General features: G+C 42.3%; 8 protein-coding genes and 1 long non-coding RNA gene across 16 annotated transcripts in view; 5 read left to right on the top strand and 4 right to left on the bottom strand.

The window, feature by feature from the left end:
- The first annotated feature begins 33,038 nt into the window (after nucleotides 1–33,038).
- LOC115196756 (tropomyosin alpha-1 chain) lies at nucleotides 33,039–45,306 on the top strand. Of its 2 annotated transcripts, XM_029757638.1 has the most exons (10): nucleotides 33,039–33,279; nucleotides 34,037–34,162; nucleotides 38,091–38,224; nucleotides 38,807–38,924; nucleotides 39,162–39,232; nucleotides 40,049–40,124; nucleotides 40,555–40,617; nucleotides 40,761–40,830; nucleotides 41,660–41,738; nucleotides 42,898–43,108. In XM_029757638.1, exons 1-10 carry the CDS (start codon nucleotides 33,166–33,168, stop codon nucleotides 42,899–42,901), a joined length of 855 nt encoding a protein of 284 aa, XP_029613498.1. In that variant the 5' UTR covers nucleotides 33,039–33,165; the 3' UTR covers nucleotides 42,902–43,108. The 2 variants fall into 2 exon arrangements, with proteins under 2 accessions (XP_029613498.1, XP_029613499.1); XM_029757639.1 differs by lacking the exons at nucleotides 41,660–41,738; nucleotides 42,898–43,108 and adding an exon at nucleotides 45,061–45,306.
- A 4,542-nt stretch (nucleotides 45,307–49,848) lies between these two features.
- On the top strand, nucleotides 49,849–52,479 carry lactb (lactamase, beta). Of its 2 annotated transcripts, none has more exons than XM_029757632.1 (6): nucleotides 49,849–50,349; nucleotides 50,511–50,577; nucleotides 50,713–50,903; nucleotides 51,049–51,355; nucleotides 51,454–51,619; nucleotides 51,747–52,479. In XM_029757632.1, the coding sequence occupies exons 1-6, from the start codon at nucleotides 49,975–49,977 to the stop codon at nucleotides 52,267–52,269; spliced, it is 1,629 nt and encodes a 542-aa protein (XP_029613492.1). In that variant the 5' UTR covers nucleotides 49,849–49,974; the 3' UTR covers nucleotides 52,270–52,479. The 2 variants fall into 2 exon arrangements, with proteins under 2 accessions (XP_029613492.1, XP_029613493.1); XM_029757633.1 differs by having other exon boundaries at nucleotides 49,853–50,343.
- Nucleotides 52,480–53,204: 725 nt separating this feature from the next.
- On the bottom strand, nucleotides 53,205–55,033 carry LOC115196755 (pro-neuregulin-4, membrane-bound isoform). 3 transcript variants are annotated; one of them, XM_029757635.1, is made up of 5 exons: nucleotides 54,943–55,033; nucleotides 54,619–54,691; nucleotides 54,407–54,500; nucleotides 54,033–54,185; nucleotides 53,205–53,912 (listed from the first exon to the last, which is right to left on the bottom strand). In XM_029757635.1, the coding sequence occupies exons 2-5, from the start codon at nucleotides 54,626–54,628 to the stop codon at nucleotides 53,837–53,839; spliced, it is 333 nt and encodes a 110-aa protein (XP_029613495.1). In that variant the 5' UTR covers nucleotides 54,629–54,691; nucleotides 54,943–55,033; the 3' UTR covers nucleotides 53,205–53,836. The 3 variants fall into 3 exon arrangements, with proteins under 3 accessions (XP_029613495.1, XP_029613496.1, XP_029613497.1); XM_029757636.1 differs by having other exon boundaries at nucleotides 54,914–55,027; XM_029757637.1 differs by having other exon boundaries at nucleotides 54,946–55,016.
- Nucleotides 55,034–59,697: 4,664 nt separating this feature from the next.
- Nucleotides 59,698–110,101, top strand: LOC115196752 (transmembrane protein 266-like). 2 transcript variants are annotated; one of them, XM_029757630.1, is made up of 12 exons: nucleotides 59,698–60,343; nucleotides 60,903–61,002; nucleotides 62,203–62,302; nucleotides 71,813–72,007; nucleotides 97,779–97,933; nucleotides 99,760–99,833; nucleotides 100,949–101,005; nucleotides 101,211–101,349; nucleotides 101,781–101,896; nucleotides 102,551–102,743; nucleotides 108,275–108,337; nucleotides 108,446–110,101. In XM_029757630.1, exons 3-12 carry the CDS (start codon nucleotides 62,289–62,291, stop codon nucleotides 109,096–109,098), a joined length of 1,659 nt encoding a protein of 552 aa, XP_029613490.1. In that variant the 5' UTR covers nucleotides 59,698–60,343; nucleotides 60,903–61,002; nucleotides 62,203–62,288; the 3' UTR covers nucleotides 109,099–110,101. The 2 variants fall into 2 exon arrangements, with proteins under 2 accessions (XP_029613490.1, XP_029613489.1); XM_029757629.1 differs by lacking the exon at nucleotides 60,903–61,002.
- Nucleotides 110,102–110,110: 9 nt separating this feature from the next.
- etfa (electron transfer flavoprotein subunit alpha) lies at nucleotides 110,111–119,198 on the bottom strand. The gene is made up of 12 exons (XM_029757631.1): nucleotides 119,069–119,198; nucleotides 117,062–117,211; nucleotides 116,855–116,936; nucleotides 116,609–116,691; nucleotides 116,262–116,361; nucleotides 115,552–115,662; nucleotides 115,217–115,318; nucleotides 115,045–115,113; nucleotides 114,064–114,146; nucleotides 111,676–111,741; nucleotides 111,473–111,553; nucleotides 110,111–110,465 (listed from the first exon to the last, which is right to left on the bottom strand). The coding sequence occupies exons 1-12, from the start codon at nucleotides 119,105–119,107 to the stop codon at nucleotides 110,430–110,432; spliced, it is 1,002 nt and encodes a 333-aa protein (XP_029613491.1). The 5' UTR covers nucleotides 119,108–119,198; the 3' UTR covers nucleotides 110,111–110,429.
- Nucleotides 119,199–123,400: 4,202 nt separating this feature from the next.
- isl2a (ISL LIM homeobox 2a) lies at nucleotides 123,401–128,353 on the top strand. Its single transcript, XM_029757628.1, has 6 exons — nucleotides 123,401–123,720; nucleotides 124,108–124,297; nucleotides 124,786–125,045; nucleotides 125,774–126,057; nucleotides 126,236–126,403; nucleotides 127,560–128,353. The coding sequence occupies exons 1-6, from the start codon at nucleotides 123,663–123,665 to the stop codon at nucleotides 127,674–127,676; spliced, it is 1,077 nt and encodes a 358-aa protein (XP_029613488.1). The 5' UTR covers nucleotides 123,401–123,662; the 3' UTR covers nucleotides 127,677–128,353.
- On the bottom strand, nucleotides 126,045–127,637 carry LOC115196751 (uncharacterized). The gene is made up of 2 exons (XR_003878901.1): nucleotides 127,545–127,637; nucleotides 126,045–126,443 (listed from the first exon to the last, which is right to left on the bottom strand). It is a non-coding gene; the product is annotated as an uncharacterized LOC115196751 (long non-coding RNA).
- A 9,569-nt stretch (nucleotides 128,354–137,922) lies between the features above and the next one.
- On the bottom strand, nucleotides 137,923–271,453 carry scaper (S-phase cyclin A-associated protein in the ER). Of its 2 annotated transcripts, XM_029757625.1 has the most exons (31): nucleotides 271,146–271,453; nucleotides 238,662–238,779; nucleotides 237,435–237,511; nucleotides 237,013–237,210; nucleotides 232,717–232,817; nucleotides 229,340–229,456; nucleotides 228,440–228,567; nucleotides 228,011–228,267; nucleotides 226,919–227,248; nucleotides 223,870–224,037; nucleotides 223,639–223,702; nucleotides 220,112–220,229; nucleotides 219,864–219,975; nucleotides 219,299–219,439; nucleotides 218,906–219,061; nucleotides 218,663–218,805; nucleotides 217,843–217,924; nucleotides 217,562–217,714; nucleotides 215,027–215,134; nucleotides 195,574–195,710; nucleotides 181,945–182,010; nucleotides 181,698–181,824; nucleotides 173,015–173,130; nucleotides 159,988–160,111; nucleotides 157,847–158,076; nucleotides 155,914–156,069; nucleotides 152,493–152,733; nucleotides 150,531–150,680; nucleotides 139,755–139,946; nucleotides 139,037–139,085; nucleotides 137,923–138,782 (listed from the first exon to the last, which is right to left on the bottom strand). In XM_029757625.1, the coding sequence occupies exons 1-31, from the start codon at nucleotides 271,320–271,322 to the stop codon at nucleotides 138,679–138,681; spliced, it is 4,440 nt and encodes a 1,479-aa protein (XP_029613485.1). In that variant the 5' UTR covers nucleotides 271,323–271,453; the 3' UTR covers nucleotides 137,923–138,678. The 2 variants fall into 2 exon arrangements, with proteins under 2 accessions (XP_029613485.1, XP_029613487.1); XM_029757627.1 differs by lacking the exon at nucleotides 226,919–227,248.
- A 5,880-nt stretch (nucleotides 271,454–277,333) lies between these two features.
- Nucleotides 277,334–288,358, top strand: part of LOC115196748 (proline-serine-threonine phosphatase-interacting protein 1) — an 18,010-nt gene continuing 6,985 nt past the window's right edge. Inside the window, exons 1-13 of one of the 2 annotated variants that reach the window (XM_029757624.1) lie at nucleotides 277,334–277,490; nucleotides 279,000–279,100; nucleotides 279,195–279,269; nucleotides 279,393–279,427; nucleotides 279,542–279,648; nucleotides 280,075–280,137; nucleotides 282,212–282,316; nucleotides 282,797–282,842; nucleotides 284,095–284,174; nucleotides 284,364–284,462; nucleotides 284,657–284,753; nucleotides 286,008–286,095; nucleotides 286,220–286,305. In XM_029757624.1, the coding sequence (XP_029613484.1) occupies nucleotides 277,461–277,490; nucleotides 279,000–279,100; nucleotides 279,195–279,269; nucleotides 279,393–279,427; nucleotides 279,542–279,648; nucleotides 280,075–280,137; nucleotides 282,212–282,316; nucleotides 282,797–282,842; nucleotides 284,095–284,174; nucleotides 284,364–284,462; nucleotides 284,657–284,753; nucleotides 286,008–286,095; nucleotides 286,220–286,305 (1,012 nt within the window). In that variant the 5' untranslated portion in view covers nucleotides 277,334–277,460. The remainder of the gene's footprint in view (nucleotides 277,491–278,999; nucleotides 279,101–279,194; nucleotides 279,270–279,392; nucleotides 279,428–279,541; nucleotides 279,649–280,074; nucleotides 280,138–282,211; nucleotides 282,317–282,796; nucleotides 282,843–284,094; nucleotides 284,175–284,363; nucleotides 284,463–284,656; nucleotides 284,754–286,007; nucleotides 286,096–286,219; nucleotides 286,306–288,358) is intronic. The other variant, XM_029757623.1, reaches the window with a different exon arrangement.

Genomic DNA, 288,358 nt, shown 5'->3' with positions numbered 1-288,358 from the left:
ATAGCCAGGGGCACGCTCAACACTCAGACATAATTTACAAACGAAGCATGTGTGTTAAGTGAGTCTGCCAGATCAGAGGCAGTAGGGATGACCGGGGAGGTTCTCTTGATAAGTGTGTAAATTGGACCATTTTCCTGTCCTGCTAAGCATTCAAAATGTAACGAGTACTTTTGGGTGTCAAGGAAAATGTATGGAGTAAAAAGTATAATATTTTCTTAAGGAATGTAGTGCATTAAACGTATTCAAAAATATAAATAGTAAAATAAAGTACAGACACCCCAAAAAAACGACTTAAGTAGTACTTTAAAGTATTTTTACTTAAGTTCTTTACACCACTGGTAATTAATAACTTCACCGTGCTCAAAGGGATATTCATTGACTGCTTTTTTTTTTACCCATCTGCCAATTGGTGCCCTTCTTTGGGAAGTATTGGAAAACCTCCCTGGTCTTTGTGGTTGAATCTGTGTTTGAAATTCAGTGCTCGACTGAGGGACCATAGAGATAACAAGGTAGAGATAAAGTAGTCATTCAAAAATTATCTTAAACACTATTATTGAACACAGAGTGAGTCCTTGCAACTTATTATGTGATTTGTTAAGCACATTTTTACTCCTGAACTTGTTTAGCCTTGCCTTAACAAAGGGGTTGAATACTTATTCACTCAAGACATTTCAGCTTTTCATTTTTTCAATTTGTCAATAAAAATTAAAAACGTAATTCCACGTTGACATTATTGTGTGTAGGCCAGTGACAAAAAAAATATCAATTTAATAAATATTAAATTCAGGCTGTAACAACAAAATGTGGAAAAAGTTAAGGGGTGTGAATACTTTCTGAAGGCACTTTATTTATTAGGGCTGTCGGATTAATCAGTTAACTCAAGTTACTTTTTGTAATTTTAGTGAAGACATTTTTTGTGATTAACTGCATTGTCTGAAAGTGTTTAAAATACACTGAAATCATCCACAATACATAATCTATACATGTACTGTAAAAAACAAGTTGACATTGAGGTTAAAGAAAGAGTTCTTTATCAATTTACCTGATTTTGCAAACTGTTACTTTGGACAAAATCAAGATATCAATATTCTTGTAATGCTTTTTGTATACAAAATCTTACATTACAGCTCAATTTGAGAAAATTCTGAATTTGCGATTAATCACAGCAAATCCTGCGATTAACGATTAACGAAATATCACTTGACAGCCCTAATATTTATGAACCACCACCCCCTCCTCTCTCTCACACACTCATCACTCTCTCATACTCACTCACACACTCACTTTTCTCTAGTCTTGACTAGGTCCATCCAAAGGTAAGAGTGGAAGCCTAGTATAGAAGTGGAGATCTTGCCCACTCATCCCTGTCAATCCTGCTCACTCGTGTATGGAGGCCAGCTGCACCTGGTAATAGTTTTGACGTCTGATCTCTTACACAAGGGAGTATGTCATTAATATCCAGAGAACCTTTGAAGGGCCCCTGTAGGCGCTTAAAGGCTCGTGGACATCCAGCAATCCCAGGCACCCACACCAGGGAACTGTGACCCTCCAAATGTGTTACATTAACAGTGTGGAGTGTTTTTATTAGAGGGACTGTAGCTTGTGCCGTGCCTAATCCCCACAGCCTGGCAGCAATTTACTCCCTGCTTTGTTCCATGCTCAAGTTCACAGAGAAGGGGCCATGCCAAGCCATGGCTAAACTGGATGAAAATAGGACAATTTTTCGCTTTCATTTATGCACACAGGTGATATTCATCAATGTGCAAGTGATTAGAGAGGGGCGTAAAGTATGTAGCACTTCATACACCTTGTGAAAGCTAATATCAGAATTTGACTGGACTATTGTCTGAATGCTTTTGTGTTGTTGACCAGATGACATGAGATAGTTCAGTCATGTTTCATTCTGTAAATTAAACTGAACTGACTCAGAAATGGCTGACAGTGTAAATGGCTGGTGATAGATGTATCCATAATTATTGTGCTAAGGAATGTCTTGGTAACATGTCTTACTGTCATTGCTGATGATTGACTGGAGATGGTACCAAGGGTTGAGCAGTGCAATCCCACAGCATTCCTCAGGAAGTTTATTTGTCAAGATGTTGCTAATTATATATTTTGAAATGGCTGAATATTAAACATTTATATTGGTCTCTGATGGTATTGCCTATTGAGTTATATTGCAAGACTAAACAGAATTAAGGGATCTATAAAATGAGAGCAGCATGCAGTAAATTCTTGGGATAGAAGAAACCCATTGTCTGTGAATGGGCCCTGTCTGGTTTGCAGACTTTTCCTCATGAAAACTAGTCCAAGATAAGTAAGGCTGAAGTTGGACTGAGTTCAGATTGCATCATGCTTTTTTCTCTTTTACAGTATATCCATGAAAGCAGTAACTGTCCACTGAAGCAGTAACTGCTCTGAACCAAATGGATCTAATTCTACTCCTGCTGTAGAAACTGGAGAGAGGAAGCGTAGTTAGAAAAATGTTTTGCATGTCAGGAAAGGAATCTTTTTTGGTTTAAGCTAATTTTTTTTTCAACATCTCTGGGGCCCTACAGACATTGATGTTATTTAGACTGTCAAAGTGTAGGCACTGAAGCTCTAGGTATGTGGAGTGAAATCAATTGTTGAATGTGAAACTAAAAAGAAAATCAAAAGCTAACCGAACAGACAAAAGAGCTGAAACCATTATTTTTCTAAAATTATTTTGGTAAAATGCCATGTAGCCAATGTTTAGATATTGGTTATTTTTGTCAGGATGCTCCATTAAACATAGCCCAGAGCCTGGAGCACAAGAATGGGGGTGTAATGGTTTATTTGAACTGGATCCCCAAACCAAGTCGCAGGTTATATGTTATGGTGAAAGCCCCTGACATGTCATGAAAGAATTCTCCAACTCTCCTGAAGTTTTCTTTTTCTGGCCTTGTCTGTTTCAATTATGTTTTTACAGCTGGTTTCCCAACTTCGTTTTGTATTTAGTTCTTTCTCATTTTAAAGGGTCTACCTCTGCTTAATGTTACAATACTCTGTTATCTTTGACAATGCTCTTAGAAAAGGTACCATTAAGCATTTACAATTGGCCTTTCTCTACCTATAGCACATTACAAATAGCTAAGTGATGTATTGCCTAAGTCAGAGTGAGGTCATCGTGAGCCTTCAGAGAATGGAGGACTTTAAAACCCGTTTTGTCTTCTTGTGTGGACTAAATGGAATCTGCTTGGAGAGGTATTGCTCTATAACATAAACGCAGGTGACAGCAGCTAATGGATGAGCGAGAGGATTCTACTTTGCAGCGCTGCACATTACTATTTTAGGCCATCAATGGGGGGGCTCGCCCAACATCCTGGATTTCACTCACCAAACGTACAACAAGAGTCTTCTCAAGAGTACAGAACATAGTTCAGAACAGGGGTTTCATAAAATGGGGCGCTGTCTATGTTCCACATTTTGATCATCTCACACTTTCTCTCTCTTTTTCAAAATTGTAGAGTAATGAATGTGATGTGTGGTATTGACTAGGACGGTTGACATGACAAGCCATTACATCTTTCGGTTATACAGCACTATTTGTAAAATGTTTTTGACCTTAGATGGAGAGACTTGCATTGAACTGTATGTCTGGCTGAATATCACTCCACAGAGCACCGTTTTGGCAAGATACAGTATACTATAGGAAGACATTTTGAAATGGCTGGATGAGGAGAGTAATGTCCTCCAAGAAGGAAATCTCCCTTTGAGTGACAGGCACTGTAGAAAATATATAATAACACACTACAGTGCCTTCAGAAAGTATTCATACCCCTTCACCTGTTCCACATTTTGTTGTGTTAAAGCCTGAATTCAAAAAGGATTAAATATGATTTTTTTTCTCACCCATCTACACACAACAACCCATAACGACAAAGTGACAACAGGTTTTTAGAATTTTTTGCACATTTATTGAAAATTAAATACAGAAATATCTAATTTAAATAAGTATTCACACCTGAGTCAATACTTTGTAGAAACACCTTTGGCAGTGATTACAGCTGTCCTTCTGGGTAATTCTTTAAGAGCTTTCCACAACTGGATTGTGCAACATTTGCCCATTTTATTATTTTCATAACTCTTCAAGCTCTGTGAAATTGGTTGGTGATCATTGCTAGACAACCATTTTCAGGTCTTGCCATATATTTTCAAGTAGATTTAATTCAAAACTGTAGCTCAGCCACTCAAGAACATTCACTGTCTTCTTGGTAAGCAACTTGGAGATTTGGCCGTGTGTTTTAGGTTATTGTCGTGCTGAAAGGGGAATTAATCTCCCAGTGTCTGGTGGAAAGCAGACTGATCCAGGTTTGCCTTTGATCAATGGAAACAGAATGCACCTGAGCTCCGTTACTTTGCTCTGTTCATCTTTCCTTCGAGCCTGATTAGTCTCCCAGTCCCTGGATGGTGCCAGGTTTACTCCAAGTGGGCTGTAATGTGCTTTTTACTGAGGTGTGGCTTCCGTCTTGCCACTCTACCGTAAAGGCCTGATTTGGTGGAGTGCTGCAAAGATGGTTGTCCTTCTGGAAGGTTCTCTCATCTCCACAGAGGAACTCTGGAGCTCTGTCAGAGTGACCATTGGGTTCTTGGGAAACCAGCTCTAGGAAACCGGGAAACCAGCTCCGGGAAACCAGCTCTAGGAAGAGTCTTGGTGGTTGCAAAATTTCTTCCATTTAAGAATGATGGAGGCCTCTGTGTTCTTGGGGACTTCCAATGCTGCAGACATTTTTTAATACCTTTCCCCAGATCTGTGCCTTCAACACAATCCTGTCTCTGAGCTCTACGGAAAATTCCTTCGACGTCAATTCTTAGTTTTTGCTCTGATATGCACTGTCAACTGTGGGACCTAATGTAGACAGGTGTGTGCCTTTACAAATCATGTCCAATCAATTGAATTTCCCACAGGTAGACTCCAATCAAGTTGTAGAAATACTATCTTAAGCACCTGAGCTCAATTTCGAGTCTCATAGCAAAAGGGTCTGAATGCTTACAGTTGAAGTCGGAAGTTTACATACACTTATGTTGGAGTCATTAAAAGTTGTTTTTCAACCACTCCACAAATTTCTTTTCAACAAACTATAGTTTTGGCAAGTCGGTTAGGACATCTACTTTGTGCATGACACAAGGAATTTTTCCAACAATTGTTTACAGACAGATTATTTAACTTATAATTCACTTTATCACAATTCCAGTGAGTCAGAGGTTTACATACACTAAGTTGACTGTGCCTTTAAACAGCTTGGAAAATTCCAGAAAATGGTGTCATGGCTTTAGAAGCTTCTGATAGGCTAATTGACATAAGTTGAGTCAATTGGAGGTGTACCTGTGGATGTATTTCAAGGCATACCTTCAAACTCAGTGCCTCTTTGCTTGACATCATGGGAAAATCTAAAGAAATCAGCCAAGACCTCAGAAAAAACATTGTAGACCTCCACAAGTCTGGTTAATCCTTGGGAGCAATTTACAAATGCCTGAAGGTACCACGTTCATCTGTACAAACAACAGTACGCAAGTATAAACACCATGGGTCCACGCAGCTGTCATACTGCTCAGGAAGGAGCCGCATTCTGTCTCTTAGAGATGAATGTACTTTGGTGAGAAAAGTGCAAATCAATCACAGAACAACAGCAATGGACCTTGTGAAGATGCTGGAAGAAACGGGTACAAACGTATCTTTATCCACAGTAAAACGAGTTCATATTGACATGACCTGAAAGGCCGCTCAGCAAGGAAGAAGCCACTGCTCCAAAACTAACATAAATAAACTAGACTACGGTTTGCAACTGCACATGGGGACAAAGATCGTACTTTTTGGAGAAATGTCCTCTGGTCTGATGAAACAAAAATAGAACTGTTTGGCCAAAATGACCATTATTATGTTTGGAGGAAAAAGGGGAGGCTTGCAAGCTGAAGAACACCATCCCAACCATGAAGCATGGGGGTGCCAGCATCATGTTGTGGGGGGTGCTTTGCTGCAGGAGGGACTGGTGCACTTCACAAAATAGATGGCATCATGAGGTAGGAAAATTATGTGGATATATTGCAACAACATCTCAAGACATCAGTCAGGAAGTTAAAGCTTGGTCGCAAATGGGTCTTCCAAATGGACAATGATCCCAAGCATACTTACAAAGTTGTGGCAAAATGGCTTAAGGACAACAAAGTCAAGGTAATGAAAAAGCGTGTGTGAGCAAGGAGGCCTACTAACCTGACTCAGTTACACCAGCTCTGTCAGGAGGAGTGGGCCAAAATTCACCCAACTTATTGTGGGAAGCTTGTGGAAGGCTACCTGAAACGTTTGACCCAAGTTAAACAATTTAAAGGCAATGCTACCAAATACTAATTGAGTGTATGTAAACTTCTGACCCACTGGGAATGTGATGAAATAAATAAAAGCTGAAATAAATAATTCTCTACCATTATTCTGGCATTTCACATTCTTAAAATAAAGTAGTGATCCTAACTGACCTAAGACAGGGAATTTTTACTTGGATTAAATGTCAGGAACTGTGAAAAACTGAGTTAAAATGTATTTGGCTAAGGTGTATGTAAACTTCGGACTTCAACTGTATGTAAATAACGTATTTCTGTTTTAAAAGTTTTATACACTTGCAAACATTTCTAAAAGTATGTTTTCACTTTGTCATTATGGGGTATTGTGTAGATTGATGAGGATTGCTACACTTAAAAAAAAATGTAATCCGTTTTAGAATGAGGATGTAACATAACAAAATGTGAAAAAAGTCAAGGGTTCTGAATACTTTCCGAATGCACTGTATGTGTACATGTTTTCCAAACCACACTCCAGAATTTACTGTAAGGTGCCACGCGTCATGGCAGCATCCTGGAAAGACACTTTACCAGCTGGTGTGAGGAAGTAGTCCTTGAGGATGTTGCGCACGTATATAACAACCCTGGTTGCCTTGTCTGCCGACATGTTTTTTGGGTCCAGGAAACTAGTGTCCACTTGTACCACCTGTCTCCACTCTTCTGGATGCAGGTCCCCAGTGGTTGTGGAGTGGACAACAAACGTGGGGTTGATGACTCTGTTGTCAGTGTTTGTAGTGTAAATGTAATTATTGATGGCCACACAGGCCTTCATAATGGTCTCAGGTTTCTCTGGGGCAACCTCAAGGGCTTCTCCCAGGATCCTCCATCTTGCAGGAAGGATCCCAAAGCAGAGCTCTGAAATTCTTCTGGCTCTTGAGTGGTGGTAGTTGTAGATCTTCTTGGTGTCATCAAGACCAGAATAAAATAAGTGTTTCCATTAGTATTGAACAGGAAAATGAAGGCAATCAAATGTGTTCTGTAACAACTGTGTAGCCTAAGCTTTGGACATAGGCCCCCATCCTCTTACTGGGATGCCAGATCACTTTTATGTGAGGCATATAATTACAATGTCTATATAGGTATAATTTTCACATCATATGTATAGTCACATATATTTAGCGTATCTTACCTGGATATGGTCGCATCAGGTTTACCATCAGATGGAATGTCTCGTCTCCCACAAAGACATGTGGGCTCGGTGTTTGGGCAAGCACTCTGGCCTTGTAGCGGCAGCTGGCCTGCTATGAATTGAGAGCCGAACTTGCTTCATGAGAAGATTCCTGCATCTCCTTCCTGACTATGTGCCTACGTCAATCATGGTGAAGCCCATTTTTCCACAGAGGGATAAGCAACAAAATCCCTCTTCAGGACATGCCAGATAGCTTGGCACAATTTCATGATGATGGCACAAATTGTCGAGATTCCTAGCTTATAACTTTGCTGTGTGCTACCACTTGCCAAAAACCGAAGGGTCACAGAGAGCCTTCCTGTAGCAATTACGGGCAAGCTGTGAGTTCTTTCCTGCGAGATGTGAGGTGCAAGCCGCTGAAGAAAGTATTTAAAATGTCTTTCCTAATCAATGCTTCGCATAGGTTGGACAAGAGATGAGTATTCTCCCATCATCCCCTCTTGTAGTGTTCAGTGGACGAACTCGCCATTTTCTCTGTTTTTTTTCTTCTCCTCCTTAGTAATAAGAGCAGTTCAAGCTCTTGCTGTTCAAACTCTAGCAATTGCAGTTCATAGACAGACATGTTTGCTTCTGTTTCTGTGGCTAAAAAGTAGCGTCGTAAAAGATAGAACACCAGACTTGCCTAACATGTAGCTAGCTAGCTAGCTAGTATTTGTAAACAGGCATATAGCACCGGATCCGGAAGTTCAAATGTCGTTGCTAGCTAGTCAAAAAGAGTGCCTCAACCCCTCTTGCTTGGTAAGCTACTCTAGCTCCCCAAGCCCCCTAGTGGATAAACACTACACAAAGTGGACTTCCTCTCTGGCTGGAACGCAACGAAAAGAGTTCGCTGCTCAACAAAAAAAAAGTCCACCCACTAACAGGCCCGCGCGTAGATCTACGCACGTAAACCGTGTAGCCACCTTTAGCAGCACCCAGTCCCCTGCTCTGTGACGGTAATGGATGCCTCTCTTCGTCTTAGGCATGGCAGGTCCTTTAGAGGAGGAGTGTAAGAAAGAGACAGCATTTCTGAGTCAGCAGGGCAGTAAGAGCTGAGCTATATTGGGCCAAAGCTATGAAGCTCAAACCTTCAGGGGCTAATTTTGGACACCTCTAAAAACTAAGGAGGTAATGTAAATGTATCTGCTGCAGCTGGTCTCAAATAAGTAATTGCGCCTATAACAGCCAACCCTTACTGAGCCTAATACCAAACCTGATTTTTTTACTTTTTTATTTTAATTAACCTTAATTTAACTAGGCAAGTCAGTTAAGAACAAATTCTTATTTACAATGACGACCTACCAAAAGGCATAAGGCCTCCTGCGGGGACGGGGAATAAAAATAAATTAAATAAAAATATAGGACAAAACACACATCACGACCAGAGAGACAACACAACACTACATAAAGAGAGACCTAAGACAACAACAACAGTATGGCAGCAACACATGACAACACTGCATGACAGCAACACAACATGACAACAACATAGTAGCAACACAACATGGCAGGAGCACAACATGGTAGCAGCACGAAACAGGGTACAAACATTATTGGGCACAGATAACAGCACAAAGGGCAAGAAGGTAGAGACAGCAATACATCACGCAAAGCCGCCACAACTGTCAGTAAGAGTGTCCATGATTGAGTCTTTGAATGAAGAGATTGAGATAAAACTGTCCTGTTTGAGTGTTTGTTGCAGCTCGTTCCAGCCGCTAGCTGCAGCGAACTGAAAAGACGAGCGACCCAGGGATGTGTGTGCTTTGGGGACCTTTAACAGAATGTGACTGGCAGAACGGGTTTTGTATGTGGAGGATGAGGGCTGCAGTAGATATCTCAGATGGGGGAGTGAGGCCTATACAGAGGGGTTTACAGAGATGACCAGTTTACAGAAGAGTATAGAGTGCAGTGATGTGTCCTATAAGGAGAATTGGTGGCAAATCTGATGGCCGAATGGTAAAGAACATCTATCCGCTCGAGAGCACCCTTACCTGCCGACCTATAAATTACATCTCCGTAATCTAGCATGGGTAGGATGGTCATCTGAATCAGGGTTAGTTTGGCAGCTGGGGTGAAAGAGGAGCGATTACGATAGAAGAAACCAAGTCTAGATTTAACTTTAGCCTGCAGCTTTGATATGTGCTGAGAGAAGGACAGTGTACTGTCTAGCCATACTCCCAATTACTCGTATGAGGTGACTACCTCAAGCTGTAAACCCTCAGAGGTAGTAATTACACCTGTGCGGAGAGAGGCATTCTTCTTACCAAACCACATGCCCTTTTTCGTTGGAGGTGTTCAGAACAAGGTTAAGGGTAGAGAAAGCTTGTTGGACACTAACTTGAGGTGGGATAGTTCAGCTGGTATCTGATACAGACACATGATGGTGAGCAGTCGGAGAGCTCTGTCTCAAACTGTGCTGCTGCAGACTGAAACCGAGCCGCAGTGTCCCCAGGGATTTAAGCTGTCTCAAATGAAATGTAACACTCATCCCTCCATCCCTTCCCCTTCTGGAAACTTTGCAGTGCACACTGGATGAGAGCCCAAATTGGCTGCACACAAACGTCCTGGCAGAGCTACTTTTTTTCTCAATTCCATGGCTTCCCCTCCATGTATAAAAGCTGAATAAACAGTTACTCTGGATACTCTCTTGACTGATGCCATTTTTCATGAGAAGGTTTAAACTGTGTTGAACCGGAGTGATTAATCGATGTGACTAAACTCTACTCTCTATTACGCTGAGAGCTTGGCTGTCCATTCTTCCGGTGTACTGTTCAACCAGCAGCTCTGGTTGCAGAGACTGACCCAGAGACTGGGCTGGTTGAGGGAGTGGGATCCTGGGATAGCAAGCTCCAAGAGTTTTAAGCTCTTTCCAAGTTTCTTTAATGTGACTCGTGATATGAATGTTCCTCTCAGCATTCTCAGGAGATAATGACAATAATCATATGCTGTTATCTCTAACAGTGTGGCCTCAGGGCAGGGATCACTCAGACCACACCACCACCACCGGATGTCTATTGATTCTCACGTCTATGCATTCAGACAGTTGTTTTATTACTTTTCCCATCTGCTCTACCTGATGGGGAAGTGTAAATGTGACGGGAAAACAGTCACAGCATCTGAACAAACACAGACAGGGTCACAGCCATGCTTTGGTATGAGCAGCAGACAGTTACTATAGAGCTGTGGGTTCCTGCAGAATTCCTTACTGTAGGGAGACTGCTGGGTCAGGCTGTAGTATGAACACTCTGTCAGCCTTTCACCAGTGACTCAAAATCACCCTGGAATGTATCATTGCCATAGATTCCCACGCAAGCTCCAAATTACTGTTTTACTTTAACTTTGAAAGTAATTTTGGGGTTTGGAGTTCATTCACAAAATCTAGTTTAAAACACCTACTTTTGGATTTAATTTTAGAAATGTTATTTAATAATGAAAAAGGACATTTCACATTTTGGGGAGATGATGCACACAGTAATACAAACTGGCCCAGATTTTAATTTGAGAGCTGATCAGATGGGCTATCCAATCTATGTACAGTATGTACTGGCCATACTGCTCAATGTGACAATAGATTGCCATTATTCCAGGTTAACTATGCAATAATACATTTGTATCATATATGTATGTAATTGTGACAAAGTACAGCATAAAATATTGGCAGAAAAGTGGTTCAGTAAGTATTCCATAACAAACCCTTATTCCTATTCTAACATTTGCTTCCCCTTTATGTTGCTTTTTCATCTGTCTCTCTGTTCCAGTAGGTTATTACACAAGGAGGAGAGTATTGGAGAAGAACAGTGGCTCATTTGTAAGTGCATACCGAAGAGTTTTATAGCTCTGTGGAATGGAAAAATATATAAAGTAGGACAAAAAGGCTCTCCAACCGAGCCCTCCACTTCACACACAGAGGCTACAGCACAAGAGACTCCATATATGGACACGTATGGAAGTGTCTCTGTATGTAGACACGGAAAGTTCTAACCTTGTGACATTAGGGGCAAAATAATTTAGGCAACAAGATGCTAGGCTACAAACTGCGTAAATGCAAAACTTGGAGTGTGAAGATATTCGGAGGGGGTCAACCACTCAGAACGGGAAATTGTCAACACAAGACCACTCAAAGAACAGTGGGTTTTCAGTTCAACTACTTGTAAAGATCTCCCCCATATCAGTAGCTTTCAACATCCTCTGATCCATGGAGGGAGAATTCCTGACCAGGACACGGCCCTGATGATGCTGGTAAGGAATCTCTTATCTGAAACTTGGAGAAATTCAAGCTGCCAGTAAACAGTCATTTACTTTCTCCTCCCCCTTGTTGGCTTCCCCATTGGTATGTGCAAACAAGCAGTCAAAGTGCAAAATACAATGACCCCCAAGTTCACATTTTTCTCCTAATTTGAACGGGTCTACATGAATATCTGCCATAAGCAAGCCCAAGTTAGTGTTTTAAGAGTTATTGATAGGGCTGATGTTGATATTCAAAAAACTTTTAGGCTTGAAGAACTTTTATTTTATATGTGGGTTAAATTGTGATATTAGCACCCCCTATGACTTAGAAATGAATCATGGTGGCCCCCTCCTCATTTATTTCCCCCTGTTCATGACAGAGCTGCATCAGATATGCCTGACATTCTTTCCTCTGTGTCTTCCCAGATGTGGAGGGGGAACACAAACAAACGCTTTGGGAGGAGTCCTGGCTAGCCCACAAATATTCCATCATTATGGCTACCACCCGCAGTGGTCTTTTTGGAGCAGAAAAAAGGACATTCTTCACATGGGTTTCTTTACCTCAAGTTCTTCATGTTTTCTTTCCATATACTCCCAGTTAGCACATTTAGTTCCTTGGAAGCTGTGGGAATGGACGTTTTTGGTTTACCACTGGCCCTGGGTACAAAGCCATAAGTTTCCTGACCGGTAACACTGAATGTTCTGAGAACGGAAGTGAACATTTCACCTGTAATGACAACATGCATTTGTAGGTTGCAGGGAGGTTCTGAGAATGTTTTGCTATGGTTCCCTGAAAGTTTCATTAATGTTCTCAGAATGTTCTCAGAACACTGCTAGTTTAGGTTAACTGTTTTGAACTCCAAACACAGACAGCACACATGGAAATTAATTTGCTTAAGCATTAATCACACAAGCACTTTTTTTTGTGGCACGGTGTCAGTGAGATTCAAACCTAAACTCAGCAAAAAAAGAAATGTCCTCTCACTGTCAACTGTGTTTATTTTCAGCAAACTTAACATGTGTAAATATTTGTATGAACATAACAAGATTCAACAACTGAGACATAAACTAAACAAGTTCCAAAGACATGTGATTAACAGAAATGGAATAATGTGTTCCTGAACAAAGGGGGGGGGTCAAAATCAAAAGTAACAGTCAGTATCTGGTGTGGCCACCAGCTGCATTAAGTACTGCAGTGCATCTCCTCCTCGTGGACTGCACCAGATTTGCCAGTTCTTGCTGTGAGATGTTACCCCACTCTTCCACCAAGGCACCTGCAAGTTCCCAGACATTTCTGGGGGGAATGTTCCTAGCAGCCCTCACCCTCCAATCAAACAGGTCCCAGACGTGCTCAATGGAATTGAGATCCGGGCTCTTCGCTGGCCATGGCAGAACACTGACATTCCTGTCTTGCAGGAAATCACGCACAGAATGAGCAGTATGGCTGGTGGCATTGTCATGCTGGAGGGTCATGTCAGGATGAGCTTGCAGGAAGGGTACCACATGAGGGAGGAGGATGTCTTCCCTGTAACGCACAGCGTTGAGATTGCCTGCAATGACAACAAGCTCAGTCCGATGATGCTGTGACACACCGCCCCAGACCATGACGGACCCTCCATCTCCAAATCGATCCCGCTCCAGAGTACAGGCCTCGGTGTAATGCTCATTCCTTTGACGATAAATGCGAATCCGACCATCACCTCTGGTGAGACAAAACCGCGACTCGTCAGTGAAGAGCACTTTTTGCCAGTCCTGTCTGGTCCAGCGACGGTGGGTTTGTGCCCATAGGCGACGTTGTTGCCGGTGATGTCTGGTGAGGACCTACCTTACAACAGGCCTACAAGCCCTCAGTCCAGCCTCTCTCAGCTTATTGTGGACAGTCTGAGTACTGATGGATGGATTGTGTGTTCATTGTGTAACTTGGGCAGTTGTTGTTGCCATCCTGTACCTGCCCCGCAGGTGTGATGTTCGGATGTATCGATCCTGTGCAGGTGTTGTTACACGTGGTCTGCCACTGCGAGGACAATCAGCTGTCCGTCCTGTCTCCCTGTATTGCTGTCTTAGGTGTCTCACAGTACGGACATTGCAATTTATTGCCCTGGCCACATCTGCAGTCCTCATGCCTTCTTACAGCATGCCTAAGGCACGTTCACGCAGATGAGCAGGGACCCTGAGCATCTTTCTTTTGGTGTGTTTCCAGAGTCAGTAGAAAGGTCTCTTTAGTGTCCTACGTTTTCATAACTGTGACCTTAATTGCCTTAATTGTAAGCTGGTAGTGTCGTAACGACCGTTCCACAGGTGCATGTTCATTAATTGTTTATGGTTCATTGAACAAGCATGGGAAACAGAGTTTAAACCCTTTACAATCAAGATCTGTGAAGTTAATTGGATTTTTACGAATTATCTTTGAAATACAGGGTCCTGAAAAAGAGACGTTTCTTTTTTTGCTGAGTTTAGAATGGTGTGTTCCCCATCCATGGAATTAGTCCACTCTGCCACCTGGATGGAACTAGCATGCAATGTATTTTTACAAAAAAAAAAAGCTGTTCATTTTAGCCTAGTCAAAGAGACCCCTTTTCAAAGGAAACAAGCAATCATTAAGATCAGGTGTGGCAAATTAGTGGGCTCGGCCAACACACCTGAACAAACTTAACAAGATAGAGCAGGGGCAGGCAACCCTGTTCCTGGAGTGCCGAAGGGCACCACACTTGATCAACAGCTAATTTGTCAGTTCAGTAATTGCCTAAATTCAAAACACCTGGTCTTCCAGGTTGGGCAAATCAAAAACAGGGTTACTTACCACTAAGGTAAAGGATAGAGAGAGTTTTTTTTATTGATGCTGAGAACCTATTGTATAAAATAACATTCTTAGAACGTTCTCTGAACGTTACCAAGGTTTTCTTAACATTCCCAGGACAATTTGAGAACATGACTTTAAATAGAACCATAAGGAAATCTGTAGAAAACGTTATGCTGAAGTACTGAAATTCCAACAGAAGAATTATGTTTCTTAACGTTCTCTGAACTATTTGAGAACATTCCCAATGTCAAACCAGCTGGAGAACATTCCTAGAACATTACCGACATTGAAATTAAATGTAACCACGTTTGAACTTTTAGGAAAATTCTGTTAAAGTAATGAAATACCAAAAACAATTGTCAAGTTCCTTAAGTGCTAGCTGGGCTCTCTCTGTCTGTTTGAAGTGTACTGGAGGTTAGTTGTACTGTAGGCTCGTTACTTACTCTAGACAACATATGAGTTTGAATTAAAACAGAAAATAAAAATACATGTTTCTTTATTTCAACTGTGACAGATTGATTTGTACCTCAGCACAGAGTCAGCCCTAAAACAGGATATGAACTTCAACCTTGCAAGCTGAAATATGTCAACTGAGTTTTGTACACAGATCAATCTAAGACAAAAAATAATGTTGTTGACTTTGAGGTTAGCCTTGATGGTTTGTGCTACTTGGAAATGTTCCTCAGTGGCAGACAGGAACTCCAGTGAGGACAAAGAGGGTGCCCCATTCCTGGCCCATACAAGACACACCCAGGCAAGACACATAGAGAGGGTCTTTCACTGCTCAAACTATCAAAAGAAACCTCATATAGCAAAAGGTGGAATTCTATGCAGCTTTATTGGGGCACCTCTAGCTGAAAGGTGACCTCCCCCACCCCTGAGTCTCTAATTTCTTAGTTATGAAAGTGAAAATGTACTGTACCTGGTTGTGAAGGCATTGGCTGTGGCTAGATGTCGGTCTATGCTAATTCAGTGTGTGATATCTGTAACTCAGGGAACATAACGTGCAGAGAGACCCGGGACCCTATGACACCAGGGCATTAATAGGCCATGGCACTTAGGTTACAGGAGGGTAGGTTTACGCCCCGCCCCCCTCCCCTCCCCAACATACTCTCTCCATATTCGCTGTGCTAAATGTATGCCCATGCATGGCACTGTAATCCTTAGGGAGCGGCCACAGGGATCCAAGGGGCTCTATATATATCTGGACCATGTCTGTAGAATCCTCAAATAGTATTTACAAGGAACCTTCTAACACTGCACTTCTCAGAGACACAGACTGACTGGGTGTATAGTGGGTTCTAAACCAACTATAGAGTACCATCCAGACTAGGCCTCTGCTCTCAGTAACATTCTTGTCTGTTTGACTGACTGACTGACTGACTGACTGACTGACTGACTGACTGACTGACTGACTGGCTTGGGTTCCCACAAGGGACCACTTTTTTTGTGTGTCAAATGGTAGATGTGATTTTGTCCAGACAGGAGACAGCATAGGTGTACAAAGGGTGACTTACAAAAAAGGCAAGCCCAAACAAGCAAGCCCCTTACCACTGGTGAAATAATTCTGTAATATTGATAGGTAACACAGTACTCATGAAGTCCTTGCCTAGCCTTTTCAGCTACTGGCTCTGGCTGGTACAGTATCTTCAACCTCTGGCCCAGAAGATTGCTTCCCAGATGTAAACCAATGAAAGCACGACAAGAGTAAACTTAATTGTTTGTAGACTTGACAGGCACGTAATGATTTCATTCAATTTTCTTCCTATGCATATATAAAGTTGTGTGAGATATGCTACTTAACATATCTACAGTATATTTACTTTCCCAACAGAGGTGGCAATCCAACATACTGTGAAGTTTGGAGTCCACTCCCTGTGAGGCTATAAGGCTGAGTGATTTATTTTTTTTTTATACGTAACCTTTATTTAGCTAAGCAAGTCAGTTAAGAACAAATTCTTATTTACAATGACGGCCTAGGAACAGTGAGTTAACTGCCTTGTTCAGGGGCAGAACGACAGTTTTTTTTACCTTGTCAGCTCGGGGATTCAATCTAGCAACCTTTTTGTTACTGGCCCAACACTCTAACCACTAGGCTACCTGCCACACGTGTGATGCAAGAGTATTTTCAGCCATGACAAAGTCCCATAGCTTCTCTCCCATGGGCTCTCACGCTTAGCTGACAAGCTCTTATACAACAGTCCAGTGCAGCTCAGCTCAGCTCCTCCCTATGCAGCCAAGGAGGGTAACTGGACATTTCATAGACACAGGGGACCCTTACTGTAAGAGATCAGCAGACCTGATAGACCCTCACTACCATCTTCATTATTCATTCTGAAACAGACCCGGCTATGGTACCAGTCAAACAGACATTATTCTCATGATTCAACCTGTCTGTAATACTCTTCTTATGTCTTTTCGGATTTGTTTCTCATTCGACTGGTCTGGATCTGATCATGTCCATAATCACAACCTAACAGAGTAGTATAAACCCATCTCTGGAGGAACTGTCATTGTGAGTTATTTTACATGCTGCCTGACACAATACAAGGCAAGCCAAAGGAATGAGTTCTTCATCAGGTATCACTTGGTTGGAGTAGTACAGACTCCCTAAAGCACTGGTAAAGTGTGAGGATCCCCAGCTGATCCACTGTGATCTCCATGTATGCCAGGCATGCTGCTATGTTGTACTGGGCTCAGACAAAGCCAAGTGTCAACTCTCTGACATAATAGAAATAACACAACCTTAGTTTGACAGAGGGTGACATGATGGGAGCCAGGGGGAGAGCGTGGTGGTAAATGACCATGAAAGTTAACTCAATGCACTCTGTCTGAAACTAGGTATAGTGCATTTATGATTTACAAATAACATTTTATGATTTCTATGATTTCTAAATAATGTTTTATGGAAAACACTTTATTGTTTCAAATGTTACAATTTGCATGAGGTTGATTATTTTTCTCAATAAAATGGTAGGTTTAGCCTACACAAACACATTCATTTTCAAAAGATGCTCTGATCCCTCACAAAAGCATTGAATTACACAGTGGTTATCAAGAGTTATTTTAATTATTGGATTCCAAGTAAACTCATAATTATACCAGTTCAAGATTTTTTTTCAGTGTCAGGGAAATGTTGGGTTCTGTAGCTGTAAAGAGCTATCAGGACTGAAACATGGTTGACACACTAAGCCAAACAAAACTCAGACTACTCTCTACATTCTGAAACTTGCGTTACAAAATCATATTCATATTCATGTGTCGATTTGATAATAAGGGAAACCTTTGTTTTCCAAAACTACAATAAGACCTTTCCTACTCAATTCTAAGAATTACATCTTTGACATCTGTTGTTTTAAGCACCTATAATATCCATATGGAAATATGATTTGGAGGTATATTTTCTAAACTCAAAAAGAAAACTTCATAATAGAGCTTATTTTCATTTCCAGAATACTGTTGCAAGTTCAGGATGCCACCACAAACTTATTTTTGCTGCTCCACACTGAAAATACTATAGGGACAACTGAAGAACAAGCTCATGCAATATTAAAATCAATCTATACGGTACAATTCAACATAACTTTGCTATGACAGCCTTGCACTGTCTGGTATGAACTGAGGTATATGTTGTATATGTTGCAGCTGTAGTGTACAGTATATCTATGAGCATGAGTTATTTTAATAAATAAAAACGGTTGTGGCATATTCCCAGCATGGTGAAAAGTTGAAAGGATGAAAGTTGAACTGAACCCTGACCTCTAAACCATATTTGTCTTCCAAGATCACTATTCTGAGTCAGAGTGAAAAAAAGGAAGCCGTAGACAAATCTGCAGTTAATATTTCCTCTGCCAGTTATTATTATTCAAAAAGTTCTCTGCTACAGCATGGGCTGGCTTAGCCCTGCAGGAACATCATAACATCTTAATACTACCTGTCACTCAAAGGCAGCCCATGACACATTGACCTCCACAATGACTAACTACAGTTGAAGTCGGAAGTTTACATACACCTTCGCCAAATACATATAAACTCAGTTTTCACAATTCCTGACATTTAATCCAAGTAAAAATTCCCTGTCTTAGGTCAGTTAGGATCACCACTTTATTTTAAGAATGTGAAATGTTAGAATAATAGTAGAGAGAATTATTTATTTAAGCTATTATTTCTTACATCACATTCCCAGTGGGTCAGAAGTTTACATACACTCAATTAGTATTTGGTAGCATTGCCTTTAAATTGTTTAACTTGGGTCAAACGTTTCGGGTAGCCTTCCACAAGCTTCCCACAAAAAGTTGGGTGAATTTTGTCCCATTCCTCCTGACAGAGCTGGTGTAACTGAGTCAGGTTTGTACGCTTCCTTGTTCGCACACGCTTTTTCAGTTCTGACCACAAATGTTCTATAGGATTGAGGTCAGGGCTTTGTGATGGCCACTCCAATACCTTGACTTTGTTGTCTTTAAGCATTTTTGCTACAATTTTGTAAGTATGCTTGGGGTCATTGTCCATTTGGAAGACCCATTTGCGACCAAGCTTTAACTTCCTGACTGATGTCTTGAGATGTTGCTTCAATATATCCACATCATTTTCCTCCCTCATGATGCCATCTATTTTATGAAGTACACCAGTCCCTCCTGCACAAAGCACCCTCACAACATGATGCTGGCACCCCCGTGCTTCATGGTTGGGATGGTGTTCTTCGGCTTGCAAGCGTCCCCTTTTTCCTCCAAACATAATGATGGTCATTATGGCCAAACTGTTCTATTTTTGTTTCATCAGACCAGAGGACATTTCTCCAAAAAGTACGATCTTTGTCCCCATGTGCAGTTGCAAACCATAGTATAGCTTTTTTATGGTGGTTTTGGAGCAGTGGCATCTTCCTTGCTGAGTGGCCTTTCAGGTTATGTCGATATAGGACTCGTTTTACAGTGAATATAGATACTTTTGGAACTGTTTCCTCCAGCATCTTCACAAGGTCCTTTGCTGTTGTTCTGGGATTGATTTGCACTTTTCTCACCAAAGTACGTTCATCTCTAGGAGACAGAACGCATCTCCTTTCTGAGCGGTATGACGGCTGAGTGGTCCCATGGTGTTTATACTTGCGTACTATTGTTTGTACAGAAGAACATGGTACCTTCAGGCGTTTGGAAATTGCTCCCAAGGATGAACCAGACTTGTGGAGGTCTACAATTTTTTTTCTGAGGTCTTGGCTGATTTCTTTTGATTTTCCCATGATGTCAAGCAAAGAGGCACTGAGTTTGAAGGTAGGCCTTGAAATACATCCACAAGTACACCTCCAATTGCCTCAAATTATGTAAATTAGCCTATCAGAAGCTTCTAAAGCCATGACACCATTTTCTGGAATTTTCCAAGCTGTTTAATAAAGGCACAGTCAACTTAGTGTATGTAAACTTCTGACCCACTGGAATTGTCATACAGTGAATTGTAAGTGAAATAATCTGTCTGTAAACAATTGTTGGAAAAAATACTTGTGTCATGCACAAAGTAGATGTCCTAACCGACTTGCCAAAATTATAGTTTGTTAACAAGAAATGTGTGGAGTGGTTGAAAAATAAGTTTAAATGACTCCAACCTAAGTGTATGTAAACTTCTGACTTCAACTGTACACTGTCTGTCTGGAGACTGTGCTTACTCATTAATTACTCTTACAACAATGGGGCTGAGAGTACTGTGTCACGTGTGTTTCATAACCACCTCTTTATAACAATTCAGTAATGATGAGATGGGAGACAGGAATCAGTTCAACTATTTATATGATCTCCACATAACTCAGATGATGCTCTGCACCACAAACCCAATACATCTCCTCCCCACTTTCTTAAATTGTCCCAATTATGAACAAAAATGATGAACAACCTTACAAGTCCCTAGCGTCTTGGTGTCCTCCTATCTCTCGTAGGGTAACAGTGGTCAACCTGACTCTCGACAACATCTTGAGACTTTGGCACTGACACAGGTGTAGACGTGTGTAGCCTACTGTATGTCACAGTCTCATCATACACGTGTGGGTGCGGCTGAGTCAGTGTCGTGAGAACATGACTGTGAGCCCCTAGGTGACGACTGCTTGGTCAGGGTGTCTGTCACCCAGTAACAGTTCTGGACCACTTTGACTGGTGGTTCTGTCGGTGTGGCTTTACTCAACAGTAACTGATCTGTGTGCCTTTTCTAGATGATGTCCTCTGCAGTCTGGACAGTGATGGACACAACATCATATGATGCAAAATGCGTCATACCGGCTGTATTTCTGTTTTATGAAAGTTATATATCTTGAAAACTTGATTGCTGACGTGAACTTATGAAACAAATGACAAAAGATCGTTTTTGGGTGGAGTTTTCCTTTTGAGGCTTTTTCTCAGCTATCTGCAATACAGGTATGATTGAAAAATGAAACAGGTGTTAAACATGTGCTTTGCTACACATAAAGAATTGTCAACACTTTGATTAAATCAGTATAACTAGTATATCAATATCTTTGAAAATACATTTTACAGTGCATTCAGAAGGTATTCATACCCCTTGACTTTTTCCACATTTTGTTACGTTACAACCTTATTCTAAAATTGACTAAATTGTTTTTTTTCCTTCATCAATCTACAAACAATAACTCATAATGACAAAACAAAAACAGGTTTTTAGACATTTTTGCACAGCTATTTTCAAGTCTCTCCAGAGATGTTTGATCAGGTTCAAGTCTGGGCTCTGGCTGGGCCACTCAAGAACATTCAGAGACTTGTCCCGAAGCCACTCCTGCGTTGTCTTGGCTGTGTGCTTAGTGGTCGTTGTCCTGTTTGAAGGTCTGGAGCAGGTTTTCATCAAGGATCTCTCTGTATTCTGTTTCTGCTCATCTTTCCCTCGATCCTGACTAGTCTCCCAGTCCCTACTGCTGAAAAACATCCCCACAGCGTGATGCTGTCACCACCATGCTTCACCGTAGGGATGTGCCAGGTTTCCTCCAAATGTGACACTTGGCATTCAGGCCAAAGAATTCAATCTTGGTTTCATCAGACCAGAGAATCTTTTTTCATGGTCTGAGAGTCCTTTAGGTGTCTTTTGGCATGCTCCAAGTGGGCTGTCATGTGCCTTTTGCTGAGGAGTGTCTTCCGTCTTGCCACTTTACCATAAAGGCCTGATTGGTAGAGTGCTACAAAGATGGTTGTCCTTCTGGAAGGTTCTCCCATCTCCATAGAGGAACTCTGGAGCTCTGTCAGAGTGACCATCGGGTTTTTGGTCACCTCCCTGACCATGTCCCTTCTCCTCCGATTGCTCAAATAGTATTTACTCTATGAAGAGTCTTGGTGGTTCCAAACTTCTTCCATTTAAGAATGATGGAAGCCACTGTGTTCTTGGGGAACTTCAATGCTGCAGAAATTATTCGGTACCCTTCCCCAGATCTGTGCCTCGACACAATCCTGTCTCGGAGCTCTACGAACAATTCCATTAACCTCATAGCTGGTTTTTGCTCTGTCATGCACTGTCAACTGTGGGATCTTATATAGACAGGTGTGTGCCTTTCCAAATCATGTCAAGTCAATTTAAATGTACCACAGGTAAACTCCAATCCAGTTGTAGAAACATCTCAAGGATGGTCAATGGAAACACTTGATAAAAATATTATTAAATAATAGCCAATTGGCGTTAAGCTCAACTGAGTGAGCTCAGCTGTGAATGGTCATGGCGGACAAAAAAAAGTGTGAAGGGAAGCAAGTTTGGATTGGGCTTCAGACCAATCAAAACACATCAGAAGCCCAAAAAATGTAATTATTGAATCTCGTTGTGTTGTCCTTTTAGCTAGCTAGCTAAAATCAGCCCTTTCCTAATTTAGAAATGGATGGAGATAGGGATTTGGACTTGTGGTTTTACTTAATTCTCTGTATTGGCCAATGATTATAAAGGTGATTCTGATCCAACCATACATTCATAGATTGTGCCCCTGGCCTGAAACGAAGGGAAGTTCAACATGTAGCTAGATGCAGTATGCTAATGTTAACTAGCTGACTTGGCGGATCGTTGCCCATAAAAAGGAGTTAGGCTAGCCAGCAAGCATTTTAGCCAGGTAGCATAGGACAACAAAAACGAAGTGTGTACTGTATGACAGAGTCATAGACCATTTATACAACGTGAAAGAGGAGGATGGCATTGGCGTTTCTCTACAAGTAAGGGGAGTCAACATGTTTTTTTTACTTGCACGCACGCACAAACACACACCACACACACACACACAGAAATCAGTGTCATGGACAGCCATATCATAGTTAGCTTACGTTGATTGGACTAAATCGTTTTTGGTGTCTTTTAGTTGTCATTGTATCAGACTAAGCATAGGTGATTAGATCATGTTAGAATGTTGAAGTTGAAATAGTGCTGGAATAGTGGCGGCAGCTCCTGTTTTCTTTGCGACTTGCGGTACCTCTTCTTGGTTCTAAATCAATAGTTGTTTAGTAGTCTGAAAATGTCAGAAACATTACGTTGCTTGACCATGCTGTAGTTCACGCAACTGTTTGTTACATGCAATATGCTTTGTGGACTTCACCGGACAGATGTTGCTCTCCGGTTTTGTAATCAAACAAACGTGTGGTTGAATTTTCTGAATTTATTGTAAGGGGCTATGAGCTTCTTATTGTCTCAGCCTTAGGCCTATATATCACAGTGTCAACGCATATTTTTTACCTTTATTTAACTAGGCAAGCCAGTTAAGAACAAATTCTTATTTACAATGACGGCCTAGGAACAGTGGGCTAACTGCCTTGTTCAGGGGCAGAACGACAGATTTTTACCTTGTCAGCACGGGGATTCGAACTAGCAATCTTTCAGTTACTGGTCCAACGCTCTAATCACTAGGCTACCTTCCACATATGAACTAACAGGTTATAGAGCAAACAACACAATTATCACAACACATAGGTTGTAATATTTTGGTTTCCCCAGTGAATTTACCCACACGCCGCTGTTCACTCTTTAAGGTTCACTTTTGTAAATCACTTTCCCTAAAATAAATAAGGTCAGCGAGTAGATTGATTGGGCACTTCTTTTTGCTGTGGACAGTTTGCGTGTGATGTGTGAAGGCATCAACTCATGTACTGTTTGAGAAGTTATCACTCACGGGAGTGTGGTGGTGCTTGAATGAACGGCCAATCATATTGCTCAAATAGCTTACAAATGGCATGACATTTAAGCTTGTGGTCTTCAATGAGTTTCAATAGAGTACCACAGTATGAGTCATAATACCTAGCGGTCAAACATGAAAATGGTTCCAATCGTTTTTGCAAGAGGGGATTTTAGAAACACTTCAAATACGGGCTGTGTTTCGTTTAGGCTTACCCTGGCGTGACGTTTTGATAACTGTGTAAATCTCTCTCTGACAAGGTGACTTACCAATATATTTGCTTGTATTACCCCCCAAAAAATTAAATGCTAATTAGCTGCTAATGTGGCTATCATACAAAACTCCAAATGCCTGTCTCAAATTTCACGTCACTCACCAGGGCCATGATGATCTGGATGAGACTGCCGAATCGAGCGAAAAGTAAAAATCTCTGGATTAACTATCTAATGTTAGCTAAATTTTGTCATTAATAAATTTGCGAAATAAATTGGGCAAGTTTTACATTACACAATACTGTTATCTAGCTCATGGTTTGCTAGTTATCAGTATTAGCCTGGCTAGATTTGCCTAGTTTAGCCTTCTTTGGCTTTTATAAACCAACAGTCTAGCTTACTAGTTAACTATAGCTATCTAACTCAGATGAAGAAGCTAGGAGTTCTTGATAATGTTTGCTTGAGTCTTTGGGTGAGGGTTGGGTAGCCTATTCAAGTACTACTTGACTTGTAACTACCCTAACTAGCTGTCCTATTTAGGTCTGGCTTTTTGAGAGGTTTCAGAGATGGACTGATTAGCAGACCAATCTCTCCCTATCCCAGTTTGCTGTCCCCACTTGCTTCAAGATGTCCACCATGTCCAGCACACCTCCACTTCGCTGTATATACTGAATCTATTCTACTGTATTTAGTATATGCCACTCCGACATTGCTCATCCTAATATTTATATATTCCTTAATTCCATTATTTAACTTTTAGCTTGTGTGCATTGTTGTGAATTGTTACATATTACTGCACTGTTGGAGCTACAGTAGAAACACAAGCATATCGCTACACCCGCAATAACATCTGCTAAACATGTGTATGTGACAAATAACATTTGATTTGATTTGATTTAGCATCCTCTCTTGAGTTAACAGTGTGCTTACTTTACTGCGGGAAGATATTGATCTGTTTGCTGTTACCCTCTGGACAGCAGATCATAGTATAGCTAGTACACAATGTTATGTAAGCGTATTTAGTCCTACCTGCTATGGTGTTTTTGTAAATTAATTGGTATTCACACGTTTGTTTTTGAGGTAGAATTACTGTCATTTTATTGATTGCAAATTGCAAACCTTATTTGCACCTTCTCTATTCCAGAACCAATGGAGTGCCTGAGTCTTATCACCTCATAACTGGGTAAGCTGTTTCAACCTGGAAGGCTGGAACACCATTCTCCTGCTTTGGTCTGTTTCAGTCATTGCAGGAAGGCCTGAAGAGTAGGAGTGTGTGAAGGGTTTTGTCCCAGCCCAGCTTAAATAATATAAATAACTTAAATAATCAATATAATGAATCACGGTGATAGGCTATAATTTGTAATTAGGTATGAGCTGGGCTGGAACAAAAGCTTATACACTCCTGCCAATTAGATCTGAAGTTGTCCACCCGTTTAAGTCATTATTCTATACAATAGATACAATTGTGGAGTGGGGCAGCTGCAAACCAGAAGAATGCAGCCAAGGCAGCACTGGTCCACACCTGCACTGTCTGTCAGGTGAATAGTATTGATTGGTACTATATGAGCCTTTAGCTTACTTTCCATGCAGTGGCAACCTGTCATTCAGGGCATTTTGAGACCCACCTGTTTCGCTAAGACATTTTCTTAAAACATGCCTGTTTTGCATGTAATTTTGGCATTAATATGCAGGTGTTTCAGCCTAGCTCAGTGCTTTCTGTGGTGGGGAAGCCAGCGGAAAATACGTGGCGTAGGGGTTGATAAAATTCTCTAGTTGCGCCGTGATTGGCTCAGTGTTCTGGCACTCATGGGGACACTATTGGCTCAGTGTTCTGGAACTCATGGGGACACTACGTCACCGCAAAATCATTGGGTAGAGCTCCAAAATTCAAGCCAATTGGGTACTGCCATTGAGTTACATTAGAAGTGCCCATCCAAGAAGGCTAAATGTCATTGGCCACAGATAAAATGTGAAATCATGTTATATCTACCATAGCTTTTATTGGACTGATCATGTCAAGATCATACTTTCAAAATCTTAGCTAGCAAGCTAGCAGTCATCATTATGAATCAAGTCGACAATCTACTGGCAAATCCTTTTCAATCCTTGTCATATGAAGAGAAATTATAAATAAAACGTATCGGTGCTCATCAGCCATTGGACATAAACATTACATCATCAAGTTGGAAATCGCAAATTCACCAATGAGTGGTTTGGAAGGAATCAGTGGCTAACTGCAAGCGTTGCAAATAAATCACTAGCCTGGTATTCAGTGGAGTGGATGTGTGGTCCAAGTCTGGATTTAAGGGTCTCTTTGCCAAGCTTGAAAGGATAAATATTCAACATTGGCCATGCTGTCAATCCAGCCTGACTTCTGCCGCATTCAAAAAAAACTGGAAACTGGGAAATCTCAGACGCCTGGGAAATCTCAAGACAACTGGAACTCAGGAAAGAAATGAACTCCGACTGGAAAAATACATTTTCAATGGTCATCCAAGTCGGGAACTAGATATGTTGACTGTAACTAAGAAAGTAATACTGAGTGTATGTTGTGTAGTAAGCTGTTAGTAGCCCATGTGCCTCACCCTAATAATTTGCTCCCTTTCCCCCTCATAATTTAGCCTACTGTTCTGACTTGGTGGTGCACATGTAGCCTATAGCCTATTTTAGAGAAATGCAATCATCGAATATTGTAAGAGCTTTCATTGTCTGCTTATATGCCCCCTTTATTTATCCTACGTTCTGACTTGGTGTACAGGAAGAAATCTGAAAGAACGGCCCATATTCTGAATTCTGTCGCTATACATTTCAAAAGTGCTGAACAAATAGCTATATTGACCACGTCCGTCCTAGCTCGCTCAATAAAGTCTTAATCGAAATTACAGATTTCCTCTTATCCGCTCGTCGTCCCCTTATGCCATAGTTTGTACATCTTAATTGTCAGTAGAAACTATCACGTTTCAGGTAAGACCCAGATGCAGACAGTGTTGAAGTAACAAAAGTTTATTACTAGTACAGGGGCAGGCAAAAGGTCAAGGGTCAAGGGCAGGCAGAGGTCAGTAATCCAGATAGGGTGCAAAAGGTCCAGAACGGTAGGCAGTCTCAGGGTCAGAGCAGGCAGGAGTCAATAATCCAGTGTGGTGTGGCAAGATACAGAATGGCAGGCAGGCTCAGATTCAGGACAGGCAGAAAGGTCAACACCGAGAAAACCAGGAACTAGAACAGACATGAGCAAGGGGAAAACCCGCTGGTCGATTTCACAAAACAAAACGAAGTCGCAACAGACAGAGAACACAGGTATAAATACGCTGAGGATGATGGGGAAGATTGGCGACACCTGGAGGGGGGTGGAGACAAACACAAAGACAGGTGAAACAGATCAGGGTGTGACAGAAACCACATTTGTTTAACTTCTATGGGCTACGTGGGCTAGCGTCCCACCTGCGGGACACAGCCAGTGAAATATCAGGGCGACAAATTAAAAAACAACAAAATGTCATAATTCAACTTTCTCAAACATACAACTATTTTACCCCATTTTAAAGATACACTTCTCCTTGATGTAACCACATTGTCCGATTTCAAAAAGACTTTACAGCGAAAGCAAAATATTAGATTATGTTAGGAGAGTACATAGACAAAAATAATCACACAGCCATTTTCCAAGCAAGGACATGTGTCAATAAAACCCAAATCACAGCTAAATGAAGCACTAACCTTTGACGATCTTCATCAGATGACACTCCTAGGACATTATGTTAGACAATACATGTATGTTTTGTTCGATAAAGTTCATATTTATATCCAAAAACAGCATTTTACATTGGCGCGTGATGTTCAGAAAATGTATTCCCACCAAAACATCCAGTGAATGTGCACATCAATTTACAAAAATACTCATCATAAATGTTGACAAAATATGTAACAATTATTTAAAGAATTATAGATAGACTACCCCTGGATGCAACCGCTGTGTCAGATTTTAAAATAGCTTTACGGAGAAAGCACATTTTTCAATATTCTGAGTACATAGCTCAGCCATGACGGTGAGCTATTCAGACACCCGCCGTGTTCGGGGCGACCTAAACTCAGAATTAGTATTAGAAATATTATCTTACCTTTGCTGATCTTCGTCAGAATGCACTCCCAGGACTGCTACTTCCACAAGAAATGTTGTTTTTGTTCGAAATAATCCACATTTATGTACAAATACCTCCGTTTTGTTCATGCGTACAGATCACTTATCCAAAGGCATAACGCGTGAGCGCGGAACGAGAGACGAAAAGTCAAAATGTTCCATTACCGTACTTAGAAGCATGTCAAACGCTGTTTAAAATCAATATTTATGGTATTTTTCTCGTAAAATTGCGATAATATGCCAACCGGACAATAGCATATTCATTCAAGAAGAAAAAGAAGGAACGGCGTGCTCGCGTGTCCGCGCATATCCAATCCCTTTGTTGCCAGGCAGACCACTCAGTAACTGAGCACCTATACTCTGCCCAGTGACAGGAGAATGCTCAAACCACTTTCTGAAGGCTTTAGACAGCCAATGGAAGCCTTAGGAAGTGCAACGTCACCCCACAGACACTGTAGCTTCGATAGAGAATCAAAAGAAGAACTACAATTCTCAGACTTTCCACTTCCTGCTTGAATTTTTCTCAGGTTTTTGCCTGCCATATGAGTTCTGTTATACTCACAGACACCATTCAAACAGTTTTAGAAACTTCAGAGTGTTTTCTATCCAAATCTACTAATAATATGCATATTCTCGTTTCTGGGCCAGAGTAGTAACCTGTTTAAATTGGGTACGTTTTTCATCCGGCCATGAAAACACTGCCCCCTAGCCCAGACAGGTTGTAAGTCAGCCTTATCAGCTCGGTTTTTTTAAAGGCAGTAAATGAGGCTGAATGAACTGTTTTGCTGTCAGACAAGTCTTTGCTGATAGCCAGGTGTATCAGTTTTAAGGATTCACTCCATGGTGCTGAAAAGAAAGCTCTGCTGTTGGGACAGCTTTATGTAGGCCCTAACAGTTTGAGGGCACCGTTTGTCACTGTTATAGTGCAATTAATGTATTGTTCAGTGTTGTGGCTTTGCTGGCATGTATTTAAAACATTTTTGGGGTGGGGTTGCCCAACCAAAATGTACATGCTCAAATCCCCACTGTTTCCATGTATAGGTGATTGTACTGGCCTGTGTGGTACAGTCTTCCATATGTGTTGTAGTTTGTGGCATCGTATTGCTTAGTTATCATTTGTGTCAACATTAAGTCTAAGCCACAGATTGTTAACTTCCTGTTGGTCCCAGTACTGGTTGATGTGCTGGTCTAAGTGACCGCACACACTCAAATGGACCTACAGCTGGGGAAAGATTCTTTCATCATTCACACACAGTAGACAGTGTAAACCACCATGTTGTCAACAAAATGCTGTCCTCTATGCTTAAGTTGTATGTATATGGCTCAATTTGTTGAAATGCTGTGATCACTCATTGTCTTTGGAACTCCATCTTATCGCTATAAACCCACCTTACCGTCAGTAATTTTCCCTATTCACTTATTCTTCTCCTGATTTGATAACATCTAGACTCAGTAACACGTTTAAAAGTGTTGTGGTGTAATGTTTTTTCACCTGTGTAATGCTGTCCTTCTCCTGCTTATTCTGGGTTTCAGACTGAATGCAGTGGTAAATGTGCTGCTCACAATTGACAGCAGCAACATGGACAAGAAGGGTGTTGATATAGCTGTGTTTAGGCATGGCTTCCTTGTTTTGAGTCTGTTAAGTGTGTTTCTCATCCTGCTGGAGCTAGTATTTTATATTAAACCTACCTTACGCATCCAGTTGTTTCTCCATTTGTAACTCATCCATCAAAAATCACTAAATGCTGTTTTACATTTTGTTATTTGTGTTGGTCTAATTCCTATAATGAAAGAGCAGAAGAATCTGTGCTCTCAGATAAAAATAGTTAATATGGTGCTCTTCGATGTCCCAGGTTTGTGGCATTGATGAATAAATAGTTGTATCTTTACCTTCAAGTCAGATGTTTGTTGTTTTATGTTTATAAGGCATATGTATGAATTGTCAACTATATTTGTCTAGTATTTTAGATGTATTTAAAACAATGAAATTGTTGGAGTTCAGGTGTTTGTGATTGATGGATGACTAGGTGCATTCTTTTCAAATAAATATGCTTATTCATTCATGAGTATGAATACATTCTGCAACAGTTAATCTGGCTTTGAATCTGCAACAGAACATGTCAACAAGTTAGTTGACGTCCTGAATTCTGTCACCATGAATTTAAATAGATTTCACCTCTTTCATATAGTTGGCAGGAATTATAGGGATTGAATATAGACCTCAACCGGCTGAAGGAGAAGAGGATCTGCTAAAATAAAGGTAGCCTATGTTGCTAATATCATGTAGGCAAAGAACTAGCCTAGTACTCATGGCACATTGTAAATATCTGACTGCTACTAGGGTAGTATTCTGTACAAGACACAAGACCAAATGCATAAATAAACCAAAACATTTTTGTTAGATAAAATATAGAACAGTCAATAAAAATGTTCAATATATCTTTAGTTTTGGATCAAGGTAGCTACATGCTAGCTAGCTGACAGAAAAGATGGCGTGCTGGAACTTGCAGGGATTTGTAGTCTTGCACGATGTCTACTTAGATGCTAATTACCTTTTTTAATCTGAGATTAAATAATTCCGAATATATTGATCAAATTCACCTCGTCCGAGAAACATTTACACCGTTATCAAAACATCACACCAGGGAAAGCCTACATGAAACACAGACCTTGTTTGAAGTGGTTCTAAATTCCCCCATGTGAAAAAAACAATTGGAACCATTTCCGTGTTTGACCGCTAGGTTTTATGAGTATTGTGATGCGTTCACTGTGGGGCTCTATGGTAGACTGTGACAGAGCAGGCAAAAGTTGAACTGGAATGCAAAAATGCGCTGACAAATTACTAACGGCCAGTGAGTGACGAGATCCACTGGCCCGACACATCTTTTTACTCGCCCCGGTGTACCATCTTTAATGTCGGACCCTGCACACGAAAGAAAATAAATGAATGTGCCAGAAAACAATAGGCTAAGTGGATTTTGACTCATTACCACATTATATGGGACATGCAAATTCATGCTCTCTCCCTCCATGTAAATATCTGACTGCAACCACAGCGCACACAACACACCCATGAATGGCAATCAACCTACGTATGTCAGTTGCTGTGATGATAAAAACAGCCCAAACTCAAAGTGAACAGCATACGAAGACTTGGATTATTTTAGAGGCTTATCTCATAGGGTTTGGCCCGAACACTTGGCATAGTGACTTAGTTGAACTTTACAGACCAAGGCAGGTGCTTGAAGAAGGCAATCCTAAAAATATCCTCATAAGAAGGAGAGACTCAAGAAGGCCTCAGTCTAAGCCTATGTTTCTTTCAGCTTCCTGTCTACATTACAAGAAGATATATATTTACACACTAATAACAATTAGGGATTACTCAGTTGAATTACATTTAATTTACCAATGTCAACTTTAGCTGTTCGGGTGCTTCACTTTTTGTCAATTGTGGCAAATTAGTATCTGTTCAATTGATATGGTTAACCTTCAATGCGATGGATGACATGAGAGATAGTCAAACTGATCAATCCATTGATTTATCAATATTTCTTCAGGTTAATTTCCAAACATAAACAATTGCTAAAAACCTGTCATGTACTGTATGGTCATGCAGGTCCAGTTTAATTAACTCGTTCCCTGTAGATTGTGTTTTACGATTACTCTTCTTATATCCATCTTGAACAGTCTGAACAGCAGTGACAGTTCTCTAACATTAGAACCAGCAGCGCAACTTTCACTGGGGATGGGGGACATGTCCCCCCCACATTCTGAAATTGCATTTTTGTCCCTCCCAGTTTTATCATTGGAATGTGATACAAAATGGGGGGGGGGGGGGGCTTTAGGACCATGCGGACGGCTCCGAGTGATTGGGTAGGCTGTTTGGAGTGTTTATCAGACTGGATTCAAAAATTATAATTTAAATAATGTTATGTCCCCCCAACTTCTAAAACCAAAGTTGCACCCCTGATTAGAACTACAGTATATAGCTACTGTAGATTGTCAAAGGGAGCAGAGGGCTGTTGAAATACCATCACACTTCAGTATCCCATGGAGGCTGTCTGGCTACAGCCAACTAATACTTAAAGAGTTAGCAGGGAGGCTACTTGATACATTATCTGGCAGCTCTTTCCTATCTTACGCCTCTCAGATTGTGAACAATGCCTCGAGGGGCTGGTTGACCTGAGTCTTTCACCAGCAGTACCTCTTCACTGATTGTACACTTGACCTGAGCTAATACAACACCTCCCAGGAGGACAATTTCAGCTCCATGGATAGCACTGGGCACTGACACAGTTATGGTCCAGTATCCTGAGACAAAAGGACAAAAAATCATTAAACACTATTCAATACTAAATCATCTCAGAATGACATGAGGGGAAATAATCTCAATATATTGTACTTACTGTAGTATGGCCCACTGCCAACATGCTGGCACACGTGTAGAATTGCAGGAAATTGGCTTTAAAACTGCAACATGTTCTCTTAGTATCATGACAAAATGTGTAGAATAGCATTATAAAACAGCACATTTTGCGTACTCCTGCCCTGGACAGTGTCCTTCCCAAACAGTAGATTTACTACCTTAGAAATAGGAACCTACATCTTGAAGGGGCTGCTCTCCTGCCCATCAAATCGGTCATGCCTAGATGGGATACAGCTTTTGTCAAATCTGAAGTCAAACGTAGTTTTGGGGGCATTTTAGCTAACCCTAACCCTTTACCTAACCTTAACCCAATTATACTAACCTGCTAAGTGAATTCTCATAACCTGCTGCGTAAGTTCTCCTAAACCTCCTACGAAAAGTCAACTTTGACAAAAGCTGTATCCCTTCTAGACAAAACTATCAAATCCCATATATAGTCATATCAATGGTCAAATGTCTGAGAGCAGCGAATCACCGAGTAGATCCATAAAGAAAGATAGGGCAAGGGGAAGGGACCCCGAGATGCCGTCTCCAAAAAAGTATTCGATGTCTAAAGGAATTTAGTCCCCTCCCCTTCTTGACAGTACATATTTGACAAGGCACATTCAAGAAGAGCTTGCACTCCAGCGCAACGGTCAGTTAAGCACAGACGCACAGTCTCTCTCCTCGGGTCTCTTTCGAAACATTTGGTGGAGCCAAACAAAAAATAAGCAGCCATGGATGCCATCAAGAAGAAGATGCAGATGCTCAAGCTCGACAAGGAGAATGCCTTGGACAGAGCTGAGGGAGCCGAGGGAGACAAGAAGGCAGCAGAGGACAAGAGCAAACAGGTCGGCATTATATATGGAAAATCTAAATGATTCTAGACAAGGCACCTGAATACCAGTGGCTCTGTTCGCCGCAGTCTCTAAACGTGGATCGATCACCTCTTCAATGTGGATGTATCACTTTTACGGATCATTCGAAATAAGGAGTATTTAAGTGATATTTATGAATAACATATCACAACGGGTAGGCTATTAAGTGACCTGGGTATGAATTATCGGAATAATTGTGTTTACTAATTACGTCCATGTCACTGATTGATGGGTGGGTGAAGTTGTGTTAATGTAGCGTAATTATAAGCAGGAAAATATGTGTATAGGAAAATTACTGTCGGTTAATTATAAGTAGGAAATATAGAATAATTACTGTGGGGAATATAGATAGGCTATTGAAAAACATATGCTTCTTTCAGCATAAATGCAATAGTATATTCACTTTGATGTTCTATTCAAATAAATAAAATGTTGTCCTTTATGCATGTGTAGTTAGAGGATGAAATAAGTGAGTTGGAAAAGAAATTACGGATCACCGAAGATGAACGTGATAAAGTGCTTGATGAGTTCCAAGCCGCCGAGGAAAAGTTGCTGAACGCCGAGGAGGTGGCCACCAAGGTATTTTGTGTGGCTCGCATGATTTTCCCTAACTTCTCTCCTCTCTCTCCCTTTCTCTGTCTGTCTGCGTTCTTGCGCTCTGTGCGCGCTCACGCCCTCTGTTTCCCGCTGATCACCCCTGTGAAACTGTCCACACTTAAACAAACCTCAGCTCGAGGATGACTTGGTAGCTCTGCAGAAGAAGCTGAAGGGAACAGAGGATGAGTTGGACAAGTACTCTGAGTCTCTTAAGGATGCCCAGGAGAAACTTGAGGTGGCTGAGAAGACAGCCACGGACGTAAGTAAAGGGCACAAAATCACCATTCCTGCACACTGCTTCCCACATCTGTAAAGTGTGTAAAATGACAGTGTTCGGCTTCATCACTCGGTCTAAAGTCGTTTCTCAGATTACCAAATGTAGGTAGAATACTGTTTAGGTGTGACTCACCTGTCGAGCCCAATACGTCTATGGGCCAGTTGGAATGTAGCTTATTATGATAAAGGAATAATATTTAAATCACATAAACAATCATGATGTCATGCCAGATATTGTTGACCTGTCATTTTATATATTTTGTTTGTGGTTGTTTGCCTGTTGTCAAAGATCACAAGTCACCTAAATCATATCAATATAAAGAACAAAAGTGTTTCAGTGTTCTGGTATTTGAATCTCTCCACATAGATAGCCTACATATGTGACCACAAAGTCAATTTAAGACAGTAAATCAGATTCCTCTCCACAGCTCCTTAAAGTGGGGACATTTATGAGTGGAAACTGAATGTGTTGAACGTGCAGTCTCCAAGAGGAGTGCGTGTGCACCACACGGATAAATATAGCCCACTGCTTTATTTGGTCATCGGTCAAGTTAGAGCTTACTTTTTTGGGCTGTGCCTGTTTCTTGCAACAGGCCTATATTAAATTCGTTTCCCTTGAAAATTTGATTTTCTAACTATTCTACCATCAACCTGAAGTATTTTCTAATAATGAGCTATTTACTAATTATATCCACTTTTAGACCTATCGTATTTTTGCAAGATTATTCTTGTATCTTATTATTAATGTATTTTGTTTGTTGTTTTGAGGTACATTTAGTTAAACTCATACCTTAGAGTGTAATTTGGCTTCCCTGCGGTGTAATTTGGCTTCATACAGGGAAGAACTTGAAATTAGGGAAATGCTCCATAAAAGGAAAACTATCAGAAACGTGTGTATGTCGATTCATGCGTGACACCAGGAGCTGCATCCAGGGGCTGAAAAAAAAGATATGCATAAAATACATAGGCTTATCATGTTATGGCATGATGATCCCAGGCTAAATAAATATGAACAAAGAAAAAACATTAGCAAGGCAAGTTAATCCCCCCTCAATAATGAAGTTATCAAATTAGATGTGACATTCAGTTGACAATTGATTTTCTTGTATTGAAAGTGTCTGTAGGGTAGCCAACATCTCAATAGACTACAGGGACTCCCTATGCTCATCTCCTTTCCTTTAGGCCGTCATTGTAAATAGGAATTTGTTCTTATCTGATTTGCCTAGTTAAATAAAGGTTAAATAAAAAATAATAATCTGCACTGATATGAACGAGTTAAACTGGTAAAAATATATAAATTCTTGGTAGGCATTCACCTATCCTACGTTTTCATATCACTGCAAATGAAGGAAAGGAGATCAGGAAAAAACTCATTTGTTGAACTCCTTGAGTAAGATTCTACAAATGCATAGAAGGCCTCCTCTTGGTGCACTTTAAGAATTATAGTCTGAAGATCTTTTCAATCCCATGTGTACTGTCTAGATAATACCAGCAGATGGTGCTATACACCAGTGCAAGGTACCTTGGTCAACGCTTGTAATAACTGGGCGTGCCATTATCATTATAGTACGTCTACCACAGATACACTTTTTATTATGACCAAATGTTGGTTATCCATTATAATATTACGAAAACAACTAAATGTATTTCTAGTGTACTTCCAATATATTTTCGTTTGTTGTAGCCTTGAACTTGGTTATGAAAGCATGGTTACTTCCGGTGTAACGTTCAGTTATTGCTGTGTGCGTTCCTCACAGACGGGCAGCCTCCCTCCAGGTACATTCCAGGGCGTTGTAGCGCTCCGTTTAACGTGGTTTTCTTAGCAAGTTGAAATAATGACCGGTATAACATCACTGGAGGCCGTTAAACGGAAAATAAAAACCCTGCAACAGCGGGCAGGCGGTGCTGAAGAGAGAGCTGAAAGACTACAGAGAGAATTGGGCTTTGAGAGGAAAACCAGAGAATCCGTAAGCATGTCATAAAATAACTGCAAAAAAAACAACATTTCTCCAAAATTTGTGTTGTCAAGTGCAACAATGATATATTGCTTTTGAGATGTTTAATATCCGAGTGAGTAGCACAGATTTTTAAAATGCATGGTGATGCAGTCAGCACTGACATAGCGGAATGTCTCTGACATCCCGCTGTGTTGTTAGCTAACAACCTACATTTATCATGCTCAGTGTTTTCGATTCGCCAACTCGGACCGATTACGAGCTCGAGGCGAATTTGATGATTGTCCCAAGTGTAAATAGTGTTTAGCTGTGGCGGTAGAGCACTTCAGGCCTTTTTGATGGATTTCAATGATACTGTAACCACCATGTTTCTGATGTCATAGTCCGTTGATATTTTCTGTTAATTTATGGCCATGATGTACAAAGGTAACTGTTTTCACAAACAGTTCTTGGATTAAAATGTTATATTGTTTCATGTTACTGTATCACCCCCAATATTCATCTCCTGGGTATGCTAGGCTTCTATGCACATACTTTAGTGCACATAATAACCAAAGTAAATTGTACCTTTTTTACATAATTGCAGCACAGTTTAAACTCTTTGAAACTATTTTCCATTTAAACAGGAAAGAACGTCAAAAAGAACGTTGCGACAGAGCTGTGAACAACATCAATAGCAGAATGTCGTTTTAAACAAGGTTTCCTTGTAAGGACAAATAGTTGTCGCATGTTCTAAAGAACAGGGGGCCAGCCTCTGAGCTATAGAAACAGGAAATGAAGTCTGTATGCATTTGCCGCTAAGAAGGTTAATTGCCATCATCAACATGGTCACTTCATGTTAGTTTATTTGAAGGAAACGTTTTGGGTGGGGTTTAAAAAAAACACTAGATGAACTGATAGTTATCTTAATTTCACTGGCTAGTTTCCATATCTCCATTCACAACATGAGATGGACTTTGACCCCGCGCACCACTCTTGTGTTAGTATGTGATCAGGCCTCTGAGCGGTTAACCAGGTGCAAAGATGTCTCATGGTATGGTGGGGTATGCAAAATAGGTCAACTTTGAGCACCTTTTATCTCTTGAATGTTTTGGCATTCAAGTCCCAAAAGTCACTTTCTGACCACTTCTGCAATGGGACAATATGTATGTGGGAGGTTTCATTCAAATCAAATGGGCTGCTGTCAAAGTGATTGAAGTGTTTTTAAAGATTCAAAATAAGTCGACTTTGGTGCATATAGAAACAACAAAGAATAGAGCAGTGGCTGTCCATATCAATTGTTTCTGCTATCAAATGTTCTGTTTTATTACCACAAAAGCATATCTGTAGCTGAATTTGACACTTCCTCAGTATAAAATCTCTTATAAAAAAATAGTGTGACGGATCCCTAACTTATTGTTGGTACTAGTGGTAAGCTAATTAGAACAGTAGGTGGATAAACTTCATCAGTCACCACCACTCACCAGTAAAATAACAATAAAGTAGACATTTTGAGAGGATGAAAGGCTGAACTTCATCTAATCTTCAGATATGGTCCACTGGGGGCTCTTCATTGGTGTGTGTGGCCTTTGACAGTGTAAATCACTTTGGCGCACCATGAGTCCTCATTAATATCACCTCTGGGGTCCAATAATGAGGCCAGGTATTCAGCCTGTGTCAGCCAGGAGCATTGTTGTCATTACAAACTGTGTGGAGTGCAGCTCAGCACAGGGGAATCCTCCTGGGAAGGCCCTTTTCTCTCCCCAACAGGTGACACTGTCATTAGGCTGGCAGATGGAGAAAGCACCATTTTAAATAGTCATTACCCAGACCTCTCACCTATAAAACACACAAGACACTGAGGTGGAAAATTCACCAGTATTCTTTATGTTGATATGTTTGTACTGTATGTTTGTCTCTCTTAATGCATTTTACCCCACGATGCAGGTTTTGGCAAGTTCTTCTCTTCTCTCCTAGGCTGAGGCCGATGTCGCTTCCCTTAACAGACGTATCCAGCTAGTTGAGGAGGAGTTGGATCGTGCTCAGGAGCGTCTGGCAACTGCCCTGACCAAGCTGGAGGAGGCTGAGAAGGCGGCTGATGAGTCCGAGAGGTATATATTTATGGTGGATAGGGAGTTAAACCATAGAGTAGACTGAGTTTCTCTTTCCCCCTTACTGTAGTTGTTAGGGTCTTTAGCGAAAGTCATGACTGGCGGTGCCACTGACCGGTTCCAACAAACACAACCTGTTTCAGCGGTGACTATGAAATCCTGAATAAATGGGCCATGAGGCCTGTTTCCATTCCTTTGTTTGGTATATAAACAACCTCTCTATGCTGCACAGCCCAATGCCTGAACATCTGAGACTGTAGATCAGACCCTGTCTGGGCCTGCCCTGTCATCTCCAGTGATATAGTGGTGCAGTATTTTCCCCTCAGTCCCATTAAAAAAAGCTCTCAGGCCCAGGCCTTGACTTTGAAAGGGCATTATAAAGTTTGCCAGTGCGGATGTGCGTTGGGCGTACACGGCACTCCCAGAGAGTTTCTTGCAGTGGTACCTGCCCACCCATGTTTAGTCTGGGCTGGAGATATTGATTTGAGTCATTGAGTTACAGCGCAGTGCTTCTGTGAGCCTGGGAATGGGACTCTTCCTAGCCTAACATCTGCTGCCTGTCTCTCCCCTTCCTCCCCACAGAGGCATGAAGGTCATTGAGAACAGGGCCTCCAAGGATGAGGAGAAGATGGAGCTGCAGGATATCCAGCTGAAGGAGGCCAAGCACATCGCTGAGGAGGCCGACCGCAAATACGAGGAGGTGAGTCTCTCAGCTGCTGCAGCTGTTGGCTGCTGTCCAGCTGTCTCTACATCCCAGTCCCCACACACCCTGCCTTGAACCTACCCTACACCACACAATAACATAATGGCACACACTATGATTAAGTCCACCCTGACATACCCTAATTTGTATAGGGTGTATGTACACAGATATTGGGTGTATATACACAGCCATTTTGTGTATAGTGTGTAACTCCTTGGTGTTCTGTACCTAAAGGTTGCCCGTAAGCTGGTCATCATTGAGAGTGATCTGGAACGTACAGAGGAGCGCGCTGAGCTTTCAGAAGGGTAAGATTTTTTTTTCACTGTCACCGAGGAGTAACTCTGCACTTTATTAACATGCATGGATGAGGTTATTTAACGCCACGCCTGGCTCAAAGTTAAAAGTTTTTATTTTGGACGTGTTGCTCACTTTCGTTGTTGCATGTACTATTAATTTGCATGTGTTTCATGTTTTGAATGGCCTTTTGTTCACAACATCCACTAACAGACGGATTCGAAGAGAGGAGGACGAGCTAAGAGTTTTGGAACAAAGCTTAAAATCACTCACAGCTTCCGAGGCAAAGGTACTGCAGACTAACAAAGTATTCTGTCAGGTCTATCTTTACAGACTTATGTACGACTTCCTCTTGTCACGTTCATTCACTCTGCTGAATGAAGCCTCTCTTTCCTGCTAGCACCTTGCTCTGCTTTGCTCTCTCTTCCTATGTGGGGGCTTATGCTCGGGATATCCTAGAACTAGAGCCTTTTACACCTCTAACCTGGTAGGAACTGTGCAAGAATAACATCTTTCACATGCCGTATTAGCATTCCTAATTTGACCAATCTGCAAGCTAAAAGGCATTTACAAAAGTGTCTTTGTAGTCTCCACCTTTTGTTATTATTGTTGCATTCCTGCTGTGTTAAGGCACTTTGGTCTCCTTCCTGTAATTCCCCTAGTTCGTATTTATTTTGTTTTGTTTCTTCTCCCCCCTCCTACTCTCCCTCTGTCCATCCCGCTTCCATTTGTCATCGGTGTCTCAATACACCCCTCCTCCATTTCGGCCCAATTTCCTCTGGACCCTCTTCCACTTCCTCCGCACCTTCTCCCCTCTAAAACAACAGCAAATGCTCTGAGCTTGAGGAAGAGTTGAAAACTGTGACCAACAACCTGAAGTCACTGGAGGCCCAGGCTGAGAAGGTAGGTAGTCTGCCGCTGTGTTCAGACCCAGGCATGCTTTCCAAACCCCAGATCCCCCCCCCCCCCCAGAGCCATACAGGAGAATGAATGGAAGGAACCTGGAGAACCATTTACAGCAGCACTTGGGTCACTGGATACAGTATCTGGCTTATGAAATTGGAGAGGGATAAGATTAGTCAAATGTTGTACTTAAAGATGTCAGGCAAATACCTTTCACTATTTGTTCTGTTAATTGAAGATAAACCTATTGCATCTAAGCCTTGTTGCTCATTATGTTTTTTTTAGAACTGTTTGGTAAGTCATTAGGTCTTTGTTTCATATAAAAGATAAAGTGGGAGGGTTTTTAGGCTCTGTCTGTCTCTGTAGACTGGTGCAGATGTTACAGTTGGGTAGATGCATGACTCCTGTTTCTGCTTCTTTTGGTCCACAGTACTCACAGAAGGAGGACAAGTACGAGGAGGAGATCAAGGTCCTCACCGACAAGCTGAAGGAGGCAAGTTTCACAACCCCCTTTATCTGGGGACTTTGGCCAGAGGCCAGGCTATTCCAGTGCTGTGGGTACTGTCGGCCTACAGTATCACTGACTGTGTGACATTTACAGACTGATTCTTAAGAACCCGTCTCTCTCTACCACAGGCTGAGACTCGCGCTGAGTTCGCTGAAAGATCAGTAGCCAAACTTGAGAAGACCATCGACGACTTGGAAGGTATGACTGTTTTTGCAGTCAATTTCAAAACTGTACTTTGATCTGTTTTGGAGTAGGTCTACATCTTAGTGAGTCTCATTCGTGGCTATTCGGTAACTGTCTATGCTTCTTTCAAAATGGCATGAAGAAGAGGAGGAAACCCTCTTCCCTTCTATGCTACACCTCGTCAGTATACTCTAATCTGTGCTGGTCTTTGCTACCTCTCTCAATTTCCATTATTTCCATATTTCTATTCTGAGCAACACGTGCCCCTGATTGAGTCTGTGTACTTTTGGGTCACATCTGAATGGAAATGACTTTGGTAGTTGGACATTTGACAGGTCATCCTATTCACTCTATATTTACGTTTGCTCATAGCTTGGGTTGTTTTTTTTCCCGGTTGATCTGCAACAATTAAGTTGCGTTGCATCTGCTTAATGAGAATGAGCTATTAGTCACAGTAAGGGATATGCTGCCCTACAACTGCTTGTTACAGCAACTCCTCCATCTGTAGGTTAAAGAATGTATCATGAGGCTCTCAGGGTATTTAGAAGGGCTGAAGAAGCAGCCATATGGTCATGATATCTCTGACATGAGATGTTCAGGACTCTGTTCACTATTTCTTGATGATGCTGAGGAATTTGTCGTGGCCTCAATCACATTTCTGTTCTATCCTCTTCTGGTATAACTTTCTTTTTTCTTCCTTTTCCACTCTGTCACTCTCCCTGGGCTGTCTCACCCACCTCCCTCTGGGGTCTTGCTGATGGCCCGGACGCCCTTCACCCCCTTCCCACACACCCCTCCACCTCTGCCTCCTCCCTGTCTGTGCACTTGGCCCACGTCCCAATAGATGAGTTGTATGCCCAGAAACTGAAGTACAAGGCCATCAGCGAGGAGCTGGACAACGCCCTCAACGACATGACTTCTATGTAATTCTTCATCTGCGCTGCCTGCTTGTGCCTCTGTCGCCACCTCCTTGCACCTCCCATCCCCATTGTCCAGCCATCACAATCTTCTGTCTCTCTGAAATTCTCCATCCATCTGCTGTTTCTGTTCGTACAAGATAAAGTGGTTCATGTTGCTGTTAGAAAGCAGCAAATGATTTTCTATACACTAGGTAGTCTAAAGGTCCTAGTTAAAAGGGGTTGTATATTGTAAGTACTAGCTAACTGTGTGGGAATTGTTTACGCTCACTCAATGGTTTCCGTTCTCACACTTAGACTTGTTTTTGGTTGTGAGGACATTCTCTCCATTCAAGTCAGTTACCATTTTAGCAGTGCAGTTGAGTACTTGAACCTAGACTTGTTTTGTATGAACAGAATACAGCATGGAGGTTCTTTGTTTACCTATTTGGGCTTACATTTTAATAACTACCATATTGTATTACTTTTTACATAAAGAAGTAATCGTAATTCATTTTGTGATAGTATTTTAAATGTACATTGTTCGACCAACAAATGAATGTCTTAATTTCAAAATATTCATAATATTTTGTCAACCCTTAATGCATGTGAGGCGTCTATTGAAATGCAATATTTCAATGTGAGCCTTCTTCTGGGTCTTTAAACTGAGTTTCTCCATGTAGTCCGTGTGCTTTTTGGGTTCTGTACCTTTTCAAGTGTAGCTCACTTGTTTTTACTACTAACAAGGTCTACTTCTGTATGGAAGAAAGGCCCCATGCGTCCCCCTTGAAATTCCTTTTTGTTCATAACCACAGTTGAGGGGGAACTGTCACGATCTGGTTGTCTTTTTGTTGGGTTTTATGCTGTGACCCTTTGGCATCTGAGAAGATATCAGACTATCAGATGTGTCAAAGCTGGAGGCGGAGCACCATGTATGACAGATGTTTGGTCACCTGATGCTCCTCATGACTCCTTGGAAAGGTCTTCATGTGGTCAGAGGTTTAGTCCGACCTTTGTTTTGTGTTTGAGGTGATACACTGTCTGTATCCTTCCCTGGCAATACCTCCCAGTGGGGCATTGTGGCTCTAGCCTGTCCTTTGTGCTGTGGTGCCAGTAGCGCTGCGTGTCTGTCTTCCAACAAACCCCCTATAGCAGTACCTCACTGTACCTCTTCTCTTCCGCACAGATAAATTGTTTACACCTCATCAAAGACGCCTCCCGCCAGCTGAGCAGCCTCGCTCTGCTCTCTCCCGGCCTTTCTTCCATTTCCCAACCCTTCTGTCCATGCTTTCCTTTACTCCCCATGTTCTCATCCTGTCAGTGTTGTATCCCATCTCTTGTATAGAACCTCTGAATCTTTGTGTTGTATACAAATAAACCTCCTTCCTTCTATGTAAGCTTTATCTCCTTATTCTATCCTTTTCTGTTCCTTCTAAATTCTATTTTCATTTCTATTTATTTTCAAGCGGCTCTGATAATAAAACTAGGGAGCCCTGATGTTAATGTTGTCATTGTTTTTTTTATGTCTCAGGAACCCATAAACAAATGTTATGGTGCAGACATTCTTACAAGTTCAGTTGAAAGTTTTAATGTCCATTGGTGTTGATCAACATTTTAATTCACTTTGAGAGGCGAGATGTGTAATGTGCACTGTCCAGTGAACATTTGTTGCAAGTAGGCCAACTACACACTTGTAGCTCTTATTCAACTTTAGGGTATATACTGAAGGGGAGTAGTGATTATCTTACAGCCTTGATGAAGGTATGTTTTTAGGAGCATCATGGCATTACACATACTGCTGTTAAAACAAATGTAGCTTCTAAGGCGAATGTCATTTGGCTCAATGCAGTATAGTTAATGTAATGTTTTGATAAGGAGGTGGCACATGTTGGATTGCTATTGAACGGAGTAGGGCAAAGTAGTAGGCGTGAAGAGAAGCACAGTATGTAGGATTGTCTGTCTGCCTTTGCGTGTTGAAAGTGAGTTGGAAAGTGTCGTAAGATTGACTATTGAGATGTTGATGACATGAAGTCTGCAATTTGCAATATCATTTTATTGTTGAAATAAATTAATAGATATGCACTTTCCGAATCATTGTTTTCAATTAAAAGCGAGCATCACAGGCACTAGCACTTGAGTTAATTGCACCCAACTAGCAGTATTTATTAAGACAAATTGTTAGCCATTTTATGTGTTCCAAGCACTTCATTCACTTCATTCATGTCCAGGCCACTCAATGATATCTGTTCTCCCACAGTCAGTGTTTAATGTAGAACCGTGTGGTGTGTAATGGGAGCGTGAAATTAGCATGTGGAATATCCCGGGCATCTATGACATCAGGTAGTGATCCTCCATACAGGGCTGGAATTTGGCAGCTTTTATACTGCCTTAGTTGAACCTATAAGACTTTAAGCAGGATCTGTACATGCCTTCTGGTGCTGGAAGGTATATTCAGACATTGAGTAGAACCCACTGGCAATTTGTTACTCGTTTGCGCAATTATCCACCCCAGAGAAATGTTGTTCATATCTCCATTCACAAAGTTCAGAGGCATTCCAACCATCCCCTTCTGCAGTTACTGCTCCACTGTTCTGTGGAGAGTAGACTGTGAATGTATGTATCTATGCCATTTTCAAACAAGGTAAGGTATCAGGTGTGAAGTGATCCCACATGAAGCTTTCTCTTGAGCTCTCTAGTCTTTTACTGCACTGATTTTCTTTCTTTCTCTCGCTTTCCTACCTGCTTTCTGACTGCAAAGATCACCTCTACCAGCAACTTGACAAAAACCGCCTTCTTTCTAATGAACTAAGAGTGGCCTTGAATGAGGACTAAATGGTGTGAATGTTTCATCCATGAGCTTATGTACAGTATTGACAGTTTAATGCTGTGTAAGAAAGATACGTGCTTGTATTGTTTTTGTATGATGCCCATAATGCTGGAGATGTTACTGCTGGCGTAACAAGCTATCCACAATGTAATGGGTTAATCTATATACTTACTGTATACTCTTACAACTAGGTACTGTAATGTGCCTTTATATACCATTAAATATAGTATACTATACGCACCACTATTGTTCATTTCCCCAGTTTAAGCATGGTGAAGGCAATGCTATAAGAGTTGTGTGTACTGCCTGTATGGTTACTGCCACAGCATAGTTACAGCATTGTTTCTTTTCTCTAACTGAAAGCGTTTTGCTTTTGATGGCTAATTATGTAGTTCTGACTAACAGTACATTTTAAATCATAACCGAAGTCATCTCGAATATTGATGGCCCTTAGCCTGCTTTTGCATGTTGTGGGGTGCTTGCTTGGATTTTAATATTTTTGTTTTATTTGGTGTTTAACAGAGAAACTGGCACATGCTAAAGAAGAGAACCTCGATATGCACCAGATGCTGGATCAGACTCTAATGGAACTAAATAACATGTGAAAGCCTGGTTTACCCACTGGTTTGGGCTTTCTGTATTTGCACCTCGCATGCCATGAACCCTCCTTCCATTCCATGCCCATGTTGAGGAAGACACAAACCGATGCTTTTCCTTTTGCACCATCCTGTCTCAGTAGAACTAAGGGAAGGTACAACATTTCCTTAATGAAGCCCAAAATGAGAAACACTTCTATTTTTGCCAGCTGATTTTATAATGATGTCAGCATTTTGTAATCATTGAGTTGACTTTGTTTTTGGCAAGTTATCAGGTGACATGACGTGCCATTTGCTACAAAGGTTATTTTTATCTGCATTTGATAGATTAAAGGGGATGAATCTGGCACATACCCATTTCACCCTGGTTATGCACATACCTTACATTTCAATCAAAGACAAAGTGGAAAAATGTTGCACTTAATTCAACTTCAACGTACGCACAGAATTAGTAGTGTCGGAGAACACATGATTTTAGTTTTTGAAGACTTCTGTATTTCTTAAAGTTTCCTCAAGTGTAAGTATACATTGGATAAGCCTGCCCACATGTATATTGGTGCTGAGTTAGGGGGTTGTTCCACCAATTTGGTGCCTTTTTGAGAAGCGTTTCTTGATTTCACCTAACTTAAACATTCTGTCATGAAGAGCACATTCATTTTCAACGTTTTCCCATCTCAAGAGGGGGGGGAAAAATACTATAAGTGCCAAATAAAGTAACAGGGTTGGTCAGACCGTAACTGGGTTGGCGATTTCATCTTAAATCATCCATAAATCCCCTTGTGACATAGGGAATAGAAGTTTGTGTGCAACAGGGAGTTGTTATTGAATGCAAGCTTTGCAAAAATGCTTAACACTTCTAGCCTGTATCTATGGGTAACAGAGTTGACGTGTTATGCTCGACCCACTCGGTTTTCCGATTTTCACTATTAGATGTTCAATGTTTCTTTTTGAATTTTTTGTTGTTGAAAGGAATAGTTTCAAAGAAAGAAAACTAGGGCTTTACATTGATGGTGGAAATGTAAAGACATTTTAGGGTTAAGTGGGGTAAAATCTTCCTAGAGGACTTTAGCAAGTATTTATTCTATATAAAATCTAATTTATTGAATTCTCCATGTTGTCTATATTAAAAGGCACTTCCTTTTAATATAACATGCTTTTCAAATTCAATATTGGTGCACAATTTCTACTTAATATCAGAGGGATGCAAAAAGCACTCTTCGTGGAACAACCCTAGGACATTTTAGGAAAAATTAATTTTGTTTGTATACTGATTTTATTTTTTTGCCTATATTAATCCGTGGCTAGAAAGGGATCTACTTATACTTCTGGAGTGTATTTGTTTTTCTTTTCATCCTTAAACTCATTACAAAATCTCTATGGCAACATTCTTGCTAAATGTATTCCTTTTTTTTTTCTCCTTTTTGTTTAAACCATGGTTCGAAACAACATTTTTGTCTTGTCTAGAAATATGATTTGAATCATGTGGGTCTGCCTCACTTGTTTTATTAAATATAGATGTTTTAAATGTATATCATCTGAAATGTAAAAAAATTGTGAATATAAATAAAACGGCACAGTTTGAGATTTTCTAAAGTGGAGTATTTTTATTTGGTTGTTGTCCTTAATCAGTTTATATATATATATATATATATATAGTAAAGCATCCTCAATATTTTTAGGAAGTTCCAATTGTTTGTTTTGTAGGATGTCTTTAAAAGGCATCTTGAGAGGAATTAATGCAGCACTGTATTTAAGGGGTCCACTTATCAACCTTGTTAACCCTCAGCTTCGTGTGTGGTGTTTCCAGAACAAATGGTAATCTGTTCATCTTCCAACCTTGTTACATTGACTGCTCATTCTGATCTAGGTGTTGGTTTGACTTCCAGAGAGAGGTCATTCAAGAATGTAGTCGAGTGTACCTATATAATTTGGCATCTATATTTTGGTACTAACCTTGGTTTTATAGTTTTAATTTAGATGCATTGTAATAGGCCACGTGCTGTGTCACTGGATTATAAATTACCCATAATAATACAACTAGTTGTATGCCAGGTGAGATTGCAAGGAGTGACAATGTAAACAAGCTCATACAGAACAGAGGGCATTGTTACTCTCTAGGTGCTGACAGGAGCCATGTGCTGGCATGTAACCTCCGCGAGTACTTTGTCACCCTGGGGACTGGGTGATAAACTGAAGGTAAGAGGACTCTCAGCCAACAGAAAGGACATAGGCCTACTACTACTGTTGCATCACCTCTCAGAGAGATGGTCATCAGTATGAATAACAATCTGGATAAGGAAGGATACTAATGAAAAGGCAATCATGGGGCCATCTGTCTTACTGGTCCTTTTTTATGGACATTACATTTTTTTTTTAATGCCATTTTTATAGACCTGAATCCTAGTTATGTCGGTATTGTATTGAGATAATTTGATGTGAATGGCTGTGTGTGGTGTGTCATTGCGGTTTGGTTGTGGTATGCTGTCATATTGTTGTTGCAGATTTACAGTGCCTAAGTAATTGCCCCTAAAAGAGAAACATTTTGATTGAATTTAAATTATGTATGAATTTGTTACAACTGAAATATTCCATTCTATAACACAAATTTTGTCATTCATAGGCTGGCCATATGAAGTGCATTTGTTGCATTTGAAATGGGGGAGACTGTTTGTTTTTCTTTCACTCAGGAACTGGAGTGAAGGCAGTCGGGTAGGGATGGTGGATGGTAGTTGGAAGAGGTCACTTGTTTGAGATGGAAAAGCGTTGCGGTAGCTTTTGATGAAGAACATCAAGACAAAGCAGCTGCTTTAAAAGTGGGATGCGCTGTTGAGTGCTACATCCTGAGGGGTTTGTGCTGATTGTACGGAATTTGTGACAGACGGTTAAATAGCGTCCCTTGAGAAGGCAAGAACAAGATGTATGTCATGAGAAGTGCAGTATTATCATAAGGAGATGTATACTTGGAATACAGAGGAGGAATGGAGGGAAAAAGCGAGGCAGAGGAGGTCTAAGAGAGCAGGGGAGCTTGAGTCGGTTAAAATGGCGGGGAAAAGGGAGATGGTTTGTTAAAAAAGAATGGTAGAAAGTGTAAGCGGAGTGAACTGAAGACAGGAGGAGAAATGGAAGTGAATATAGGTTGAAGTATCGGCAGTGGTAGGTGTGGTGATGTTCTCGGAGCCCGAGGCTTGCACCGAGGGTCAGGATAAAGATGAGTCCGTGACAGTAGGAGTGAAATTTTGGGAAAAAGTGGACGCTTTTGGCGGATCCATTTGTGGTTTCATTGTGGGTGAAAACAGAGTTGGGTGCTGTGGAATCGGTGAGGGTAACCAGACGTGGTCTTGTGATAATTGTTTGTTTCTGCTTGTCAGAGGGAGAAGGCGCTCCACTTTAAACGAATGGGGGCAAGAAATGTGAATTGTTTTGCTCCCAAGAAAAGGGGGCCATTGAAAGGAGTGATTACTGGGGTAGCAGTAAATGTAAAAGTTGATCAACTGAAGGGGACGTGTCCCAGTGTTTGATGCTCGTCGTTTGGTACAACACAAACAGGGTGGCATGAGTGGTGAAACAGAAGAGTCATTGTCTGTTCTTTTGAGTTTTGATGTTGTCTTTTCCCGACAAGGTTACGTTAGTATATATAAGTTATCCTGTACAAGCTTTTGTGCCGAATACATTACATTGTTACAGGTGTCAAACTTATGGGCATGTGGCAGCAGTGTGTAGGAGGGAGGTTCCTAGGTGTGAGAAGTGTGCAGAAGGGCATGAGACAAAGGAATGTTTAGCATTGGGGAAAGTGGTGGTTAGTGTTAATTGTAGGGGTGCCCATGGGGCTGGGGATCAGAAATATCCTGTGAGAGAGGCAGGTTGAGGTTTCCATGGTTAGAGTAGTGCAGAAGTCATATGCTGAGGTAGTGAAGGAAGTAGAGGAAGATGGGTCAAGGGGGAGGGATCCTGAGAGGAGTGGTGAGTAGTAGGTCTGTACCAGTACAGAGGGATCGGTCAACAAGTGATATATGTTTCAGTAAGATTGGATTTTTAGCATTCATAGCAATGGTTATCAACTGTACTGCAGGGATGGAACGTAAGTCGCAGAAAATTGAGGATGTGGTGGCAGCTGCAGAGAGGTATTTGGGTGTGCGAGACTTGACAGCAGAAGAGTTTACATGGTGTGTTAAGTGGTGGTGTCCCATCCTTTCAAGTTGTTGACCTGAGGTAGGACTAAAAAGATTTAAATAGTGGAGTAGGGTGGTGGTCTTCTTTTATTTTAGTAATATTTACATTTTTTTATTTAAAAAAAAATCTTTTATATATAAAGAAATGTGTTAGGTGGTAGGGTATTTTTAATTGTTTTATTTGTGGTGGTAGGTAGTCTAGCGGTTAGAGCGTTGAGCAAGTAACTGAAAGGTTGCTGGATTGAATCCTCGAGTTGACAAGGTAAAAATCTGTCGTTCTGCCTCTGAACAAGGCAGTTAACCCACTGTTCCCCGGTATGCCGTCATTGTAAATAAGAATTTGATCTTAACTGACTTGCCTAGTTAAATAAAGGTTAATATTGTTTTAAGCAAAGGATAAGGGTGTTGTACTCCAGTATAGTACGTAGCTGTAATGTAACATCCAGTGGATGCCAAACGCCGTTAAACCTCTTTGAAGAAAAAGAAGCGTTTGAAATTGTTGATCTGAGCTCCCAATTCGTCATTTGGCTAGTGCTGTCTGGATCGGGGATTGATTAACTTTGTCTGACGCAAGCAGGGGACTCAGGAAATGTTTCAAACTCGATTCGATTGTAGCGATTTTCTACAGTAAAACAAACGTCAGTCGATCGATAGGCTACAGAAAAGTAAATATGTCGCGGTTATTTTATTCGCCATTCAAGCGTTTTTGTGACAAGTGTAGAGATTGTCCTGCAGTGATCGCGCGCTGCTATTCCTCTTTGTTTACTCCAACTCGGTGCCCCCAGCTGTCAAAACAACAGACATTTGTCGTGTTACAACAGCAGCAGAGAAAATGTTTCGGACCTTCACGTCGAATAACTTCTCGGTTTTACTCAAGGTCAAAGTTTTGGATTGGGGGAATAGGTGCGGGCATTGTTTTAGCTTTGGGATTGAAATATCACACTGACATAGCTGAGCTCTCATGTGAAGAGGACTTCCAACATACTGGAAGATATGGTGCTGCCATTCAAGTTAGCAGAGACCTTGTTCAGCGGATAAAGGTACAGGTATTTGACGTTTTTTGCATTCAGAATGTTTTTCTCTTGAAATTAAATGTTTAATAACATGACATTCAGTTGACGCATGCAGCTCAACCTCATGTCAGAACACGCTCATGCATTTTCTGTCTGTATCTCTGTCATCACCTCTTTCTTGCTTGGTGTGACAGGATGAGGTCGGGGCTCCAGGGCTGGTGGTCGGTGTGTCTGTGGATGGCTCTCAAGTCTGGTGCGAAGGTTGGTGTCATGCAGTACCTCTAGGTTCACTGTAGTAGACACAATACACTTACTCCTCATATGTTCCCAAATTATTGCAATGCATAATGCTGCTGTGTCAAACAGGCTCCTAACTAACTGATGTCCATGTTGCAGGACTTGGCTATGCTGACTTGGAGAACCGTGTGCCCTGTGGACCAGAGACGGTGCTGAGGATTGCCAGCATCAGTAAACCCCTAACTACAGCAGCAGCAGCCCGCCTGTGGGAGGAGGGGAAGCTTGACCTTGATGCCCCTGTCCAGAAATACGTCCCTGAGTTCCCCCAAAAACAGTTTGAGGGAGAAGATGTAAATTGAGATTCTGAGAAGTTGGAATAAAGACACATTCCAAACAAGCATGATCCTCTCACCTCAAGCACAATTTTTCCCTACATTTTTCCAAATATTTGTTTTTGTGAGGTTCTTGAGGATGTTTTTTCTCTTTGACATGTAGGTGACAATAACTCCACGGTTGATTCTCTCTCATCTGAGTGGCATACGGCACTACGAGAAGGATGCCAAGAAAGTGAGGGAGGACAGGGAGAAGGCCAAACAACCTTTAAAACTACCTAGTAAAGAGGAAAAGAGATGGTCTGAAAACAACCCCAAGACCGAGGACAGCAGCACCAATAGCAAGGAAAACAAACAGGCTCAGAAGAAAAAAGAGTTTGAGCAAGAAGAGTACTACTTGAAAGACAGCTTTGAAAGTGTCATTCATGCCTTGGACCTGTTCAAAGACAACACTCTCGTTTTCAAACCTGGTAGGAGCTATGGAAGAGTTATCGCTGTCAATCAAATGAGTCCTATGTGTATTCAAATTAATTTACGTGAAAGTAAACTAGTGGTTTGTCATCTGCAGGCACCACCTTCCTGTACTCAACCCACGCCTTCACCCTCCTCAGTGCCGTGGTGGAGAGAGCTGCTGGCCAGCGCTTCCTGGATCACATGATGAAGATGTTCAGGGAGCTGGGCATGCTCAACACTGTGCCAGATGAGAATGACCCCATTATCTATAACCGCTCAAGGTAATGAGTGACCAATCTCCTTTTGCTTCACTGCATATCAGTGGTCGATTGGTCTAAGATCAGCTTTGTTATTGTGTTCTGGTTATTTTTACTTTATTTTTTTCGAACTATTTTTTTGTTGTTGCAGGTTTTATCATTTCAATAAGAAAGGACGCATAGTAAACTGCCCTTACGTGGATAACTCCTATAAGTGGGCAGGAGGTGGCTTTCTCTCCACTGTGGGAGACCTGCTCCTGTTTGGGAATGCTCTGCTCTTCAGCTACCAAGTGGCCAACCTGAAGGACTGCACAGACCTCCTGCCTGGCTTCCTCAAACCAGAGACAGCCCAGGCTCTGTGGGCCCCTGTGGACAAGACAGAGGCCTCCTGGGATAAGGATGGGCTGTATGCACAGGGCTGGCTGGTGGTGGAGAAGGAGCAGAAGTATGGCCAGTGCAGGAGCCGCAGGCATTATGTCTCACACACAGGGGGCGCCGTGGGGGCCAGCAGTGTCCTGCTGGTTTTGCCCAGCGAGACAGTCCAGCAGCCCGAAGGACTGACTACAGCCCTACCTCAGGGAATAGTGGTGACCATCATCACTAACATGCAGTCTGTGGGACTCAACAGCATAGCACTGAAAATCGCCCACGAGTTTGACAAAGCCAGAGGCTAATGAGAGTTTATATTGTTTACAAATATAGAAGGTTAAAACTACCGCAAAGTATCAATGCACTACAATATCTTTTCCTATGGCAGTGGATGAATGATTTAACAGCACTCATTTGTATATTTGAATTTGATACTGCTTTTTATACATTTCGGCCCGTTTCGTTGAGTAATAAAATACAATGTTCGACGTGGGTGTGCATTGAATATTAAGTCATTAGTTTGGTAGTGTTGTTAATCTTGATGCAGATAAGTGACAACCATTCTCACCTTTGCTGAACTGAGCCTACTAATCTCGCCACTAGGTGGCAGCAGTATACTGCTTTGCTATGAATAGGAACCAGTGACTTCTGAAATCAGTCTATTCAATACTGATAAGTACCTAAATGGTTAATCTACTTCAGCAAAACAATTGTAGGTCATACTGCGTGGGAAGAGCATGATGGTATTGAGAGACCTGAAACTACCCACATAGTCAGCAGTTTGCATTAGGTCTTAAGTGTACTGTCTGTTCAAATGTTTGGGGTCCTCTCTTGAATCAAAATGAAATTCACCCCAACCCTGGTTTGCCTCATTACTATCCATCCCATATGAAAAACCTCAGGGGCAGAGTGGTGAATTGATGTGGTCTTAATTGGCCATGAATAGATGATGTGACTTCTGGTAGTTCATTTAAAGATGAGGGACTCTTAGCACCATCTGTTGGTTGGGTCTCAAATGTGCATCTGAAATGGAACGGTATATCTATGGAGATTACAATATACCACTCACTATCTAAGTCTGAATTCTCTATGGTCCAGACCCATTGATGAACCTCTTACGAATGCCAATACCCCAATGTAAACGATTGTATTTATAGCAGGAATTATCATCCTTACTTATAGCTCAATTACATCACTTCAATAGTCTTGATTGACATTGATTACTGAAGACAACACCTTGTTTCCTCATACGCAATCATAAGTAATGTACGATTTATTATTGTGATTTGTGATATAATACAAGAAAGATGCTTACTGTAACTCATGCTCACTTCATGTTTGACTTGTATGAAAGTTGAACAAATAGATGCATTATTGATACATTGAGAAAAGCATGTGAATTCTACATGAAGTATTCAAAGTATTGCCCCTTTGTACTCTAATCTATGGTATCACAGGCTTAGAGAAAGCGCACATTCACAATTGAACTTCGACACACTCAATGACTTATCTGTCAATCAAAGCAAAGACTAAGCAAACATTTTACAGTCACAGTATTCCTTTGTGAAGGCATCAGGCTTCACTCCATGCCATTCCATCCACCAGCTTTAAAAGCATGTCAGTGGAAAATAGCCATTGGAATGAAACACATTGGCTGCGTTTACACATGCAACCAAATTCTGCATTTTTTTCCACTCTGCAGCTTGACGTTTGACGCTTGCTGCAGAATGTTTGTGGGTATAAGTCTCCTCTGTCCTCTGGTCCTTCATAGCCACATCTTCAGCAGCATCTAGACCCACACCATATCGTACCACCGTCCATGAAACATTTTGTTATCCAATCCGATGTCCCAAAAACAATATACAACAGGCCTCATACTCTGGGCTCTACTCTCCAATACTGTTGTTCACTGCTTTTCTGCTGGTTCTTTGGTTTGGCCTTCCATACCCTAACAATAAAACAAATGCAAAGAATGACACAGACGTAGAAGAAACTGTATCAGACCTGACAACACTATTCCTGCATACTTATGGATTCATGAATCAAGCTAAATGAATGTGTTACTTACTTGCAGGCGTAGTAGATTACTACTACCAACACGACTAGAATAAAAAGGACAACGATGACCACAGCAGCGATCAGTCCTGTCTCCCCTGCATCGTGTGCAGTGGTGAACAGCTGGTACTGCTCACAACGACTGCCTTTGTAGTTCTCACTGCAGCTGAGGGAGAAGGAACTGCATTATTCTCAAGAAAGCTGTCACCAGTTGAGAACCAAGAGCCAGGGTAGGTCTGCCTGGTCTGAGCTGAAGTAAAACAAAGGCTAAAACCATGCAGAAGTTCCCAGAACTTCCTTAGCCCATTGCCAAGCAACATTGTACACCTGCTCATGGCTGACAAACTGTTAGAGACATTAGAGAATAGTGATGAGAGAGTAACTTACAGACAAGTAAGCGTATCCATAAAATAAATTTTAAAGCATTTTCCTCCATTCATACAGTAAGAAACCTCTAACTCGTTGCATGGGTCACCATGGTCTACAAAAGAGAGAATAGAAACATTTTAGGTTAACAGACACATAAAAAGAATACAGTTACATCATATGGAAATTCTCAATAGCATTCCTGATCAAATTATTTCGCCAAAGTCTTTTACCTGCCATCATTTGAATGTTTATTTTCCTTGTTTCAATCCTGAAGAATGTGACAGGGTTCTCTAAGATCCCCACCTAAGAATGATGTACAAAGTAACAGCTCATTATTAATCTACATAGACAAAATTATGAATTTACATAGACAACAAGATAATCAGAAAAAAGGCTTCATGTTTTGTACTTTCTTTCTGCACTAAAATAAGGTATAACAGAAGTAAACTGGTTATGCGTCCTTAATCATATCAAGGACTTATCACCGTTGTATGAAAATAATAAAGAGGTTTGTTATTCTCTTACAAATAGTATTGTTATGAATCTGTCCTTACCACCTCAGGAAATCCCAGTTTGTGGTAAGGTTAGTGCAGGTTTCTAAGGTGAATCACAGAGACAGACTGTTGAAAATAACTCTGCCAACTGCTTTTTGTTGGGCCTTCAAAAGCACAAATGTGGGCGTGTTCCTTTGAGCCCAGAAATGTTGTGATAGCTGTTTGTCCACATTGTAAAAGGCATGCTAAATGTAAGGATTCTCTCTATTGATTCTGATTCTTTTTGGTAGGATGCCTGATATAGTAAAATGGGGTCGTTTTCAATGACTGCCTCAGAATACAATATCCCCACTACAGAGTAAGTAAACAAAGGCTTCCTCACTTGTGGAAAAAACGATCATTTTACCAATTTTGACATTTCACTAAGACAATGTGTAGTAGTGGTTTACTTTAAACAGACAATAGGTGTCTGCATTCACTGTAATGATACATTCATGGTTTAGTTCGTCAAAGGCAAGTAATTATCATTGCATCACACAATCTATCCAGGTGGGGTGTGGATCACCTGGTGGATCACTTGTTTTCTGTGTGACTTGGCTTTAAATAGACAATCTGTGGGTTTGGTGAGAGGCAATGGAATGACTGGTATGGTGAGAGGGAATTGGAACAAACAGCACAGGCATAGCTTGAATCGTGGGAACTTTGCTTTGCTCTGGCCATCTTAATGACACTTCTCCTGCCTCAACACTTCCAGCATTCTTGTAAACATTGTTCTGTGGACTTCTTCAAAACAGTTAGCAGTTCAAATCAAATGTATCAGACATATACACGTGTTTAGCAGATGTTATTGTGGGTGTAGCGAAATGCTTGTGTTTCTAGCTCCGACAGTGCAGTAATATCTAACATTTTCACATTTCCCCCAAATACACGACATCTAACTAAGGAATCGATTAAGAATATATATACATGACTACCGTTCCAAATTTTGGGGTCAATTTGAAATGTCCTTGTTTTTAAAAGAAAATCACATTTGTCTATTAAAATAACATCAACTTGATCAGAAATACAGTGTAGACATTGTTAATGTTGTAAATGACATTTGTAGCTGGAAACATCTGATTTTTAATGGAATATCTACATAGGCGTACAGAGGCCCATTATCAGCAAACATCACTCCTGTGTTCCAATGGCACGTTGTGTTAGCTAATCCAAGTTTATCATTTTAAAAGGCTAATTGATCATTATGTATGCTCTCATTGGCTGGCCCTCACTACATATCCGTCGCCAAACCCACTGGCTCCAGGTCATCTATAAGTCTTTGCTAGGTAAAGCCCCGCCTTATCTCAGCTCACTGGTCACCATAGCAACACCCACCCGTAGCACGCGCTCCAGCAGGTATATTGCACTTGTCATCCCCAAAGCCAACACTTCCTTTGGCCGCCTTTCCTTCCAGTTCTCTGCTGCCAATGACTGGAACAAATTGCAAAAATCTCTGAAGCTGGAGTCTTATATCTTCCTCTCTAACTTTAAGCATCAGTTGTCTGAGCAGCTTACCGATCACTGTACCTGTACACAGACAATCTGTAAATAGCCCACCCAACTACCTCATCCCCATATTATTACTTACCCTCTTCCACTTTTGCACTGTACGTTTGTTTATGTGTAACTCTGTGTTGATTGTTTTTGTCGCACTGCTTTGCTTTATCTTGGCCAGGTCGCAGTTGTAAATGAGAACTTGTTCTCAACTGGCCTACCTGGTTAAATAAAAGTGAAATAAAATAAATAAAATAAAAAATTTGAAAACCCTTTTGCAATTATGTTAGCACAGCTGAAAACTGTTGTCCTGATTAAAGAAGCAATAAAACGGGCCTTCTTAGACTAGTTGAGTATCTGGAGCATCAGCATTTGTGGGTTCGATTACAGGCTAAAAATGGCCAGAAACAAAGACCTTTCTTCTGAAACTCGTCAGTCCATTCTTGTTCTGAGAAATTAAGGCTATTCCATGTGAGAAATTGCCAAGAAACTGAAGATCTCGTACAATGCTGTGTACTACTCCCTTCACAGAACAGCGCAAACCAGAATAGAAAGAGGAGTGGGAGGCCCCGTTGCACAACTGAGCAAGAGGACAAATACATTAGAGTGTCTAGTTTGAGAAACAGACGCCTCAGAAGTCCTCAACTGGCAGCTTCATTAAATAGTACCCGCAAAACACCAGTCTCAACGTCAACAGTGAAGAGGTGACTCTGGGATGCTGGCCTTCTAGGCAGAGTTGCAAAGAAAAAGCCATATCTCAGACTGGCCAATAAAAAGAAAAGATTAAGATGGGCAAAAGAACACAGACACTGGACAGAGGAACTCTGCCTAGAAGGCCAGCATCCCGGAGTTGCATCTTTACTGTTGACGTTGACATTTAAACGTGTTAACCCTAGGAAGGCTGCTGGCCCAGACGGCATCTCTAGCCTTGTCCTGAGAGCATGCGCAGACCACCTGGCTGGTGTGTTTACGGACATATTCAATCGCTCCCTATCCCAGTTTGCTGTCCCCACATGCTTCAAGATGGCCACCATTGTTCCTGTACCCAAGAAGGCAAAGGTAACTGAACTAAATGACTATCGCTCCGTAGCACTCACTTCTGTCATCGTGAAGTGCTTTGAGAGACTAGTCAAGGATCATATCACCTCCACCTTACCTGCCACCCTAGACCCACTTCAGTTTGCATACCGCCCCAACAGGTCCACAGACGATGCAATCGCCATCTCACTGCACACTGCCCTAACCCATCTGGACAAGAGAAATACCTATGTAAGAATGCTGTTCATTAACTATAGCTCAGCATTCAACACCACAGTACTATCCATGCTCATCATTAAGCTGGAGGCCCTGTGTCTCATCCCCGCCCTGTGCAATTGGGTCCTGGACTTTCTGACGGGTTGCCCCCAGGTGGTGAAGGTAGGAAACAACATCTCCACCTTGCTGACCCTCAACACTGGCCCCCTCCTGTACTCCCTGTTCACCCCTGACTGCGTGGCAATGCACGACTCCAAATCAATCATCAAGTTTGCAGACAACACAACAGTAGTGGGCTTGATCACCAACAACAACGAGACAGCCTACAGGGAGGAGGTGAGGGCACTCTGAATGTGGTGTCAGGAAAGCAACCTCGCACTCAACATCAACATAACTAAGGAGATGATCGTGGACTTCAGGAAACAGCAGAGGGAGCACCCCCCTATCCACATCGAAGGGACAGTAGTGGAGAAGGTGGAAAGTTTTAAGTTCCTCGGCGTATACATCACAGACAAATTGAAATGGTCCACCCACACAGACAGTGTGGTGAAGAAGGCGTAACAGCGCCTCTTCAACCTCAGGAGGCTGAAGAAATTTGGCTTGTCACCTAAAACCCTGACAAACTTTTACAGATGCACAATTGAGAGCCTGGTACGGCAACTGCACGGCCCTCAGCCGCAAGGCTCTCTAGAGGGTGGTGCGGTCGGCACAACGCATCGCCGGGGTCAAACTACCTGCCCTCCAGGACACCTACAGCACCTGATGTCACAGGACGGCCAAAGAGATAATCAATAACATCAACCACCCGAGCCACTGCCTGTTCACCCTGCTACCATCCAGAAGGCAAGGTCAGTACAGGTGTATCAAAGCTGGGACCGAGAGTCTGAAAGACAGCTTCTATCTCAAGGCCATCAGACTGCTAAACAGCGATCCCTAACTCAGAGAGGCTGCTGCCTACATAGAGACTCACTACTCACTTTAAACAATGCCAATTTAATAATGTTTACATATCTGACATTACTCATCTCATATATCTATATACTGTATCTTATACTATCAATTGCATCTTGCCTATGCCGCTCGGCCATCGCTCATCCATATATTTATGTACATATTCCTATTCCATCCCTTTAGATTTGTGTGTATTAGGTAGTTGTTTGAGGAATTGTTAGATTACTTGTTAGATATTACTGCACTGTCGGAACTAGAAGCACAAGCATTTCGCTACACTCCCATTATCTGCTAAAGATGTGTATGTGACCAATAGAATTTGATTTGATTTGATCAAATAACCCTTTTGCTCTGTTGAAAAACACCATAGGGGAGTGATCATCTTGTCACATAGTGCTGAGAATTGAACTGTCAGGTCAAACACTATAGATTGTAAATTGGGAAATTTGGCTATTCAGAATATTTGGTTATCGTGCAGTTTATAAATCACAAACATTCAATGTTAAAATACACTTGTGTCAAAGATAAATGTCAGGGATAAGTGCTACCACTTGTCATCACACTCACTCATGTTTAAAGGGGAAATCTGCAGTTGCTTCTGAATGAATGATATCTACCCAGAAATGCCTCATGAGCTTAGTTCAACTGTCTTACCCCATCAGAACCCAACATATAACGTTTTTTTAATTACAATGTGTGTTAACAAAGTAAAAGTGGTTCAAACTATAATGTTGATATCATGGATGGTCAGTCAGTCCTTGCATCCATAGCTCTATGAATTTGAGAGGGGTTACATTTCTCCAGCCCGAAACAGGGGTGATGAGAACACTTATTTGTTGTTTCAACTACTGAATGCTGCTTTAAATAGGCCTACTACTTTTTTTAAATACCAGATTGCCTCAATGTCAGTCAAGTATCATCATTTCAGGAACCTATAGCCCCCCATACTAGATCTATGAAAGTTATGTGATTACTTGTTTCTTTACACCATGGTTTAGCCAATTGTGTCATAGACAAAATCCGTTTGATAATTTATCAGAAAAACTTTGAGAATGCAAGCCTCTTAACATCCAGTTAATATTTAGCAAGGTGACTGGAACTGGACGCTGTCCTGCGATCACTGCGATGTTATCGCGAGGAACACAGATGAAGCTCTGAAGAGGTGAAGTGAAGCGAGAGTGTTTTTACATCGACGCTTCGGGGGGGGGGGGTTGAAAAACCTCGTTATGACTGCCATAAAGACGTCAGTTATTTCGGATTTTCATCTCACATTTCATTGTGAGAGATAGTTTGCTGCTTCGCTTCTGTGGATGACGCGGGATCACAATTCAGCACCTGGACAGCTCCTGGTCATTAACCTATTACTGGACACATGGAGTCCCTAGCGTGATCGTAGGGAAACCCTGTGAGCAGGCGAGATTTGGGCACTAAAATGCCCTCCTTCCGAAAGATGACGTTTAACTGAATATGTGGATAGTGGTGGACATTTAAAAGCATCTCCGTGAATGATGATGCTTACAATAAGGATCGGGCTTTTTCGTTGTGCCCTGTATTCTAAGCAGCAGCACGGGTCGTTAGCCAATCCAAATCTGAAGAGGATAGCAGCAGCCTACACACAGCAACCGAGCCTCGCTCACACTGATCATCGGCAAGGGAGACATTACCATCATCATTAGGAGAGCATGAGTCACGACCATACTTTCAACAATGTAGAGCATAAAAGGTAGGTTTATTTGTCAGAATAGCATATTGATAAATCATTTTGATACTTCCCGCCTGTGACTTCTGCTCTTTCATCCATTCCGTCCCCCTTTTCTTTTACTGTCGTCTTAATGACCACCATAATTGTCTTATTCGTAATTTATCGTTGCTGCACTATTGATGGCTTTGCTAAATTATCAGGAAAACATAATGTACTATGTTTAGTATATACTGTGTAGTAGCAAGCTATATATCTGTTGTAACACGTGCTTTGAACCAGAATAATTGTCATTGTAGAAAGCTGTCCAGGGCCTTGTGAAAAAGAATTGAGACATAGTAGCCTTAATCAGTTTAGCAGGGATCAGTGTTGACACGTCTTTAAGGTACAACCATGTGTTTGTTGGGGGGACTTCAAATGTAGGATACATGTTGGGTTCTGACTGAGGAGGTGGATACTGAAATGTAGACAGTAGACTATTGGGAAGTGAAGGGTTTGGACAATATGAAATGGTTGCCTTGCTGTATGGCTTAATTTCCTGGGGAAACCGTTTGAAAATCAAGTAATTATTGTCTGTATGGAGGAATGCAAGAGCTATGTTGGAGATGACATGGATATATGGCAACAGTTCATCTACAGTCTGCTAGAGGGATCTCTTATCTTGATGATGAGTATACAGCAGTGTAAGTATTTACTCAAGTCTTGGAATTGATGGATGTTTTATGCAATATTCTACCTGGTCCCAGAGAGCTTGTCTCAAAGACCTAACTTGTTTGATAGGTTGTCAAGTCCAGCCCTTGACTTATGGCCACATCCATCCATTAGACACTATGATTGACAGGTTTCTTTAAAAAGAAGAAATCCTGCATACAGTATCTCAAATGCTTTCATTTCACTCACTGTCTTTCTGCACAGGTCGAACAACCTTTCCACTGCATAGCCTACACTATTGCCTGTGCTGTGGCCAGATTTTCTATAGGTGCCAGTTGTGTGCAGTCTTTTTTCTTGGGCATTGCAGTGATGCAATATTACACTCTAGTCCTTGAATGACCTGAATTGATTTATCTTGAATGACATCTAATCTGCTGTGCTATACTACATTACTCTGTTCTGCTATAGCTCCGAATACTGACTCCACACCACAACTCGTATGTCTGAAGGTTTTCCCTTTGCCTTTGTTTGTAAGACAGACACTACACTGACTTCATACAACGCTATACAAATTAACCTCTCCTCTCCGCCCCGGCATTTAAATGATTGAAGCTCAGGTTAAACGACCTCTACAGCCCATGCTGCTTACTGATATGTGTTTATATTGCTGCTGACAACTTCATCAGACTTTTGAAAAGTGAGGCACTAGCAAATTGAGCTTCAGTTTACACCTGCAATGTGGGGAATGCAGCTGCCTGTGCAGTAATACCCCTTTTCAAAGACTCGGATGTTTGTGATCCTGTCTGGGTAAAGCCTATGCTCCTGTCTGTTCTTAGCTCATATTTACTCTGTGGAAAGCTGCTGGAATGGACTGTCAATGAACTCTTCAATGTATCTATTTCCTATTGCATAAAGTGTTCTCATCCTTCCTTACTTGTTATGCAAGTGATGTGATGTTTCTGAGCCCCTGGTGCAGAGTTAAATATGTCAGAGGACTCCCATAGCAGAACTATACTGCATGAGAATGTTTATTATCAATTGATTGTTTTCGATCTATTCTGGGAATTCATAAAACATTTAATGAACATGACATTCAAAACAAATGTTAAATAGTTAAAAGTATAATGAACAAGTGTTTATACATGAGATGTGTATACTGCATTGTTGTCAGAATGTGAAGAGTTATGGAGAGACTCTGATTAACTTCCTTGTTTTCTAACCTTTCTCCACAGGTGTGGTGTGAGCCAAGTCTCTATTCTCTGGTTAAATCAAGAGTAACAATCGTGTCGACGTCCATTCACAGAAACAACACAGCAACATGAGCAACCCCCAGTAAGTAAAACACATGACTACTGATATTTATATCTGTTCAACACATCAAAACCTCTCATCCTGTTCTTGTGCATTTTGCTCGTTGTACCCCGACTGCCCGCTATTACTAGCACAGGTTTTGTGATGGGAACCCCAGCATGGTCTGGCCTGATTATGAGAACAGCTCCTGTCTATTTCCTCATACCCTTTCAGCCAAGGACTTTGAGCCTGAGAAGCAGGGAAGCAGCAGGGGAACAGCAGGGTAATAGCAGGGCAGCAGCAGGGGAGCAGCAGGGGAGCAGGCACTCCTGTGCTAGGCATTCCAAGAGAACTACCACCAGTCACCAGACTGCCTCTGCTGCCATCTCTTAGCATGCAGGAGAGATATTCACTTGTCATCTTCTCTTATTAATAATGAGTCGCTATGTGGTCCCCCAGACAGCCTCTGCAGCCTGATGACAGCTCTGGTTATGGCCAAGGAAGGGGAGGGAGATTATTGTGTGGTGGGAGGAAGATGGGGGTGAGGTGGGAGAGAAATGAGGGTGAGGTGGGAGGAAAATGATGGTGAGGTGGGAGAGAAATGAGGGTGAGGTGGGAGAGAAATGAGGGTGAGTTGGAAGGAAAATGATGGTGAGGTGGGAGAGAAATAAGGGTGAGGTGGGAGAGAAATGAGGGTGAGGTGAGAGGGAGATGAAGGTGAGGTGGGAGATGGGGAGGTGGGAGGGAGATGGGGGTGAGGTGGGTGATGAAGGTGAGTTGGGAGGGAGATGGGGGTGAGGTGGGGTTGAATTCAGAATTTGTTCAATCAGCTGCATCTTCTGTTTAAAGCCAGTCCTACAGAGATCTCTGTCTGAGCTCAATGCAGACCTTGAGGTTATCAGGATTGTGTCCAAATGGAACCTGTTTGAAAGAAAACACAGTGGGACAATATATTGCCCAATGGGCGACAAAACAGAATTGTGATGTGTTTTCTGGTTAACAGGAAGGCGTGAATTAATGATGTCGGTCCTCAGCGACACCCTGGTGAAATGACAGATGGGAAATCTTTGTGTGGTGTGATCACGTCTGCAGAGATATTTTCTCCACTGTTCTTTTAATTATAGAATAGTCCTTTAAATCATCTCTCACTCTCTATGATGTATTTCTGCACACACTAAGAGTAACAGGAGACATAATGTAGTGAGTCAGAGATAGAGAAATACACTATATATACAAAAGTATATGGACACCCCTTCAAATTAGTATATTTGTCTATTTCAGCCACATCCGTTGCTGACAGGTGTATAATATTGAGCACACAGCCATGCAATCTCCATAGACAAATATTGACAGTAGAATGGCCTTACTGAGGAGGATGCCAACTTTCAAACATGTCAATTTGTCAAATTTCTGCCCTGCTAGAGCTTCCCCAGTCAACTGTATGTGCTGTTATTGTGAAGAGGAAACATCTAGAAGCAACAATGGCTCAGCCGCGAAGTGGCAGGCCACACAAGCTCACAGAACGGGACTGCCGAGAGCTTGCAACACTCACTACCAAGTTCTCACTGCCTTTGAAAAAAACATCAGCACAAGAACTGTTCGTCGAGAGCTACATGAAATGGGTTTTCATGGCCGAGCAGCTGCACACAAGCCTAAGATCACCATGCTCAATTCAAAGCGTCGGCTGGGGTGGTGTAACACTCCATTGGACTCTGGAGCAGTGGAAACGCGTTCTCTGGAGTGATGAATCACACTTCACCATCTGGCAGTCCAACCAACGAATATGGGGTTGGCGGATGCCAGGAGAATGCTACCTGCCCCAATGCATAGTGCCAACTGTAAAGTTTGGTGGAGGTAGAATAATGGTCTGGGGCTGTTTTTCATGGTTTATGCTAGGCCCCTTAGTTCCAGTAAAGGGAAATCTTAACGCTACAGCATACAATGACATTCTAGACAATTTTGTGCTTCCAACTTTGTGGCAACAGTTTGGGGAAGCCCTTTCCTGTTTCAGCATGACAATGGCCCTGTGCACAAAGCGAGGTCCATACAGAAATGGATCGGTGTGGAAGAACTTGACTGGCCTGCACAGAGCCCTGACCCCATCGAACACCTTTGGGATGAATTGCAGGCCTAATCGCCCAACATCAGTGCCTCACTAATGCTCTTGAGGCTGAATGGAAGCCAGTCCCCGCAGCAATGTTCCAACATCTAGTGGAAATCCTTCCCAGAAGAGTGGAGACTGTTGTAGCAGCAAAGGGGGGACCAACTCCATATTAATGCTCATGATTTTGGAATGAGATGTTCAATGAGCAGGTGTCCACATACTTTTGGTCATGTAGTGTAGTTACTACTCAAGATATAACCCCCCTGTGAGTGAACAGATTTATAATATATTTCACATTCGGTATAGAATTGAACATGTTAAAGTTATGGAAGCTTTTATTTATTCATTTTCTTTTCCAATTATATTCAAAGGCAGTTTTTATATTGATTGACGCAAACCAATGAGGAACATTTACTGACAAAAAGAAGAATGGTCTGTATTGCCTTTCCGAGTGTCATCCAATAATATAATTTTCCGTATTAAATCATATTGAATTAACTAGCTGTAGGCTCTTCTCATTGCAGATGATTCATGCTAGTTTGATGACAAGTACTCTGTAACAGTAGTGGTTGGTGTGTGCTTTATATGTAGTAAGGCTGTTTTCTTTCTCTGGGCCCTATTCAGAGTTATTTGTACATTTTGTTCCATTCAGCACACAAATATAGTACAGTACACACCCTGCGGAGTCATGTGTGTTTAAAACAGGGGAGCTAACATTTACTGTAACTAACTTCTGTGGTCATGTGAGGGACGGTCATAGTGCAGTTAGTCTCTCTGTCATACAATGTCTTGATCCTGTCTCATTACAACAAGATGTGCTAATTAGCAGGTCACCGTTTCCACGTTTAGCTCACAAATTGGATGTTTAAATCTCCTACAGATGATGTTACATGACATTACATAACATTTTGCATGTTTTGCGGGCAGATGTATCCAGCACTTCAAACCGTAGGTCCCATGGGGTATTTACTGAGACAACAAGGCTACTACAACCAACAGCATTAGTCAGAAATACAGCACCAGTGTCAACATTCTGATTTAAAGCCAGTTAATATTGGTTTAATAGCTCAGTGAGTTCCAATCCCTTCGAATCCACACAGATCCTGAAAACATTGTTTTACGAGAACGTTGAGTTACACATTATAGTATTCTTTGCTGTGTATTATCCATTGAATGGTATGTTATAAAGCCTATTGCAGTAAATTAGATTAGTCTATGATCATCAATAATATAATAGCTCACTATTGGCTGTATTTTTTATAGCTTGTTGCTTGACTGCTCTATGTAGCAGCTGGTGCTGGAGGTCTGGCAGATGTTGTTGCAGAGGTTTCTGCTGAGCCTGACATCACATCCACGTACACACACATCTTCTCATCTCTCTATACACACATCTTCTCTGTCTGCTGATAGAGTGGCCCATAGCTGGGATGGTACAGGAGCAGGAGGAATTAGCTGTATCGTATATTAACCCTTATAATGAAAGCAAGCTCTTTGAGAAAGCAAGCTCATTCAATGGCACAAAGTCCTCAGTCTTCTCAAGTTGACGCTCACAGTATTCAGGATGAAGATGGGGAAAGTGCCCCCAACACATGCACACTTTGTAAAGCGAAGACGCGCATATTGATTTTTCATTATCTTACCATTATCTTATTACCTAAAATATCTGATTTTACAAATGTGCCGGTGTATCAACGGCCGTCATCGATGGAGTCAGGGGCGGTGGCTGGAAATGTAGCTTAAGTTGGGCACGTTGGTGCGGCTTTCCTGATGCTATCAGAGCACTGAAGGCTTTCCATTGAGGAACAGCCAACCAGGCTTACATGCTTATTGGGTGAGACAGTGTGACAGAGTCGTAGACAGCGGGCCAGGAACAGTGTGGTGGTAAGCACTCAAAATGACAATGATACGGATGCCCTCTACATAACATGAGGCTTTGCTGAAGCAGCACTTTGTCATTCTATGACAGACATGGATGGCTTTATTTTACAGTGAGAGCACTGGAAATAATGAGAACACTATGAACAAATGGGAGTTCTTTTTTAAAACGTTTCAATTGGGATTGCAGTTTTTATTTACCCTTTGTTACACAAGGTTGTGTTAGTCTGCATTTCTTTAATGCTATCAAATAAATAGCTCTATCTTGTTGAATGTCAGAGTGTGTATTTCTACAGGAAATAGAACAACCTCTACAAAACCACATTTTAATGTGCATGTAATACTGTATTCAGTGCAAGATTTAATTCAGTTGTATATTCTGTTGAGGTCAGCAGTATTTGAGAGGACGAGGATGTTTGTACTTTGAGCACCTCTCCTACAGCAGACTGCAGTCTACTAACCCAACTATCTGTTCCCAAGAAAAATATCCCACAGTTGAAGTCGGAAGTTTACATATACTTAGGTTGGAGTCATTAAAACTCATTTTTCAACCACTCCACAAATGTCTTGTTTACAAAAACTATAGTTTTGGCAAGACAGTTAGGACATCTACTTTGTGCATGACACAAGTCATTTTTCCAACAATTGTTTACAGACAGATTATTTCACTTATAATTCACTGCATCACAATTCCAGTGGGTCAGAAGTTTACATACACTAAATTGACTGTGCCTTTAAACAGCTTGGAAAATTCCAGAAAATGATGTCATGGCTTTAGAAGCTTCTGTTAGGCTAATTGACATAATTTGAGTCAATTGGAGGTGTACCTGTGGATGTATTTCAAGGCCTACCTTCAAACTCAGTGCCTCATGGGAAAATCAAAAGAAATCAGCCAAGACCTCAGAAAATAATTGTAGATCTCCACAAGTCTGGTTCATCCTTGGGAGAAATTTCCAAATGCCTGAAGGTACCACGTTCATCTGTACAAACAATAGTACGCAAGTATAAACATCATGGGACCACGCAGCCGTCATACCGCTCAGGATGTTCTGTCTCCTAGAGATGAACATACTTTGGTGCGAAAAGTGCAAATCAATCCCAGAACAACAGCAAAGGACCTTGTGAAGATGCTGGAGGAAACAGGTACAAAAGTATCTATATCCACAGTAAAACGAGTCCTATATCGACATAAGCTGAAAGGCCGCTCAGCAAGAAAGAAGCCAGTGCTCCAAAACCGCCATAAATAAGCCAGACTACGGTTTGCAATTGCACATGGGGACGAAGATCATACTTTTTGGAGAAATGTCCTCTGGTCTGATGAAACAAAAATAGAACTGTTTGGCCATAATGACCATTGTTATGTTTGGAGGAAAAAGGGGGAGGCTTGCAAGCTGAAGAACACCATCCCAACTGTGAAGCACGGTCGTGGCAGCATCATGTTGTGGGGGTGCTTTGTTGCAGGAGGGACTGGTGCACTTCACAAAATAGATGGCCACATGAGGAAGGAAAATTATGTGGATATATTGAAGTAACATCTCAAGACATCAGTCAGGAAGTTAAAGCTTGGTCGTAAATGGGTCTTCCAAATGGACAATGACCCCAAGCATACTTCCAAAGTTATGGCTTAAGGACAACAAGGTAAAGGTATTGGAGTGGCCATCACAAAGCCCTGACCTCAATCCTATAGAAAATTTGTGGGCAGAACTGAAAAAAAGTGTGCGAGCAAGGTGGCCAACACACCTGACTCAGTTACACCAGCTCTGTCAGGAGGAACGAGCCTAAATTCACCCAACTTATTGTGGAACTTATTCTGGAAGGTTACCCGAAACATTTGACCCAAATTAAACATTTTAAAGGCAATGCTCCCAAATACTAATTGAGTGTATGTAAAATTCCCCACTGGGGATGTGATGAAAGAAAAAAAAGCTGAAATAAATCATTCTCTCTACCATTATTCCGACATTTCACATTCTTAAAATAAAGAGGTTATCCTAACTGACCTAAGACAGGGAATTTTTACTAGGATTAAATGTCAGGAATTGTGAAAAACTGAGTTTAAATGCATTTGGCTAAGGTGTATGTAAACTTCCGACTTCAACTGTGTATGGAGGACAAGAAATTGAGAGTACTATTTTTTCTCCTAATAGTTTAGAGTACTTAATCTTGTCTTTGGTGTGCTATCTTGTAATATACTTGGATTGTACAAAACATTAGGAACACCTTCCTAACATTGAGTTGCACCCCCTTTTGCCCTCAGAACAGCCTCAATTAGTTGGGGTATGGACTCTACATGTTGTCGAAAGCGTTCCACTGGGATGCTGGCCCATGTTGACTCCAATGCTTCCCAGAGTTGTGTCAAATTGGCTGGATGTCCTTTTGGTGGTGGACCATTCTTGATACACATGGGAAACTGTTGAGTGTGAAAAACCCAGTAGAATTGCAGTTCTTGACACACTCAAACTGGTGCGCCTGGCACCTACTACCATACCCCGTTCAAAGGCACTTAAATCATTTGTCTTGCCCATTTAGCCACTGAATGGCACACATACAGTACACAATCAATGTCTCAATTGTCTCAAGGCTTAAAAATCATTCTTTAACCTGTCTCCTCCCTTTTATCTACACTGATTGAAGTGTATTGAACAGGTGAGATCAAAAAAGGATGATAGCTTTCACCTGGAGTCACCTGCTCAGTCTAATGTTTTGTACACTCAGTGTATGTCCTTTTACATATGTTATCAACATTATCAGGCCAGGCCTTTCATGGTTATACTGTAAGTCAGTATAGTATATGAGGCCGTTCATGGTTATACTATAAGTCAGTATAGTATATGAGGCCTTTCATGGTTATACTATAAGTCAGTATAGTATATGAGGCCTTTCATGGTTATACTGTAAGTCAGTATAGTATATGAGGCCTTTCATGGTTATACTATAAGTCAGTATAGTATATGAGGCCTTTCATGGTTATACTGTAAGTCAGTATAGTACATGAGGCCTTTCATGGTTATACTATAAGTCAGTATAGTATATGAGGCCTTTCATGGTTACACTGTAAGTCAGTATAGTATTTAAGGCCTTTCATGGTTATACTGTAAATCAGTGTAGTATATAAAGCCTTTCATGGTTATACTATAAGTCAGTATAGTATATGAGGCCTTTCATGGTTATACTATAAGTCAGTATAGTATATGAGGCCTTTCATGGTTACACTGTAAGTCAGTATAGTATTTAAGGCCTTTCATGGTTATACTGTAAATCAGTGTAGTATATAAAGCCTTTCTTCTATCTGTCATTTGCTTTCAGACCTCCAGATTCTGACAATTGTAATCAACTTTATTAATCATTGAATTAGCCAACACATGGGTGAAGTTCGTCATCAATACTCTGAATCCATACTCTGAACCATAATTTCAAAAGCTTTTACTCAACTTTTTTGACAAGCTGCATTAAAATGTCCTCCTTCAGACTCAATGAGTTGGACTTGAAAGGTTCAAGTCTCAGCCGGGTATTTTATTTTGATATTTCTATTGATTGTCATGTGGTGATTTATGGCCCAGTGGTGTAAATACACTGGAGGCAGAGCCATGGAGGCCTTTTATTCTAGGGGAGTCAATTCTTGGCAGTGATTACATTCCAGAAGGAAATGGTCTTACTTATATATATATATATATATATATATATATATTCCTATATTACCTACATTATATTTGTCGTGAGATACTTCTTACATTAGAGCATATGCATTGCACCATGTTCTTTAAACTAGTACAGTGTTATTCACATGGTGTGACTATGGGAGGTAGATCTCCCTGAGCATCAAGTGCCCTATGTTTAAGCTTCCTTGTTGCATTTGCTAATATTGCATGTCTTTGAAAAGATTTCTAGCCTTTGGTGTGCTGGGTGCCCTTGCCTTGCCTGCCAGGTGGAACAGCCTGGTCTCATAGAGTAGACGTAACATAGTAAAAGACACTCAAAATAGCATGATATGTTGCATTTGGTATGGTTATATAAGACAGAATGTTACTTAAGGCAAAAAACAAATGGAGGGTGGTTGGTCGGGGTGAATGGGTTGGTGTATAACGTGAACGTCTAGCAATCCAAAGGTTCCGAGTTCGAATGTCATCACGGACAACTTTAGCATTTGAGCTAATTAGCAACTTTTTAACTACTTACTACTTTCTAGCTACTTTGTAACTATTTAGTATGATAGCTAACCCTTCCCCTGACCCTGGCCCTAACCTTAACCCTTTTAGCTATCCCTTCCCCTAACCCAAACCCTAACCTTAACCCTTTAACCTAACTCCTAATCTTAACCCTGCCTCTCACCCTAATCCTAACCCCTAGCCTAGCTAGTGTTAGCTAACGTTAGCCACAACAAATTGTAATTCATAACATATCATACATTTATCAAATTCGTAACATATTGTACATTTTGGAAAATGTGTACATGTTGTACATTTAGCAAATTTCTTACATATCATACAAATTGTAATTGATAACATATTATACGAATGCATGATGGACATTCACAAATTAATACATACCATACGAATCGTAACATATCAAACCAAATGGAGTGTCTCCGATTTACATTCAGAATAATACAAAATGCTCTGAAACCAGGTTGGGTGTAACGGAGCAGTATACCAAAGTGCACCAAGCCACCCCTTCCCCGGGATGGCAACAAGCCACTGAAGCGGCCCCTGCACATAATGGAACCTAGTCTCGCCAATGATTGTTTGGAAATGTGATTTTGATGCAGTGAACAGTTTGTGTCTGTCATGACTGATAGCATCTTTGTTTTGCGGCTAGTAAGGAGAGGTGCCAAGGGTACAGATAATGTTGGAATGCACTGGCTCTCAATGTTAAGCATGTGAGGTATGTGGGGGCATTCTTCCCTGAGGCAAACACATCCCAGTAGCCAATTGTTAGTTACAGCATCATATCAGTACACTGAAATGCATAGACGTAGTAAGGATTTATAAGAGTACAGACACTGTGTCTGAAATGATTGTGGGTACCTATGCAGATAAGAAAGCAACCTTTGAAGTAAGCAGGTATGTTAAGTATGAATTAGTCATAAGTCAGTGAAGAGCAGGGGATGTTTTCCTCTCCAGGGCTGACTACAGTACATTAACATTTCATAGGTCTCTCTCTCCCTCTCTCCCTCTCTCCCTCCTAGTGTGTACAATATTTACCTCCACATATCACCAGGCTGTTAGTCCCCAACTATCTACAGGCTCTCCAGCACAATGTATTTTGTTCTCTCTGGCTTGTAATCAATGGCCTCCTTCCTTACTAAGCACTGGGGTTATTGATGTCTTCACATTGGCTACGCTGTGCAGAGTGCGAAGCAGGTTGGGATTCCTGTCCTCTTCTTTACTGGCTGAGCTGTAGAGAGGATAGGGTCCTACCCACACCTGGGTTTTAGTGTTGAAAATTAATTGAATAGGAGAAATACTCTGAAGTTCTGTTACGATGAGATTGTGATAAAATATTCATTTGTTTAGTTGCATATATGAGTGCTACTTACAGAGTGTCCATGGTGTTCCGTACATTGTGTCCTCCAGGGCCCCTCCCCAAGCCCAGGCCAGAGCCTCAGAGCTGGAAGTGATCTCCCAGCAGGTGGAGGAGGACAACCAGTGTCACGCTCCGGTCCAGGTGGTCAGCTTTGCATACAGAGACCTGCCTCTGGCCGCGCTGGACATCTCCCTGGCCGGATCCCAGCTCATCTCCAACCTGGACGAAGAGGACAACAGAGAGGGGTAGGTGGACACAGAGATTGTACCTGAAAACATCTCCCCTGTGTGTTTGATAATTGTACTATTAGCATAACTGACACAGAACTAAGCACTATCCATAATCTACCTTGACAGAGAAAATGTTTGCCTTCATTCTCTATCATGCTAGTAATAGCTCATCATAATGGTACCTGACATGATACTGAATCACTCAAATTCAAATGCATCATACTGATGGTGAGGGATCCTATGAGGATATGTGTCTGTAAATACTTCAGTTTCATCCTTACATTGTCAAGGCATTAACTGATATGCCTGTGAGCCTACACTATTTGTCTCAGTGGCATCATTTCTCTTTGCTATAAAAAGATTCCTCCCTTCAACATGCACTTTTGGCTCAAAACAAAGAGTTTTGTAAGCGTCATATTGTTCCTGAAATGTCAGGCGCTGGTGGCTGTGTTGTCTATGCCCATGGGCCCTGTTTGTCCTGGCTGGACATGTTTCTAACATGGCCCTATCACTGCGCTGCAGGCTGAGTGTGTACAGGACACCCCCCCCCCCCCCCCCACCCCCCCCTCGTTCTGCCTATCCTCTCAGAAGCGTGACTCACAGGCCATTGGCGCACGGTAGCGCGGCGCTCTCATCTATGCAGAGAAAGTAGACAAACACTACAAGCTTCATTAGAGCATCCGCCCGCCATTCCACACCATCCAAGGCCTGCTCTGTTAGCTGACCTCACCACGCCCGGCTTGGACCTGGCCCGGCGCAGGGCTCTGTGGGACGCAAGGGGGGACAGATGGGTCCTAGTCCCACGCCACACACCCAGGCCACAGAGTGCAGGAGCTGGCAGCACTGGCATCACTGTGGGCATCTCAGGAGAACATGTCCATATGACACTCTATCATCCCAAGATAGAGCACACAGTGATGTGGAAGTCATGGGATATCAAGATGCATCTCTAAGGGATTTCAGAAGTCAGGCTTTTATGGTTCAGTCCCTGGCTAAATAGCTATTTGTTTTGATGAAAGGGAAAGGAATGATTTTCTGGGTAGGAATTATTTTTCCCTCCAAGCCTTTTTTCTCTGTAGCGCCATCACACTAATAAGAGAAGGCAGAGGTACCAGTGAAGCTGGAGATATGGCATGATCATTGAACTCTTTAGATTGGAATTCCAGATTTCCAAACCACAGGCATTCCAAGGCCTACTCGTCACCAGAGTTTCACTGTGGGCTCATGTTTCCCTCCATTGGAATCATTTGTGGAAACAGAGAAGTATGCAACCACGTCATGGTTTCTTGTTCACTCTGTGACTCATGTCTGTAGCATTAGAGGAATGACAGAGAGCTAGGTTGGTATTGCACATTGTCATTCATTGAAATATGAGTGTACGTTGTTATCCCTACACTTATTTTTTAAATGTAACCTTTATTTAAACTAGGCAAGTCAGTTAAGAACAAATTCTTATTTACAATGACGGCCTAACCTTGCCAAACCCGGACGATGCTGGGCCATTTGTGCGCCGCCCTATGGTACTCCCAATCACGGCCAGATGTGATACAGCCTGGATTCGAACCAGGAACTGTAGTGACGCCTCTTGCACTGAGATGCAGTGCCTTAGACTGCTGCGCCACTCCTTAACCATTAATATTTTTTCAACCTTGTCTTAATAGATGTAAAAGCAAGCTCTCCAAAGAATAATAAAGTGCTTTCTCTAAATGTAGGGTCTTATGTCACGGTCAATATTTTGCGTATACACAGGGACTGATTATCTAAAGTTCAACATTTTCCCTCATACTACCTCGTTTTTTTTTCTTGGATGTCCTTATAAGATTAGCTTCACAGTTCTACTAAACCAGACTGACATTCCAGACAATGACTAAACGTTGTTTTAAACCTGACAGAACACATTTCCTATCCCAACACCAAGTATGAACACAAACAGACCATTATTGGTCCACATGATCAAATGTTGATCTTCATCAACATGTTTCTTTATGTGTGATTTGGTTATCAATCACATGCTATAACATTGTTTACCATCAGCACTGGGAAGACTTTGGTAATGTTGATATACATTATGGTTTTTAGGTTTCTGAAATCAGGCTGATTGACACTAAATGGAGCCCTTAAAGAGTGCTTGGCTTTGTTGTGCTCTGTATATCAGTGAAACGGAAACGATAGAGTCTTGGAGTGCATGTGGTAGGTTTTGCATTGTATCTAGCTGCTGCACATGGCATTCTATCAGCAGACGTGGGCGATTATGTAGGAGGTGGATGTTCTTGCGGACTACAGGGGGCACATGCAGTACTAGCAGATTCAGAGCAGTGGTGAGCTCTGGATTTATTAATAGACTCCTGGATGGAGCTACCTTCTTGCCCAGAACATGCTAGAGACTACGGTGATGTGGCCTGCTGCTTTCCTCTCCCATCACCTTATTTAACTCTTCAGATTAACCTGTCGTATGCTTTTGTCATGTTATGACGTTCAGCTTCTGAAAATCATCATCACAGGGTTGTGACTTTCAAACCTTAGACCATAGAAAAGGCAGATCCCAGCCTGTCGTTGGTCAAACTGAACTACACACTTACAGTCTGGTTGTTACAGGCTATTTAGCAGTTTGTGAGTGGAACCGGATTATGTATGGTCGTTTGGTAGAGATGTGAAGCTGCATTAAGGTGAGTCTGTGTGTGTGATGCCCTCTTAGTGACCTATATGGTGGGTTGACCCCTCAGACCAAGACTCAGTGGAGTCCAGGAGCGTCATTTCTAAACATTGCACATATACAAAATATACCACAAAACATGCGTTGGAATTTATAAAAACTAAACTTGCTGGGAGAATTCCTTGCCTCCGTGCAAACTTTAAACCATGTGTATGCACATTTTTCTTGTGGTTTAAGTATTGTATTGCAGGCAGGCAAGTAAGTATTTTGTGTGAATGGGGCATAGGATGAGACACTTATTCATAAAACATTAAAAAAGGAAAAAATAATAACAAGTTGCAGCCATTTGAAATTAGTGAGAAGAGAGAAAATGTGTGTTTATTTTTGGAATCTAAAGTAATTAGACATAGGAATCTATTTCCTATTTATTTTATTTTCATAACCATTGCAGAATAAATTCCTCACCTTTTCTGGCCGTGATGGCTTCATATTCCCGAGGTAGCCGTACAACGAATTACCATGCACATCTCTCATTTGGGCCTAGTAGCTATGTATTTCAGGTTTTGCTGTATGCGATCCCATAGACAGCGCGGTTTATAATGCACAGTCAAATTTAATAGGTGAACAGACAGTTGATCTTTTACATTGAAGTATACATGTATGCTACTACTGTAAGTACTGTAATAAAAAAATACACTAGCCTAGTCAATGTTTCAGACTTCCGTCCAGCATATTCAAGTTGGGGGAGAAAGTTGAAGCAAAACAATGTTGAATTCAAAACGTTCTTCTGACAGGTCGACAACAATTGTATTTTCTTTCAGAAACTGTCACAGTCCTTTGCATAATACAGAATAAGTTAGTGCAAAAGATGAAAAGATTCTGCCAACACCTCCAAAAACATTAGATAAAAGGGGCATTAATTCCAATAGCTCCAAATTATACAGCATTCTTGTCACCATAAAATGTGATTTTCTGGATTTTTGTTTTAGATTCCGTCTCTCACAGTTGAAGTGTACCTATGATAAAAATTACAGGCCTCTACATGCTTTGTAAGTAGGAAAACCTGCAAAATCGGCAGTGTATCAAATACTTGTTCACCCCACTGTACATACACATATGCATACATATACACATATATACATTCACATACCTATATAGATATACATACTTTTTTTAGAATATACCTTTATTATTCCCCACAAACCCTACCACCCTTCCCCCAATTGGAGTAAACTAATAAACAATAACACTTAGGCTTCTACCTTCAGTTTATACATCTTATACACATTTTACAGACACAATCTATTTTACAATAGTTATATTTTGTTTGTTTTTAGTCCTTCCTCTGTTTCTGATGTCCATCCAGTTTGATTTCTATTTGTAACTGTGCCATTTCACAACATTTCTGAACCTATATACATTTTACAGACCCTGTATGTTTTACATTGGTTATCTTGTTATTAGTCCCACCCTTCAGCTTCATTCAACCCCTCCCATCTATCTCTTAACACCCTCCATTTTGGATTTCTATTTGCCATATATTTTTCAACTGTGCTGGGATGCTTCACAAAAGTACTGAACCTTTCTGTTCTCATAGCTTCTACAGATTGCGAATTAAAAATAAAATGTTTTATATAATAATTATTAATTGATTGATTGATTGACTCTGGCTTTTCAAATCACCCAGTATTGCTATCTGCAGCGTTAGTTCTAGGCAAATGTTGCAATTCTTCAGCCATTCCTGGACCTATGACCAAAAACGAGCTGCATATGGACAATACCAAAATAAATGATCTAATGACTCTGCCTCCTCACAGAAAAATCTGCACAGCTGGGAAAATTGTATCCCCAATATTTATATAACATTATATTGGTTGCAAGAAAAATTAGAAGTTTTTAATCCGGCGTTGTTTTGCGTATCAATTCATAAACCATGTGCCATGGAACAGGTACATCGAAATCCTCTTCCCAACTATTTTGCAATTTAAATGGGACAGCTGTCAGTTTTTTGGTCCTTAAATGAAATTGGTATATGTTTTTATTTATCACACTTTTCTTTAACCATTTATGTTCTTTAATGCAGGGCTGACATACAAGTTCCTTACTTTTTTCCCCTTCTACTTGCCTCTTCCATTTTTGTGGTAATGCTGCAATTAGTTGGTTGTAATTTTGGGTAGAGCAGACATTTCCATATGTCTGTGTTAGCTGCATGTGTGACATCACTCCACCAGTCCTATTTATGATATCATTCATTAAAATGATACCTTTTTTAAAAAATGTCTTCGAATTTTTTTTTTTTTTTTAAATCAATTAGTATATTTCAGTTTAACAACAATATTTGTTGTATTATTTGTTCTGTCTTTTCAGGTGGATTAAAATGAAATTGCAACCAACTTTCTAAGGCTTGTTTAAAAAATAAAGATATTTTGGAGATTATTTCCTTTTCAAACAACCGAAAGTGAGCAGGTGTAATCTGAATAAAGGGAAAAGGGCCATTCTTGAACATGGGATGAGACATTCCTACCAATTTACTAGAGAACCAGTTTGGATTTAAGTATAACTTTTGTATGACTGATGCCTTTAGTGAGAGGGCTAATGCTTTAATATTTAAATTCATATTCATTATATAAATAGGCCATTTTAATTTTGTCTGGCTTGCCATTCCAAGTAAAATTGAAATTTAAAAAGCAGGTCAGGTGCTAGGTGTAGGCAAAACCATAAGCAAATAGTGGTATGACTAAAGAGTTAATCAGGGTGATTTTTCCACAAATAGACAGGTATTTTCATTTCTTATCTATTTTTGCTAACTTTTTATAAAAATGTATTGGAGTGAGATCAGTTTTTTCTTTTGGGATTTGTATACTGAGTATGTCCACATCTCCATCAGACCATTTAATTGGTAAATTACATGATTATGTTAAATTAGCATTTTTTTGTGATCCAATACTTATCATAATTTGGTTTTAATCCAGAGAGGATAGCAAAAGTATCCAGCTCCTCTATAAGGCTGTGGAGAGATTCTAATTGTGGTTTTAAAAGAAAACATGAATCATCAGCGTACAATGACACCTTAGTTTTTAAGCCACGGATTTCTAATCCCTTAATATTATTGTTGGATCTAATTTTAACAGTTAACATTTCGATGGCCATAATAAATAGATATGCCGATAGTTGACAACCTTGTTTTACTCCTCTAGATAGTTTAAAACTTTCTGAGATTTAGCCATTATTTACTATTTTACACCTAGGGAAACTATACATAACTTTAACCCATTTTATAAGAGATTTCCCAAAATTGAAATATTTTAGGCATTTATATATAAACTCCAGTCGTACTTTATCAAAAGCCTTTTCAAAATCAGCTATGAAAACCAGGCCTGGTTTCCCCGACATTTCATAGTATTCTATTGTTTCCAGTACTTGTCTTATATTATCTCCAATGTATCGTCCATGTAAAAAACCTGTCTGATTAGGATGAATAATATCTGACAATACTTTTTTTAATTCTATGCGCCAAACATTTTGCTAGGATTTTTGCATCACAACACTGAAGTGTAAGAGGCCTCCAATTTTTTTAAATGGACTGGATCTTTATATATACCACTTGGGTCCTGTTTCAGTAATAATATCAGACCTTCTTGTTGCATGTCTGATAATCTATAATTTATATAAGAGTGGTTAAAACATGCTAATAATGGTCCTCTGAGTATATCAAAAAAAGTTCTGTGTACTTCCACTGGTATACCATCCAGCCCTGGAGTTTTCCCAGCCTTAAAGGCTTTAACTGCATCAAGAAGTTCCTCCTCTGTAATTTGGCCTTCACATGAGTCTTTCTGTACAGATGTTAATTTTACATTATTATTAGGAAAAAAATCAATACAATTAGTTTCAGTTAGTGGAGATGGAGGAGACTGAAACGAAAACATGTTCTTAAAGTACTTTACTTCCTCTTCCAAAATATCATTCGGTGAATCATGTGGGAACCTATCATTTGTAATAAGTTTCAATAACATAAAAATAAAAAAATCGGTAACATTTCTATATTGAAGATTGAAAAGTAATTTGGTGCATTTTTCTCCATATTCCATCCAGTTCGCTTTATTTTTATAATATATTACACTGGATCTTTCTTGAATAAGTTCCCCCATTTCTTTTTGTTTTTCCTCTAACTTATTCTGTGCCTCTATGGTACAGTTTTTATTGCTATCTAACCTTACTGTTAGTCCTTCAATTTCCTTTGTTAATATGGACTCTTTTGATCTAAATTGCTTTTGTTTTATAGATGAGTACTGAATTGCATGGCCTCTAAAGGCACATTTAAAAGTGTCCCATACAATAAGGAGATCTGCTGTGCCTATGCAATGTCTGAAAAAGTCAGTTATAAATTCTTGTGTCCTAGTTCGAAACAATTTATCATCTAGAAGGCTTTGATTCAATTTCCAATATCCTTGCCCACGAGGAAATTCTGTGAGAGTAATATATATGCCAATTATGTGATGATCCGACCGCATTCAGTTTAACAAGTTTTACTACGGGTCTGATTTATAACAGGAACAGGTATATGTGTGGCATGCGCAAAGTTTTTAAATCTCAATATTTTTATAAATACGTATTATTTTCAGAAGTGGGGCATGCATTTATTTAGTGTAAAATTCACGCAACGGTTATAAATTAGGTCCCAGGCCTCTCCAGAGCTACCAGTTCGGCCAGGGCACCTTTCTGAGCTGCCAACCCAGGCCCACAACCCCTCTCTGGGTATATCATCGTCAAGATCAGCATGCCACCCCTAGTCCCAAGCTTCTAGCAGCTGGAACAGCAGCATATGCCACTGATCTCAACGGGCCAGTGTGATGCGCCGCAGCAATGGCAGATGGTTCATGTGGGTCAACCTGGTATTGTGACTGGAGGAGAGCGAGAGAGGAGGGACTCTCACCCTGCTCCCACCGTCCCATTCATTCACAAAGATGCCTGCCAAAGATTAGTGTGAAATGGCTCCATTTAATGAATGTGGACTGGTCTCCATGTTGGGTGGAGGTGGAAGGACTGACTCTGTGGTTTGCTGGCTCTGCAGTGAGAAGCACAGGGCTGATACATTCAGTGATGGTGAGAAGTATGGTATTAGATTAGCTTACACATGGCCAGACTAGTGCAGGGTAGATTGATTACAAATTTGCTCTGAGTGCCCTACTGGCATCAAGTCCTCCAGCTACTTATCCTGTAACCGTTGAGACATGACTGTTGCTCAGCAAAAATTATACAAACGATACAGTTAATGATGCACTCACTTGTACATTTCAACAGACAGTAGAATTAAGATTGAAGTGATATGAACATCACAGAATGTAAGAATACAGTACAGAATGAATTTGAACTGAATCTTGGCAGGAGTAATATATATCAGCAGAAGCCAGAGTCATATTCTACCTACCTGGTATCTGTAGATGGATTTCTGAAAAGTAGTAGAGGGGAGTCAAACACACAGAAGAACAGTCCTCTCCATCAAATTGGCTGTGCAGCAGGTACCACATGACGGGGAGCACAATAGATTACATTTAAGGGCATGGTTTGAGGCTTTGTTAATATTCACAGACATGCAAAGGGCTAGATTGCTTTTTGGGCTGAGAGCAAGAGAGTTCAAGTGTCCTGGTGAAAACTCTTTCTTCTGAACCAGCCCGTCTGCTGCACTGCAGATGTAGGCCGATCCATCTTCATTTGCCTTATATTAAAAGCCTATTTCTTCGGCAAAGAATAGCCTGAATCCCTTTTGGCACTAAGCTCACTATATGTCATGGTACAGGTGTGCAAAAAGAATATCCAAGTTATGTGGCATTTAAAAAAAATCAGTATCATAGGAGTTTGAGATTGAGTGTAGGCTTGCTTCCTGTAACAGGTGCACGTGTCAGAATGACTGGCAGTCGCATGTTACTGTATATTTACAGAAGTCCAATTAGTGATGGAAGATAAACATTTCAAATCCCCCATATTCCTACCTGTCACATGCCTCTCTGGCTTCTAGGTCACCAGGCTGCTCGTTATGGCGCACACCCGTCACCAGCTGTACGGGCATAATGACACTCACCTGGACTCCATCACCTCCTTGATTACCTGCCCTTTATATGTCCCTCCCTTTGGTTTCTTCCCCAGTCGTCATTGTTGCTGTTTCTGTTCCAGTGTCACGTCTGTGCGTTGTTTGTGTTTCTTGTTTTGTATTTAGTTGTGTTTATTTATTAAAACACTCACTCCCTGAACTTGCTTCCCGACTCTCAGCGCACATCGTTACACTTCCAAATGAACTTGGACTTTTCATTGTATAAATCCCTGCAAATTACTTGCCAATTCCCCTGGCGTTAGTGTGATGAATTGTTAATAAATGTGGAACCTCTCAGATGTACAATTGATTACCTGTGATAGCAGCAGAAGCCATATTCAGCATATTTAGTACTTAGTTGGTTTTCCTCTCTCAGGGACTGATTCTATTGGCTGTGTTGATGACACAGATGATTCAGCAGTGGTCTCAGGGATTCTGCCAGTGGTTACATTGACATTTGTAATGATTTTAAAACAATAGAGTGCAATTGTCTTTGCTTTTTTTGGAGGAAAGCAATGCCTTTTTTAAGTGCTTGGATAGGTAGTGGGTTTGTCAGGAAAAGACAGCAAGAAGCCTTTGCAGACAACAAGGAAAGAACTTCCCCAAACTAAAGTTAGCTGCAGGCTCACAGTGCTAGTCCATTTTCCTCTGCCTATGCATGCTGAGTTCAGCAGATTGGTGTGAATTGGTTGGAGTTTCTACATGGAGAACCCATAGAGCCATGAAGTTATCAGAACAGAGGGAGAAGTATTAGATAGGCTTGGACAGGTTTAACAATCACTTCCTTTGTTGGTGGAAGCATCTCACATCTACCTCATTACCATATATTTACAGGTTTTAAAATTGAGGGAACAACAAGGCTGGCCCAATCCATTTTCAAACTGATTTACTGTTTGGAATCAACGATAATGGTGTGACTGATGCCATAGGTCTGGTTCCTAATGCCTTGGAGTTTTTCAGAGAGAGCAGACTGGTTCTGGTGTAAATGTGCAATTGAGACGTCAATCAAGAGCTTTGATCAATTTCAGAACATTGGCACAGCACACCTGTTTCAGAGCTCCCCATTTAGCCCTTTTTATACTTACACTTTGGCTTCAATGGAGCTTTTCTTAAAACTGAGTGTGTGAGGATGTTGGTCTACTGTTGCCTCATTCATTCATGGGTGAAGTAGGCCAAATGCTGCTCTTGTCAATTTCCTTTCTTTTTCGCCATCAGACCTGCCTACTTATCACTTAAAATTTTGTTTTTGTGTTTCATTTCCAAGTTTTTTTTACACCAGAAGGTGATTACACAGAATTATAATACAATGTTACATTTGGACATTTCCAAATGCAAAAACCTGCTAATGTGTGTCCTCTATCTTTAGTAAAAGTACAATAATGACAAATTGCAACAGAAATAATGTATTTATTATTATTTATTTAATGTTACAATATTTGATGTTACAATGTTTTTCAGAGGAAAGCGAAAAACCAGAAACTCATTTAAGCCAATATGGAGTAAACAGGAAAATTCTTCCCTGATCTCTTTTATAAGACAATCGAGCAAGCTCCTGGAAAATACACAAATTATCAACATATATAAATTAATAACTTACTTGAAATGTTACTTTTAAGGTTTACTGACGATAGGCCCAGTACTAAAATATCTGTAAACCAAAGTGAGTTATCACAAAAGATAAGAGGCAACGTACCTCATAGTAAACGTTTAGTAATGATGGAAAAGCTAAATAAAATAACTGTTTTAACATTTAAAGTTGTTCTTACAGATGTAGGATCTTAATTTGAGCCAGTTTGCTACAGCAGGAAAATAATCCTGCAGCAACAGGATGTTATGAATTATTATGTGAATTATAAGTAATGGACATCTTTGTAGAGGTTGCTAAATTTTTTGTTAAGGCAAATCAAGTCATGACGTTTGAAAGTGGAGATGTTTAACTTTAGAAGCGTTTGTAAAACTCGATTACACTGCAAGTTTACATTTCCTACTGTGCAGGAAAATTCTCAGAAACAAAAGAGTGATCAAATTAAGAACCTACCTGTACATGGTAAATGTCATCTTGGTATTGGAGACTCAGATCTTGGAGACTGGACAAGAAGCAGGTACGATTGGGGCAGAAAAGATCCAGAAGCTGGGCAGGGTCACAGGCAGAGCAAGACTGGGGGCCTGGGGTTGGACAGGCCAGGCACCAAGCCAGGCAGGGAGGGGTTGACGTCAGGCAGGTGGGTGCTACCTAGAGGGGCTCAGAGCCCCTCATGCAGTGGGAATGAATCAGAAAAGCGTAACATGGAGTTAGTGGCAGCGGGGCCAACAATCATACTCATCAATAACTATGAGACTACAGGCAGTACAGAATAGAAGACAGCTGCTACATACAGTGGATTCAGAAAGTATTCAGACCCCTTGACTTTTTCCACATTTTGTTATATTACAGAATTATTCTAAAATTGATTAAATAAAATATGTTCCTCATCTATGTCCACAGAATACCCCATAATGACAAAGTGAAAACAGGTTTAGAAATGTTTGCAAATGTATTAAAAACAAAAACAGAAATACCTTATTTACATAACAATTCAGAACATTTGCTATGAGACTCGAAATTGAGCTCAGGTGCATCCTGTTTCCATTGATCATCCTTGAGATGTTTCTACAGCTTGATTGGACTCCACCTGTGGTAAATTCAATTGATTGGACATGATTTGGAAAGGCACACACCTTTTAAAATAAGGTCCCACAGTTGACAGTGCATGTCAGAGCAAAAACCAAGCCATGAGGTCGAAGGAATTGTCCGTATAGCTCCGAGACAGGATTGGGTCGAGGCACAGATCTGGGGAAGGGTACCAAAACAATTCTACAGCAATGAAGGTCCCTAAGAACACAGTGGCCTCAATCATTCTTAAATGGAAGAAGTTTGGAACCACCAAGACTCTTCATAGAGCTGGCTGCCCGGCCAAACTGAGCAATCGGGGGAGAAGGGCCTTGGTCAGGGAGCTGACCAAGAACCCGATTCTCACTCTGACAGAGCTCCAGAGTTCCTCTGTGGAGATGGGAGAACCTTCCAGAAGGATAGCCATCACTGCAGCACTCTACCGATCAGGCCTTTATGGTTGAGTGGCCAGATGGAAGCCACTCCTCAGTAAAAGGCACATGACAGCCCGCTTGGTGTTTGCCAAAAGGCACCTAAAGGACTCTCAGACCATGAGAAACAAGATTCTCTGGTCTGATGAAACGAAGATTGAACTCTTTGGCCTGAATGCCAAGTGTCACATCTGGATGAAACCTGGCACTATCCCTACGGTGAAGCATGGTCGTAGCAGCATTATGCTGTGGGGATGTTTTTCAGCAGACTAGTCAGGATCGAGGGAAAGATGAATGGAGCATAGAACACAGAGATCCTCGATGAAAACCTGCTCCAGTGCACTCAGGACCTCAGACTGGGGCGAAGGTTCACCTTCCAACAGGACAACGACCCTAAGTACACAGCCAAGACAACGCAGAAGGGCTTCGGGATAAGTCTATGAATGTCCTTGAGTGGCCCAGCTAAACTCGGACATGAACTCAATCGAACATCTCTGGAGAGACCTGAAAATAGCTGTGCAGCCACGCTTCCCATCCAATCTGGCAGAGCATGAGTAGATCTGCAGAGAAGAATGGGAGAAACTCCCCAAATACAGGTGTGCCAAGCTTGTAGCGTCATACCTAAGAAGACTCGAGACTGTAATCGCGGCCAAAGGTGCTTCAACAAAGTACTGAGTAAAGGGTCTGAATATTTATGTAAATGTAATATTTCAGTTTATTTTTAATAAATGGAAAAACAAACGTTTCTAAACCTGTTTTTGCTTTGTCATTCTGGGGTATTGTGTGGAGATGGATGATTTATTTATCAATTTTAGAATAAGGCTGTTAACAAAATGTGTGAAAAGTCTATTCTGAATGCACTGTACAAAAAAACTACACACCACGAAAGCAGTACTGAAACCACAGGCAGTACGCTTAAAATATAGTAGACAGTGCTAACCTAAGTCCCTCCGTAAAATTAAATCAATAGAAAAACTCTTTAAACATGCATCCTCTTCCAAGAAAAGAAAGGAATACAATGCAAATGCAGCTCATTCAAGACATGCACACAGCCTTGTTGTAAAGAGTAAAACATTTCAACAAAAAAACGACAACAAAAAAAACATACATTATGAGGGGATAAACGCTAATGTCGTTGCCGGTACTCGAATCCCTGTCACCATGATCGAGTGCAGCAACTGTAACCGCTGGCCAGAGAAAACATTGACTCTCTTTGAAGAGCAGTTGGCGGTCAGATTCAGCGTCAGATTAAAATGTGAGGGCGATCTGGCTGTAACATGTCACGCCATTTATCGAGTTGATTAGGCTGGCTGGGCAGGCGTCACCTTTCTCCCTCATCACTCCTTGTGTGTCCCTGCTGAAGCCCGTGCTTTGAGGAAGAGGACCATACTTCCCCATTAGTAGACGTGTAGCTGCACTCCCCTGCTAGAATCTCCAAACGAGCTCCAGGCCCAGTTGTAGGAGAAACGTAGGGAAGTCAAGCTCTAAGACATATAACACATCCAAATGAGCCACTGCATGTGGCAGTCTAACAGCAATTCAGAGGGGCTAAATGGTAACGTCAGCACTCGAACCCCGGTCATCAGGTCCGAGGGCAGCGACTATGTCTAAGAGCAGCCAACATAACCACTGGCTCAAAAAAAGTGAACTCTGTTGGGAGAGCAGTTTGTGATCATAAAAATATCCGATTTGTTATTCATTACACATGGCAAATAAAAATAAAATAATGTCTTACCTCACACATCCAACACTCATCTTTGACTTGATAGGCTGATAGAAGATTCCTTGCTTCTGGCTGAGTTGATGATTCAGATGAAACACTTCATGGTCACCACTTCGTTTCTCCTCTCCAGAGTTACTACCGTAGCCATATCATCCTCCAACGGGGACTGCGAGAGCTTCACATCTGTACCTACCAACTAGATACAATTTGAATAAACATTACAGTTTGAAGACTCACTGTGCTACACACAGTGTCTGTGGAAGGCGTCATTCCAAGAGGTGGCCTTTGCACAAAAAGTCATGACAACTCCCAACGGGATGTCGAAAAATCCTAAATGCTTTTTACAGTGTAACATACACTGTAATTGGAGGAAGCGTACTGTTTTAAAAGTTGATAAATGTACAGTTTTTTGAAATTGCTAACATGCATTGGTCAAAACTGAAGTCACATTGTCAAACTCTTCACACAGTCAGCGAAACAGAAGTGTAGGTGGACCAAACTGTGAATCATTTTTCATTGCTTTCGCACAAAATGCATCCAATCACCACATTCTCCGAAATCCATTTACTCTTTTCTCATTCATACTCCACCACCTGCAAAACTATATACACTGCTCAAAAAAATAAAGGGAACACTAAAATAACACATCCTAGATCTGAATGAATGAAATAATCTCATTAAATACTTTTTTCTTTACATAGTTGAATGTGCTGACAACAAAATCACACAAAAATAATCAATGGAAATCCAATTTATCAACCCATGGAGGTCTGGATTTGGAGTCACACTCAAAATTAAAGTGGAAAACCACACTACAGGCTGATCCAACTTTGATGTAATGTCCTTAAAACAAGTCAAAATGAGGCTCAGTAGTGTGTGTGGCCTCCACGTGCCTGTATGACCTCCCTACAACGCCTGGGCATGCTCCTGATGAGGTGGCGGATGGTCTCCTGAGGGATCTCCTCCCAGACCTGGACTAAAGCATCCGCCAACTCCTGGACAGTCTGTGGTGCAACGTGGCGTTGGTGGATGGAGCGAGACATGATGTCCCAGATGTGCTCAATTGGATTCAGGTCTGGGGAACGGGCGGGCCAGTCCATAGCATCAATGCCTTCCTCTTGCAGGAAGTGCTGACACACTCCAGCCACATGAGGTCTAGCATTGTCTTGCATTAGGAGGAACCCAGGGCCAACCGCACCAGCATATGGTCTTACAAGGTGTCTGAGGATCTCATCTCGGTACCTAATGGCAGTCAGGCTACCTCTGGCGAGCACATGGAGGGCTGTGCGGACCCCCAAAGAAATGCCACCCCACACCATGACTGACCCACCGCCAAACCGGTCATGCTGGAGGATGTTGCAGGCAGCAGAACGTTCTCCACGGTGTCTCCAGACTGTCACGTCTGTCACATGTGCTCAGTGTGAACCTGCTTTCATCTGTGAAGAGCACAGGGCGCCAGTGGCGAATTTGCCAATCTTGGTGTTCTCTGGCAAATGCCAAACGTCCTGCACGGTGTTGGGCTGTAAGCACAACCCCCACCTGTGGACGTCGGGCCCTCATACCACCCTCATGGAGTCTGTTTCTGACCGTTTGAGCAGACACATGCACATTTGTGGCCTGCTGGAGGTCATTTTGCAGGGCTCTGGCAGTGCTCCTCCTTGCACAAAGGCGGAGGTAGCGGTCCTGCTGCTGGGTTGTTGCCCTCCTACGGCCTCCTCCATCTCTCCTGATGTACTGGCCTGTCTCCTGGTAGTGCCTTCATGCTCTGGACACTACGCTGACAGACACAGCAAACCTTCTTGCCACAGCTCGCATTGATGTGCCATCCTGGATGAGCTGAACTACCTGAGCCACTTGGGTGGGTTGTAGACTCTGTCTCATGCTACCACTAGAGTGAAAGCACCGCCAGCATTCAGAAGTGACCAAGACATCAGCCAGGAAGCATAGGAACTGAGAAGTGGTCTGTGGTTACCACCTGCAGAACCACTCCTTTATTGGGGGTGTCTTGCTAATTGCCTATAATTTCCACCTGTTGTCTATTCCATTTGCACAACAGCATGTGAAATGTATTGTCAATCAGTGTTGCTTCCTAAGTGGACAGTTTGATTTCACAGAAGTGTGATTGACTTGGAGTTACATTGTGTTGTTTAAGTGTTCCCTTTATTTTTTTGAGCAGTATATTTGCAGCATGTTTTCAAATGCTAACACACTGTTTCCAAAACTGTGAAAAACACATTCAAAACAAAATGATGGCAAATGTCGTGCATTTCTGCGGTCACCAGATTGAAACATATAGAAAATCTCAGCAGAATATTTAATCATTCCAAACACAGCTGATTGCACTTTCAGCTGAAAGCCTACCTAAGTGTCCTGTTTTTAGTCTCGTTACTGAACATACAAAAGAGGACGGCTTCGGAATGATTTAGTTTGGAAACGTGGATCAAGGAAGACAGGTTGGTGTGGAAAGAAGAGTGGCAGGGAGAGGGAGAATGCGTGGAGGACAAAGGAGAGGAAGACCAAGAGCGGTGGTCTCTGATGAGATAAGGGCCACAATTATTGACGATGTTGTAAACCAGGGTCTCTCTTTGAGAGAGGCCGGTTTAAGGGTGCAACCAAATCTGCAGCGTTCAACAGTTGTTTCAATAGTACAAACTTTCCAGCAAAACATCCTTCAATGATAATTGAACTACATATTACAGTGCAATATAGTATGTTCACATTTTTACATGTACTGACATTTTGAAATATATTGATTGGTTTGTGTTTTTCAGTAGGATCCAAAGGTTGCCTCCCACAGGAGGGAGAGGCAGAATATTATCAGATGCTCAGGAAATTGCCATTGTTGACATGGTAATTGGCAACAATGCAATATAACTGCGGGAAATTCGAGTGCTGGCAGACAATATCACTTTTGGAAATGTGAATACGGTCAGCACAACGACAATTGCCAGAGTCCTAGAGAAACACAAAATAAGGATGAAGCAGTTGTACACTGTACCCTTTGAGATGTCTGTTCAATAACCAAACAGGGTACATACACAGCTATGCATAATGTAAAGTACTGTAAAACTGTGGATTTATTGTATTTTATAGAGTAATGGAGGTGGAAGCCAGGCAAACTGCACATACATTCATCTTTGTGGATGAAGCTGGATTCAACCTGGCAAAAACACGCCGCAGGGGAAGAAATGTGATTGGACAGAGAGCAACCGTGGATGTCCCAGGCCAGAGAGGAGCTAACATCACAATGTGTGCAGCACTGTCCAATGATGGTTTGCTGTTACACAAACCACTCATTGGCCCCTACAATACAGAAACTCTCATTTATTTTCTGGATGACCTGCATAATTGACTTTTGTCAGCAGAGGAGAGGGGCAAGAAACTCCCCTACCTTTGTTGTTGTGTGGGATAATGTGGCATTCCACCCCTCTGCTGCAGTCAGACTGGTTTGCTGCACATCCCAGGATGTCAGTACTATTCCTGCCTCCATACTCCCCCTTCCTAAACCCCATAGAGGAGTTTTTCTCTGCGTGGAGGTGGAAGGTTTATGACCACCATCCACATGACCAGATGTCCTTACTGGATGCCTTGAATGCAGGGTGTGGAGACACTTCTCCTGAAGACTGCCAGGGTGTGGAGACACTTCTCCTGAAGACTGCCAGGGTGTGGAGACACTTCTCCTGAAGACTGACAGGGTTGGATTAGACATTCCACAAGATACTTTCCAAGATGCATCGCCAGAGAAGACATAAGATGTGAAGTTGATGAGAACTTGTGGCCAAATGCAGGAGAGAGAACTAGAACCCTCTCAGTACTGTACAGTATGAGTGATTATACTATACATGTTGATGAGGACTAGAACCCTCTCAGTATTGTACAGTATGAGTGTTATACTATACATGTTGATGAGAACTAGAACCCTCTCAGTACTGTACAGTATGAGTGTTATACTATACATGTTGATGAGAACTAGAACCCTCTCAGTACTGTACAGTATGAGTTATTATACTATACATGTTGATGAGAACTAGAACCCTCACAGTACTGTACAGTATGAGTGTTATACTATACATGTTGATGAGAACTAGAACCCTCTCAGTACTGTACAGTATGAGTTATTATACTATACATGTTGATGAGAACTAGAACCCTCACAGTACTGTACAGTATGAGTGATTATACTATACATGTTGATGAGAACTAGAACCCTCACAGTACTGTACAGTATGAGTTATTATACTATACATGTTGATGAGGACTAGAACCCTCACAGTACTGTACAGTATGAGTTATTATACTATACATGTTGATGAGAACTAGAACCCTCTCAGTACTGTACAGTATGAGTTATTATACTATACATGTTGATGAGAACTAGAACCCTCACAGTACTGTACAGTATGAGTTATTATACTATACATGTTGATGAGAACTAGAACCCTCACAGTACTGTACAGTATGAGTGTTATACTATACATGTTGATGAGAACTAGAACCCTCTCAGTACTGTACAGTATGAGTTATTATACTATACATGTTGATGAGAACTAGAACCCTCACAGTACTGTACAGTATGAGTGATTATACTATACATGTTGATGAGGACTAGAACCCTCACAGTACTGTACAGTATGAGTTATTATACTATACATGTTGATGAGGACTAGAACCCTCACAGTACTGTACAGTATGAGTGATTATACTATACATGTTGATGAGAACTAGAACCCTCACAGTACTGTACAGTATGAGTGATTATACTATACATGTTGATGAGAACTAGAACCCTCACAGTACTGTACAGTATGAGTGATTATACTATACATGTTGATGAGAACTAGAACCCTCACAGTACTCTACAGTATGAGTGATTATACTAGACATGTTGATGAGAACTAGAACCCTCACAGTACTGTACAGTATGTGTTAAACTATACATGTTTATGAGAACTAGAACCCTCACAGTACTGTACAGTATGAGTGATTATACTATACATGTTGATGAGAACTAGAACCCTCACAGTACTGTACAGTATGAGTGATTATACTATACATGTTGATGAGAACTAGAACCCTTACAGTACTGTACAGTATGAGTTATTATACTATACATGTTGATGAGGACTAGAACCCTCACAGTACTGTACAGTATGAGTGATTATACTATACATGTTGATGAGAACTAGAACCCTCACAGTACTGTACAGTGTGAGTGATTATACTAGACATGTTGATGAGAACTAGAACCCTCACAGTACTGTACAGTATGAGTGATTATACTATACATGTTGATGAGGACTAGAACCCTCACAGTACTGTACAGTATGAGTGATTATACTATACATGTTGATGAGAACTAGAACCCTCACAGTACTGTACAGTATGAGTGATTATACTAGACATGTTGATGAGAACTAGAACCCTCACAGTACTGTACAGTATGTGTTAAACTATACATGTTTATGAGAACTAGAACCCTCACAGTACTGTACAGTATGAGTGATTATACTATACATGTTGATGAGAACTAGAACCCTCACAGTACTGTACAGTATGAGTGATTATACTATACATGTTGATGAGAACTAGAACCCTTACAGTACTGTACAGTATGAGTTATTATACTATACATGTTGATGAGGACTAGAACCCTCACAGTACTGTACAGTATGAGTGATTATACTATACATGTTGATGAGAACTAGAACCCTCACAGTACTGTACAGTGTGAGTGATTATACTAGACATGTTGATGAGAACTAGAACCCTCACAGTACTGTACAGTATGAGTGATTATACTATACATGTTGATGAGGACTAGAACCCTCACGGTACTGTACAGTATGAGTGATTATACTATACATGTTGATGAGGACTAGAACCCTCAAGGTACTGTACAGTATGAGTGATTATACTATACATGTTGATGAGAACTAGAACCCTCACAGTACTGTACAGTATGAGTGATTATACTATACATGTTGATGAGAACTAGAACCCTCACAGTACTGTACAGTATGAGTGATTATACTATACATGTTGATGAGGACTAGAACCCTCACAGTACTGTACAGTATGAGTGATTATACTATACATGTTGATGAGAACTAGAACCCTCACAGTACTGTACAGTATGAGTGATTATACCATACATGTTGATGAGGACTAGAACCCTCACAGTACTGTACAGTATGAGTGATTATACTACACATGTTGATGAGGACTAGAACCCTCACAGTACTGTACAGTATGAGTGATTATACTACACATGTTGATGAGGACTAGAACCCTCACAGTACTGTACATGTTGATGGTTTGTTTGTAATTATTATTGCAGCCCTGGAATTTCAGGAATTAGTTTTTTGTTTCAACTTTTTATTTTTCACAAGTAAATGATTATATGCAAAGATATAGAAAAAATAAAGGCTATTGAAGCCAATTGCTGCGTTTCTGATTCATTCTTGTTACATATACTTTAGTACAGTAATTAAAGTGAAAAGGTGTTATTCTTATTCTCTAATGAAATACTGATTTATGTGAAAAATCATTCAAACTTCAAAGAGAAAAGTTCCTCATTTATGTTATGCTCCCTGTTGTTAGTGTTTTTTAGGTCAGTGTGTTATGAGTGACAATGTCTGCTTTCTGAGTGAGAATTGTTGCCAGTGTTATGGTCGAACGAGCTTATTTTGAGACATGTATGAAGTGTTTTGGTGGTTTGAGTGAGTTTTGGAGGTGAGATGAACTGTTTGGCCAAGATGCATGTTGGTAATGCAGACTGTGTGAAGAGTTTTGAGTGGCTTCAGTATTGACTGATTCTTGTTAGCAATTGAAAAAAACTGTATCCCACTCAGGAGACAAGTAGGAGAAAATGCCTCGGAAAGATTTTGAGTGCTGGAGAGCTCTTCTTTGTTTACGCCCATGCAGCTTTGTTCACACCCTCTTAAGCCATAGCCCCACCCATCTCTTTAAGAAACGTGTGGCCAACCGTCCGCATGGTCAAGCCCTCCATTATCTCAGCCAATCATGTCTAGCTAGGAAGGATTATGTCTTTCTCCCTATGTACAGTAGCTCAGGCTAAACTAGGCTCCTAATTTAACATTATTTATATTTACAACTCCCATACAAGTTTGTAATTAAGGCACATGAAAGTTCACATGTTTAAGAAGGCATGTCTGCAAACACGGCCTTACTGGGAAGTAGGAACTAGAGTCATCCACCCCCATTGCGCTGGCGTGTCACATATGAGTTGGCATGACAACGACCAAAGAAATAGTTGTAAATTTTACATTTGGCATGATAATGACCATAGGAGTTAAACAGATCTGGGACCACATGGTGGCGGATGGGATGAGTAACCACCATTAACATGGTCCCAGGAGCTCACAGCACACACTCTTTTCCACACACACCAGAACAACAAGGAGGCCTGGTGCCTTAACTTTGTCTTTAATCTTGGCTCGATTAGGACTGACTGTAAATGAAAGCAGTATTTTTCTGATAGGTTCTTTTCAGTAAGACTAGCAGGGACCTGAGCCAAGCCCAGCCCAGCCTGTGGAACGGAGCAGGAGTAAGGGCCACCAAAAGTGTGCCTGAGTGTGGTCAGTCACACACCTGCTCCCTGACACACAGTGATATCTCTGTCCACTCTGTCATCTCTCCTCTCTATCTGTTGTATCAGCTGAGGTCATGTCCAGCAGCTCACCTCCTCTCCTCTCCTGGGCTGTATTGATCAGTCCCATGGTTTAATCCTCCTCCTCTGTCTACCACAGTTCAATCGCCCCCTCGCTCCCACTTTCACTACCTACCGCAACTTACTCCTGATGCCTTTATAAACCTTTCTGGTCCATACCCCTCCGCAGTTCTCATTTCCTCCTTGCAAATACTGTGTGTGTGTGTGTGTGTGTGTGTGTGTGTGTGTGTGTGTGTGTGTGTGTGTGTGTGTGTGTGTGTGTGTGTGTGTGTGTGTGTGTGTGTGTGTGTGTGTGTGTGTGTGTGTGTGTGTGTGTGTGTGTGTGTGTGTGTGTGTGTGTGTGTGTGTGGAGCTCCTTGAAGTATTGCCTGTTCTATAGCCACTCTCACTCAGTTTTACCACTGATACTACTTCAATTCAAGTCTTCAGTGTTCCAGGTTTAAAATGATTTCCCCAAAATGTCATTTCTGAGCTTCGAGAGGTCGGGAGGCCATTTACACTCCTTCCAGATAGGGTTTTCCTTTACCATTTTATTAATTTAATACATTTTCCTTCTTTGCTGGAGGGAGCCCTGTAAATGTATTATGAAACCATATATGTTAAAATTAGCCTTTTTAATCCAAAACTTTACGGAGGGGTTTCCTAAAAAAAGTGCTTTGTCATTGTGCTACCCTTTCACATAGCCGTGGCAGAAATGTTTTAACTACTGGCCAATAAATAGAATGAATGAATGTCTTTTCTGCTATCACATGGAATCCTCCTCTAATTCCCTGTCATCTCCAGAGTTGTGCTCCTAATCTGTTGGCATGGCTTGGCTCAGAGTGACTGGCAGGGGTGCAGTGGGCAGCAGCGTGTGCCAGTTAGCCCCTGGGAGTGCTCATTGACACAGCATGGCCCTGCTCCAGCCCCCAGCCCCTCTGTGGACCTTGGCACCAGGTGGACAGGATATCTAGTCCTCCACCGGAGGTCCAGCTGTAGCCGCAAACTGGCTCCTCTCACTGGGACACTCTTACTCTCTCTCTCTCTCTCTCTCTCTCTCTCTGGCTCCAACCTCTCTCTCCCTCCCCACTCTCTCTCTTTTCTCTCTCTACCCTTCTTTGCATAGCCCCGGTGGCTTCAAAAATAACTGCCTCTCTGTCTGTTTGCCTGCTCTGTCCTGAAGCCTGGAAGTAGAATCTTTCTGCCTCTCTTGTGCTTAGAGACGGATGTTGATCATGGTATTTCTTCACTCTGGGAAAGGTGACAGGGAAGTAAAGCCTTGTCTGCCTCGCACAGATCTGTCATTATTTATTGACCGTAAATCCCTGGGAGCCTCTCTCAGGCCTAATGTCTGGTAGGAGGGACACAGAGGGGAGACAGGTTGGATTTAAGGCAGACACAATGTACCGAGACAAGCGACCAGCTCACCTGGGAAATGTGACTCTTATGTCCACACATGAAAATGCATGGCGATGTACAGGGAGGAGGATCACTGGAGCCTACTGTCACTGGAGCCTACATAGGGTACCAGTACCGAGTCGATGTGCAGGGTAAATAAAGTAGACATGTACATATAACTAGGAATAAAGTGACTAGGCAACAGGATAGATAATAAACAATGTGATGAGTAAAAATATTTGTGCAAAAAGGGTATGTAACTATCTATTTATGGCTTGGAGGTAGAAGCTGTTCAGGGTCCTGTTGGTTCCAGACTTGGTGCACCAGTATCGCTTGCTGTGCGGTAGCAGAGAGTAGCAGAGAGAACACTCTCTGCTAAAACAGTCCCACAGCCAGCATGGAGATGGCTGGAATACAACACAACAGAACAGAGTCTGCTTCCAAAAGGAATGAGGCACACTGAGCACAGAGATGGCTGGGAAATATCTCTCTTTATATCTCTAATTAAAGAGATCATGAACATCAACATCATGTTTAGAGTTCTATAGCTTCAACATACTGCTCAGCTCTCAAAAGTGCCAATACATTTTGTTTGTAAAGCTGAGTAAATATGGCCATGTGGTGAGTGGTGCCACAAGGCAAACACAAGCTCTGTGTTGGCCAACAAACCTTGTCACAAATCAGTAGTATCTGTAGTATGTGTGACTGCCCTTGACCAGCACAAAAACATCCTGTGGCGTACTGCGTTAGCATCGAATAGCCCCCGCGATATGCAACTTTTCAGGGAAGTTAGGAACCAATATACACAGGCAGTTAGTAAAGCAAAGGCTAGCTTTTTCAAACAGAAATTTGCATCCTGTAGCACAAACTCCAAAAAGTTCTGGGATACTGTAAAGTCCATGGAGAATAAGAGCTCTCCCTCCCAGCTGCCCACTGCACTGAGGCTAGAAAACACTGTCACCACCAATAAATCCACGATAATTGAGAATTTCAATAAGCATTTTTCTATGGCCGGCCATGCTTTCCACCTGGCTACCCCTACCCCGGTCAACAGCCCTGCAGACCCCACAGCAACTTGCCCAAACCTCCCCAATTTCTCTTTCACCCAAATCCAGATAGCTGATGTTCTGAAAGAGTTGCAAAATCTGGACCCCTACAAATCAGCTGGGCTAGACATCCTGGACCCTCTCTTTCTAAAATTATCCGCAGAAATTGTTGCAACCCCTATTACTAGCCTGTTCAACCTCTCTTTTGTATCGTCTGAGATCCCCAAAGATTGGAAAGATGCGGCGGTCATCCCCCTTTTCAAAGGGGGAGACACTCTAGACCCAAACTGTTACAGACCTATATCTATTCTACCCTGCCTTTCTAAGGTCTCCTAAAGCCAAGTTAACAAACAGATCACCGACCATTTCGAATCCCACCGTACCTTCTCCGCTATGCAATCTGGTTTCCGAGCTGGTCATGGGTGCACCTCAGCCACGCTCAAGGTCCTAAACGATATCATAATCGCCATCGTTAAAAGACAATACTGTGCAGCCGTATTCATTGACCTGGCCAAGACTTTCAACTCTGTCAATCACGCATTCTTATCGGCAGACTCAACAGCCTTGGTTTCTCAAATGACTGCCTCGCCTGGTTCACCAACTACTTCTCAGACATAGTTCAGTGTGTCAAATCGGAGGGCCTGTTATCCAGACCTCTGGCAGTCTCTATGGGGGTGCCACAGGGTTCAATTCTCAGGCAGACTCTTTTCTCTGTGTACATCAATGATGTCGCTTATGCTGCTGGTGGTTCTCTGATCCACCTCTACGCAGACGACACCATTCTGTATACTTCTGGCCCTTCTTTGGACACTGTGTTAACTAACCTCCAGACGAGCTTCAATGCCATACAACTCTCCTTCCGTGGCCTCCAACTGCTCTTAATTGCAAGTAAAACTAAATGCATGCTCTTCAACCGATCGCTGCCCGCACCTGCCCGCCCGTCCAGCATCACTACTCTGGACAGTTCTGACTTAGAATATGTGGACAATTACAAATACCTAGGTGTCTGGTTAGACTGTAAACTCTCCTTCCAGACTCACATTAAGCATCTCCAATCCAAAAATCAATCGTAAAACTGACTTGTAAAACTGACTATCCTACCGATCCTTGACTTCGGGCGATGTCGTTTATAAAATAGCCTCCAACACTCTACTCAGCAAATTGGATGCAGTCTATCACAGTGCCATCTGTTTTGTCACCAAAGCCCCATATACTACCCACCACTGCGACCTGTATGCTCTCGTTGGCTGGCCCTCGCTTCATATTCGTCGCCAAACCCACTGGCTCCAGGTCATCTATAAGTCTTTGCTAGGTAAAGCTTCGCCTTATCTCAGCTCACTGGTCACCATAGCAGCACCCACCCGTAGCACGTGCTCCAGCAGGTATATTTCACTGGTCACCCCCAAAGCCTATTCCTACTTTGGCCGCCTTTCCTTCCAGTTCTCTGCTGCCAATGACTGGAACGAATTGCAAAAATCACTGAAGCTGGAGACTCATATCTCCCTCACTAACTTTAAGCATCAGCTGTCAGAGCAGCTCACAGATCACTGCATCTGTACATAGCCCATCTGTAAATAGCCCATCCAACTACCTCATCCCCATATTGTTATTTATTTATTTATTTTTTGCTCCTTTGCACCCCAGTAGCTCTACTAGCACATTTGTCGTCTGCACATCTATCACTCTAGTGTTTAATTGCTAAATTGTAATTACTCATTTATTGTCTTACCTCCCTAATCTTACCTCATTTGCACACACTGTATATAGATTTGTTTTCCTAATGTGTTTGTTATTGACTGTATGTTTGTTTATTCCATGTGTAACTCTGTGTTGTTGTTTGTGTCACACTGCTTTGCTTTATCTTGGCCAGGTCGCAGTAAATGAGAACTTGTTCTCAACTGGCCTACCTGGTTAAATAAAGGTGAAAGAAAACTAAAAAATAAAACAAATTGTGTGTGGATGTGTTTTGTATGTATTTGTGCCTGATTGGAACGCTGCCTTCTGCTGGCTGAAACGGAGTCGAACACATGGTAGAAAGCACTTCTCAACGACTCCACCATAGAGGTTTCAAAGAGAACTAATACAATTGAATACATTTCCTTCTCTCATAACCCCCCCCCGGTGTCAGGTCTAACTGGCTGAAGCCATGCTGTGGGCGGAGGGCAGCCCTATGGCAGGTATGTCTGCTGAGCGCAGGCTTCAACTGTTTCCTGGTGGCTTGTGTCTTCCTGGTGGTCGTACTGCTGTGTCTGGAGCTGCTCATCGACACCAAGCTTCTGCAGTGTGAGTGACCCTGGACCTGTCTCTGTATTAGAACCTGGATCTAAGCTTACAGATACATAAACATTTGAGTTACTTGCACATATCTTCAATTGTGATTTGACCCTTAGTGAAGTTAAAACACACAAAACAGCTGTGGAATTTGTGTTATGTTGGAATTTGGAATTTACAAAAATGCACATCTGTTGTTAGGAATGTAGCTAATGTTGGCACTGGGCCTGTTGTATAATACAGTACCTATTATTACGCAGTGACAGTGACATGTCCAGGACCTGGGGCTGTGACCTCTCCTCTATAATATCAGCATCATTAGTATTCCTCAGTAAACCGTGTCAGGTGGTCTAATGCCACTGTGACCCATAGCACATGGAGATGACCTCATCTGCATCATCTTCCTCTGGAGAAGGAGGTGGGTGTCCTCATCTTTCATGGGTTACGGTCAGGAGTCCCCACCTCTGTGGTGTCACAAGCTCTATGAACGATGGTAGGGCTATATGGGTTATAGGTCAATATGGATGTATCTTAATGTATTCAAGTCTTAACAAGTCCCTGGAGGCAGATTGAAGAGACGGGACGGTTGGGAGGTAAAGTAAGACAAATAAATGGGGAGAGAGAGGTTGTCTGTCTGCTGGGTGAATGTACAGAGAGAGGGAGGGATGGAGGAAGATAAATGGACTGATGGACAGATCAGTGAGCACAACAAATAAAGACAGAAGGGAAGAGGTGCTTGAAGAGAAATGCTGTAGCTGACAGCCTAATGTAGTACGATGCTGGCCACAATTAGGCTGATGAATAGGCATGACGTCAGACAAACCTGTGCATGCACATCTTTGCCTATATAATATATACAGTATATATACAATGCATTCGGAAAGTATTCAGACCCCTTGACTTTTTACCCAATTTGTTACTTTACAGCCTTATTCTAAATTGGATTAAATATATTTTTTCCTCATTAATCTACACCCCATAATGAAAAATGAAAACAGGTTTTTAGACATTTTTGCAAATATATTAAAATAAAAACAGAAATACCTTATTTACATAAGTATTCAGACCCTTTCCTATGAGACTCGAAGTTGAGCTCAGGTGCATCCTGTTTCCATTGATCATCCTTAAGATGTTTCTACAACTTGATTGGAGTCCACCTGTGGTAAATTCAATTGATTTGGTCATGATTTGGAAAGGCACACACCTGTCTATATAAGGTCTCACAGTTGACAGTGCATGTCAGAGCAAAAACCAAGCAATTGTCCGTATAGCCCCGAGACAGGGAGCCGATGCACAGATCTGGGGAAGGGTACAAACATTTCTGCAGCATTGAAGGTCCCCAGGAACACGGTGGCCTCCATCATTCTTAAATGGAAGAAGTTTGGAACCATCCAGACTCTTCCTGGAGCTGGCCGCCCGGCCAAACTGAGCAATTTACAAAGATGTCTAAAAAACAGTTTTTGCTTTATCATTATGAGGTATTGTGTGTAGATTGATGACGGAAAAAAACTTTGTAATCCATTTTAGAATGAGGCTGTTATGTAACAAAACGTGGAATAAGTCAAGGGGTCTGAATACTTTCCGAATGCACTGTAAATGCCATTTAACAGACACTTTTATCCAAAGCAACTTACAGTCAAGTGTGTATACATTTTATGTATAAGCAGTCCTGGGAATCAAACCCACTATCCTGGTATTACAATGACCATGCTCTACACACTGAGCTACAGATGACTATGTGTCTGTGCTCGGGTCTGTCTCCAGTATTTACCAAATGATCTGAACTCTGAGTAAACCAGTCATCTTGAAACGGTGTCTCTGCTGTGCTGTCTTCACAGTTAACAACGCGTTCCAGTTTGCCAGCATCATCCACTGGATCAGCCTGGCCTTTCTATCTGTGTTCTTCACTGAGGTGAGCCACTCTCCCTCTCTCTCTCTCGTCACCACAGTGGCAGCAGGCTCACTTAAAGCTGATGTAGCGGAGCTTTGATTTAATGCTCTAGTGTACTATAGTTGTATGAGACAAAGGTGAGCTGGAGAGGTGCAGCGGTGTATTCTCATTACAACAGCCTATTAAGCCCTGGCCTTTCCTTTATCAACACTTATCAAAGTAGACAATGTACTTTATTGGTCCATCACATACAGTATATTGTTAAACGTAAACACAGCTGTTTCATTTGCTCCTAATGTATGTTCACAGCTTCCTCTATCTCACTCATTCTGATACTATTTCCCTTCACAACTTGCTGTGACTGTTAATTGCTCTTGATGTATTACGTTTCGTCAACACAATCACTTTTATCTAAAATGCAGATAGAGCTTTTCTGTTGCACCGTAGCTTTTAACTAGCACCAGAGCCTCAGATAAACCCTATTGATTACCGTTTCCTCGGGCCTAGCAGCATTTATCTTCGTAGTTCTCTGTTCACCGGTCTGCTGCTCTATTTGGTTGAGAAACAGTACAGTGGTTCTTCCTTTAAAAGTTAGGGCGCACTGCAGCACAGCTTGCGGGGTGCCGCAGAATTCTATGGCATGTTATTTATGTGTCAGCCATTGTTGCCAGAATGATGCAATTTACCACAATCTGCCACCATCTACCATGTGTATGTGTTTTAGTTATCAATGAAAGCTAACCCTTAGTGATTCATGTAAGTATTGGCTGTGGCAGGACAGCTTCTGCTCAGGTGGAATCCTGAATATGTAAAAAGAGAGGAGAGGAGTGCAGTGGCCTTCTGCAGCCCCTGATGAGTCAGCTGTATCTGGTGCAGTGTGTCTCTAATTGTTTGAAGGAAATCTGACCGCTGTGGTAGTGAACTGTAGGAGTATGTCATTGATGAATTGCCGGTGGATAGATGAAAGAGAACTGAATCACAACTGCAATTCACTTTCGCTGAGACATTAGTATTTTTAGGGGTGTGTTTACAACTAAAGGAAATGTATTCTATTGCTATGGTTTTCTTCCCCAATCCGTTTGACCCTTTCCCTCCCTATCTCCCTCCCCCACTCTCCCTCCCTCCCGCTCTCTCAGACGGTGTTCAGAATTGTGGTGCTGGGGATCTGGGATTACATCGAGAACAAAGTGGAGGTAAGCTCCCTGGGGGGCCATTAGTCCCGAGGTGGGGCTCTGAACACCCCACCACTTCCACAGCAATATCATTCTCCCAATGTCAGACATCAGACTGGAAACCACCCACAGGCCTGGAGGGAATGTTCTGAAACTTGGATATGTACACGTTTTTTCATTCAAATATTGTCTGCTTGCTAATATCTGTGCATGTGCTTGTGTGTAGGTGTTTGACGGTGCAGTCATAGTCCTGTCCCTGGCCCCCATGGTGGCCTCAACAGTGGCCAACGGCCCCAGCAGCCCCTGGGACGCCATCGGCCTCATCATCGCCCTGCGCATCTGGAGGGTCAAGAGGATCATCGATGGTGAGGCTGGGTGGGCCTGGGGGGTGGGCCTGTGGATGAATGCAGTCTCCTCTGTGTCATGTCCTTAACTGTCAGGTTGCAGGGATGCGACAACAATAAAAAAAATTGCCATGCATATTACCAACCACAATCAATACTTTCTTTACAACACAATGACAAACACATACATAATCTGATACAGATACACACGTTGTACTGTTTCTTGACTCTAAGCTGTTTTCAATTGTTACGCCCTCTTGTGGAAGTTCCATGTTTCGCAGGCACACACTCATACAGTGATTAATTTAAGACAGGAAACATATTTTTCTTACTGATCATAATCCCTCTTATGTGGCCTACTACAGATATAAAAAAAATAAGTTATGTCAGTGTGACTGTGTTTATCCCTACAAAGCAGTCTGTATAACAGTCTGTCCTGTGTTCTGTCCCAGCCTACGTGCTGCAGGTGAAGGTGGAGATGGAGATGGAGAACCAGCAGTATGAGAAGGCCAAAGCTGCCAGGGAGGAGCAGCTGGAGAGACTCACCCAGATCTGCCAGGAGCAGGCAGTATGTTCACACACCTGTCTAACTAGTTACCATTACCTGTCATGGACCAGTAGAGGGCAGCAAAGTGCCAGAAATAATTGCTAAAATAACACATTCAAATTCACACACGTATTAGTGAAATAACCAAACCTTTAATCTGACAAACATTGAATTGTGTCACACTGACCCTTTGAATACATAAATACATTACATATCCTTAATAGGAGATACTATCAGGTTCTGTCATAATGATTCACAACATTCCTGTTATTCCCATCCTGGGATTTCCATTCAAATTATCACATTTGTCCATGTAATATAGTAAAGCTGTGGGCTTATGACTGTCACTGTACAACCCTGCTGGGTCCTGTTGACCCTCTAACCATTAGAGGGATATGTAATATGTACATACGTATATGTCATGTATTTATGTGTGCAAAGGTCATGTGTGACACAAGTCAGGGTTTGGCAATACAGCCAACCGCTACCGGTAATGTAGATAGTGGATGAGATACAGTGGGTGGACATTAGGGCCAGAGCTCTAAAAGGGTATTCAGGTGTTTGTATGCAAGGATAACACATGTATGTTCTCCCTTTGTCCCCCCCCCCGTTCTTTCTCTCTCGCTCTCTTTCTTTCTCTCTCGCTCTCTCTCTTTCTCGCTCTCTCTCTATTAGTTTGAGATCAGGCAGCTGCGGGCCCACCTGGCTCAGCAGGACTTGGACCTGGTAGCAGAGCGAGAGGCTGCCATGCAGATCCACCATGTGTGGGGCAAGCAGAGCAGCAGCTTCCAGGAGGTGGACGGTCTGGTCCCTGGGGGCCCCGATCACCATAGCCAGGCTAAAGCCATGGAGGCAGCGGCCCCTAGAGGTACCATACCCTGATCCTGTAGCATTACATCAGAACACTGCAGATTGTCTCATCAAGATAGAACAATGTCATAGGGTTCTATCTCTAGGGATTGCTGGCTGTGGTTTCTAACCAAAGAGGGTCTCTCTTGAAGCCAGGGGAATAGAGGGATGCTTTTGCCAAGTCAGATAAGATTTTCCAGGCAAAGTGGTCGAATGAATAGAGTGCTCTGTGCTTTGGGTCATGTTTGTTAAACAGAGGTTGGCTTGGTCGAAAAGATGTTCTCCGTTCACCTGGAAACAACAACAGACATCTAACAAACCACACCAGATTCCAGGGAGGATAGAATAGTAGAGTACTGTGTAAGGAAAATATTTCCACAAGAACAGCAGCCTGATGGGAGGCCTACAGTGTGGGACCTCTGAGTCAGAGACCTCAGTGCTATGGGAGTGCTGTTTGAATGAGGACAAGATCCTCTATGTAAATATGCACTCCCCTCCGTGTTTATTTGGACAGTGAAGCACTTTATGTATTTAGTCCCCTCCCCCATGGGCTCCCAAGTGGCGCAGCAAATCTAAGGCAGTACATCTTAGTGCAAGAGATGTCACTACAGTCCCTGGATGAAGAAGATGCTAAGCTACAGGACTGTTTTGCTAGCACAGACTGGAATATGTTCCGGGATTCTTCCTATGGCATTGAGGAGTACACCACATCAGTCATTGGCTTCATCAATAAGTGCATCAATGACGTCGTACCCATGGTGACTGTACATACATACCCCAACCAGAAGCCATGGATTACAGGCAACATCCGCACTGAGCTTAAGGCTAGAGCTGCCGCTTTCAAGGAGCGGGAATCTAACCCGGAAGCTTATAAGAAATCCCGCTATGCCCTCAGACGAACCATCAAACAGGCAGTGTCAATACAGGACTAAGATCGAATTGTACTACACCAGCTCCGATGCTCGTCAGATGTGGCAGGGCTTGCAAACCATTACAGACTACAAAGGGAAGCACAGCCGAGAGCTGCCCAGTGACACGAGCCTACCATACGAGCTAAACTACTTCTATGCTCGCTTTGAGGCAAATAACACTGAAGCATGCATGAGAGCACCAGCTGTTCCGGACGACTGTGTGATCACACTCTCCGCAGCCGATGTGAGTAAGACCTTTAAACAGGTCAACATTCACAAGGCTGCAGGGCCAGGTGGATTACCAGGATGTGTACTGCAAGCATGCGCTGACCAACTGGCAGGTGTCTTCACTGGCATTTTCAACCTCTCCCTGTCCAAGTCTGTAATACCAAAATGATTTAAGCAGACCACCATAGTCCCTGTGTCACACTAAGGTAACCTGCCTAAATGACTACCGACCCGTAGCACTCACGTCTGTAGCCATGAAGTGCTTTGAAATGGCTTACAACACCATTATCCCAGAAACCCTAGACCCACTCTAATTTGCATACCACCCCAACAGATCCACAGATGATGCAATCTCTATTGCACTCTACGCTGCCCTTTCCCACCTGGACAAAAGGAACACCTGTGTGAGAATGCTATTCATTGACTACAGCTCAGCGTTCAACACCATAGTGTCCTCAAAGCTCATCACTAAGACCGCACCCAGGTGGTAAGGGTAGGTAACAACACATCCGCCATGCTGATCCTCAACACAGGGGCCCCTCAGGGGTGCGTGCTCAGTCCCCTTCTGTACTCCCTGTTCACTCATGACTGCATGGCCAGGCATGACTCCAACATCATCATTAAGTTTGCCGATGACACAACAGTGGTAGGCCTGATCACCGACAACAACGAGACAGCCTATAGGGAGGAGGTCAGAGACCTGGCCGTGTGATGCCAGGACAACAACCTCTCCCTCAACATGATCAAGACAAAGGAGATGATTGTGGACTACAGGAAAAGGAGGACCGAGCACGCCCCAATTTTGATTGACGGGGCTGTAGTGGAGCAGGTTGAGAGCTTCAAGTTCCTTGAGGTCCACATCACCAATAAACTAACATTGTCCAAGCACACCAAGACAGTCTTGAAGAGTGCACGACAAAACCTATTCCCCCTCAGGAGACTGAAAGGATTTGGCATGGGTCCTCAGATCCTCAAAAGGTTCTACAGCTGCAGCATTGAGAGCATCTTGACTGGTTGCATCACTGCCTGGTTTGGCAAATGCTTGGACTCCGACCGCTAGGCACTACAGAGTGTAGTGCGTACGGCCCAGTACATCACTGGGGCCAAGCTTCCTGCCATCCAGGACCTCTATACCAGGTGGTGTCAGAGGATGGCCCTAAAAATTGTCAGACTCCAGCCACCCTAGTCATAGACTGTTCTCTCTGCTACCGCACGGCAAGCGCCAGGTCTAGGTCCAAGAGGCTTCTAAACAGCTTCTACCCCCAAACCATAAGACTCCTGAACATCTAATCAAATGGCTACCCAGACTATTTGCATTGCCCCCTCCCCCCTCTTTTACACCTCTGCTACTCTCTGTTATCTAAGCATAGTCACTTTAATAACTCTAACTACATGAACATATTACCTCAAGTAACCATTGCCCCCGCACATTGACTCTGTACCATAACCCTCCCTGTATATAGTCTCGCTATTGTTATTTTACTGCTGCTCTTTAACTACTTGTTACTTTTAATTCTTATTCATGTTTTATAAACTGCATTGTTGGTTAGGGGCTTGTAAGTAAGCAATTCAGTGTAAGGTCTACACCTGTTGTATTCGGCACATGTGACTAATAACATTTGATTTGATTTGGTTCGAATCCAGACTGAATCACAACCGGCTGTGATTGGGAGTCCCATATGGCGGCGCACAATTGGCCCAGTGTCGTCCGGGTTTGGCCGGGGAAGGCCATCATTGTAAATAAGAATTTGTTCTTCACTGACTTGCCTAGTTAAATAAATAAAAATGTAAGGTGTCTTAAGTGTTTGGACAAATTCACTTACAGTGTATTACATTTAGTCAAACGTGTAGTATTTGGTCCCATATCCCTAGCCCGTAATAACTACATCAAGCTTGTGATTCTATAAAGTTGTTGGATGCATTTGTAGTTTTTTGGTTGTGTTTTAGATTACGTTGTGCTCAATATAAAGGAATGGTAAATAATGTATTGAGTCATTTTGGAGTCACTTTTATTGTAAATAAGAGTTGAATATGTTTCAGAACAATTCTACATTAATGTGGATGCTACCATGACTAAGTATAATAATGAATGAATAGTGAATAATGATGAGGGAGAAAGTTACAGATGCACAAAGATCATGCTAACCTCTCACCATTACCAGTAACAGGGGATGATATCATTTTTGAGGGGTATGATATTTATGGCTCTGTAAATTTCTCACTAATCATTATTCACAATTTATTCATTATTATCCGTAATGATGGTAGCATCCACATTAATATAGAAGTGTTAAGAAACATATTAAAAAAAAAATCTTACAATAAAATGACTCCAAAATGACACAATACATTATTTATCATTATTTTCTATTGGGCGCAACATAATCCGAAACAGCACCAAAACAAACTGTAAATGCATCTAACAAGTTTGTATAGTGACAAGCTTGATGTAGGCATTGTGTGCTAGGAATATGGGAACAAACACAAAAATGTTGACAACATCTTATACACTATAAATAAATTTTTCCAAATAGTTATGACACCTTCAAATGGGGGGACTAGATACATAGTGCTTTCATTTCTAAATGGTAAAACAGATGTATGAAAACCCCCTCAAATAAAAGGTGACATTCTATACTGTCGCCTCATGTAAAACATTTGATTTCAAATGCAAAATGCTGGAGCATAGAGCCAAATTAGCTTCACTGTCCAAATAAATACATAGCGGAGTGTACCTGTAAACTACACCAAGAGATGTATGAACAGTCAAAATCATGTTTTTCATAAAATGGGATGATATTTGAAGGAAACCAGATCAAAGTATGACGACTAATAACTGTTGCTTCTACATTGATAAAGTTTGATCTTTAAGTTACTGGTCCCCTCCCCATGTCAAACACTTGGATACATGGACAAGGTGACATCACCTTAATCTCATTTTAATACACCAATGGTAAAATTATATTCTCTTGCCTAATTTAAATAAGTACTGCCTAGTAACCAACATGGGAAAAGGTGTGTTTGCACAGGAGCGTGGTTTATATAGCTAGATAGCTACTCTACTGGTGCCAAAATTTGACTGTAGGGTTCAGCAAACATAATTAAATGTTTACCATATTCACCCATGGCAAAGATACTTATATGTTTCCCCTTTCATCTGTGTCTGGTGTTAGCTAGTCACTGGTTAGCTGGGTCTTCAGCCAGCATGGAACAAAGGAGGGGGAAGGGTCGTTCAAAACTCTGACACAGTTATCATGACAACACATTCGTCAGTACTGCTGTGAACTGCATCACAAGAGACATATCAAATAGGAATGTATAAAAAAAATTGGCATCATTGAAGCAATTTCAATGTTTTTTGAGTTGCTTGTGTATCAACAAATTAGTTGCTCACTGCATCCAAGTTGCTTGACATAGGAGTTTCAAAGAGCTGTCAGTGTAGGCGAGCTCTTCAATATAAGCTCCCTGCCCACTCAGCCTGTCTCTTCAAACTTCCTGGTAGTTAGCCATGAGAGAAACAGTACTTTTCAGAATGACTTTTCAGGACCTTTTAATGGCAATTTCCAATTGTTTTCCACAGCGTTTTCCGTGAATGGGATCTCTCCGCGAACGCAGGAACATTGCCTTTAAAAGCCACAACGCCTATAACCCGCGATCAGATTTAATCATGAGGAGAACATCCGCCTAAACCTACTGTTTGTTTTCATGTCTCAGGAGAAGGAGGGCAGGGTGACTGGCATACTGGCATGGGGGTACTGAACTATTATCAAAACATAAGTCTTTAAAATTCTGAACAAACACTCCAATGAATACAGGAGCCATAAAACTTTCAAAGGGAGACAGATCATAAGTTGCAGGAGGTAGAGAAACAAAGCACTTTCCTTTAGTAAAGACATAAATCACCCTGCTCCTCTCTCTGCTATATATCTGAGATGAGATATATAGCAGAGAGGCTGTGTCAGACTGCAGCCTTTTAAGTGGTCCTCACATGCTCATGTGTTATTAATCGCAGAGTGATTGTCTCTGACGCCACATTTTAGTCCGAGCATCCCCTGCCTTCTTGGAACAGTCTTAAAATGAATATTTGAAGAAGAAACATAAATAAAACCCCTGTGTCTAGCGGTCCTGAGGGAATGGGGATGGCACTTAGAGGTAAACCGTGGCAGGTCAGAGAGGCCAGCCACAGGCCCTTCTACCCACCACTTCACCTCTTTTCACATTCCTTGCTTTGCTCCTATGGGTTCAACCTTCTGGTCAGGAATATCTGACTGATGCATTCTGGGAGATCTTTACAGAGCAAACATGGGAATAGATTGTCACAGTCTCTATTAGATAAGGGTACCAAACATCTAACTCATTCAATTGTTTCTGAGAAAGAGTACATACCTATTTTGTTTCTTATTTCTTTCAGATCATGTTGTTCAAGATGACATGAACAACTACATCAGCCAGTACTACAGTGAGGCAAGCAGTGGTAAGAATAAACAATTGTCTACACCCTCACAGGTTTGTTTGTGTATTTTGCTTTGCAGACAGTCAGCAGGATCATGTGTTGAGTCCAAGTTGTTTGTGATTCTTGTAGATGTTGGGATCCCAGACCCAGCTCGTGTCATCACCACTGCAGCCATAGACGTGCACCTGCCCAACAACCCCAGCCAGCTGCCCTCGTCTCTGGTGAGTGCAGATGCAGCGTCCAGCTGTCTGCAGCGGACGGGCAGCTCTGTGAGCGAGGCCTCCAACACCACCGTGTCCCGCTCTCGCTCCAGCTTCAGCGCCCACCAGCACAGTATAAGTAGCCACACCCTGGGCTCCACCACCGACTGCAGCTCCACCGTCCGCGAGGCCTCCACCTCCACAGACTCCTACAGCGGCCAGCGCTGTTACCCCCCGCCCTACTGCAGCCCTCTGGCCCTGGGCTTGGGCACACAGCCTGGCCCCAGAGGACACCCCAGCACCGTGGTGCAGGAGCTGCTCTCCTCCCTGTCTGAGGACTCCTGTCTGGGCCAGAAGGGCTTGGACCCTGTCAACCTCAAATTGCCCAGCCCTACTGGCTCCACCAAGACCAGCCCTGAGCTGGAGCACAGGCTCAACATCTACAACAAGAGGAACAAGGAGAGCCGCAGAGGCTTCCACACCAAGCCTCTCATCCACCTGCAGGCCAGGGAGCCTTTCATGGAGGAGAAGTACAGGTTGTCTCAGGCAGATGCCCCTGTCAGCAGCCTGCCTGAGACATAGGAAAGGGCTACAGTGGTACTGTATCTCTTAGCCAGCACTGACTCACTCCTCAAAGACCCTCCTGAAACTCACTGACTAAAACTAAAGACATGAACTCAGAGGCATCCTCCACTGGCATACAGCCATCTTCCTCATTGCCAAAAGCACCTTGGAACTGTGAATGGCAGCTCTGCCAGTACAGCCTATCGTCCATTGAGGACAGAGAAAAATGCTTTAGTGAGCAGGCACTGAACATCTATCAGGAATTGCCACAATAAATGAGTATATGGAGTCACCAAAAGAAACCAGCATTAGGTCATTAGCCCGAGCTCTGAGGTAGCAGGGCTCAGCAGAAATGTGACTGGCTCTGATGCTTTTGAATGTGATATCATTTAGCGATGGGGCTGGGTGTGTGTGGGTGGAACAGGGTGGTTTGTTTGTCTGATATACTTGCTTAGGGATTGGAGACACTAGACTGATCACAAGACAACTACTAATTGGCAATCATGTCATGAGCCACACTAATCAGACATTTTATAAACAAACCATACTGAAAGTCAACCTGGAGTCTCTCGACCTCAACATTAAGTACAGTCCTCTCTGATCGGACAAATGCAGGGTACATTTGATCTGTGTTCTGTGTTGAGCTGTGTTCTTAGCTTATTTCTTACCTTTGTCTTTCTACATTATCAATGCTAAAGTTTGTATTCAAATGATATGACAAGATATTTTTAAGCCAGACAATTGAGCGATTGAGGGATGTTTCAGCTACCAAATCTCAAGGGGTTTGTAATTGAAGATGTTATGTAAAGTGTTGGTCAGAAGAAAAAGTATTATAGCATGGACCTTTAAAAATATCTGCTTTTAGACATGGCAATCTAATCCTGTGCACTTTAATGTCAACAGGCATTTTGTAAATTGATCATGAAGGGAATTCAGTGCAGAGTAAAAGCAATTCAAAGGCAAACATGGTAAAACAGTCACCTTTCGGTGGACTACACATTAATAAAAGTGCATTAGCGAGGCAGGTTTAGACTTCCTGAAGATTGCCTTTATTGTGACGCTACGTTAAATACATGTTACAAAATATGCATTAACAGGGAACAAAAATATCACCTACGCCAGGTAAGCAAAACGTTATTTGTGGCATTATCATACCTACGTCCATAAAAACAGATGTCCGGTTTATAAACAGTATTGTTCTGTTTCTATTTAGGAAGGATGATGACATTATTAGTGTTCCCAGAAAAGTAGCTCCAGAAACTTTTAAGGCAGAGATTGTAGGAGAGTTGTAACCGTGTGGTCTTGGTACCCGGGGAAGTGACGGTATGTCTGCTGAGCTGAATGTTGGCTCACTTGCTCAATGCTGCAGTCATCTCAGGGACAGCCTAGTGAGACAAAGATAAAACAGAGTAGTTTAAGATGGTTGCAACCCCGAACCAGGCATATCTAGCAAGGTTGACACAATGGACACAATGTGTGCTTGAGACATGGAAATGGAAGGTTGAACTTTTAGATAAATGTAAGTGTTGAGTCTCACGGTTTGGGGTGACACCATTTAAGATCAAGTCATTGATAAACTAATTCATTTTCTGAGAGTAACTGATCAAAGGGACAGAAGCGAGGTTGTCTACTGAATGACATACTGATAAACTATATCAGTAGCTCCAACGTCGAGTGTGTCCCACAGATCAGTTTTCAATTGAAGGAAGAGGAGGAAGACCGTACATTTGAATGAGTTATCTGAGGAGTGATCACATGTAAGCTGATAACCAGCAGAACTCTGCTGCCACGAGCTATTATTACCAATCACTTTTACCGAGTTTCCCCATAACACCTGGGCCTCTCACACCACCACCGCCATAGTAAATGAAAGATGAACAACAGGACACACACATGAAAATAAATGCTACTACACTTTCACAGAAAGCACGGGCCCTCTTGTTCAAGAGTGTGCCAACCCTCTGGCACACTGGCCATATGTGCCAGCCAGACATTAGAGGGCAGCTAAGCATGTAAAGTACTGGCACTAGGGAAGAGAAAATAAAACCTGAGAACATGGTTTGAATGAGCGCTGTTGTATCTCTACACAGCAGCAGGCTCTGGCCACAACTCACCTCTGATTAATTCAGCACCTCAATAATTCAACACTTTTCTATTAGGTGGAATAATAAAGGTTCTTGCAACACTGATCAGGGAAATAGTGAATGTAATATTCTGACTGTCACTGTTGTCATGTCTAGGTTATTGAAATGCCGGTGTCTTGCTGATCATCTAGTCAGCGCTGTGCTGAAAGCTGGTGCAGTGTTGGGTTAGTTTCAGTCATGGCAAGAGTGTTTGGTAATGTTTCCTCATGGGTGAATATTCCTCCAACACAGTCGCCCTGCTATCTCACCTTGAACAGATCAGCCACCAGACCATAGTCAGCCACCTGGAAGATGGGAGCCTCTGGGTCCTTGTTGATGGCCACAATAGTCTGTAGTGCAAAGCAAAATGTGTTTCATAAATAATGCAGCATGCCTATTCTGTATACATGACAGAACGTTCTGGTATAAAGAGACAGGGAAGAAACAAGCAAGAACGCTAACTGTACTGTACCTTGCTGTCCTTCATCCCAGCCAGATGCTGAATAGCTCCAGAGATACCAACAGCGATGTACAATTCCTACAGAGAGAACAAGATGACAAACAAGCTGTATCAGCATAATACAAGAGCTTGGTGCACAGCCACATCTGTGTAGTCTCCAGTTGTTTCAGGCTGCTGAACACAGGTAAGACGCCTTACTGTAGGAATGCCTGCAACGGACTCAATACCAGTAGTATAATATATGGGCCTACAATATTTATTGAATAACTTTCCATCAATCTCCAGAAAACCATCATGACACCACTAAGGTCATCATTGGCACCCTAGTACAGATGCAGCTGATTGCAGGACAGTCCTGGGTTAGAGTATGGAGCTGTTCTAGTGCTGACCCTGACCAGGTCTGTGTAATCTCTCAGAGGGAGAGTGCTGGGGGGGGGGGGTTGTGTAGCAGGGTCTAGGACCCTCCCGAGCATCCACCTCACCTATGGGGAAAACACATCAGAAGCTTTCAGCGTAATGCACTGCCATATGAATATTTCAGTGCTACTTAATGTTATTGGAGTAGTCTCAGAGGAGCAGAACATCAATTTATGAACACAAGTCTGCCAACGACTAGAAGTGAGGACCAATATTTCACCATGAGAGGCACTGTCCTATCCAGCAAGTGTACTGTCCTTGCAGGGATAAAATGACCACAAAACATGTTGTAGTATCACTGTATGGAAAGATCAGAGTGCATACACAAAGATGAAAATAAAACAAAAAGGTACTAGCAAGAGTCCAATGTCTAACCTATTTGGAGAATCTTCTCAGAGTTAGTCTCTTTAAGCTTTTCTAGCAGCTTTGCAATTTCAATTAGAAGGCTAGACAGGGCTACCTGCTGTGATGTTGCTAAAAATAGCATAAAGCACTGTTTCAGCCTACTATTTCACACCCAGCGTTCCCTCAGGTGTGAAAGCAACTCCCTGCATGCAACATGATTGTATTGGTAGCTAGTCGTTCAACTGTGGTGATGCTATTGTTAACCGATAAAAACAACAAAAGACCGCAACATGACAGCCTGGCTGCTCCGTTGCCAAGCTGTTCCCCGAATGTGGTACTCGCCTGAAACGTTGCTCAGGCATGACACCCCACAGCTTAGATGACATAAACAATACAACGGCACACTGTCTGTAAACGTCAGGACAGCAGGGTGAAGACAGTCTTAAAGACTTTAGGCTACTGAATGCTAGTGTGACGATCCTTTGATATACATAAATATGCAAAAGCTATGAATACATACTGACGGAAACACTAAATGTCAAATAATTCTGTGATGTGAGATTCTTTCAAATTTCACTTCAGAAAGACTATAACTGGAGCAGTTCAATAGTGGATATAACTACTGTTTAAAGCCTGCACATAGTTGATTAGCTAAATATTCCTTCTGTCAAAAGTGGATCATTCAAATGCACATAACAAGAAGGAACACAGTTTTGTGCTATTCAAGGGGACATTTGTCAAATAAAAAAGATGTCAGAATAGACATTAACACTTATATGACATGCCTGGTTCTTCTGTCCTAACAATGCAGGAAGGTAGCGATCAAAAATGACCATTTAATACTTGAATCCTCTGAATGGTTTGCATGAGGACTATGAATAACTGACTGACAAATACGAACAGGATAAAAATACTGCCATTAAAATTGGATTTAATACATTAAAGCTGGAATCCGTAATGTTGAAACTGCCACATCCGTTTGTGACAATGAAGTTTACTTCAAACAACGAACACTGTTTTTTTTTGCCCTCAGACATCATTGCATATCATTGCACGAGCGATAGAATAGCAGAGTATGTCTCATAAACAAAACAAAAACAATAAATGGGCTTTAAGCCCAAATATGACAAGCTTGTCAAAACATTAGCAAAATCCAATTTGGGCATAATGGCCTGGTCTGGGGCTCTGAGCAGATACCCACTGCACTGTGCTCTGCTCTCTAATGGATCAGCTAAATCATTTAGGAGCATAAATGTGCCATTAACTACATTTGAAATGTGTGGATAATCACAGCTGGGATATCCCATTTGAACCGGATAATGGGAATTTAACCTTTTTAAAAGGGGCTAAGGGATCCATCTTTAGAACACTGAATTCAAGGAATTGTGTTTGCATCTAAAGTAACAGGCCTTTGTCAAGCTGCGGGCAACTTGCACAATAATCAATACTGGTTGGGAAACTCAGAAAATATATCTACGCATTTTCAGATTTATTTTGTTGTAAGTATACACCCATGTTTCCACAAAAGGTTTATCTTGAATAATTGTGCAATATTAATACAGAATACACCATTGTGAGCACAACATTGCCTATCAAAGAATAGGATGAATGTTAAATGATTTAGAGTTTGTCACTTACAGGGGCCACGATCTTGCCAGTCTGTCCAACCTGCATGTCATTGGGGACATATCCGGCATCCACAGCAGCTCTGGAAGCACCAACTGTGGGGAGAACCAATTCAAACCTACTTTACTGCTGTCAATCAAATTTCTTCACCAATATTTTTATCGTAAAGTCATACCGTATAAAAAACATCACGACAGCTATGATGGAAACAGGACATTTCGGTACAATTGTATAAATGCCGACAGATAATTTGTTCGTTCGACATGGTGGGATCTTTTTGTGTCGGTCAAATTCATTATGCGAGAAATGGCAGTGCCTTTATGCGCAAATATTGATATAATAACAATCATATCGAAGTGAACTTGGAATCACGCAATTATATGGTTTGTGGTCCTCCCACTACGACTCGGGAAACCATGCAGTTTATTAGGCCACAGATAAAATAAGTTGTGATGAACTTCACAGGGTGGTGAAAGTGGATGGTGATATTGATGCTCCTTTCCAATAAATATTGAGGGTCGTATTCTGGTGACATGATGATCGATGCTTGACTGCCGTTTGACAAATAAAAATATTCTATTCATAATATGTTATCCATAATAATCTCATGTAGACTAACCTAGCAGCACAGCCTACCAACACTATCTGCCAGCTGTTGGCTGGAGTACACGTGCCAAGACCAGAGTAGGCACATTTGCTATTTAATGCAACAGTTGTGACAAAACTATCGGTAGAATTGAAAAAGCAATGGAAACATATTAAACTTCAGATTTTTATTCGGTACATGAAATGTGTGTGCACATCATCACACACTGATTTTTATCCGCAAAAAAATCTATTTGGTGGAAACACAACACTGGTGGGAAAATGCACATGTTTTCTTTATGCGGATTCTAGAGTATTTGCATGAAAGTCTGTCACCAATTGGATGAAGAACTTGCATTTGTATATGCAGGTCAACATTCAAAGACTCATTCTAAATCACACACTTACCTGCAGCATTCATTTTGTCAGCAAGGTCATACAGCAGCTTGAAGTTGTCTCCACTCTTCAGGCCCCTTCCTAAAAGAAAGGCAAGACAATAATGATTTCTTGAAACATTTGGCATACACATCAATTAATTTGTCAAGTAAAAGCAAATAGCAAGAAGTTAGGTGTTTCTCACCTCCAGACACCACAACCTTAGCACTGGTCAGCTCTGGACGGTCACTCTTGGTCAAGGACGCTTCCAGCCACTCTGACATCCCAGCGGGAGTGGACGCAGCAACTGAAATAAACAAACAACAACACATGAGGAAACATCAGAGGATCATATTAAATAACAAAACTGCATCTCAGGGACAAACTGTCTCATGTCTTCTTGCTTTTAACTATACCCTGACAAATATGTTATCCAGCCAGGAAATAAAAACAATTATTTTAGAATGATAAACAAGAACAACGGCTTTTGTATGTGTGCTTTTCAGGTGTGTATCAGTGCATGGTTAGTACTGGAGCTACCTTCCTCTGATGTAGCACTGCCTCCCTCCACCTCAGCGGGCTCAAAGGATGTCCCTCTGACAGTGAAAACCTTGACATTGTCATTAGACTTGACAGTGCTGAGAGCATTTCCTGTGAATGAGACAAACAGTGATGTTCAGTTTTGTAACTACCACATGCAACTCTTTTGATGACAACTGGGAATTAAATTAGAAAATTCATTTCACACAGATAGAGTCTAAAATATAAAATAACTTCTGGGCTCAAGGTACACCATGAGTTTTCAATAAGACCTATTTGGACATGACAAACCGCAAAGGTTTACGTGGATCATTTTGATTTATTCATAGCCCATTAGCACAATTGAAAGATTAGGCTTTTGGGATCTAATCAAAGCTGGTATTACCAAAAAGCTGATTTAGCTTTAGATTTATAAACAAACTGGTTCTCTATGGTACATGTAAGTACTGTGTACACGGAGAAGAGTGGTGAGTTACTGGTCTAATTTGTAAGAGCAGTCCCAAACGCAGTTAGAAATTGACTTGGTTACCCATAATCATTTCAAACAAGATCCATATAGAGTACCAAAAAAATTCTAAAGCAGTCTAAACGGCATTGGTGATTTATAATGTGGTCAATAAATATGAACGCCATCTTAGCTTGGCTTGGGGGGGAAACAATAGGTAGAAAAGTTCAAATATACTGTAACACGTTCACAAAAAGCTAGTTACCAGCATAGATGGTTCTGACAAAGGTGTCAGGGGATTTGATCTCGATGATGTCTGAAATAGGAGCAACATCCAACTTGGCAGCCAGTCTGGGCAGCAGGTTCTACAAAAGACAGGATGGTAAATAAGCAGGGATACAAGGCAATCTGTAACAATCAGCCAAAGATGCCCTACAAATAACTTCCAGAAACCATGATTGAAAAATACAGCATACTGATAACAGCTATGTTTTTTACACTAGCCTTATGAAATTAAATCCATTATATGAAATCATCTGCAGGCAGACAGCTTGCTGAGGAGTAACAAATGACCTCACTGAAGCTATGTATATAAAGGTGTTATAAGCTTACTTTCCCAAAGGCAGATGCTCCAGCACAGATATGGGTGAAGTTGAACTGCTTCTGGGTTGCCAGGATAAGTGGAGTCAACGCTTCTATGGAAAGACATTCAAGTTGCAGTTAACACCACATGCAAATTGACAGAAAATAACCCTCAAATTTAACATACTAACTTTACATAGAAGTAAAACTTCCAATTAATTTACAGCTTCAGTGAATCTGTTGGCTGCATCTGCTTCACACTGTGGATATACATACCTGGCAGAGAGCCTTTGTAAGCATCATTTTGAGCAATCAAAACTGTCTTCACACCCAGGACTTTGCTGATTTCCTGTGCAACCTGAACAGATAATAAATATACAGCAAATCAATCCCTTGAAGAAAAACACTAACAGTGTAGGTCTGGATAGCATCCATTTTCTACAGGTTATTAGCCTGATGATCAAACCCACGATTTGAACTTACCTTTGTACAGTCTGTTCCAGCAACCAAACAGGACACATCTCCTCCCAGTTTCTTGGCTGCAGTGATAGCATTCAGCGTAATGGGGGTCAGCTTGTCATTGTTGTGTTCTGCCACCACCAAGGTGCTTTGAAACCTCTGGAGGAGACCAGACTATGGGGAAAAGGTATTTTCAGTAAATAGGACATAACATTAACATAACACTCAGCCCCAGTCCTGGCCATTCTGCTTCCCTCCTCCTGTCCCGCAGAACTAGAATAGTGTAGCCTACTGTGTCGGCCTGTAATGCAATTTTAAGAATGCCCATCCATGTCGTACCGTCTGATTCATGACCATAGCCTAAGACTAGGCCTAATCATTTTGGCTATTTAATATCTGCATATCAGCTACCCAAGTTTACCAGGAGTTATTCTGAGCCTATTTGCAATCAGAATCGATGTGTTTACACAGTGGGAAATGAGGAAGTATTTTCTTCTTCGCTATGATCAGCTCGTCAAAAATGTATGAATGTACAATTGAAATCACTAATTCATGACAATTTAGCCTACGGAGTTAAACTCCAGGACAGCAGTCGTGAGTAGGCTAATTTCATTACATATTGTCCATTTTATTTTGACCTGTCCTGTTTTTAGGAAAATTCATATTCAAATCAAAGCGCGTTTGTATTTGAAAGGGTGACATTTAGGCTATTTGATAGGAGAAATGTGCATTATGTAAAAATAAAAAGTGTCTCATAACATTGTCAGAAATAAGATCTTCAGTCTAAGCTACAGAAAAACCACATAGGCTACTACACTTTCTACTATGGTTACATGATTTATGTTAGATGATTTGAGCGTTGGTGGAGAGCCGCAGCGCTGTGTCTCTCCAACAGCACCCTTGAGAGGTGTGCTGGGCATGGATAAGATAAATATTGTGCGCCCCTGACTTTGGCAAAGTGGGCAACGCTCCTCACGGGGCGGCATCAGCGCTCACCTAAATAGCCCATATGCCACTGGGTGAGAGAAGTTTTCATTGTATTTGGGTAGAATTATGTGAGGTGTTATGTGTCTGCCTAATGGATGAGCCAGCCTTGATTACATGGCTCTAATGCCTATCAAACTTAAACACCCATGATTAATAGCTATGAATAATAATATGACAGCATTTTGGGTAGTCCAATAAAGAGCAAGGCAACATTAATATTGAGTTCATACAGGATACTACTGGTTCTGTTCAGGTGTAGCTTTTTGGGGAAAGCAACATCTAGTGGGTTATTTATTGGAGGTCAGTTAAAGCAGAAAGTGTGAACTCGTACATAACACCACCTGAGGGGAGGAGGGAGCTGTGAAACCCTTCTGTAAACAATCTGACATAACATCAGAGTTATACATTGGCTTATACAACCTTTGACAGGGAGTATCAAGCCTATCACCAAGCTAAAACATGACAGTACCAGCTGCTCTATCGGGAACCTGTGTCTGAATGACAGTTTCTAGAGTAGAGGTCATTCGCAGCAGTCTAGACAACGTCACAGCACAATACATGTTTAATAGATTTAGTGTACATTAAATTATTGTCTTTATTGAAATGGTGCTTCAATGTCTTTAAAAAGTCATTGCATGGCCATTTTTTTTTTGTTTCATAATAAGTGATTGTTGACGAGGTTGCATAAGTAAGCTAGCTAACTGCTAGCTATTTTCAGCTAACTGTGCCATCAACTATGATCAGATTTTACATTTACATTTTTAGTCATTTAGCAGACGCTCAGATTTTCAAACTGTGGCAATCCACTTTTTTCATTTTCATGAATATAGCAAAAAATCTATGCCATTTCGTTCACTGTGCACAGCTAGCTAACGAGTAAGCTAAGTTAGCTAGTTGACTGGCTAGCTTCCTTGCTAGCTAACGTTAACTGTCTATTAGGCACCAGCAACATAGTGCTTATATGCATTTGCAACATTGCGAATGAATAGCAAGTTACTTAGCTAGTTAATATTATATAATCATATGCGTCTATCGTGTACTTACCAACTGTTTGAAATGTGTTTTGTTGACAGCTCTAAGCATCTTGGACCCTGCTATTCAATATTGCCAAATGCACTTTCCTAGAACGAACTCTGACAGCTGTAGAATGTTCTCGCGAGACAAAACTATGGATGGACTACAATCACTTCCGTTTTGGGTGGGAGCAGAATACAATTTGATTTCAGAGACCACGGTCTCCACTAGTGGCTTCCATGGCCACAAAGTCAGATTCCACAGTCACAAAGTCAGATTCAACAGCTTCTTTTTGGTCTTAATTTAAGGTTAGGCGTAAAGTTATTAGTGAGGTTAGGGTTAGGTTTAAAATCACATTTTATGAAGATAAATTGTACAAATGACTTTGTGTCTATAGAAGATAGTGATGACCGTCCTAGACTCTGTCACCCTGCAGCCTTCGGGTGGGTCCATGATGACTGGGTAGGTGGGTGTGAACAACAGGGAAAACTAGATAGGCCTACTTTTGTCACCAACAAAATCATTATGCATATCCATTTAATCCAGATCTGTAAATATACTCATTTAAATGAGTGGCCTATGTGGCTCCTAAGTTCTATGAGAAGAGTAAAGGGACCGACATGGAACCGGGCAAGACGATGCACACCAAATAAAATTTGATAACTGGTTCGGGGCCAGTTCTTGCTTTGCCATAAATTACTTTAGCCATACACGTAGGTTGGAGAGATGTAACCAATCCGTAGTAGCCTAGACCATGCCCAGCAAACATGACCCCATTGGCCTCATGGGTATTCGGTGGGCAAGGTGAGCACGGGCTAGCCCACACCAAGGTCACACCAAGCCCACACTAGCCCAGCACGGGCTAGCCCACAACAAGCCCAACACAGTCCACCAGGGGGCCAGATAATATTTTGCTTAGGGCCCCCAAAAGGCTAGGGCCAGCTCTGACTGCATGTGTGGGTATGGATGTGGGTACATAGACCTGCAAACCACTGCAGCCCCTTATAATGAGTTCAGATTTTTTGTGGCCCCCATCCCCATCAAAGTTGCCCATCCCTGCCCTAGAACAGGGTTGCCCAAACTAGGTCCTGGGGCACCCCCTGCGTGCACGTTTTGGTTTTTGCCCTAGCATTACACAGCTTATTTAAATAACCAACTCATCATCAAGCTTTGATAGTGCTAGGGGAAAAAAGCTAAACGTGCATCCAGTGGGGGCCCCAGGACCAAGTTTGGGAAACCCTGCCCTAGACCATACCCAGCAAACATTACCCCATTGGCCCCTGTGGGTATTCAGTGGGCAAGTTGGGCACTGGCTAGCCCACACCAAGGTCACACCAAGCCCACACCAGCCCGACACGGGCTACCCCACAACAGGCCCAGCACAGGCTAACCCACACCAAGCCCAGCACGCAGTTGAGGCTGGTGGGAGGAGCTATTGGAGGATGGGCTCGTTGTAATGGCTGGAATGGAATTAATGGAATAGAGTCAAACGTGGTTTTCATATGTTTGATATGTTTTACACTATTACATTTATTCCTGTCCAGTCATTACAATGAGCTCGTCCTCTTGTAGCTCCTCCCACCAGCCTCCTCTGCAGCACCGGCTAGCCCACACCAAGCCCAACACCGGCTAGCCCACGCCAAGCCCAACACCGGCTAGCCCACACCAAGCCCAACACCGGCTAGCCCACACCAAGCCCAACACCGGCTAGCCCACACCAAGCCCAACACCGGCTAGCCCACAACAAGCCCAACACCGGCTAGCCCACACCAAGCCCAACACCGGCTAGCTCACACCAAGCCCAACATTGGCTAGCCCACACCAAGCCCAGCACCGGCTAGCCCACACCAAGCCCAACACCGGCTAGCCCACACCAAGCCCAACACCGGCTAGCCCACACCAAGCCCAGCACCGGCTAGCCCACACCAAGCCCAACACCGGCTAGCCCACACCAAGCCCAGCACCGGCTAGCCCACACCAAGCCCAGCACCGGCTAGCCCACACCAAGCCCAACACCGGCTAGCCCACACCAAGCCCAACACCGGCTAGCCCACACCAAGCCCAGCACTGGCTAGCCCACACCAAGCCCAGCACCGGCTAGCCCACACCAAGCCCAGCTGAAGGCGGTGGCTCATTAGAATATTTGGGGGCCGTGGTTTGCACATAGTTCTTTTTTTGCAACCAAAAAGTGTCATTCCACTTCCAATTTAAGGGTTATGTTGTGTAATGCCCATTTTTGTTTTATCTTGTACAATGATGAAGTCTTTAAAAATACTTAAATAAGTGCATGTGACATATGAGAAACTATGTAGGCCTATTTCTTATGGTATATCAATTATAGGCCTGTGTACGATAGTAACAACTTGGCTGTATTTCTGATACAATGTATCAGAAATACCTAAAACGCTTGAACATTATACAATTTATGCATTGAATTAAGTGTCAGAAATAAACTATAAATATATAAATTCCTATTAAATAGCAAAGGCGCATAGGCCAATGTTGGCAGCCTACATGGGGCCAATATTTGAGCCCGCATTGAGCCCACATCGTGCCAATGTAGACATGTTCACTGGGTAAGTGCAATAAGGGAGACATTTTCACCCAAGCAAAAGCTTAGTATTTTCTTAGATCTTAAACTGTAAGCTATTTTTCATGCCCACTGGGAAAAAATGGTGAATCAACGTTGTTGCATTTTTTTCACCAAACTTTTAACCTGAATCCAACAAGGTGACATTTTTTTGTTGATTTCACGTTGAAGTCACGTTAGTTGACAACTCAGCAAATGTAAATCAAAACTAGACCTTCAACTGATGTCTCTGCCCAGTGGGCTGTGTGTCTTGATTGTTTGATTGCAGTCTTGGGACAGGTCTAGATCATGATGAATAAATGTATAAATTATTGTAGGAATTAGACTTTTAAACTATCCATCCCACCCTGAAATAAATAATACATAAAAAAATAGGCAGCCTATGAATACGTTTTATTTAAACGTTTCAGGGTGGGATGGATGTCAATCATGAACATGTAACAAATAAAGATTAAGTAGCCATTCACAAAACAAAATGATGCTTTTCATAAACATTAGTTATGCATTGCCAACTCAAATTAGACAGATTTGCGGTTTAAATTGCAATTTATTCCATATAGCCTATTCCATTTTTGAGTTTTGTTTAATGATTAACTGGCATATATGTCTATAAATGCAATTGCGTTGAAATATAAAGCATTTATTCGATTAGGGCAATCATAATGATTGGTTAACGTTTGCTTATGGCCTATCCATTTCTAGTGCAACTTTTATGCAAAATATTTATTTCTTTAAACGGTGTTGGAATCAAACTCGAAGAATGCTTCAAATAAAAAAATATGTAGCTTTTTTTTGATTCATTGTTGTCTGGACGACATCGACATCCCTTTATCCTAATTACGATTTGTAACTTAAAATAATTGGTATCTGTATTTGTATCTGGGGTGAGGGTCAATGTCAAAGGTGAGGTTCGAGACACGGTCGCAGTTTGATTTTTTGGAATAAAGACATCTTGAACAAATAAACCGGTAGGTAATCTGATATCATGCATTTCTTTGCGATAATGTATTTATTTATTGCACATGCACAAAAGTGGATAGATTTTCCATTTCAAAACGTGTCTTAAAAAATACTGAAAACGGTATCTAAATATTTATTGATTTATATATTCGGACAATACTAATCGAATTTGAATTAGGATTATACAATATTGCAGAATGGGAACATTTATTTGAGTAATCAGCTCAGGAAATGCATGTCAAAATAGCTTCGCCATTTGCTATTATTATTTACTACATAATAATATTGACGAAATAATGTAGCTATTATTCAAAACATAAACAACAAAATGATCCTTTCTGCTCCAAATGGATCTTTCTGCTCCTTTTCCAGTAGAGGGCTCACTCATAGAACACTCTCATAGTTCTCTATGAGGTCTCTATTCTTATCTTACCCTTTGAAAGCATGGCTTTCAATAAGATTTTGCAATGCATATTTTTTTTAAATAATGTATTGTCACCAGGAAAAATAATGCTAATAAAAATAAGAATATTAAGAATATTATAAATATTCATCATCATCATCACCATAATCATTATCACAATAATAAGTTTAGAAGCATAATCATAACAATAAAGTTTCACTTTCCACTCAACATATGTGTGAAATTAAATTTCTGTTTAGAAAATGAAATGGTTTTAGTTTAATAAAATGTGTCTTATCATTCATTATATGATGCAAAAATAGTATTTTCAAAAATACAAAATTACATTTAATTTTCTAATGGCTTTTAATTACCTTTAGAACTTTCTTCCACTTTCATTCTTTTCAAATAAAAAATCAAACGCTGGCTTGGACAAAAACAAATGGAGGGGGTCAATGTTGATCTAGTATTGTTTCACAGTCGAAGACTTTGCATAATTTACCCCTCCCCAAACGCACAGAGGTCCAGGTTTTCATGTGACGTCACTGTACGCGTGGGACACTGCTCTCTTCCCACCTCTCACTCGAGGAATAGAAGTTGTCAGCCAGGAACGGGACGGGGCAGTCTCCCACTCCATTTCTTCAGCTATCGGCCTGCACTATCCCTCCTGTATGGTGGATATTATATTCAATTCTTCTTTCTTGGGTGATATGGGGGATCATTCCAAAAGTAAGTAAACATTTGTGTCTCTCTTTTTTTACTTTGACCGAGGCACATTTATGATTGATTTGATAATTAATAATATTGGGCTACTATTGGAACATTGTACGTGCAATCCTATGCATATGTTTAGCGTTAAACAGACCCAGTGAATCGAAAGCAAGGCCTTTATCGTTGGTAATGGTGATATGAATACATTTTAGTAGAGGTCTATGGTCAGTTTTAAGCGTAGGCTACGGCCCTTCATTCTGGAAATGACAAGGATGACAGAACAGGACAAGATGTATTGACAGGCTACAGAGTAGACACAATACATGCGGGGATTTAGCGAGTATGTCAGGGGGATTACATGGGTGTACGTGGTGGTAGCATAAATATACAATGTGCATTCCACAGAGAAGTCTGGAATCGCAATGTGTGTGGGCTGTGGGAGTCAGATCCACGACCAGTACATCCTGCGGGTCGCCCCGGACCTGGAGTGGCATGCTGCGTGTCTGAAGTGCGCGGAATGCAGTCAGTACCTGGATGAGACGTGTACTTGCTTCGTCCGAGATGGCAAGACATACTGCAAAAGAGATTATGTAAGGTAGGAGTTGACTAACTTTCCTCACTAACATGATTTCAGAGCTTTGGAATTTCCAAAGGCCAAAATTGTGATTTGATTTAGAAAATGTACAAGAAAGTGGAACTTTATGAGAAGCTTGTTGACATTAATGCAAAAAAAAAGATCTATATGAGAGGCAATAGCATACAGGCTAGTCAAAGTGTCTGGTTATTTTGTAAATATTAAATAAAAAAGGTTGTCTTATCGTAGGCATGTTTTTATGATGATTTGAGTTTAATGTTTTATGCTTGGAACGAAACGTGTGTAATATATAGGCCTAGTAGGTACAATATGAATTCCCAAACTGTTTTGATGATTTTTTGTTGCTGATGGCTATATCCTTGAAATACATTTGAGTTACTCAGCCAGGATCACAGACATTAAAACCAGGCAAGGATGCGTGAAGTCATTCCTGCTATAGGCCCATGCATTATAACATATTAAGACCAATATTCCTATGTCCTTTTCAGATTATTTGGGATTAAATGTGCAAACTGTAACATTGGCTTCTGCAGCAGTGATCTAGTGATGAGAGCTCGTGACAACGTGTACCACATGGAGTGTTTTAGGTGCTCGGTATGCAGTAGGCATCTCCTGCCGGGGGATGAGTTCTCTCTGCGGGACGAGGAGCTGCTGTGTCGGGCTGATCATGGTTTACTGATGGAACGGGCCTCAACGGGAAGTCCTCTCAGTCCGGGAATTATTCACTCCAGATCTCTTCATATTGCAGGTCAGTAAAATAATATTGGTGGTAATAATAATCGCGAGAGTATAATATTAATAACAACGTTAATAACAACTAAAGGATATAACATAATAATAGGATAATAATAATAATTATTCTTGTCTGTAAAATTGTCCTTTTACTGAGCAATTTTTCAGACTTTTAAGCTTACTAGTTTATTAAATGACACTCATTGGTAGACTACACAAAGTACAGCCTATTGGGTGCTGTTTGTATCTATTAAGTTGTTTAAGTTATTAGACTAAAATTATTTTTGTAAACAATAAGGTAACATTTAGACTGTTTCAAGGGGGTATGCTGCAATGGTCGATATATTTTCTGGTAATTTAGCCTACATAGGCCTACTGAACGTTTAGAGTTTGTAGGTGTGAAGTTAGAAAAAGAGAGAATAGAAGTCCTCGATCAAAACATAGGACTAATTCTACAACATAAAAATAATTAATCTTCTTTTAATGTAATACATTTTTGGGGCGGGAGTTACTAGCCTATTTGCAAGGAGAAGCAAACCTATATAGCCTATAGGTTTAATGAAAGTTTAACAAAGCATCTTATTAATTACTCTATCACGAAATTACATGTTTCATCCTTAGCCTATTATTAGCAGAATATGGAGAAGAAGGTTATCATCAGCCTTTCGATTCATTTCTACATTTGAATCAGTCAGTGGAAATTCAATTTTCAAAGTTATTTCCTTTTGAATATTTGTCCCACAGATCCTGTGTCCGTTCGACAGCCTCCTCATCGGAACCACGTCCACAAACAGTCTGAGAAGACCACTCGGGTGCGAACAGTATTAAACGAGAAGCAGCTCCATACCCTTCGGACCTGTTACAATGCCAACCCAAGACCAGACGCACTTATGAAAGAACAATTGGTAGAGATGACCGGTCTTAGCCCAAGGGTCATCAGAGTTTGGTTCCAGAACAAACGTTGTAAAGACAAGAAGAGATCGATATTCATGAAGCAACTTCAACAACAGCATCACAGCGATAAAACGGTGAGTTTATTGAGACATTCCAATGCAACGTAACATTTCGGTCTTCTAAAAATAAATGTGTAATTTAAAGGCGCGTGCTAAAATGTTGAATACAATGGATGCATATTGCACTTTAAATGTTGAGACAACCAGATGCTGGTGAGATGTTTGTTGTGATACATTTTCGTTTTCGCTGTAGAATCTTCAGGGGCTGACGGGTACGCCTCTGGTGGCAGGCAGTCCAATTCGACACGACAACACGGACCAAGGGAACCCAGTAGAGGTGCAGACTTACCAGCCCCCATGGAAGGCCCTGAGCGAGTTCGCCTTGCAGAGTGATCTGGACCAGCCCGCCTTCCAGCAGTTGGTAGGCACCCACATGAAAAAGAAAAAGAGAACTGCACACTCTAGGCACACACACACACACACACACACACACACACACACACACACACACACACACACACACACACACACACACACACACAATAATTTTGAAATAAATGAATGTTTATTCACGGAGCTAGATATACCATCCACTCGATCTCTGAATCTCAGTTCAGATTAGAGACGGATGCTTTATTCACTCAATACATTTCTAAATAATAAATATATGCTTTTAAGCATTAAATTCGAATGCTGATCGATTTACAATATGGGCTGTAATAGGCTATACATATTCTTATAGGCCTAAATAATCTTTGTATCTCAGAAGCAATTTGGACTCATTTTCTGTTGCAAATTATTTTTTTCTGTTTTAAAAAAACGTTATTTAACTAAGCAAGTCAATGCAAGCTGCAAGCGACATCTAAAGTAACTTTGCTGATACACGAAGCAATTCAAACGCTATTGAAATTGCATGCAACATCCGACCCTTTCATACATCACGATTTCATTTATTTGTTTGGTAATTATAACAACATCGCTATAGACAAACTGCTATCTGTACAATTTGGCTAACTAGCCAAAATGTTGCCTATTTGCCAACCATGTTTTAACAATATATTTAATTTAGCTAGCTAACCAAGCTAGGGATAAGCTAAGCTAGCTATACTAGCGAGTGCAGTACATTTTGAACAATTTCAGTTGAATCTGGACAGAGCATGGTCTGGGTTCACTTCTGAAATGACATGTATTGTCTGCCAGACCATGTACATAACCCATGACTAGCCATTATGTCTAGAATTTTTTATACATTTCCCATTTGGCATGTATTTTCTGTCTCTGTTTGCAGCAACACTGACAGCTGTGTTGACACGATAACTGGTTGGAGTCCGGAACTGAACGATATGAGTTCTGCTCACTGATTGGACTTTGCATACAATCAGTTGCATGAAATATGATTGATTTCTGTTTTGTTATGCAATGCAATTTAGACACACGGAGCAACATACATTGCGTCCAGATTGCTTCGTGTGGCATCGGCTTTAGGGTCCATATTAATAGGCTATGCAATAAATAAATAAAATTGTCGCAATATTGGTTAGGAAACAACGCTAATTAAACACCTGTTTTCATCGCAGGTGTCTTTCTCTGAATCGGGCTCCATGGGTAACTCCTCCGGCAGTGACGTGACCTCCTTATCGTCGCAGTTGCCGGACACCCCGAACAGCATGGTAGCGAGTCCGGTGGACACGTGAGACCAGCCCAACAGGTCGCTTCGAACCCCAGCATGCTCCCGCGTGTCCTGCATGAGAACTGGCCAGCTCACAGCATGGATAGGAAAAATATTTTGTATCTTATTTAACGAACAATATCGTTGGAATTGTCTACGAGGATACCCATTTTTCACGGATGGACCTGTCCACAGCATTGTTCAGGATCAGATGAATTTCAAGGTACCAGTGTGCGAACCAAGGCCTTTAACTAAGGCAGAGTCTGAGCCTCGGATCCTACATGGTTGGACATACGTGAGGATTATATCTACAAACATTCAACTTTATTATGAGCCGCTGATTTATAATGAACATATCAGAACGTTATCCATAGTGGCCAACACGGTCATCATTGTAGTTTCATCTAAATGTCCTATGCCGGGTTGGGATCATATGGAGCCCCATGTCTCCGTAGATGTGCATGATTTCTAGAGGTTATGAATATCAAGTCTTGTAAAATATTGTAATTAAGTGGATGAGATACAAATTGAGCCTTTTAAGAAAAAGTAAGTTATTGTTATTTATTGTGAGGAAAGACAGGTAATCTTAATAAACCCATATTAATTGTTTCATGTTTAATGAACTGCATGCGAAATCTCTGCAGTAATTCATTAAAATATTCACCGAAATTTCAATTGACAAAATAAATCACTTTATGTATTTATGAAACGGCTATTTCAGCACTTTATGGTAGGCTTAGGCCTAATTTAAATTATGTCGCTTTTAGGATGAAAAACGTCTGAGATTAATAATAGGCCAATATAATCTCAAATTAATTTCGAACCACTCAAAAGAAATCACTGATTTGATGTCAGTTTAGAGGACACTATTTCCGAAAATGCCTAGGGTTGTTAAACCAAACCAATTTGTAGGCTTGTCATTTTAATTGTATTGGCTATTCAAAATGGATAAAGGAGCAGCATCATAACGGGTCAAATTCAAGCATTTGAGGTCTGTTAATCACTACGGAGGACAAATGTTCATTGAATGGGCCTCCACATATGGATTTGCGATGTGATCATTCCAGTTTCACTTGTAAAGTCACAAGTCTAGACAGAAGACAGGGCTAGGCAGCTCCTTATCTATGCTTGGCATCACCTGCAAACGATACATTGAACGGAACCACAACAAACCCACCTCTCTGTCGCTGGAGTCAGTGCTAAAGGGGACTCTCACCCTGAGAACGCTTTCTGGAGTGTCTTGGGTTTATTTTCATTTCAGCCGGAATCCCGGATAGGAATAGCCTCTGGACATGGAGTACGTCAAGCTTGCCTACGACTGACATATAGCCAACTAGACATCAACAATTTATTGTCGAGGATGAACTTTCTGAACAGAGGATGCAATAGCAGTCTAATCTATTTATCACGACATGAAACAGCAATTGAAAGATACATAGTAGGCCTCTCTATGTGACGTCTGGCATCAAATCAAAAAGCCATTAGGTATATACTCTATCTTGCTATGTCAATTATGTCAATAATTGCTATGCATCCAGTTACCTACTGACCAATAAATCCAGGTTTCCTGCCATTATACTCCACCTAATTATTCGTCTGGAAATATTTCATTATCGTGGATAAAACTCAGATATTTTAGAAAACAAAGCATATAGCGTGTTTGAGATACAGGCCTAATCAAATAAATCGCATTTTAAACCTTATTTAGGCCTAATACACCTTCATAATTCACTTTCGACATGTTTTACGTATTTATTAAATTTTTTGCGTATGAAAGAAGGCAATGTCTAGAATAAAGTTTTAAAAAAGGAGTCACACAGAAAATAACAGCATCATTTCCCTTTTATCAGATAATTATATAGGTAGTTTACAAATCTACGTCCCACAATCATCCATCTAAATAGGCTAGCTGTATCTGATACACATCATTAGCCCAAACAAAAGCGTCATTAATCCACTGTTGCGCCACCGATGCGCCCTGAGCGGCAGAATGAAAATGGATATAGAATAGAAATAGCCTACTGTCATTTTCTCCTGAGGCATTTCAGGACTACACCCTACGGATAACAAATGATTGGAATTTAATGGACACATTTCCCATTCTAAAGTCACCAGTTGTCCTAAACTCTGGACTCAAAGCATATAACATGGTGTGTAATTAATTAGACTACTCTACTGATGCATAAACAATTGGGGTATACTTCTTCAGGGAAGTAATAGACCTACTTTTTAAGCACCTGGTAGCCACCCAACCTACTGTAGACAGGGGCAGATTAAGTCATTTGGAAGGCCCAGGCAGATGCCAGTGAGGCCCCGCCCAGAACCACCTCAAGCCTTTGTGGGCCCTAAGAGAGATTGGAGGTCGGGGTTCCCCAAAATGCACCCTTCGTGCCCTGTCAGTAATTCAGCCATGATTACAAGGTTTAGATAGCTGGCTAGACCAACTTACCTAGCCAACTATAAAATGTTAGCTGACATGGTCGAATTGAGTAACTGTCAGTGAATGATATGAGAAAAACTGCTGATGCAATACCATATTTCGAAATTGCAACCTTATGTATTCTACTATTCATAACTCCCAACGGTAAATTGAGACCCCGACTGAGTTCCTAATTTTTTTATTCACGAGGCTCCCTGATGTGAGGCCCGCAAGCAATTGACTAAATGGTAAATTCGCCACTGACCGTAGTAGCGCTTGCAGGTGAATTTCAGAACTTTGCCTGAGAGCATACGTTTACCACAGAATGCAAAGTGCATGAGTAATGTTTTTGAGAGTTTTACAGATTTACTATCCCTTAATATGAGAGACCTCTTCAGTTGAGATAAAAGTTGAAGAGATGCTTGGCATGTAAGAAATGCTCAACAGCAGTTACAATGAACACTTGGCAACATTGTGAGAATATACCCTGCCCTGTACAGGGTTGCACACAAACACTGAAAATAATTATTAAATTGTGCATTGTTTATATGAAAGTTTTATTTCTAAAAACAATCCACTGGTAAGTCTCCTTGTTGGGAGCTATGAAATACAGTGCTGAAAGTCTACATACCCTTGCACTGTTCTCACATTTCTAAGCCTTAAATTTAAATGTAAAAATTGATTCAATGAGGATTTTCCCCCACTGAAATACACAACCTAATCAACATTTTCCGAGTAAAATATATATTTTAAGAATTTTTCTGAAAGTAATAAAAAACAAAAACAAACTTTTGATTGTGAAGGTCTTCACACCCCCAGCTGTCGCACATATAAATAAGTTCAGGAGAAAATATTTTCATAAATTTAAAAAAAAAAAATGTTCAAGGAGGTCCATGTGTTTGCAAAAGTGCTTCTCATGATATAAGAACAACTTCCCTTGTCTGTATGGTCCCTCAATTGGAGGGTGAATGTCAAACAATGATTCAACCTCAGAGCCACCAATGAGATTTAAAAGCATGTCTGGGATACATTTTCAGACAGGCATATATCAGGGGAGGTTCAGAAATAATCCCAAGACACTGAATATCCCTTTGTGTAAGGTCAAGTATGGTAATTCTTCTGTGGATGGTGTATCATATCACCCAGACACCGCAAAGATCTGGCCATCCTTCCTAACGGAGTTGCGAGAATGGAAACGGCTCAGGGACATCAATATGACACACTCCAGGCTCCTTTTCAGCTAATTTATCATCTGATTTAGTTAACAAAAGGCACAGCTCAATAGGTGGTCCTGTGTGGCTCAGTTGGTAGAGCATGGTGCTTGTAACGCTAGGGCTGTGGGTTTGATTCCCATGGGGGAGCAGTATGAAACTGTATACACACTACTGTAAGTATGGCAGAAGTGTGTGGGGATCTTTCCTCTTCTGTTGTTCCCGCAAGCAAAGGGGGAGGCCAATGACATCACTATCAGACCAACTCCTTGAAGTTTGCAGTTGTGTAAAAACTATTTTGGTAATTTTGTTATACCCTTAAAGACATCCTCCTGCAATTTATTAACTTTTATTGTTGAAAAGCGATATTCCAAGTATAAATACAGTAAAGTATAAATACAGTAAAAAAGTTATTTTTTGTTGACAACTGGAAACTTCAAGGAGTAGGGCATTCAAGGATTTGGTCTGATGTGAATCCGTGATGTCATCGACTTCCCCATTGCTTTAGGAACAATTGAGGACAAAAGAGGAAAGGCCTATCACCCCACTTGTGCCATGTCATGATTTACCTGGACCACCTAATGAGATGTGCCTTTTGGAAATAAGGTGTTAAATGAGGTGAAAAGGAGACTGGAATGCCACTTTAAGTGTGTGTACATTATTGTATTTACAGTGCATTCAGAAAGTATTCAGACCCCTTGACGTTTTCCACATTGTGTTACAGCTGGAATTCAGTTTTTTTCTCACCTATCTACACACAATAAGGACAGACAAAACATGTTAGTAGAAATGTTTGCACATTTATTGAAAATTAAATACAGAAATATCTAATTTCTCATATCTCACAATAAACCATGACAAAGCAAAAAAAGGTATTTAAAATGTTTAGCAAATTTATCAAAAATAAAAAACTGAAATATGACATTTACATAAGTATTCAGACCCTTTACTCAGTACTTTGTTGAAGCACCTTTAACAGCGATTACAGCCTTGAGTGTTCTTGGGTATGACGTTAAATGCTTGGCACACCTGTATTTGGGGAATTTCTCCCATTCTTCTCTGCAGATCCCCTCAATCTCTGTCAGGTTGGATGGGGAGCGTCGCTGCACAGTTATTTTCAGGTCTCTCCAGAGATGTTCGATCGGGTTCAAGTCCGGGCCATTCAAGGACATTGAGACGTGTCCCAAAGCCAATACTGCGTTGTCTTGGCTGTGTGCTTAGGGTCATTGCGCTGTTGGAAGGTGAACCTTCGCTCCTTCCATCTGGCCATTTTAACATAAAGGCCTGATTGGTGGAGTGCTGTAGAGATGGCTGTCCTTCTGGAAGGTTCTCCCATCTCCACAGAGGAACTCTGGAGCTCTGTCAGTGACCATCGGGTTCTTGGTCACCTCCCTGACCAAGGCCCTTCTCCCCCAATTGCTCAGTTTGGCTGGGTGGACAGCTCTAGGAAGAGTCTTGGTGGTTCCAAACTTCTTCCATTTAAGAATGATGGAGGCCACTGTGTTCTTGGGGACCTTAAATGTTGAAGAAATGTTTTGGTACCCTTCCCCAGATCTGCGCCTTGAAAGAATCCTGTCTCTGAGCTATACGGACAATTCCTTCAACCTCATTTTTTTGGTTTTGCTCCGACATGCACTGCCGACTGTGGGACTTTATATAGACAGGTGTGTGCCTTTCCAAATCATGTCTAATCAATTGAATTTACCACAGGTGGACTCCAACCAAGTTGTAGAAACATCAAGGTTGATGAATGGAAACTGGATGCACCGGAGCTCAATTTTGAGTCTCATAGCAACGGGTCTGAATACTTATGTAAATAAGGTTATTTCTGTTTTCATAAAAAACTGTTTTTGCTTTGTCATTATGGGGTATTGTTTGCAGATTAATGTGAATTTTTCTTATTTAATCCATTTTAGAATAAGGCTGTAACGTAACAACATTTTGAAAATGGGAAGGGGTCTGAATGCTTTCCGAATGCACTGTATACTTGGGAATTTGTTTTTCAAAAGAAAAGTTCAAAAATAGCAGGAGTGCATATTTAAGATTATTTTAAAAGCCACATAAATCATTGGCTGAGCTGAGAGAACTGTGCATGGATCAACAACATTGAATTCACTCCATATTACTGGCCTGGGTATGACAAAGTCAAATGAAGGAATCTTGTGTAAAAAAATCCATTCCAAATCATGTTTGCAACAAGGCCGTTAAGTAACACTGCAAGAACACATGGCAAAGAAATACACTTTTTGACCTATATTAGAAACTTCAGGTTTGGGTCAAATCCAAATAATCACAAGAGTGAAACCACAAAACAATGAGACAGATATTTCACCGGATGTACACAACCGGTCAAAGGTTTTGGAACACCTACTTATTCAAGGTTTTTCTTTATTTTTTACTATTTTCTACATTGTAGAAGAATAGTGAAGACATCACAACTATGAAATAACACATATGGTATCATGCAGTAACCCCAAAAAATTGTGTTCAACAAATCAAAATATATTTTATATTTGAGATTCTTGAAATAGCCACCCTTTTGCCTTGATGACAACTTTGCACACTCTTGGCATTCTCTCAACCAGCTTCACCTGGAATGCTTTCCCAACAGTCTTAAATCTGCTTGAGACAAGTTATTATTATTATTGCTGTTCATCAATGATCCCCAATCAAATTTAGAATGGATGCCCTAAGAGTTGCGTAATGTTGTTAGAATCTTATTCAAAATGATTCACAACTGTAATTGCTGCCAAAGGTGCTTCCATCAAGTTTTAACTCTGGGGAGTGAAGACATCTACAATCAATACATTTTTATACATACATACATACATACATACATACATACATACATACATACATACATACATATACACTGCTCAAAAAATAAAGGGAACACTAAAATAACACATCCTAGATCTGAATGAATGAAATAATCTTATTAAATTCTTTTATCTTTACATAGTTGAATGTGCTGACAACAAAATCACACAAAAATAATCAATGGAAATCCAATTTATCAACCCATGGAGGTCTGGATTTGGAGTCACACTCAAAATTAAAGTGGAAAACCACACTACAGGCTGATCCAACTTTGATGTAATGTCCTTAAAAGAAGTCAAAATGAGGCTCAGTAGTGTGTGTGGCCTCCACGTGCCTGTATGACCTCCCTATAACGCCTGGGCATGCTCCTGATGAGGTGGCGGATGGTCTCCTGAGGGATCTCCTCCCAGACCTGGACTAAAGCATCCACCAACTCCTGGACAGTCTGTGGTGCAACGTGGCGTTGGTGGATGGAGCGAGACATGATGTCCCAGATGTGCTCAATTGGATTCAGGTCTGGGGAACGGGCGGGCCAGTCCATAGCATCAATGCCTTCCTCTTGCAGGAACTGCTGACACACTCCAGCCACATGAGGTCTAGCATTGTCTTGCATTAGGAGGAACCCAGGGCCAACCTGCACCTGCATATGGTCTCACAAGGGGTCTGAGGATCTCATCTCGGTACCTAATGGCAGTCAGGCTACCTCTGGCGAGCACATGGAGGGCTGTGCGGACCCCCAAAGAAATGCCACCCCACACCATGACTGACCCACCGCCAAACCGGTCATGCTGGAGGATGTTGCAGGCAGCAGAATGTTCTCCATGGTGTCTCCAGACTGTCACGTCTTTCACATGTGCTCAGTGTGAACCTGCTTTCATCTGTGAAGAGCACAGGGCACCAGTGGCGAATTTGCCAATCTTGGTGTTCTCTGGCAAATGCCAAACGTCCTGCACGGTGTTGGGCTGTAAGCACAACCCCCACCTGTGGACGTCGGGCCCTCATACCACCCTCATGGAGTCTGTTTCTGACCGTTTGAGCAGACAAATGCACATTTGTGGCCTGCTGGAGGTCATTTTGCAGGGCTCTGGCAGTGCTCCTCCTGCTCCTCCTCGCACAAAGGCGGAGGTAGCGGTCCTGCTGCTGGGTTGTTACCCTCCTACGGCCTCCTCCTCGTCTCCTGATGTACTGGCCTGCCTCCTGGTAGCACCTCCATGCTCTGGACACTACGCTGACAGACACAGCAAACCTTCTTGCCACAGCTCGCATTGGTGTGCCATCCTGGATGAGCTGCACTACCTGAGCCACTTGTGTGGGTTGTAGACTCCGTCCCATGCTACCACTAGAGTGAAAGCACCGCCAGCATTCAAAAGTGACCAAAACATCAGCCAGGAAGCATAGGAACTGAGAAGTGGTCTGTGGTCACCACCTGCAGAACCACTCCTTTATTGGCGGTGTCTTGCTAATTGCCTATAATTTCCACCTGTTGTCTATTCCATTTGCACAACAGCATGTGAAATTTATTGTCAATCAGTGTTGCTTCCTAAGTGGACAGTTTGATTTCACAGAAGTGTGATTGACTTGGAGTTACATTGTGTTGTTTAAGTGTTCCCATTATTTTTTTGAGCAGTATATATACACACACAGTTGAAGTCGGAAGTTTACATACATCTTAGACAAATACATTTAAACTCAGTTTTTCACAATTCCTGACATTTAATCCTAGTAAAAATTCCCTGTCTTAGGTCAGTTAGGATCACCACTTTATTTTAAAAATGTGAAATGTCAGAATAATAGTAGAGGGAATGATTTCCGCTTTTATTTCTTTCATCATATTCCCAGTGGGTCCGAAGTTTACATACACTCAATTAGTATTTGGTAGCATTGCCTTTACATTGTTTAACTTGGGTCAAATGTTTCAGTAGCCTTTCACAAGCTTCCCACAATAAGTTGCGTGAATTTTTTCCCATTCCTCCTGACAGAGCTGGTGTAACTGAGTCAGGTTTGTAGGCCTCCTTGCTCGCACAGTCTTTTTCAGTTCTGCCCAGAAATGTTCTATGGGATTGAGGTCAGGGCTTTGTGATGGGCACTCCAATACCTTGAATTTGTTGTCCTTAAGCCATAACTTTGGAAGTATGCTTGGGGGTCATTGTCCATTTGGAAGACCCATTTGCGACCAAGCTTTAACTTCCTGACTGATGTCTTGATGTTGCTTCATTATATCCACATCATTTTCCTGCCTCATGATGCCATCTATTTTGTGAAGTGCACCAGTCCCTCCTGCAGCAATGCACCCCCACAACATGATGCTGCCACCCCCGTTCTTCACGGTTGGACTTCTTCAGCTTGCAAGCCTCCCCTTTTTTCTCCAAACATAACGATGGTCATTATGGCCAAACAGTTTTGTTTCATCAGACCAGAGGACATTTCTCCAAAAAGTACGATATTTGTCCCCATATGCAGTTGCAAACCGTAGTCTGGCTTATTTATGGCGGTTTTGGAGCACTGGCTTCTTCCTTGCTGAGCGGCCTTTCAGGTTATGTCAATATAGGACTCGTTTTACTGTGAATATAGGTACTTTCGCACCTGTTTCCTCCAGCATCTTCACAAGGTCCTTTGCTGTTGTTCTGGGATTGATTTGCACTTTTCGCACCAAAGTACGTTCATCTCCAGAAGACAGAACATGTCTCCTTCCTGAGCGGTATGACAGCTGCATGGTCCCATGGTGTTTATACTTGCGTACTATTTTTTGTAAAGATGAACGTGGTACCTTCAGGCGTTTGGAAATCGCTCCCAAGGATGAACCAGACTTGTGGAGGTCTACAATTTTTTTTCTGAGGTCTTTAGCTGATTTCTTTTGATTTTCCCATGATGTCAAGCAAAGAGGCACGGAGTTTGAAGGTAGGCCTTGAAATACATCCACATGTACACCTCCAATTGACTCAAATGATATCAATTAGCCTATCAGAAGCTTCTAAAGCATGACATAATTTTCTGGAATTTTCCAGGCTGTATAAAGGCACAGTCAACTTAGTGTATGTAATCTTCTGACCCACTGGAATTGTGATACAATGAATTATAACTGAAATAATCTGTCTGTAAACAATTGTTGGAAAAATTACTTGTCATGCACAAAGTCGATGTCATAACCGACTTACCAAAACTATAGTTTGTTAACAAGAAATTTGTGGAGTGGTTGAAAAACAAGTTTTAATGACTCCAACTTAAGTGTATGTAAACTTCCGACTTCAACTGTATGTGTGTGTGTGTGTGTGTGTAAATATACACACACACACACACACACACACACACACACACACACACACACACACACACACACACACACACACACACACACACACACACACACACTTAGAAAAGGTTCTATACATTTTCTTTCACTTTGAACATATCAGTAGGGGAAAAAAATCAAATAATTGTATCCCTTTTTAGATTGAATTTTAAGGCAGCAAAATGTGAAAACTGTGCAAGGGGTGTGTAGACTTTCGTTAGGCACTATTTATTTGGGCTTTGATTGGGCTGCTTCAGGTGAGAGCAAAGGACTGACTGAGCCTGGTAAACCGAGTATGGTATAGAGAAGGCCCAGCCATTTTAATTTTAACCCAGCTACTCACACCACCTGGGATACTAATCACTATAACAAATGTTATAGTATGCTGTACAAGCAGAGAGTTACACAGGTAGAGAGGCTACAGTCCGTACTTCTCATTGTCACTTTACTATCAGTATAACGTAGAGAAATCACTGAGACTTGAGTGAGCTGCACAGTCTGTAGTTAAAAATAATTGGAGTACAATGAACGATGCTAATAATAAATAATTTATTAATGGGATATAAATGAAAATTATTCAATAAATTATATTATTTTGTAAGTGCTTCACAACAAAGGCAAGAACAAGGAAAACATTTGTACTTGAAAAACTGGACAGCTCCCACTTAGAGCAAATCCAAATGTACAGAATAAACACAAACAGGCTATGTAACTTATTGGAGTACAAAACTGTCCAACGCATGTAAAATAACTGTATAGGGAAAAAACATTCTGGGCAGGTCATTCACATCTTAACCGGATATGAAAATAATAAAGGAATTAACAGGAAGTACAGTATTATTGATGAACATGTCATCTAATCATCACGAGAGTGCTTTTGATTATCTCTGCTCTTTTCTGCTACGTTGTCATCCACAGACACACAACACAAAAACATGACTAGGTTTGGACAAGGAACATCATTATCATTGTGCGTGACTCAGGGAAGAATACACAAGATGCACACGTCCAACTCAAACTTTTCTGCAATCTCCCACGGACATCGATGGATGACTTATATGAACATTTGAGTTAGACACAAACATCTCAAGTTAGGATTCAGCCCTTGAATTCTAGGATTTCAAGAGTTTTGGCAAAGCTAAGAAACTGCATTAACGAATAAGCCCATGTGCAGACCTCAAATCTAAATGGAAAAGTATGTAGTGTAGAATGAAGGCTGAAGTGTGTATCTATTTTGTAGTGTTTTTCACGTGTATATCCCTGTTAGAGGATGGAGTGCAACTCTGAACTAGTCCTCCTGCTTCTTGAGGAAGAACTGCAGCGCCGAGTCCCACTGGTCTCTAGGAAAGCGGTTGGATAGCTCACAGTAATCCAGCAGCTGAGACACTTTGTCTGCATGGTGAAATAGCAAAGGAATAAAAGACAATTATAACGAGTCTGAAGGAGAAGCTTCAGGATTCTTCACTAATGTTAAAGAATTTGATCAATTGATTAAAATAACCCCAACTAAATAATGTATGTATATGAAATATTTCAATTGCAAAATTGTAAATTATTACTTTATGGTCAACTTTCTTAATAAATATACGTGGACTATAACCGAAGATTCATACCCACGCACAACTACGCTGACATTTTTTATCTACCTGCTTGTTGCGTTCTGTTGTCTGGATGGTTCTCGCTTGAGGCACAGTCCTGGAGGAAATAAAATAGGAACGTGTCAGTGATCCACAGCATTAAGACAGGAGTACAGGTGGAGGCCAGACACCATTGTCCACCAGCTGTGAATAAATGGAAGTGTGTGTGGTTAATCTTATCCACCAAATGATAACTCATCAGGCTTGAAGCTAACCAAACTCGGATACTAACAGATAACTTGAACTTAAAAAACAAGCTTTCAATACATTTTGCAATGCTGTCATTGATCTTGCTTTGTAGTATACTCCTCTGGTAAACACACACATTATTGAAGCATGTAAAGATGTACTCAAATTAAAATCGGAACCTTAATATCCTTAATACTATTAGCATTGCAAAAGCACTAGTTTTAGATTAATCTCAGTTTAATTGTGAAATAAATAATGACATAAGGCAGAGAGATATATATCTCCCTCTATAGTGCGAGCTAATCTTAGTGTAAATAATAGTATTATCTGGGCGGTGAGAGGGGAGGAGACAGCTTGTTTACTGGAGGCTAAACCCCTGGCAGGTAAATCCACTGAGGAAGCCATCCATCTGTGTTGGTGATAAACATTCACAGGAAGGCGACAGACATTAAAACAGAAAGACTGACTAAAGAACTGGGGGTCTATTATTTATTTGAAAAGCGTCGCCAAAACATGTATGTGTACGCGTCTGTGTTACCTGTATGAAGGTGGCCAGTAGCACACAGCTCATCTCCTGTTGTAGGATGACCTTGTTCTGGGGGTTGTTGTAGCAGGCCGAGATGAGGGAGGGGAAGAGCACTTTGATGAGGCGCGGGTGGCTGAAGTACTGGAAGGGCAGCTGACACAGTTTCTGCAGCACACTGGGCTGGCGGCCAGACTGCACTATCACCTGGAACACACACACGAGTTGGGCCAGTCAACCAGTCAGTCAGCGGCAGTGACAACCATAAACTACCACCCCGCACCCCTCCCACCAGTAAATCTGCTACTAAACACACAAACACCCAATAGGAGGAGAACTGGAGGGCACAGCCTCCCACCACACAATTAAAGGCTAAAAAACACAATGATGGGATGTTTTGCTCTTCCTTTGAACCGCAAGTACAGTGCCTTCAGAAAGCATTCATTCACCTTGTGACTTTTTCCACATTTTATTGTTACAGCCGGAATTCAATTTATTTATTTTCTTCTCAACCATCTACACACAATAATGACAAAAGGAAAACATGTTTGTAGAAATGTTTGCACATTTATTGAAAATTAAATACATACATCTCATTTACATAAGTATTCTCACCCGAGTCAAAACTTTGTAGAAACTGGATTGTGCAACATTTGCCCATTATTCTTTTCAAAATTTAACCTCTGTCAAATTGGTTGTTTATCATTGCTAGACAACCATTTTCAAGTCTTGCCATATATTTTCAAGTAGATTTAAGTGAAAACTGTAACTCGGCCACTCAGGAACATACACTGTCTTCTTGGTAAGCAACTCCGTGTTTAGATTTGGCCGTGTGTTTTAGGTTATTGTCCTGCTGAAAGGTGAATTCATCTCCCAGTGTCTGGTAGAAAGCAGCCTGAACCAGGTTTTCCTCTAGCATTTTGCCTGTGCTTAGTTCCATTCCGTTTATTTTTTATCCTGAAAACCTCCCCAGTCCTTAACGATTACAATCATACCCATAACATGATGCAGCCACCACTATGCTTGAAAATATGGAGAGTGGTACTCAGTAATGTGTTGTATTGGATTTGCCCCAAACATAACACTTTGTATTCAGGACAAAAAGTTAATTGCTTCGCCACATTTTTGTAGCATTACTTTAGTGCCTTGTTGCAAACAGGATACATGTTTTGCAATATTTATATCTGTACACGCTTCCTTTTCACTGTCAATTAGGTTAGTATTTATGAGTAACTACAATGTTGTTGATCAATCCTCAGTTTTTTCCTATCACAGCCATTAAACTCAAACTGTTTTAAAGCCACCATTGGCCTCATGGTGAAATCCCTGAGCGATTTCCTTCCTCTCCGGCAACTGAGTTAGGAAGGACGCCTGTATATTTTTTGTGACTGGGTGTATTGATACACCATCCAAAGTGTAATTAACTTCACCATGCTCAAAGGGATATTCAATGTCTACTTTTTATTTTTACCCATCTACCAGTAGGTGCACTTCTTAGCGAGGTATTGGAAAACCTCCCTGGTCTTTGTGGTTGAATCTGTGTTTGAAATTCACTGCTCGACTGAGGGACCTTACAGATAATTGTACTGTACTGTATGTGTGGGGTACAGAGATGAGGTAGTCATTCAAAAATCATGTTAAACACTATTGCACACAGAGTGACTCCATGCAACTTATTATATGTGACTTGTTAAGCACATTTTTACCCCTGAACTTATTTAGGTTTGCCATAACAAAAGGGGTTGAATACTTATTCACTCAAGACATTTCAGCTTTTCATTTTTTGATTAATTTGTAAAAATGTAGAGCAACATAATTCCACTGACATTAGGGCGTATTGTGTATAGACCAGTGACAAGAAATATGTTTAATCCATTTTAAAATCAGGCTGTAACAACAAAATGTGGAAAAAGTGAATACTTTCTGAAGGCAATGTAATTGCTGAGCTGTTGTTAAATGGAGGCAATGAGAAATATTAAATGTGAAAAATCTTCTGAATGAGAACGATCTTGACTTCATTATCAAAAGATACAGGCTTTTATGTTTTACCAGGTTATAGTTGTCTCCAACTGTGCGAGTGTCATTGGGATGTTGAACAGCAGACTATATTCCTGTGTGTGCGCTCTGTGCAGTTGAGGTTGAAAGGGCATGCACAGTGCAGGGGTAGGGGGAAGGGTGAGCAGACCTCCACTGTAGCCTTGCCACCACCACTTTAAGAAATGAGCAATACCATTAATGGAGTTCTCACCCGGGTGACATCCTGCTCCCCTTTATCAGAGCCCGTCAATCACACTATTACATCCGGCCCACCAATATTAAAACCAAATCCCTCCCAGCCTAGTTTGATTAGAGAGGGGGACTGGTCCAAAGGAATTGGTCCTGGCCTAATGCTCAGGGCATCTCCCCAGAGCCTGGGAAGGCAAACCGGGGGGTCACCAGAGTAAATCCTGGCTGGAAAAACACCCCACTGCTTTACAGGTACAGAGACCCGGGCTGGGGCTTAGCTGAAATAGGAACCAGAAGGGCAGGGTGAGGTCTCTTGGCCAAAGTGACATCAATTAAGAGGATTTACAAGATTTTGAGAATACACTAACAATACTCTTCCAATGCATTCTCTCTTTGATAATGCACTTTAAGGTTTAAGGGTAGGATAAACAAAACCATAATTCACTGCTTTTATCATTTCAAGCTGAAGCTCCTCAAAGCTGTGTTCTACAGCAGCGTTCAAACGGGCCACAGGAGATGCCTCTTCCTATTAACGTCTGTTTAAAGATTCTTTACTGACCAGCTGAAACAAACCACTGAAGAACCTTTTTAGGGGAGTTAAGGCTCCCCTGGAACTCAACTAAAGCAAATTCTCAATGAGAGAGATTAATTCACAAACATGCAGGTTCACTAGGAGGATACTGAAACGCCCTGTATTTTCACATTGTCATGTAATGTTCTCACCAAAGGAATGTCTCTAGCTCCACCATCGCTTGTCCACTGACCAGAGGAAGAAAACAGAGGAAGATCTGGTTGTTTTCAAAATGGAGCTGCTTATTTTCACTATAGGAGCTAAAGTTGCAGGACTTATGCACTAAGTTAACAAGATTCTAGATCACCGAATCAATCTTTACCATTCCAACACTGCCCGAGGAGGAACTGGCAGAGATAAAGGTCATACATTTGATTATGAGATCCCAGGTAAAGGAATCTTTACACTGCAGACTAACAACTTGTTGTTGCAGGGCCAGGTGCTGGACGTCATAATCCAGAGCCTTTATAGGTCTCAGAGATTCAGAAGCCAGTATCTGTGTTGGGGCCGATGCTGTATGGCGACTCAACCCACAAATCATACAGCAACCTCATAATCCTCTACTACACAGTGTTCCAACTTCCGCTACCTAAACACATTGTCCACCCTCAAGTGCACGCTGCAGGTAGACATAAAACAAAGCCAACTGGCAGCCACAGACCAGAGGTCACTTAGTCCTAGAGAAACCAAGTCTGCAGCCAACTTTCCAGGCGAAGAGCAATAGCAGTGCTCCAAACAGGGATAAGGCCTCCGCCCAGTCTCTCCCTGTCCACTGGAAGTATCTATTCAAACCCTGACATCATAAAAGGACCAGCAAGCGTCTGAAGCCATGAATCAGGCCTCAGTTTAACACAGACCTGTAAAGCTCAAGTGCCTGGTAGCTCTGGTGTGTCTTAACTACAGAGACCTGCCTTTTCAAACAGGCCTGCTCTTTTACGACACTCCATTACATAATCACCTTGCTGTACACCGACAACAAAGAGTGTGTAAAGTTAATGTTCCGAAACGCAAACAAAACCTCGGGAAAGCCCAAGTTGAAGCGGAAACCAAGCTGAACAGTTCAATGCTGTACAGATGTCAGTGTAGAATTGAGAACACACATCACACTGGCAAAAAAAAGGCCATGCAATAACCAAGGTTAGTTTGCTAGATTTTACAACTTTTAAGAGCCAAAGCGATCATGTACTTTAATTCCAGAATAAACTCCATCCAGCATATCTTTTATTTGCGACACCCTCCACACATAGGGAGACCATGGTGGATGAGTGGACAGTGGAGGTGTCTATTCTGCATGCTGTCTGGACAGGCCAAGACACCTAAACTAGAGGAACCAGGATATGTCAGCCTTGGAACAGGGCCACAAATCTGAAGCTCTGGCGCACAACACAAACCAGACCTTCTCCCAAGCCTTCCTCTACACACTGAAGTTACCCTAGTGAAGGAACTGCCCTACTGATAAGAGAGGTGGGCAGATGACATCAGAGGATACTGAGAGAGTCTTTTCAGGAAGGGAAGTTAATGCTAAAAGGGCCTTTTAACAACTACCTACCTACCACCCACCCACAGCTGATGGAAGACGTGCACTGAATGCTACGTAAATCATCTACTGACAGTCAGATGACGACATGGACATCCCATGGACAAGAAGAGAAGATCCCACCCTGGCTTTTAAGAGACAGGCCAAGAGTATCCATCTCCTCTAAACCACAAAAAAACATGTTATTTGCCAAATAACCTGTAATTATTCTAGATTCATCTGCCAACTGACATCGTCAACTTACTCTCGATCAGGGTTCCCCAACTGGAGGCCTGTGGGCAGAATTTGGCCCGTAGGTGATTTTATCCCCCCCCCCCCCACCTTATTGTTTTGGGACATAAAAGACTGTAGAAACACCAGCAAATCAACTCCAAGTGATTCTAATTTTGGAAATCTTTTACAAAGTATTCTGATGCATAACAGAGAGGTATATGTGATTGTATACATATGTAACCAAGGTTTGAAATGATTGTTTTAGTCAAATATCTTTGTTTGGGCTTCTTGCAGTCAATTTGCAGTCTACAAATTATTTGTAATTATGTTCCCGGCCCTCTGATCACCCACTCAAGAACAACAGAAAATCGTCCCGCAGCCGAATCTAGTTGATGATCCCTGCTCTAGATCTTACAGTAGAGTGGTTGTGAAAGTGCCAGGGCCACAATCAAATGAATCATTATGCAAACAGAACCTCTAAAAAGATCTGGAAGTCTATGGGGAAAATGTCCCCCTGAACTACACTGAAGTTAGTTAGACCTGGACTCACCCAAGATGCATGTAAATAATTTACAAAGCTAACAATCAGGCTCTCTCCTGCCAGTCACCAGTCTGTGCGTTTACTCTGGTGTATTGTAAGAGACAGTGTGCATTGGGCTGGCTCCCATGGCCTGCATGAGCCACACTTCACCCTGGAGGCATGGAGAATTTGGTTTCTTGGCAGTAATGGACTACTGAAGGGACAGTTTCAACATGAGTTTATCATGGATTACAGGCCCAGAGCTGAGAGTGGGGCTGGGGCCTGCAGGGCAGAGGAAACGCCCTTGTACAGAATGGGAAGGACAGGGACTTGCCTGGCTGCAGATAACATTGATGTGTGGGATGTCAGTCTGGGAAGGGGCCTACTGCAGTTCCCAAGCCACCAGTTTTCTATTTTACACTAGCCTTTATAATGAACTGAAATACTGCATCTGAGTAGTAGATGCATTGCAAGTGTCCGGATGAATTAGTGTAAATTTAAGTCGATTTAGTGACATTTTATTAACCTACTCAGAAATGTCCATAGTCTGGAAGCGGTCATGAAATGGGACACATTTGCATACCTTTGCATGAGTCTGCTTGTGTGTACGTGTGTGGCCATTTTCCATGAATGAGAGAAAGTTTTTCTTAAGACCTCAAAGCCAGGTGTCTGGGTTAAGATGTCAACAGCTTACAGCCATCATTTACTGTTCCCACATTTCAAAGAAGCTCGAGATCACCACCATGAATGATTCACAAATGAATCACTGACGGTTGGGAACAAAAAGATGAGCTTACATATCCGCACAAGAGCCAAGCAACATGGCAGTTAAAAACATTTCATTTAGTCCTCTTTTTATAGTGTCTGTCTATGGGTTCTCCCAAAAGACAATGAAAACATATGGCTACATGGCTCTGTGAGCTAAAACGCACTTGAAGACACAAGGCTACATATGTCACTCTCCCAATGGCTTTATGTGTGACAGGCTGAGTTATTCATACCCTCAGAGCAGGGAGAATCTCTCTCTTTAGAAAGTCCTTCTTCAAAGTTCTGCGTTTTATGAGCAGCATTATTTCTAGTGCACACATATAAACAAAGGCTGGTGTGCCTGTCCGCCGACAGTGAATCAGCAGTCTGCGTGACCGCATGGGTCGCGGGTCGGCCTGTTTTTGCGCTCTGCCAATGCTTACATTAGCCTGAGAAAAGCTAAAACTACTCCAAATATTTCCCTCTACTCCATCCATCCTGCGCTGCTCTGTTCCGGTCCCACAACACATGGACACATTCCAGGAACAGTGCCACTGGCCAGGATCAGCTTTGTGGAGGTCGCCAAGGATCACTTTTTATGTTTCCTCACATTTTCTCAACAGGGTTCTCACATTGACTTTGGAACAGATATAGAAAAAGGCATCATATGATCTTCCTACAGTTTTTAGCAGCTTGTGCACTGAATGGAAGTCACAGGTTAAAAACGGCATTAGGACATTTCAAATTAGCAAAGTGCGCTGGTCATAAATGAATATGCAAAAGGCTGCTACTCCCAGGCAGACTGTTAGGTTAACTTTGCTGTGCAAGTACAAAGCCCAATCATCTGTCACCCCCTCTAATTCAATCGTCAGTCCTCATTCAATTATCCAATATAATATGCAAATACATCCAACAATGGCATAAAAATGCTAATTACGTACATCAGAATAATTAAATTGGATAGGAGCAGTGGAAGAGAGTTGAACTGCCATAAAGTGGAGGCAGATTCTTTAATTAGGACTAAAAGATCTTGGAAATTAGAATCTGTAATCTGCCTATAAATTGCTGCGTGGTTGACGGCGCCTGTGAAGACAAAGACCTTGTAGCAGAGGTTTGAGTCTCAAAGCTCGACTGCTGGCACTGAGGGTCAGGCTTCACATAACTAATGCCCTAGGGTGGTCTAGCGGTCAAGGCCGCTGCCTCCGGTCACATTTAGAGCTGCCTCATGGGTTTGAATCCAGCCCACTGCTATTTCAGCACACTATCTTTAATTTAAAAAAAATAATAGAGCACGGCCAACTGTAGCACTGTAGGCTGCTCATGGGCCCAGTAGACAGACTATGCATGACAACCAATTACACAGCAGCCAAGTCTGCTCCATCACATCCTGCTCACAGCCACATAGGCTCAGTAGCATGTTGTCACAACACCATCATTTTGATCACAATACTCGATACCGAAACAATACCAAGGCAAAAAAAGAAGGCATATTAGCCAAAGTCACAAAATGGCACTTGATCCAGACAGATCTTTATTTTTGATATATTTGTTTGTATTTATTTTTGAATGTATGCATTAATTATACAATCAATTTGACTTTTCTTTACCAATCTAACTACAAAATAATTGATTTGAATGGTAAATCTCTAGTCTATTGATAAACTGGGTAAATCAAGATGTAGCCTAGGCCTATTCACAAGACAGGTGAATGCATATTCAATAGGAGTGGAGTGTGAGCGTGCATGGAGTTATTGAGCTTGTTTTGGCTGATTTCATTGGGCCACAGAAGAAAACCAATTTGAGACTTATTTTATTGTACTGATCAACAACCTGCTCCTGTTTAGTAGTGTATCCCTGCCTGTCACGCGGGAGACCGGGGTTCAATTCCCCGACGGGGAGTAAGGACTGCTTTATAAGCTATATCTAGGGTGTACAATGTAGCTAAGTCCACAAAGTGGAAAATACGCTTCAAGCTTTCTGATATGTTTTCCAGCCTGTGGAGTCTCAGCTTTAGGGCTCCCGAGTGGCGCAGCGGTCTAAGGCACTTCATCGCAGTGCTAGAGGCGTCACTACAGGCACCCTGGTTCGATCCCAGGCTGTATCACAACCGGCCATGATTGGGAGCCCCATAGGGTGGCGCACAATTGGCCCAGCATCGTCTGGGTTTGGCCGGTGTCGGCCGTCATTGTAAATACGAATTTGTTCTTAACTGACTTGCCTAGTTAAATAAAGGTTACATTTAAATTTAAAAAACATTTGAAGAAGCAATACGTTTATTTTTAAGTGTGCGCTGTCTCTAAGACCCATGACATCATTCACACACACACAATCAATTTGAGGCTTGAGCAAAGATGCTATTGACTGGGAGAGATGTGAGGCGGGGGAGAGGAAGTGAATGAATAAGGTTTTTGGGGACAATCAACTTTGAAATCAGAAATATTTTGTGTTATGGTTTGCATATCATCACAGGGAAGTGAATTGATGTTAACGCTAGATTCTCATTCTCAGTGGGGCGGCAGGTAGCCTAGTGGTTAGAGCGTTGGACTAGTAACGGAAAGGTTGCTAGATCGAATCCCCGAGCTGACAAGGTAAAAATCTGTCGTTCTGCCCCTGAACAAGGCAGTTAACCCACTGTTCCTAGGCCGTCATTGTAAATAAGAATTTGTTCTTAACTGACTTGCCTTGTTAAATAGTTTAGCTATAAAACTGCACATTTTTCTCTCTGCCCCATGGCAATATGTGTAGGATTGCAGGGAATCAGCTTTAAAACAGTAACATTTTCTCTCAGCCTAATGGCAAAATGTGTAAAATAGCATGAGATTAGCTCTAAAACAAATGCGTCTCTATGCCCCATGGCAAAATGTGTAACATTTTAGGAAGTCAGCTGTACTAATATTTGTTTTTTTTTTGGGGGGGGGGGGGGGCAGGCTAGAGCTAGCAACATGTAAGTGGAACAGGCACGGTGCTCTCGTGCTATAAGGGGATATGGGCTGCGAAGATAGACTGTAGTAGATGACGTGAGACACATTTGACAGATGTACCGAAAAAAAATTACAAAATATATAGTGCCGCAAAGTTTTTCATGCTCTCGTATCGAAAAATTACTTAAGTTTTGGTCTATCCTGTAACACTAGTAACCTTTAACGCCAGGCCAGGACCCACAAAGCCAAGCACATTACGCTAGAGAACACTGGCTGCTCCACTGGGACAGAACAATGGAGCCCGTTACTCTGAGGGACAATAGACAGCCCAGAGGTGGCAATGCAGGAATCTTTAAAGAGGTGGCTCTTGTTGCTTTTTTATGAATCACAACAATCGACACGTGATCAGAAGCATATAAAAGAAACAGAAGTATCATCATATGGAGAGACGGTTGCTACAGGGCCACACTGACTTCATCTTGACAAACCAATTGCCATTCATCTCATATTTCTGAAACAGAACAGACATGTGAAATGAACAGTTGTCCAAAAGTGATCCATGGTAAAAACTAAACAAATAGCATAAACACTAAAGCGGACAAACAAAGCTCATGAAAAAAAAACACACTTGACTTTACTACATACAGTGAGCTCCAAAAGTATTGGGATAGTGACACTTTCGTTTTGGCTCTGTACTCCAGCACTTTGGATTTGAAATGACACAGTGACCGAAGTGCAGACAGTCAGCTTTAATTTGAGGGTATTTTCATCCAGATTGGGTGAACCATTTAGAAATGACAGCAATGTTTGTACATAGTCCCCCCATTTTAGGGGACTAAAAATAATGCAGTGTCATTTTGGAGTAAGTGACTGTAAATAATAGAATATGTTTCTGAACACTTCTACATTATTATGGATGTTACCATGATTACAGATAATCCTGAATGAATTGTAAAAAAGTATGAGTGAGAAAGTTAGAGGCATAAATATCATATCCCCCAAAAATGCTAACCTCCCTGTTATTGTAAAGGTGAGAGGTTAGCATGTCTTGGGGGTATGATATAAAATGTTAACCTCCCCTGTTATTGTAATGGTGAGAGGTTAGCATGTCTCCGGGGTATGATATAAAATGCTAACCTCCCCTGTTATTGTAATGGTGAGAGGTTAGCATGTCTTGGGGGTATGATATAAAATGCTAACCTCCCTGTTATTGTAATGGTGAGAGGTTAGCGTGTCTTGGGAGTATGATATAAAATGTTAACCTCCCCTGTTATTGTAATGGTGAGAGGTTAGCATGTCTCCGGGGTATGATATAAAATGCTAACCTCCCCTGTTATTGTAATGGTGAGAGGTTAGCATGTCTTGGGGGTATGATATAAAATGCTAACCTCCCTGTTATTGTAATGGTGAGAGGTTAGCATGTCTTGGGGGTATGATATAAAATGTTAACCTCCCCTGTTATTGTAATGGTGAGAGGTTAGCATGTCTTGGGGGTATGATATAAAATGTTAACCTCCCCTGTTATTGTAATGGTGAGAGGTTAGCGTGTCTTGGGGGTATGATTTTTGTGCGTCTAACTTTCTCACTCATCATTATTCACAATTCATTCAGTATTATCTGTCATCATGGTAGCATCCATATTAATGTAGAAGTTTTTAGAAACATATTATTCTCTAATTTACAATAAAAGGGACTCCAAAATGACACAATACATTACTTACCATTGAATTATATTGAGCACAAAATAATCTGAAACACAACCAAAACAAACAGCATGCAACACGTTTGTAGAGTCACAAATTTGATGTAGTCTTTTGCGAGCTATGAATATGAGACCAAATACTTAACCTTTCAGTACTTTAATACACATAAGTGAATTTTTCCCAAAACCTTTGGTCCCCTAAAATGGGGGTATTATGTACAAGAGCTGTAATTTGACAGTCTGAACTTTACCCTCATAGTATCATTTCAAATCTCAAGTGCTGGAGTACAGAGCTAAAACTACCAAAAAAGTGTCACTGTATTTTAGCATATTTGTGTATGTTAAAACCTTTACCTGGTTGTCAGGGTGGTTGACGGTGAAGTAGCCCACACAGATAAGGACTTCATGCAGCAGCTCTTCAGAGGAGTGCTGAGAGCAGTACCACAGCAGGGAGCTCACTATGTGGCGGAAGGCAAGGGACAGCCCCTCAGCACCTAGAACAGTCTGAGACAGCACAGAAACAGCATCAGTAATTAAACACCACTGAGAAACCACAAACACAAAGCAGACACTAGCTAGCTGGAGACATTCACTAAAACTAACTGGATAAATGAACAACAATAGTCCTAAAAAGTTGAGAAATCAACACTATGCTGTTAATATATACGAGAAGCTGGATTTGCTGAAATAAAAGAGAGGAGGGGAATGTGTGTGCTTTAGTGGCTACAGACTGGTTGATTTTGTGTACAGAGACTCTGCTAGGGGGTCCCTCCCCAGCCCCAATACCAGGGGGTCCTACCAGAGGGACCCCAATCCCCCTGCAGATGAGATGCTATCAGTGGTCCACAGACAGTATTTATTAAACATGTCAGTATGACTGAGCACCACAGGGTCAGCACAGAAACAAACCACTGGAATCAGGTTGGGGTGTATGGATGAGGATTGGACTGGGGACTGTGGGAGAGGAGGGGGTAAACAGTCTCCTAAACAACAGGACTTACCTGAGAGACCCAATCCTGCTATCAGACCTGAGTCCCACTCCTGTCTACACTCTAAATATAACACCCTGCATACTGTAGACATAACCATCTCCCCCAATGTAATCAGTCTTAGGACCTGGGAAGAGCAGTAAGACCAACTGACCCCTATATTCTGTCTGTCTATATTGTGTCTGTCTATATTGTGTCTGTCTATATTGTGTCTGTCAGTGAATGAATGCAAAGGCTGAATATAATGTGTTTTGATGGGCACCAAAAGGGTGATGATTAAATGCTATGAATATTATACATTTAATTCAAAATAGACTAACATATGTGTAAAGGAACTCATCACTAACAGTGTCCATTCCAGTTTGAAATCCCTCTTACCACCCTATTTGGTAGCGGATTCTGGAGCCTAGCAAAATGGCCAATGAGAAGAGGAAGCAGCTCAGCATCCACTGTAGTACTTATTAGTCAGCACTAGTGTGGGGTAATGTGAACCACAAGGTGAAAACAACTCACAGGCCACAAAGAATCCTTATTTAAAATGTTCATAAATATGGTAGCGAAACACTTTGACTTCCAGCTGTTTTGAATAGCCTGAGCATGGCGGCGCCGAGGGAGAGCGGCCTCTGTGTTAATTACCCACAGGCATTAAAATCATGAATAACTTTGCAACTTTCTTCCTCACACCTTTCTGTTTATGCGCTGCCAGAGCACAGTGAAGCTGTCATCCTCTCTTCATCACAGCTGATAATGTATGGCCCTGGCTACAGCACTAATCACTCAGGTCCATCTGCACTGCTGACCCACACGGCTCCTTTGAACCTCAGCAGGTGACCCCAGGTCACGGGACAGGCGTGTTTATGTCAGAGAGGTCAGCTTTATCCTAAGGAAAAATACTCCAGTCGTAATGGCAGCAGCTCTGAGAACTGGCCTCTGCTGCCCGATCAGTTACATATGGCCTTGTTGCTGCCAGGAACAGGAAGGAGGGATATTTTCAATGCTGCTTGATGCTTGTACACAGGGATATGGGGGTGCTAGTCAATCAAAGGGGCCATAAGGTGACAATTTGGAATGTCAGTCTGTGGAATGTGTTCAGCATAATACACCTATGTAACCAGCAAGGCCAGTATATATGAAAAACCTGCACCGCAGCATAACTTATGGGATTACAGTCACTGTAATCAACAACATCTACTGGACCTGAAGGATGAGGGATTCAAGTGTGAGAATGTGTGTGTCTCTGTGTGTCTATTGTACCTCAGAATGAAGAAGTGTGTGTGTGTGTGTGTGTGTGTGTGTGTGTGTGTGTGTGTGTGTGTGTGTATCATACCTGGAAGGCAGACAGGTCGAGCAGGGCAAAGCTGTTGAGGAAGCGGAGGCCCGTTAGGGCCACCTGGATGACCCCGGGGGCGTAGGGCTCCTGTGGGCTCTGGGCATCCGGCTCAGGCAGGGCGGAGCTGTGGAGCAGGATGCAGTACAGAGTGTGTACCACACCCACCAGGTCAGTGGACTGCAGCAGGGCTGTCAGTCCCGTGGGGTCTGCACGCTTGTTGTCAAATATACTGGGAGACCTGCAGAGGATACAGGGAATATAAATAAACATGTGACATGATCATTTCATTTCTGCTCAATGAACATAGTGACAGAAATGTTATATAGGGAAATGAATTGGATCAGAGTACTCCACATTATAAGATCTCCAAACTCATTATTGCTTACTAAGAAATAGATCGCCTTTCTACTAAAAAGCTTAGTTAAAAATATCCTGACTTTTCACTTCATTCTATATCAAGCAGAAGTTGAATTCACAACATAGCTCTTCAGCTTGCAGCCAGCAACTGCAGCGAGCTAACCGAGCTGAGTTTGACAACCAGCTGAAAGTCAGTAAACCTGAGAAGGTGTTGGCTGCTCTCCTCACCGCAGTGACCAGAGACCCAGGATGTAAGAGTGAATGCAGTCTGGTCCCTGTGGCTTCTAGATTTACTCGCTAGACCAGGGCTGTCCCCTCAGATATAAATAATTGGGCCTGCCCTCTTTACCCTGCATGCCTATAGGGTCAAGTAGCTTAACTGGTTACACAGAGAGAGAAGTTGGAGTTGAAGTCTGGTGGCTGTGTGTGAGAAGGTGTCTATGCTCAGCTGTGCAAGTGAAAATAATTGAATAATCAGGGTTAAAAAGCTTGGTCATTACCACTACAACCATAGCCAGAGATGATTTAATGGTACAACAGTGACACAGAAATGTGGCTCATCTTCACCAGTTCGGAATCGGAGTTCGCTCTTCCAAGCTGGGCAGAGTGAACACAGGAATTTGGAAGTAGCTCTGACAGGGGCTCCTCTGTCCTTGGCTGCAGAGAGCTTCCTGGCAACGTGCTGTGTATTCAGGCACATTTAATTAAGGCACACCTTACAGGATTGAAAGCAGCGTGTTCGTGCGTCTTAGCCAGATTAAAAGGGATTGGTAACATCATCCTCTCAGTACACATCACAGGTGAGAACAGAACCGGAGTATAATACTGATTGGCTGGAAGGAGAGGTTGCTCTGAGTGCCTCAGCTGCCCTCTTCATAAGACTGGAGGCCAGTCAATGCAAACGTCTATAAATAGAGTACAAAGTGTACTCTTTCAAACTAGATAAACAGCACTACATCAAAGTCAATGGCATCAGAGAAAACTCATCTCAAATCGCTCCCATTGTTTTACATTTAGGATGCATGCAAACAAACAGAGTTCCATGAGCTAGCGCTGACAGGCAATTTAAGAATGCCCCTGCTGCACAGGCTGGGATTTGCAGGCAGAGAAGAGGCCGTTTGACCTCTGGGTGGAACCCACCGTGCATGCTGTTACTTGATGTTGGCCAACAGCTCTGTGTGGAAATTCGTAGCTCGGCAAGTACATGGTCTCTAATGCCAATTAAATCCCTTGACACAGCAACTGGCATGACCAAAAATATTCCAGGACCATGGTATGCATTCTCTCCAGTATAATCTCATGAACACACAGAGGAACGGAGATAGTTGGCTGGATTAGCAGGGTGTTGATTATTACACAACATGGCTCCGTCAGCTCATTAAAGTGGCGAGGTTAGGGTGCCGTGTTTTCTCACAGATATTAAGTGACAGTCTCAGCAGTACTCCCCGTGTTGGTGTGAAGCAGCTGGGCACCGTTACAGGACACAGCAGCTGGAGGGGAGAGGTATACTAGCAGAACAGCGTCTACAGTATTGTAAGTAAATCAGTCCTGTTGATACTGACTTATGCCAGGTTTTGACAACAGACCTGAAATATTTGAGCTAAAATACATCTGTCCTAATTCAAACTATGACACTAGAGAAACTAAATGGATCTGATGTGCCCATATGACGCGCATTAATGATATTTAACTAGCAGGGCAGCATACCTGTACTAAGGGTAATGCTATCTTTGTCAGTATTGCGTCTCAGTCTGTGTGCTTAGCCTCTGTCAGCGGCGCCACTGAGCCTCTCTTGGGGGTGGTCACAGTGACACACGTGGGTGGGTTTCCCCCAGTGTGCTGGAGGCAAGGGCTGATGGTGAGTGACAGAGCACTGGAGGCAAGTAGATGGCTATCTCCATCAACAGTAACGATGGCCTCGCCAGCGCTCAGACTAAAGGCAACCACTGAGTGCGATTGAAAAGGAGGCTGTGTATTTGTTTGGGTTCCAACAACCAGTCTTTATGGAACGGAGGACTTGAAAGATTCAATAGTGAGTCACGCCTGCCATTAGATTTGTGAACTGCCACGTGTGAGGGCTCTGGGAGTGAGACACCAGGAAAATTCTCTCTCGCCCAACGTCAACAAAACAAAGGAGATGATCGTGGACTTCAGGAAACAGCAGAGGGAGCACCCCCCTATCCACATTGACGGGAACGCAGTGGAGAAGGTGGAAAGCTTCAGGTTCCTCGGCGTACACATCACGGACAAACTGAAATGGTCCACCCACACAGACAGCGTGGTGAAGAAGGCGCAACAGCGCCTCTTCAACCTCAGGAGGCTGAAGAAATTTGGCTTGGCACCTAAAACTAAAACCCTCAAACTTTTACAGATGCACAATTGAGAGCATCCTGGCGGGATGCATCACCGCCTGGTATGGCAACTGCACCGAACGCAACTGCAGGGCTCTCCAGAGGGTGGTGCGGTCTGCCCAATGCATAACCGGGGGCAAAGTACCTGCCCTCCAGGACACCTACAGCACCGATGTCACAGAAAGGCCAACAACCACCCGAGCCACTGCCTGTTCACCTCGCTACCATCCAGAAGGCGAGGTCATTACAGGTGCATCAAAGCTGAGACCGAGAGACTGAAAAACAGCTTCTATCTCAAGGACATCAGGCTGCTAAACAACCATCACTAACACAGAGAGGCTGCTGCCTATATACACAGACTTGAAATCACTGGCCACTTTAATACTGTTTACATATTTTGCATTACTGATCTCATATGTATATACTGTATTCTATCCTATTCTACTGTATCTTAGTCTGTGCCGCTCTGACACCGCTCGCCCAAATATTTATATATTCTTAATTCCATTCCTTTACTTTGGAATTGTGTGTATTGTTGTGAAATTGTTAAACATTGCTGCACTGTTGGAACTAGGATCACAAGCATTTTGCTACACCCACAATAACATCTGCTAAACACGTGTATGTGACAAATAACATTTGATTCGATTTTTTTCACAGGGATGTCTGGAGAGGAGGGTCATAGAGGAAGGGAGACGGCTGCCACCCACCGGCCAGTCACAGCGAAGCACAGCTTACACATGGCGTGTAGCAGAGCGGTAGCCTGATGGAGGAAGGTGGACATCTTGGGGCTCTCGTCCACTGGGCCCTGGACAGACAGGAAGCAGCTGTACAGCTTGTCAATCAGACCCATGTTCACCACATAACTGAGGGAGGGACAAACACAAAAGGAGGATAAGAGTAAATTCACAGGAAATAAACAACAAATTACAAAACCTTCACAATGAAATATTCGATGTCATTCAAGAAGTGTCTCTGTGACATATGTTTTATCCTAACAAAGGCCCTCACTGAGCGCAAATCATCGGCAGCACAGTTGAAATGTGATCTCTCACCTAAGCCCTCTATACTCCCTGTTATTAGTGTGATATCACCAATTTGTCTTGCCAATGACAGGTCTCATGATCATGTTCCCTCTGCTATCTCAGCAACAAAATCACTGGTAACAGCATCATTACATTTACATTTGAGTAATTTAACAGATGCTCTTATCCAGAGCGACTTACAGTAGTGAGTGCATACATTTTCTGACTCCAATAAGTCATTAGAGGGAGGTTGTGCCAGCCCAGAGCTAGGCCCCTGACTGTCTACTGACCTGAGTCTGCCTCACAGCTCAGGTATGCCTTTCCCACCCCGCTCAGCCCTACCCACTATAGGGGCCGACAGGGAGGCTCAGCAGTCAATCACAAGACCTCCCAGATGTACCAGATAGTTCAGTCCAGATTCAGGAAGCCTGCCACTGTTCTATACTACATGAGTTCATTCCTTACCCTCTCTGGCTCCGCTTAGCTTATTCCCTCAACTCGCTCCCTCGTTCACATACCTTTTTTTGTTGGGACTGTCAGTCAAAATGAGCTCCTCAAGGCAGGTAATTCCTATTTTTTCAACCTCCACAATAGGTCATCTGACACTTGAACCACGGCCCCTTGTTATGACTTCATCCTCTTCCACAACTTCACTAGAGCTGAAAGGAGCTTTCCACGCACAGTTGTGCACAATGCCTGGCCCACAGTCTGTTTGAAAAGCTGTTCAGTCTTGCCCCTGTGTGTTTCAACTTATGACCTACACCCATCTGTATGTTTCTGACACTGGTAGGAGATAAGTATGGTACAAAGCCTGGTGAGTGATTGGTAATGAGAAATGAAGACTTAGAAGGGGAATGCTGATGTTCTCTTTCTGTGTGATCTACAGTTCACCATAATGAAAAAAATAAAAAATGTTGCTGAAGTTACCATCTTTTTGATCTTATTTCCTCCCTACCATCACATACATAATTTGAGGCAGCGGAGGTAAATCTTTCATTGCTTGCAGGGATTACTAGTCTGACGACACCATTTTTCTCAGGCTCTCCCTTGTCTCCAGGGTTACGACTGGGTCATAGTATGAGTGTTAGGCCTGTGCAGCTGCTCTGGTCAGATGAATCATTCATCGGCTGTGGGAGGGATGATGTGAAGACTCCACTCTTCCCGAAGGTCTGGGCCTGCCTTTCCTCACCGCCCCACAGTGCCTGGACAGACACAGCCCCGGCAACTCAAAGGCCACGTTCAAGAGGATGTTGCAAACTTTCAGGAGTCTTTGTTTATGTTGCCTCAAGTTAAAAAAAAGGACATATTATTTTGCTGAGGAGTTTGATCCAGAACGTGTGAAAAAGTAGTTTTTGGACAGATGCCAGAGGACACCCTCTCTCACCCTCACTCCAAGCCCCTGGCAAAAACATTATCTGACCTTTTCTAAGGGAGCTGACCTTTTGTAGTAATCTTTTCAACGAAAGGCTATTTCTGATAGTAACTAAGTTGTCTTAATTTCAGTGGTTCCCCAGATCAACCCTAAAGGAGAAAGTAGAGATGGGACAGAGGTGTTGTGACAGGGAGGAGGGCCGTAGTAGCGCCATGTGTGGTTTGAGAGAGAGGAGGAAGAGCTTACCTGATGAGGTCATGGGCCCGGGTGTTTAAGGGCTCCATAGGGGAGGTCTTGGCCTTGGTGTCTGGTGATAGGATGCGAGGGGCGTCTCCGCGGCCACACTCCGGAACATAGGGAAGAATGAGAGTCAGGATGGTAGCGCTGGTCTGCAGCAGGCCGGTGGTCAGCCCCTCAAACACCTGCTTGTTCACACTGCGACCAAAGATGGACTTGTCTTCATCTGGGACGAACAGCTGAGAAAAAGACAGTGTGGTCAGTCAAGAGTTCTGTCAACCTCCACCATGTCACAGTACCGTCTGTACCAGTAGCTCTATACCTGCTCTTTCCAGCTAGCTTGTATCACATACAGCCTTGGCTTGTCCTTGTCAGCTTGCCAAGTCCTCTATCAAAAAAGGAATCTTGACATTGATCGACCACAGTACAAAACTGACAATGTCCCAGGCAGTCACAGTATCCACCTACAGCAAAGTTCAACAAAAGACCAGATCATTGCAACCTCCGTTTGACTTCTACAACACAGGCCAAGGCCATTTGTATTGGTTGGGATCCTGATACGGCATGGGATAAACAACAACACAAGTGTTATTGTATAATTCATCAGGTGTGGGTCATAAGTCGGTGGTTAACAGTCAGTGTGACATGGTTACTGTTGCCATGCCAGACTACTGCTGCTGCCATATGAGAGGTGTTAGAGGTATTCCCTCCCTGGTAACAAGGGAAGACAACTGGATAATGAGATTGTAGAGAAAACCACTGGAACTAACACAGGGGGGTGTTCTGTGTTCACCATCATCTGTGGCATTAAACCAAATGCTCCCCTTACCCATGCCTCATATACATAGACGGTCTGATAGAGGAATCAGTATGCTGCAAGTTCTGACATGATTTTGTGGACTTTTTTTTTTAAAATGTCATATTTTCATGTTAGTTATCCCAAACTCTTTATTACAATAAGAACACAAGCATCTGAAATACTCCAAGAAATGTTTATGAACAAAGATATATTAAAAGAGTCTCAGGGTATATAAAGACTCAGGTCATGGTGTTCTGGTGACAGGAGTGCATTTCCCCTTTTAGTTCAGACATTTTTGCATGTGTGTGTGTGTATATATAGAGGTTAAGGTTTAGTTTTAGAAATAAGGAGAAGGTCAGGTAAAATGTCTGAACCATCTCATTTAGATGAATGGTTAGGGCAGCATGCTGACAGCGTTAGTAAATCCACCAACATTCTCCACAAATCGAATTAAAGAGGACAAGCACAGACGCCGGGCACTCTCTACCCCCACCCACTTCCAAACACAAACACACGCACACACACACGCACGCACGCGTGCACACACACGCGGACTATTCATGAGCCCCATGTTCGTCGGTGTCCAAGACGTCTAAATAAGTTAACGTTGTCCTCCTGTTCGACATGTCAGTCGTCAAAGCAGCTGTGGGGATATATGTTTTATATAATCTGAAGCATACAGACTAACCTCCCCCTCCGTGCCCCCAGGAAACATGACTGCTTTGAATTGGAACTCAGGGCTGGAGAAGGAAGCCCCAATAGAGTAGCAAAGCCCATGTCTTTGCCTTGTCCTGTCTGTGCAGCGTGCACCCACCACCATTAGATGTTTGGTGTCGGGTGATGTTTACAGTCTCTGAAAGAGTGCTAAAGGTTTTGGAGTGACATATAACCCATCCGCCATACTGCCTGCTTGCTCTCTCTCATTCCCTAAAGCCCAGAAGTATCTGTGTGGCTGAGGCGGAGGCTGAGGTGGTGGCAGGGCCAGAATTTGTGCTGTAGCGTGGGGTCTCTGTGTTTTATTAACACTGTGGAAGGAACAAATACTGGCGATGAGGCCATGGTTTTTCAGCACTCACAGTGTTGCATGTAGTCAGGAGAATTTACATAGACCGAGACATTGGGAGGGATCCATTAAACAGCTTGGTCCTTGGGAATACCATCTACAGTTCTGATCATGCCATTCGACCTTCGGAAGTATTACACAATGTTCAGGGACTTACATTTCCATACAAATAACATCTTTGAATAATACATGCGTTGTTTAAGTGAACATACATTTAATGTAATGCCATCATAGCAATAATGATAGTAATTGGTCATGTTTTTTATGGTGTGGTGAAAAGACACTTACTGTGAGCTGATGCAGCAGCAGGTCCATGAGGGAGGCGACCTTATTGCTGAAGAGAACGTAGGAGCAGTTGAGGTGGCAGCGAGAGCATGCCAGAAAGTATATGTTTACAGCAGCACATAGGGACCTGTGGAGAGAGAGAAAAACAGAGGAAGAACCAGATGAATCCCTTGTCAGAAGTCAAACTAAATAGTTCAAGGTAGAATTCAACACTAGTGTTACAGTGTAGGTGTTCATCCCCAGGCATTGACATGGCTATCTGAAGTAATCAGGAAACAGAAACACACCCTAGCAGATTTGTGGTTTCATAAGGGCACAGATGTATCTTTGGAAGGGTTGAAAGCATATACTGTCATTGATGTAAGAGTAGGTAAGTATAATTGAGAAACCCAGTCATATCAACTACATTGAACAAAAATATATAATGCAACATTTTCAAAGATTTGATCAAGTTCCAGTTCATATAAGAAAATCAGTCAATAAATAAATTAGGACCTAATCTATGGATTTCACATGACTGGGAATACAGATATGCATATGTTGGTCACAGATACCTTAAAAAAAAAAAGTATGGTCATGGATCAGAAACACAGTCAGTATCTGGTGTGACCACCATTTGCCTCATGCAGCAGCGACATCTCCTTCGCATAGAGTTGATCGGGCTGTTGATTGTTGCCTCTGGAATGTTGTCCCACTCCTCTTCAATGGCTGTGCGAAGTTGCCGGATATTGGCTGGAACTGGAACATGCTGCCGTACACGTCAATCCAGAGCATTCCAAACATGCTCAATGGGTAACATGTTTGGTGAGTATGCAGGCAAGAACTGGGACATTTTCAGCTTCCAGGAATTGGGTTCAGATCCTTGCGACATGGGGCCGTGCATCATCATGCTGAAACATGAGGTGATGGCAGCGGATGAATGGCACGACAATGGGCCTCAGGATCACGTCACAGTATCTCTGTGCATTCAAATTGCCATCAATAAAATGCAATTGGGTTTGTGGTCCGTAGCTTATGCCTGCCCATACCATAACTTTACTGCCACCATGGGTCACTGTTCACAACGTTGACATCAGCACACTGCTCGCCGAAACAATGCCATACATACCGTCTGTCCGGTACAGTTGAAATGGATTCATCCTTGAAGAGCACTTCTCCAGCACGCCAGTAGCCATCGAAGGTGAGCATTTGCCCACTGAAGTCGGTTACGACGTCGACCGGCAGTCAGGTCAAAACCCTGGTGAGGACGACGAGCACGCAGACGAGCTTCCCTGAAACGGTTTCTGACAGTTTGTGCAGACATTCTTTGGTTGTGCAAACCCACAGTTTCATCAGCTGTCCAGGTGGCTGGTCTCAGACGATCCCGCAGGTGAAGAAGCTGGATGTGGAGGTCCTGGGCTGGCATGGTTACATGTGGTCTGCGGTTGTGAGGACGGTTGGATGTACTACCAAATTCTCTAAAACGACATTAACATTCAATTCATTGGCAACAGCTCTGGTGGACATTCCTGCAGTCAGCATGCCAATTGCACGCTCCCTCAAAACTTGCACATTTTAGAGTGGCCTTACATTGTCCCCAGCACAAGGTGCTGATCATGCTGTTAAATCAGCTTCTTGATATGCCACACCTGTCAGGTGGATGGTTTATCTTGGGAAAAAAATGAGAAATGCTCAATAACAGGGATGTAAACAAATGTGTGCACAACATTTGAGAGAAATAAACTGTGAGTGTATGGAACATTTCTGGGAATTTCTATTTCAGCTCATGAAACATGGGACCAACACTTGTCGCGTTTATATTTTTGTTCAGTATACTTATAGCTCTACCCCCTCACTACTAGTCAACTGGTTATCCAGAACTAGGGACAGTAATAAGACAAGAGATCTGCATAACCAGCGGAGCTGGGTGCAATCAGTCAGTCCAATCTGGAGTCTGATCCTGAAGCGCTTCCTCTGTGGCGATACGGCCATTCCTCTCAGTAGCTCCTCAGCTCAGAGCCTAAAGGCAGGCTACGGCCAGGCAGAGCTGTGAGCGGAGCATGCCTCTGTATTATGTCTGCGTTAAACAAACCCCATGAGAAGATTCATGCCACAGATAACTGATGAATTATTCTGCTCCCACTGCTGCTCCCCCTTGTTTCATCACTTAATATTTTCTGACATCTGTATATTTTAGCCAATAGAAGACTGGCGTGTCCTATCTGCTCCGAGGAAGAATGGAATCTGGCTTTTCTATTCTAAAGTAGGCCATGTTTATTTCAACTGGTAAACATTTTGATATCTCCCGCAACCTTCACATCTGCAACGCATTTCCACTCCAACCTAGTCGGCATTTAGATAGAATATATCCGAGACTGATGTAGGCCTAGGTGGATTGGTCTGTCAATAACTTCCTCATGACCAAAATTACTCGTCTTGTTTCATATGCTAGTGGGGAGATCTGTCATTTGTTCCATATCATTATTGACATTGTCGTGTAAAGCTGTCAGACATAGAATGTGGTGAGAATGTGAGAAGTATTACATTGTGAGTAATGGGAAAGTATCCAAATAGTCCCATCAATGTCTGGTTAAGAACTCTGTGGTTTGCTTGCTTAAAACTTTTAAAACACCTTACTATATGAGTATCATATGCTGTGTGTGTATTCTAGCCAAATAAAATATTTTCCGCCACCATTTTATATACAAATTCCTGAGAAAATGCAAACCAAAACAACATGATTTGGTGTGTTGATCCCTGTTTCTGCCAAACGCCTCCTTAATAAGATCTGTTTTCCAGGAATGCTCAAAAACACAAATGCCACATTAATTCTATTGTCCATTAATAGTCTTGAAATGGAGTGGGTGGAAGAAGGCAGCCATCATGGTTGAGTGGAATGATAACACTGCCTCTATTGGGCTAAAGTGAAGTAACGTGAGAACCCCACCAAACTGTGCTCTCTGGGCAGCCGACCAGCACCGGGGCTGCCTCAAATTATTACTTTTTTTCTCCATAATTTAGTAATTCAGCCAGAAGTCTGTTTTTCAGTGACAGAATTCCGCCATTGGAAAGACTGCAAACCAATGGAATGAAAAGCTGTGCTGCTTTTAACGTGTTCATTCTGTACGTACAGAGATGACACCAGGCCGTTATCACTCCCATGCCTGACTCAGAAGAGAGAAAAGCCATTTCAGGTGAAGATTCTTTCAGTTACTGTGATGGAATGCAAGGTGTCCTTATCGAATTAAACAAGACAGGGTGTCAAACCATAGGGAAGGTAAAATGACAGGTTGGGCTGATCCTGTTACAGCACTGACATCGTACTACATGAAAAGGCCTCGGAAATCTATAAGACATAGAAATGATGAGGAGAGGGAGCAAGAGAGCAGTCCTAAAACACAGACTACTAAATGGAAGATGAATGATAACATGACAAAAAAGGGAAGGTCAATATTTATTAAATAACTTGTAAATAATAGGCTACAAAAGCAAAGCCCGAAATGGATTAGGCAAACACCATCTTCACAATGTTTCTATAATTACCTGTCAACCATAGCACCCTGGTTTTACTCCATGCGTAAGTGGAGGCTGCCCTACCCAGAATGTCATTATCCATGTTGGGAGTTGGGGGGGGGACAGGCCAGTCCCCAGGTGGCTGCCACTCTTAACCAGCAGATTAAAGGGCACATCCCTCATTTCTTTAATCTTATTAGAGAGAAAAACAGCTGTCGACTGCTTCCATTCTCTTCACAAACCCATAGGACAGAGACGGATCTAAAGGCACATTTAAATGTCAACATATCAAATGTATGCAGACCATTTTCCATCTTACGTAGAACATGCATTTCATTTGATAGAGGATAATATATTATGAATGATATTATTCTGAATAAAAATATAAATGCAACAATTTCAAAGATTTTACTGAATTATAATTTATATAACATATAATGAAATCAGTCAATTTAAATAAACTCATTAGGCCCTAATCTATGGATTTCACATGACTGGGCCACTGGGGAGCCAGGCCCAGCCAATCAGAATGAGTTGTTCCTACAGCTTTACTACAGACAGAAATACTCCTTAGTACCTTGCTCATGAAACATAGGACCAACACGTTACATATTGCGTTTATATTTTTGTTCTGTGTATATTTAAGCAATAAGGCCCAAGGAGGTGTGCTATATGGCCAATAAACCACGGCTAAGGGCTGTTAGGCACGAAGCAATGCCTTATTGCTATTAATCGACTGGTTACCAACATAATTAGAGCAGGAAATTCAAATGTTTTGTCGTACCCATGGTATACGGGTATGACATATACCACGGCTGGTATACCACGGCTGTCAGCCAATTAGCATTCAGGGCTCGAACCACCCAGTTTATAATGATGATTTTAGTCTAGGAATCCATTCCATTCTAATTCGAATCACCACACACACTCAACCAAACAGTCAGATCTGAAGTTATGAACATCCTACCGACTTCTCACAATCGACTCAGTCAATTGCTCATGTAATGAGCATGCAATTGCTTTGTAACACAGATAATCAGGCATGTCTTAAGCCCTCTTTAAACAAATGGCGAGAATGTCAAAGGCACGTTTGAATAATGTCCTTACAGCAGCTCATACAATGAGCAATCTCAGTGATCTGTCTTCAGCTCCCTCCCACCTAAATCGGCGTGATTAGCATGACACCTGATATCATCCAGTCTCCTGGAATCGCTGTTGCTGTGCCCCCTCGAACGACAGGCTCAATGATTTTGAGGAGCAATTTAGTAAAGTGCCACGCTAGTCCGTCTCGTGTTACCGTGCAGTATGTAGATAGTGTTGGTTGACCCACGAGTGCCAATCCATCCTAACAGGCAGCATTCCTCCACCTAAATAGCTCTGGGCTGCCCATTTGACCGCGTGCCACGCCCACTGCTGGACCCCATCATTTGGTGCCTGCTCCACCTGCCAGGCTTAACCCAGCAGGAGACACAACGGGCACTTTGTTAATCTGAGAATAATGAAGCCTTATCTTGTAGACGCGGGATTAGGTTCCACTGCTGGCCCATACTGACAGGTTGTATAGAGAACGAGGTAGAGAGAGAGCCCAAGCACGAGATCGAGAGAGAAGAGGAAGAAGCCTAGAGAGATGTAGATAATTAGCAATGTAATCTCCTCACCTACTGTAAACTGCTTAACCCCAGTCAGCCAGCCACAGCAGAGCTGATCACCCTACTGGCCTGATGAGGCCATAGACACACAGCGATCTTAGGCTAGGAGTTACTGTAATAATAACAATCATAATTATTTGGTGGGTATTTATATTTGTCCTATTTCACACATGTACAAGTGTAGAGTGCTAGATAGACTAGAGACACACTGACTGGAGAACACCTTGACCTGGGACAGCCCTACACCATGCAGCCCTGTGGGGATCACACTGGGTGGCCGACCGGCTCGGACATAACGGCTGGGGGATTGGGAGTGTCACTGACCTCTGTGGCTGAATTAAAACTCTTAAGTTTAAACCATCCCAGAATCCATAGAGTATCCCAGGGGCTGATAGACAGACGGCTTGGAAGGGAAAATTAAAGCGAAGGTCAGGATCTTCCCCACCCCCACATAGTATAGTACTGCCCAAATACCCCAGGAGACACTTAGGGCTCAAGAGTATTTAACAGTATTTTCTTAGTGACATAAACAACAGAAACAGCATAATAGTTTAGGGTACTGGGACAATACCAAGTAGACTCCCCTTACAGATATATGTTTCCAATTTTCAGAAGTCTAGCACTTCCCATCTTGCAAAGACAACAGGACATCAACCATGTAAAAGACTCTTTATGCTTTTTGTCACTGGGTTATCAAGCAGGAGATCGTTCCACCTGAACCTCAAGCTCACGTTTCCCAATGTCCCTGGGCTTTTCCTATGTGCCCAGTAAGGCCTGACCATGGCAATGCTGCAGAAATCTGATCAACTTCCAGATCAGGTTGAATCCCTGCTTTTTAACAAAGAAAATGTGTGTTCAGGGAATGAAATCAAATCCTAACATGCTGACCACACCACTCATGTTGCAAAATGAATTTACACATACATGTTATTCAATCACTGCACCCACATTGCTCACGCGCGCCAACTAACGTCTGCGTTGCCAAGCGCTAAAATAGAAGTCTGTTCCATTTGTGACGCTGAACGCGGTGCAAGTCCTGCCTCTCCAATCTCCTCATTGGTTTATAGGAGCAGATACCCAAGTGCCATCTCCTCATTGGTTATACCCACGTGGGTGATTGAAAGATGAACCGAGGTCAGTCGGTCATGGTAATACACCTTATTATGAAGGTTGGCTGCCAATCGCCATCTAAAGTCCAAAGAAGAAAAATCCTGGAAGGAGGAGAGATGACTAGAAAAGATTTTGTTACCCGTTTTGTGTGTGGATTAATTGTTGGAGTAGAGGACCTTGTGCATTTCAGGTAAAAGAACAACTCAATGTTTATATCCCAGGACAAATTAGCTAGCAACAGCGAGCTAGCTAAATAGGACAAATTAGCTAGCAACTGCAAGCTAACTAGCTAAATTGCCATAAATGTTTAGTGCTTTTCGACCTGTCCCCAAATGAATATAATTGGTTCAGAGTTTGTTTGATATTTCAACCTGTGTGTCGTGATCGCGTTTGGTGTGGGGGGACAAAATCAATTTGCGCGCGTCTGGTTTGGGCATGGTGTAAGCCAAAACACAAGGTGAGGAGCAAATCCATTTCCTGGTACCGTCAAACAATCCCTTAATTCACTGCTATCTAAATGGCATTTCATTTGATTCTCCTGTTGATCTTTCTGATACACTGAGTGCTTCCAAGATGTCCATTCTGCCTGTCATGCCACACCGGCTGGGTATAAACTGGGAGAAATTTGATGAGCCGTCACGCATCACACACACATGCAAGCACACACTCACTCACTCACTCGTACCCTATAACGACATCCTGAAAGGAAACCACAGGTAGCAGCTTTGATTTCACAGGATACACTCAGTAATGTGACAGAGGTGGTCAACTACAATAGTGTTTTAACATGCAGTGTCCTAGCACAGCAGTGCCACTGCACTGTTAAGACGTCTCTCTAAAACTAGAAGGGGCCCCTGTTCCACTTATCACTTAGATAAAATGGATACCACAACCACAGTCATATTGAATTGTCTCTTCTCCCTACTCTAAAGGAATAAACGATTCTCTAAAATTCAACTCAAAGTTATACGACTGGCTCTTCAGCCCTTCAGATGGGCCAGTCTGTCTGGTCTAACGCTGGCTTGTCTTCTCTTCTCTCTGAGTTATACTCCAGCAGCCCCAGAGAGGGGCCCATATGCTGACAGGCTCTGGTGCTGAGCCCAGATATCACTGGGACACCAGTCCCATCTCTCTCCCCCTCTCTACTCCCCAGTGACCCCTTCTGGGAGACACAGGGACATGTCCCATAAAAACAGTAGTTGACACAAGGTTGAAGAAACCATCCATCTTTCCTTAACACATCTGAGAAGTGTTGGATTTGTTAAAGTAGTGATATGGAAACTTTGCTTTTGCTAATCAAATCACACAGTGATTCCCCCAAAGCGAGGAAGGATGTGCTGATAAAGTTTTTAAAAAACGGGGTCAGAACGACACCTCAGTTTAGCCCCCACCTAATCCACACCTCCAGCCTGGGGCAAAACATTTTCCTCACCATATACTAATAGTGACACTGAAGATAAGAGTCTCCAGAGGCAGAGAGAGCAGAGCAGAGCAGAGGTGATGCCTGGTGAGGATCTGGGATCATTTACAGCTTGTTTTAGACAGCTCTCCCCCTCCTCCCCTAGGGAACACAACACTCTCCACTCAGGAGCACACAGAGCACACACTTGCACTGTTCCAATACAAAAATATACATCCATTGAAGGATTTTTAGCAATAGTCTCTCACGTTAAGATTGGAATACACAACTTTACTAGGAAGAGATTATTTATTTATTATTATTTAGATTCAACGATTTTCAAAACTACAAAATGACTCTCCAGGTGCAGACCAATTAAGGTTCATTTTCACATGCAAGTAAATATAGTTTATGGCTGACTTGCCACGTTAACATCTTTGATATATTCGACAAACTGCTATATTCATGTTAATGAGAGTTGTTGCTCTGCTAGTCTAGACATGGATCCAGCGGCCACAGGGTTACACAGAGACATTAGCAGAGCCTCACTGAGGAATTAGCTCATTAATGTAATGGTAACGAGGTGGAGTGGGCCTCCCAGTGGGGTAATATTGCCCGAGCATCTCCAACTCTGCAGTTGACTTTTTTGTAAATCACTCGGCTTATCTGAGAGGAGGCGATCAATACGGCAGCATTACTGTAAACAGATAATGTAGCGAGCGCTGTGGTTAGCGTCTGTCTCACAGACACTGCCCATTACGCCATCCAGATGAGCAATAGTGATTAGTGGACAGACAGACCATGTCCTTGTGTTGTATCTCATCACCCCTGTAAGCTCTCAATATTCCCTTCCCTTGACCCGACTTGACTCCCTTACCTTTCCTATTTTGTAAATGTGTGTGTTTATAGAATATGGGTGGAGTAATACGTGTTTAACCAGGCACAGGACTACATTGAGTGTGGTCTGGGTGTGTCTGAGGGGCTGGATTGATATGCTCTGGAGGAGGGTTATCCCAGGTTCAGACCCTAGTTCATAGCACTCAGGGGCATAGCAACAACCCCAGGCCTTCTACTCTACAGCACAGACGACAGAGAGCACACAGAGACGGTCTATAGACAGCCAACCTATCACAACCTGAGCCAATCAATACCAACAAACACCATAGGTGCTGGTTAGACCATTCAGCTGTCCAGAAAGGACCTGGCAACACGTCGCATGTTTTGCCATCGGCAACATCATGAATACGGTCACTAAATACTGTTAAAAGTATAATACTACTGATTCATATATATCAAGTGAAATACATACCAAGAACTGGACTAATTTCTTGAGCTTTTCTTTAGTTGCATCCTAACATTCCTAATTGTGATTACAAAGGAGTGAGTCGCCCCTCCATGGTGTATTGGACTTGTCCTCAGTCTTATGCATATTTATAGAAACTCTGGAGAAGTTCTCCTCAACATGTTCAGACAAGGTAGTAAGTAATTGAGTACTGAAAGAAGGTAACTGGGAGGCCATTCCATTATCACTAGACATTGCACACTTCAGCTCTGGATTGGACAAGCTGTTCTGTAGAGGTACGTCTGATCCATGGTTTGCGTTAGCTGGTAATAACCGGCTTTTGGGCGATAAAAAAATAGAGAAGCCGATAGATAAAATTGGCGCCGGCCAATTGTCTGGGAGAAGAAGAAAAAATCCCATTGTAAAATAATACTTTTTAGCATATTCATTGATGGAAATACCAGTCAATCTAAATACATTTGACCGGGCATGCTTATCTATAGGATATTTGCATAATTCAGTGGAATTAAATTGGCCGTGTATTGTATCTTATTTATCACACACATAGGCCTACAGCATACAGATACAGAGCCCATTCAAAACTATTTTTCCCAGTAGGAGCTTGTGTTGTCTTGAACACACAGAAGGAGATTTCCGAGATCCCAGTTGTTTTGAACGCGGCATTGAAACGGCAACGGAAGGCAGGCTTCAGCAGCGCGTCACGCACCACTATGCAATGAGCTGGAAGCAGTAATTGTTTTAAACCTGAACGTTTAATACATTAATACCATGATTCAAAGTAGCCCATTAGCTCTCCTCTCCTACATTTCTAGGGATATTTTCATCACTGTCACAGGAAACCGCTCGCATGTGCAGTGCCGTTTTCCTGCTAATTGTATTAAGGAACGAACATTTGCGCGTAGTCTACTGCCTAGTGTGCATTGCGGCACTTATAATGTCAAGAAATAATAGTTTATCAACGTTTGAAGCTAAACGTTCTGATCTGTTGCATCAGACTCATTGCTTTTTAAATGAGTTTTTACATAGCCTAGGCACACTGGTTGTATGAATTAGGGTTCCAGCATCCCACAACTTTCCCAGAGTCTGTTTGGAATAGGCTATTTCTTTCTCCACAAGCTGACCAACAGAATAGGTAGCTTAAACTATTCTACTATAGTAGATTGACATAGGCTAGTGATTTTGCTGTTCATTACTCGTCTTGTTGGCAGAGGAAAAGCGCAGACAGTTATTCTAACACGTTCAAAGTGCACATCAGAATTGGGTAAGAAGTACCGCCCACTGTTGCGTTCTCAACTCGCAGGTTCTGTTAATATGAATGACCATATACTAAATGTGATTTCTGTCATTCTGAGCACCGTGGGTGGACGCCCTAATCAGCTTATGCACCCAATGCATATGAGTCCGGTACATTTCTCAACTGTCCGTCACCACATGTTCCTAACGGAAGCCCTGCTCTGATCTTATACACCTCTTCATAGTTACAGTGCATTCAGAAAGTACTCAGACCCCTTGACTTTTTCCACATTTTGTTACGTTACAGCCTTATTCTAAATTAATATAGTCCCCCCCCTCAATCAATCTACACACAAAATCCCATAATGACAAAAAAACAGAAATATCACATTTACATAAGTATTCAGGCCCTTTACTCAGGACTTTGTTGAAGTACCTTTGGCAGTGATTACAGCCTAGAGTCTACCTGGGTATGACGCTAAGCTTGGCACATTTGTATTTGGGGGGTTTCTCCCCTTCTTCTCTGCAGATCCTCTCAAGCTCTGTCAGGTTGGATGGGGAGCGTTGCTGCACAGCTATTTTCATGTCTCTCCAGAGATGTTCGATTGGGTTCAAGTCCGGGCTCTGGTTAGGTCACTCAAGGACATTGAGACTTGTCCCGAAGCCACTACAGCGTTGTCTTGGCTGTGTGCTTAGGGTCATTGTCCTGTTGGAAGGTGAACCTTCGCCCCAGTCTGAGGTCCTGAGCGCTCTGGAGCAGGTTTTCATCAAGGATCTCTGTACTTTGCTCCATTCATCTTTCCCTTGATCCTGACTAGTCTCCCAGTCCCTGCTGCTGAAAAACATCCCCACGGCATGATGCTGTCACCACAGAGATGGTGCCAGGTGTCCTCCAGATGTGACGCTTAGCTTTCAGGCCAAATAGTTCAATCTTGATTTCATCAGACCAGAGAATCTTGTTTCTTATAGTCTGAGACTCTTTAGGTGCCTTTTGGCAAACTCCAAGAGGCTGTCATGTGCCTTTTACTGAGGAGTGGCTTCCGTTCGGCCACTCTACCATAAAGGCCTGATTGGTGAAGTGCTGCAGAGATGGCTGTCCTTCTGGAAGGTTCTTCCATATCTAAAGAGGAACTCTGAGACTCTGTCAGAAATGTTTTGGTACCCTGCCCCAGAACTGTGCTTCGACACAATCCTGTCTCGGTGCTCTACGGACAATTCCTTCGACCTCATGGCTTGGTTTTGTCAACTGTGGGACCCTTCTATATAAAAGGTGTGTGCCTTTCCAAATCATGTCCTATCAATTGAATTTACCACAGGTGGTCTCCAATCAAGTTGTAGAAACATCTCAAGGATGATCAATAGAAACAGGATGCACCTGAGCTCAATTTCGAGTCTCATAGCAAAGTGTCTGAATACTTACGTAACTAAGGAAACATTTTTTTAAATACATTTGCAAATATTTCTAAAAACCTTTTTTCGTTTTGTAATTTTAGGATATTGTGTGTAGATTGACGAGGAAAAACATTTATTTAATCCAATTTAGAATAAGGCTGTAACGTAACAAAATGTGGAAAAAGTCAAGGGGTCTGCATACTTTCCGAATGCACTGTATGTCAAGTGGAACTCTCAAAGCATAGGAACAACAGTGTGTGTATGGTCTTCAGCTCCAACAAGCAAAAACAGTCCAATTGTGAGCAAAAGACTCCTAGCTACCTACAAGTAGAAACCTCTCCCCGCATTTAAGTTAATCAAATTCCTCACAATACTGAAGTCTGCTTCAAATTCTCTAGGATTAGTGATTGAGGAAGTAAAATGTTTTTAAAAAATCGATAAACACGAATGGCCATACGTAAAAGCATTCTAAATACAAGTAACGTTTGTCCATTAGTGGAGGTTTGGGAAACAGTAAATGCTAATAAGTGAAGGAGAGAGTCCATTCCAGTCCATTAGAGTTCCAGTGTTGTGAGAATGGCGGTCTCTCTGAGGTTATCTACTGGCAGGCCACGCTAACTCCAGACCCACAACTCAAAACCATGACAGAGTCCGTCTGATGGATTAGACACACGGCCTTTCTGTAGATCAACAGAAAAGAATGAATACAAAATAGATGACCAAAATATAATCCCCATCTTTTTTTTTTTTTAAATGGTGCATTATTATTCATGATCCATTTAGGATATTTATTGAGATGCGAGCACTATAAACAGAGAAATAAAAGGAAAGGCTGAGGTTACCTCACATCTCCAATTGTAAACAGAGGAGAGCTGTCACTGAGGTCAGGGAGAGGACAGTCTGAGTGTGGACCATGTCTTTAGAGGCTGTGCACAGCAGCTGAAAAGGCTCATGGTTTTTCAGTGGAGGTCGGGTCGGACGCCGGACAGTGAAACGCTGGCTCATGAGGCCATGAGAGTAGCACTAGGCCAGGATATCGTATGCTGGTTGTGAAGACTAAATGAGACTAACTTGCTCCGTGGGTGCTGCTCTGCGGATGACCCTGTGCTGTTTCTAGCCTATTGGGGTGTATGTGTGGTGTCAGGGGGGGTTGGAATTAAATAAGAACACAGCAAAAATACAAAATGTCCATTTCAATGGATTAATGAAGTCGTATTGTATGGGGAACAAGGTCGTTCTATCCAAAAACAACAGAGTAATTGAAATGTACACTTCCTCATGGCTGTCTCAGCAGAGGTGACAGAGAGTTGACCAATGACCATGACCCTTTCAGAGCCACAAGCAGCAACCACATAGTTTGTGTAAAACCCTCTAATATGAATAGAGAGTATCAAAAGACAGTGCGTTTGGAGAGGAGGTGAGCTGTATTTGACTGTAAAAGCTGGTACTCACTTGATTGGAATGCGTGGGACTGCGGTGGGGGTGGAGGCTGCAGTGACTACCAGCAGAATCTGTTCCAGAGCAGAGAGTCCCCCGCCTACCTGGAACGCCACTTGATCTGCATTGTTCTGTAGAGAGAGAGAACAAGAACCACATTCAGGTAACAGGGAGCTGGACGGACCAAGGTATCACGTTACTCTCAGTATGGACCCAGCTTCTCTTTTCCTCACCTCCCAGTTGGGAATGAAATCTGAAACAAAGTGATCCCCAAAGCATTCCTGTTAAATCTCAAAAGTGCACAACCCCAGCGTTCCACCCCCACTACAGTCCAGCCAAGTCTCAATGTAGGACAGCTACTCTGCAGACCTCCACACACACACACACACACACACACACACACACCACCAGGGTGGTCTGTGCTCACAAACACACGCCGAGGAGAGACTGTACAAAAGTAGAGAACAGAGAAATCAAACAAAAACTACTAAAAAAAATCATCAATCAAGATAAGAGTATTAGATACATTCTGAATTTACTATTTATTTATTCCAATATAAAACGAGCTACAACTCTGACAGAGGAAGTGCACCCAGCTGAGCCTAGCACACTGCATTTAAAAAAGGTGCAATATGCAAAAATCGCTCCGCCATTTCCTGGTTGCTAATATTCTAATAGGTTGCCTAATTTCAGTTTGTGTGACAAAACAACGTATAGTGTAGAGAATCATTGTAATCTAAACCGATGTGAAATATATTTTCTAGAACCAAAAATATTGTATTTAACTGTTTGAAGCTGGTCTACAAAAAATGAAAGCAAAAGACGCAAAAACAACTTGAGCATGGGAAGCATAGAAATAGAGCACATAGAACATATCCACCGCTTCTTAGACTTGCTGTCAATAAGAATGACAGCTCTATAACTCACATTTCTATGTGAATTTGGTCGGGTCGCCCAAATAGTTACATATTGCAGTTTTAAAAGGTATAGTAGAATGCGCCTTGAAACCATCATTAAACAAACATGTTTAGTCTAACACAATACAGTGTCAATACAGCAGTCCATAGATCTAAGACCAAACAGCCCTTAATAAGAGGGCCCTGCCCTGTTGCAAGGAGAGGATAAGAGTCAGAGCTCTTGGCATTGGGTCAGATGCTGCTGCAGCTACACAGTCCAATAAATCAACAGCTCCAAAGCCCAGAGCAAGCGGCTGCTATCAGACATGTTAGTGCCTGGGTCGACCGGGAGGATAGGGGTTCCAGGGGAGGAGTGGGTGCTGATGGAAGGCTTTCCTCACAGAGGGAGCAGCCGGGGGACAGTCATACCTCACCACACCAAGCATGGAGGTACACTGGGGGTCCCTCCTTCACCTAATGAGGTCACTGTCTCCCAGGTAGTGTGACAGCCTTCAAATCCAGGCACTCCCCTGTGTTTTAGTTCCACGGATGAAGGGGTTGCCAACAAGCCTGAACACATTGAGGAAGCGCTTTGCAAAATGATATATAAGCTCTTCACCTGTCACTCACACAGACTGCCAAGGCACAAGTCAGCAGGATCCGGTGACAAAAAACACTGAACTCTGCTAGGGTTAAGGGATTTGGACCAACACACTGAAAAAACACCAGAGGCCCTACGTATGATGTGCAGTGAGGATTATGGAAATCTCTACCATGGTCCAATCTGCCCATGTGTGTGGTTGAGTGCTGTTTATAAGAGAACAACCTCCTTTGTGTAGGTTACCAACGGTTTCCATCGATATGGTCTCAAGCACTGAGCTGGGTTTAACCCACTCTTAACTCACCCATCAACACAGCCATCTAAAAGCTTCTGGGCTAAATGAGAAAAGGCAGCTCTTTCATGGTGTCTTATCAAATGGTCTTTTAAAGGGGTTAACTAGGACCTGCCCAGCTCTGGCTGTCTGACGGTAAAGCCAGACTGGGACGGTTTGGCTGCATCGGTCTTGGCCTGTTGACAGATAGATCTGCTGTGACAATGGAAACAAAGGAAGGAGATAATTAACCTCCAATCATTTTAGCCAACATCTTCAGGTGGTCTACATCTGCAATACCCATGCCATCCTTACCAGACAGGACCCATCTGCTGGTGTAGAGATACACTATCAGATATTGGTGTTTTTGGTGCAGGAACCAGCATAGTAATCAGTGAGTGGACCTCTGTGGTGTTCCTCACGTTTCGGTTGAATGCATTCAGTTGCGCAACTGACTAGGTAGGTATCCCCCTTTCCCTTCCTATCTAGGATGTACAGCCTTACACTCCGCTGGCTCAGTACTGTGGATGGCAGTAAAGCAGAGCAGGAATAATAGGCCGTCTTGTTCCCGATCAATGAAGAATAACTTTTAAATTGAAAGAACTAAAGAGAGCAAATTGCAATAACAGCCGAATTACACGCCATGTTAAACAGAACCCTCTGGTAGGGACTTCTTCAGGTACACTTACTGTGAGTTACACATAGAAACGTCATTAAATAACCCATTGAAATACACTGGGAACTGTACAACAACCTTAAGGTGAGATCTCCATAGGACGTGTGCTGTAGTAACTATAGTAACTACTGTATCTATTGTTGCCATATGTTGATTACAGCCAACAGGCTTCTGGTTCCAAAGCCACGGTTACAACATCTGGATTTGATACATCTTTTCAACAAGCCACATCTAGCTTAGCACCAATCCTCCATTCCATGTTCCTATGGAGCAGTGTGTGATCTGTCTGTGTCCTGTCACTCCCTGCCTGCTAGACACTCTGGTGACAGTGTAATAGGACGAGGGGTACATTTCTTCTAAAGAGAAACCCCCAACATGACTGAAGACATGAGGAAACGCGAGGGGGCAGGCCAGAGACAGTCGAGTCCAACATGAATTATACAGCTGAAGGAATCTTACCCAATTATTACTCCTGCTGACCATTACTACCCCAGCTAATCAGAAGGCTGGCAGCTGTTAATTCCTGTGGCACTGCGGAGAGAAGCGGGAGAAAGGGAGGTAGGGAGGGCCAGCCGGACAGCTCTTTGTAGTCACCTCCCACTAGCCACTTTAATTAGATACATAAAGAAAGGAGGAGGGGAAATGGAGGGGAAAGCCCTGATCCTCTGGCCCCACCAACAGCCGCTGGGGAACAACTGGCTGGGAGTTCATTAAAAGGTGTGACACAGGACAGCCCCTTTGTCAATCAGTCTTTGGCCTCAAACTGGCTGCCCCAAACAATATTACAGACGGAGCGAGTAGGGCAGACACACCCCCATACATGCATTTCATCTTGGACCCCGACTAACATATACACTTGCAAAGAAAGCCTGTGAGGAGTAAACAAAGTCTCCATTTTGTTCAGTAGTCTAAACCAGCATCTACATGTATGGGAGGAGTGATAAACCACAACAAGACTGCTGGAGTAAACATTTAGAGACTGAGTAAGAGCTTGTATATTGAAAGGGTGTAATGGCATGCTGTTTGGTACACTAAAGTAGGATGATTGGTTGAGAGACTGTAAATGAGAAACAATAGTGGGTGAGTTTATTTTAAATGAGAAACAATAGTGGGTGAGTTTATTTTAAATGAGAAACAATACTGGGTGAGTTTATTTTAAATGAGAAACAATACTGGGTGAGTTTATTTTAAATGAGAAACAATACTGGGTGAGTTTATTTTAAATGAGAAACAATACTGGGTGAGTTTATTTTAAATGGGAAACAATACTGGGCGAGTTTATTTTAAATGGGAAACAATAGTGGGTGAGTTTATTTTAAAATGAGAAACAATACTGGGTGAGTTTATTTTAAATGGGAAACAATACTGGGCGAGTTTATTTTAAATGGGAAACAATAGTGGGTGAGTTTATTTTAAAATTAGAAACAATAGTGGGTGAGTTTATTTTAAAATGAGAAACAATACTGGGTGAGTTTATTTTAAATGAAAAACAATACTGGGTGAGTTTATTTTAAATGAGAAACAATACTGGGTGAGTTTATTTTATAAAATGGAGATTCATTAGACTAGTGAGGCTAGTCAATGTCATTTAAAAAAAGAAACAAACATTTAGCGTAGAAGAACTAGTCGCTTACACAGTCAAAAGTAAAACATATAATATGAAAAATATAATATAAAAATATAATATAGTATAATATAATTTGCGAACGACCTGTCCTATAGGCTATTTGCATTACATTTTTAATAAATTACAAAAAACAGCTGTTTTCAAATTAAATGTAGGTCTCTAATTTAATTAGCTTAGGCATAAACATTTTAATTAGGCCTAATAAATAACAAAACATGGCTGTCTACGAACACCAGGGCCGGCCGGTCACGGCTAGAAGGGCCCAGTTTTGTTAAATTAACGTCAGATTTGACTTTTCGTAGCAGGTTAGGAGAAGAACGTAACAGGTTAGGAGAAAAAGGTCAAATCAAAATCAAATCTTATTGGTCACATACACGTGCTTAGCAGATGTTATTGCGGGTTTAGCGAAATGGGTTAGATACATTTGTTAATTTGACAAAAGCTGGATCCCTTCTAGCCATGACCGTGCCGGCCCACCCCACTCCCTCTGCGATTCAGCACCACAGCAGAGGAAAGAGGACCCTCTGGGGCCCCTCAAACTCAACCTCAAAGCCAGTTCCACTACTTTTTTTTCACTGTTCCTGTCTAATCAGGGACTGATTAGGTGCAATTCATTATCAGGTAGAACAAAAAAACAGCAGGCCCCGGACCTTGTAGGGTAAGATTTGTATACCCCTGCTGCAGGGAGCCACAAAATGAAGAAATTAGAAAACTAATGTTGGACAAACAAATTGTAAATATGTAAAAAGATGTAAATAAATGAAATTCGTTAAGGCTGGTTAATTGAGAGAAAGCTTATTTTACAATGCTGTAAAATGAGCCCTACATTTAAAGCACTTGTTCCTAAAGCTCAAATCATATCTCCCCATTTTCTAATTGATGATGCTAATAAATATGTTTATTATAATTTCAACTATCCTGGGGTCGTGACTCGTGCCATCTGTGATATACGTGGCTTACTGAGAACTCTATTTCCTACTATAGGCAGCTGGCTGCCTAATTATTGCAACATAGTTTCTCTGCAATATGAATAGTTGACAATGATGTTTAGTTACCAAGTGCTACTGAATAAGCTCAACTGAAATTCACCAACTGTGCATGATACACATCATTACTCTACCAATCCCTTCCAAATCTTTATACTACACATGACACGGGCGGCATATCTTGCTCTGGCCTGGGGTGGCCGCAGAACTGCTAGGACTGGGCCTCACAAACACTTTCCTCTAATTTACTTGCGTTTGAGGTAGACCTTGGCCTGCTCAAAGTGAACCGCTGCTGTTGGGAAGTCAAAACTCTCCAACTCCTTGGAGCAGCTTGGGACGGCGCATCAGCCCCTTTACTTGGTCCTCAAAATGGCGCGATCGTGAGGCCATCTTTAAGATGTTTTGGAGAAAAAAAATCCCCTCTCAGAAGGCACACTGGAAACAGGGATAATCAACACAATCTTCACCAATTTTTCCCAGTCGGGGTGCACTTAGCTGAAGTCCCTTATGCGTGTCTTTTGCGTGAGTAAAAATAGAAACACAGCCGAGACTAATTTCCCAGCAGTTTGAGGATTTATTAGCCTATGAAGTATATTTGCCTTTGAAGTTGGAGCACATTGACTGGTATTTCCATCAATGAATAAAAAGCATTATTGGGGGGGGGATAAAAACAAAATACCGGCTAATGCAAACCCTGTACTGAGGCGCAAAATCAGACACCACAGAAACCAGACAGCCTATGGAGGAACTACAACACAGAGGGATTTCAATGTTTGACCCCAGTTAAAGTTACAAAAAGTAAGCCATCCTGGAAACATCAACTCAAATATTAAAGGGCATGTTCATAGTCTTCCAGCAAACCTGTCCTGGTTAGGTAAGAAACATGTAGGTACTTCGGAGAAACAAAGACAGTCAAATTAAATGATTTCCCTGACTTTATGACATACTTTGGCAGCAACAACACAAAAGCTTGTTTGTTTGATAAATAATATAACTCCTTCCGAACTCATAATAAGAGGGTTATTTTCATACAATAGGGCCTATTCAAGAGCAGGTCATGTGAATGGATCATATTCTGGCCAACTTTAGTCTACTCTACCTATTCATTTATTGTAGTAAAATATGTAGTTAACGTAATAACTAAAGAATTTCAGATGGGTTAAGGTTTGGCGACACAGTAAATCACAGCCTCTGTTCAATAGCTGTCAAGACTAGATTAAATAACAACAACACTTATGATTCAAATCTTAACACTTCTTGTATAGGGGTAAGCCAACAATAGCATTGAAAGTCACTGGACTATAACCCTTAGCCAAAGAATTTACAAAAATGGTACTAATCTTCACAAAATCTGCAATTTCTTTACAAAAGTAAGAGTGTATTATTAACCTGGATGTGAAATAACAATTAACCTCATCAATTTGAATGCTTAATGTGAGCACTTATAGCCATGGACCAGACTATTGAGGAATAATAATAAGCTTCCTGACACACTTCCTGTCAGTTTGGTCCTCCTAGTCTCATCTGACAAGCTCATTAAAACAAACATTTGGGGAAAGTGGATCTATGACACACTAACACTCCCAATCTAAGCCAGGTGGAACAAAGAAAACCCTCCAAAGGGATGAGGAATTTAGAGAAAAGTATGATTTTCAGCTACAAGACCAGTATACTAGGCTTAGGTTAGTATTGCATTCAGTGTGCAGGAATACAAAATATAACCTTGGTATTTCACAACATTCGGACACTGCTAATCTTGGCTACATCTGTCAACTTCAGGCAGGCTCCTTGAGGCCCGATGTTTTTGTTACTCTGTTGCCCTATTCCCCCATCTCCACATCCCAGGTAGAACAAGCCAACGGTTAGTCATGAAGGGGAGATCAACCAGCCCATGACAGCTGGCAAATGAAAATGTAAATACAGTCTCCACTCTTCAGCTCTTAGACCACAGTGTTTCTGACAGTCCCTCAAGTGTCATAAACGCTCTCCATCTAAGGCCAGCCTTTATTTGAAAGCAGTGACAAACAAATTTGGGCCAGTGTGTAAATATGCGAGTTCATTACCAAGGTATGAGAGCAGAAACGTAAGAAACTGTCCTGAAAAAAATCTTAGAGGGAAAAAGCTCTCTACTTCTTTTGAGTTGGCCAAAAAAATAACCCATTAGTGCTCACAGAGGGAGAGGCGTGCTGGGGTCGGAGACTGGGGGGGGGGGGGGGGGGGGGGGGGGGCTGACTGAGGCAGCCGTGGAGGGGAGTGTCGGGTGTTGTTCAAGGAATTAGCAGAGAAAGTGGAGACTGAATCAGATACCGCAGAGGAAAAACAAATATCTAGGTGAGTCAATAACACGAGATATGCTTGTTAGGTCAAATAATCTAAACGATCCTGACTTAAAGTGACTCAAGGGGCAGACACCCATGCTGACAGAGACTATATTTATTTGCCTTTGTCCAGGGATTAGAGGAGGAAGTGCTCCCCAGGCTGGTTCACAGGCCAGCCCACCCCACTCCCCTCAGCCCTGGCCTCACTCTGCTCTGGACTAAGGGGGAAGAATGTGTTTAACAGACATACTGAATGAAGTCTCTTCCACCCCTCTACACCCACAAAACTCTAATGAATTCACAATAGGGCTTTCCTCAATTGTTTTAATGAACTATAAATATGTAAAGAGCTTTAACCACACAGAGTTGTCTGTCCTAGCGATCCCAGTGTTGAATGGGGGAGGACTCCGGGCCCAGTGACCCCTGACCTCCAACAGGGAGAGTATGGAGCTAATGGGAGGAGTCCCCCTGTTAGTGACAGCTTGAGCACCATCACACTGGACTCCTCCTCTCTCATTACACTGTGCTGCTGTGCCAGCCACTCCTGCCACCTCGCTCTCCCTCTCTCTGGGTAAATTCAGTAATTGCCTCTCCACCCCTCCCCCCCTCCCCCTGTCAATGACCAGACACCATCATCTCTCTATCCTCCCACCCACCATCATGCACAGTGTGCTTTATCAGGCCTTGAACTGCAACTTGGCAGAAGAATGATGGCTTGTCACTATATGTTTTCCTCTTCATAAACCCAGTGACAGGTCCTCTTCATAAACCCAGTGACAGGTCCTCTTCATAAACACAGTGCAACTCCATAAAATAACATCAAACAAAGTCTCATCTACAGTGGATCTCTTTCATTCATTACATTGACTTAAGTCAACTGTTGTTATCAATGACTGTCATTCAGTATATAGCTTTCTAAAAAAGCAGCAAATACCAATGAAATACCTGATACTCCACTGCAATTTGAGATCCTTTGGATTACATTTTCTAGGAAAACCTTATGTTATTGTATAAACCCACAATATACTTCTGACGCATGCAAATGTTTGCCTGTCTAGTGATGGGTTGCTCCTCTATTAGTAACATGTGGCCAATGAAAAGACATAGCTAATCTGGCCTGCATTACAAATAACCTGGGGCAAGGAGTTGGGGAGTAAGTGATACTCTACACTGGAAGACAGACAGAGAGCTGCAGCCAAACAGAACGCTTCAGTCCAGAGAACTGCCCCACTCACTGCACACACAACCCACACTGACTAAGCACTGACAGAACAACACCCAAGCAGCACTATATGACATAGAGGAGAGGTGTTAGTGATTTACCTTCTTCTCCAGGATGCGGGAGATCTCTCCCAGGGTTCTGTCCAGGCCTGCCACCCTGGTGTTGGCCCACTGCCCGCTGTCCTGGCCCTGGAGCTGCTTCACCAAATCCTTCACCAGACGCTGGAGCCTAGGGAGAGGGGGAGAGGTTTAGTCCAGTCATCCATCCATCTATAATTGCAGTATCATCACTATTCACTACAGTTAAGTAGATGAAGTAGAAGGTATAGATGTTTAGTAGGGAACTAACTTGGCCTTGTATGGGGAGTCGGGGACTTGTGTCTTTGCCTCCATTGACGTCTCGTACTCCTTTGCCCTACAGAGGGAACATAAAAAACAGTATTTGAATAAGAGGAAAAGAGTACTCCAGTGGTCAGTAAAAAGGCAGGGGAGGATGAAAAGTCTGAAGGAACAGAAAAAGGTCAAGTTAAGACGAAGTGTTTATTTTGCCTGTCAACTGTTCCCCCCCCAGTAACTCTAAATAAATCATGTATTAATTCTACAGGGGCATAGTTCCTCACTGCTTTTAAAAATTCATAATGACATTCCACCCTCATCACTTTAAAATGGCATATCACATGTTCTGTTAAACTATATTGTTATATAAATAGTAAATGGTATGCTCCAACTCGGGTAGCAAAGACATCAGTGTTTTGAATCTTTGACCTCCACAGATTCACAGGGTCATTAGGACTGTTTTCTCTGTGGCATTAGACCAGCAGACATGGCAAAGACAGGCTCTACTAGTGGCACACAGAGCATCTGACTTTCAGTCAGACAGTCAGCATCTCAGAGCAATTATAGATCCCAGGCTGACAGAAAGAAGGTCCTACAGTCAGACACAAAGCAGCTGATAAACTAACAGGTTCCGGAAGAGGACAGGTGGAGCCTCCCTAGAGGACCAGACCTGTCCTGGCAGAACAAGGCTCAAGTCATTAGCATCAGTTAGATATAGATTATAAACACTGTTAATGTCAATCCAGCTCAGAATTAAACCCTGAAATAAAAGGTTGTGTAGCTCCAGAGAAGACAAAAGATTTAGGTAAACTGACTATGGGGTTTTATCAATGTTTACAATTTCTAAGGTTAAATCAGCAAACATTTATCACTCAGAGAAATATCTATGAGCAAATCAGAAATGTCTGCTCTCAAGGGCAACCTTCCCATATAAAAAGGCATGAGTTTAAACTCGATACCATCGTTGAAATGATCAATTCACGTGCTTAATTTTTTAGTCTTTGCACTACGTTATCAATGTCTTCTTCAGCAGTTGTAACAGTTCCAAAAATATTAACATGGCCTTATTTCCGATCTTAAAGTGTACTATAAATCACTGCACATTGGCAGTACATGAACTAGAGGGGCAAACTTTTGGCCTGGAGTAAATAAAAATGTATTAACATCTATTTATTTATTTTATTTGACCTTTATTTAACCAGGTAAGCCAGTTGAGAACAAGTTCTCATTTACAACTGCGACCTGGCCAAGATAAAGCAAAGAAGTGCAACAAAAACAACAACCCAGAGTTACACAAACAAATGTACAGTCAATAACACAAAATAAAAATAAAATACAAATCTATGTACAGTGTGTGCAAATGTAGAAGAGTAGGGAGGTAGGCAATAAATAGGCCCTAGAGGCGAAAATAATTACAATTTGGCATTAATACTGGAGTGATAGATGTGCAGATGATAATGTGCAAGTAGAGATACTGGGGTGCAAAAGTGCAAGAGGGTAAGTAATAATATGGGGATGAGGTAGTCGGGTGTGCTATTTACAGATTGTCTGTGTACAGGTACAGTGATCGGTAAGCTGCTCAGACAACTGATGCTTAAAGTTAGAGAGGGAGATATGTCTCCAGCTTCAAAGATTTTTGCAATTCGTTCCAGTCAATAGCAGCAGAGAACTGGAAGGAAAGGCGGCCAAAGGAAGTGTTGGCTTTGGGGATGACCAGTGCAATATACCTGCTGGAGCATGTGCTACGGGTGGGTGTTGCTATGGTGACCAGTGAGCTGAGCTAAGGTGGAGCTTTACCTAGCAAAGACTTATAGATAACCTGGAGCCAGTGGGTTTGGCGACGGATATGTAGCGAGGGCCAGCCAACGAGAGCATACAGGTTGCAGTGATGGTAGTATATAGGGCTTTGGTAATAAAGCAGATGGCACGGTGATAGACTACATCCAGTTTGCTGAGAAGAGTGTTGGGGGCTATTTTGTAAATGACATTGCCGAAGTCAAGGATCGGTAGGATATTCAGTTTTATGAGGGTATGTTTGGCGGCATTAGTGAAGGAGGCTTTGCTACGAAATAGGAAGCTGATTCAAGATTGAATTTTGGATTGGAGATGCTTAATGTGAGTCTGGAAGGAGAGTTTACAGTCTAACCAGACACCTAGGAATTTGTAGTTGTCCACATATTCTAGGTCAGAACCGTCCAGAGTAGTGATGCTAGTCGGGCGGGAGGGTGCGGGCAGCAATTGGTTGAAGAGCATACACTTAGTTTTACTAGCATTTCAAAGCAGTTGGAGGCCACGGAAGGAGTGTTGTATGGTGTTGAAGATCGTTTGGAGATTTGTTAGCGCAGTGTCCAAAGGGCCAGATGTATACAGAATGATGTCGTCTGCGTAGAGGTGGATCAGAGAATCACAAGCAGCATAAGCAACATCATTGATATTTACAGTGAAAAGAGTCGGCCCGAGAATTAAACCCTGTGGCACCACCATGGACACTGCCAAAGGTCCGGACAACAGGCCCTCCAATTTGACACACTGAACTCTATCAGAGAAGTAGTTGGTGAACCAGGCAAGGCAGTCGTTTGAGAAGGCAAGGGTGTTGAGTCTGCCAATAAGAATGCGGGGATTGACAGAGTCGAAAGCCTTGGCCAGGTCGATGAAGACGGCTGCACAGTACTGTCTTTTATTGATGGCGCTTATGATATCATTTAGGACCTTGAGCGTGGCTGAGGTGCACCCATGACCAGCTCTGAAACCAGATTGCATAGTGGAGAAGGTATGGTGGGATTCGAAATGGTTGGTGATATGTTTATTAACTTGGCTTTCGAAGAATTTAAAAAGGCAGGATGGATATAGGTCTGTAACAGTTTGGGTCTAGAGTGTCTCCCCCTTTTGAAGAGGGGGATGACCCCGGCAGCTTTCCAATATTTGGGAATCTCAGATGATACGAAAGAGAGGTTGAATAGGCTAGTAATAGGGGTTGCAACAATTTTGGCGGATAATTTTCTAAAGAGAGGGTCCAGATTGTCTTGCCCAGTTGATTTGTAGGGATCCAGATTTTGCAGTTATTTCAGAACATCAGCTGTCTGGATTTGGGTGAAGGAGAAGCGGGGGGGGGGGCAAGTTGCTGCAGGGGGTGCCGAGATGTTGGCCAGGGTAGGGGTAGCCAGGTGGAAAGCATGGCCAGCCGTGGAAAAATGCTTATTGAAATTATCGATTATCGTAGATTTATTGGTGGTGACAGTGTTTCCTATCCTCAGTGCAGTGGGCAGCTGGGAGGGAGAGCTCTTATTCTCCATGGACTTTACAGTTTCCCAAAACGTTTTGGAATTACTGCTACAAGAAGCAAATTTCTGTTTGAAAAAGCTAGCCTTAGCTTACCTAACTGACTGAGAATATTGGTTCCTGACATCCCTGAAAGGTTGCATATCGCGGGGGCTATTCGATGCTAATGCAGAACGCCACAGGATGTTTTTGTGCTGGTCAAGGGCAGTCAAGTCTGGGGTGAACCAAGGGCTATATCTGTTCTTAGTTTTACATTTTTTGAAATGGGGCATGCTTATTTAAGATGGAGAGGAAAGCACTTTTGAAGAGCAACCAGGCATCCTCTACTGACGGGATGAGGTCAATATCCTTCCAGGATACCCGGGCCAGGTCGATTAGAAAGGCCTGCTTGCTGAAGTGTTTTAGGGAGCGTTTGACAGTGATGAGGGGTGGTCGTTTGACCGCGGACCCAGTACACACGCAGGCAATGAGGCAGTGATCGCTGAGATCCTTGATGATTTGCATGAGATTGAGGGTATCTAGCTTAGATTGTAGGACGGCCGGGGTGTTAAGCATGTCCCAGTTTAGGTCACCTAACAGTACCAACTCTGAAGATAGATGGGGAGCGATCAATTCACATATGGTGTCCAGGGCACATTTGGGGGCCGATTGGGGTCTATAACAAGCGGCAACGGTGAGAGACTTGTTTCTGGAAAGGTGGATTTTTAAAAGTAGAAGCTCGAATTGTTTGGGCACAGACCTGGATAGTATGACAGAACTCTAAAGGCTATCTCTGCAGTAGATTGCAACTCCGCCCCCTTTGGCAGTTCTATCTCGTCGGAAAATGTTATAGTTAGGGATGGAAATTTCAGGATTTTTGGTGGCCTTCCTAAGCCAGGATTTAGTCACGTCTAAGACATTCGACATCCATACAGTGCTCTGTGAAAAAACCTGCGTTTGCAAATGTAATATCATACAGTATTGTAGAGGGATTTGGATGGGTTAATGGAAGATAATTCGATCAGAAACACAGGGCTCCAGAGCAGACTGTCACTGTAGGTCAGTGTGGCCCGCCAGCAATATTATTTGGCCCCCTCAAATTAATGATGAATACTATAATTTTTTATTATAATAATTTCAAAAACTCGGACCTACGATGCAGGAAGGAAGTTACCCCACCTAAATAATGCAAAAGTTACATGTTAACTTTATTCATGAGGAAAGAGAATGCAGGCGACAGTAAACAGAGAAATGGAGAAAAACTACACCAGTCGAGTAATTAATTTCAACAATAATCTTCATTTCAATTTGACTTTACAAACAAGAAGAGGGCTTAATTGGAGTTTATTTCTTCTAAACCTAGGCCTATATAAAATGACAACAACTAGCTGAGGCTTAACAGCATCTTTCACAATAAAGAAATGTGGCCTAATAGAAGTGGGATGTTTTAATTAGGCCTACTTACAATGACAGCTAGCCCAAAATGTAGCATCCTACATAAAACAATTATTTAAAGAAAAAAAGGCGATGTCTGTTAATGTCTGTATCAGGAGTCTCGGCATCACCACTACACCCGCTCCTCCCCTAGCGGAGGATACTCGACAACCAGTCGACCCAGCACAACAGCCCATTCAGCAACCTACTGAGGTCAGCGATGCCCATTTGTCCCTCCCAGATAAGTATGACGACACCCCATCTAAATGCCATGGCTTCCTACTTCAGTGCTCCCTCTACTTTACGCACCAGAGGGGAGTCCCCACCACCGAGAGCTCCAAGGTTGCCACTGTTATTTCTCTGCTGACTGGGCAGGCTTTGGAATGGGCCACAGCCGTCTGGGAGAGAGGAGATGAGCTAGATTCAAATGCAGCTTCGATCATCCCCTGGAGGGCAGAGAGTGGGGTGAGCGCTTACTCCAATTACGCAAGAGGGACCAGACAGCTGCCGAGTACACGCTCATTTTCCGGACAGTAGCAGCATCCAGCGGATGGAACGAGCCGGCGCTTCGTACGCTATTCCGAAGAGGTCTGGGCAAGGAGGTCCAGACGGAACTGGCCTTTCGAGACGACAACCTCACTTTGGACGCACTCATTGTGATGGCCATCCGTCTGGATAACCTACTACTGGAGCGTCGGTACTCTCATCGCTTCTCTCCCTCCCTCAGGGAACACTCTGGATCAGAGCCTGAACCCATGGAGGTAGGGGTCTCACACCTCCCCACGGCGGAACGACGCAGACAGCTGGGGCTCTGTCTGTATTGTGGACAAGGAGGCCACCAGATCCAGCGGTGTCCGGCACTTCCTAATCCGGGATCCACGAGCAGAGGGACGATCACGTGATCTTCCACCTCATAGGGCAGGAGTGAGTATTCCATCTTCATCAATTTCTGCTAAACTCTTTTTGGTGTCCATCACACTAGTTGACTGTCCCTCATGTACTGTGTCTACAGCGTTAGTGGATTCCGATGCAGCGGGGAATTTTACTGACCAGACCCTTGCCTCATCTCTTAACATCATCTCCTATCCGCTCTCCTCTCCTTTTCCAGTTCAAGCCCTTGATAATTGGCCATTAGGATCCGGAACCATCACACACACACACACACATCACCCAACCACTCACCCTCACCGTGGAGTCCATTCATCAGGAGAACATCCCCTTCATCACCAGTGCACCGGGTCACAAAATCGGCCTCCCTTGGCTTCAACGCCATAACCCCACCATCTCATGGTCGAGGATGCGAATCACAGACTGGTCACCCGAATGCCGGAGGACCTGCTTCCCCATTCCCTGTGGTTCCAAGTCGGTTGAGAGTCCTGTGGTTGCCCTTCAGCCCAACATCCCGGAGGTATACTAGGACCTGCAGGAGGTATTCTCCAAGACCCGCGCCACCGGTCTTCACCCTCATCACCCCTGGGACTGTGCCATCGAACTGCTGGCAGGGTCTGAGCCTCCGCACAGATGCATTTACCCTCTGTCGGTGGCTAAGACCCAGGCCATGGAGGATTACATCAAAGAGGCGCTTCAACAAGGTTTCATCTGCACGTCCACTTCTGCGTCGGCTGGTTTCATCTTCGTGACCAAAAAGGATGGAGGGTTACATCCATGTATTGATTACCGAGGACTCAACAAAATCACCAAGAAGTACCGTTACCCTCCGCCTTTGGTGCCGGCAGCCATTGAACAGCTCCGCGAGGCCTGGTTCTTTAACCAAACAGGACCTGCGGAGTGCTTACAATCTCATCCGCATCCGGGAGGGGGGAAGACTGCGTTTAGCACAATGTCTGGTCACTACGAGTACTTGGTGATGCCATTTAGTTTAGCCAACGCTCCGTCAGTGTTCCAGGCATTCGTTAACGAGGTGTTCAGGGACATGCTCGGATTCCAGGTCGTCGTGTAAATCGATTACATCTTGGTCTACTCGGCTACCCTGGAGGATCACATCACTCACGTTCGAGCAGTCCTGAAACATCTCCTGGCTAACCACCTGTTCGTCAAGGCTGAGAAGTACCAATTTCATTAGAGGGCTGTCTCCTTCTTAGGCTACCAAATCAGCCAGCAAGTAGTGTGGATGGACAACAGGAAGGTAGATGTGGTCAGGTCATGGCCAGTCCCAACCACCATAAAAGGGTTACAACAGTTTTTGGGGTTACCAAATTCTACTGCTGTTTCATCAGGAATGTCAGCTCTGTCGCCGCCCCTCTCACCTCAAGGGTGGGCCCTGTAGGTTGGTGTGGACCCCAGCAGCCGACGAGGCCTTGCGTCTCCTCAAGGGACATTGCTCTAACATTGCTCTAACACCCAGATCCCATGATATCCTTTGTGGTGGAGGTGGACGCGTCAGAGGTGGGCGTGGGGGCAGTTTTGTCTCAACAACAGGGTAAGCCACAGAAATGGAATCCTTGTGCATATTACTCTAAGAATATGCACATGGAGAGGAATACGACGGCGTCGGCGATCGAGAGCTCCTGGCAGTGAAGTTGGCATTAGTGGAGACACTGGCTGGAGGGCGCCAAGGAACCATTTGTCATCCTCACCGACCATTGGAACCTGGAGTACATACATACGGACAGCGAGGCTGAATCCGCACTAAAGCAAGGTGGGCCCTTTTCTTCACAAGGTTCAACTTCACGCTGACCTATCGCCCAGGTTCAAAGAACACCAAGGTCGATGCCCTGTCCAGTCTCTACGATTCGGGAGAGGGTCCTGTCCAGAGTGCACCTGTAATCCTTTCCTACGGAGTTGTAGCTCCAGTGGTCTGGGACAAGATATGGACACTCGCCAGGCTTTGGAGAGGGAGTCCGCACCCCTTACCTGTCCTCCTGAGCTCATCTACGTTCCCATGGGGATAAGGGACCGGCTGCTGACCTGGGCACACACAGCTATCGTTGCTAGACATCCAGGTATTTATTGCACTACTCCATCTCTGAGAAGTACTGGTGGCCCACTTTGGCGCAGGACGTCAGTCGCTACGTCAACTCCTATTCCGCATGTGCCCAAACCAAATCCCCCTGGAACACTCCAGCAGGGAAACTCCTTCCCCTTCCCGTGCCTCAGCATCCCTGGTCCCATATAGCCATTGATTTGGTTACCGAACCCCCCTCTGACGGTTTCACCACCATTTTGGTGGTTGTGGATAGATTTTCTAAATCCTGTCGTTTAATCCCTCTTCCTGGTCTCCCTACTGCTCTCCAGGTCGCAGAGGCACTATTCCAGCAGGTCTTCCTGCATTATGGTTTTTCGGAGGACATCGTCTCTGACCGTGGCCCCAAATTCACATCACGGGTATGGAGAGCCTTTATGGAGAAGCTCGAGGTCTCAGTCCAACGGGCAGGTGGAGAGGATGAACCAGGAGCTGGGGAGGTTCCTGAGGAGCCACTGTCAGGACCATCAGGGAGAGTGGGCTCGATTCCTTTCATGGGCAGAGTATGCCCAGAACTCGCTACCTCACTGCTCCACTGGGTTGACCCCCTTCCAGTGTGTTCTGGGTTTTCAGCCGGCCCGGGCTCCGTCAGGGTCAGATTGAAGCTCCTGTGGTTGATGAGTGGTTCAGGCGCACTGAATAAATGTGGAGCGATGCTCATGTGAGACTCCAGCGCGCCGTCCACCGTCAAAAGGAGCAGGCAGACCACCACCGCAGCGCCGCCACCGCAGAATCCCCGGTTGTGGGGCCGTTCAAGGTTCTCCGGAGGATCAACGAGGTGACGTATAGGTTAGAGCTTCCCAATAACTACCGTATCTCACGTCTCCCTTCTCAGGCCGGTGGTTCCTGGTCCCCTAGCTGATGCTGTCCCCCACGACACCCCTCCACATCGAGAGTAGTCTGGCTTATGCTGTCAGATCTCTACTGGACTCCCGACATTGTGGGGGTCGGCTTCAGTACCTGGTGGACTGGGAGGGGTATGGCCCAGAGAAGCGGTGTTGGGTTCCGGTGGAGGACATTCTGGATCCCAACATCATCCGTGATTTCCACCTTCGCCGCCCGGACCAGCCCGCTACTTATCATCGGGGCCGTCCCTCTGGTTGGCGTCATCCTGTGGCTGGAGCAGTGGGGGGGGGGGGGTACTGTCACATCTACACCTGCTCCTCCCTGCCGGCGTTCAACGTCACCGGTATACTAACCACAAGATCTGTCATTACCCACACCTGGCATCAATTATTACACACACCTGTACGTCATGGGGCACACCTGAACTCCAACACCTCCCCTATATCTGGCATTCCCTTAGGTTCAATCCCCAGTCAGTATTGATCCCGTGTTTATGCATACGCACTACTGTTATGTTGTCTCGTTCCATGTTTGTAGTTTTATTAAACGTTTCATCTGCACCTCGACTCACAGCGACTTCGTTACACTCGGGCTAGGCTGCTCCTGTAATGAATGAACAAACAGAAAATACTGTCAGCATGAGACCTAAATAGCCTTGGATAAGCACTCACAATAATGACAGTATTTACTAAATACAGTCAACTAGGCTACTAAGTTACTTACTCAATGGGAAAAGTTGCATTTCCCCTCGGACACAATCTAGTGGATGTCGGTTGAGATGGATGTGATTTTGATGCGCAAGCAGTCCTCGATTATGTGAAAGCCGGTTCCTGTCATGAGTCTTGATTGCATTCATAAGAGGAAAAGGAGGACTCGCAGGTGTAAGTCGTACCAAATATTGTTAGCACATAAAATGTACGTTTTTTTATTGTGCTGTATTCCTCTGAGCATGCCACTCAAACCGCACACAGGCACTAGGAGAAGTTGTCCCTCAGCTGTTTGAAGTCTTCCATCACCTCTGTGACAATGCTGCGGCCTGGTCCCTCTGCGTTTCGTTTCTTCAGTGTGCCAAAGTGCAGTAGCCTTCCAGATGACAAGTCCAAGTTGACCAACTCAAGCTTCCTAGTAAAGGTCTCCAGGTTTTCCACCATGTCCACAAATGTTTTCCCTCTTCATTGTAACTGCAAATTTAACCTGTTTAAGTGACAATGTCACCCAAAAAAGCAATACGCAGGTGGTCAGATGCTGCCCTCATTTAGCTTTTTCTGAGAAAATCCACAACCTAGTCATGCAGCTCACAGAACCTCTCCAGTGCGTTCCCTTTACTCAGCCAACGCACATCGTTGCGAAGCAGGAGATCGTGGGTGGCCTTCTCTGATTCTGTCAAGCTTGCGTAGAAGATGGTGTTGGGTGCTTGACGTCTACCTGACAAAGTTGAATATGCGCATTACTTTATCCATCCCCGTTTAGTCTGGCACACAGCACACTAGGCGGCAGGTAGCCTAGTGGTTTGAGCGTTGGATTAGTAACCGAAAGGTTGCAAGATCGAATCCCCGAGCTGACAAGGTAAAAATCTGTCGTTCTGCCCCTGAACAAGGCAGCTAACCCACCGCTCCAAGGCCGTCATTGAAAATAAGAATTTGTTCTTAACTGACGTGCCTAGTTAAATAAAGGTAAAAATTGTGTAAAAATTCTTCCAGCTTTGTGAATATGATGTCTCCGGTGGTGTTCTTTGAGGGGAATCAGTGCCAGCAGCTATTCTTGAAATTCATTTCCATCAAAATAACAGACATGTACACACACAACTGTGCTTCCGTCAGTGTTGTCAGTACTAATTAATAGCCAGTGAAAAATGCTCAGCCTGATTGAGCCCCTCTAGAACAATCCTATGCACATCATCCGCCAGTGCACAGATGTAGCGGCCGGCTGTTGACACAGGCAGGGGCACCTGTTTGACAGTTCCTCCAAAACTGTCACCATATACCAAAATACCTGCGCGTCTGTGAAGGGCATGTTGTGTTTGGTTAAAACCCGGGAGGCACTTGTGACCTATTGTTGGGTCAGGCCACAAAGGAGCATTCTTGTGCCGTGTGTGTAGCTAGCAGTTAACACTTCAATTTCTCTGTCTGGGCCGGGAAGGCCACTTTGAAAGTGCCATGCATAGATTCATAATGACGTCTGAGATAACAAATAATTCAAACAGCGACATTTTCATTGCAAATAAGACACTGGCGAAAGATTGTAAGATGAACGCATATCTCTGTCCATTCTTTCCTGAAACTTCGATTTTCATTATCCACCTTTCTTTTGATAGGAGTGGTTAATGTTCGTAGTAGATAGGTAGTGGATGAAGTGGTTCTACTTTGAAAGTGACATTTTCTCTTGCTAGCAAGCTAATTGTTCTGAACTAATGTGGCCATTCCAAAAAAGTATAGCCTACAGTAGGCTACGTAGACCTGTTTCTCCCCACTAATCACAGCACAGAGAAATAGACAACAATAATAACTTAATAGAAACGTTGGGGATTTTATTAGTGTAATCATATCAAAATTATTATGTTACTGTCATTTAAATGATGTACTCATCAGATGTGTTAAAACATTTTGTTCAATTTGTTGTGTAGCCCTATTAATTGTGCTAATATTTTATATGCCAATTACGTTCTGGCCCGCCGACTACTAGCTCCAAAAAATGTTGCCCCCATGTGAAACCTAGTTGTGTACGTACATTCCCACACAAAGACTACTGGATTAAACAAGGATGTATGCATTTTCACAATTCTGAGAGAAACTTAACATGAAACGCTACTGTCTTTTCCGAATGTATGAAAACAGAAAGATTGTTTACCGTGAGAACAGACCATAAATTGCATTACCAAAGAGGCATTACTCCGAGATATTCAGAGCCTGGTGTGAAGGCAAGGTCAGGGTCCTTAAATTCTATAGCCACTCTGAGTAAACCGATCAGCTAAACGGCTAGTGGGGTGACGGAGGTCCATCATTCTATCACATTATTTAACATGTCCTCCAAGACGACTGAATAAAAAAATGCTGCTGCTTCACCAGAACTTGAACTATACCTGGCCCGTTTGTCATTCCTAATATTACAATATTCATCTCTGACAGGTTTACACCCACCCAGGTTAAACGGGGAGCAATTGCTGAGCCATTCATCATGCTCCGCAGCAGGCTCGGCTAAATGGGCTGCGGCTATAAATATTAGTAATCAGCAATAAGAGAAAAAGCACAAATCTACAATGCAGAACTAATAATCAATTCATCACAGTCTGCTCTTTTATTAATCTGGACTGGGCTGGCCCTGACTGACTAAAGGAAGCCAATGCTGTAAAAATGTCTACTTTTGGAGGCAAAAAGTAGCCAATTTAGTTTTATATTGTTACATGTATACTGTTTGATGCTGTGTTACTGTATATACTGTGCATTATGGCAAAACAGCTAAACAGTCGGGGTGCACCCAAATGGACAGGTTGTTTTAACTACAAGTCGGCTTGATGAGCCTGAAACCTCTAGTGGTTTCCCTGGGGCCTCATCTCACAGGAACATTGTGTGTATATGGACCCCTTCAGCTCCTCTACTGGGTGAAATGAGTATTGCTGTGATGACCTATCCAGGTTCCACACAGGGGTGTCTTTGTGTGCCCACCTCCTTCTGAGCTCCACTAACACACTACTGACTCTGTTCCCAGCCAAGGGAAACACACACAGCGGGCTACAGCCAAACGGCTTCCACTACAGGAGCAGGTACACACTTCCAAATCCATGTTTCAAAGTTCAGAACGCATCCCGACGCAAAATGACATGCTACTTACATGCCTTTTCAAGAGCATATTTTCATCAGAAAAGCAGCCCAATATTACAGGAAAAAAGAGAGCCAAACTGCAAAAATGTGGGTTAAACTGTGTTCAGCAGTTTATGATGGAGGGGATAAAAGCCCGCCTCAGAGTCCAATGAAAACATCTCTTGCATTTTACAGACACCCTGCCATGCTCCAATAAAACGGCTCATTTCCACTCAGCGGTGGAACTGCTCACCTTTATGCTAGTTGGGGCTTTGTGTTATTTACTACCTCTAAAAGCCTTGTGCCTCTGAGTGCTAGTCTCAGCAGGGTTAGGGCTGGGGCTGAGAGAGAGAGAGGGCTGGGGATGGAGCTGGTGAACAGAGGCAGATCATGTCACTTTCTCAGCAGCAAGCTCCTCCATAAGGGAACAGAAACACTCATGACAAACTTCACTGAAAGTGAAGTACTATAGAATAAAGTACTAAATATTTAATATGTTGGATACTTCTGCCCCCTCAACCAGTCCCCTTTAAATAAAACATAAGTCAGACATATAATGAGAAGCTGAGTTAAGTTAAAATGTTAGCGGGCGCTGCTAAAAATAGACTGTATAACAAAGTGGATCCATCACAAGGTGAGTGAGTGTCCTGATAATAAAAGTGACTACAATACAGGACCGTTTGCTCGTAAGAGTTAACGACGCGCATAAGACGCATGTCATTTCAGGTGCTGCACCCCCCAGGCCGCCACAGTCCAACCTGCCCAGTGACAAACAGCACACCCCACAACTTTCTCTCTACTCTGCCGTGTCCCTATCCTGCCCCCCAACCCCTTCCTTCCTCCCTTGTTGTGACAGGCTACTAAACTGATTGAGCCCATGCTTGGGATCTGACACGGAGGCGCGTTGCCTCCTATTTGTTGATTACTATTGATTTTCTTTGATACTTCATTTAAAAATCAATAGCCCGGAGAAAGAAAAATAGGCACGGTTTACACATACTTTAACATACTATTGTCCACTGGAGGCGGCTTCAGTTTTGGCAGAACCCTGGCAGCAATTAGGGGGAGAGCTCTTAACAGGTGAAAGCCAGGGCCTCAGATCGATAACCATTTTTCTTCCCCAATCACAGAAAGTGGCCATAAATTAAGCTCATCAGTGTTATTCTGTGGACAGCTGTGATGCACATAACGTCTGCTTCCATCGCCTTGTCACTCAAAGCACCCCGCCGAAGGCAGCGCTGTCCTCTGTGCCTGAGAGGGTGTCACAGACAGGGAGGGGGAGAGAGAGCGAGGGGGAGAGAAGAGGGACAGATGGATGCATCACCTGGAGTTCATGCGTCCGCGGAGCTTCTTTGCCTTCTTGCGTGCCTTCTGCCTCTCCTCTCCGTCCTTCACACTCTCAGAGGAGACAGTGCTGTCCGTCACAATGTCCACTATGTACTTCTTTAAGGAAAGATGCTCCTGAAACACATGCAAACATTTCATTACAACTAATCTCATTATTAAAAATGTGTCCAACAGTGTAAGCAAATGTGATGCTGATATGAAATTGTAATGGACACAAGGAGTGAGGAAAGAAGGTTAAATGAAAAAGGCAGGCAATTATCTAGGGTCCCATTTTTCCTTGGTAGACATAACCTCTGGCACTGAGAAGCCTGTGAGTCCACCTGCTGCCTGGCACCCATGGTAATGCTGAATTAGGTAGAGGTTTTGCTTCCAGTCTAGAATGTGCCACACCAGGTCTGTCAGATCAGATGCTGCTGATATCTCCACCAGGAGACAGAGGGATGAAACCCAATTTAAAAAACATGATGTATGTGCAAAAAAATAAATTACCCAATTATGCTGTCATCCAGAATCCTAGAGGATGGAATGGTCTAACTAGATAACAGTATCCATTCAGCAGCCTGGCCTGCATGAGGCATTCCATTTATTTTGTTAAGTGTTGGCAGTGCACCTGCTGCTTGAATAGGGGTTTCAGAAGAAACCCTTGAAAGAACGGTGTTATCATAAGCACACTAGAGCTAGAGAAGACCTACAGTTAACCATGTGCTAAAGTGCTCAATAATCCATGAGCAATAGCGATCACAAACAGGATCGGGAATCAATTCTTACGGCTTCACTGTTTCGACTTATTGATTTGTTATCAACCTGATCAGAGGGACCCTTACGAAAAAATATTGCAGTCAGAGTGCAGTATAACTGCAGTACAACTTCAGTATGCTGCAAATACTGTGTCTAATATACACTGCTCAAAAAAATAAAGGGAACACTTAAACAACACAATGTAACTCCAAGTCAATCACACTTCTGTGAAATCAAACTGTCCACTTAGGAAGCAACACTGATTGACAATAAATGTCACATGCTGTTGTGCAAATGGAATAGACAACAGGTGGAAATTATAGGCAATTAGCAAGACACCCCCAATAAAGGAGTGGTTCTGCAGGTGGGGACCACAGACCACTTCTCAGTTCCTATGCTTCCTGGCTGATGTTTTGGTCACTTTTGAATGCTGGCGGTGCTTTCACTCTAGTGGTAGCATGAGACAGAGTCTACAACCCACACAAGTGGCTCAGGTAGTGCAGCTCATCCAGGATGGCACATCAATGCGAGCTGTGGCAAGAAGGTTTGCTGTGTCTGTCAGCGTAGTGTCCAGAGCAGGAGGCGCTACCAGGAGACAGGCCAGTACATCAGGAGATGTGGAGGAGGCCGTAGAAGGGCAACAACCCAGCAGCAGGACCGCTACCCTCCGACTTTGTGCAAGGAGGAGCAGGAGAAGCACTGCCAGAGCCCTGCAAAATGACCTCCAGCAGGCCACAAATGTGCATGTGTCTGCTCAAACGGTCAGAAACAGACTCCATGAGGGTGGTATGAGGGCCCGACGTCCACAGGTGGGGGTTGTGCTTACAGCCCAACACCGTGCAGGACGCTTGGCATTTGCCAGAGAACACCAAGATTGGCAAATTCGCCACTGGCGCCCTGTGCTCTTCACAGATGAAAGCAGGTTCACACTGAGCACGTGACAGACGTGACAGAGTCTGGAGACGCCGTGGAGTCATGGTGTGGGGTGGCATTTCTTTGGGGGGCCGCACAGCCCTCCATTTGCTCGCCAGAGGTAGCCTGACTGCCATTAGGTACCGAGATGAGATCCTCAGACCCCTTGTGAGACCATATGCTGGTGCGGTTGGCCCTGGGTTCCTCCTAATGCAAGACAATGCTAGACCTCATGTGGCTGGAGTGTGTCAGCAGTTCCTGCAAGAGGAAGGCATTGATGCTATGGACTGGCCCGCCTGTTCCCCAGACCTGAATCCAATTGAGCACATCTGGGACATCATGTCTCGCACCATCCACCAACGCCACGTTGCACCACAGACTGTCCAGGAGTTGGCGGATGCTGTAGTCCAGGTCTGGGAGGAGATCCCTCAGGAGAACATCCGCCACCTCATCAGGAGCATGCCCAGGCATTGTAGGGAGGTCATACAGGCACATGGAAGCCATACACACTACTGAGCCTCATTTTGACTTGTTTTAAGGACATTACATCAAAGTTGGATCCGCCTGTAGTGTGGTTTTCCACTTTAATTTTGAGAGTGACTCCAAATCCAGACCTCCATGGGTTGATAAATTGGATTTTAATTTATTATTTTTCTGTGATTTTGTTGTCAGCACATTCAACTATGTAAAGAAAAAAGTATTTAATAAGATTATTTCTTTCATTCAGATCTAGGATGTGTTGTTTAAGTGTTCCCTTTATTTTTTTCCACCTGTTGTCTATTCCATTTGCACAACAGCATGTGAAATGTATTGTTAATCAGTGTTGCTTCCTAAGAGGACAGTTTGATTTCACAGAAGTGTGATTGACTTGGAGTCACATTGTGTTGTTTAAGTGTTCCCTTTATTTTTTTGAGCAGTGTATAAATAAAAAAAAATACAAAAACATCACATTTACATAAGTATTCAGACCCTTTACTCAGTACTTGGTTGAAGCACCTTTGGCAGCAGTTACAGCATTACAGCACACCTGTATTTGGGGAGTTTCTCCCATTCTCCTCTGCAGATCTTCTCAAGCTCCGTCAGGTTGGATGGGGAGGTGACCAAGAACCCAATGGTTACTCTGACAGACCTCCAGATTTCCTCTGTGAAGATGGGAGGATCTTCCAGATGGACAACGTTCTCTGAAGCACTCCACTAATTAGGCCTTTATGGTAAAGTGGCAAGACGAAAGCACCTAAAGGACTCCCAGAAACAAGATTCTCTGGTCTGATGAAACCAAGATTGAACTCTTTGGCCTGAATACAAAGCATCACGTCTGGAGTAAACCAGGCACCGCTCATAACCTGGCCAATACCATCCCTACGCTGAAGCATGGTGGTGACAGCATCATGCTGTGGGGATGTTGTTCAGCGGCATGGACTAGGAGACCAGTCAGGATCGAGGGAAAGATGAACGGAGCAAAGAACAGAGAGACACTTGATGAAGTCCTGAGCACTCTGGAGCAGGTTCTCAGACTGGGGCAAAGGTTCACCTTCCAACAAGACTACGACCCTAAGCACACAGCCAAGACAATGCAGGAGTGGCATCGGGACAAGCATCTGAATGTCCTTGAGTGGCCCAGCCGGAGCCCGGACTTGAACCAACTCGAACATCTCTGGAGAGACCTGGAAATAGCTGTACAGCGACGATCCCCATCCAACCTGACAGAGCTTGACAAGATCTGTAGAGAAGAATGGGAGAAACTCCCCAAATACAGGCGTGCCAAGCTTGTAGTGTCATACCCAAGAAGGCTCGCTGTAATTAATGCCAAAGGTGCTTCAACAAAGTACTGAGTAAAGGGTCTGAATACTTATGTAAATGTAATATTTCTGTATTTTTTTATAAATTAGTAAAAAAAATATATATCTAAAAAACAGTTTTTGCTTTGTAATTATGGGGTATTGTGTGTAGATTGACGAAGGGGAATACATTTTTTAAATCCATTTTAGAATAAGGGTGTAACAAAGTGTGGAAAAAGAGAAGCGGTCAGAATACTTTCCGAATGCACTGTAAGTACCCGCTAGAGAAGGTTGCCGGGTGTTCATCTTTAGCATATGCATCAGATGCATATGCAAGGCACGCAAACATGCTTGATGAATAACTTAATAATAATAAAAAAGTTCATAAACTATTGTAAAGGATTAATTGCATTAATAAATATTCATGGGGCCTCCTGAGTGGCACAGCGTTCTAAGGCACTGCATCGCAGTGCTTGTGGCATCACAACAGACCCGGGTTCGATCGCAGGCTGTTTCACAGCCGGCCATGACACCCATGAGGCGGCGCACAATTGGTCCAGCATCGTCCGGGTTAGGAGAGGGTTTGGCCGGACGGGATTTCCCTGTCCCAACGCGCTCTAGCGACTCCTTGTGGTGGGCCGGGCGCCTGCAAGCTGACTGCGTTCGCCAGCTGGACGATGATTCCTCCGACACGTTGGTGCAGCTGGCTTCCAGGTTAAGCGAGCAGTGAGTCATGAAGCAGTGCGGCTTGGCAGGGTCGTGTTTCAGAGGACGCATGGCTCTCGACCTTCGCCTCTCCCGAGTCCGTAGGGGAGTTGCAGCGATGGGACAAGACCGTAACTACCAATTGGATATCATGAAATTGGGGAGAAAATGACTTGTTTATATAGAGTCAAGGATATGTTTGTATAATTCTAGAAAAAAACATAGGCCTATAGCCCATTTTAGTTTCCCTTACAATAAAAACAGTGTAATCCATTAGATCAACTTTATTCATAGATTCATTAGTAAGAGTTATAGTAATTAATAATGTCCAGTTACAGCTTCTTTTGACAAGGCAGAAATTAAAAAATACAAATAATAATATTATAACCAGGCAGGTGCACAGGTGAATTTATTTGCTGTATTTCTAAACAAAAGCACCAGTGCATGGACAATTGTAAAGGATTAATTGCATAAAGAAATATTTGTGGAAATATATTCATGACAAGATATAAAAACAGTCATTTATTGATTGTGTCAGACACTGTTCCCTTATACACGTGCATTTACGCATGATTCAATCGCATCTTCTCTTTATGCTTCGTGTCCACAGTCATCACACAGCTTCAGGGCTTTGTGTGAGCAAGCCCCACAAACAAATTGGCTGCACTGCACACAGTTTTCATAGGCACCTGCCGACTTGACATTGTGTCTTATTTTTCCCCGAGCGGTAGCTGTGGTGCCTGGGGAAGAGGGAGAGCAGGACCTGCTGCCTTGGCGGCCTGCTTGGCAGATGTAGCTTCTATCTTGGCGTTCATGTGGTTCTCACAATGCTCACATGCCAGATCCAGCATGGTGGTGAGGATGAAACTAGTGATGCACCGATATGACATATTTGGCCGATACCGATATCCAATATTTTCCTTGCCAAAAACCCCCCGATATCGATACAGTAACCAATATTTAAAATGTTTGCGGCCTTTTAAGCATTCTAGTACAGTTAAATAGTTAACACACACGGACGTGGCGATCTAAGGCACTGCATCTCAGTGGAAGAGGCATCACTACAATCCCTGGTTCGAATCCAGGTTGTATCACATCCAGCCGTGATTGGGAGTCTCATATGGCGGCGCACAATTGGCCCAGCGTCGTCCGGATTTGCCCGTCATTGTAAATAAGAATTTGTTCTTAACTGACTTGCCTAGTTAAATAAAGGTCACACACACAGACCAAAAAGTTATTTTGTTGGCATTTACGTATGTCCCCATTACCAGTAAAACATAATCAAAACCTATTTATTTCACTTGCTGTATTGTTTTGTTGTTCAGTCATTTCATTCTCAACCAGGATTTCTATGGAATGCAGTTTGGGTCTTTGCGTGTCAAATAACACTATTTGACCTGTCAAATAACACTATTTGACGTGTCAAATAAGCTTCTTGACCAATCGGGACCTGAATATGACTGCACGTCAAATAATAATTTAACGCCTAAATCAAATAAATTACGTAATTATTACACATTGATTACACGATCACTCGTATTTCATATGTCACAACGATTCCTCGATACGTATGCTATGATGCTGGTAAAGTTGTCTTATGCACCTACAGTGCTGGTCATAAAAAAAAGCTAGCTAGCTCATGGATGCAAACAATGTTATTTTCCAAAAACATAGCAAAATGACAATCTGTTTCAGTAGTCATCTAAAACAGCAGTAATTTATAAGACAGTTCTTATTTGATTAATAGTGGTCGGACCCATTTGTATGACGCTAGCCACAATAAGGATTAGCCACAATTTTGGACTTTGCGGTTACCCTTCAAAATAAATGTATGGCATAATTCTACTATTTGTATTCATTTGCATCACTGTCAATTACATACTTTTATTTTGAAGGCAAACCGCAAATTCCACTATTGTGCCTAATCCTTATTGTGGCTAGCTTCACAACACATAACCCGGTCCGGTCGAGCCTCACTAGCCAGATGAAGCTAGCTGGCTGCTTATAACGTTAGCTTTGGGCAACAGGGTTAAGTAGCTGGCTAACTATTTTTATTAACTGAAGTTCAATTTCAATAGCTGAACAACACGTGGCAACTTAGCCAATACTTACTCACATGAGGATTCCCAAATCATTGCTAAGAATAATGAAAATGATTGCAGTTTCTACTGGTCATTGTTTTCAGGCTGGTTGTATTGGTGCTAGCTAGGTACCAAGCTAAAGCTAGCTACCCCAGAAGTTGTGGTCGAACAAATAATGCTTTATTACCAACGCAGTATTGTAAACACATCGTTCGTGGCCGGCGTTTGATTGTTTGCAGACTTTTTTGTGCAGCTTTGACAGTACTACTGTATCTTTTTTCACACGCAAAAACCCAAACGGCGTTCAGTAGTATGTATGTCGTGAAGCTAATAGCAGTGACGCAATTACTGTGTAACTCCGGTAGGACAACATCTGAAAAATAGCACACTTGGTAGTGTGTACCGGTGCTCGACCAGTCGGCGAAAGCCAACATCATCCACGAAAGAGAACGGTTGATTGTCAAGGGCAATGAATTCCATTATCTTGGCTTTAATGGATTTTGCCTTTGAATTGTCTCGCTGAAATTTTCTTACTCTTTCAAATGACTGCTCGACTTGTTGACTTCTCGATCCACACAGTAGACATTGTGGGCTAGGTTAGGAATGCTGTGTTGTACGTGTAGCGCAAAATGTTACGTGGCGTCATTACGTCATGTAATGATGCCACGTTATATTGGTATGTACGTCAGCTTTGACATCAGTTTTTAACATCGGCTTTAAACTAGACATCGGGCCGATACTGATGTTGGTATTTTTAGCTAATATCGCCCGATTCTGATATGTTCACCGATATATCGTGCATCCCTAGATGAAACACTTATTTACTTGACATCTGTACACCAGTGAGTGTTGTTTTACCACTCTCCTTCACTGATGTGGAGTACAGCACAGCTGGTATGTTGGTTTGCACAGTCGGGGGCAGCTCTCGCCCGTTTTGTTCACAGTTCTGAGCAGGCTAGTCTTCTTTGCAATCAACTTGTCTGCCAGGGAAATTGATGTGAAGAAGTTGTCCATGGTCAGATTTGCCCATGTAAGGCTCCATGAATCTCAAAACCACAGTCTCAGACAGTCGCTCACCCGCTGGCCTGGTTTCACCTTTCTCCTGATATGGAAAGCCATTGAGCAAGTACTTGGTTTGGACATCAGCGACTAACCAAAACTTAACTGAAGTCACATGCACAATTATCAGTTTCTATCGCCCATTTATCCATCGAAGATAGAATAGCATATTGTAATTTTACGTTTATTATGTTACTAGTTTTTGGTTAGTAGCCAGAACAATGCTGCCACGTGAGTGGTCATGTGCTGAAAGCATGGACAGCACGGATATTCTTGGAAAAAGTTAAATTTGGAAAAAGAGCTTCACCTGAATTTTGAGTTGACAAAAAGTAAGAGTCATATAAACTGCAGAATGTGCTATTTCAGATACTATATAGAAATCAAAATGTTATACCTGCATGTGACTGAAGGAGGATTTGATAAAGTGATGATCCTTTCCCTGCATCTGTCAATTACAAGATGTTACCCATCTCTTCACGTACAATTTCACAACTGATAGGCCTAATATTGTCACTCATCAGATTGTCAATGCAATCTTGTCTATAGGCTAACTCTTATTATGTTTGAAATTCATTTTGGTATAGTTTCAAATGGGCCGGCTGTGCAGGCTGACTTTACAAAGTAAAACATAAAAGAGAATGTATCACGCAAGGCGCGTGGTCAAATGATTAAAATGAGCACCAACGCTGATAAATAGGCATAACACAAAATTCAACATTACACTATTGTTCTAAATTAAAATCAACCTCAGCTATGCCTAATTTAAATTCGATTGTGAAGTAACTTGCACAATTTTCGCCCATTCCACATGTTCATTCAGTGGGCTGGCATCGTATGAGTCGCTAGATAAAATCAATATGTTTTGCATTATTCTAAAAGGCCTACTGGCTACATGTAGCATGTTTTTGTTTCCTTTACAATACATTTGATTAGTAATAGAGTTGGACTAATTGCTTAGTCTTAGTCGCATGTGAGGTATTTATAATAAATCATACATGAGTTCCATTTAAATAGATTTGCTTTCATACGGTTAAGGGATAAAGTTAACTTTATATATTTGTTCTTTGTTGTCACTTATTAAGCATTCTAAGTATTTGTTATTTTTTGTGGTCCACAAAGGATTCCTGTAGATCATGAGTTATTATTTTTCCTATTGCCATTATCATTTATTTTTCACGTTAATTATATATCCTGAGACTTTAGAGTATTCTGAAAATATTGGTTTCCTGTTCCATCTCCCTCTCCTCCAACCCTAGCCAAATCAGGCCCTACCCAATGGTCATGCGTCGTCGCTCTCCTTCTCCCCCCCTCCTCTGATATCATTTCTCCCTCCTGCTAAATCCTTCTCCCTTCTCATTCTGCCTCTTCGACCCTATTCTCCTCCCTTTCTGCAACCTATGACTAGCACTGTCCTCTTTACTCCCGGCCCTCCCCTCTTGCTCCGTGGTTGAATGACTCCTTGCGAGCTTACAGAACAGGCCTGCGGGCATCTGAGCGTAAATGGAGGAAAACTAAACTTCCGGAGGACCTATCATCCTTTCTACCTTCTCTTCCTCTGTATCCGCAGGTCGACCCCATCCCCTCCTTTCTCCAGACCCTCTCTGGAGGCCTTCTCCCATTCCTCACCAACTCATCCCTGACCACTAGCTGCGTCCTCTGACTTCAAAATGGCCAGTCACTCCCCTCCTCAAGAACCAAACACTTGATAATTCTCACGTCAAAAAGTTTCTCCAAAATAGCCCCTATTCTAAGTGAAATTTACAATGAAGCATTTGTAAATGGTTCTCTCCCACAGACTCTCACTCAAGCAACCATTTGCCTTATTCTTAAAAAAAACAAAGACCCTCTTGACTGTGTATCATACTGTCCAATTAGCCTGCTAAATGTTGACTATAAAATTCTAGCCAAACTTCTGGCAATGCGTCTAGAAACAGTCCCCCCATCAATTATCTCTCCGGATCAAACAGGATTTATTAAAAATAGACACTCATTCTTCAATCTTCGATGATTATTTAATATTATATATAATCCTTCTGTCACCAATACCTCTGAAGCCATTATATCCCTGGATGCGGAGAAAGCGTTTGACCGGGTGGAATGGAAATACCTTTACTGTTTGCCCTTGCCATAGAACCACTTGCAATAGCACTTCGCTCCAACCCCCTCAAAGGTATAGTCAGATATGGACACGAACACAAACTGTCTTTATATGCAGAGGATGTATTATTATACACATCCAACCTTTCTGTCTCTGTTCCTGCTGCCCTTGCCACTTTCGCATTCTTCGGTCACTTAGGGTATAAACTGAATCTTAGTAAAAGCGAATTGATGCCGCTTAATATGGCCGCAAAAAATTCCCCTTTACATAACTTGCCATTTAAAATTGCTCACAGTAGTTTTATTTATCTCAGGGGTACATGTCACAATCAGATTTGAAAACCTTTTTCAAGCCAACTTTGCTCCTCTTGTAACCCGTACTGAGGACGATTTGGAACGCTGGTCTTTGCTACACCTATCCTTAGTCGCAATAATTAATTATATTAAAATGAATACTCTCCCTAAATTCTTATCTCTATCAGTGCCTTCCGATTTTTCTTCCCAATACATTTTTGAAAAAGATGGACGGCCTAATACTACCCTTTACATGGGACAAAAATCCCCCCGGGATTCGAAAACAGCTTTTGCAGAGGCCCAAACTAGAGGGCGGTCTAAGTCTACTAAGTCGATTTCAGATTCCATTATTGGGCCGCTAACCTTAGGATCATTCAGTACTGGTTGCAGAGCAGAGAGATATTCCCACCCCCAATTTGGCTAGAGATGGAGGTCGCCTCATCTATACCGGCATCATTATCTTCCCTCGCTCACTCCTCCATACAGGCCCTTACTCCTCCTTCACTAAAAATAGATGTGTCAAAACAACATTGAAGATCTGGATTCAATTTAGGCGCCACTTTGGGTTTCAGACAATATCTTCTTTGGCTCCGGTAGCCTCAAACCCAGCTCTCCCCCCCATTTTACATTTTAGTCATTTAGCAGACGCTCTTATCCAGAGCGACTTACAGTAGTGAATACATACATTTCATTTTCATTTCATGCATTAAAAAAATAATAATAATTGTACTGGCCCACCGTGGGAATCAAACCCACAACCCTGGCGTTGCACACACCATGCTGGCGTTGCAAACACCATGCTCTACCAACTGAGCCACAGGGAAGGCCATCTGAGATGTCGTGTATGCACATACCAGGCCCCTATCTATGGTTGATGGTGCTTTCTCAACATGGTCTAGTCTCAGTATTAAAAGATTCAGGGATCTGCATATTAACAATACATTTAGTACGTTTGAAAAATGATCAGCTAAATCTGGTCTCCCCAGACATCATTTCTTTAGGTTCTTACACGTCCGGAGTTACATCCACAGCATAGATCCAGGATTCCCCACCCTTCCTGGTGAAACCCAGTTCAACATTTCTTATCCCACTTTCTACTCTGAAAGGCACCTTGTCAATAATGTAGTCACATTTTCTCACTACAAACCTGTTATGTATGGTACGACGTGCTGTACGTCATACTATACGTTGTTATGGTTTACGACAGTGTGCTGCTTTACGGATGAATGGGTTGTCAGGATGAGTGGCACATGTCATTAAACGTCAGAGTGATGTACAATGTGAAACCGTGCAGACGTGTGTTCTTCTACAGCTAGGCTAGATATAACATTGGCGACGAGGATGGGATGAATTCAATTTACCACCGCCGGCACCATTCCTCGCCGTGCCTGGCGAACCTCCAGTCCCGTGGAATAACTGGCTTGATAGCTTTAACACTTATATCGAAGCTATGGACCTTTCTACAATCTCCGACAAGCGGAGGACAGCACTGCTCCGTCACTGCCTTGGTACAGAGGGACAAAGGATTTTCAGAGCGCTTGGATCGGCTCCTACATTCACTGCCGCAGTCAGCCTCCTACGGAACCACTTCGCCGGGAAAGAGCGAGTGCTCCTCCGACGCTACCGGCTACGGAAGAGACACCAACGGCCGGGTGAGTCCATTCAAAGCTACGTGGCTAATCTGAGGGATTTGGCTAGCTCTTGTAACTATGGGACACTTCAGGACGAGATCATCAGGGATCAGTTGATAGAGGGGACGTTATGTGAAAAGACAAGGGAGAAACTACTTTTGGAATCGGATAATTTACAACTAGATGGAGCTATTAAAATAGCACTCCAGGTTGAAGCGGCGTTGGAATGCTCTACTATGCTAACAGACAGATCTGCAGCATACACTCGGCCCCCAGCCATTCTCACACAGCAGCTTCAGCCCGAGCAGGCGCACTACAACGATCACGCGCTGTGCATGGCCTCCCACGTTGATAGCTGCATGGACACAGACACCGGCATGCCCGTGCAGCAGGCACACAGACAAACGAACAGAAGTAGCTGTGGCAACTGTGGGGCTAGCTCTCACAATTCAAGGGCTTCAAACTGCCCAGCCCGTGGGAAAATATGCAAGAACTGTTCAAAATACAATCACTTTGCAAAAGTGTGTCGTTCTGCCCCAGCTACTAGCTCCACCCAGCACAGGCCCTTAGTTTCATCTCACTCTCAACATGAACGCACGGAAATTCGAACTGTCTCCACCAACCATGTGTCATTCAGGACATGCACTGTGCAGCTGGGTGAGGTGGGTTTGCCTTTACTGCTGGATACTGGCGCTGCGGTGTCATTGCTCAACCTTGCAACTTACTACAAGTTTTTCAGTCACCTACCACTCCAACAGCCCTCCACTGCCCTGTGTGGGTACGGTAGATCCAAGATAGACATTGTAGGCACCCTCCAGGTCCCAGTACACTACGGCACCAAGCATCTGCCATCATTCACATTGTACATCAGGTGTCTTAGTCAACCTCCAGGTTAATGGACTGAACTGGTTAGTTTGGAGGGTCCTTCCGTTTTAAAGGTTAATGTTTTATTTCTTACAGTTATCACTCTAGGTTCTTGCCCTATGGACATTTTATATATGGTACCAGTCCCTGGTTTTGGAAAGGGGGGGGAAATGTTATATCTAGCCTAGCTGTAGAAGAACACACGTCTGCACGGTTTCACATTGTACATCACTCTGACGTTTAATGACATGTGCCACTCATCCTGACAACCCATTCATCCGTAAAGCAGCACACTGTCGTAAACCATAACAACGTATAGTATGACGTACAGCACGTCGTACCATACATAACATTTCCCCCCCCTGGGGGAGGTCCATCCGGTGGACCTCCCCCACCACTACCACCCGAGCCCCAGCCTCTGTGGGCTCCCCAAGGGCCAGAGCCACAAGCGGTGGCGGTTGAAGAAAGGCCTATGCGGGCACGAACTCGCCCTGCTCATCTGGGGGACTACTTAACCTCTTTTCATTCTTAGGCTCCGGTAGGTGTCTTAGTCAACCTCCAGGTTAATGGACTGAACTGGTTAGTTTGGAGGGTCCTTCCGTTTTAAAGGTTAATGTTTTATTTCTTACAGTTATCACTCTAGGTTCTTGCCCTATGGACATTTTATATATGGTACCAGTCCCTGGTTTTGGAAAGGGGGGGGGGATGTTATGTATGGTACGACGTGCTGTACGTCATACTATACGTTGTTATGGTTTACGACAGTGTGCTGCTTTACGGATGAATGGGTTGTCAGGATGAGTGGCACATGTCATTAAACGTCAGAGTGATGTACAATGTGAAACCGTGCAGACGTGTGTTCTTCTACAGCTAGGCTAGATATAACAAAACCATCTCATTAAACAATATTAAATCCTCATGGGAGGAGGAACTGGGTGAGGAAATATCTGATGAACTATGGGAAGGGACACTCAAAAGGGTACATAGCTCTTCTATTTGCGCATTCAATGCAAACTCATTCATAAGGCCCACTGGACCAAAGCAAGATTATCCAAAATATACAAGGATGTGAACCCTAATTGTGTACGATGTAATCAATCTCCTGCTAATCATGTACACATGTTGTTTCTTGTTGGTTTCTGGAAAGACATCTTTAACACACTCTCAGAATTAAGCGGCACACAGATCGAGCCCGACCCTTTTATTGCACTATTTGGGGTTTCCTTACCCACAATACAATTGACCAAAATGAATAAGGATGTAATTTCCTTTGTCACTTTGTTAGCGAGACAATTCATTTTACTTAGATGGAAATCCTCTGCACCCCCTTCTCATGCTCTTTGGATTAAATCCATTTTGAATTGCATAAAGTTGGAAAAAATTAAACACTCAATGGGTCTGTAGACAAATTCTATGCAATGTGGGCTCCCTTCTTTTCTTACATTAAAACTACATTTCCCTGCAGTTCCAGGGTGATGTATATTTATATATTGGTGATGTAAGAGGCCTGGTATGTGCATACACGACATCTCGGATGTTAAGGACTGTATTATCTGTGCTTGTTGACCTATAACAACTGTATCAAAATATATATATTTTTTTTGTCTCTTTCTTTTTTGTATATGTCTGTCTCTCTCTTTGTTTTGCTGTATTGTCTTTGATGTGTTGTTTTATATTACTACCAAATAACTTACAAGTGCAATTATTTTGTAAATGCTGGTGTTAAAAATTCAATACAAAGTAAAAAAAAAAACGTTTAAAAAACGCTATCACTTTTTCTTTCCAAAACACTTGAGCGTGCCGTCTCTGACCAATTATCTCACTCTCTCAGAACGAGCTCCTTGAACCTAACCAGTCAGCCTTCAAGACAGGTCACTCATCCGAGACTGCTCTTCTCGGTTACAGAGGCTCTCCGCACTGCCAAAGCGGACTCTCTCTCTTCTGATCTCATCCTCCTAGATCTATCCGCTGCCTTCAACACTGTGAACCATCAGATCCTCCTCTCCACCCTCTCAGGGCTGGGCATCTCCGGCTCTGCACACTCTTGGATTCTACCTGGCAGGCCATTCCTACCATCACTACTAGGGATGTGACAAATGGACAATTTTGCTTAACATTTAAACAGCCATTTAAAAACTGTTTTTCGTTACATCTACCACAATCCTTTACAGACAGAATGCAGTTACAGTAACATATCGATAGCGACAATAACCTTTCAGACAATTAAAGTGTCGCATCACATGCGTCTGTACCTTTTCAGACAGTAGAATTCTGCTGTGGCATAGAATGTTCTGTATCGTTTCCCTGGCAACAATACATTTTCCTGATTGATGTGCAGCTACTAAATGTCTTGGTCAGTGAAACTTTAAAGTACTTTTTTAGGAGAGAGTGGTCTGCACGCAGGCAGCTGGCAAGGTGCAGTTGTTCGAGATTATTTGTTCTGGTCGTCTAGTGATTATTATTATTAATTATTTTACCCAATTTCGTGGTATCCAATTGGTAGTTACAGTCTTGTCCCATCGCTGCAACTCCTGTACGGATTCGGGAGAGGCGATGGTCGAGAGCCATGCGTCCTCTGAAACACAACCCAGCCGCACTGCTTCTTGACACAATGCCCGCTTAACCCGGAAGCCAGCCACTTCACTGTGTCGGAGGAAACACCGTACACCTGGTGACCGTGTCAGCGTGCACTGTGCCCGCCCTGCCACAGGAGTCGCTAGTGCGCGATGGGACAAGAACATCCCATCCGGCCAAACTCTCCCCTAACACAGATGACGCAGGGCCAATTGTGCGCCGCCTCATGGGTCTCCTGGTCGCGGCCGGCTGCAACAGAGCCTGGACTCAAACCAGGATTTCTAGCAGCACAGCTAGCACTGCGATGCAGTCCCTTAAACCACTGCGCCACTCGGAAAGCCCCTGGTCGCCTAGTGATGGACGTTAGTCCCGCTTCAGACGTGGCATTCCTTTACAGACAAGTAAAATGCCCGTTTGTATCTCCAGAGAAGTTTTTGTATCAGCATTTAAAAAGTTGTAGTGTACCCTACCCTAACAGACAAACATGCCATAGCCGAGGCGTTTTCAAGGGGCCACATCCCATTATGTCAGAAAAAAAAAGAAAAAGAGTACCCCGTGCTCGCAAGACTGTCTTGAAGATGCCTCTGTATCCCAGGGACATCGGTGCAATGGATAGGCTAGGAAATTCTTGAGCCTTTCAGTCATGACCGTGTCTCTGCCTTGCTTGAGAGGCAGCTGTTCAGTAATCTCTCTGAGAGCCTATCCCCTCCAATGCTCATTACATTTACTTAACGGAATTGTTCAAAAACATGAGCCATCTCAGAAATCACATTAAAAGACAGAAAGGATCTTAAATATTAACTCATCTACAGAATGAATTGATATCATGACCATGTCATTGCCTAATGCTTTTATTTGAACTTAACTATAAGATTATTTTGTATCATGACAGGTCATCTGATGAGGATGTGTGACAGACAGGTGTCTGGATGAAGCAGGAAGACAATAGGCCACAGAGCAAGGCCTGAGGGCAGGGCTCCCTCACAATACCTACCACACACTGCTTCTCCTCTGTTCTGGAGGGAGTAACCAGAGGTCTTTCTAAACATCACACACCCACAGCGCCCAGAGAACAGGCCTCTTTAGAGCACAATCTAAGACACATGACTCAGAGGTTGGCTTTGCACTTGGTGTGAAATAGACAGCGGTATGTCATGTTAGGTACTTGATCCAGCTACACACACACACCATCCATGCAACTTGCTCACAGGACCTTTGTTTTATGGAACGGAATCCTTTCTGTGACATTCAAGTAGCACTTTCAACACAGAACATGATAAATATGACAGAGTTACAAAAAAATGCACATTCATTCTCTATGCATCTTTCAATGTTTAATGCCTTCCATTTTTAGAAGTCTTTCATTTTATTTTATTATTATTATTTATTTTACATTTTATCTTCCAGGAAATCTGAACTGCAACTTCACTCCTTCAACTAGTTGAAACGGTCTCTTTACAGCTCTGTACACTTTGTTCTAACAGCCTGGCAGAGACAGGGGTACTTCAGCTGGCACTCTGTGTATTTCAACAGGGGTCTCTGGCCACCAGAAGGGATTCATCATCAACACCACCCTTGTTTACTGCTGGCTCCAGGAGGTCAACACTCATACCCAGAAGCTGGAGTCCATCACAGCCTAGTGATCCCTCTTTTGGCCCAGGCCTGTCCCACAGCCCCATTCTCAGAGGCCCAGCTGAGGGTGCAGGAGGGGGCTGGGAAGGGATGAGTATTCCCTTGGAGAGGTCACTGGTGTTTTTGTGCTGCTGTGTCAAGGGTGACCAATAAATAAATCCAATATGTCCAACCCGAGGGGCCCTGGACATTGCATATATCATTAAAACAGGACATTTGACAACTAATAAGTGTAAGTAAAGAGTGATTGCAATCCCAGCCGTTCTCTTGGCACATCGATCCAGCCCTGTTGATAATCATTGTATTTTCTATTTAATTCGCAAGTCCTTGAAAATGAGAGAAAATGACTAAATATGAAGCCTTGGGGCATCTGCCGGCCCGCTTCCACTGAAAAACTATGTAGTGACCTCTGTAAAGTTCAGCCAACCATCTTCATTTTAATTAAAAATCTTTCATTCCAGCAAGAGTTATGGAACTAGCTGCTGGAAAATTGTTGGCAGTTGCATGAATGAAATACTGCACACCAAAATGAGCAGGACATAAATAAAGAAAGGCCAGCATAGTCTATCTAAACAAAAATCCCAGGACATTTCTCCAACGCCTGCTTGATTGCCCTCAAAAGCTGAATGAAAATGTGGGACAAAAGCAGGGCTGAATAGCCCATAATTGAAACATAGCGTAGTAAATGACAAGAGCATGTCCAGTACAGTTGTCTTGTCTCATCCAATTACAACAAAGAAGAGCCATTATTACGCAGGGAACACCATGCTGATAATCCATAGTACATACACTACAATCGTTTGGACCCATTAGCTAAGCCATTTCGTACCCCACCAGCCACTACTATTGTAAAGCATAGCCTACATTGCATGGTTTAAAGGCAGTCTGAAGAGGTAGTGTGATACTGGCTGTGGCCATAGTACTGTATTGGAAAGTTGCATGCCTTCATTGCCAATGCCTTGTTTATCATACTGTCAAACAGAGAAATAGGCGTCAGTTGGAAAGCAAATGATTTAGAGTGGAAGGTGGTGGGATTAATGATCAGCCAGTGAGAACAGGTTTGAATGAAGGATCTGCTGGGGCCAAAGGTTTTGCATATAGCACCAACAGTTGTCAGCCTCACAAAGAGCAGCATGGTGAAAAGGAAATCTCATATTGCAGAGAAGGTTGAGAAGCCTCCTTCCTTTAAAACCTGTTGGGGCTAGGGGGCAGTATTTTCACGGCCGGATGAAAAACGTACCCAATTTGAACAGGTTACTACTCTGGCCCAGAAACTAGAATATGCATATTATTAGTAGATTTGGATAGAAAACACTCTAAAGTTTCTAAAACAGTTGGAATTTTATTCAAGATATATGATAAAAACAACCTAAAGATTGATTCTATACATCGTTTGACATGTTTCTACAAACTGTAGTATAACTTTTTACTTTTCGTCTGGACTAAGTAAGCATGCGCGTTGTGGATTTGGATAGTGAACCTAACGCGCGAACAAAATGGACATAAATATTAACTTTATCGAACATTTATTGTGGAGCTGGGGTTCCTGGGAGTGCCTTCTGATGAAGATAATCAAAGGTAAGTGAATATTTATAATGTCATTTCTTAGTTTTATTGACTCCAAGATGGCAGGTTTCTGTTAGCTTGTTATTGGTGTCTTCTGGGCTGTACTCAGATTATTGCAAATTGTGCTTTCGCCGTGAACCTTTTTTGAAATCTGACAAAGGGGATAAATTTAGGAGAAGTGTATCTATAATTCTGTGCATAACACTTCTATATTGATCAATGTTTATGATGAGTATTTCTGTAATATGTGTGCTCATTGTGCTCATTCAGCGGGAGGTTTGGAGGGAAAACATTTCTCAACATTACGCGCCAATGTAAAATGCTGTTTTTGGATATAAATATGAACTTTATCGAGCAAAACATACATGTATTGTGTAACATAATGTCCTAGGAGTGTCATCTGATGAAGATCGTCAAAGGTTAGTGCATCATTTTAGCTGAATTTCTGGTATTTGTGACGCCTGTCCTTGCTAGGAAAATGGCTGTGGTTTTTCTTGTGTTGGAACTGTCCTAACATAATCAAATTTTATGCTATCGCCGTAAAGCCTTTTTGAAATCGGACAATGTGGTTGGATTAACGAGAGTCTTATCTTTAAAATGGTGTAAAATAGTTGATTGTTTGAGAAAATGGCATTATGAGATTTTAGCTGTTTTGAAGTTGGCGCTCTGATTTTCCACTGGCTGTTGTCAAAATCAATCCCGTTAACGGGATAAGAACGGGAAAGGGTCCCCTAGAGGTTAACAAGCAGCCTTCCCATGAAAAGTGCTCTGTTACAGAACGGCCTATAGATATGGGGGTGATGTCATCCCTCAACTGAGTCACTGAACACTAACTGTTTACATTTCAGGGCCCCTTTATAATCTCACAAAGCCAGCGAGAGAGCCGAACATTATATGATGGGATTCAAACAATAATAATGAGCCTGTCATAAACAACAACAACCTTAATTTAATATCACAGACAATATCTGAATATTTGAGGTAAGACTTCCTTTGAAAAGGATATATGCATCCCTTTTCATCTCAATATTAAATCATATTAAAATTATGGGTAACAATTAAGTACCTTAGTATGATTTTGATTGAAAACAATGGTCAAAAACATAAAAACAGCTTCATAGCAAAGGGCAATTTCTCAAGAATTTTGCTTGGACTGTTCTGAGTGGGGAGGGGAAAACTGAAAACTAGCTGTTATTGGTAGGGTTTTGGAACTCTTTCTTATTGGTCTATTAACCAATTTACTGCCTGGTGATGTCACCAGGCAGGCGAAAACTCCATCCCACCAAAACAGGTTGAATTTTCAGGCGGTCTTTTCAAACAGCTCTTACACTAAAAGGGCATGATCAGAATTTTCACAATTTCACAGTATTATCCAACAGTGTGGAGATTTTATATATATATATATATATATATATATATATATATATATATATATAAAAAACAGGATTTTTTTTTTTTTTTTAACTGCACTGGGCCTTTAAGTGCTTAGGTGTACGCACCACTTCCTCATCGGAGAGCTCCCGTCCCTGGATGCTACTGCTGTCTCTCACGGCCTGCTGGTGCCTCTTGCCCTTGGTGTGGCTGTACAGGTGCACCTCCGTGGTGATCTACAAACACACAGGTCAGAGGTTACTGCTGAGGACAATGGAGACAGAGGCAGAGGGGGTCAACAAGGTCCCCACCCCCCATGGGAAGCAACTACAACTATACATTACAACTGGTTTTTAATAAGATCTTACAGAATGGTTCCTCTCCACCTCCACTCACAAACTGAATAAATAGTGAGACCTAATATTTTAGTAGGTGTCAGGAACTTAACTGCAGTCTTCAGATCATGATCCATATGTTGTGCATGTTAAACACAATACGCCTTTAGTGGAATGAATTGACATGGTAAAGAAGAAAGGAGGAAAGTGTGGCAGCGTAGTTTCTTCAACCAGCATGTGATATGTGTCAGACAGACATGAGAGCATTGTTAAACTGAAGATGACTTCATGGCTGCATTTCATGATATTCGCCTTTCTGACAGCACAGCAGGACCATACTAAATACTGCAGTATGAAATCGTGGCTGACAGATCCACTCAGGATGATCCATCTCAACAAATGGACCCTATATAACAACATTAATGTGATTGCCCTAGGATGGTCAATCACAAATCAAGCAGAATATTTTATCTTTCATCCCTCTACTCTGTGTCAATGATTACTCCTCACACCAACTGATTAACTAATGTCCCTTCTGTCATTCTTGCTGCTCACACACAGAGTGACCATATACAGTGGCATGTTTGGAAAACGACACACTGAATAGTAAGGCTGGCAATTTGCCAGGGACCTCTCAACACGATATTATTACGATACTTCAGTGCCAATATGATATGCGATTCTCAAGATTCTATATGCATGTGATTTGATACTACGATTTGATGTTCCAAACATATTGCTGCTGCAGAGGTTACAAGAGAGCCTTTGAAAAGTAATGTAAACAAAAATGCTGACAACATGTTGGCTCAGTATTTAAAATGAAGATGAAGAAGGGCAATTCCAAGGGTTAAGAAATTATGCTGAGACTCAGATATTTCACTTTAAAATGTATACCGAACAAAAACCATTGATTTTAAAGTTTAACAAAGCATACAACTCTATGCACTTTTAACAATTTCCACTGAAAATTTTACAAAAACACATTTTACAGGAAGAACTGTGCAGATACAAACTTTGAGAGATTTTACCATAACTCTGTTACCAAACTTCGCACAGTTTTTCAGTAAATGTTTATATTTTTTTATTTACTGTATAAATTGAGTCATTATGCATAGTTTACGGTTTGTTGAACTTTGAAGGCAATGTTTTTTGTTTGGTATACATTTTAAAGTGAAAAATCGGATTCTCAGTCTAATTTCGTTACCGTAGAATTGCCCAGAACAAGCTATTGGATGAAAAACACCGGAGTTTTGGCGCAGGTACAGCCGACAAGCACCAGCTAAAGCTATCTAGCTAAATCAATACATGGAGTCAAAGTATCAATATAATATCGTGATACGTAACTGTGTCAATTTTTTCCCCCATCACTACTGAATAGCTGATACAGTACTAACACATTAAACTGTGGGCAAGCTTGGATGTTACACAGACAGAAGCATTGGAATAAGTGGTGTGAAGATGAAGAATTGACACAAACAGCGTGAGGTGAGGTTGATGTGGCTGTGTTGTTTTCCTCCCACTCATGGCTGGAATAAAGCCTATTACAGATGGCCTGTGTTTAATATCATTAAATAGAGTGCCGGCTGCTGGCCTATAGATGATCTCTGGTGTCAGATGTTAGCCAAGGTCATCTGACATTTTTAACAAGATTCCCCCCTCTACCACCCACACACACACTGTCCTTTATCTGATGCTAGTTGGAGCTCCAAGGTGTCTCAACCTTGTAGCAGAGAGAGCCGGCCGGGTCCGTCACAGACAAATGTGCCTGCCAATGGATTTGTTGCCTGTCACTAGAAAATCATGCCCAGTCATAAATCTCCACCCCAGAGTTCATGTTTAATCAATGCAGTTAAATCCTCATTTAAATACATTCTCTCCCAAAATCCTCTGAATCACCTTCTCGTCAGCATTTTTATGCATACAGTCTGCCAAACAACAATGGATGGGACCTCCACAGACGCTCTACTGCCACAAAGCTGCTGCTGCTTTCCCCTTCAGTTTAGGTTAAGTATGTAAGCCAATCAGCCTCACAAATTATTGCAAGGAATTAAGTTAATTAAGTAAAGGGTGAACTTCTCACTGGAGAGTGGATCAAGTCAATTAGAATGTATATGCTAAAATGGTTCTTTACTCAGTATGTCAGCATCTGTCTAATGCTACCAGACGTCTGGTGACTAGTGGCATGTCTAGTGTCAGAGGGAATATATGACAAGGACAACTGGGCAAAATATAAAAATCAGCATCTACACTAAGAATAATACAAAAGACATCTTGTTAAAAAACAGATAATTAAAAACCATTTCAGACTTAGACTATGAGTACACATACCACAACATTGCACAAGGAGCACTGTTTCGTGCGCTCATACGGTGTCAGTTTAGGGGCATAGTCAGTGTTGGCATGTCTGCCACTGCTGAGTTCTGCTGCCTTCTCTTTCCTCTGCTCAATCTGCTCCATGTGCCTGCGACTGCTCTCATCGTGCTGGGAAGGAGAACAACCAAGAAGTCAACTAGAAAATGCAAACTTTTGTCTGGTCTGCAACTAGGAAATGTCAACATTAGTCTGGTCTTTAACGAAGGACAGGAGTGAGGTGCAGCAGCAACACTAACCTTCATCTGGATTTTCTTCTGCAGTTCCTCCATGGCCTCCTGTTGCGCAGCGCTGAGGGCAGCCAGACGCTCCTCTCGGTCTCTGTGGAGAGGACAACATACAGGAGCAGTGAGTACGTTTACATTCACACTAATAATTCAATATTAAGTGGAGTATGGCAGTAGGCCGAGTATGGAATTAGTCATGTAGACACTTACTCTGCTTATCTTAATCACTGTAACTTCAAAATCTAAGTAAGCATAGGCCGATTTTCAGAGCAATTTTTCAAATTATTAGGACATGTAAACAGCTTAAGTCAGTATTCCAGCTGTGTATTTGATCTGTGCCTGTGCCAGCACTGTAGCGCAAGCCTCCGCTTATGCGCGAGTGAAGTGAGTTTGGGAAAAACTGAACGTATGCATTTTAGAAATAGCTTTCACATACAAACTTTATAAGTCCAAAATCAGAATCAAAGAGTATTTGCAAAAATAACAGTCACTGTGGTAGAACTTTTATTTGATTGGGAATTTTCTGCATTTATCAAAAGTCCCATCAGGTAGCCCGATTCCAGATGTCATGGAAACAGGATTATTAGGGAAATCATTGTTCTTGCAAAGCATGTAAACGTTTTAAACAAACGATTATATTAATCTGACTACCTACAATAATTGTATTATTGTGTGCATGTATCCGTGCTCAGTGAGGAGAGCATCCTCCTTGACATCCGTATCAGACGGGTACTCCCAACTGTAAATCTATTGCACATGAAGCACAATGAGGGCCACATTTGATAGTCCAAAAAAGATGTGTGATTCCGACTGTGAGCCAGGTGGTACAGACCTGGCCCTCTCTCGTGCAGCATCCTCCCTGGCCCTCTCTTTCTCCTGCTTCTGCTGCTCGATGCGCGCATCCTGCTCCTTCCTCCTGATCAGCAGCTCCTCCACACGCGCCTGTCTCTCTGCCTCCAGAGCCCGCTTACGCTCCTGGGGAGACAGACAGGGACCACAGCCAGTCAGTGGGACTGTACACTGGGGTAAGGCAGAGAGGTCTGGGGGGAAAGGGGGAGCTGCTGTCAATTGTTACCTGTACAGCCTCGTCTCTGGCCTGCTTCTCCTCCTGTCTCCTGCCTCTCTCCTCCTGCAGCTCGTTGAGGCGCTGCTCGTACTCGTTCAGCTTAGCCAGCACATCGTGCCTCTTGTTCTGGGCCTCCAGAGTGTTGATGAATGCTATCTCATTCACCTGTACAGAGTCACAAGGCCACTGGTCAACAAGTGTGAATAACTAAGCTCCAAAAAAAAAATCTAAAAGTCTGCCTCTACTCTAGTTTGCCATTGCTTTTTAGTAGTCCTGTGTCTTTACTTTAAGAACATTCTCAGTGTCAAAAATGTATTATCACAAGGGACATCTAATTAGGAAAATACTTCAACTCTTGGACATGTAGCTAGGTGTGCAGTGTTCCAGGGGTCAGTCCTGTACCTTGGCCTCCTCCTCCTGAGCCTTCTTCACTATGGCCTGGAGCTGCAGCTCCCGCTTGAACTCTGCATGGAGTAACTTCTCCTCCATCATCCTCCGCCGCTGGTCCAACAACTCCTCCTTCCATTTCCTGACCTCCTTCTCCTGTGAGGGAAAGACAGCTATGGTCAGCTCATTTCACTCATGTACTTTTCTCTAACCAAGGTAGACATTTTTATGGTGTCTTGCTTTCAAAGCATTTGCTGCTACCCGCTCTGGTCTCATGCCCACAGGGATTAATGTGAATATACACCACTTCATGTATTTATGTGGTTAATACTCAGGATTATTCAAGGGCTCACTCATCCCACAACGGCCTGAAGAACAAAAACAAACGTCATGAAAGATTGTGAGTTTGGGCTACGTCTCTCCCAGACACATCTGTGGCCAGCTGGGTTGAGAGAGACGGAGCTGGCCTCTGATATTTAGTGATTCTATCTGGCAGTGTGCTGACAGAAGCTCTCCTCGTGGCCAGTCTGGGGCTAGGCTGTGGTGTTTCCTGTTGGCTCTGCACTGCATGGCCACTCACCCTCTCCAGGAGCTTCTGCAGCTTGTGGGTCTTCTCATCCCGCAGTTTGTCTCGGAGCTGCTGGGCCTTCAGCTGTTTCTCCTCATGTTTCTTCTTAGACTCCGCAATGGTTCTGCCAACAAAGACAGAAAAAAACGACTTTCCTCTCTCCCAATTGTCTTACACACAGTAGCAGTGAACTTTGACATGAATCAAGATCTTTTCTCTGACAAACTTTAGCGTGACATGAGGGTGGGTGTGTGTCTCACCTTTTACGAGATGGTGAGGACAGTTTCTCGTGCATGTGGATTCCATGGCCAGGGGGTCTAGAAGGCTCCTCCTCCACGATGTCCCCCCAGGAGGTGCTCTGACGCCAGGGCTCCCTCGCTGCAGAGAGAGGTGAGTCTAGACATTGACCACATCTGTGTCTTTAGCAAGAGCATCAACACATTTCATTATATGTACTGAACAAAAATATATAAAACTCAACATGCAACAGATTTTACTGAGTTAAAGTTCATAAGGAAACCAGTCAATTTAAATTAATTAATTAGGCCCTAATCTATGGATTTCACATGACAGGGATTACAGATATGCATCTGTTGGTCACAGATTAAAAAAAATGTTTTAAGTTGAGACGTGGAACAGAAAACCAGTCAGTATCTGGCGTTACCATAATTTGAATCATGCAGCTCGACACATCTCCTGAGGATAGAGTTGATCAGGCTGCTAATTGTGACCTGTGAAATGTTGTCCCACTCATCTTCAATGGCTGTGCGAAGTTGCTGTCGTAAAGGTCGATCCAGAGCATTCCAAATATGCTCAATGGGTGACATGCCTCAGGATCTTGTCACGGTATCTCTGGCAATTTAAATTGCCATCGATGAAATGCAATCGTGTTTGTTGTCTGTAGCTTATGCCTGCCCATACCATACTTAAGGGACGCACGTGGGAGCTCGCTTATGATTGATGAGGATTTTCATAGGGCAAATGGACGATCCCTTAATATCACCGCGAGTGATATTAAAATAGGCTGACGGCCTCAGGTTGCCCCCCGAAGTCAAAATATACAGTGTCAAGGAGACTCGGTTTCAGAGATATACATTTATTTATTTTTGAAATACCGGAAAATGCTGTACTGGAAAACTCCACCAGATGGTAACTGACTGTATATGGCAAATGGACATTTCATAACCAAATGGACATGGATTTTTCTCGTAAATGAAACAGACTTCAAAGACGAAAATCGAGCACAGGGATGGGCAAATGTACTTTTAGCCCAGAAACATGATGTCATCGAGGCCACAATGCTCTGAGTTAATGCACATTTTGTGGGATTGAAGGTCGAAAATGGTAATACAGCACTAATTTGACCGCTTCACGTCAAAGTACATCAACCTACGGTGTAAGGAAAAATAGAACCAGCCATTTATCTATCGTAGTTGACGAGAAATCGTAGAATGTCCATTTCATGATGCTTAAACAAATGTTTTTTTTCTCAAAAAAGTTATAGATCCAGTTGAGGCGTGTTAAGGCGTGTTTCGGAGCTCTACGTGATTTTCTGCACTCACACACACAACCAATATGGAATGACACAGTGTGGGGCTTAGACAGACAGAGGCTGCAATACTTACCGGCATTCGAACCATCAAAGAACCGTCAGACCTAGAACTCTGTAACTTATAAACCTGTTCTAGAGCTTAAGTCGGTAGTGCACTGTGAGTTATGTGGCTCTAGAATGTTCTCAGGTCGAGAAACAGCCTCATCCATTTGCAATATCTTCAATTCATTTTTAACGTCGCGAAAATGACAACATTTAGAAAAGTCCCAGAATCACAAGACTAGGTGTATTGAAACCGCCTCAGCCCATAGAGACAGATGTACTTGTCCTCTTGCTCAGTTGTGCACCGAGCCTCCCACTCCTCTTTCTATTCTGGTTAGAGACCGTTTGCGCTGTTCTGTGAAGGGAGTAGTACACAGCGTTGTACGAGATCTTCAGTTTCTTGGCAATTTCTCACATGGAAGACTTCATTTCTCAGAGCAAGAATAGACTGACGAGTTTCAGAAGGTCTTTGTTTCTGACCATTTTGAGCCTGTAATCAAACCCACAAATGCTGATGCTCCAGATACTCAACCAGTCTAAAGAAGGACAGTTTTATTGCTTCTTTAATCAGAACAAGTTTTCAGCTGTGCTAACATAATTGCAAAAGGGTTTCTAATGATCAATTAGCCTTTTAAAATTATAAATTTGGATTAGCAAACAACGTGCCATTGGAACACAGGAGTGATGGTTGCTGATAATGGTCCTCTGTACGCCTATGTAGATATTCCATTAAAAAACAGCCGTTTCCAGCTACAATAGTCATTTACAACATTAACAATGTCTACACTATTTCTGATCAATATGATGTTATTTTAATGGACCAAGAAATGTGCTTTTCTTTCAAAAACAAGGATATTTCTAAGTGACCGCAAACGTTTGAACGGTAGTGTAATACATTGCCAGTCTTAACATGTTATACTGCAGTTATACAGCATATAGTTGACAGTGTCCATTGCCAATATATATCCATAAGGACTTCCCATTACGAAATTAACATGCTGAATCAACACTAATGAGAAATTCTAACTTCCTATGATCAGAACTTGACAAATAGACCTTCCAAGGTTGGTTCAGGGCTTAACATAGTGATATATTTCATTTGGTCAGTATATAGGCCATCTCGACATTATATATGCTATTTGCACATGGTTCACTGACTTTCTGGTTTGGAAGCCTACTTCCTATGATCATATATGGCAAATAGACATATCATCCTGATTTAATACTTTCAATACTTATATATGCCATTTGGACATGGTTCACTGACTTTTGGGTTCGGAAGCAGACTTCCTATGATCATATATGGCAAATTTGATAAAACATAGGCCTTATGGACGAACTCGCATAAAATAAGACAAATGTAGGTACATACGGTTCTTACATATGTATAATTGACAAAAGAAATGAAGAAAAAAAACCCGGTCCAAAACGCACTTTTTACAAGGTAATTTTTTTATTTTTTTTCAGATTTTGAAGATTTCACCCTAGAGACCTGACTTTCTGACCATTTCCCATATAGAATCCTTCGGTGGAGCGCGCTCGCCCCCTTTGGGATTTTTGGTTTATTACACCTGGCATTTGCCATGTTCCACTTGCAATATGTTTTTGATCAACTGCCACCCAATTGAGTGGTATTTGCGATTGTGTATATGTTTCGCCCAATGCCAATAAGTAGCCATTCATTTTTGTCCATTTCATGGGGGTCTTCCCTTACATAACTCCATGTACTGCCAAATTCTCAAAAATGATGGAGGCGGCTTATGGTAAAGAAATTAACATTACATTTTCTGGAAACAGCTCTGGTGGACATTTCTTCAGTCAGCATGGCAATTGCGCGCTCCCTCAAAACTTGAGACATCTGTGGCATTGTGTTGTGACAAAACTGCACATTTTAGAGTGGCCTTTTATAGTCCCCAGCACAAGATGCACCTGTGTAATAATCATGCTGTTTAATCAGCTTCCTGACATACTACACCTGTCAGGTGGATAGATAATCTTGGCAAAGAAGAAATGTTCACAGAGATGTAAACAAATGTGTGCACCAAATTTGAGAAAAATAAGCTTTTTGTGCTTATGGAACATTTCTGGGATCTTTTATTTCAGCTCATGAAACATGGGACTAACACTTTACATGTTGCCTTTATATTTTTGTACAGTGTAGATCAATTACAACTAAACAGAAAAGAGATTTACCGTCATAATCGGCTAACATGTCACTCCAGTCCATGTTGAGTCCACCTCCACTGCCAATGCTGGCCTAGAAGAGAGAGAATCAGTTCATGATCGGTGACAATCATTAGGATATTGCAAGGTGAGCAAAACTCAAGACCTGGGGAAAGAGATCCTACCACTTCACATTTTTAACCACCAAACTACTTTCATATGACCAAAGAAAAGTGTGAGTGTGTGAGGTATGTGTCTTACAGAGAAGTCACTCTCGTTGTCAGTCTCTAGGTCATTGTTCTCAGCCTGGATCTCTCTGGTCAGCTGTTCCTCTTCAGCGATGGCACTGGCAATAGCCTCCTCGTTGGCCTTCTCCAGGCGGTCAGCCAGCTCCTCCTTCTTAGCCAGGACCTCTGCCATGGACTGGGGCTGGACACACAGCACACACACAGACTCACATACAGCTCCTTCCTCAGGTCATTCAGGTTTGACTAAGCCCACTGGCAGTCAGGGTCTATCTCGACATCTCTAAAATGCAGGAATATTGTCTATTGCTTTTACCAAGATTTTGAAATAAGTTATTATATAGTGGTGGGCTTGGTGTGATCAACTTAAAATGTTTCCTGAGTTTTATTTTGAAGAACGTGTCTTCATTTCATACAGCTCTAAGAGTACCATTTTTAAATGTTGGTATTATAACAATGTCAAAACTGAAAAGTTAACTGCATCACACGACCAATCACAAGATCACAGGTGAGGAAGCATTCAGGAGTCATGCAGAACAAGTTCACTGTGAGGATGACGAGATGGTGGAAGGAGGCACAACTAAGGGGCCATTTCACTGACATGGTTCAAAACAATGAAACAGAGGTCGGAATAAATACTTACTAGATTAGTCTAAATAGCCTGATGGAGACCAAAATGTCTCAATGTCTATTAGTCTTTACACTTCCAACATGAACTTGACAAACAGTCTTTCCTTAGTCCGAAATTACTACCAGGGAGGATAGACAGCTGGCTGCACTCCAGTCCAGAGAGACCAGAGCTCCAGTCTAACTTAACAAGGGGAATGAGGGGGAGGTTTCTCTCACCAACGAAGCTGTTTGTCTCTAACTAGGGTCCTGCAGAGGAGTCTAAACAGCACTGGGCTTATCTGAGCCACCCAGAGAGGTGTCTGGCCTGGTCCAGAACTAAGACCAGCTCTGCCTGCGTTTGATCTGAGCTAAAATAACTTTCCCTGTAGATCATTCAAAAGACATCTCTAGGTATAGAGAAAAACCTCCATAAGAGGTTAAAGTGCTGTGGAAGTATCTATGACAGACAGTAGCCCTGCTAGTGAAGGAGGGTATTCCTGATTAACTGCAGAGAGACTACATAGGCAGTAACAAACCTGACACAGGACGGCTGCTGATCCATAATGCACAGTGGAGACTAGCTACAGAAAACAAACTAATACCTGACAGTCATTGTACAGTCGTGGCCAACATTTTTGAGAATGACACAAATATACATTTTCAAAGTCTGCTGCCTCAGTTTGTATGATGGCAATTTGCATATACTCTAGAATGTTATGAAGAGTGATCAGATGAATTGCAATTAATTGCAAAGTCCCTCTTTGCCATGCAAATTAACTGAATCCCCCAAAAACATTTCCACTGCATTTCAGCCCTGCCACAAAAGGACCAGCTGACATCATGTCAGTGATTCTCTAACACAGGTGTGAGTGTAGACGAGGACAAGGCTGGAGATCACTCTGTCATGCTGGTTGAGTTCGAATAACAGACTGGAAGCTTCAAAAAGAGGGTGGTGCTTGGAATCATTGTTCTTCCTCTGTCAACCATGGTATGGCAAAGAGGGACTTTGCAATTAATTGCAATTCATCTGCAAGGAAACACGTGCCACCATCATTGCTTTGCACAAAAAGGGCTTCACAGGATATTGCTGCCAGTAAGATAGCACCTAAATGAACCATTTACCGGATCATCAAGAACTTCAAGGAGAGCGGTTCAATTGTTGTGAAGAAGGCTTCAGGGTGCCAAAGAAAGCCCAGCAAGCGCCAGGAACGTCTCCTAAAGTTGATTCAGCTGCGGGATCGGGGCACCACCAGTACAGAGCTTGCTCAGGAATGGCAGCAGGCAGGTGTGAGTGCATGTGCACGCACAGTGAGGGGAAGACTTTTGGAGGATGGCCTGGTGTCAAGAAGGGCAGCAAAGAAGCCACTTCTCTCAGGGAAAAACATCAGGGACAGACTGATATTCGGCAAAAGGTACAGGGATTGGACTGCTGAGGACTGGGGTAAAGTCATTTTCTCTGATGAATCCCCTTTCCGATTGTTTGGGGCATCCGGAAAAAAGCTTGTCCGGAGAAGACTGAGCGCTACCATCAGTCATGTGTCATGGCAACAGTAAAGCATCCTGAGACCATTCATGTGTGGGGTTGCTTCTCAGCCAAGTGGCTCAGGGAACAAAACATCGATATTTTGGGTCCACGGCCAGGAAACTCCCCAGGCCTTAATCCCATTGAGAACTTGTGGTCAATCCCCAAGAGGCGGGGGGACAAACAAAAACCCACAAATTCTGACAAACTCCAAGCATTGATTATGCAAGAAGGGGCTTCCATCAGTCAGAATGTGGCCCAGAAGTTAATTGACAGCATGCCAGGGCGGATTGCAGAGGTCTTGAAAAAGAAGGGTCAACACTGCAAATATTGACTCTTTGCGTCAACTTCATGTAATTGTCAATAAAAGCCTTTGACACTTATGAAATGCTTGTAATTATACTTCAGTATTCCATAGTAACATCTGACAAAAATATCTAGACACTGAAGCAGCAAACTTTGTGGAAATTAATATTTGTGTCATTCTCAAAACGTTTGGCCACGTTTGTATACATGCCATGACCCCTGGCCCTTTGGGCTGAACCTGTCCCTGAACTGGACACCCTGTCACAGGTTCTCTCACCATTTCAGCTCAAATCACAGTCAAGTTTTGATTATTGCCCACTTCATCAACACAGCATTACAACTGGGCTGGCTACTTCCAGCAACGAACACGACAGACACTGCTTTCAGAGCTCCCACAACCGGACCCATATGGTCATCCTCTCACAGCCAACCATCAACACCCCCAAGTAAACCATCCTGCCTGGCACAGGGCTGTTCTGAGGGGGCTGTGCAGCATGTCATCTCACATTGTGGCTGAAGGTTCTGTAGATTGCCTTTGTTTAGGCGGTGAAGGCCCCTGGGGATCCCTGACCCCCCCCCCTGCACTGAGCCCTCCCCTCCCTCTGCTCCTCCATCGCTCAGCACTCACAGTGGAAAGCTCTGTGGGGTCCAGCACACTCTCCAGTTTCACTGCTGCCATGGAAGTCTCAGCCTGTCCTGGAGCAGATGTTGCCATGCCCTGTGACGCACCCCCGGCAGCCCCCTTGTTCCCCAGAGCACTGGGCCCATCCATCTGGGCCGTGTCTAGGGACGGAGGGAGGGCTAAGGAAGGGACTGGAGCTGGTAGGGATATGGTTGCGGAGGGGGTAGGGTCTTCGGCTTGTGTAAGAGAAGGGGTTGGGGCTGGTATGGGCGGAGGCGTGTCCTCACAGGGTATGTCGACACACTGCCCCGAGTCTTGCACACTGTCTGCTGGGGGCTGCACCGACACAATCACACACACACAATATTAAAGACATGCATATTCCAAGCATTTCATGAGCAGTGACAAATCAAAACGATTAACACACACATCATGCAGGGAGGTTGGCACTAACATGCCCTAAACACCCAAACCTCATCAGATCATCAAATAAACTATACTGAACAAAAATAAACGCAAAATGTAAAATGTTTCATGAATGTTTCACATTAGTAAATAAAAATTGATTGGCTGATTGGCTGGCTGGGCCTGGCTCCCAAGTGGGTGGGCCCACATCCTCCCAGGCTCACCCATGGCTGCGCCCCTGCCCAGGCGTGTGAAATCCACAGATTAGGGCCTAATTAATTGATTTCAATTGACTGATGCCCTTATATGAACTATAACTCAGTAAAAATAGTTGAAATTGTTTCATGTTGCGTTTATATTTTTTTCAGTATAAATGTGGAAACACATGAAATCTGTCTAAATCAAGCAATGCCTAGAATACACCCCTACCCAGTGTGTTCTGAGGCATTGAGAATTTATTTAATGAGAGTGAAAATGGCATCTTTCTGCCTCTGAAATTTCAGTGTACGATCAATTGTGTTAAAACTGATATGCCCCGTCTGGACAGGCTGTCTATGAGTACTGTGGAGCTCAAAACAAAAACAATGTGGCTGATAAAACGGTTTTGAGTTACTCTGCACCACATCTCCCGTCTTCCTGAATAATTTATATTTGGGGACTCCTGGGAGGGTGAGCGACGTCAGGGCTCAGTACCTCCATGTTACCCTTCTCCAAGTCTCCTGCCGTCTCCTCAAGTGGGACAGGCTCCTCAGGGATTGGCTGTTCACAGTGACCCTTGTCTTTATCCAGGGGGCAGGACCTGCCAAGGAGCTGCTGGTTCTCCTTGTTACTGTCGTCTTTAGGGCTGATGTGGGCCAGGACCGGGCTGACCTTGGCTACGATGACGGCAGAGCGAGGTCTAGCAGGACGTCCACGCTGGACTGTCTCCCAGCCCTCAGAGTCCTTCTTACCTGGACACAGAAGGACACACGAATAAGAAGAGAACAAAACAAATGTCGATGCCCCATAGGCGTTAATCAGAAGGGGGGACACACCCTGACAACAAAAGGACATCAGAGGTGTACTAAATGATGAGGATCATGTAGTTCATTCTATAGATGTGGAGGAAAGAGCTCTGCTTACCTGGTTTCTCTACAGGACAGGTGTTGGGCTGGCTGGGGACAGGGAGAGACTGGGAGGACTTGACCCGCTCAGCCCAGCTGGGGCCCGTGTGGGACAGACGAGCTACCGCCAATGTGGGTGGAGGACCACTGGAGAGATAAACACATAAATCAGAACCAGAAGAGAACAATGCCAACATACACAAAAGCATTTCAACCAGAGAGATTATCACTGTACAAAAATAGTACAAATGGCTGTGAGGACCACTATAAGAGATGACCCTAAGGTGAGCAGCTCCATCTGCCTCTTCCAGGCGGGGCTTTTCATCACAACACTCCCAGGGCCTACAGGGCTTTCTCAGGCAACAGACCTCCTTCATGATCAATACCCATTTCCTGCAGCATTCGATTACAGGGAACTGCACATATTGAACTGATGCTTCAGCAGTCTTTAACCACACTTTTATCTACACCTCCCACTGTTTCTGTGGCGAGGGCCAGTGAGACTCAACAAATTACATTAAACAAATGCCTCGCCATCAGCAATCAATCCCCTTATCAGATCACAGAGTAGCCTCTACCAACCTAGACCAGTCGGCACATCATATCTTACATTGATCTGTTAGAGGTTTTGGCATTTGTGTTCCCTTTACGCTAACTGTAAACATCTAATGATGGCTGACCATTTTACACGTAATGTCAGCCAGGCTGCAGCTGAAAGATGCTGAGGTGCAACAGATTGTACTGCTTCCCAGAATGTGCTGATGGGGAGTAAAACAACAAGGGATTTTGATGACTGCTGTGTGTTCATAATGACTGTCAGTCATTACATAAACATGATGGTAAGCACTTTGAGCTCAGATCAGAAACAGTGGAGATTAGGGCTGTCAACTGAACCAGAAGTGAGATGGAAAAATCTTACCCAAAGTTGAGGGCACGGCGAGCACTAGGAGAAGGGACCATTCTGTCCGATGAGGGGCTAGGCAACACATGACGACCTGGGGACATTTTACGCACTTCCCAAGCCAAAGACGTGGGTCTGGAATCAGAGGGGACAAAGAAATTAATATGTTTTTCATAAACTTGTAATATACTGTAGTACCATAGTTCAGGGTGAGATTTGTGTCTCACTTTAGCTAAAAACAATTCAATTAATGGAACACAGAAACAAAGGTTGACTGATTGATTAACAGTCTATGTTAAAATGTACAAATTGGGAGGCAACATAAAGCTTGGATTTTTATATCTTAGTCAATTAACAGGTGTTGTGGTCATTGTGTTAAAGAGAAGCCATTGATCCAGTGTGTTTGTGACTCAATGGCATGGAGCAGAGATGTCACTTAGAGGTTCCCTCAGGGAGCGATGGGGGTGAGAGAGTGAGAGCGAGTGACAGCGAGACAGAGAGCGAAAGCAGTGCGAGTACCCAGCCAAATAGAAACAGCCAGGCGCCCCGGGGCAAAGGATTTTTTGGCCGAAGGAGCTCTATTTTGGTACATTCTAATGTCTTGTTTTGGATATTGTCTAGTTCTATATGATCAGGACTATTTTCTAAGTTGGAGAACATTAAACCTTTAACATTTAACCTGTCTTAGATTTTATTGCAAGATAGGAATGGTTTTATTGCAAGATAGGAATGGCCACAATGATGTTTGTTTTTCAAACTGTGTTTTATTAAAACAGAAATATTTTGTAAATAGCCCATATTATCTTGAAAAATGTATTAAAGTTTGTTATTCCAGGTTTCAGTTTTTTCCCCCACCTATAATAGAAAAACAAACATTTGATGTTGTAAGTCCACAACGAGATGTTCTAAATCCACAAATGCTTAAACCACATCTGTTGACTACTTTTGAGGTCTGGGAAAAATCTACGAATTTTGGATTTGTGGGTGTAGTTATCCTTTAATTCAAGTGGGCACCTAGCAAGATGCTGTTGTTTAGCAGTGTTTTTGTAGCGCACATGATGGTAGAGTTTGCTAAACAAATACCCACTGGATTGATGAAAATAATTCTGATATTCTGTCAGGTAAGGATAGGCTACTTTGTAGTTAAGATTTAACTGAGAAGGTTTTGGGAAAGACTTTCCATCTACCAGAAGACTGTTTTCATTAGCATCATCGCTAACGGCTACACAAAGTGGTAGACACGCGCAACGCGCGCGCGCACACACACACACACACACAGGGACAGTCTCGTTGCCTCTTTAGAAAGTTACAGCAAATACTTATCACTGATGCATTCTGCTCATGTCTTATGATAAACTTGGGAAAATTAAAACATTTTCAATACATTTAGTTGGTTCCTTACTAAAGTCAATAAAAACATGTATATTGTTAAATTCCGTTGTAATGCCTGGATTCCGTTTGGGCCCGAATTATCACACAGTATTTGGACCAGAATGAGGCTCTCCACTACCTATTGTTCGTGCAGTGATGATTCACCATCTTCATCGAATGTTTTCATAATTTATCTAAAGATAATCGCCAAGAAACCTACCAGTAAGCTATGCAAATCAGGGAGCCAAATAAATGTCTCTTTCACAGATTCGATAGGCAACACTGACAAGACGAGTCGCTCACTTTAGCGTCTGTCTTTTTCTTTCTTTTTTGAGTCACTGTCTGGCAAGTCCCATCATCCTAGGAAAGGAAACCTGGGAAATCATTTGGTTTACTTGTCCGGATGCGATACCATGGACATAGTGTAACCACGTTGCATGATTTCTGAATGGCAAAGGGATATGGGAGATCGACTTTATCCAGTCAGTTCGACAGCTTTTATAAACTAGTCAACACTTGCTGTTCAGTTGTCAAAGCACAGTCAATAGCTTACTATGCTCCAAGACTCCAAGGCTAGCTATGTGAAACACGTGAATATGCCAGAAATATTAGGCTAAATCGTGGATTTTGACTCATCGTTACCGCTTACATTACCTGGGACATACAAATTCACTAGCATCTTGCTCTCTCCCGTGTATAAAAATTTGACTGCAACCAACCCCAGCACACAAACATTATACAGGGAGGCGGGATAGACAGCAGACTGCGTTTCTCTGTCGTCACTCGCTTTGTGACTGACAGGTGTCTATCCTATCAATAGATCGCTAGAAGATGCATATCGGTCATTCCAGCAAGAGAGGGCTCGACTGACTAGTGAATTGAAACCTTTAAATATAGAGTAGCCTAGTTAATATGAAGTGGAAATGAATCTGTAATCGGTTGATTAGCCGACAGCCTAGGGTTGGGCGATAAGGCCTAAAAATCATATCTACATTTTGTTCAACTTATGTGCGATTCACGATATACATTTCGATTGTGTGTATGTTCTCTCTAAATAAGCATTGCACAATTAAAGGTAAAATACACAGCATTTCAAACAGTCAGCAATAATCTAATGAATTCAGGGCTTGTGAAGTTATACCTAGGCTAAATATAAGCCTTCCACAACCATAAGACCCACTAATAGTGTGTTTATATATTTTAACCTGCTTTTTAGTTGTTGTAATAATCATGGATCTAGCTTTCAAGTCTGTCTATGAAAATGCCCTTTTTTGTTACAAATCTAACTAGAACCATAACATAATGCACATTCACTAATAAATGACTAACTTCTTGTAGCAGGCATTAGGCTCTAGAAAATAACACAGGTCTCATCAACAATCTCAAGTCCACATGCTCGTGCTTAGCCAGCTAATCTTTATATCTCAAGTTTAGCCAACTTGGATCTATTTGCTAGCTAACGAGGTTGAACAGTTGAATTGTTACGAACACACCCTTCTGTTTGTCTCCAACTGTTTGAAAAACATGTTAGCCTGTCCACTTTGGTCAGATGTTGAAATCAAGTGGCCTAACTTATTTATCAGAATGAGAACGAGTTGCCAATTCCTTATAGAAAATGGTGTTATGCTTCATTGCACATTTATAATCAGACTTGACAGCTAGTATAACAGTCTGGCTAAAATGCTGCTAGCGGTACGTGGTACCCCAATGCCGCGTACGACAACCTGAGCGTTCATTTTCCAGAATCAATGTTCATTGATACTCTCGTTTTAGTAGTGTCTGCTCTGTGTGCAATTTGAGTAGTTGAGACATAAAAAGGGTATGGTTTGAAAAATTAACTTCTCTATTACAGTAAACTAATGTCTCAATGTGTTTTGGTGTCCATGTGATCTCTCAACTTTGTTGGCGTGAGAGACAGGGTAGGGGCACGTGTGTGTGTGTGTGTGTGTGTGTGTATGTATATATACACACACACACACACCTGTGTGAGAGAGAAAGAGAGAGGCAAGACATCGATCGATCACCTGTTCTGGGCATCTGTTTTCTCTAACTTCTCCTGCAGCTGGATCCAGTCGATGAGAGCTTTAAAGTCCCGCACATAGTTGTCCAACATCATCAGCACCTCCTAAATAAAGACAAACACCTTTCAGACAGACGAAGGCATCTCAGTGTATCCATCATCAATCACACAAACATCCAGAGGCGTCATGCCCATAGGGGGCGCAGGGGTACTTGCCCACTCAGATTTGTCCAATATTTTTTTCTCTTCTGTAACACTACTAGCCACTTGTCAATTTTATGAAGTATGCTTTAGCTAGCCCAGACAGGTTCCCAATCTCCCAACCTCATAACTAGCCTAGCTACCAAGAAGCCATTTCAGGCTGTTAATCAGGTTAGAGTAGCTAGATTAACCATGTTAGCTGGCATGGTTCGTAGGTTTTAGAAAAGCAAGGAATAACTAAATGTACTGAATAAAACTCACATTCCTTTAAATCTTTACCCAGATTTTAGCAGAGATGCAAAGAAACATATTTAATTTCTTTAAAAAAAGAACCACCAGCCAGGAGGGTAAAGACAGCTCAAGAGGTATGCTTAGATAGAATTAACAATACGATTATAGCTCTAGATAGCAGGAAAAAGCTGTTTCATGTGTTTGAAAAATTTAACAACTTACGGATGGGGGCCGAGCCCCCCTCCGGACCACCCCCCAGCCATCCTTACATACCTTGTGTCCCTTAAGATTTTTTTAGATGCTTGACGCCCCTGCAATCATCCACATATAATATCAGTACAATGAGAAACTACTTTGTCTTAGAGATTATGATTTGAAATTCAGTTCAGACTGTTCAGTGTGGTCTTGTAATAGGTTAACTTTGGAAACAGCCATAGTGAGGGAGAAGTGGCACAGATCTCTGCACCCTGTGTATTGTCTCTATTTGTGGAGAATCTCAGAGGCTCTATCCAGCTCCAATTCTCACAGCACTCTGGGGCTTCAGGTAACCCAAACGCCCCCTGCACCTCTATAACACAGAGGAGTGGGAATCTGGGCCAGGCCCAGTCACAGTCAGTGGAGCACATCTCACCCACACAAACAGGTAAGAGGCCCTTCTATTCAGCCCATGACAAGAGAAGACAAAAACATCTCAGTAAAAATACTTCTCCCTGCACCACTGATCCACCACAAGAGGTGGGGCTGAAATTACCAATGACATTACCAGAGGGGCCAAGACAAATTTAATTGGCTTGTAATCATTTCTTGCTCCTGGCACAGGGAGAGTCCGGTGACGCAACCTATTGTCCATCTGATACCCAATCTCACTCTACCCACTGTTCATTTCCCATCCTCTGTGAAGGTGGCTATCGAAATACACAATCTTAGAACTCAGTCAAACTGGTAGGCTACATAAGGAGTCATATTTCTTTAATTATTATAGGTCATCTGACATGGTCAAATAAAACAAATCACAATGTATGTGCACTACTTGTTAGAGATGAGGTTCATGTTTGTTTATCACAGAGAGGACATAGTGAGTTGTGAAGGCTAGAGCCAGTCCTCTCCTCCGCCCAGCACTCTAGTGAAACCGACAGAGAGGGGACATACTGGCTTATGAAGACTATAGCCCATCTGTCCCCTCCTCAGCAGTCAGCCCAGGCAGAGCTCTGGTGATTGATGGGGAGTATGGGAGGGAGTGGTAATTGAGAGTAAAGCTTCACAGTGCTTTTAGTTAATAGAGAAGTCAGCCCAGTGAAAGATGTGTCCAGCAGCAGGCCTGCTGATTAGAGCTAGTTAACAGCCCCAGCCAGGCCCTCTGCTGCTGGTTTCATTTGATAATGAAGGCAGCAACAGCTGAGGACAGAGGGAGGCACTGCCTGGTGTGACACTGCGTGAAGGGCACTGAAAACCATGCTCACGACACAAACCAACACACTTGCCGACAAATACTACTCACCTAAATAGAAGTACTTAAGATTTCCTGAGAACTGCATAAAGGTTTAAACCTGCTATATGAAGCCTGATGAACAGTAAAAACATGGTCATTTCAGTAACAATGAAATGCTAAAAACATTTAGTAGAGTGAAAGTTCATCCAATTTCACTTTTAGTTTCTGACAATATATTCTGTGCCAAATCATGTTTGTTTTTTCCTTGAAGCTTCCTCAATGTCATCATTTGATGCAGTAGAGCCCTTCTACTGTAGCTCTCCTCCCCTGCATGGTAGCGTAGTATGATGTGGCATAAATCAGGGCCCAGACGGAACAAATGGTTTATAAGAAATAACTAATTAGACCTGGGGGCTGTGGGTTAAAGAGATGTGGGCGTTATTAATATACAAGCATAAATCAGATTGCTGCATGGGCTGGCTCTCCTGGCTGGGGCTGGAGGGTCCCACCCAGGAGGAGCCAGTGTTGATGAAGGAAGGGGCTGAACTATATCTGTTGGTCTGTTAGTCTTATTCAAACAACAGAAGCACACAATCAAACTCTCCCCACAGTTCTAAATGTCTAAACTAGTCTATAGGCCTGAGAACAAAGTGATGTCACATCACCAGGCCAGCGCTATGTGCCTGTGGGTGGCAGAGCGCAGTGGGCCTGTTTGTGTTTGTGCGAGAGCACAAAGTGCAGATTTACACCACTCCAGGGGATTGTGGCCGGGTGGTATCAGAGCACTCTGCTTCCCCTCCAGCTAATTCAATCATTTATTAGAGAGTCAGTCAGTCCATTAGGGCCGGGCTGAGGCTGGCTGGGTGGGAGTCGTGGGACTGACGGGGATATGAGCCCAGCCCATTAGACTTCACTGGGGTGAGAACACAACACAGCAGCCAGACTACATCTCACACAGCCCCACTGTCAGCATGGAGACCACAGGCAGGGGCAGTGTGTTCCAGCACTGACCACACGTGGTCACCACAACCATGCTCAGCATAATGTAGCATGGCAGACTCATCAATACAGCAGAGCAAAGCCAGATCAACATGGCAGGACAGTCCTGAAGCAGTATTACACTACTGGCCCTGCCTAGTAAACAAGGGCATTAGTGTGCTGCTGGAGTGACACTCAACAACATACCATGCCATGTGTACACCACTGATAACAGTTGAGATTATTGGCAAAATGCTATATCCACCAATATTTCACATTTGTGTTTTTTCATCAGAAATGATTGCTTATGGGGCTACCTTCATGTGTGTGTAAAATAAGATATTTTATTAATAGATTTTACATGTGTATGAAAATGTGTTATTTTGCAAAATGCTATATATCCATTGTTTAGCTGGAATGGAATGTTTGTGTCCTGTATATTTGACTGTGATATGTGGTTGTCTCACCTAGCCATCTTAAGATGAATCCACTTACTGTAAGTCGCTCTAGGTAAGAGCATCTGCTAAATGACTCAAATGTCAAATCTGAAATATTTTACATATAGATCTCATATTGTATTGAATTATATATATATTTTTTAATATTGATGTCAAATGTATCATTTTGTACATTTCTTTATAATAAATGTAGTTATTTGTTACATTTGACTGGTAAACATAGCAGTAGTACTACTTTCTCAGAGTGAGGAGGATAATATAGAGCATTTTGCAAAAAACAACAACGTTTGTGTCTCTCTGAAATGAAGCCATCAAGAGATAGATTAAAAAAAAAATTAAAAATACATTGAACAACCCCAGTTATGATTAGAGAGTGAAAAGACGCCAAACTATTTCATTATTTATTTTTGTACTCTTAACAATAAAAGCTAATTTACCAATATTCCTGAAAATGGATGTATAGTGTTTTGGAATGAAACTCAGTTGTAAGCAGCAACAATTTCAACAATTTCATAACAAATCCCAATATCCTTATTGTGTGCCATCAGTAGCCTATCCTTTCAGTTGTTCAGTTCACATTCATTGTTGCCCCAAACAGAGACTCCGGCATGGCTTCCCTTCCAGTCGGCCAGCCCAGCCTCCATTCCAAGCCCACTAGCACAACCCTAGAAAACCACACGCCACAAATCCACACTGTTTACACCATGTCATCAACATCCACCCCCTCCAGCCAGACCCAGGAGAGTGCCTTGTGATAATTCTCTCACCAGCAAGCCTTCAAAGGCCCCTCTGACACTAACCAGAGAACAACAGGAATGTGAGAGAGGGAGAACCTCCGTTATCAACTCAATATCTCCCTCTAGTGTTGATGAAGTGTGGTGCTCTGCAGTGCCTCCAACTACTTCTATTTATCATCTATGAGCTTGTTGAGAAGGACCCTGTTGAAGTAGCTAGAGTTAACATATGACAGGAGGTGTTGGGTGACAGTCTGTTGAGTCCCTACCTTGCACTCCACCACACTCTGGTCAGATTCACAAGTGACATAGATCTCGTCCACGGCCCGCCGCAGATTGTCGAAGAGGAAGGCCCAGTATCGTGCTCGCAGGTCCACCTTGCGCGGCTGCCTGGCTTTGGAGGGGCTCTTCTCTGCTCCCTTTTCAAGCAAGGCCCCGGCTGTACTCTTGCTGTCCAGGCCTGCATTCTGTGGAGACAGCAGGAGGGGAGACTTGAGACAAATCATAGGATGCAACTACGTCTACAACGCACTCTAGTGGTAAAGGTGAATAAATAGCAGCGAGCAAACCATTTCACACATCTTTAGTTTTTACTATGGTTTTTTATAAAAGGGTGGCAAAATTTGAATATGTGGGCTAATATTGTCCTCTATCCCCATTAGTTTAAGAGTTGATGATGTGTTATGCACACCTGTTTCTTATTCCTGTGCAGACCAGAGTTGATCCGCTGGTTCCTCAAATGGGTGTTGGTATGAGTTTTAGACTTCCCTGTGAAACATAAAAATAAAAACATTTAGTTCTGAAAAACACACATGGCTTTTACATTGATCTGGTCACCCTTCATTTTTCCAAAGATAGAATATGGCCTGAGGGAGGTACTAAACATGAAAGTGCAGGACCTCACACACACACACACACACACACACACACACACACACACACACACACACACACACACACACACACACACACACCTTACATAACACAGGCCTGTAACAAAGCCCTGCAAGAGAAAAACGTTCTCTCTCAAGCTGTTCTCTGCCCAACATTCTCAGAGTAGGTAAAAGGTGCTTATTTTGGCAAAATGCCCAAATACTGTAGAAAAACAACCCTGTTACAATGAAAAAGCTGTGAGCAAGAGCAGGTTATTGGTATCACAGATTAAACATCTTTCTTCTTTATTGTAGTTACCCACTGCAGAACCTATCCAGCCGGTTATGAAATATTCTGCCTTTGTTCATTCAAAGGACTAACTGGGCTAATTGATGCATGTTCCTAATCATAATCAATCGTGTTGTTTAAAAGCGGGGCAAACTGATAGTTTTCCGTCAACCAATTAAAACAGCCCCCACTTTTCTGCCTAGTCAGTGGATGTGAAGCTCATTAAATCAGAGTCATATTGATATGTTTAAACTGATGAGGGACTAACGAACATATTATCAGTGTACATCTTGACACCAGTTTAACTAAATAGTTGGAATCACTAATGCAAAGTTGCATACCATCTCAAATATAGAAATATCAGAGGGCAGGCAACCTCTAATCTATCTACTGTAGTCGTCTCAGTGAGGGGTAGTATAGATGTGGGGCCAATCGAAAGAACAACAGAGGTGAATTTGAGGATGTAATTTTGTTATAGTAGATGTTGTATTACAGCTAAGAGCAGTGTCTGGACTGGTGACTTTTCCTCACCCCAATGCCCTCTGATTCATGCACTATAAAAGTCAACATCAGCTCCTGCCACTGGAGGTGAACATTGGAGTTTGCCCATCCAACCAATTCCATACCCACCAAGATAACAAAAAAATATATCTGGCGAAAAACACTGTGTACATTAAGACAGTCATTAATCTGACATAGTATTGAAAGCCCCATTTTAGCATGTGAGTGTGCCTGTGTGCATTTTGACATCACTGACCTTCCTCCTCTTTGTTCTCTAGAGGAACACTCCAGGCAATGAGATTTCTAGCAGCACGGCCCTCCTCTGCAACAATCTTCCGCACCTTGTCATGGCTGTTTGAGCGCTGAAAAGACGCCTGCAGACAAAATGGGGATCACGTCAAATGGTACCAAATACCAAAACCTAACTACACATGGGCAAGTTTATAACACTGACAACAAGCTGTGGATAAAAGCTGGTGCTCTGTACGGCAGATGGAAATGTTTATGCAGCAGGGTTGGCCTACATATAGACTAGGCTACACAAGAGAATGTGCACAAATGTTTTATGGCCATCTGTGGAGACCTGTCCCAAACTGGACAGATAAAGCATGTGAAGTTTTGAAAAGCACAATGTGGTTCTTCACACCAGCATGTTATGCTGCTTGGTAACAGGAGGACATGTACACATAAGTCTCTAGGTTATGGGTTTTAATTAGAATGGGGCATCAAATGCCTTATAATACATAAATGCAGAGTACTGTGTTATAATAGAGACGTCTCTGAACTCTGGGCCCTGGCACCTCATGTGACATTGAGTTAGTCATGCCAAAATTCTCGTTCACTCCTAGCTTGCTCTCGCCCTCTCTTTTCCCCTCTCTCGCCCTCACACACACATGCATGTGCACGCACACACACACACACACACACACACACACACACACACACACACACACACACACACACACACACACACACACACACACGGTCTAGAGGATCCCATGCATGAATGCCAAAAGAAAATCTGCTTTATAAGCAGTGTCCCACTTTGCAATGCCAATTAAAGACTGCTGTTTCCATCTACTGAGAAAGCCTGGCATCTAGGTATATGTTCTCCATAACCACAAAATAAATTAGTTTTTTTGACACTAGCTAGGTTTCTATCCAATTGACGACAGATTTTCATGCGAATATTCTAAAATCCGCATAAAGAAAATATTTACATTTTCCCACCAGTGGAGTGTTTCCACCAAACTGACTTCTTGCGGATAAAAATCTGTGCGTCAAATAAAATTTTACTGGTCGCATACACATGTTTAGCAGATGTTATTGCGGGTGTAGCGAAATGCTTACATTCCCAGCGCCAACAGTGAAAATGATACAAATCTAAAAGTAACTTCTATTGCCATTGCCAATATGTAAAAATAGACTACATAAAGGCAACAACAAAAAACATTGCAGCCAACAGGTAGAAAATATCATGAGGAATATAAATATCCTATAAATCACATTGGCTGTGCATGGCCTGTCTGCAAGGAACTTGAAACATTGTATCAAGTATTGGATTAACTTGGTCCAGCCTGAAGCTAGTGCTAGTAAACTTGAAATATTGTAGAACATATTCTGGGTCCTCAGAGTTTCCCAGGTCAGTGAGCTCAGGTAGGCCTATTTTATTTAGTTTCCACCGGATGAGAGCATGATATTTCCCCTTTCATGCTGAGTGGTAATCGAAAAGGGAGAGAGCTGCAAATATTTTTTTAAATAGGCTACGTTGAGGAACTATTGTCATTCTCAATGTATGTAAAAACAGACTTTGTTTACTTGCTGTTCGAGACAAAGGAAAAATGACTTTGAGAAGCTCCACCGTGATGGTTAGTTAAGACAATCAGAAATCGGAGGGCCTGTTGTCCAGACCTCTGGCAGTCTCTATGGGTGTGCCACATAGAGATACTATTGATAATAAATAAATCAATAGTATCAGATCCCCAAATGGGCATATTTATAGGCCTACATTTGCACACAGGCCAGGTAGGCTAGCCCTACTTTTATATGCGTAATCAGGTACGTGTCCTTACTCAAGATTGACAGGAGCGCTCCAAACGAAAGACAATACATTGACAACTCATAAATGGAATGAAATAAACCAAAACGTTAATTTCACAGGTGTAGCCTAGGTTGTGCGATCTGCAAACAACGTGACCACACCTACAATAACGTACGACTGTAATAATAATATATTGAATGCATTAACAGAAATTACCTTAACCAAACATTGTAGATTAGAAATGGGAATTAACTGTAAATGTACTATTGGTGAGCCAACCCCACAGAGTACGCAATGGATTAGTCCACTCAGGCAGGTGTGAATGTGTCTCGTGTGCCATAATTTACATACAGTTGAAGTCGGAAGTTTACATACACTTAGGTTGGAGTCATTAAAACTCGTTTTTCAACCACTCCACAAATCTCCTGTTAACAAACTATAGTTTTGGCAAGTCGGTTGGGATATCTACTTTGTGCATGACAAGTAATTTTTCCAACAATTGTTTACAGACAGATTATTTCAGTTATAATTCATTGTATCACAATTCCAGTGGGTCAGAAGATTACATACACTAAGTTGACTGTGCCTTTATACAGCCTGGAAAATTCCAGAAAATGATGTCATGCTTTAGAAGCTTCTGATAGGCTAATTGACATCATTTGAGTCAATTGGAGGTGTACCTGTGGATGTATTTCAAGGCCTACCTTCAAACTCCGTGCCTCTTTGCTTGACATCGTGGGAAAATCAAAAGAAATCAGCTAAAGACCACAGAAAAAATTGTAGACCTCCACAAGTCTGGTTCATCCTTGGGAGCAATTTCCAAATGCCTGAAGGTACCACGTTCATCTGTACAAACAATAGTACACAAGTATAAACACCATGGGACCACGCAGCCGTCATACTGCTCAGGAAGGAGACGCGTTCTGTCTCCTGGAGATGAACGTACTTTGGTGCGAAAAGTGCAAATCAATCCCAGAACAACAGCTAAGGACCTTGTGAAGATGCTGGAGAAACAGGTACAAAAGTATCTATATCCACAGTAAAACGAGTCCTATATCAACATAACCTGAAAGGCCGCTCAGCAAGGAAGAAGCCAGTGCTCCAAAACCGCCATAAAAAAGCCAGACTACGGTTTGCAACTGCAAATGGAGACAAAGATCGTAAATGTCCTCTGGTCTGATGAAACAAAAATAGAACTATCGCATAGCAAGCGGTACCGGAGTGCCAAGTCTCGGACAAAAAGGCTTCTCAACAGTTTTTACCCCCAAGCCATAAGACTCCTGAACAGGTAATCAAATGGCTACCCGGACTATTTGCATTGTGTGCCCCCCAATCCCTCTTTTTACGTTGCTGCTACTCACTGTTTATCATATATGCATAGTCACTTTAACTATACATTCATGTGCATACTACATCAATTGGGCCGACCAACCACTGCTCCCGCACATTGGCTAACCGGGCTATTTGCATTGTGTCCCACCCACCACCCGCCAACCCCTCTTTTACGCTACTGCTACTCTCTGTTCATCATATATGCATAGTCACTTTAACCATATGTACATACTACCTCAATCAGCCTGACTAACCGGTGTCTGTATGTAGCCTCGCTACTTTTATAGCCTTGCTACTTTTATAGCCTCGCTACTGCATATAGCCTCGCTACTGTATATAGCCTGTCGTTTTACTGTTGTTTTATTTCTATACCTACCTATTGTTCATCGAATACATTTTTTGCACAATTGGTTAGAGCCTGTAAGTAGCATTTCACTGTAAGGTCTACACCTGTTGTATTCGGCGCACGTGACAAATAAACTTTGATTTGATCTGAACTGTTTGGCCATAATGACCAGCATTATGTTTGGAGGAAAAAGGGGGACGCTTGCAAGCCGAAGAACACCATCCCAACCGTGAAGCACGGGGGTGGCAGCATCATGTTGTGGGGGTGCTTTGCTGCAGGAGGGACTGGTGTACTTCACAAAATAGATGGCACCATGAGGTAGGAAAATTATGTTGATATATTGAAGCAACATCTCAAGACAACAGTCAGGACAATGACCCCAAGCATACTTCCAAAGTTGTGGCAATATGGCTTAAGGACAACAAAGTCAAGGTATTGGAGTGGCCATCACAAAACCCTGACCTCAACCCTATAGAAAATGTGTGGGCAGAACTGAAAAAGCATGTGTGAGCAAGGAGGCCTACAAACCTAACTCAGCTATACCAGCTCTGTCAGGAGGAATGGGCAAAAATTCATCCAACTATTGTGGGAAGCTTGTGGAAGGCTACCAGAAAAGTTTGACCCAAGTTAAATAATTTAAAGGCAATGCTACCAAATACTAATTGAGTGCATGTAAACTTCTGACCCACTGGAAATGTGATAAAATAAATAAAAGCTGAAAGAAATAATTCTCTACTATTATTTTCTGACATCTCACATTCTTAAAATGTACTGGTGATACTAACTGACCTAAGACAGGGAATTTTTACTAGGATTAAATGTCAGGAATTGTGAAAAACTGAGTTTAAATGTATTTGGCTAAGGTGTATGTAAACTTCCGACTTCAACTGTACATACATTGATACATACGAGGTCAACCGATTATTATTTTAACGCCAATACCGGAGGATGACAATTACAACAATACTGAATGAACACTTATTTTAACTTAATATAATACATAAATAAAAATCAATTTAGTCTCATAAATAATGAAACATGTTCAATTTGGTTGAAATAATGCAAAAATACAGTGTCGGAGAAGAAAGTAAAAGTGCAATATGTGCCATGTAAAAAGCTAACGTTTAAGTTCCTTGCTCAGAACATATTAAAGCTGGTGGTTCCTTTTAACATGAGTCTTCAATATTCCCAGTTAAGAAGTTTTAGGTTGTAGTTATTATAGGACTATTTCTCTCTATACCACTTGTATTTCATATACCTTTGACTATTGGATGTTCTTATAGGTACTTTAGTATTGCCAGCCTAATCTCGGGAGTTGATAGGCTTGAAGTCATAAACAGCGCTGTGCTTCAAGCATTGCGAAGAGCTGCTGGCAAAACGCACGAAAGTGCTGTTTGAATGAATGCTTACGAGCCTGCTGCTGCCTACCACCGCTCAGTCAGACTGCTCTATCAAATCATAGACTTAATTATAATATAACAAACACACAGAAATACGAGCCTTAGGTCATTAATATGGTCAAATCCGGAAACTATCATTACGAAAACAAAACGTTTATTCTTTCAGTGAAATACGGAACCATTCCGTATTTTAGCGAACGGGTGGCATCCATAAGTCTAAATATTGCTGTTACATTGCACAACCTTCAATGTTATGTCATAATTATGTAAAATTCTGGAAAATGAATTACGGTCTTTGTTAGGAACAAATGTTCTTCACACAGTTCACATTGAGCCAGACACAACTTCCCTAGTTAATATTGCCTGCCAACATGAATTTCTTTTAACTAAAAATGCAGGTTTAAAAAAATATATACTTGTGTATTGATTTTAAGAAAGGCATTGATGTTTATGGTTAGGTACATTGGTGCAACGACAGTGCTTTTTTTCACGAATCCGCTTGTTAAAATCGTCACCCGTTTGGCAAAGTAGGCTGTGATTCGATGATAAATGAACAGGCACCGCATTGATTATATGCAATGCAGGACAAGCTAGATAAACTAGTAATATCATCAACCATGTGCAGCTAACTAGTGATTATGTTAAGATTGATAGTTTTTTATAAGTTTAACGCTAGCTTTTTATAAGATACGTTTAATGCTAGCTAGCACCTTAACTTGGCTCCTTGCTGCAATCGCGTAACAGGTGGTCAGCCTGCCATGCAGTCTCCTCGTGGAGTGCAATGTAATCGGCTTCCAAAAATGCCATTACCGATTGTTAGGAAAACTTGAAAATCGGCCCTAATTAAAATCGGTCAACCTCTAATTATTATAAATCATTTGCTAATAAATCAAGCGATAGTTTTGTCACAACTGTTGCATTAAATAGCAAATGTGCCTACTCTGGTCTTAGCACGTGTACTCCAGCCAACAGCTGGCAGATAGTGTTGGTAGGCTGTGCTGCAGATAGTGTTGGTAGGCTGTGCTGCTAGGTTAGTCTACATGAGATTATTATGGATAAGAGTGAGAATATTTTATTTGTCAAAACGGCAGTCAAGCATCGATCATCATGTCACCAGAATCAGACTCTCGATATTTATTGTAAAGTAGCATCAAGATCACTGTGCACTTTCACCACCCTGTGAAATTCATCATAACTTATTTCATTTGCATCTGTAGCCTAATAAATTGCATTGTTTCCCAAGTCGTAATGGGATATGGACCACACACATACCATGTCATCGCATGACTCCAAGTACTTCGATATGATGGTTATTATATCAATATTTGCCCATAAAGGCGTTTCCACCGCCTTTTCCAATTGTTGCATAATTCATTTTACCAACACAAAAATCCCACCATGTCGAACAAACAAATTATCTGTTGGCATTTATAAAATTGTACCGAAACATCCGTTTTCATTACAGCTGTCATGATTTTTCTTTATACGGTATGAATTTACTCACATAAAAACTGTGGATAGAAGTATGGTTGTTGTCATGGTAATATCATACTGGATTGTTGTTCACTTCATTCCATATTTTCCAAATAAAAGAAGAGTTGACTTACAACGACATTCTATTTTATGTTAAAACACTAAATTATCTCCTGGTGGATAACAAAGTCAAATCTACTGGTAACACAATTAGACTATACAAATTGGTACATTCATTTGGACATGGTTATTAAAAATGTGGCTTGAACCAGACTCAAGGTTCTATCCCAAGTCATATCATGGGACAAATTGTTCTTGAGTCTCAACTGTCACTGACAGACACTACCATTCACAAAGACTACAACAAGACCATTATTTCCACGACACTGTTCAAAATAACAAATTAGAACACTACCGTTTATATCTACTATATGAAGTGTCTGACAATACTGTGGTACTTCTATCTTTTAATTAAGCCCATGCCATCTCTTCAGTGTGAACCTCCCACACTACAGTATCCTAGTATGCTGACAGAATACATGCTGATATGGCTCACTAGGTTTTAAACATGCATAAACAGCAAGCTGTGTCCTGGTCTGCTACTATTTCATGTCCTTCGGGAATATACACAACTGACCTACCTAAAGTGAGTAACAAAATGTTTTTTTCATATTTTTTTTACATAATAACTGGGCAATTCCACAGTAAAAGAATAACGCTTTGACTCAGATTACTCACTTTAAAGTGTATGCCAAACTAAACTAAAACCATTGAAATCGAAGTTTAACAAACTATACAACTCAATGCAGAAGGACGACTTGGAACACTTTACACAGCAAATTTCACAAAAACACATTTACTGGAAGAACTGTGTAGATCAAAGTTTGGTAACCGAATTAGGGAAAATCTCCTTTAGTTTTTTTTATATGTGATCACATTATTGAGCCAAAGGTGAAGTGGATTTATAGCCAGTAACTGAATTACATCATGGGCACCAGATCTGTACTATACAGAAACGCATAATTAAGGACATGAATGTCATTCTCTTCATGGTGATGTATCTTGAAAAGCTACACAAATGTAGAAATATGAAATATCCTTCTTTGCGTATTATTCTACACACTGGCTATTATTGTAATAAGCTCCGCCCCTAAACAAGACAACATTTGTTTGGTCCGGACCAGACAAAATCTGAAACAATCACGTCTATGTTTCACAAGTTTGCACAGCACAGCACGCTACAGTAAAGTAGAAATGTTTAGTACAGTACATAATGTTCTGTGCTGTCCAAACTTGTGAAACAAACGTCTATGATTGGTTCAGATTTGGTCCGACAGGGAGTACTGAGTAAATTTCAACTACTTTTCAACGTCCATTGATGTCTGGTGTTGGTCGGTGCTCAGTGGGTGAGGATGCGTGTTACAGTAAATGGAAAGAGGGTAGGGTGTAGGTGTCATGGTAGGTTTCAGTAAGACCCAGGAGAAGTGACATTAACTGGAGAGAGTGGCAGAGAGTGAGGGGGTTGTCCAGACTGAAAACAGTCTTGATTTAACCACTATATGACAAAAAGAGGGGGACTTTTTTTTTTGCTGAACATAACAGTACGCCAGTGGAAGGGAGGACAGTAGCAGTTGACCCAACTCTGGTTTGTAACTATTATTTCCCATTGTAGCTAATTCAATTGCAGTAATTCTGTAAGAATTTTTTGTAATTCTGTTACCGATTTTCATAACAGAATTGCGTTTTAATAACTTAATTATTCATAAACTTACTTCAGTGAACTTTCATTATCCTCCCTCAATATCTTAAAGGTGTAATTCTGTTACTAAAACCCCACAAGGCATAAGGCAATGTTTACAGAAGGCAAATCATTTATCGAAAACCAAATATAAGTGTTTATTAGTTGGCAGGGGTCTTTACGTCAACATTATCGTGTTTTTATGTATTTCTAATACCTTAGACAACATCTACCAGAAAGTCTTAAGACCCCTTTTCCATCTGTTTTACCAAAAATCGAAGCCTTGCTTATTCCAAATTTTCTGACTCTTAACAATTAAGGGAAAAAATATCACAGCCTTTACTTATTCCACGTTTTTTTGGCACTTAAAAATTATCGTCTTTTTAGCACAAGTAATATCGAATGGAGCCTGCTAGCTAAATATGCTAACGAGCCAAACTAATATAAACTAATTGAGAAGACCTGCAATCCAGCTCATATTCAAATATATTTCATATACTACTTCTCCAAAAGTATGTGGACAACTGCTCGAATATCTCATTCCAAAATTATGGGCATTAATATGGAGTGGGTCCCCCCTTTTCTGCTATAACAGCCTCCACTCTTCTGGGAAGGCTTTCCACTAGATGTTGGAACTTTGCTGCGGGGACCTATGTCCATTCAGCCACAAGAGCATTAGTGAGGTCGGGAACGGATGTTGGGCGATTAGGCCTGGGTCGCAGTCGGCATTCCAATTCATCCCAAAGGTGTTCAATGGGGTTGAGGTCAGGGCTCTGTCCAGGCCAGTCAAGTTGTGCCACACCGATCTCAACAAACCATATCTGTATGGATATCACTTTGTGCACGGGGGCATTGTCATGCTAAAAAGGAAAAGGGCCTTCCCCCAAAGTTGGAAGCACAGAATGGTCAACAATATCATTGTATGCTGTAGCGTAGAGATTTCCCTTCAATGAAACTAAGGGGCCTAGCCCAAAGCATGAAAAAATAGCCCCAGACCATTATCCCTCCACCAAACTTTACATTATGCATTGGGGCACTTAGCGTTGTCCTGGCATCCGCCAAATTCAGATTTGTCAGTCGAACTGCCAGATGGTGAAGCGTGATTCATCACTTCAGAGAACGAGTTTCCACTGCTCCAGAGTCCAATGCCGGTGAGCTTTACACCACTCCAGCCAATGCTTGGCATTGCGCATGGTGATCTTAGGCTTGTGTGCTGCTGCTCGGCCATGGAAATTCAATTCATGAAGCTCCCGATGAACGGTTGTGCTGACGTTGCTTCCAGAGGCAGTTTGGAACTTGGTAGTGAGTGTTGCAACGGCAGACAGACGATTTTCATGCACTTCAGCGGTCCCGTTCTGTGAGCTTGTGTGGCCTACCACTTCGCGGCTGAGCTGTTGTTGCTCCTAGACATTTCCACTTCACAACAACAGCACCAACAGTTGACCGGGGCACCTCTAGCAGGGCAGAAATTTGACGAACTGACTTGTTGGAAAGGTGGCATCCTATGATGATGCCACGTTGAAAGTCACTGAGCTCTTCAGTAAGGCCATTCTACTGCCAATATTTGTCTATTGAGATAGCTTGATTTTATACACCCGTCAGCAACGGGTGTGGCTGAAATAGCCAAATCCACTTTATATACGTAAATGGATGCAAGAGCTTCCTAATGCCAGAGCTTTGTTGTTTTTGTAAATTTAGAAGAGCGTGGGGCCTAGGATCAAGCCTTGGGGTACCCCCTTGGTAACAGGCAGTAGCTGAGACCGCAGATGTTCTGACTTTATACACTGCACTCTTTGGAGGTAGTAAGCAAACCAGGGCAAAGACCTGAGCAGAAACCAGATTGCATACCTGAGAGAATACTATAGACATCAAGAAAGCCGGCCAGTTGATTATTGACAAGTTTTTCCAAAACCTTTGATAAACAGCGCAAAATAGAATCAGGCCTATAACAGTTAGGATCAGCTTGATCTCCCACTTTAAATAAAGGACGAACTGTGGTTGCCTTCCAAGCAGTGGGAACCTCCCCAGAAAGGAGAGAGAGGTTATAAAAGGTTGGAGATAGGCTTGGCGATGATAGGGGCAGCAACCTTAAAGAACGGTCTAAACCATCTGACCCAGATGTTTTTTGGAGGGTCAAGTTTAAGGAGCTCCTTTAGCACCTCAGACTCAGTGACTGCCTGCAGGGAGAAACTTTGTAGCGGGGAAGAATAAAAAGAGGGAAAAGCATCGGTAATAGTCACATTAGAAGGAGTGGGAGATGAGGAAATATTGGACAGGCAAGGAGGCATGGCTGAGTCAAATAGGAATCCTGACTTAATGAAGTGGTGATTTAAGAGCTCAGCCATGTGCTTCTTGTCAGTAACAAATACAACATTAAGGGACATGGGCAGCTGTAAGGAGGGTTCATCCTCCAGGTCTTTAACAGTTTTCCAGAACTTCTTTGGGTTAGGACCCACAGAGAGAGAACTGCTCCTTAAAGTAACTAACTTTGGCATTCCGGATAGCCTGGGTGCACTTATTTCTCATCAGCCTGAGTATGCGTGTGCCGAGCCTTTCGCCAAATGCTATTCTTGAGGTGGAGTAACTCTGCCAGATCACAGTCGAACCGGGGACTGAACCTGTTTTTAATTCTCATTTATTGGGGCGTGTTTGTTAATACCACTGAAAATATTAAAAAAGGTCTAAGCGTCTTCGACAGAGGGGATCAAGCTGATTCTATACCATTTTACAGAGGTCAGTTCATGAAGGAAGGCTTGCTCATTAAAAAATTTTAGCAAGCGTATATGACAAATCAGGACAGGTCGTTTCACTGAGCAGCCATTACGAACACAGGCTGTGAAACAGTGATCGCTAAGGTCATTACAGAAAACACCAGACTGATACCCATCAGGATTATTTGTGAGGATAACATCAAGGAGAGTAGCCTTTTCTGTGTGTTTGGAGTCATACCTTGTGGGATTGGTAATAATCTGAAAAAGATTTAGGGAGCCACATTGCTTTAGGACTTGGTCAGGTGGTTTAAGCATGTCCCAGTTTAGGTCACCTAGCAGGACAAATTCAGACAGAGTAAGGGGCCAGGAGAGAGCTTAGAGCAGGTAGGGTACAGGCCGGTGCTGATGGAGGACGATAGCACCCAGCAACAGTCAACAAAGAGTTATTTGAAAGTTGAATGCTTAAAAGGAGCAAATCAAATTGTTTGGGGACAGACTTGGTAGAGACAACCGAGCACTGAAGGTGATCCATGGTCAAGACTGCCACTCCCCCACCTTTGGAAGATCCGTTTTGCCAAAAAAGGTTATAACCAGAAAGGTTAACATCAGTATTCAACCATGTCTCAGTAATGACCAACACATCTGGATTGGAGGTGTGAACCCACACTTTCAATTGAACCATTTTAGGTAATAAGCTTTTAGTGTTAACGTCAGGGTTCGAAATTAACACCCGCCAAGCATCAAATGCGGATAGATTTTCCATTTGGTGAGTAAATCTCAGAAGGCTATCCGACACATTGGCGGGTAAACGTTTGTACCAAAATAGTAAAGTAATAAAATATTTGGCATGATTGCTCGGAGGAAATTATTCATGTTTGCCAGCCACAGACAGTCTCTAGTGCGCCTAGTTTCACGGCACTGTTTACCGTACGGGACACCAGCTACTCGACACCGCTCACTTGCCACGGGTCTGCTGCTAGCTACCGTTCATTAAATAGCTCTTATGTGGCAGCATTTACCTGGAGTAAGCCAACCTTTGAAACGAAAACCCACCGACGAAAAGCAGGACGAATCACATAAAAAAAAAAAAAAATTGTGAGAAATGGAGGTTTGGAGATAAAGGAGTTTGAAGAGGCTGGCTACAGTATGATGCTGAGGCTGTGGTGGAGTTGTTCTGTGTGTCGCCAGTATGCTAAAGATAAAAGAAGAAACAAATCATGTCATCGGAAATAAAACGATGACGCTGGAGAACGTTCGTGACCATGAACACAGAAAGTGTCACATTGCCTACGTGTCTGTGTCCCGGGCTCAATCGGAGCCTCTCCTCTTGACACCCTCTGTGACTGCGCTAATGGCAATGTCAGAGCAGAACAGCACAAAGATACTGTTTAGGACTGTACTTGCCAATGGCATGAAGGTGAGACCACTTTCTGACTTCCAGTGGATGTGCGAGTAAGTGAAAATGTTGTTACTCTTGTAGCTAGACTAGTACTTTTGTAGCTAGTTTTTTCAAGTCCATTTAACAGACGTGGTCCAGTAGTCGGTTATTTCTCAGCTCTTGATAAGCTTTGGTTCACCTCAAAATAGTGTATAAATACAATAAAATGATAGGCCTAATGATGCTGACATGGATCTCCATGCTTTCCTATGGCTCTGTAATGTTCTATTTTAATGTTTGTCTCCAGATGCTGTATACATTTTAAAGCATTGTGACACAATTTACTTTACCAGCCTTATATAGTGTTGATCCTTAAGTAAACAAAGGGTAGAAGGCAAATTTAGCACAATCAAGTGGCAGCTATATTGGATAACCTGATTGTATATTTCAATGAATTTGATGTTTGATTTTTGCATTTTGGATGAAAAAAGAATCACTGTGGGCTCAACATATAGAAATGAGAAGCAGGCCAAAGAGTTTATGCACCATATTGCAGAGGTGGAGGGAAACAACAGAGAGAATCTGAAAAACACAACATTTCTCTCCATCATGTCAGATGGCTCCACAGACAGTTCTGTGAAAGAGGAGTTAGTTTGTCAGATTCTGTCACACGGGCAAGATCGAGTCAAAGTTTTTTGGCATCAAGTCGGTGTAGAAGGCAGACGCGGCACACATAAGCAACGCCATCAGTGCCATCATGGAGGGAGTGTGTGATGAGTGTGTGAGCAAGTTGGTCGCTCTGGGAACAGATGGAGCTGCTATGATGACCGGAGCCAAGAATGGTGTGGTCAGCCGGCTGAAGGGGGACAGGGCCTACATCAAATCGGCATCCACTGTATAGCACACTGCCTCGAAATGACCTTTTCTGATGCCATCCGGTCCAACGTGATGTTTCAGAAAGTAGAAGATCTCCTCAGTGGGCTCTACACCTTCTACCACACCTGTCCACTGAACAGGGCAAACCTGGTAAACAGCTTCCAGGCTCTTGGGCACACACCACTGGTGCCCACCAGAATTGGCAGAACCCGATGGGTAGGACACCTATTGCGTGCACTGGACCACTTCCTGCGAGGTTACCAGGGGCTTGTCCAGCACCTGGAACAGGTAGTGGCTCTAGATTGCTATGCTAAGTACTCCAAAATTCAACATGTCCAGTAAATGACAACAAACATGGTTGCAATCTTTGTTCTTTATGCATTTCAGATTCAATCTGCTGATGCCCAAAATGTCTGAGGTGTTCAGCAGGCCAAGGCCAAGGCCTAATACTACAAGACAGCGAGGCTGGCTGTTATCTGCTTCTGTGGCTTCCTGCATGACACACAAACACACCTGAGCAACCTGTCCACAGAGGTCCACCATCACCATAGCAGAAGCCCACAGCTCCTTGTGCTCAACACAGGCAGTACTTAAGTACAAAACCATGAATGTTTATTTAAGCTGCAATAAGAAATACTTACCTTAAGAGAATTAAGAGAAAGGATGACATCAATAAGAGAGGGAAAAAATTCTGAAAGGATGGTAAAATTAGCCTTTTATCATCAGAGAAGGGCCCATGATGAAGGCCACAATGGCTAACAGATGAGGGAATTCCGCTGACCAGAGGTGACAGCAAGACCCTCGTCAACTATCATGATCCAAACACACCAAGCCTGTCATGAAGAGAGCACGACAACGCCTATTACCCCTCAGGAGACTGAAAATATTTGTCATGGGTCCGCAGATGCTCAGAAAGTTCTACAGCTGCACCATCAAGAGCATCCTGACCGGTTGCATCACCGCCTGCTACGGCAACTGCTCGGCATCTGACTAAGGCGCTACAGAAGGTAGAATTCACCAAGCGTTGGATGGTTCACCCACTAATAGGGAACGTGAGCTGGGATTAGACCGTCGTGAGACAGGTTAGTATGGCCCAGTACATCAAGCTACCTGCCATACAGGACCTCTATACTAGACAGTGTCAGAGGAAGGCCCCCCAAAAATTGTCAATGACACCAGCCAACCAAGTATTAGACTGTTCTCTCTGCTACCGCACGGCAAGCGGTACCAGAGTGAAAGTCTAGGTCCAAAAGACTCCTTAGCAGCTTCTACCCCCAAGCCATAAGACTGCTGAACAATTAATCAAATGGCTACCTGGACTATTTGCACTTTTTTTTACACTGATGCTACTCGCGGTTTATTATCCATGCATAGTCACCTTACCTCTACCTACATGTACATATTACCTCAATTAGCTTGACTAACCTGTAGCCCCACACATTGACTCGGTACCCCTTGTATATAGCCTTGCTATTGTTATTATATTGTCTAACTTTTTTTTAAACTTTAGTTTATTTAGTAAATAGTTTCTTAACTCCGATTTTCGTAAAATTGCATTGTTGGTTAAGGGTTAAGGGTTGGTTAAGGGCTTGCGCTGAATACACCTGTTGTATTCAGCGCATGTGACAAATGAAATATGATTTGCTCCCACTTTTTCCCGTTGTGCCATTTACAAACAAACACGTGACTGGCCCAACTGTTCTGGGGAACTACGAACGCTTCATAATGTAAAACAATGTGACAGTTGAAATGAAGAACGTGATCTGCTTTATCTCCTTATGTATTGTACAAGTTGACTGCAGGTATTTATCTAAAAAGCAGCTACAAATATAAAAATCTATTGAAAAACTTCAAAGAAATAGTTTCAACAGTATTGATGGTATTGAAAAACCATCTCGTGGCCAAGCCTACACTCCTCGTTTTAATTTAAGATCCAATTTGACACGCTTCTATGTTGGTGCTCATGGGTCCTTTTAGGTGGAAATGCCCAGCTTCATTCTCTTACCAGAAAAGCATAAGGACAATAGGATCAAGCACCAACATCCCTAGGCTGCACATCAAACAGAGTAGCCAAATCCCACTGAAATGAACAAATAGCAAGCTACGTTACCATCATAGCAAATGCGTCGCCCAGCTGACAGTAAATATTAACACCGTTTCATGGGCTTGGCAGCCATCTTATCACAGATGACTCTTGACATGAAGGGAAGCCTATCTTGACTGACTCCTAGCTGTACAGCCTGAGGTAGGCAAGGCTTACGGAAAGGCTCTCCTGATCCACTTAAATCAGCTGCTGCCACCTGGTCTTGACTATGGTAGACAGTGCAGGTTGTTTATTTCAGCACTTCTCCATTTAAGATGGAGAATACACAGTCTTGTTATGCAACTCGGTCACAGACAGCCTCTACATGCACACAGGGAAGAGCTTGGTGTAGTTTTAAAAGCGATACCCTTTTAAAAAGCAGGTTTACAAACAGACGCATGCAGAACGAGTGGGGGAGTGAAGAGAAAGAAAGAGATGGATTAGAAAATACATACAGAATAGAAGTAGAGTCTGTAAGCAGGTTCCTCGTCCTTATCCGCCCCTGACATACTTTTGCAGCCCACTTCAGCCAACTTCAGCCAACCTGTTTCCCCAGCATTGCCACTTGTGATAGGTGACATCATCATCTGACAGCAGGATCAAAATAGACAGTGTGTAGCTAGCACTTCTATAGCAACTTGCCCAGCTGTGTCAACTTCACCACAAATGGTAATTGAGACAGCCAGGTGCTTAGTGGGCTGTCAATCCTGTCTGCTCTGTTTGTAAATCAGGGCTGAGCTCAGAGCACTGTGCTGAGCTAGCATCCAGCCCCTCTGCTGCTGCTGTCCGTCTGCCTTCCTGCCACTCACCCGGGTCTCCTCTCCTTTCCTCTGCACTGCTTCCTGTGTTTACAGCTCCTCTCATCTCACAGCATCGCAGCCCCCGCTCTCCCTCAGCACTGTGCAGTCATGTGCACGCACACAGCAGGCCTGCCCCTCAGCCCCCGTCCTCCACTGCAAGAAATGAGTGTGGCTGCAGGCTCAAGGAGTGTGCTAATGTAAGCCTGCATTAGCCAGAGGCTGAGGCTCAGCAGCATCCGATTGGACTTGGCAGTGGATGAAACATACAAGGCTGGAGGAAAAGCACAAACCCACATGGTCTGCCTGCAATGAATCATACAAGGCTGGAGGAAAAGCACAAACCCACATGGTCCGCCTGCAATGAATCATACAAGGCTAGAGGAAAAGCATAAACCCACATGGTCCGCCTGCAATGAATCATACAAGGCTGGAGGAAAAACACAAACCCACACATGGTCCGCCTGCAATGAATCATACAAGGCTGGAGGAAAAACACAAACCCACATTGGCCACCTGGAACTTTGTGCCAAATGAGTAACAGTCTCAAAATAAGCTTTGCTACGAGCATACGAGGTACGCAGCAAGACATTTAGTGTGAGCAGGGATTCTTCTAGAAAACAATGCCATGCCTAAAAATCAACCCTTAGCAATGGAAGAATGACTGAACAGGATCTATTAAGAATTTTTACTTTTTATCAGAGCAATAACCTCAGCACACCCATCTATAGAAAGTACATCCACAGCTCCAGTGAATTATGTTTTTTCCTAATGACTGACATAACACTACATAGTGAAGAATTTGACTGTTTTAATTGTATCAACTGGTATATGTCAGCTGACAATGTATTGCCACATGTTGACAAAGCATTGCAAAAAAAAAATTCAATGTCGGCCAAAATCTATGGAGGCAGACAGCTGCCAAAAAGGTTGAACGCACGTATCGTTAGGATCGTAAGAAAAGCCATGTGTGAAACCTGAAACGTAAAACGTGAAATTTCATCTATGATCATACAAACACCATGTTACGATAACGGACTAACATTTTAGGCTTGAAACAATCGTGTGTCGCAATTCTGACGTACAATAATACCTTTCAGAGTTTTGGCAGGTTCATCTCACCCCAAATTTTTGGGGATAAAATAAAAAAATATATACTATAAATCTCACATTCATAAAATAAAGGGGTGACATAATGTTAGCTAGCGAACCGGCCATCTAACGTCAGCTAGCTAGCTAACAGCATATCTGGGGTATTTTGTTTAGACATGTACAGTTGAAGTCGGAAGTTTACATACACCTTCGCCAAATACATTTAAACTCAGTTTTTCACAATTCCTGACATTTAATCCTAGTAAAAATTCCCTGTATTGTCTTAGGTCAGTTAGGATCACCACTTTATTTTAAGAATGTGAAATGTCAGAATAATAGTAGAGAGAATTATTTATTTCAGCTTTTATGTCTTTCATTACGTTCCCAGTGGGTCAGAAGTTTACATGCACTCAATTAGTATTTGGTAGCATTGCCTTTAAATTGTTTAACTTGGGTCAAACGTTTTGGGTAGCCTTCCACAAGCTTCCCACAATAGTTGGGTGAATTTTGGCTCATTCCTCCTGACAGAGCCTCCTGACGCAACTTTTCTATGGGATTGAGGTCAGGGCTTTGTGATGGCCACTCCAATACCTTAACTTTGTTGTCCTTAAGCCATTTTGCCACAACTTTGGAAGTATGCTTGGGGTTATTGTCCATTTGGAAGACTCATTTGCGACCAAGCTTTAACTTCTTGACTGATGTCTTGTGATGTTGCTTCAATATATCCACATAATTTTCCTTCCTCATGAAGCCATCTATTTTGTGAAGTACAGCAGTCCCTCCTGTAGCAAAGCACCCCCGCAACATGCTGCTGCCACCCCCGTGCTTCACGGTTGGGATAGTGTTCTTCGGCTTGCAAGCCTCCCCCTTTTTCCTCCAAACATAAGGATTGTCATTATGGCCAGTTATTTTTTTGTTTCATCAGACCAGAGGACATTTCTCCAAAAAGTACACTCTTTGTCCCCATGTGCAGTTGCAAACAGTGGCTTCTTCCTTGCTGAGCGACCTTTCAGCTTATGTCGATATAGGATTCATTTTACTGTGGATATAGATACATTTGTACCCGTTTCCTCCAGCATCTTCACAAGGTCCTTTGCTGTTGTTCTGGGATTGATTTGCACTTTCCGCACCAAAGTACGTTTGTCTCTAGGAGACAGAACGCGTCTCCTTCCTGAGCGGTATGACGGCTGTGTGGTCCCATGGAGTTTATACTTGCATACTATTGTTTGTACAAATGAACATGGTACCTTCAGGTGTTTGGAAATTGCAATCTACAATTTTTTTCTGAGGTCTTAGCTGATTTCCTCAGATTTTCCCATAATGTCAAGCAAAGAGGCACTGAGTTTTAAGGTAGGCCTTGAAATACATCCACAGGTACACCTCCAATTGACTCAAATTATGTTAATTAGCCTATCAGAAGCTTCTTAACATGGCATAATTTACTGGAATTTTCCAAGCTGTTTAAAGGCACAGTCAACTTAGTGTATGTAAACTTCTGACCCACTGGAATTGTAATACAGTGAATTATAAGTGAAATAATCTGTCTGTAAACAATTGTTGAAAAAATGACTTGTGTCATGTACAAAGTAGATGTCCTAAACGACTTGCCAAAACTATAGTTTGTCAACAAGAAATTTGTGGAGTGGTTGAAAAACGATTATGTAAACTTCCGACTTCAACTGTAGGTGTTCTTTTTTTCCAGGTGGGAAAGGGCAGTGTGGAGTGCAATAGAGATTGTATCCTCTGAATTTGTATGCAAATGGCTGTGCGGCCTTGTGAATGTTAACCCGTTTAAAGTTCTTACTCACGTCGGCTGCGGAGAGTGTGATCACACAGTCTTCCGGAACAGCTGGTGCTCTCATGCATGTTTCAGTGTTATTTGCTTCGAAGCGAGCATAGAAGTAGTTTAGCTCATCTGGTAGGCTCATGTCACTGGGCAGCTCTCGGCTGAACTTCCCTTTGTAGTCTGTAATGGTTTGCAAGCCCTCCGCCAACCCTGATGTCCTAGCCGTGTCTGAATCCGTGTCTGAATCTGCCAAAATATAACTGTCAAAGGGGGTGGAGTTGCAATCTACTGCAGAGATAGAGCATGACAGAATTCTGCAGGCTGTGTTTGGTCTGTGCCCAAACAATTCAAGCTTCTCCTTTTTTTGAAATAAATCACCTTTCCAGAAATAAGTATCTCACTGTTGCCGCTTGTTATAGATCTCCCTCAGCTCCCCGGCTGTACCCTAGACACCATATGTGAATTAAGTTCCCCCCATCTATCTTCAGAGTTCGTACTGTTAGGTGACCTAACACCCCGGCCATCCTACAATCTAAGATAGATGCCCTCAATCTCACACAAATTATCATGGAACCTACCAGGTATAACCCTAAATCCGTAAACACGGGCACCCACATAGATATCATCCTACACCTCTGCTGTATTCAACCAAGATCTCAATGATCACTGCCTCATTGCCTGCGTCCGTAATGGGTCCGTGGTCAAACGACCACCCCTCGTCACTGTCAAACGCTCCCTAAAACACTTCAGCGAGCAGGCCTTTCTAATCGACCTGGCCCGGGTATACGGGAAGGATATTGACCTCATCAGTAGAGGATGCCTGGTTATTCTTTAAAAGTGCTTTCCTCACCATCTTAAATAAGTGTGCCCCATTTAAAAAAATGAAGAACAGATATAGCCCGTGGTTCACTCCAGACCTGACTGCCCTTGACCAGCACAAAAACATCCTGTGGCGTACTGCATTAGCATCGATTAGCCCCCGCGATATGCAACATTACAGGGAAGTTAGGAACCAATATACACAGGCAGTTAGGAAAGCAAAGGCTAGCTTTTTCAAACAGAAATTTGAATCCTGTAGCATAAACTCCAAAAAGTTCTGGGCCACTGTAATGTCCTTGGAGAATAAGAGCACCTCCTCCCAGCTGCCCACTGCACTGAGGCTAGGAAACACTGTCACCACCGATAAATCTACGATAATCGAGAAATTCAAAAAGCATTTTTCTACGACTGGCCATGCTTTCCACCTGGCTACCACTACCCCGGTCAACAACTCTACACCCCCAACAGCAACTTGCCCAAGCCTCCCCTATTTCTCCTTCACCCAAATCCAGATAGCCATATGTTCTGAAAGAGCTGCAAAATCTGGACCCCTACATATTAGCTGGGCAAGAAAATCTGGACCCTCTCTAAAATTATCAACTGAAATTGTTGCAAGACCTATTACAAACCTGTTCAACCTCTCATATCATCCGAGATCCCCAAAGATTGGAAATCTGCCACGGTCATCACCCTCTTCAAATGGGGTGACACTCCAAACCCAAACTGTTACAGACCTATATCTATTCTACCCTGCCTTTCTAAACTCTTCGAAAGCCAAGTTAACAAACAGATCACGAACCATTTCGAATCCCACCGTACCTTCTCCGCTATACAATGTGGTTTCCGAGCTGGTCATGGGTGCACTTCAGCCACGCTCAAGGTCCTAAACGATATCATAGCCGCCATCAATAAAAGACAACTGTGTAGCAATACTATTTCGCAACAAAGCATCCTTCACTCATGCTGCCAAACATACCCTCGTAAAACTGACTATCCAACCGATCCTTGACTTCGGCGATGTCCTTTACAAAATAGCCTCCAAAACTCTACTCAGCAAATTGGATGTAGTCTATCACAGTGCCATCCGTTTTGTCACCAAAGCCCCATATACTTACCCACCACTGCGACCTGTACGCTCTCGTTGGCTGGCCCTCGCTACATATTCGTCGCCAAACCCACTGGCTCCAGGTCATCTATAAGTCTTTGCAGGGAAAGCCCCGCCTGATCTCAGCTCACTGGTCACCATAGCAGCACCCATCCGTAGCACGCGCTCCAGCAGGTATATTTCACTGGTCACCCCCAAAGACAACTCCTACATTGGCTGCCTTTCCTTCCAGTTATCTGCTGCCAATGACTGGAACAAATTGCAAAAATCACTGAAGCTGGAGACTCATATCTCCCTTACTAACTTAAAGCATCAGCTGTCAGAGCAGCTTACCGATCATTGCACCTGTACATAGCCCATCTGTAAATAGCCCACCCAACTACCTCATCCCCATATTATTTATTTTTGCTCTTTTTCACCCCAGTATCCCTACTTGCACATCATCATCTGCACATCTATCACTCCAATGTTTAATTGCTAAATTGTCATTATTTCTCCACTATGGCCTATTTATTGCCTTACCTCCCTAATCTTACTACATTTGCACACACTATATAGACTTTTCTATTGTGTTACTGAGTGTACGTTTGTTTATCCCATGTGTAACTGTTGTTTGGCCAAGTTGCAGTTGTAAATGAGAACTTGTTCTCAACTGGCCTACCTGGTTAAATAAAGGTTAAATAAAAAATAAAAAATTAAAAACATCCGACGAGAGTCAGAGCCGGTGTAGTACGATTCAGTCTTAGTCCTGTATTGACGCTTTGCCTGTTTGATGGTTCAGAGGGCATAGCGGGATTTCTTATAAGCTTCCAGGTTAGAGTCCCACTCATTGAAAGTGGCAGCTCTAGCCTTTAGCTCAGTGCGGATGTTGCCAGTAATCCATGGCTTCTGGTTGGGTGTGCATGTACGGTCACTGTGGGGACGACGTCGTCAATGCACTTATTGATGAAACCAATGACTGATGTGGTGTACTCCTCAATGCCATCGGAGGAATCCCGGAACATATTCCAGTCTGTGCTAGCAAAACAGTCCTGTAGCTTAGCATCTGCTTCATCTGACCACTTTTTTATTGATCTAGTCACTGGTGCGAGCAATAACTCGAGACTTCCTTAGAAATTGTGCACCAGCTGTTATTTACAAAAATACATAGCCCGCCGCCCCTTGCCTTACCAGACGCCGCTGTTCTATCCTGCCGGTACAGGGTATAACCAGCAGCTGTATGTTGATAGTGTCGTCATTTAGCCACGACTCTGTAAAGCATAAGATATTACAGTTTTGAATGTCCCGTTGGTAGTTTAATCTTCCGGGTAGGTCATCTATTTTATTCTCCAAAGATTGCACGTTTGCTAGCAGAATGGAAGGAAGTCGGGGTTTATTCGATCGCCTACGAATTCTCAGAAGGTAGCCCGCCCTCTGGCCCCTTTTTCTCCGCCTCCTCTTCACGCAAATCACAGGGATCTGGGCCTGTTCCCGAGAAAGCAGTATATTGTTCAGCAGTAAAAGGATTCTGCCTGTCTGTGGTTAGTAATCGCAGTCCTGATATTCTGAAGGTTTTTTTTGTCATAAGAGATGGTAGCGGCAACATTATGTACAAAATAAGTTTAAAAAATATATTTAAAAAAGTTTGGTTTTTTTACCTGCAAAAAAAAAAAAAAAAACTTTTTTTTTTTTTTTTAATCGGTTGGGGACACGTAAAACGTCTGCCTTCTTCTCCGGCATCATTTTAACAGTGTGGCTTGTTTGGTGTCTGCTGTAAAGGAATACCACAAGTCAACACTTGATTGCTAGATGACATGCCTTAAATCAAAAGGCAGCAGGGCAGTCATCAACTATATGCACCATTTCTTCACGTACTACAGAGTTGGGGAAACACATGGACCTGAATTGTGATAACTGCAGCAGCCAAAACAAAAACAAAGTTTGTGCTCTGGTATTGCGCCTTGTGGACCATGCACAAGCTCCACCACAGTCTGGACCTTCACTTCCTGATCACAGGCCACACTAAGTTTGCCCCCGACTGGTGCTTCGGCCTCATCAAGCAGCGCTTCAGAAAGACCAGAGTGAACACTTTGTCCGAGATTGCTGGTGCTGTACAAATACCACCTGAACTGGACACAGCTAGACAAACATATTTTTGATAAGAGTTTTGCTATGAAGAGACTATGGACTTGCCCTGCACCAAAGTCAAGGGCAGGACAAAAACAGGCTATCCGAACATAGATGCCCTTATTCATGTATGGTTTGGACGGACCAGTTAATCTCTGGGGGTGAGTTCCCAGTCATCAGCACCATCTGCAGTGCCTCTATTTTGTTTTATTTAAATTACTTGCCTAGTTAAATAAAAGGTTAAGAACAAATTCTTACGGGGGCTGGGATTAGAAATAAAAATATTGGAGAAAACCTACATGACAAAAGAGACACCACAACACTGCATAAAGAGACCTAAGATAACAACATAGCATGGCAGAAACATGGCAGCGACACATGGTTGCAGCACAAAACATAGGCATTAACAACAGCACAAAGGGCAAGGTAGAGACAACAATACATCACACAAAGCAGCCACAACTGTAGAGACAGTAGAGACAACAATACAGGTAGAGACAACAATACATCACGCAAAACAGCCACAACTGTCCATGATTGAGTCTTTGAAGAGATTGAGATAAAACTGTCCGGTTTGAGTGTTTGTTGCAGCTCGTTCCTGTCGAAGCTACAGCAAACTGAAAAGAGGAGCGACCGAGGGATGTGTGTGCTTTGGGGACCTTTAACAGAAAGTGAATGGAAGAACAGGTGTATGTGGAGGATGAGGGCTGCAGTAGCTATCTCAGAGAGGGGGTGTGGGGGGGCCTAAGAGGGTTTTATAAATAAGCATCAACTAGTGGGTCTTGCGACAGGTATACAGAGATGACCAGTTTACAGAGGAGTATAGAGTTCAGTGATGTGTCCTATAAGGAGCATTGGTGGCAAATCTGATGGCCGAATGGTAAAGAACATCTAGCCTTCCCTGCCGATCTATAAAGTATGTCTCCATAATCTAGCATGGGTAGGATGATCATCTGAATCAGGGTTAGTTTGGCAGCTGGGGTGAAAGACAAGCGATTATGATAGAGGAAACCATGTCTAGATGTAACCTTAGCCTGCAGCTTTGATATGTGCTGAGAAAAGGACAGTGTACCGTACTCTAGCCATACTCCCAAGAACTTGTATGAGGTGACTACCTCAAGCTCTAAATCCTCAGAGGTAGTAATCACACCTGTGGGGAGAGGGGCATTCTTCTTACCAAATCACATGACCTTTGTTTTGGAGGTGTTCAGAACAAGGTTAAGGGCAGAGAAAACTTTGACACAAAAAAAGCTTTGTTGTAGAGCATTTAACACAAAATCCGGGGAGGAGCCTGCTGAGTATAAGACTATCATCTGCATATAAATGGATAAGAGAGCTTCCTACTGCCAGAGCTATGTTGTTGATGTTAATTGAGAAGAGCGTGGGGTCTAGGATCGAGCCTTGGGGTACTCCCTTGGTGACAGGCAGTGTCTGAGACAGCAGATGTTCAGACTTTATACATTGCACTCTTTGAGAGGTAGTTTGTAAACCAGGCCAAAGGCCCCTCAGAGACACCAATACTCCTTAGCCGGCCCACACTAATGGAATTGTCTACTGTGTCAAAAGCTTTGGCCAAGTCAATAAAAACAGCAGCACAACATTGCTTAGAATCAATGCAAATGGGGACATCATTGAGGACCTTTAAGGTTGTAGTGACACATCCATAACATGAGCGGAAACCAGATTGCATACCAGAGAGAATACTATAGACATCAAGAAAGTCAGTCAGTTGATTATTGAACGTTTTTCCAACACTTTTGATAAACAGGGCAAAATAGAAATTGGCCTATAACAGTTAGGATCAGCTTGATCTCCCACTTTAAATAAAGGATGCACCGTGGCTGCCTTCCCAGCAATGGGAACCTCCCCAGAGAGGAGAACCAGATTAAAAAGGTCAGCGATAGGCTTGGCGATGATAGCGGCAGCAACCTTAACCTTAACCCAGAGTAAACTGCCTAATACTCGTGCCCAGAGTCAAATATTATTAGTGGATTTGGATAGAAAACACTGAAGTTTCTAAAACTGTTTGAATGATGTCTGTGAGTATAACAGAACTCACATGGCAGGCAAAAACCTGAGAAAAATCCAACCAGGAAGTGTGGAAATCTGAGAATTGTAGTTCTTCTTGTGAATCCCTATCGAAACTACAGTGTCTGTGGGGTCACGTTTCACTTCCTAAGGCTTCCATTGGCTGTCAACAGCCTTCAGAAAGTTTTTTTCATCATTCTCCTGTTACTGGGCAGAGAATAGTAGCTCAGTCAATGAGTGGACTGCCTGAGGACAAAGGGCTTGGTGATGCGCGATCCCGTGAGCGCGCCGTTCCTTCTTTTTCTCCTGGAATGAATACGCTATTGTCCGGTTGGAATATTATCAACGTTTTATGTTAAAAAATACCCTAAGGATTGATTCTAAACAACGTTTGACATGTTTCTACGACCGGTAATGGAACATTTTGACTTTTCGTCTCTGGTACTGCGCTCGCGCGTTATGCTTTTGGATAGCGATCTGAACACACGAACAAAACGGATGTATTTGGACATAAATATGGAGTATTTCGAACAAAACAAACATTTCTTGTGGAAGTAGGAGTCCTCAGAGTGCATTCTGAGGAAGATCAGCAAAGAGAATATTTATAATACTAATTCAGAGTTTTGTTGATGGCAGAACTTGGCGGGTAGCTGTATTGCTTGCTTCGATGGCTGAGCTATGTACTCAGAATATTGAACAATGTGCTTTCTCCGTAAAGCTATTTTGAAATCTGACAAAGCGGTTGCGTCAAGGAGTAGTGTATCTATAATTCTTTCAATAACTGTTGTAAATTTTATCAACGTTTATGATGAGTATTTTTGTAAATTGATGTGGACATTCACCGTAAGTTTTGGCGGGAATACATTTTCTGAACATCATGCGCCAATGTAAAATGCTGTTTTTGGATATAAATATGAACTTTATCGAGCAAAACATACATGTATTGTATAACATGAAGTCCTATGAGTGCCATCTGATGAAGATCATCAAAGGTTAGTGAATATTTTAGCTGTACTTTTGGTTTTTGTGATGCATGTCCTTGCTTGGAAAATGGCTGTGTGGATTTTCTTGTGAAGTTTATGTCCTAACATAATCTAATTTTATGCTTTCGCCGTAAAGCCTTTTTGAAATCAGACAATGTGGTTAGATTAACGAGAGTCTTATCTTTAAAATGGTGTAAAATAGTTGATTGTTTGAGAAAATGAAATTGCGATTTTTGCTGTTTTGTATTTCGCGCCATGCTATTTCACTGGCTGTTGAATAGTGTGGGACGGTCTCGTCCCACCTAGCCCAGAGAAGTTAAAGAAGAAAGGGTCTAAACCATCTGACCCAGATGTTTTTTGGGGGTCAAGTTTAAGGTGCTCCTTCAGCACCTCAGACTCAGTGACAGTCTGCAGGGAGAAACTTTGTAGTCGCATTAGAAGGGGTGGGAGATGAGGAAATGTTGGATGGGCAAGGAGGCATGACTGAGTAAAATAGGAATCCTGACTTAATGAAGTGGTGATTAAAGAGCTCAGCCATGTGCTTCTTGTCAGTAACAACCACATCATCAACATTAAGGGACATGGGCAGCTGTGAGGAGGAGGGTTTATTCTCCAGGTATTTAACCGTTTTCCAAAACTTCTTGGGGTTGGACCCACAGAGAGAGAAATGCTCTTTAAAGTAAATAACTTTCAGTCACGACTCTCTCCAAACACACAGACACGTTGCTGCTACTATTTATTTTTTTATCCTGCTGCTCAGCCACTTTACCCCTTACTGTATGCATACCTGATCTATCACCAGTATGGTAATTGTTTTTGTACATACTGTATATTATGTTATATTCACACTATTTTTGATATTTCTACTATGCAAGTAACCATTTCGCTGTAGAGTTTACACCTTCTGTAGAGACCCATCCACTTAGCAAGATGTGGCTGAGGGTTATAGCATTTCATTCACATAACCCATCGATTTAAACAAGTGTGTAAGCGTCATCTAATATTTTTAAAATATTTGTATCCGGACACTTTGTTCACCTTGAATTTGTCCTTATTGTAGGCTACTACTTTTACCCTTAATCTTTACTACACTACTCACTGTTCAGCACATGCCTCACTTGTGAATCCTTAAAGAGATGGGTGGAGCTAGCTTAAGAGGGTGTGAACAATGCTGAATGGGTGTAGACAAAGAAGAGTTTTCCAGCAGGTGTACCAAAATGATTGAAGGCCCATTTTGTCAAAAGTGGGGTTACAAGTTTATCAACTTTCAAAGCAGAATTACTTTCCCATTGTTCCTCAAATGCAGTGTATGATATACAATGTTGTTGCTCTGTCTCTGCTTTTATCCAATGTAAAAAAATAATTTCAAATTTTGCTACATAAGACCGAATCAAGGCGGTCAGTAACATATGACTAATTCATTATTGCACCATCCCATTCTCTGGGCTCTGTCTGCATATCATAACCAGTAGTATATACCAGGAATAATGAAACATAACCAGTAGCATATACCAGGAAAAATGTATCAGAATAATAACAGATGTTTGGTGGATCTATGAATTATATATGACCACTGGAGTCTTTGCCACTCAAAATATTTTTTGAAAGAATATTTTGACATTGATTTTATAACTCAAAATTTTGCCAAAGCATATTCTGTAGGAGGGGTTAATATGAATTTAAAATAATTTATATGAATCGGGTCTTGAACATATGGACTTCGAAATGAACAAGGGAGAGGTTAAATGTAGCCTAAGTCGGGCATAAGCTTATTCCCACACTTCACACCAACTCTGTTGCAGTGGTCTAATTATGCAATTAAATGGCAATTATGCCACGACACTGCTGCCCAGTTGAAAGGCTTGTGATCTCCATGCAGCACCATGCAGCTTCAGAAAAGCACCCCTCAGCCTCAGAAGATGCCCTTCTGGAGGCATGCAGCCATCGAGTCACCAAATGTAGGCCTATTTACCTACTAGCCAAATAAAGTGCAGAGCATGCATGATGCGTGAAACTCATCATTCCAACATATTTGAACGTTTAATTACATCCACAGACGATGCGATCGCAATCGCCATCACACTGCACACTGCCCTATCCCATCTGGACAAGAGGAATACCTATGTAAGAATGCTGTTCATTAACTACAGCTCAGCATTTAACACCATAGTACCTTCCAAGCTCATCATCAAGCTGGAGGCCCTGGGTCTCAACACCGCCCTGTGCAATTAGGTCCTGGACTTTGACAGGTCGCCCCCAGGTGGTGAAGGTAGGAAACAACATCTCCACTTCGCTGACCCTCAACACTGGGGCCTCACATGGGTGCATGCTCAGCCCCCTCCTGTACTCCCTGTTCACCCACGACTGGTCATGCACGCCTCCAACTCAATCATCAAGTTTGCAGATGATTACCAACAACGACGAGACAGCCTACAGGGAGGTGGTGAGGGCACTCGGAGTGTAGTGTCAGGAAAAACAACCTCTCACTCAATGTCAACAAAACAAAGGAGATGATTGTGGACTTCAGGAAACAGCAGAGGGAGCACCCCCCTATCCACATCGAAGGGACAGCAGTGGAGAAGATGGAAAGTTGAAGTTCCTAGGGGTACACATCACAGACAAACTGAAATGGTCCACCCATACAGACAGTGTGGTGAAAAAGGCACAACAGAGCCTCTTCAACCTCAGGAGGCTGAAGAAATGTGGCTTGTCACCTAAAACCCTGACAACCTTTTACAGATGCACAATCGAGAGCATCCTGTTGGGCTGTATCACAGCCTGGTACGGCAACTTCACCGCCCTCAACCGCAAGGCTCTCCAGAGGGTGGTGTGGTCGGCACAACGCATCAATGGGGGCAAACTACTTGCCCTCCATGACACCTACAGCACCCGATGTTACAGGAAGGCCAAAAAGATCATCAAGGACAAGAACCACCCGAGCCACTGCCTGTTCACACCGCTACCATCCAGAAAGTGAGGTCAGTACAGGTGCATTAAAGCTGGGACCGAGAGACTGAAAATCAGCTTCTATCTCAAGGCCATCAGACTGCTAAACAGCAATCACTAAGTCAGAGAGGCTGCTGCCTACATTGAGACCCAATCACTGGTCACTTAAATAACTGGATCACTAGTCACTTTATACAATGCCACTCTAAATGCAGAGCAAGGGGAACAACTACTTAAATGTCTCAGAGCGAGTGACGTCACTGATTGAAACGCTATTAGCGCACACCCCGCTAACTAGCTAGCCATTTCACATCGGTTACACCAGCCTAATCTCGGGAGTTGATAGGCGTGAAGTCATAAACAGCTCAATGCTTGAAGCACAGCGAAGAGCTGCTGGCAAACGCACAAAAGTGCTGTTTGAATGAATGCTAACGAGCCTGCTGTTGCCTACCACCGCTCAGTCAGACTGCTCTATCAAATATCAAATCATAGACTTAATTATAACATAACACACAGAAATACGAGCCTTAGGTAATTAATATGGTCAAATCCGAAAACTATCATTTCTAAAACAAAACGTTTATTCTTTCAGTGAAATACGGAACCGTTCCGTATTTTATCTAACGGGTGGCATCCATAAGTCTAAATATTCCTGTTACATTGCACAACCTTCAATGTTATATCATAATTACCTACAATTCTGGCAAATTAGTTCGCAACGAGCCAGGCGGCCTAAACTGTTGCATGTACCCTGACTCTGCGTGCAATGAACACAAGAGAAGTGACACAATTTCCCTAGCTTAATATTGCCTGCTAACCTGGATTTCTTTTAACTAAATATGCTGGTTTAAAAAATATATACTTCCGTGTATTGTGTATGTGTATTGATTTTAAGAAAGGCATTGATGTTTATGGTTAGGTACATTCGTGCAACGATTCTTCTATTTTCGCAAATGCGCTTTTGTTAAATCATCCCCCGTTTGGCGAAGTTGGCTGTCTTTGTTAGGAACAAATAGTCTTCACACAGTTCACAACGAGCCAGGCGGCCCAAACTGCTGCATATACCCTGACTCTGTTGCACAGAACGCAAGACAAGTGACACAATTTCCCTAGTTAAAATAAATTCATGTTAGCAGGCAATATTAACTAAATATGCAGGTTTAAAAATATATACTTGTGTATTGATTTTAAGAAAGCCATTGATGTTTATGGTTAGGTACATTGGTGCAACGACAGTGCTTTTTTCGTGAATGCGCTTGTTAAATCACCCGTTTGGCGAAGTAGGCTATGATTCAATGATAAACTAACTGGCACCGCATCGATTATATGCAACGCAGGACAAGCTAGATAAACTAGTAATATCGTCAACCATGTGTAGTTAACTAGTGATTATGTTAAGATTGATTGTTTTTTATAAGATGCGTTTAATGCTAGCTAGCACCTTACCTTGGCTCCTTGCTGCACTCGCATAACAGGTAGTCAGCCTGCCACGCAGTGTCCTCGTAGAGTGCAATATAATCGGCCATGATCGGTGTCCAGAAATGCCGATTACCGATTGTTATGAAAACTTGAAATCGGCCCTAATTAATCGGCCATTCCGATTAATCGGTCGACCTCTACAGCGTATAGGCATTGCAATTTAGGCTATCATTTTGGGTACTGGTGTCTTGCGGAATAATTTTAGAACTCGATTTGTGTTTTATAACTGTTCTTTTTATAGGCCTCCCCTTAAAGAGACCCTAGCTCACAGGGCTCTAAATATAGCCTCTAAATAAATTGTCAACAAAATAGTTGAATAAGCAAATGCAGTGGCCTATAGGGAAAACATATCTGGCAATAAGAATAGGCTATAGATAGTCTTGACCATTTGGAACCCCTTGGTTATTTCACTCAGGACAGGTTATAGCCAAGACTTAGTCAATATTTAGTTTTGTCTCATTTATTTATATGGATATAGCCTCTGCGTGATGGGGTTGTGCAACGCAAATGGCTTTAACAAGCCTACATAGAGTGGAATTGGCAAAAACAGTCAAAATGCTTAATATAAGGCTTACAGTCCGTGCTCCCAAATACTGGAAAAAGTGTGATTCATTAGGTTACATGATACCCACAGGATCCCCACGCTGCTGTAAAAATAAATTATATGGCAATTAAATAACACACAATAGAATGGCATATTTAGATAGTGGAATAGGCCTAGCCTAAATCATATTTAATTTCTATTTTGCAGCTCTGGCGGTTATTCTAGAAAAGGCTCTTCAAAGTCATTTGCTGGAGGCCCAACCCTATTTGGTAAAAGACCAAGTCCATATTATGGCAAGAACAGCTCAAATAAGCAAAGAGAAATGACAGTCCATCATTACTTTAAGACATGAAGGTCAGTCAATATGGAAAATTCAAGAACTTTGAACGTTTCTTCAAGTGCTGTAACAAAAACCATCAAGCGCTATGATGAAACTGGCTCTCATGAGTACCGCCTCAGGAATGGAAGACCCAGTTTCCTCTACTGCAGAGGATAAGTTCATTAGAGTTACCAGCCACAGAAATTGCAGCCTTCGTGGTCGAATTGCTGCAAAGAAACCACTACTAAAGGACACCAATAAGAAGAGACTTGCTTGGGCCAAAAAACACGAGCAATGGACACTAGACGGGTGGAAATTTGTCCTTTGGTAAGGAGTCCAAATTGGAGATTTTTGGTTCCAAACGCCGTGTCTTTGTGAGTCACGGTGTGGGTGAATGGATGATCTCCACATGTGTATTTCCCACCGTAAAGCATGGGGGAGGTGTTATGGTGTGGGGTGCTTAGCTGGTAGTGGTTTATTTAGAATTCAAGGCACACTTAACCTGCTTGGCTACCACAGTATTGTGCAGCAATACACCATCCCATCTGGTTTGGGCTTAGTGGGACTATCATTTGTTTTTCAACAGGACAATGACCCAACACACCTCCAGGCTCATAAGGGCTATTTGACCAAGAAAGGAGAGTGATGGAGTGCTGCATCAGATGACCTGGCATCCACAATCACCCAACCTCAACCCAATGAGATGGTTTGGGATGGGTTGGACCGCAGAGCCAACAAGTGCTCAGCATATGTGGTCACTCCAACACTGTAGGAAAAGCATTCCAGGTGAAACTGGTTGAGAGAATGCCAAAAGTGTGCAAAGCTGTCAAAGGGAATGGGTGGCTATTTGAATCTCAGACATATTTTGATTTGTGTAACAATTTTTTGGTTACTAAATTATTCCATGTGTTATTTCATAGTTTTGATGTCTTCAATATTATTTGACCGGTAGCGTATAGTTAACATAACGACACAAGAAAATATTATATACTTTGGACAAAAGGAATAAAACCCCTATCGAAAGGGCCTGCAACGCAACACACCATTAGCTACTTTAGCTAGCTAGCTAGGTAAAAATAGCGGTGGATTTCAGCTGAGCGGAGTTAGCGACAACATAACGAACGCTACAGAATAGCGACAGTAGTATCCCAGTTAGCTAGCTATCTAGCGCTCGATCAGTTAATCAATCAATGAAATGTATTTAAAGCCCTTTTTACATCAGCAGATGTCACAAAGTGCTTATACAGAAACCCAGCCTAAAACCCTTAGCTAAATTTGTTTATTTTTGTTGGCTGGCTAAACGCGGTCTTACTTTGCTTGTGTATTATACAGTATAACTTGAAAATAGAGCTAGCTACCTTCGAGGCAACGGTTATGGGAGTATTCCTGCTTTTGCCTCCTCCATGCGAGGATCCAGAGCTATTGCTGCCAGACCTCTCCCTCCCGTCTCCGCCTTGCCCTTGTCCAATTCTAGGGCCGAGTCGGTGTTGACCAGCGCCACGCCGTCGTCCATCGTGGCGACTGTCTTTTGACATTGACGTAAATGTAATTCAATTCTCGGGGTAAAAATTATTTTATTTGAAAATGATCTAACTTGTCGCGTTTTCGGTGTTGATGGAAACGACATAAAACACCACTGACAGCTAAAAGCAACCTAGCTTTTTGCAGGAAGAGTATGATCACATTTATGACAGACACGTAGGATATCCAATCATGAATTGGTTTGGTGGTAACTGAAGAAATACGAACCAATCACAAAGCTCATTATTCGGGCTACACCGGTGGGAGTTAAACTTTCAACCATGGCAACCAAGTAAATAGGCGGGATAAAAACAAGAAATTACATTTTTGTCAAGTCGATGTTCTCGTCTTGTCATCCCCATCATTATTGGCCAAATATTTACCCAAACTGTTCGAACTGGAGCACGCAAAGGTTTGTTTACGATAATTATTCCTACAGATTGCCAGGCTGTCGCCTGTAGCTAACGCGTCTGATTTTAGAATTGTCACCAAATCATGTATTTCATGGAAATTCGAAGCATTATCATCCTAGCCAAGCAATATCCTAGTATTAAGCGTAGGCACATCGTTTTTTGGCTCAATGACTGTCAGCCAAACTTTGGTGTCAGTGGAGGCTGCTGAGGGGAGGATGGCTCATAAATGGCTGGAGCAAATGGAATGGCATCAACCACATGGAAACCATAGCTGTATTCAAATACTCATACTAACTGCACTAACCTTACTACTTGTGACATAAATTGAGTATGTAGTATGCTTATTGGTCATGGTATGGATATAGTTAGATTCTTACTACATTCGCCAAAATACTAAGTATACAAGCAGTAGATACGAGTGGCACAGTATCGCAGTGCTAGAGGCATCACTACAGACCCGGGTTCGAACCCGGGCTGTATCACAACCAGCCGTGATCGGGAGTCCCATAAGGTGGCACACAATTGGCCCAGCGTCATCCAGGTTAGGGGAGGGTTCAGCCGTGGTAGGCCTGTCATTGTAAATAAGAATTTGTTCTTAACTGACTTGCCTAGTTAAATAAAGGCTGAATATTTCTGTGCTTTTAGGGCCCAAAATGCAATTATTCAGAAAATGGGTGTGGCTTCACAACTTTTTCAGATTTGAAGAAAATGGAGGGAAATATGCAGCTGAAGTCCGAAAGAGAGCGGATACAAATTCATTGCTTTAACTAATTATGACAAATGTTAAGAAAATGATATCCAATGGTATAAAGTAATGACTTTTGAAATAAGTTATGTTACATGTTCTGTTGGCTGACAATTTGTTAGCTACACTAACCTTACGAACCACATAGCATATCATTACAGTAGTTGCTTGTCTGTACCAGTATGTTAGCTAGCTACTTAACGTTAGTTGGCTACTAATACATCGAACTTGTCAGTATATTAACTATATGCTATCTAACTAACTACCCAACGTTTATTGACTTGATTATTCACGTCATGCTTAGCTAAGTGGTATAGTCATTGTGCGTTGTCAATGGATATTGCTAATGAAGTCGTAAGATGTCTAGCTAGTAATTTGTTAGCTATGCTAACAAGCTAGCAAGAAGTTGCATAGCAACAGCATCAACTTCCAGTAGACAGAAGAAGCACAAGTACACTCAACTGAAAGGATACTGTTTGTTTGCACTATACTAAAATGACCTAATAGTATGTAGAATATACTCATTAATTATGTAGTATAAAGTATGTTAGTATAGGTATTCGAACACAACTCATGTGTTCGATGTATTTGATACCATTCCGCTCCAGACATTACCACGAGCTAGCAAGAAGTTGCATATCAACAGCATCAACTTCCGGTAGACAGAAGAAGCGCTAGTACACTCAACTGAAAGGATACTGTCCGCTTGCAGTATACTGTAATGAAACAGGCAGGGAGCAGGTCTCGAACCCTCGACCTTCAAGCCCGAAGACCGGCGCGCTATCGACTGTGCCGCAAAAGCATGCTCAAGCGGCAGAGTCGATTTCTGCGCTTATAAACCCAGGGTCGTCACAATACTAAAATTACCATATAGACTCAGCAAAAAAAGAAACGTCCCTTTTTCAGGACCCTGTCTTTCAAAGATCATTCGTAAAAATCCAAATAACTTCACAAATCTTCATTGTAAAGGGTTTAAACACTGTTTCCCATGCTTGTTCAATGAACCATAAACAATTAATGAACATGCACCTGTGGAACAGTCGTTAAGACACTAACAGCTTACAGACGGTATGCAATTAAGGTCACAGTTATGAAAACTTAGGACACTAAAGAGGCCTTTCTACTGACTCTGAAAAACACCAAAAGAAAGATGCCCAGGGTCCCTGCTCATCTACGTGAACATGCCTTAAGCATGCTGCAAGGAGACATGAGGACTGCAGGCGTGGCCAGCGCAATGAATTGCAATGTTCGTACTGTGAGACGCCTAAGACAGTGCTACAAGGAGACAGGACGGACAGCTGATCGTCCTCGCAGTGGCAGACCACTGGACTAGACAGGACTAGACAGGACTGGTAAAAAGTGACCACTGGACTAGACAGGACTGGTAAAAAGAGTTGCGGTTTTGTCTCACCAGGGGTGATGGTCAGATTCGCATTTATCGTTGAAGAAATGAGCGTTACACCAAGGACTGTACTCTGGAGCGGGACCGCTTTGGAGGTGGAGGGTCCGTCATGGTCTGGACCGGTGTGTCACAGCATAATCGGACTGAGCTTGATGTCATTGCAGGCAATCTCAACGCTGTGCGTTACAGGGAAGACATCCCCCTCCCTCATGTGGTACCCTTCCTGCAGGCTCATCCTGACATGACCCTCCAGCATGACAATGCCACCAGCCATACTGCTCGTTCTGCCATGGCCAGCGAAGATCCCAGATCTGGGACCTGCTGGATCGGAGGTTGAGGGCTAGGGCCATCCCCCCCCAGAAATGTCCAGGAACGTGCAGGTGCCTTGGTGGAAGAGGGGGGTAACATCTCACAGCAAGAACTGGCAAATCTGGTGCAGTCCATAAGGAGGAGATGCACTGCAGTATTTAATGCAGCTAGTGGCCACACCAGATACTGACTGTTACTTTTGATTTTGTGTCCCCCCCTTTGTTCAGGGACACATTATTCCATTTCTGTTAGTCACGTGTCTGTGGCACTTGTTCGGTTTATGTTCAACTGTTGAATCTTGTTATGTTCATACAAATATTTACACATGTTAAGTATGCTGAAAATAAAAGCAGTTGACAGTGAGAGGACATATCTTTTTTTGCTGAGTTAGTATGTAGTATATACACAATAAATATGTAGTATAGAGTATGTTAGTATGGGTGTTCAAACACAGCTCATGTGTTTGATGTATTTGATACCATTCCGCTCCAGACATTTACCACGAGCCTGTCCTCACCAATTAAGGTGCCACCAGCCTCCTGTGTTTGGTATAGCTAGCTACAGTATCTACTGTATGCATTGTTTTTGCCCCTACTCCCAACTCACTCTCTTCAATGTCCACCACCAGGTGGCGCTAGTTTACACTTTTTCATAGTAGTGTAGAATCAGACAACATATTACAGTATATAATCATTCTAAAGCTGTATACTTCTTTAAGCTTACAAAAGATGCAAACATTACTGTAACATTATGCATTTTTCCTTCTTCATAGATGAAATATGCAGTTTTAACCATTGCGTTGCTTGTGATGCACTTTGGAAAGAGCTCCCACAATCATGAAGAACATTATGTGTCCACCAGCACTGAGCATGGCATGCAGTGGTACCCAACGTTTTTCGGTTACTGTACCACCAACTGAATTTTACTCTGCCTAGAGTACCCCTAAATGACCCCCTCATGTGCATTTTACCAGTAACCCTATGGTCTCATGAGTTTTCTGAAGTACCTGCTGTGGATAGGACAAATACCCCCAGGGGTCCCAGTACCCCTGGTTGAAAACCACTGTTCTGCTGGGAACTGAGGTTTTCATTTTTTTCTTCATCATCTGAATAATTATTTTCCCCTCTTATTCATATTCACTATCTCTCCATTTCTAGAACTTGGGTTTTAGGACAGAGATTACATTTTAAAAAATGAGTCCAGCTGAGCAAAGGGAAAAAATTATGAACATCGCGAAGAAGATTGATACAGATTCTGACAAACATTTAAACTCAGGTAAAAAAGAAAAGAGAATGTATATATATATATATATATATATATATATATATATATATCTTGTTTTAGAAGATTTAGTTTGTGCGGTTCATTTTTTATCTGAAAGTCATTGTTCAAAGAAACTCACTCAGTTGATATAATGGTAAAGTAGGGATACTGTATGTGTAATGGATTGTCCCTACAGAGGAGATCACACTATTGATTCAACATGTCTACAAGAAATACGCATTGGATGATGCAGATGTGCGCTTCCCTGAATTTGACACCGACAACGTTGTTGTGTCCTGGGAAGAATACCCTCACGACGCCAGGACAGCGGAGTCAATCACCACCTTCCGGAGACACCTGAAACCCCACCTCTTTAAGGAATACCTGGGATAGGATAAAGTAATCCTTCTACCCCCCCCCCCCCCCCCCCCCCCCCCGAAAGATTTAGATGCACTATTGTAAAGTGGTTGTTCCACAGGATATCTTAAGGTGAATGCACCAATTTGTAAGTCGCTCTGGATAAGAGCGTCTGCTAAATGACTTAAATGTAAATGTAAATGTAATACAACATGGCTCTCCTTGAATGAGTCAGTAGTATTGATGAGAATGCTGTTCTGGAGGATCCAGGGGAATTATCTCTCAGACTTGTATGATCACCTTAGTTGTACCAGTTAGCCTGTATTTTATTGTTGACAACATATGGATCGCACATGCTCTACACCTCACAGTACTTATCAATCTTTTCCTTTTTAGCTTCACTTTAAAATAAAATAAGCACTTTGACTTTGCTGAGGTGGATGGCACACCAGGCCTTAACCTAACCAAGTTTCTCCCATTTACACACCCATCTGAAGTGGATCACATGACTGTGAGACATTTCTACGCAGAACAAGCTGTTTACGTGTGTATTTAGATGAGCAAGGATGTAGAATGAAACGTTTGGTGCGGTTAATATTTTGCTGTTCATTTTTCTTTTATTTATTTATTTTGGACTTCACATAGTACACAATCATGCATAAGCCAAAGTTCAGCTAACAGAACACATTCAGTTGTTTGCTGTTGATACATAAGGCGGTTGACAGTGGAATCATTTCTGATACTGCTAAGTACGTGATGACCAACTACTGTTTATGGTTGTTTTCCTGTGGTAACTGGGTGGTATGTACTGTAAGGTATGAGTGATACAGTGTGGGCCCAGTAACCTCCCCACTGAAGGTGATGTATCATATAACATGTTTATGACTTTCACCTGCACTGGCATTCAGTACTATTATGTACACAGCATCCATGAAATCATTTTGTTTTGCCAAAAACCACAAAGCTGGATAAGTGTCAATAAAGGCTGTGGCTGAAAGATTAATAGTTGCTTTGTTGCATCTAGTTTTTGAAAATGACTTTCTTTGGACCTTTATATTAAAACATATTTGTTTATTTGAGGTTGCTAAGATAATGGTAGACTATTTAGATGAGCAAGGATGCAGAATGAAACGTTTGATTTGGTTAATATTTTTCTGTTCATTTTTCTTTTAGGTTTTTTTCCCATGAAAATGTGTTGAGTGAATATGACACAGCTAAAGAAGAGCTCATCAGTCTAAGTGAATTTATTGGAGATGTTCAAACTAATGGTAAGCACAGAGGAATGCTTTTTGTTTTTCTCAACGTACTATGATAGACAAAATGGTTTGTAAATTCTGAGTTTGCTTTCCTGCTTTAGAATGTCTGTTTATGTACTTTAGAGCAGGATGGGTTGCTTGAATGATCCCTTATAGAAAATATATTTAGAAAGATGCCCAAAAGCATGTACTTACAGTATCTATCAAATAACAACCAACTTCAATGTTATCTTAGATGCAGGCTGTATTTGGTAGCTGACACCACACCAAAGCACTTCCTCATTTGAGTCAAACTAGTGAACCAAGCTGGGGGTTTCCTGTGTACATTTTCACTGACTTTGACAACCATCAGTGCTTTCTTTACTGAATCCACTCGCAGAGTATATTATATTTGGTTTATTGCTGAGATGACTTTACAATTCAAAGACGTATTTTGGGTGAGTTACTTTAACATACTGACTAACTACTTTGATGCTCAATCTATATGATCTCTATGGTTAAGATAGGTTAAGGTTATTTTTAGAAATGCACTGCACAGAGGCAATTTTTGTATTATTATTTTTTAAATGTAACCTTTATTTAACTAGGCAAGTCAGTTAAGAACAAATTCTTATTTACAATGATGACCTACCGGGGAACGGTGGGTTAACTGCCTTGTTCAGAGGCACATCGACAGATTTTTACCTTGTCAGCACAGGGATCTGAATCAGCGATCTTTCGGTTACTGGCCCAACGCTCTTAATCACTAGGCTACCTGCCGTTATGTTTTTGTGATGACATAACACCTAAGACATTATACCTGCTTCAGAGGCAGTACTTTACTAAATAAACATAGTATTTCTCATTGGCTCTCAGATTGTAGTCTACCAATGTATTTGTTTTATGGCCTCAGCCAATTTCTTGACTAAAACTTTTTTTCAGATGCTATGTTTAAGAAATGTATTAGTAATTATTTTTGTGGAAACTTGCTCTTCAGTGTGTCGAATAATAAATGTACTGGTGTATTATGTAATTTATCTAAATAACTAGGCCCCATTTTTGTAAAATAATCGCTGACAAATGTTCTACACAACTTGGTTGTAGCTCATTCTCTTAGCTGGATTGCTCTTTTCAGAGTGTCGGTAAGAGTGGTAAACCTTTCCTGCTGAGCTTCCTTTAAAAGTAACCCAACCGTAAACAGGCCAGGCTCCCCACTCTTTCTGTTTTCTATCTTCTGACTGTGATGCATTGTCAGAACTACAAAGCCACAGACAACTTCTGGGTTGATTTGCATTGCAGGCTCAGTACCATAATCCCCTTCTAACCTTTGCAAATGAAAATGAACACCTGAAATTCATTCACTTATTGTACATGTTTTTTTATTACTTAGTATTAAATATTTTTGGCATTGAATTATGTTTGATATTGTGTAATACAATACCAGTATTTGGCATTCTGTGTTCTACATCTATTTATTTATTTTGGACTTCACATAGTACACAATCATGCATAAGCCAAAGTTCAGCTAACAGAAAACATTCAGTTGTTTGCTGTTGATACATAAGGTGGTTGACAGTGGAATCATTTCTGATACTGCTAAGTACGTGATGACCAACTACTGTTTATGGTTGTTTTCCTGTGGTAACTGGGTGGTATGTACTGTAAGGTATGAGTGATACAGTGTGGGCCCAGTAACATCCCCACTGAAGGTGATGTATCATATAACATGTTTATGCTTTCACCTGCACTGGCATTCTGTACTATTATGTACACAGCATCCATGAAATCATTTTGTTTTGCCAAAAACCACAAAGCTGGATAAGTGTCAATAAAGGCTGTGGCTGAAAGATTAATAGTTTCTTTGTTGCATCTATTTTTTGAAAATGACTTTCTTTGGACCTTTATATTAAAACATATTTGTTTATTTGAGGTTGCTGAGATAATGGTATGATTGTGTATGGTTGTAGGGAGTGGATTTCATCAGTAATGTGGGATATGAGGCTCTCATCCAGAGACTCTGTGAGGGTCGACGGATGTGCAAAGACATGGAGGAGCTCTTGAAGATGAGGTAATTGTTGTCAGCAAAGCATTTCCTACATTGTGTATGAAATTATATTAGGCCACAATTATAAATGAAGAAATATTGTGTTTCCATTGGGTAGGGCATCTGCTGAAGAGAGATATGGCAAAGAGTTGGTGATGATTGCACGCAAGGCAGGGGGACTCTGTGAGATCAAGTGAGTGGCTCTGCTCTCAGGATTCATGGAAACTAAATGCCTTACGTTTTGGTGGAAAGAGAGAGAGGTGTGTGTGTGAAATGAATGTATCTGCAGATTCTCACAGTTACCTTCTTTTCACAGCACGTTGAAAGCATCCTTTGACCAACTCAAAGTCCGTAAGTAGAACACAACTTCAGTTGTCCACCTGTTAGCTATGCAGTTGCAACATCTGTCAGCGGCACTCTACTTCATCCCAGATTTGTAATGTTGTCAAACCTCATGTTTTGTAGAAATTGAGAACATTGGGAACCTACACATACAACTGTCTGGGGTGTTAAAGGAAGAGGTCAAGAGGATGGAACAGTTCAGGGAGCGACAGAAAGAGCAGAGAAAAAAGGTTTTGGTTTGACCTTTATAGTATTCACCCACATGAGGAAATTGTACAGGAGTTTTTACTTCTATCTGACAGACAGTGAAGTAATGTGGCTACTATAATCACCCTGTAATGTTTCCAGAATCACTGGACGGTTTGAGTTGTCTCACCTAATGTGAATCTCCCCACCTAAACACTGTAGTGAGATACAGTACATAGGTTCTGTAAGTTAGTATCTCAGGTCATATTCTTGGAACTCTGCATGTCTAAAGACATTGTTAGCTCACAGTGGTGAATATCTACATATGTTGTACGATTAATTCATATACTTTGATATCAAATGTTCATAACCATTTGCTGTTTTCCATGATAAAGGACAGACATCCACTATTGATCTGTAATTGATCAGCTATTTGTGCATCAGTCACAGTATACTTTCCTCTGTCTCAGTTTGAAGGCATCATGGACAAGGTTCAGAAGATAAAGGTGTCTTTATACAAGAAAACAATGGAGGTGAGCACAGTTCCTACCAAAAACCATCTTCATTTCTTTATCTGTATGCTTATTTGTGTGACGTCAAACCCTGAACCTTATAGTTATGTTTGTCTGTGGTAGGTAGGGCTCAATGTTTCAAGATTATTTTAGCTTTACTTACAAAGAACCTTTGGTTAGTATGGTTCAAGAAAACCTTAAGGTTTTTCTTTATGCTGGTAAGTAAATTGGTTAAATACACAAAACATATAAGGCACACCACCAAGCGCATACAGATAAAAATGGAATCAAGGAGGGCCATTAAAGTCATAAGCATTGTGAGAGAGGGTGGAAGAGAAAGACGAGCTGTGGAAAGAGTGTAGAGGTATAATAAGCTTCAGTGTAAATGTGAGTGCACAATATGTACTGTAGTACTTTTGTATATACAGTTGAAGTCAGAAGTTCACATACACCTTAGCCAAATACATTTAAACTCAGTTTTTCACAATTCCTGACATTTAATCCTAGTAAAAATAGGTCAGTTAGGATCACCACTTTATTTGAAGAATATGAAATGTCAGAATAATAGTAGAGAGAATTATTTATTTCAGCTTTTATTTCTTTCATCACATTCCCAGTGGGTCAGAAGTTTACATACACTCAATTAGTATTTGGTAGCATTGCCTTTAAATTGTGGGTCAAACGTTTCAGGTAGCCTTCTACAAGCTTCCCACAATATTTGGGTGAATTTTGGCCCATTCCTCCTGACAGAGGTGGTGTAACTGGGTCAGGTTTGAAAGCCTCCTTGCTCACACACGCATGACATCATTTTCTGGAATTTTCCAAGCTGTTTAAAGGCACAGTCAACTTAGTGTATGTAAACTTCTGACTCACTGGAATTGTGATACAGTGAATTATAAGTAGAATGGCCTTACTGAAGCACTCAGTGACTTTCAACGTGGCATCGTCATAGGATGCCTCCTTTCCAACAAGTCAGTTCGTTAAATTTCTGCCCTGCTAGAGCTGCCCCAGTCAACTGTAAGTGCTGTTATTGTGAAGTGGAAACGTCTAGGAGCAACAACAGCTCAGCCGCAAAGTGGTAGGCTACACAAACTCACAGAACGGAACCGCCAAGTGCTGAAGTGCATATCGCGTAAAAATTGCCTGTCCTCGATTGCAACAATCACTACCGAGTTCCAAACTGCCTCTGGAAGCAACGTCAGCACAAAAACTGTTTGTCAGGAGCTTCATGAAATGGGTTTCTATGGCCGAGCAGCCACACACAATCACCATGCGCAATGCCAAGTGTCGGCTGGAGTGGTGTGAAGCTCGACTCCGTTGGATTCTGGAGCAGTGGAAACACGCTCTCCGGAGTGGTGAATCACGCTTCACCATCTGGCAGTCCGACGGACTAATCTGGGTTTGGCAGATGCCAGGACAACACTAACATAGTGCCAATTGTAAAGTTCGGTGGAGGAGGAATAATGATCTGGGGCTGTTTTTCATGGTTCGGGCTAGGCCCCTTAGTTCCAGTGAAGGGAAATCTTTACGTTACAGCATACAATGACATTCTAGACGATTCTGTGCTTCCAACTTTGTGGCAACAGTTTGGGTAAGGCCCTTTACTGTTTCAGCATGACAATGCCCCAAGTGCACAAAGCGAAGGCCATACAGAAATGGTTTGTCAAGATCGGTGTGGAAGAACTTGACTGGCTTGCATAGAACCCTGACCTCCACTCCATCAAACACATTTGGGATGAATTGGAAACGCAGACTGCGAGCCTTCCCAGAATGGAATGAGATGTTCGACGAGCAGGTGTCCAGATACTTTTGGTCATATAGTGGATGTGTGAATTCTGTGGCAAGCCGAGGGAGCGCCTCTGAAACATCTTAAGTCTCGGATTAGCAAATCCTGCTTTGTTTGTTTTATCTTAGTCTCTCTGCTTACACATGCATCTCTCACTCTCAATTGTACTTTGTTCCTCATCTTGCAGCAACTTCCTGTAAAGTTTCAAATAACAATAGCTGTCAGTATCTAATAATTGGAGGTTTGTACATTGTGTAGTATTGTAAACCAGACAACAAGTTCACTTTCTGTGTGTCCTTTCCCTCCCAGTCTAAGAGAACGTATGACCAGAGGTGCAGAGAGGCGGATGAGGCAGAGCAAGTTGCTGAGAGGATGATTAGTGTAGCTACCACCACATCCAAGCAGGCTGAGAGGGTAAATCACTTTACTCTTCCCATCCACACTGGACAACACATCTACTTACCTGACAATGGGAACAAGGCTTAGAAATAGACAATTAAGTTGTATGAAATTAGTACTCCCTCTGAGTACTTCTGTGTAAGATTGACCGACAACTACTGTATGTTCAGTCTGTACATGCTTTGAGTTGTTTGAATAATTACAAAGGATGTGTATTGCAGAGGATGTTGGACTTTCATCATAGAGTGAAAGGAAACACGCATTCTGCGCTGTTGCTGTGTGGGGCATTAAGTAAAACCCTTGTTCATGAAGATTACCGCAACCTTCCTCTTCAACTGAGTGTTGAAATAGAAATTCTGTTCTATCATTTCCTCTTTAAAGACGTACTAAAGAATTTCCAATTATGTAATTGGAAGATCATTTCCATACTCTTTAGTACTGACATTTATGCAATGGTTTCCTGCCAGTCACAGTAACATTCCTGTTCGTTTGCAGGTGCACAACAAGTCTAAGCAGTGCAGGGAGGCAGCAGGAGAGGCAGGTAAGGGATACTAGGCTAGTGAGCTCCTATCTTTTACTATTTTTTGTATCTAAATACTACGAATAAAGGCAGTCTATTACTTGGCTAATTAAAGATCCTCAAAATCAAGATTGCTGAGAAGCCACAGCATGATTTGACAGCTTGGTTTTGTTTCCCCTTCATCACCATATTGCTGAGATTTAACAGAAATGAACTGTTGTACAATGACTTCAGTTCCTATTTCATCAATGACTTCAGTTCCTATTTCATCAAGTAATCTTGGAATTGGCTTCTAACATGCAGATGATATTTCGAAAGGCCATAGATATTGTTCCCTCCACTTAACCTTCACAAATTCTTCCAGCATAGGAGTCATTAAAGGAAACATGTACAACTGACAATCTCTTAGAACAAAATATATACTATTGGAACCAAGACTTCAAAATAACTGGTATTGGCACAAGTTGGTGGGAATGTTGGCACATAACTAATGAAATTACAGTTAACAAAAATGTAGGGTTAATCCAGTATAAATTAATGTATAGAATTTGTTACGCGAGACAAAATTCACAAATTCTATAGCACAACGGCAGTCATGTCTTAAATGTAAAACTGACAATGACTCAATAATCCGTGCCTTCTGGGAATCAAATCAAATGTATTTATTAAGCCCTTCTTACATCAGCTGATATCTCAAAGTGCTGTACAGAAACCCAACCTAAACTCCAAACAGCAAGCAATGCAGCTGTAGAATGCTATGAAGTCCAAAAGTTTTGGGTGGAGTTAGACAGTTGGCAGTCAGAAATATTGCAATGTGGTGAATTTACTTTTATTCCGTCTGTCTGCATATTTAAAGACATGGCATATGAGGATGCAGTGAGATACCCGATGGGCTGGACGATACTTTTCTTGTCAATCATCTTGAAAAAAAAACATGTATACTTAAACTGGAAATCAACCAATCCTCTGTCAACACAATGGAAAGGTCAAAATGTTTTATTATCTAAATGTTGAAAGTGTGTGGGTGACCGAGAGAAACAATATGGTGCAGTTTGCGGCCATGTGGCGGAGAGTGATGCGGGCGCTGGAGATGGAGGGTGTGAGGGAGCAGGTGGGTCTGGGCAGGTGGGATGTCGTTGATGTTTGTGTGTCTCTGTATACTGTCGTTTGTATGTGTATGTTTTGTAATGTAAAAAATGAATAAAAGGTGAGATGAGAGAAACATAAAGGACTGTGTATTATCTGAGTACCATCTTTTCTTTTTTGTCTGCAGAAAAACAATACATGTCAAATATTGAACAGCTAGACAAGACTCGTGAAGAATGGGAAACTACACACGAGAGTACTTGTGAGGTACATTAAGCCATATTCTGATGTTAGTCCTAGGAAAGAATTCAAGTTGGATTGAACAGTACGATGAGACCAACTTTTCTTAAATGACGTAAATATTTGTTATCAGACTAGCTGCTGGTTCACAGATTGTTGTAAAAAGGGGTTGTCCATCCAATACAGATGAATCATACAATGGAAATTTGGTTGCAGGTCTTTCAGCAGCAGGAGGGAGATCGTATCAACATCCTGAGGAATGCCATCTGGGTCCACTGTAACCAATTCTCAATGCAATGTGTCAAAGATGATGAGGTTGGTGAAGTTTGTCTTCCCTTACCATGTTGAACTGTAATCCAGTATGTGAGACATTATACAGAATATGTATTGACTGTACCATATAGTAGCTTAAATAACTACTTGATTATAACTGGTCTGTAGAGCTGATTAGTAATTAACAAAGAAAGCCAATTTAATGTGTTTAAGCCGTGCCCAAAATGTACTTTCAGTGTTATGAAGAAGTGAGAAAAACTCTAGAACTGTGTGACATCACGACAGACAATGTATGCTTTGTTGAGATGAAAAGCACTGGCTCAAGTCCACCAGGTAAGTACAGTAGACCACCTGTCCAGTTTCCTGGTTTGTGTACATGAATATGTTCCAGGTCTGAACATTTCAATATTATCTCTGAACTCTTTAAATGTCAACTTAGTCAAATATTGATGAGAATAGAGTGTGTATTCAGACACCTTGGATTCTTCACATTTTATTGTGTTACAATGTGGAATTAAAATTGATTTAATTTAAAAAAAATGTCAACAATCTACACAAAATACGCTGTAATGAGGAAGAATGGAAGAATAAAGTGGAAGAATAAAATAAAATAAAAAAAGATATATATAATAATGAAAACATAACTAAAATATAGTCGTTGCTTAAGTATTCAGCTCCCTGAGTCAATACACGTTCTAAAAACCTTTGGCATCGATTACAGTTGTGAGGCTTGTTGGATAAGTCTATAAGAGTTTTGCACACCTGGATTGTGCAATATTTGCCCGTTATTCTTTTCAGAATTCTTCAAGCTCTGTCAAGATGTTGGGGATCATGGCTATAGAGAAATTTTCACAACTTGCCATAGATTTTCAAGTAGATTTAAGTCAAAACTATAACTTGGCCACTCAGGAACATTCACTGTCTTCTTGGTAAGAAACTCCAGTGTAGATTTGGCCTTGTGTTGTAGGTTATTGACCTGCTGAAAGGGGAATTCCTCTTCCAGTCTCTGGTGTGAAACAGTTTTTCCTCTAGGATTTTGTCTGTGCTTAGCTGAGTGCAAGCGAGTTGATATAAGACAGGTAAATTGCCGAACCTGGAGTTAGAGCTGGAAAATGCCAGTGTGCCAGTTTTTACATGACAAAATTGCAAACTAACATGCGGTTGACACTCGTGCCACCTTAACGCCATCTGAAAATAGATCCCCATGTAACTTATTTTGTGATCTGTTGAGCCAAATTTTACTTCTGAACTAATTTAGGCTTGCCTAAATAAAAGGGCTGAATACTTATGCAACGACTATTTTAGTCATGACTTCTTTATTTTCAAATATATAAAAAGACCGTTTTGTGTAGATTGTTGACAAAAAAGTACAATTAAATCAATTTTAATCCCACTTTGTAACACAATAAAATGTGAAGAAATCCAAGGGGTCTGAATACTTTTGCAAGGCACTGTATGTGGCCACATGGCGAAATAATGTGCTCCCCCTTTGTTTGCACTTTGCAGTGCACCCACCTTTCTGTGATACACATTTTACTTAGGCCTTGGGTGAGTTTGCTTTGTTGAATGCCTGTGGTTTCTTCCCAGCTCCCATTGTGTTTGAGAACTATTATGAGAGGGAGCCCTCGACAGACAGCGATGGCAGTGCCTGCTTTGTAGGAGGAGTTATGAAGAGGTTAGAGACACTTAAAAATATTTTCTGTTGCTGCACTACAAGAATGCATATTTGAAATAATGTAACCATCAAAACAACATCTTTACAATGTGAAACAAAACAAGTTCTGTTTAATTACTTTTAGGTTTTCAAACCTTTTGCAAGGGAACTCATCGGCTGGCTCTAAAACAACCGTCAATGACGGTTCACAGCCACTAGCACCACCTACTGGTATGTATGCAAAAATATAAATGCAACATGTAAAATGTTGGTCCCATGTTTCATGAGCTGAAATAAAAGATCCCAGAAATGTCCCATATGCACAAAAAGCTTATTTCACTCAACTTTGCACAAATTTGTTTACATCCCCATCAGTGAGCATTTCTCCTTTGCCAAGATAATCTATGCCCATGGGCGACTTGTCTTGGTACCCACTTTTCCCACCAGCAAACAGTCATACACCATAACAATACATACTCACACAATAATGGACAAATGTGACATGTAGGTGCAAAAACAAAAGAGAGATAACTCCAGAGACAACTAATTGGGATTATTTTAAACCAAGGGAAAGGGGATGTGATTGGGTAAGGGAAAAGGAGCAGGTGTGTCTTGTGATTGGCGACTGATGAGTGACACCTGTGACTAGGGCAGAAGGAAAGAAAATACACACACAGGATACCTGTATCTGTAACAGATGGCCACGGGCACGCTGGATAATTGTGCGCTTCACGGATGAATCCCGGTTTCAACTGTACCGGGCAGATGGCAGACAATGTGTATGGCATCGTGTGGATGAGCAGTTTGCTGATGTTAACGTTGTGAACAGAGTGCCCCATGGTGTCCATGTGGTCATGGTATGGGCAGGCTTAAGCTACGGACAACGAACACAATTGCATTTTATCGATGGCAATTTCAATGCAGAGATATACCGGACAAGATCCTGAGGCATATTGTCGTGCCATTCATCCGCCGCCATCACCTCATGTTTCAGCATGATAATGCACGGCCCGATGTCGCAAGGATCTGAACACAATTCCTGGAAGCTGAAAATGTCCCAGTTCTTCCATGGCTTGCATACTCACCAATCATGTCACCCATTGAGCATGTTTGGGATGCTCTGGATCAAAATGTACGGCAGCGTGTTCCAGTTCCGCCAATATCCGTAGAGCTGTAGAGCCTCTAGCCCTGCTCAATATGCCTTAACCAACCATGTTGTTCTACCTCCTACATATGCGATGACATCACCTGGTTTAAACGTTTCTAGAGACTATATCTCTCTCATCATTACTCAATGCCTAGGTTTACCTCCAATGTACTCACATCCTACCTTACCTTTGTCTGTACACTATGCCTTGAATCGATGCTATCGTGCCCAGAAACCTGATCCTTTTACTCTCTGTTCCAAACGTGCTAGACGGCCAGTTCGTATAGCCTTTAGCCGTACCCTTATCCTACTTCTCCTCTGTTCCTCTGGTGATGTGGAGGTTAATCCAGGTCCTGCAGTGCCTAGCTCCACTCCCACTCCCCAGGTGCTCTCATTTGTTGACTTCTATAACCGTAAAAGCCTTGGTTTCATGCATGTTAACATTAGTAGCCTACTCCCTAAGTTTGTTTTACTCACTGCTTTAGCACACTCTGCCAACCCGGATGTCTTAGCTGTGTCTGAATCCTGGCTTAGGAAAACCATCAAAAACCCAGAAATCTCCATCGTTAACTATAACATTTTCCGCCAAGATAGAACTGCCAAAGGGGGCGGTGTTGCAATCTACTGCAAAGATAGCCTGCAGAGTTCTGTATTACTATCCAAGTCTGTACCCAAACAAGCTTCTACTTCTAAAAATTCACCTTTCCAGAAACAAGTCTCTCACTGTTGCCGCTTGCTATAGACCTCCCTCTGCCCCCAGCTGTGCCCTCTATACCATATGTGAATTGATTGCCCCCCCCCATCTATCTTCTGAGCTCGTGCTACTAGGTGACCTAAACTGGGACATGCTTAACACCCCGGCCATCCTACAATCTAAGCTTGATGCCCTCAATCTCACACAAATTATCAATGAACCTACCAGGTACAACCCCAAATCCATAAAACACGGGCACCCTCATAGATGTCATCCTAACGAACTTGCCCTCCAAATACACCTCTGCTGTTCTCAATCAAAATCTCAGCGATCACTGCCTCATTGCCTGCATCCGTAATGGGTCTGCGACCAAACGACCACCCCTCATCACTGTCAAATGCTCCCTAAAACACTTCTGCGAGCAGGCCTTTCTAATCGACCTG

Source organism: Salmo trutta, chromosome 7 (genome assembly GCF_901001165.1).
Source record: "Salmo trutta chromosome 7, fSalTru1.1, whole genome shotgun sequence".
Taxonomy (NCBI): Eukaryota; Metazoa; Chordata; class Actinopteri; order Salmoniformes; family Salmonidae; genus Salmo; species Salmo trutta.
This window is presented reverse-complemented; position numbering and strand designations above follow the sequence as displayed.

Coding starts and splice junctions, on each gene's coding strand:
- lactb (XM_029757632.1), top strand. CDS start 49,975: ATGTCGCGGTTATTTTATTCGCCATTCAAGCGTTTTTGTGACAAGTGT. Junction 50,350..50,510: donor TTCAGCGGATAAAGGTACAG/GTATTTGACGTT, acceptor TTGGTGTGACAG/GATGAGGTCGGGGCTCCAGG. Junction 51,620..51,746: donor ATTATCTATAACCGCTCAAG/GTAATGAGTGAC, acceptor TTGTTGTTGCAG/GTTTTATCATTTCAATAAGA.
- etfa (XM_029757631.1), bottom strand. CDS start 119,107: ATGCTTAGAGCTGTCAACAAAACACATTTCAAACAGTTG. Junction 114,147..115,044: donor TGACAAAATGAATGCTGCAG/GTAAGTGTGTGA, acceptor TTCTCCCCACAG/TTGGTGCTTCCAGAGCTGCT. Junction 111,742..114,063: donor CTGGCAAGATCGTGGCCCCT/GTAAGTGACAAA, acceptor TTCTCTCTGTAG/GAATTGTACATCGCTGTTGG.
- isl2a (XM_029757628.1), top strand. CDS start 123,663: ATGGTGGATATTATATTCAATTCTTCTTTCTTGGGTGATATGGGGGAT. Junction 126,058..126,235: donor AGCATCACAGCGATAAAACG/GTGAGTTTATTG, acceptor TTTTCGCTGTAG/AATCTTCAGGGGCTGACGGG. Junction 126,404..127,559: donor AGCCCGCCTTCCAGCAGTTG/GTAGGCACCCAC, acceptor TTTTCATCGCAG/GTGTCTTTCTCTGAATCGGG.
- LOC115196752 (XM_029757629.1), top strand. Junction 101,350..101,780: donor GGTCAAGAGGATCATCGATG/GTGAGGCTGGGT, acceptor GTTCTGTCCCAG/CCTACGTGCTGCAGGTGAAG. Junction 101,897..102,550: donor AGATCTGCCAGGAGCAGGCA/GTATGTTCACAC, acceptor TCTCTCTATTAG/TTTGAGATCAGGCAGCTGCG.
- LOC115196756 (XM_029757639.1), top strand. CDS start 33,166: ATGGATGCCATCAAGAAGAAGATGCAGATGCTCAAGCTCGACAAGGAG. Junction 33,280..34,036: donor CAGAGGACAAGAGCAAACAG/GTCGGCATTATA, acceptor AACAAACCTCAG/CTCGAGGATGACTTGGTAGC. Junction 39,233..40,048: donor CGCGCTGAGCTTTCAGAAGG/GTAAGATTTTTT, acceptor CTAAAACAACAG/CAAATGCTCTGAGCTTGAGG.
- LOC115196755 (XM_029757635.1), bottom strand. Junction 54,186..54,406: donor ATGGATACGCTTACTTGTCT/GTAAGTTACTCT, acceptor CTTCTCCCTCAG/CTGCAGTGAGAACTACAAAG. Junction 53,913..54,032: donor GTAATCTACTACGCCTGCAA/GTAAGTAACACA, acceptor TTTTATTGTTAG/GGTATGGAAGGCCAAACCAA.
- scaper (XM_029757625.1), bottom strand. CDS start 271,322: ATGTCAAAAGACAGTCGCCACGATGGACGACGGCGTGGCGCTGGTCAA. Junction 229,457..232,716: donor AAAACAGATGCCCAGAACAG/GTGATCGATCGA, acceptor CTCTGATTCCAG/ACCCACGTCTTTGGCTTGGG. Junction 182,011..195,573: donor CGCGGACGCATGAACTCCAG/GTGATGCATCCA, acceptor TTCCCTCTGTAG/GGCAAAGGAGTACGAGACGT.